General features: G+C 46.2%; 3 protein-coding genes across 12 annotated transcripts in view; 1 reads left to right on the top strand and 2 right to left on the bottom strand.

The window, feature by feature from the left end:
• The window catches only part of LOC134337614 (lipoprotein lipase-like), a 39,686-nt gene extending 20,763 nt beyond the window's left edge, over positions 1-18,923 (top strand). For all 3 annotated transcript variants that reach the window (XM_063032779.1, XM_063032780.1, XM_063032781.1), the window contains 7 exons: positions 5,167-5,346; positions 7,395-7,506; positions 8,007-8,240; positions 10,307-10,549; positions 11,404-11,524; positions 16,259-16,492; positions 18,354-18,923. In XM_063032779.1, the coding sequence (XP_062888849.1) occupies positions 5,167-5,346; positions 7,395-7,506; positions 8,007-8,240; positions 10,307-10,549; positions 11,404-11,524; positions 16,259-16,492; positions 18,354-18,459 (1,230 nt within the window). In that variant the 3' untranslated portion in view covers positions 18,460-18,923. The remainder of the gene's footprint in view (positions 1-5,166; positions 5,347-7,394; positions 7,507-8,006; positions 8,241-10,306; positions 10,550-11,403; positions 11,525-16,258; positions 16,493-18,353) is intronic.
• A 23,277-nt stretch (positions 18,924-42,200) lies between these two features.
• LOC134337569 (lipoprotein lipase-like) lies at positions 42,201-125,765 on the bottom strand. Of its 8 annotated transcripts, none has more exons than XR_010016023.1 (11): positions 125,530-125,765; positions 104,211-104,395; positions 102,505-102,684; positions 102,305-102,416; positions 89,091-89,324; positions 86,897-87,139; positions 82,991-83,111; positions 71,498-71,737; positions 68,509-68,610; positions 62,089-62,221; positions 43,057-43,194 (listed from the first exon to the last, which is right to left on the bottom strand). XR_010016023.1 is itself a non-coding variant. In XM_063032704.1 (10 exons), the coding sequence occupies exons 1-10, from the start codon at positions 125,624-125,626 to the stop codon at positions 62,200-62,202; spliced, it is 1,536 nt and encodes a 511-aa protein (XP_062888774.1). In that variant the 5' UTR covers positions 125,627-125,765; the 3' UTR covers positions 60,349-62,199. The 8 variants fall into 8 exon arrangements, 5 of the variants coding, with proteins under 5 accessions (XP_062888776.1, XP_062888774.1, XP_062888777.1 ...); XR_010016024.1 differs by lacking the exon at positions 43,057-43,194 and adding an exon at positions 68,099-68,260 and having other exon boundaries at positions 60,349-62,221; XR_010016025.1 differs by lacking the exon at positions 43,057-43,194 and adding an exon at positions 68,099-68,260 and having other exon boundaries at positions 62,219-62,252.
• A 17,706-nt stretch (positions 125,766-143,471) lies between these two features.
• On the bottom strand, positions 143,472-280,886 carry si:ch1073-396h14.1 (disintegrin and metalloproteinase domain-containing protein 10). Its single transcript, XM_063031997.1, has 16 exons — positions 280,595-280,886; positions 266,468-266,618; positions 263,888-264,006; positions 251,279-251,437; positions 221,109-221,209; positions 215,170-215,289; positions 207,290-207,382; positions 194,319-194,487; positions 191,177-191,310; positions 189,683-189,863; positions 188,684-188,828; positions 174,198-174,381; positions 168,213-168,312; positions 158,601-158,821; positions 149,147-149,243; positions 143,472-143,769 (listed from the first exon to the last, which is right to left on the bottom strand). The coding sequence occupies exons 1-16, from the start codon at positions 280,884-280,886 to the stop codon at positions 143,729-143,731; spliced, it is 2,307 nt and encodes a 768-aa protein (XP_062888067.1). The 3' UTR covers positions 143,472-143,728.
• Between the last annotated feature and the right edge of the window lie 7,472 nt (positions 280,887-288,358).

Here is a 288,358-nt window from a genome sequence, read left to right as displayed (position 1 = left end):
CTGTATCAATGGAAAGAGCAGACTAAGACACAGCTGAATTGCAGTCAGCAATGAAAGAGAGCGTGAACAAAATTGCAATACCTAAGCAGAAACCAGACAGGCTGAACAAATTGTATAACCATCGTGACGGGGCTCACATACACCAGACCAATGCAGATTTAAAAGTGAAACTTGCATAAATGTGCTGAGAAAACTCAAGCAGTGGTGGATGCCCCAGGGCCAAAGGACATGTCATAGTTGTGGTCCTTTTAGGATTTGTCAATTACTATAACAGGTTCCTGCCAAACCTGGCTACTGTGGTCCACCCGTTGAACACATTTCTACAGATTAGGAAGAAATGGCAATGGACAAAGCAGTGTGAAGTGGCTTTCTAAAAGTGTGACGTCAGACACTGTACTCACACATTATGATCCACATCATCCAGTGAAAGCCTGCCTGTGACGCCTTGGTTTATGGTATAGGTGCAGCCATGACACCTATTTTGAGTGATGGAAGTGAATGCCCCATGGCCTTTACATATCCTTCCCTTACTGCTGTAGAGAAAATTATGCACAGATTGACGGAGAGGCCTTGAGTCTGGTTTGTGTTGTAAAATATTTCAATCAGTACCTGTATAGGAGAGAGTTTACCCTCATGACTGATCATTAACCACTAGAGTCCATTTTCAATCCACACAAGGGAGTTCCACTAACAACAGCAGCACGAATGCAGAGATGGCCTCTGTTTCTTGGAGGACATAATCACAAGATCAAATTCCAGAGGATGACTCATCATGGAAATGCTGACAGATTGTCCCATTTACCCTTGGAAAAGGAAATGCCTGAAAAATCTACAAAGGAGGAAACTCGCCTTGATGTATTCTCCCTAATGCAAATCAAAAGTCTCCCATTAGCAGCAGAGATATTCCAAAGAGAATCCAGAAAAGAGCCCACACTGTCTCAGGTCTACATGGCAACACAAAATGGCTGGAATGTGCAGCAGAAGTCTGCTCCCCCATTTTTACCAGTGCTGGGATAAATTTGCCCTTGACAGGGATTGCCTTATTGGGGACTGAGAGTTGTTGTTCCATCCAAGCTGAGAGTTAAAGTGTTGGGCATGATCAAAATGAAAGCATTGGCTCAAAGTTTCATCTGGTAGCCTGGGATAGCTCAGCAGATTGGTCAGCTTGCAATACACTGTTTAGGATGCCAACATGTTCAGAGGATGCCAAGAACATCGCCTCTCCATCCATTGGAGATTTCCCTGCATTTCCTTGGCAAAGGATTCGTGTTGGTTTTGCCAGACCATTCATGGGCACAAATTTCTTGGTAGTAGTGGATGCAGCTCCAAAGTTCCAATAGCCTCCAACACAGCCTCACACAGTGTTGTGTTGAGAAGCCTCTTCTCAAGGACTGGAGTTCCAAAACCCCTATTTAGTGACAATGGACTAGTTTCAGTCATTCCTGAAAATGAGTGGAATAAGACATATTACATCTGCACTGTATCACCCAGCTACAAAGGGCTTGGCAGAAAGTATTGTCCAGAGTCTAAAGAATGCACTGCTACCAATATCAACAGAATACTGACACTAAATCAGCATCTTGCCAATTTCCTCCCTGTATGCCACCCAGCAGCACACTCGACAGACAACGACTTGCTAACTATGAAGTTTCTGGGTAGCTCCTTGTACTCACACTTGGGTTTTCTCAAACCCAGTCTCTGGAGTATGCAGGACAAATATCCGAGACAAATTGAAGGCTTCTCAAGCAAGAAGGTTCGATGTTTCACTCCTAGACAAGCAGTCCTGGTGAGGAACTACAGAGGTGATCAAAAGTGATGCTCAGAAAGATTAAAGACAGAACTGGATCACTCTCCTACACAGTGAAGATTGTGTCTGATATCATCTGGAGATGACACATCAATCAGTTGAGAAGAACAGAGTCAATTGTTAGAGAAGAAAGATGGCCAGAGCTATCAAAACCACTTCCTGCAGTCCCAGAGTCAACTCCTAAATCCACCACAGAGAAGGCCCCACAACCTAAGATTGTTTCACAACCACAAGTCTGACCTGCCAAGCGGAGTGATTCCTCTTGACGGGAAAGACATTATTCCACAGCAGGAAGGAAGCCTCCACAACGATTAAATCTTCAGGCCTGAATGGAACAATTTAACATTGATTATGCTGTGGATGTCGATATATAATATACTGTATACAGGGTATGTATGTAAGTTGAGATGAATTCTATATTGAATTGGAGTTTATAGCTAAGCCGGGAGGAGTGTTGTGTATTTAATATTTCAGTAATATTTGAGTAATCTTGTAAATATATTGATTGATCAAGCATTTTTTGTTTAAAGAATTAATATGGGTTTTATGTAAAAGTACATCAATGGCACATGTCATCACACCACTATGTTATACATGCGTGCCTCACTTAAAGTAAAAATGAAATTAAGGCAAGTTCTCCTGGCTTCTGTCTTTTTACTTTCAATTAGTTCTAAGTTTTGGAGTTAGAAAGCATAACAGTGCTGACTTTTTGATTTACTCCAATATCAATCTACCCATACAGTCCATCCCACACCAGTTGTTCCTTTTTTTTCTCATCCATGTTCCTATCTATAAGTCTCTTAAGTGTTTCTAATGTTTCAGCCCCTACCACTACCACGGGCAGTGAATTCCATGCACTTAGCACTCTCTGTGTAAAATAACTACCTCTGACTTTCCTCCCCTATATTTTCCTCCAATCACCTTAAAAGTATGTCTCTCATATCAGCCATTGATGCCCCGGGAAAAAGTCTCTGGCTATCCACTCTACCTATGTCATATTATACACCTCTATCAAGTCACTTCTCAGCCTCCTATGTTGCAAAGAGAAAAGTCCCAGCTTGCTCAATCCTTTCTCATAAGACATGCTGTCTAATCCAGGCAGGATGCTGGTAAATCTCCTCCACGCTCTCTCTAAAGCATCCTTCCCATAACGAGGTGACCAGAAATGAACACAATCCTCCAACTGTGGCCTAACCACATTTTTATAGAGCTGCAACATTACTTTGTGACTTTGAATTTAATCCCCCAACTAATGAAGGCCAACACACCAAACGCCTTCTTAACGAATTTACAAACTTGCATGGCATCTTTGCAGGATTAATGGACATGGAGCCCAAGATCTCTCTCTTCCTGCCATTAACCCTGTATAACCTTCCACAGTGAATCCTTTGCATTTTTTCAGATTGAACTCCATCTGCCGCTTCTCAGCCCAGCTCTGCATCAAATCCCTGTGGTAACTTGAGGAGAGTAATTTGGTGGTTTAATTTACTCGAATCCTCTCGCTATAAATGCCAGCATACCATTCGCCTTTTTCACCGCCTGCTGTACCTGCATGCCCACTTTCAATGACTGGTGTATAATGACACCCAGGTCTCATTGCACCTCCCCTTTTCCTAATCGGCCACCATTCAGATAATAATCTGTTTTCCTATTTTTGTCACCAAATAACTTGCTGACAAGATTGGCACCCACTTCCCATTGTCTGCTTCATTTGCTTTAAAATACTGCTCGATTCACTCAGTATATAATATTAAATTATCTGTTGTGGGTTCACACGTTAACCTTTCTGATGAAGCCAGCCATTTCTTTTTTAAAATTTATGATTATTATCACCAGGTAACTTATTGCTATGAACCCTTGAATTTATCTGTTTTCTGCTTTTTTTTAAACTCAACCATGTCTGGTCTGAAGAACACCTGCTGCACTTTTTAAAAACTTGACTGTTTCTCCTCGTGCTTTTTAAAAAATCAAACATCTCACTGTGCTTCAATAGGCAGGTAGTCATTTCGGGATCAGTTAAAACTTCCTTGTCACCACTGTTAAGTTTTGTCACTCCAAAACATAAAACTAATTGAAAGAAAAAGGCAGGAGCCCCAGGAGAACTTGTCTTAGATTCACTTTATTTTAAGTGAGGCATGTACAGTTAACATGGTGGCATGATGTGTGTGTCAGTCACATGCTATTATATAGTCGATTACTTAAACAAACAAAAAGGCTAACTCAACAACATACTTACAATATTACTCAAATGTTACTGAAATATTAAATGCACAACAAGCACAGCATCATGGACCAAAGGGCTGTACTATACTGTACTTCTGTATGTTCTATGTTCCTACAATCCAGATCAATAATCATTTTAATCAGTCTCTAAAATTCAACACTCTCTTCAAACATTAGACTATCAATACATCCCTTCAAACAGCTTCCACAAACCAAAAGCAAAATGCCCTATTAAAATTTCCTATTAATCCAATCTTCATACATTATTCTCATGATTTCAACACCTCAGTGTGTATATCACCTAACTGTGTACATACATCTGTTGATGCTTCTGGACACATTTTCAGTGATGTTCCTGGAATCATCAGGTGTTTCGGGTCTTTCAACATCATACAACCTCCTCCAGGTGACCCAGCCAGGACTGATCAGACCCCAGCTTGTGTCCAGATGTTTTTACAATCCAGATCAATAATCATTTTAATCAGTCTCTAAAATTCAACACTCTCATCAAACGTTAAACTATCAATACATCCTTTCAAACAGCTTCCACAAACCAAAAGCAAAATGCCCTATTAAAATTCCCTATTAATCCAATCTTCATACATTATTCGCATGATTTCAACACCTCAGTGTGTATATCATCTGCAAGTAATCTCAACAATCCGTATTCATAATCCTGTCAAAAATATATATCAAGCATCACTTTAAATGATGCCTTGTCCCACTCTTTTATTCTGGCTTCTGTTCCCTTCCTTTCCTTTTCTGATGAAGGGTTTACCCAAATGTTCATTTCCCTCCATATATGCTGCCTAACCAGCTGAGATCCTCCAGCATTTTGTGTGTTTTAATCCAGATTTTGAGCATCAGCAATTTCGTTTGTGTATGCTAATCCATTGTAAATACTTGCTGCAAAGTGACTTGCCTATCATCAGTTCCACGTCCAATTATTACCCTTCTTGGGTAATCCCAGTGGAAGTGGTCTAGGCGAAATCTGACATACAATCTCTCCTTGCAACACCCACAGCACATCTGTCTCCCTCCTACACATTCCCTTGCCTCATTTAGATTTTTTTGTAAAAATCCTGTAAATTACACCAAAATATAATTATTTTGTTTCAATTATATGTACATTGTAGGTTACTGGCATGTTTGAAAGTTGGATTCCAAAGCTGGTTTTGGCTTTGTATGAGAGGGAGGGAGACTCCAATGTCATTGTGGTCGACTGGCTGACACGGGCTCACCAGCACTACCCAATTGCTGCTGAGAACACTAAGCTGGTTGGCCGTGACATCGCACACTTCATCGAATGGCTGCAGGTGGGTCTTACTTGTGGACTCTTTCATCTTGCTCTCAATGCTTGAATTTTAAAATGCCTTGGTTAAGTCAGAGAATCATAGAAAGATATAGCACTGAAACTGGTCTTTCAGCTCACAGAGTCTGTGCTGACCATCAATCACCCACTTACACTAATACCACCCTTACCCCTTCCATTCTCTCCACATTCCTATCTACTCTCCCTGCCCATGTTCTACCACCCATACTTAGGGGTGAGACTTACTGCTCAAGTAACCTAGCAACCTGTCTGCGTCTGGGATGAGGGAGTAAACTGGAGCGGCAGGGAAACCGAAGCCCACGTGGTCATAGAATGAAAGTAGTTCCCACCAGTTTTAAGATCTGTGTCACAGGGAGTCCTTAAATAGAAACAGGCAGCCTTTTTATAAATCGCTTTAGCAAAGCACATGGGTTGCCCAAACAGGTACACAGCCTGTCCGGATAGGTCTAACTGCAATACCCTGGTGCTGTTTGTTCATCACTATTTCCAGGAGTACAAATCATTCAAATCAGGAGGAAAGTCGAGGTGTGTAGAGGTGATTTGTTAGGATACAACAAAGGGCATTGGACCAGACAGCATCATAGCTGAAGACTTACGCACCAGATATAGCCAGACTTTGCAGTACAAATATAATCTTGGTGTCTGCAAAACAGTTAGGTAGTCTGCAAACTGGTGTTCTGTCCAACAACGGCAGGGTGTGTCTTTTGCTTTCCAGGCTCTTCACCAGTGCTCAGTTTGGGATTTGCTAGGGAAGTTGCATTTGTGCCTCACAGCTGCTGGGCAATGACCGTCTCCATGGAGAAAGGGTCTATCTCTCAAAGAATCCTAGAGTAATACAGCAAGCCCTTTGGCCCAACTCCTTCAAGCTGATAACCGTGCTAGATCTAAGCTAGTTCCATTTTCCCATTGTTTTATAACCCTCTAAACCCCTCTTATTCAAATGTGTTAAATATTGCAGTTGTATCTGCCTCTGCAACTTTCTCTGGCAGTGTGTTCCATATAGTCACCACCTGCTGTGTGAAGAAGTGACTACTCAGGTCCCTTTTAAATCTTTCACCTGTCACCTTAAACCTATGCCCTCTCATTTTCAGTTCCTTTTCCCTGGGAAAAAGACTATATGCATTTATCCTGTCTAATGATTTTAAACACCTCTACAAGGTCACCTCAGTCTCTGTGTGTTCCAAGGAATAAAGTCCTTGCCTATCCAAGCCTATCCAGCCTCTCCCTATACCACTTGAGTTTTGGCAACATCCTTGTAAATCTTCCCTGCATTCTTTCCAGTTTAATGATGTCTTTTCTGAAACAGGGTGACTGCAACTATGAACAATACTCCCTGTCCAACTACTCTTGACATTCAATGATATTACTGTTGTCAAGTCTCCAGCCATTAATCTGGCAGAGGTCATCATTGATCAGAAGCAGTCATATCAATATGTTGGCCACAGCAGCAGCTCGGGTGCTGGGTATCCTGAGGTTAAGAACTCACCTGTGACACTCAGTGCCTTGCCATCAAAGTATAATGGATTCTTCCAACAGTTGAGTTCCCTGTTCCAGTGTAACAGACTCTAAGAGTTGAATGGCCTCCCCTGTTCCCATGTAAACACTCGTCCATGGCCTCTCCTTGCTGTCCAATGAGGATTTGGCAGAATCCTGTTTAGAAGCTATGAAACCTGGAAATATGAGTTTGTATCCTACAGGAATATTTCAGTTCAACTGAATAAATTGCAAATGAATAAAGGATGTAAGAGTGTTTACCTGCTGCCTAACTTCCAAGAAACACACACAAAATGCTGGAGGAACTCAGCAGGCCAGGCTATGGAAAAAATACAGTCAACGTTTCGGGCAGAAACCCTTCAGCAGGACTGTAAAAGGGTCTCGGCCCAAAATGTCGACTGTACTCTTTTCCTTAGATGCTGCCTGTCCTGCTGAGTTCCTCCAGCACTTTGTGTGTGTTGCTCGGATTTCCAGCATCTGCAGATTTTCTCTTGTTTGTGATTTCCAAGAAGTGAGGTTTTTATTTGCTTACTTTAGGAGGAACTAAACTTCCCAACCGAGTCCATCCACATGTTGGGATACAGTCTGGGTGCTCATGTCGCAGGGTTTGCTGGAACTTACGGAACGCACAGGGTGGGCAGGATCACAGGTGAGAATGGGAGGAGGACTTGGGGCTATTCACCCTTCGGGGGTGGGGGAGGGGCACTTGGAGGACAGGGTCAGTGTAAGAGAAAGCTTGGTGAGTTGAATGCAGAGGAGGGAAGGATGTGAGCATGGCTGTGGAGAAAGGCAGCTGGTGAGCTGGGCATGTGAGGGGGCTCAGAGGGTGAGGGGGTGTTGGGCTGAGGTGAGGAGTGGGTGTCAAGTTCTGAGGGAAGTCAGGGTCTGAGGAAGAATTAGGGTGAGTTAGGTTTGGGGGGTGGTCAGGGTTGTGAGAAGATCAGAGTGAGGGGGCGGTCGGTGTGAGGTGCATTGGGTTGGGTCATTGGGGGGAGGATGGGGGTTTGAGGTGTGATCCTCGGCCCTGGGGAGCACCCTCATTGAGCACTGACTTGGGGAGCTCCTTCACTGAGGTCTGGTCCTGGAGGATATCCATCACTGTCCCCACACTGTCGAGCCCTCCTGCTAACGGCCCTGTTTTGTCCCCAGGACTGGACCCCGCGGGGCCGGATTTCGAAGGGGCTGAGGCGCAGTTCCGCCTGTCCCCGGATGACGCTGCCTTTGTAGACGCTCTGCACACCTTCACCCGGGGCTCACTGGGCCGCAGTATTGGCATCCAGCAGCCGGTGGCACACGTGGACATCTATCCCAACGGAGGCAACTCCCAGCCCGGCTGCAGCCTTGGCACAGTCTTTGGCAACATGAGGTCACAGGGAGTGTATGGTGAGTGCCAGGGCCGAGGGACAGAGGGAGGTGGGAGGAGGAGATGAATGGGTCAAGAAGAGGGAGAGTGGTGTGGATCAGATGGGGAGAGGCAGAGGACAAGGGGAGGTGGGGAGAGATATGTGGGACAAGGGGGAGGAGCTTGGGGTGTGGAATGGACAGGGGTCTGGGTGTGGGTGTGGGGAGGGTCCAGGTGTGGGACTGTGGGAGGGATAGAGCTGTGGGCCGGGGTTGGAGTGTGGGAGGTCTGGGGGAGAGGTTTGTGGTGTGGGATGGGGAGAGGCCCAGCATATGGGATGGGGGAAACCCTTTGGGGTGTTGTGTGGTTGGCATGTTGAATGGGTGTGTGGCAGGATGCAAGCTCAAACCTTACAGGCTATGGAGGGCTCCCATCGATCCCTGGCTAATGCTGGACCCCCATCCAGAGAGGAGCTTGGCAAATGCACACAGATGCATGGTGTCTTGCACAAAAGGATCCCATGCACTGGACTTGCCGCGATCGGTGCCATGTCCAAACCTACTTCGGTGAGATCTCCACCCAATGACAAATAGGCCCTGGGGCCAGGGGATTGCCTTTGGTAAGGGTGGGCATGTGAGAGGGATCAGAGTGAGGGGGTGTCGGGTGGGAGATGTGTCTAGCTCGAGGGAAGAGTGCAGCGTTGCATGTATATCCAGCTCTGCAGCAGTGCCTGTGGGGGCAACCTCATGGGGATCTGACTGCTTTCACCCAGAGAAGACAGACTCTCTGTCTTCAGCAGGTCGTTTGCAGCGGCAGTGCCCCTTAACGGAGCTGCCCGTCTCTGACTGCTGCAGAAAGACTTCGGGAGCTGAGGCTAGTCACTGTGGGTTCAGGACCTTGATCAGAAGCGCAGTGATTAGGGTACCAAGGTATTGTAGCAGTTAGTGTGACGCTATTACAGCTCAGGGCAGTGGAGCCGGCGGTTTATCTCCCACGTCATCTGTAAGGAGTCTGTATGTCCTCGCCATGTGTTTTCTCCAAGTCCTCCGGTTTCGTCACACAATGCAAAGTTGTACCGGTTAGTAAGTTAATTGGTCATGTTAATTGGTCATTATAAATTGCCCTGTGTTTAGACAAGGATTAAAACAGGGTGTGCTGGCCAGTCAAAGAGCCAGAAGAGCCATTCTATGTTGTATCTCTAAATAAAAAATAAATAAATAATCATCCTTTAATCCACACGCCCTTCCCCTGTTCCCCTAAATGTATGATACTTAGCTGGATTCGGAGGGTGGGCGGGACATGGGGAGTAGTGAGATCCTGATAAATGGGACATCCCACTGGGAGCAGGGAGATCCCACAGTGAGAAAGGAGACCCCATAGTGAGATCCTTCCTGAGCAGGGACATCACACAGTGAGTAGCGAGATCCCACAGGGATCAGGGAGACCACACAGGGAGATCGCATTGGGATCAGGGAGACCCCACAGGGAGATCCCATAGGGGTCAGGGAGACTACACAGGGAGATCCCATAGGGGTCAGGGAGGCCCCACAGGGAGATCCCAGAGGGGTCAGGGAGACTACACAGGAAGATCCCATAGTGGTCAAGGAGACCACACAGGGAGATCCCGTAGGGATCAGCGAGATCCCACAGGGATCAGGGAGACCACACAGGGAGATCCCATAGGGGTCAGGGAGACCCCACAGGGAGATCCCATAGGGGTCAGGGAGACCCCCACAGGGAGATCCCATAGTGGTCAGGGATACTACATAGGGAGATCCCATAGGGGTCAGGGAGACCCCACAGGGAGATCCCAGAGGGGTCAGGGAGACTACACAGGAAGATCCCATAGTGGTCAAGGAGACCACACAGGGAGATCCCATAGGGGTCAGGGAGACCACACAGGGAGATCCCATCGGCATCAGGGAGACTACACAGGGAGATCCCATCGGCATCAGGGAGACTACACAGGGAGATTCCATCGGCATCAGGGAGACTACACAGGGAGCTGTGGAATGAATGATATCACTCTGGGGACAGGTGGGACGCAGTGGGATCAGTCTGCGTGTGCTCCAGGACCTGGGCTGACTTACTGTTCACCATCCTGCAGCGGTGGCTGACGTCATCAAGTGCCAACACGAGCGGGCCATCCACCTCTTCATCGACTCCCTCCTCAACAAAAACTACCCCAGCCTGGCCTACCGTTGTTCCAACCAGGAGACCTTCGAGCGGGGCATGTGCCTGAGCTGCCGGAAGAACCGCTGCAACACCCTAGGCTACGACGTCCGCAAGGTCCGCAGCAAGAGGAGTGGCCGCATGTACCTGAAGACGGCAGCGGACATGCCCTTCCGAGGTGAGCGCCACGCCTCACGGGCACGGGCGTCTTCTCAGTGCAGAGTGGGTGAGGATAGGGGTGGGAAGAGTGGTCGGTTCTCATAGACAGTTCCATCGGTTTAATCAGTGAAACTGGGTAGATATATGGACAGGAAAGGAATGGAGGGTTATGGGCTGAGTGCAGGTCGGTGGGACTAGGTGAGAGTAAGAGATCGGCAACGAGTAGAAGGGCCGAGATGGCCTGTTTCCGTGCTGTAATTGTTATATGGTTATATGGTTTCTCTCCAAATCCACACTGCTGGAGTAGCTCAGCAGCTCAGGCTGCACACTCGAGGGCGACGGTGGGGGGAGGGGGTGGACAGACAATCGACATTTTGGGCGAGACCCTTCATCTGAACTGAAAGATAGAGGGAAGATTGCCCGTGTAAAGAGGCGACGGGAAAGGGTAGGGCCACAGCTGGGAAGTGAGAGGTGGATCTGAATGGGGATGATGGGCAGGTAGAGGCAGCAGAAGGAGTGAGGGGTGGAGAGAGGTGGGAGGTGATAGGTGGAGGCAGGAACGGGCTGCAGGTGCGGGAATCTGATAAGAAAGGAAGGTGTTGCCTGGAGCTGGAGAAGGCAAGTGTGGTGGACAGACGGGAGCAGGAGGGAGAGAGTTTCCTTTAGTCTCTCTGAGTATCTCTCACAAGGTTTCAGCAACCGTATGTGTAGATATGCACATTCTTTGCTCTTTTCCCTCTGCACTGGACAGTTAGACCGAGCTCGGGCTTGGTGCAGAGCCATCATCAGACAGCACAGGCTGAACAGCTCAGTTCAGCACAGACACCCGGGGAAAACACGCTACTGAGAAAGATATCTACTTCTCTCCCGCAGTTTACCACTATCAGCTGAAGATACATTTTTTCAGGAAAGTGAATCAATCAGAGACAACTGTAAATTTCCGCATCATGCTCTACGGAACACTGAATGAGACTGGAGGACTTGCCATTTCAGTGTGAGTGTATCCGGCTTCGTCGTATGTGGCACAATGTGTTTAAGTAGTGGAAATGACAGCCCGTCACTGTTGTCATGGGGTGGGGTGGGGAGGGGGGAAGGGGAGGCAGGGTTGAACCTGACAGCTTGGTCACTGAATGCCATGGGTTTACACTGGAGCTCCAAATGCATTCTCAGCAGTAGGGGGTCCAGAGATGAAGTGGCTGGAGTCTCCGTCTTATACAGCTGGAAGCAGGCTTGTTCTGTGCACAGTGTAACACCACAACTTCCCTCTTTGCGGAGTCACAACATTATTACACACACAAATGGGTATCTTGGCCCACCATGCACATGCCAACCATCAAGTCCTATCTACACCAGTCAAATTTAGCAGCACCTGGTCCTGGGCATACTCATCATTTCAAGAACGCATTTTAAATGTTGTGGGAATAATTGCTTCTACCACCTTTCAGGCAGTGTGGTCCAGACTGCAACCATCTCCTGGTTGAGAAAAATATTGCTGAGATCCTCTCTGAACTCTCTGGTCTTACCCTAGCAGAAGCAGGGTAGGTATTTGGAATCCCTTTTCCATGCCGAGGTTATCAACAATAGGAGGGTATCAAAAACAGAGATTTAAGATGAGAGGCAAGAGTTTTAAAGGGGGATCTGAGGGGTAAGATTTATGCACAGAGAGTGGATGATAATTGGAACCCACTGTCAAAGAAATCAGATACAATAACAAAGATTAAGAGATAATTAGACAAACTAATAGAAATGGATTTGGATGTGGACAATGCAGTCAAATGGGGCAGAAAGGTTGACATGGACTTGGTAGACCAAAGATCCTATTTTAGTGCTGCAAGACTCCATGACCTCTGCTGTGGGAAGAATTTTTTTTACCATCAACCATATCTATTCCTCCAATAATTTTGCAACCCCCACTCCACTGTTTTTTCTGCTCCCCGGAAAGCAAATGCAGCCTATCTAAGGCCTATCCAAAGCAACAAATAACTTGCTGGAGTAGGTTGTTGCTCCAGATTGCAGCATCTACAGTCTCTCATGTCTCCAGCCCACTCCATCTCTCCTCATCCCTGAAATGTTCCATCCCAGGCAACATGCTGGTGAACTGCCTCTCTGGAGAATTCCTACCCATCTTATAGTGTGGTGACCAGAAATGTACCCAGTACTTCGGCTATGCTCTAACTAATGTTTCATCAAGTTGTAGATGGGCGTCCCTGCACTAATATTCTATGCCCTGGCTAATGAAGCAAAGCATCCCGTATGTCTTCTTCACCACCCAAAGCTGATCAGGTGTCAGATCTCTCGGTAGCTGTGCACTTTGAAGACAGTGATCACAACTCTTTGACCTTTACCTTAGCCACAGAGGAGGGGTAGAAGCATATATTACGGGAAAGTGTTTAATTAAGGCAAGGTCAAGTTGTAATGCTATTAGACAGGAACTTGGAAGCATAAATTGGGAACAGATGTACTCAGGGATGTACACAACAGAAATGTGGAGGTTGTTTAGGAAGCTCTTGGATTGGGTTCTGGATTAGGTTTCTTTTCCTTTGGAAGCAGGGAAAAGATGGTAGAAACCATGCTTGACAAGAGATGAGGAACATCTTGTCAAGAGGAAGGAAGAAGCTTGTTAAGGTTTAGGAAACAAAGATCAGCAGGGCTCTAAGATTTACAAGGTAGACAGAAGGCAGCTTAAGAATGCCCCTAGGAGAGCTAGAAGGGGATATGAGAAGGCTTTGGTGAGTAGGATTAAGGAAAACCCCAAGGTGTTCTACATGGATGTGACAAACAGAAGGATGACGAGAGTAAGGGTAGGACCGAAAACACGTGCCTGGAGTAGGCGGAGGTGGAGGAGGTTAGTAATGAATACTTTGCTTCAGTGAAAGGGACCTTGACGAACGTGAGGACAGCATAAAACAGGCTGATATGCTGGAACAAGAAAAAGGATGTGCTGGAATTTTTGTAAAACAGTAGGATAGATAAGTCCTTGGGACTGGACGGGATATCACCAGTTATGATGGGAAGGGAGGGAAGGAATTACTGCATTTCTGGCAATGATCTTTGTGTCTTCACTAGCCATAAGAAGATCGGAGGGGTGTCAATTATAGTCATTTGTTCAAGAAAGGTAATAGGGATAATCCCGGCAATTATAGGCCAGTGAATCTTATGTCAGTGGTGGGCAAACTATTGGAAAGGATTCTTAGAGACAGGATTTACAAATTTATAGCTTGATAGTTAGCATGGCTTTTTGAGGGACAATTTGTGCCTCATATGACTGATAGAATTATTTGAGGATTTGACAAAAAATTGATGAAGGTAGAACAGTGGATGTGGTGTATATGGATTTTAGTAAGGCATTTAACAAGGTTCCCCATGGTTGGCATGGAATCCAGGGAAACTTCGTTGCATGAATTTAGAATTGGCTTGACCAGAGTGGGAGTAAATGGAGCATATTCTGCCTAGAGGTCAGTGACCAGTGGTGCTCTGCATAAATTTGCTCTGAGACCCCTGTTCTTTGTGATTTTCATAAATGACTTGGAGGAGAAAGTGTAAGGGTAGGTTAGTAAATCTGCAGATAGCACAAAGGTTGGAGGTGTTGAGGATTATGTAGAGTTGTCATAGGTTACAATGGGACATTGACAGAATGCACAGTTGGTCTGACAAGTGGCAAACGGAGTTCAATATGGAAGGGTGATGTGATTCACTTTGGAAGGTTGAACTTAAAGGCAGAAAGCAGGGTTAATGGCAAGATTTTCAGCATTCTGGAGGAAGAGAACAATGTTTCGTCCATGTCCATAGATCCCTTAAAGTTGCTGTGCACATTCATAAGGTGGTTAAGATGATGTGTGGTGTGCTGGCCTTCGTTAGTCGGGACTCTGAGTTCAGGAGCTGGGAGGTTACATTGCAGTTCGATAAAATTCGGTAGGATCACACTTGGAGTATCATGTTCAGTTTTGGTCATCTCATTATAGAAAGGGTGTGGATGCAGAAGAGATTTACCAGGCTGCTGCCTGCATTAGAAAGCATGGCTTATGAGGAAAAGTTAAGTCAGCCAGGGCTTTTCTTTTTGGAGTGAAGGAGGATGAGAGGTGACTTGATAGAGCTGTATAAAATAAGGTATAAATTGAATAGACATGCAAAAGACTTTTCCCAGGGTGGAAATGGCTAATATGAGGGGGAATTATTTTAAGGTGATTGAAATTATGGAGGGAAATGTCAGAGGTAGTATTTTTTAACACAGAGAGTGGTAGCTGCATGGAACATGCTGTCGGGGTGGTGATAGAGACAATACACTAGGGAAATTTAAAAGACATATGGCACATGGATGTAAGAAATATAGAGGGCTATGCAGGAGGTTAGATTGATCTTAGAGCAGGTTAAATGATTAGCACAATATTCTGAGCTGAAGGACCTGTACTGTACTATAATGTTCTTGGTTCTATATGCTGCTACCTGTACAGACCTTTAGATATGTACAACAGGGTTTCCTCTTCTTCAGTACTTTCTAAGGCCCTATTATTTACAGAGTATGTCCTTTTCTTATAAGATCCCCAAAGTAGCTTTCCTTGTGAGAACCATTAAGTTTCTGCAAACTTTGGAGAATTGCATCCACTGCTTCCTCCTCCGAATGCCAAGGAAAGACAAACCTGTCTGTACTGGTAAGGGCTGCTGAAAATCCAGCAAAGGAACGAGACAGGGAGAGAAGAAGAAAGGAAAGAAGGAAATGGCATTTCCAGCACTTGGCACTCCTCAGGAAAGATGCACAACATCCACTAACTGATAATGGCCCAGAAACAACTTGTGAGGCACAGTTTCAATCATCCAGTACAGTGTGTGCACAGCTAATACCAGACCTTTCTCTGGCTCTCTCCTGCCTTCATCCACATCCTCTTGATTTCCAGGCTGTTGGGGCTCTCCTCTGGAGTGACCGTGCCCACGATGTGATTGTGATCTGGTGATACCTGGGAGTTCGGTGCGGTAACTGCCTGCCTTTCCTCCAGGTGCTGCTCAAAGGAGTGGTGAAGCAAGCGAATGTTGGCAGAGTTCCAACAGGAAGAGCCCCAACTCATCTGTGGGCAGGCACTCTGTGACAAAGTTTCAGAAAAAGTCTAGCTGTTTTATGCAGAATGACCCAGGCTGCGGACAGGTGAAGGCAGCCTCAGAGAAGAGTGAGACTGGAACATGTCAGTATGTTCTTTGGCCCAACCAGTCTATGCCCACTATGCACACATGGTGCCCACTCAGCCAGTCCCCATTTCCTGCATTACGCCCATATTCCCCTAAGCCTTTTCCCTCTATGTACCTGTCTGACTCTTTCTTAAATGATACTATACTTGCATTAAATGATAAATGTACCGGCCTCAATCATTTTCTCTGGCAGCTCATTCTTTTGAGCTGCCAGCCTCTCTGTGAAAGGAGATCCCATTCTCTCTCTCCTGGAGCCCCAAAGGAAGAGGAGAAAGGTTGGCCCTGGTGACCTGGTCACCATTTATCCTGATCAGTAATGTGCTATGTGGAGATTATTGTGTTTCTTGCATCGGCTACACTTCAGAATGAGTCAGAGTGGGAAATGTGAGTTCTTTATTTACTAACTTAAACGTTGAGATCCTGGGATTTATCCTGGATTCAAGAAATCGCACTAGATTTTAGTTCTTCTCATACAATAGAACATGCTGTTGCCTGTTTCCTCTCTGTCCATGGATTTGGAGTTACGTTAATGCCCTTGTGCTTCTTACAGACCGGAAATTTCACCCAACAGTACGTCATCATTCCTGGTGCACACAGAGGTGGATATCGGAGAGCTGCTGATGGTGAAGTTGAAGTGGGATACCACCTCGTCCATCTGGTCCACCATTATGGGCAAGGTCAGCAAACCGTGGACCCTCTGGAGACTGTGGAGCAGCAGTGAAGAGACCACCAACGCCCTGGAAATCAGGAGGATGCGAGTGAAGGCAGGAGAGACTCAGAAAAAGTATGTCTGGGGCGCAGTCTGTTAAAGGGGGTTAGGAGGTGTTGGTGACGGATGGAGCTGGAGAATGGCCAGGTGCTTCACCATGAAAATTAGCTTCATCAGAGAGAGAATCAAGGGTATTCACCTCACTTTAAAAATATTAACACTCTAATTATCTGAACACATTAATCAGTTGCACGTTTCACCTTATATTTTCCCATTTACAATTCATTTCACCATGCAGTGTAAACTGAGCTTTAACTACAACTTATGCCAGTCACTGTGTCATTTGCCGTTTGACCCTGGGGAAACTCATTGCATCTGACCTCCGGCAAGGAAGAGATTTCCAACTCGTACAGCCCAATGTAAACCCACGGAACCCAGCTGGTCCAAAATTATCTAAACTCCCCCTTTCCAATATTCAAATATAATCTTAAGATTCTCACGAGGACAAATCTGCTGTAATTTTCCCCACCATCAAGTTCTGGTTGAGAAGTAGGTACTTAGTCTGCTCCAGACATTGCAATACAACAGGCCATGGGGGAGGCAATGTGCTGCTGGAAGGAAGAAGGTGTATGGGGATAGAGTGATGCCGGGGGCACACCTGGGCATCGGTGAATGGGGATAGAGTGATGCCGGGGGCACACCTGGGCATCGGTGAATGGGGATAGGTCGATGCCGGGTGCACACCTGGGCATCGGTGAATAGGGATAGGTCGATGCCAGGGGGAAACCTGGGCATCGGTGAATGGGGATAGATCGATGCCGGGGGGAAACCTGGGCATCAGTGAATGGGGATAGATCGATGCCGGGGGGAAACCTGGGCATCGGTGAATGGGGATAGATCGATGCCAGGGGGAAACCTGGGCATCGGTGAATGGGGATAGGTCGATGCCGGGGGCACACCTGGGCATCGGTAAATGGGGATAGATCGATGCCGGGGGCACACCTGGGCATCGGTGAATGGGGATAGGTCAATACTGGGGGGAAACCTGGGCATTGGTGAATGGGGATAGATCGATGCCGGGGGGAAACCTGGGCATCGGTGAATGGGGATAGGTCGATACTGGGGGGAAACCTGGGCATCAGTGAATGGGGATAGGTCGATACTGGGGGGAAACCTGGGCATCGGTAAATGGGGATAGGTCGATACTGGGGGGAAACCTGGGCATCGGTAAATGGGGATAGATCGATGCCGGGGGCACACCTGGGCATCGGTAAATGGGGATAGATCGATACTGGGGGGAAACCTGGGCATCGGTAAATGGGGATAGGTCGATCCTGGAGGCACACCTGGGCATCGGTAAATGGGGATAGATCGATGCCGGGGGCACATCTGGGCATCGGTAAATGGGGATAGATCGATGCCGGGGGCACATCTGGGCATCGGTAAATGGGGATAGGTCGATCCTGGAGGCACACCTGGTTCTGAGTGCATGCATCCATCTTTTCTGGGAACTTGGAGTTGTAGAGCAAGGGTCACCTCAGCCGCCACTGGGTTCTGGGCCAGCAGGATGCAGGGGGTTTGGTGTCAGGTGGTCAAGCCGCTGTCTCGGCTCCAATCCTGACCTCTGGTGCTGTCTGTGCAGTTTGCACTTTCTCCCTGTGACTTCAAGTGCCGCAGTCTTCTTCCCTATTCTTAGAGATGCAGGTTAGTACTTCAACAGGTAACGCCTGTGGTATATCAGTGAAGGGTAGGATCTGAGGGAATTGATGGGAATGAGTGAAGAATAGACAGTGTAGGATTAGTGTAACTGGGGTTGCTAGTCAGCATGGACTCAATAGGGTGAGTTCCTCTGCTGCCGACGTGTCTGCATACAGCTGATTATATTCAGCAATCCTTGTGTCAAATCACCTCCTAACTGATGTTTCCCCACCTCCAGGATCATGTTCTGTGCAAAAGACTCCGCCTCAGCAAAGCTGCAGCCAGCTCAGGAGGTGACATTCATGAAGTGTCAGAACGAAGAGACAAGGAAGAGGAGTGACTAGCAGTGTGTCACCGGTGGAAGATGGGTAAAGCATGTGAACTTACACGTCGGACTTCCTTGATTCCCACCCAGCCTCCTGGCTGTGGATTTCCGGAACTGTATCATCACTTATAAACATTGCGGATCTCCGCAGGGAACAAGGTTTCCGAGCCTCGTCCTGTGGTGAGGTGTGGTCGCCACTCAGCTGGTCGTCCTCTCATCCCTCTGATCTGTGAGGCTTTGGGTCCAGCACACTCCAGGGCTTGTCCTCGGCCTGCTGTCCAAGCTGCTTCTGTGGGTGCACTGTCCTTCTGGGTGTCCCAGCTTCTGAAAGAGATGTCACACCAAGCTCCCTTCTACTCCGAATCCCATGTTACTAATGGCAAAGAAAGCCAAAGGAATTCTCTTAAATATTTGGTTAATATTTATCTCACAGCTAAAATCACTGAAATAAATATGTTATTTGGTCAAGATCTGTTTATTGAATCTTGCTGTGCAGAGTTACTATTTTCATTATTAGAAAAGGGTGTAGTTTCAAAGGCACAAAAGCACTGAAATACTCTGGAATGTTGAGAGTACAGTGTGGCTCCCTGTGTCTCTGGCAGAGCTGTTGGGGTACTCAGAGGTCGATGGCATAACCTTAGCCCAGAGGGTAGAGTGGAATTCTTTGCTTAACTTCCATTGGATGCAGCTCGTTTGGGCAAATGGTCAAAACCCGTTCTATAATTCTATCTCACATTCTGGATCAAAGGTCAAATGTCCATTTATTATCGAAGTATGTATGCAGGAAACAACTCAGATTTTTCTTCTCCAGATAGCCATGAAACAAAGAAAAACAATGGAAGTCAGTCCAGAGAGAAACAGCAAACCCACCAACATGACCATCAAATCCTCTAAACCCCCTCCCCCAACATGAAACGAAGCAATAACATCGACCCCCCCCAATCCTTCCCACACTGAAAACAATGAGAAAGAATGGCAAAAACATAAAATACTAAAATAATAGATGTCCCTGGTCCAAAAGCATACATAGAAACTTTGGTAATATTCACCAGCGTTAGTGAGGGAGGCTTTGGACACAATGATAGGCCACACATGCAGCAGAGTGATCCCACCTGTGATCAGAAGGCACATCGTGCTTACCCTCCACATTCACTTTGATGCTTCACTCAGCAAATAATGGAAGCTTTAATCAGCAAAATTGAGTCAAACATTGGGTCATAGTTTCTTCGCCCCAAGGTTCAGGCTCACAACTAGAATCTTCTTGGAGACAGCAAGGCGCTGGATCACTCAATCAGGAAATTGCAGGTTCTAGAAGTTCCAGAAACACATTCAAGATGAAAAACAGAAGTAAGAGAAGTGAAATGAATGGTTTTGTGGCTTATCCAGAAGATGTTGACCAAAGGAGTGTTGTACACAGGTGCCACTTTGACCAGATGCTGTTTCAATGTGTTTGATTTCCCATATTTTGGTACACTCTTCTAACTTTGTCTTTTATTGTATACCAAACCTGATAGCTCTCCCTCTGATCTCTATATACAGTATTGCCTTTCCTTCTGCTACACTCTGTCCTCAGACAAGGTCTCAACACAAAGCAATGACCAACCCTCCCCCTCAGCTGCTGCCTGACCAGAAGTTTGTTTGGTGCTCAGGACTCATAATTTCTCAAAGTCTCATCTCTCTGCTGAGCTCCCAGCCCCACTGGCATATTTAATTTGGATGTGGTGAGGGCATTGCCATTGGAAACATACAGACAAATTAATATTATAAGGGGCAGGAAAGAACTAAAGATATTTTTCATATGGTTTCACCTAAAGAAATTCCAATTTATTGACGGTAAATTTCACCTGTGGTTACAGTTGTATCTTTAGTGGTTCAACAACAAGTGATATGACCCATTGTCACCACAGAAAGAATAGTGTCCTCCACTCTCATGGCGAGGGAGGGGTGTGCTTCTGTCTTGGGGATGGAGGGGTGTGATTCTGTCTTGAGGAGGGAGGGACGTGATCCTGTCTTACACCATAAGACCATAAGACATAGGAGCAGAATTAGGTCACTCGGCCCATCGAGTCTGCTCCACCATCTGATCACGGCTGATCCATTTTCCTCTCAACCCCATTGTCCTGCCTTCTCCCCGTAACCTTTCATGCCCTGAATCTATCAACCTCCGCCTTAAATACACCCAGTGACCTGGTCACCATAACTGCCTGTGGCAACAAATTACACAGATTCACTACCCTCTGGCTAAAGAAATTCTTCCTTATCTCAGTTCTAAATGGACATCCCTCTATTCTTAGGTTGTGCCCTCTGGTTTTAGACTCCCCCGCTATAGGAAACATCCTCTTCACATCCAATATATCTAGGGCTTTCAGTTCCCCTCATTGTACCAAATTCCAGTGAGTACAGGCCCAGAGCCACCAAGCACTACTCATTATCATAAGCCTTCCATTCCCGCAATCATTTTTGTGAGCCTCCTTTGAGCACTCTCCAATGTCAGCACATCCTTTCTTAAATAAGGGGCCCAAAACTGCTCACAATACTCCAAGTGAGCCCACAACAGTACCTTAGAAGGACTCATCATTACATCCTTGTATTTATATTCTAGTCCTCTCAAAATGAATGCTAACATTGCATTTGCCTTCCTCACCACCAACTCAACTTGCAAGTTAACCTTTAGGGAATCCTGCACAAGGACTCCCAATTCACTTTGCACCAGTGATTTTTGAATTTTCTTCCCATTTAGAAAGTAGTCTATGCTTTTATTCCTTCTACCAATATGCATGACCATACACTTCCCAGCTCTGTATTCCACCTGCCACTACTTTGATCATTCTCCTAGTCTGTCTAAGTCCTGCAGTCTCCTTATTTTGTCAACACAATCTGCCCCTCCATCTATCTTCGTATTTTATACAAACTTGGCCACAAAGCCATCAATTCTGTCATCCAAATCATTTACATACAACAGAAAAAGAAGTGTCTCAAACACAGACCCTTGCAGAACACCACTAATAACTGGCAGTCAATCAGAAAAGGCTCCATTCATTCCCACTCTTTGCCTCCTGCCATTCAGCCAATGCTCTGTCCATGCTAGAATCTTTCTTGTAATACCAGGAACTCTTATCTTGCCAAGCAGCCTCATGTGCAGACCTTGCCAAGGGCCTTCTGAAAATCCAAGTACACACCATTCTCTGATTCTACTTTGTCTATCCTGCTTGTTATTTCCTCAAAGAATTCTAACAGATTTGTCAGGAAAATTTTTCCTGTAAAGAAACCATGCCAACTTGGGCTTATTTTACCATGTGTCTCCAAGTACCCCAAAACCTCATCCTTAACATTCGACTCCAACGTCTTCCCAACCACTAAAATCATGCCAACTGGCCTATAATTTCCTTTCTTTAGCCTTTCTTTCTTCTTGAAGGGTGAGGTGACATTTGCAATTTTCCAGTCCTCCAGAACCAAGTCAGAATATAGTGATTCTTAAAAGGTCATTACTAATCCCTCCACAATCTCTATAGCTACCTCTTTCAAAACTCTGGGGTGTAGTCCATCTGGTCTAGGTGACTTATCTACCTTCAGACCTTTGAGCTTCTCCTTACTGCTGTCCCTGACACTCTTTAACTTCAGCATACTGCTAGTGTCTTCCTCAGTGAAGACTGATGTGAAACACTTATTCAGTTCATCAGCTGTTTCTTTGTCCCCCATTACTACCTCTCCAGTATAAATTTTCAGTTGTCCAATATCTACTGTCCTCTGTTTTACTCTTTATATATCTGGGGAAAAACTTATGATGTCGTTGTTGATATTATTGGTTAGATTGCCTTCATATTTCACTCCTTGTGGCTTTTTTAGTGGCCTTCTGTTGGTTTTTAAAAGCTATTCAATCCTCTAGCTGCCCACTAATTTTTGCTCTATTATATGCCCTCTCTTTAGCTTTTATGTTAGCTTTGACTTCCCTACTCAGGCACAGTTATGTCATCATGACTTTAAAATACTTATTCATCTTTGGGATGTATCTATCTTGCACCTTCTGAATTGCCCCCAGAAACTCCAGACATTGCTGCTCTGCTGTCATCCCTGCTAGTGTCTCCTTCCAATCAACTTTGGCCAGCTCCTCTCTCATCCCTCTGTAATTCCCTTTACTCCACTGTAATACTGATAGATTTGACTTTATCTTCCCCCTCTAAAATTGCATGCTAAATTCTATCATATTATGATTACTGACTCCTAAGGGCTTCTTTACCTCAAGCTCCCTAATCAATTCCAGTTTGTTACACAATACCAATCCAGAATAATTGATCCACTAGTGGGCTCAACCTCAAGGTGCTTTAAAAAGCCATCTCTCATAGGCATTCTACAAATTCTCTTTCCCGGAATCCGAAGTCAGGACCAACCTGATTTTCCCAATCTGCCTGTGTATTGAAATCCCTGAGATTATTTATTGTAATATTTCTCTTTTGACATGCATTTTCTATCTCCCATTGTAATTGTAGCCCAAATCATGCCTACTGTTCAGAGGGCTGTATATAACTCTCTTCAGCGTCTTTTTACTCCTTGCAATTTCTTAACTCTACCCATGAGGATTCTACATCTTCCAATCCTATGTCACTTCTTTTGATTTGATTTCATTTTTTTACCAACAGAGACAAGCCATTCCCTCTGCCTACCTACCTGTCCTTTCAATACAAAGTGTATCCTTGATGTTAGGCTCCCAACTATGATCTTCATTCAGCCATGATATCTGCCAATTTCTAACTGGCTACAAGATTATCTACCTTACTCTATACACTGTGAATTCAAATCGAACACCTGTATTTCTGTATTCATCACCGTTTTTGATTTTTGTCCCTATTATACTGCAACCCATCCCATTGACTGCAATTTTCCTATCCTTCCGGACAGTCTCACTATACACTACCTCTGCTTGTATATCAACTGCCCCATCCTCAGCCCTATCACTCCAGTTCACATCCCCCGTCAAATTAGTTTGAACTCTCCCCTAAAGCCTCTAGCAAACCTGCCCACAATGATATTGGTACCCCTCGAATTCAAGTCTAACGCGTCCCTTGTGTACAGATCATACCTTCCTCAGAAGAGATCACAATGATCCAGAAATCTGCAACTTTGCCCCCTGCATCAGTTCCTCAGCCACATAGTCATCTGCCAAATCATCCTGTTCTTTTCCTCGCTGGTGCATGGCACAAGGAGCAGACCAGAGATTACTACCTGGGGGCCCTGCTTTTCTGCTTTGTACATAGCTCCATAAATTCTCTCTTCAGGACCTCCTCCCTTTTCCTTCCTGTGCCACTGATGCCAATATGTACCATGACTCCTGGATTTCCCTTTAGAATCCATGGACCTGATCCGAGACACCCCATCCCTGGCACCTGCGAGGTAACATACCACCCAGATGCCTCTTTCGCATCCACAGAATCACGTCTACTCCTCTAACTATGGAATTCCCTATCACCATTACACTCCTCTTATCCCCTTCTCCCCTCTCCTTCAGACTCAATCGCTGCGGAACCCTCCTGGTACGTCATCCCCTGCACCCCCCCACCCAACAGTATCCAAAGAGGTATATTTATTATTGAGAGGTAGTCTGCACTGGCTACCCATTTCCTTTCCCTCTCCTGACCCAGGTACCCACCTCCCGCAACACAGGGATGACTACCTCCCTGTAGCGCCTATCTATCACCTCTCCAGTTTCCCATATGAGCTGAAGATCACTGAGCTGCAGCTCGGTACACCTGGTGCAGATGTGTAAGCCAACATGCCATGGTACAGTGTGGATCTAGATCACTGTGGCCTCATTTGTGCAGTAGAAACTTGACAGGTCTAGATAGAGTGGATGTGGGGAGGATGTTCTATGGTGGGAAAGTCTAGGACCAGAGGGCACAGCCTCAGAATAGAGGGATGTCAATTTAGAACAGAGATGAAGAGGAATTTATTTAGCCAGAGGGTGGTGAATCTGTGGAATTTGTTGCCACAGACAGCTGTGGAGTCCAGGTCATTGAGTGTATTTAAGGTGGAGGCTAATTTTTTTTGTGTGCGCCATACTCTGCCAGAGCCTCGGTGACCACTTTTCAAGTGGGTGTCTGGAGGAAAGATTCTGTGAGTGGTCCCCCATGTCCTTCTCACAGCGCAGTGTTTTTTACGAGGTCGAGCTGCGGGCTCGACACTCAACCTGGCACGGATGGAAAGCGTGCCCGGGAGCGGCCCGACTGGATTCGAATTCGGGAACCTTCGCTCCGGAGTCTGGCGCTGATGTCACTGTGCCACCAGCCGGAGTGGAGGCTAATAGGTTCTTTATTAGTTGTGGCATGTAAAGTTACGGGGAGAAGGCAAGAGAATAGGGTTGTTAGGGAAGTCGATCAGCCATGATGAAATGGTGACACAGACTCAATGGGCCGATTCTGCTCCTATGTTGTATGGTCCTTGTGGTTTGCATGATGTGACTGAGGAATTGGTGCAGGGGAGATGATTTCAGATTTCTGGATCATTGGAACCTCTTCTGACCTAGGTATGACCTGTACATAAATGATGCATTACACCTGAACTGGAGGGGGACAAATATCCTTGCAGGAAGATTTGCTAGAGCTGTTGAGGAGGTTTTAAACTAACTTGGCAAGGATGGAGGATGGGTGATCAGTGTATACAGGTAGGTGCAGCGTGTAGAGAGTCTGTGAGGAAGGATAGGCTGGTAATAGGGAAAATTTGCAGTCAGTGGGATGGATCGAAGTGTTTCTATTTTAATGCAAGAGGTATTAGGAACAAGTGTGATGAACTTGCTGCATGAATCAGTACATGGAACTATAATGTTGTCTAACTTACAGAGACACAAGGGCAGGAATGGCTGTGGGATACTCCAGTGTTTAGATGTTTCAGAAGGACAGGGAGGGAGGTAAAAGAGCTGGGGGAAGTGGCAGTGATGCAGAAAGGGAGAACGGTGTGGAAGGATTGTCTACTGAGTCAGTATGGGTGGAGATCAGAAACAGGAAGGGAGCATTCGCTCTATCAGAAGTATCCTATAGACCCCCCCTCCCCCTCCAATGGTAATGTGACCAAAATTGGGAGTCAGATTTTGAAAAGGTGCAAAAATAACAGGGTTGTTGTCAAGGAGGACTTCAACTTTCCTAATATTGACATATTGATGGACACCTCCTTAGTGAAAAAGATTTGAATGGGGTTGAATTTGTTAGGTGTGTTCAAGAAGGATTCTTGACTCAATATGTGGACAGGATGAATAGATGAGAGGCCATGTTGAATCTGGTGCTAGGTCATGTGCCAGATCTCTCAGTGGGAGAGCATTGTGGAGACAACTCCCTGAGCTTTCTGAACTTGGTCCATTTCCGGCACCTCACTCCTCTTTCCTGATCTCTCTCTCTTCATATCTGGGGACAAACTGTCTGGAGTTATCTATTATATGATGATGATGACATCGACTCAGACCTGAGAGGCCAGCGTCGGGCATTTTCATGGCTTACAAGGCGCAGTTCGAAAGGCTGTGTGGGCACTGCTCCTCGCACAGACATTTCAAAGTATTATTTTACGAGGCTGAGTTGCAAGCTCGACATCAACCCAGCGCGGATGGAGAGCGCGCACGGGGGCAGTCTGTCACTGGATCGAACCCGGGAACCTCCATTCTTGAGCCCGGCGCTGATCTCACTGCTCCACCAGCCGACACTGATCTATTAAAAACCTAATGAAACTCATAGCTATCTTAACCAAACCTGTTGCCAACCTGTCACCTGTAAGAATGCTATTCCCATTTCTCAGTACCTTCGTCTCTACTGCATCTGTTCCCAGAATGAGGCTTTCCTTTCCAGAGCATCAGAGATATCTCCTTCAAAGTTCAAAGTAAATCTTATTATCCAAGTACATATATGCCACCATGTACGACCCTGAGATTCATTTTCCTGTGGGCATACTCAGCAAACCTATGGAATAGTAACTATAATAGGATCAATGAAAGATCAACCAGAATGCAGAAGACAATGAATGGTGCAATGCAAATGTAAATAAGTAGCAATAAGTAATGAGAACATGAAATTACAAGATAAAGAATCCCTTAAAGTGGAGTAATTGGTTGGAGGAACATCTTAATGTATGGACAAGTGAGTGTAATTGTCCCTTTTGTTCAAAAATAAGTGTTTCCCTTTCTCCAGTATTGATGCTGTCCTCACCCACATCTCCTCTATTTCCCAGTTATCTATCCTTACTCAATCTTCCCGCTTCCTTATCAGGGACCTCATTCCTCTTGTCTTTACCTTCCATCCCACCCTCTGCTTTCCACAGTGATCACTCCTGCCATTATACCTTTATCCATTTGTCCTCCCCCACTAATCTCCCTCCTGGCACTTACCTCTGCAAGTGGCAAAAGTGCTACACCTATCCATTCACCTCTTCACTTACCTCCATTCAGGGCTCCAGGTGAGGCAACACGTCACCTGAAAATCTGTTGGAGTCAGCTACTGTATCCGGTGTTCCTGATGTGGCCTTCTCTACCTTGGTGAGACCCAACATAAATTGGGGGAGCTGCTTTGTTGAGCACATTCGCTCCAACTACAAAAAGCAGGATTTCCTGAAGGCCAACTATTTTAATTCCAATCCCCATTCCATACCGACATATCAGTCCATGGCCTCCTCTACTCTCAGACTGAGAAGTAACACCTCATGTTCTGTCTGGATAGCCTCTAAACTGATAGCATCTATTTCTCTAACTTCCGGTAATTGTTCCTCTTCCGCCGTTCTGTTCTTCCACTCCCCACACTCTTCTCTTCTCCTTACCTGCCTGTCCCCTCACCATGTTGCCCCTCTTCCTTTCCTTTCTCCCATGGTCCACTCTACTCTCCTATCAGATTCACTCTTCTTCAGCCCTTTACTTTTTCCACCTATCACCTCCCAGCTTCTCACCTCATCCCCTCTCCCCCACCCACCTGACTACTTACCTTCACTTATCACCTTCCCTTCTTCCATGTTCTTATTCTAGCTTCGTTTCTCTTCCTTTCCAGTTCTGTTGAAGAGTTTTGGCCTGAAACATCGACTGTTTATTCCTTTCCACGGATGCTGCCTGACCTGCCGAGTTCCTCCAGCATTTCTTACATGTTTCCCTGACCTTTACTGTTCTCTCAAGATAATATTGCAATTCTATAAAAGCCTGGTTAGACCATACTTGGAATATTGTGTTCAGATCTGGTCACCTTGTCAGTTTCCAGAAATAAAATGAAGTGAGGTATTTTATGTTTAATGAAACTCACAACTTATTTCATTGAATTCCAAGACTTAAACACAAAAACATGCAAAAAATCTCTTTGCAACCATGTTATCATATCTGACCAGCCTCTTAAAGCGAAACCACAGCTCAGTGTTGGTGGTTGTGAATTATGTATATTTCTCCCGATTACAGTGCCAAAAGTATTCACCAATTTCCCTTGGCAGTTTTCATGCTTTATTGTTTTACAACATTGAATCACAGTGGATTTAATTTGACTTTTTTGACATTGATCAACAGAAAAAGACTCTTTCGTGTCAAAGTGAAAACAGATCTACAAAGAAGTCTAAATTAATTACAAATATAAAACAAAAAATATTTGATTGCATAAATACTGACCCCCTTCAAGTCAGTATTTAGCAAATGCACCTTTGGCAGCAATTGCAGCCTTGAGTCTGTGTGGATAGGTTTTGCTTAGTTTTGCACATCTGGACACTGCAATTTTCTCCCATTCTTCTTTACAAAACTGCTCAAGCTCTGTCAGATTGCATGGGGATCATGAGTGAACAGCCCTTTTTGGAAATCTAGTCACAAGTTCTCAATAGGATTGAAGTCTGGACTCTGACTTGGCCACTCCAAGACATTACCTTTTGTTGTTTTTAAGCCATTCCTGTGTAGCTTTGTCTTTATGCTTGAGGTCGTGGTCTTACTGGAAAACAAATCTCCCAAGCCACAGTCTCTTGCAGACTGCATCAGGTTTTCCTCTAGGATGTCCCTGTAATTTTCTGCATTCATTTTACCTTCACAAGCATTCCAGGGCCTGCTACAGTGAAGCATCCCCACAGCACGATGCAGCCACCACCATGCTTCATGGTAGGGATGGTGTATTTTTGATGATGTGTGGTGTTTGGCTTACGCCAGTACTGTATAGCATTCAGCCCGATGGCTAAAAAGCTCAATTTCTGTTGCATCAGACCATAGAACTTCCTTTCAGCTGACTTCAGAGTCTCTCACGTGCCTTCTGGCAAACTCTAGCTGAGATTTCATGTGAATTTTTTTCAACACCAGTTTTCTCTTTGACACTCCCCCATAAAGCTTCGATTGGTCAAGCACACAGACAACAGTTGTATGTGCAGACTCTCCCATCTGAGCCACTGAAGCTTGTAACTCATCCAGAGTTGTCATAGGTCACTTGGTGACCTCCCTCACTAGTCCACTTCTTGCACAGTCACTCAGTTTTTGAGGGTGGCCAGCTCTAGGCAGATTTACAGCTCTGCCATATTCTTTCCATTTCTTCACCATTGACTTAACTGTACTTCAAGAGATTTTCAACGACTTAGAAATTTTCTTGTATCCATCTCCTGACTTGTGCTTCTCAATAACCTTTTTGCCGAGTTGCTTGGGGTGTTCTTTTGTCTTCATGGTGTAGTTTTTCCCAAGATACTGACTCACCCTTGTAGATTCTGGTGTATTTTTACTACTATCAATTGAAACATCTTGACTGCTCACAGGTCTCCAAAAACAGATCTCCATTTAACTCATTATGTGACTTTTAAAAACAATTGATTGCACCAGCGTTGATTTGGTGTGCCATATTAAAGGGGGGGGGGGTGAATACTTAAGCAATCAATTACTTTTTCCTTTATATGTGTAATTACTTTAGATCACTTTGTAGAGATATGTTCTCACTTTGACACGAAAGAGTCTTTTTCTGTTGATCAGTGTCAGAAAAGCCATACTAAATCCATTGTGATTCAATGTTGTAAAACAATAAAACATGAAAATGCCAAGGTGTGGGGGGGAATACTTTTTATGGCCACTGTACATTACTCTACACAGGGACCGCCCCCCCACCACCATCCCCCAGAATTTACTTGACTGGCATTGTAAGCCTTTCTGGAGCTTGGATGAGCTGCCTGGCTCATGAGTGGAGGAACCGCAGGTGCCTCTGGTTCTTCCAGAGGTGCGTTGACACGCTGCAGGGATGTGATGCTGAGGCTTTATAAGGCACTGGTGAGGCCTCACCTTGAGTATTGTGAACAGTTTTTGGGCCCCTCATCTTAGAAAAGATGTGCTGGCATTGGAGAGGGTTCAGAGGAGGTTCACAAGGATGATTCCAGGAATGAAAGGGTTATCATACCAGGAACATTTGATACCTTTGGGTCTGTAATTTAGAAGGATAGGGGGGGAGGGATCTCATTGAAACCTTTCAAATGTTCTTTTTTTTTTCAATATTTTTTATTAATTTTCTACATAGGAGAATGCAGAGTTCAAGAAAAAAGAAATATATCAAATACATTAAACTGAATCACACATACAAACTCCTTACTCTATATTCATACAAATTAATTAATTCATAATATTGCAATATAGTAAATTTATTATATAGCAAAAAAATCTAATCCACTACCATGACCGAAGCTGATTAGTAAAGAAGAAAAAGGGAAAAAAAAGTATATTGTTAGCCACCACCTGTGCTTTAATGGCAAATCAAAGATTTTGAAAATAGTTCAAAAAAGGTCCCCACAATGTTTGAAAGTCTTGATTAGATTCAGAAATTGAACACCGAATCTTCTCTAAATTTAAACATGACATCACATCCCGCAGCCATTTAACGTAAGTGGGCGGGACCGCATCTTTCCATTTAAGCAAGAGCGCCCTCCTAGCCATAAGAGAAATAAAAGCCAAAATGTGCAAATCTGATTTTTCCAAAATAATATCCTTTCCTTCAACAATACCAAATAAAGCAGTCAAAGGATTAGGCTTAAAATTTACTTTAAAAAGTACCGAGAAGGTTTGAAATACTTCTTTCCAATATTTTCCAAGACTCGGGCATGTCCAAAACATGAATAAGTGAAGCTTCTCCATTAGGAGGAGGAGGAGAAGATGGCGGCGTGACGCAGCGCACGCGGCCTCTCCGGTGAATGATATCTGTAATCTGTCAAGTAGGGGACCATGCACAATACTGATTTGATGGAGACAGATGTGAGAATATGGAGGAACATCTGGAGAAACTTCTGAAATTTCCGCTTCGCTGCTGCTGCTACTGTGTGGTAACCGGAATCTCTGGAGCAGAAGGACCCGAATCCTTAGCTTTGCTTGTTTCGGCGGCCGGGGGCTAGGTTGAAGGCACTCGGCAGAGGATGGTGCTCGGGAGACTGTATCGGAGGGGCTGGTCAGAGGCTGAAGTTTTTGGACGGACAGACTCAGTGTCGGCTGTGGTCAGCTGCTTCCAAGGCATCGGCAGTTGTCAGTGCCTTGGAGGTTTATGGCAGGGAGTTTCTCCTTTTTGCCGCCTGCTATCGAGGACTCGGGAGTCGATCGGGACTTGAGACCTTTTTTTACTGTGCCTATGGTCTTTTCTTTATCAAATTATGGTATTGTTTTGCACTGCTGTAACTATATGTTATAATTATGTGGTTCTGCCAGTGTTAGTCTTTGGTTTGTCCTGTTTTCTGTGATATCACTCTGGAGGAACATTGTATCATTCCTAATGCATGTATGCATTTCTAAATGACAATAAAAGAGGACTGAGTGTTCTCATAACCTAATCTATTACATTTATCACAATAAGGAGATATATCCAAGTAAAAGAGAGACAACTTATCCTTGGTCATGTGGGCCCTATGGACCACTTTAAATTGTAGGAGAGAGTGGTGAGCGCATAACGATGAAGTGTTAACCAATTTAAAAATTTCATTCCAAGTTTCCTCAGAAATTGAAGTCTGTAAATCTTGTTCCCAAAGATTTTTAATTTTATCTGAAGGAACACTTCTCATTCCCTGCAGCATATTATAAATATTAGATATAGACCCATTATAAAAAGGTTTCAAATTAAAAATTACATCTAGCAGGTTCTTATCAGGACTTTTAGGAAATGTACATATTTGAGACCATAAAAAGTCTCTAATTTGTAGGTATCGAAAAAAGTGAGTTTTGGGTAAGCTATATTTAGCTGACAATTGCTCAAATAAAAGGAGACTTCCCTCCACAAACAAATCCTGGAAGCACTTAATACCTAATCTATCCCATTCTTTAAAAGCCACATCTATCATAGAAGATTTTTAAAAAATAGATAGAAAAAATGGGACTTGAAAGAGAAAATCTCAATAAGCCAAAGTATTTTTGAAATTGTACCCAAATTCTCATAGTGTGTTTAACTACCAAATTGTCAGTTAACTTAGTCAGGGATAAAGGAAGTAAGGATCCAAGAAGAGAAATAATAGAAAATTTATTAGCAGAGTTAGCTTCTAAAGAAACCCACATTGGACAATCCTCATGATTAATGTAATATAAACAAAATGTAAGATTCCGTGTATTAAGTGCCCAATAATAAAACCTAAAGTTTGGTATAGTTAGCCCTCCATTTTTTTCAGCTTTCTGAAGATGAAGATGAATTTTGTTTAGTCTAGAATGCTTATTTTTCCATATTATATAATATGATATCATAGAATCAAGAGAATCAAAAAATATTTAGGAATAAAAACAGGTAATGCCTGAAAAAGATATATAAAATTAGGTAAAATATTCATTTTAATAGAGTTAATTCCACCAATCAATGATAATGAAAGATGCGACTAATTTGATAGCGTCCTTTTTAAATAATTCAATAGGGTAAAAAAATTCACTTTAAATAAGCACTTATTATTTTTAGTAATTGTTATACCTAAGTAAGTAAATTGGTTTCTTACAATTTTAAAAGGTTAGAATTAGTTGATATCCAATTATTCAAAGGAAAAAGTTCACTCTTATGTAAATTCAGTTTATAACCTGAGAACTGGCTGAAACAGGAGAGTAAAGAAAGCACATGGGATAACAAAGTCTCAATATTAGAAATACAGAGCAATAAAGCAAAACTTTGTAGATAGTGCCTCTCCTTAAAATACCAGTGATATCATTAGATTCTCGAAAGGCTATGGCTAAGGGTTCTAAGGCCAGATCAAAAAGCAAAGGACTCAACGGACTGCCTTGTTTGGTGCCATGTTGCAGCTTAAATGGTTTGGAGTTCTGAGAATTAGTGATAACCCTTGTGGAGGGAGCTAAGTAAAGTAATTTAATCCATTGAATGAAATCAGGTCTAAAATTGAATTTTTCTACAATTTCAAATAAATAATTCCATTCACCTCTGTCAAAAAGGACGGGTTTTTTTGACCTGTGCTAAAAGGACGGGTTGCACTTGAACCCTAGGGGGACCAGTGGTGGGGAGATTTGCGAGGGCTACTGAGGTGACTTTAAACTAGAATGGTTGGGGAGTGGGAATCAAATTGAAGGGAGTAGGAGAAAGGAGGTTAGTTCACAAATGGAGAAAGCAGGTAGACAGTGAGTGAGGGAGGATAGGCAGGGGACAGAGATCAGGAGTACTCAGACCAAAGATGTAGGGGACAAGGAAGAAAAAGATTACAAAGCTCCATTAAGGATAAACAGAGAGTAAGAGGTGGAGAGTTTCTTAAATGCATCTATTTTAACACTAAGAGCATTTTAGGAAAGGTGGGTGAGCTTAGAGTATGGATTGATACCTGGAAATATGATGTTGTAGCTATTAGTGAAACATGGTTGCAGGAGGGGTGTGATTGGCAACTAAATATTCCAGGATTTCGTTGCTTCAGGTGTGATAGAATAGGAGGGGCAAGGGGGGAGGTGTTGCATTGCTTGTCAGAGAAGATATAACAGCTGTGCTCTGGCAGGATAGATTAGTGGACTCGTCTAGGGAGGCTATTTGGGTGGAATTGAGGAATGGGAAAGGTGTTGTGACGCTTATAGGGGTGTATAATAGACCACCTAATGGGGACCGAGAATTGGAGGAGCAAATTTGTAAGGAGATAGCAGATATTTGTAGTAAGCACAAGGTTGTGATTGTGGGAGATTTTAATTTTCCACACATAGACTGGGAGCCCCATTCTGTAAAAGGGTTGGATGGTTTGGAGTTTGTCAAATGTGTGCAAGATAGTTTTTTGCAGCAATACATAGAGGTACCAACTAGAGAAGGGGCAGTGTTGGATCTCCTGTTAGGGAATGAGATAGGGCAGGTGACGGCGGTATGTGTTGGGGAGCACTTCGGGTCCAATGATCACAATGCTATTAGTTTCAATATAATTATGGAGAAGGATAGGTCTGGACCCAGGGTTGAGATTTTTGATTGGAGAAAGGCTAACTTTGAGGAGATGCAAAAGGATTTAGAAGGAGTGAATTGGAACAATTTGTTTTATGGGAAGGATGTAATAGAGAAATGGGGGTCATTTAAAGATGAAATTTTGAGGGTACAGGATCTTTATGTTCCTGTTAGGTTGAAAGGAAAGGTTAAAAGTTTGAGAGAGCCATGGTTTTCAAGGGATATTGGAAACTTGTTTCGGGAAAAGAGAGGGATCTACAACAAATATAAGCAGCTTGGAGTTAATGAGGTGCTTGAGAAATATAAAGAATGTAAAAAGAATCTTAAGAAAGAAATTAGAAAAGCTAAAAGAAGATACGAGGCTGCTTTGGTAAGTAAGGTGAAAATAAATCCAAAGGGTTTTTACAGTTATATTAATAGCAAAAGGATAGTGAGGGATAAAATTGGTCCCTTAGAGAATCAGAGTGGACGGCTATGTGCGGAGCCAAAAGAGATAGGGGAGATTTTGAACAATTTCTTTTCTTCAGTATTCACTAAGGAGAAGGATATTGAATTGTGTAAGGTAAAGGAAACAAGAAGGGTAGTTATGGAAAGTATGACAATTAAAGAAGAGGAAGTACTGGCGCTTCTAAGGAATATAAAAGTGGGTAAGTCTCCGGGTCTGGACAAGATATTCCCTAGGACCTTGAGGGTAATTAGTGTGGAAATAGCAGGAGCTCTGACAGAAATATTTTAAATGTCATTAGAAACAGGGATGGTGCCGGAGGATTGGTGTATTGTTCATGTGGTTCCATTGTTTAAAAAGGGTTCTAAGAGTAAACCTGGCGATTATCAGCCTGTGAGTTCGATGTCAGTGGTGGGTAAATTGATGGAAAGTATTCTTAGAGATGGTATATATAATTATCTGGATAGACAGGGTCTGATTAGGAACAGTCAACATGGATTTGTGCGTGGAAGGTCATGTTTGACAAATCTTATTGAATTTTTTAATGAGGTTACTAGGAAAGTTGATGAGGGTAAAGCAGTGGATGTTGTCTATATGGACTTCAGTAAGGCCTTTGACAAGGTTCCACATGGAAGGTTAGTTAGGAAGGTTCGATCGTTAGGCATTAATATCAAAGTAGTAAAATGGATTCAGCAGTGGTTGGATGGGAGACGCCAGAGAGTAGTGGTGGATAACTGTGTGTCAGATTGGAGGACGGTGTGTAGCGGTGTGCCTCAGGGATCTGTACTGGGTCCAATGTTGTTTGTCATATATATTAATGATCTGGGTGATGGGGTGGTAAATTGGATTAGTAAGTATGCAGATGATACTAAGATAGGTGGCAGTGTGGATAATGAGGTAGGTTTTTAAAGCTTGCAGAGAGATTTAGGCCAATTAGAAGAGTGGGCTGAAAGGTGGCAGATGGAGTTTAATGCTGAAAAATGTGAGGTGCTACATTTTGGTAGCACTAATCAAAATAGGACATATATGGTAAATGGTAGGGCATTGAAGAATGCAGTAGACCAGAGGGATCTAGGAATAATGGTGCATATTTCCCTGAAGGTGGCATCTCATGTGGATAGGGTGGTGAAGAAAGCTTTTGGTATGCTGGCCTTTATAAATCAGAGCATTGAGTATAGGAGTTGGGATGTAATGTTGAAATTGTATAAGGCATTGGTGAGGCCAAATTTGAAGTGTTGTGTACAGTTCTGGTCACCAAATTATAGGAAAGATGTCAATAAAATTGAGAGAGTACAGAGGAGATTTACTAGACTGTTGCCTGGCTTTCATCTCCTAAGTTACAGAGAAAGGTTGAACAAGTTAGGTCTCTATTCTTTGGAGCGTAGAAGGTAGAGGGGGGAACTTGATAGAGGTATTTAAAATTATGAGGGGGGGATAGATAGAGTTGATATGGATAGGCTTTTTCCATTGAGAGTGGGGGACATTCAAACAAGAGGACATGAGTTGAGAGTTAAAGGGCAAAAGTTTAGGGGTAACATAAGGGGGAACTTCTTTACTCAGAGAGTGGTAGCTGTGTGGAATGAGCTCCCAGCAGAAGTGGTTGAGGCAGGTTCGATGTTGTTGTTTAAAGTTGAATTGGATAGATATATGGACAGGAAAGGAATGGAGAGTTATGGACTGAGTGCAGGTTGGTGGGACTAGGTGAGAGTAAGAGTTCGGCACGGACTAGAAGGGCCGAGACGGCCTGTTTCCGTGCTGTAAATGTTATATGGTTATATGGTTAAAAGCCTTCTCAGCGTCTGGGGACACCACACATTCTGATATCTCCTTAGAAGGAGAATAGATAATACTGAATAAACAATGAATATTAAAATGAGAAAATCGATTTTTGATAAATCCAGTCTGATTATCAGAAAGGACAGATGGTAAAATATTTTCAATCCTACAGGCCAAAACTTTAGATAGGATCTTAGCATCAACATTAAGTAAAGAAATGTGGCAAATGTTCAGGGGATATTTGCATGGGGTTCTGCATAGGTATGTTCCAATGAGACAGGGAAAGGATGGTAGGGTACAGGAACCGTGGTGTACAAAGGCTGTTGTAAATCTAGTCAAGAAGAAAAGAAGAGCTTACGAAAGGTTCAAAAAATGAGGTAATGATGGTGATCTAGAAGATTATAAGGCTAGCAGAAAGGAGCTTAAGAATGAAATTAGGAGAGCTTGAAGGGGCCATGAGAAGGCCTTGGCGGATAGGATTAAGGAAAACCCCAAGGCATTCTACAGGTATGTGAAGAGCAAGAGGATAAGATGTGAGGGAAAAGGACCAATCAAGTGTGACAGTGGAAAAGTGTGTATGGAACAGGAGGAGACAGCAGAGGTACTTAATGAGTACTTTGCTTCAGTATTCACTACAGAAAAGGATCTTGGCGATTGTAGGGATGACTTGCAGTGGACTGAAAAGCTTGAGCATGTAGATATTAAGGAAGAGGATATTTTGGAGCTTTCGGAAAGCATCAAGTTGGATAAGTCACCGGGACTGGATGTGATGTACCCCAGGCTACTGTGGGAAGCAAGGGAAGAGATTGCTGAGCCTCTGGCAATGATCTTTGCATCATCAATGAGGACAGGAGAGGTTCCAGAGGATTGGAGGGTTGCCAATGTTATTCCCTTATTCTAGAAAGGGAGTAGAGATAGCCCAGGAAATTATAGACCAGTGAGTCTTACTTCAGTGGTTGGTAAGTTGATGGAGAAGATCCTGAAAGGCAGGATTTCTGTACATTTGGAGAGACATAATATGATTAGGAATAGTCAGCATGACTTTGTCAAAGGCAGGCCGTGCCTTACGAGTCTGATTGAATTTTTTGAGGATGTGACTAAACACATTGATGAAGGTAGAGCTGTAGATGTAGTGTATATGGATTTCAGCAAGGCATTTGAGAAGGTTTATTGAGATAATAAAAAGGCATGGGATCCAAGGGGACATTGCTTTGTGGATCCAGAACTGGCTTGCCCACAGAAGGCAAAGAGTGGTTGTAGATGGGTCATATTCTGCATGGAGGTTGGTGACCAGTGGTGTGCCTCAGGGATCTGTTCTGGGACCCCTACTCTTTGTGATTTTTATAAATGACCTGGATGAGGAAGTGGAGGGATGGGTTAGTAAATTTGCTGATGACACAAAGGTTGGGTGTGTTGTGGATAGTGTGGAGGGCTGTCAGAGGTTACAACAGGACATTGCTATGATGCAAAACTGGGCTGAGAAGTGGCAGATGGAGTTCAACCCAGATAAGTGAGAGGTGGTTCATTTTGGTAGGTCAAATATAATGGCAGAATATGGCATTAATATGACTTTTGGCAGTGTGGAGGATCAGGGGATCTTGGGGTCCGAGTCCATAGGACACTCAAAGCAGCTATGCAGGTTGACTGGTTAAGAAGGCATACGGTGCATTGGCCTTCATCAATCGTGGGATTGAGTTTAAGAGCCGAGAGGCAATGTTGCAGCTATATAGGACCCTGGTCAGACCCCACTTGGAGTACTGTGCTCAGTTCTGGTCGCCTCACTACAGGAAGGATTTGGAAACTCTAGAAAGGGTGCAGAGGAGATTTACAAGGATGTTGCCTGGATTGGGGACCATGCCTTATGAGAATAGGTTGAGTGAACTCAAACATGAGGAAATCTGCAGATGCTGGAATTTCAAGCAACACACATAAAAGTTGCTTGAGTGAACTCAACCGTTTTTCCTTGGAGCGACAGAACATGAGAGGTGACCTGATAGAGGTGTACAAGATAATGAGAGGCATTGATCATGTGGATAGTCAAAGGCTTTTTCCCAGGGCTGAAATGACTAGCACGGAAGGGCATTGTTTTAAGGTGCTTGGAAGTAGGTACAGAGAAGATGTCAGGGGTAAGTTTTTTGCGCAGAGAGTGGTGAGTGCGTGGAATGGGCTGCCGGTGGTGGAGGCAGATATGATAGGGTCTTTTAAGAGACTCCTGGACAGGTACATGGAGCTTAGAAAAATAGAGGGCTATGGGTAAGCCTAGGTAGTTCTAAGGTAAGGACATGTTTGGCACAGCTTTGTGGGCCGAAGGGACTGTACTGTGCTGTAGGTTTTCTATGTTTCTAAAAACTCCAAAAGATTGGTTAGACATGACCTACCATGCACTGAGCCATACTGACTATCCTTAATTAGTCCAGGTCTATCCAAATACTTATATATCTTGTCCCTCAGAATATCTTCCAATAACTTTGCCACTACTGATTGTCAGACTCCCTGGCCTATAATTTTTTGGTTTCTGTTTAGAGCCTTTTTGAAACAGCGGAACAATCCTCTAGTGCCTCTCCTGTCACTGAGGATGTTTTAAATATCTCTGCTAGGGCCCCAATAATTTCTATACTAACATACATGAGGTTTAGGAAGCAAGGATCAGATGGGTGTATTGAGGAATATAAGGAAGCAAGAAAGGAGCTTAAGAAAGGGCTGAGAAGAGCAAGAAGGGGGCATGAGAAGGCCTTGGCGAGTAGGGTAAAGGAAAACCCCAAGGCATTCTTCAATTATGTGAAGAACAAAAGGATGACAGGAGTGAAGGTAGGACCAATTAGAGATAAAGCTGGGAAGATGTGTCTGGAGGCCGTGGAAGTGAGTGAGGTCCTCAATGAATACTTCTCTTTGGTATTCACCAATGAGAGGGAACTTGATGATGGTGAGGACAATATGAGTCAGAATGATGTTCTGGAGCATGTTGATATTAAGGCAGAGGAGGTGTTGGAGTTGTTAAAATACATTAGGACGGATAAGTCCCCGGGGCCTGACGGAATATTCCCCAGGCTGCTCCACGAGGCGAGAGAAGAGATTGCTGAGCCTCTGGTTAGGATCTTTATGTCCTCGTTGTCAACGGGAATGGTACCGGAGGATTGGAGGGAGGCGAATGTTGTCCCCTTGTTCAAAAAAGGTAGTAGGGATAGTCCGGGTAATTATAGACCAGTGAGCCTTACGTCTGTGGTGGGAAAGCTGTTGGAAAAGATTCTTAGAGATAGGATCTATGGGTATTTAGAGAATCATGGTCTGATCAGGGACAGTCAGCATGGCTTTGTGAAGGGCAGATCGTGTCTAACATGCCTGATAGAGTTCTTTGAGGAGGTGACCAGGCATATAGATGAGGGTAGTGCAGTGGATGTAATCTACATGGATTTTAGTAAGGCATTTGACAAGGTCCCACACGGTAGGTTTATTCAGAAAGTCAGAAGGCATGAGATCCAGGGAAGTTTGCCCAGGTAGATTCAGAATTTGCTTGCCTGCAGAAGGCAGAGGGTCGTGGTGGAGGGAGTACATTCGGATTGGAGTGTTGTGACTAGTGGTGTCCCACAAGGATCTGTTCTGGGACCTCTACTTGTCGTGATTTTTATTAACGACCTGGATGTAGGGGTAGAAGGGTGGGTTGGCAAGTTTGCAGATGACACAAAGGTTGGTGGTGGTGTTGTAGATAGTGTAGAGGATTGTCGAAGATTGCAGAGAGACATTGATAGGATGCAGAAGTGGGCTGAGAAGTTGCAGACGGAGTTCAACCCAGAGAAGTGTGAGGTGGTACACTTTGGAAGGACAAACTCCAAGGCAGAGTGCAAAGTAAATGGCAGGATACTTGGTAGTGTGGAGGAGCAGAGGTATCTGGGGGTACGTGTCCAGAGATCCCTGAAAGTTGCCTCACAGGTAGATAGGGTAGTTAAGAAAGCTTATGGGGTGTTGGATTTCATGAGTCGAGGGATAGAGTTTAAGAGTCATGATGTAATAATGCAGCTCTATAAAACTATGGTTAGGCCACACTTGGAGTACTGTGTCCAGTTCTGGTCGCCTCACCGTAGGAAGGATGTGGAAACATTGGAAAGGGTACAGAGGAGATTTACCAGAATGCTGCCTGGTTTAGAGTGTATGCATTATGATCAGCGATTAAGGGAGCTAGGGTTTACTCCTTGGAAAGAAGCAGGATGAGAGGAGACATGATAGAGGTGTACAAGATATTAAGAGGAATAGATAGAGTGGATAGCCAACGCCTTTTCCGCAGGGCACCATAGCTCAATACAAGAGGACAATGCTTTAAGGTAAGGGGTGGGAAGTTCAAGGGGGATAATAGAGGAAGGTTTTTTACTCAGAGAGTGGCTGGTGAGTGGAATGCACTGCCTGAGTCAGTGGTGGAGGCAGATACACTAGTGAAGTTTAAGAGACTACTAGACAGGTATATGGAGGAATTTAAGGTGGGGGGGGTTATATGGGAGGCAGGGTTTGAGGGTCAGCACAACATTGTGGGCCGAAGGGCCTGTAACGTGCTGTACTATTCTATATTCTATGTTCTACTTGCCTCCCATAGAATCTAACGGAACACCTTGTCAGTCTCCAGAGATTTATCCACCCTGATTTGCCTCAGGGTAGCAAACACCTCCTCCTCTGTAATCTGTACAGGGTCCATGAAGTCGATACTGCTTTCCCTCACTTCTATAGACTCAATCCGTCTCCTGAGTAAATACAGATGCAAAGAATGCATTTTCGATCTTAACCCCCAAAACTCTTTTGGTTCCACACATGGATTACCATTCTGGTCTTCCAGAGGACCAGTTTTGTCCCTTTCAATCCTTTTGCTCTTCACATACCTGTAGGATCTCTTAGGAGTCTCCTTCACCTTGTCTGCTAGAGCAACTTCATGCCTTCTTTTAGCCTTCCTGATTTCTTTCTTAAGTGTTCTCTTGCAATTCTTGTACTCCATAAGCACCTCATTTGCTCCTACCTGCCCATACCTGCTAAGCACCTCCTTTTTTCTCTTAACTAGGGCCTCAATATCTCTTGAAAAACCAAGGTTCTCTCCACTTGTTATCTTTATCTTTTATTCTGACAGGCACGTACAAACCTTGTATGCTCAAAATTTTATTTTTGAAGATCTCCCACTTTCCAAGTACACCTTTGCCAGAAAACAACCTGTTCCAATCCACACTTGCCAGATCATTTCTGATATCATCAGAATTGACCTCCAAAATATCATGAAAGCTTCAATAAGACAACTTATTCACCTTCTGAATTCCAACAGATACAATCCTTATGCCTGTAATTATTCGTTCTCTCTTAAGTTTTGAAATCAATGAATCAGCATACTGATCCAAGAGAGGGGCACGGTACTTCAGCAAAGATTTAACCTTGGATGCAAAGTCCCACGTTTTAGTAGATTTTTATTATTTCCTTTACTTACTGTGTTATTCTATTAATCTACAAACTTCCCCAAATCCCCAGCTCTCTCGACCTCCCTGCATTTAGAACACCAGCAGATTGATACCTTTCTGAAAGCTGCTTATCACAGTTGCCTCCATCAACACCCCCAAACAGCCCTCTCCAGCCACCCACCACTCTTTGTGTAAAAAATTGTCCCACACATCTCTTTTAAATTCACTCTCCCCCATCTTAACTGCATGTTGTCTGGTATTTGACATTTTGACCCTAATGACCTACTCCATGCCTCGCAGAATTTTATAAACCTCTACTGTGTCTCCCCCAACCTCCAACTACCCAGAAAACAATCCAAGTTATTCCAACCTCTCCTTATAACCCATCCCCTCTAACCCAGGCAGCATCCTGATTTAACTCTTCTGTATTCTCTCCAAAGCCTTCATGCTTTTCCTGTATGCAATGGGGTGACCAGAATTGCACATAATACTCTTGTGCAGCCTAATCAAAGTCTTACACAGCTGCAACGTTACTTCTCAACTCTTAAGCTAAGTGCCCCATTAGCTTATTACCTTTTCAGATGCAATATGTACCACAGTTTCCATATTCAATGTGGATACTTTGAACTTGCACACTTCAAATCCCTTTGTCATAGTTTTGTCTATTTGTTCAATCTATCCATGTTGCTGAAGTGTCCTGCTTCTGTCTGCACTGCTAACTGTGCCAACTATTATCTGTGTCGTTGGTAAGTCAAATTGCAGCAGGAGATGTGTAGTAAATGACAGGGCACTAAGGAATGTTGGCGAACAGAGCCCTTACGGTAAGCTCCATTTTCCCCTGAAAGTGGCAACACAGGTCAATGGGATGGTGAAGAAGGCGTATCGAATGTTTGCTTTCGTAAGTCACGGTGTAGGATTTTGTGAATAAGACATACAAGAGTCGTTTTACGTGCTTAACAAAAATCGCAGTCCTTTACTTCCTTTAAGAACAAAGCAAAAACAGTCACTTTACACTGAAGTCATTACATCAGACACCAGCTCTTAAAGTGAACACAACATCTCAATGACCGTGTTTGTGAATTATGCAGTGCTGTTTCTATTATGAACAATATATGTCATCTGTCACCCATCTGGGATCTGTGGACAATGCCATGCACTTCCACGTTAGCAAACTCAGCTTTCATACTGGCTGGCTTTTCTGAGTCCAGTCTATGTGCGTGGCCGTGGACTGACAAGGCAGTTGTGGAAACGTGGTGCTCAACCACCAAGCTTTGTGACTGCATTGAATTGAATTGACTTTATTGCTTACATCCTTCACATACATGAGGAGTAAAAATCTCTACATTATGTCTCTGTCTAAATATGCAATGTGCAATCATAGTAATTTATATGTAAGGGGTTTCTTTTTTTTATGTCACTGCGTAGTCTAATTAAAATGGCTTCTTTGTTATGTTAACTGCTGAGAAAGTCCTCCCACTAGCAGTTTGTTTGGATCACGTTACTGGTAAGAAGATGTTACAAACCAATTGGGACAGTCGTTATGCTTTTGGTGTGTCTGTAAGATATTGTATGCACGGGGTTTGGGGGCAGAAGGCGGGAGAGAGAGACAGAGGATGGACCAGGTGCTGTGAGTCCGCTAATGGGGTCGGACCCCGAGCGGGGTGTTCGGCGAGGAGAGGAGACGGAGACGGACTTGTGTGGAGAGTCTAGTCGACCACCGTTGTTGGTCCCAGGCGGCCAGTCGGGGTGGTCTGAGGGGTCGCAGGGTGAAGAAGAAGGGTCCTGAGCTCCAACTGTTTGTACACGAAGAGATTGAACTTTGATAAGTGTGGCACCTTTTATTTTCCTTTTATATTTTATTCTCTATTAATTATATATTTCCAGTAATATCTATAAACTGTAAATCATTTAATCATATCTGGTGTATTGTCCATTATTTGAGTGGGGTGGGGTACATCACACAGCATCCACACAAGCTAATTACCCAGTTTGGCGGGGCCGAGGGCTGTTTCCCTAGACGACAGCAAGCCGAGCGACCCTGAGGCTGGCCAGGGAGGCTACATATAATAATATATAATCAATAGAACAGTCAATGTAACATAGAAATACACTCAAATCAGAGTGAGTTAATCAGCCCAGCTCCTGGCTCCATCCCTCCCCCGCCTGTCTTCCCCTATCATTTTGGATCTCCCCCTCCCCCTCCCACTTTCAAATCTCTTTCTAGCTCTTCTTTCAGTTAGTCCTGATGAAGGGTCTCGGCCCGAAACGTCGACTGTACCTCTTACTAGCAACTTTGTGTGTTGCTTGAATTTCCAGCATCTGCAGAATTCCTCGTGTTTGCGAGTTAATCAGTCTGATGGCCTGGTGGAAGAAGTTGTCCCGGAGCCTGTTGGTCCTGGCTTTTATGCTGTGGTACCATTTCCCAGATGATAACAGCTGGAATAAATTGTGGTTGGGGTGACTCGGGTCTCCAATGATCCTAAGGGTTCCCTTTTCACACCTGTCCTTGTAAACGTCCTGAATCATGGGAAGTCCACACCATTCTCTGCAGAGTCCTGCAATTGAGGGAAGTACAGTTCCCATACCAGGCAGTGATGCAGCCAGTCAGGATGCTCTCAACTGTTCCCCTGTAGATAGTTGTTTGGATTTGGGGGCCTGTACCAAATTTCCTCAACCATCTGAGGTGAAAGAGGTGCTGTTGTGCTATTTTCACCACCCGGCTGGTGTGCACAGACCACGTGAGGTCCTCAGTGATGCGGGTGCTGAGGAACTTAAAGGTGTTTACCCTCTCAACCCCAGATCCATTGATGTCAATAGGGGTTACCTGTCTCCATTCCTCCTGTAGTCCATAACCAACTCCTTTGTTTTTGTGACATTGAGGGAGAGGTTGTTTTCTTGACACATAAGACCAAGATATAGGAGCAGAAGTAGGCCATTCAGCCCATCAAGTCTGCCCTGCCATTCAATTATGGGCTGAACCAATTCTTCCAGACATCCCCACTCCCCTGCCTTCTCCCCATATCCTTTGATGCCCTGACTAATCAAGAACCTATCTATCTCTGCCTTAAATGCACCCAATGACTTTGCTTCCACAGCCGCTTGTGGCAACAAATTCCACAGATTTGCCACCCTCTGACTAAAGTAATTTCTCCGCATCTCTGTTCTAAATGGACGTCCTTCAATCCTGAAGTCATGCCCTCTTGTCCTAGACTCCCCTACCATGGGAAATAACTGCCATATCTAATCTGTTCAGGCCTTTTAACATTCAGAATGTTTCTATGAGATCCCCCCTCATTCTCCTGAACTCCAGGGACTAGAGCCCAAGAGCTGCCAGATGTTCTTCATACAGTAACCCTTTCATTCCTGGAACCATTCTCGTGAAACTTCTCTGAACCCTCTCCAATGTCAGTACATCCTTTCTAAAATAAGGAGCCCAAAACTGCACACAATACTCCAAGTGTGGTCTCAAGAGTGCCTGATGGAGCCTCAACATCACATCCTTGCTCTTATATTTTATATCTCTAGAAATGAATGCCAACATTGCATTTGCCTTCTTCACCACTGACTCAACCCGGAGGTTAACCTTTTGGGTATCCTGCACAAGAACTCCCTAGTCTCTTTGTATCTCTGCATTTGAATTCGTTTCCCATCTAAATAATAGTCTGCCCACTTATTTCTTCCACCAAAGTGCATGACCACACACTTTCCAACATTGCATTTCATTTGCCACTTCTTTGCCCATTCCTCTAAGCTATCTAAGTCTCACCGCAGGCTCGCTGTTTCCTCAACACTACCCACTCCTCTACCTATCTTTGTATCAGCAAATTTAGCCACAAATCCATTAATCCCATACTCCACATCACTGACACATAGCGTAAAAAGCAGCGATTCCAACACCGACCCCTGTGGAACTCCACTGGTAACTGCCAGCCAGCCAGAATAGGTTCCCTTTATTCCTACTTTCTGTTTTCTGCTGATCAGCCAATGCTCCACCCATGCTGGTAACTTCACTGTAATTCCAAGGGATCTTATCTTGCTACGCAGCCTCATGTGTGGCACCTTGTCAAATGCCTTCTGAAAATCCAAGTACACCACATCTACTGCATCTCCTTTGTCTACCATGCTTGTAATTTCCTCAGAAAATTGCAGTAGGTTAGTCAGACAGGATTTGCCTTTCAGGAAACCATGCTAGTTTTAGCCTATTTTGTCATGTGCCTCCAGGTACTCCGTAATCTCATCCCTAACAATTACAACAACTTCCCAAACACTGATGTCAGGCCAGCAGGTCTATAGTTTCCTTTCTGCTGCCTCCCACCCTTCTTAAATAGCAGAGTAACATTTGCAATTTTCCAGTCATCCAGTACAATGTCAGAATCTATCGATTCTTGAAAGATCACCACTATGTCAGAGAGATGAATTCTTCCCTGTAAACCACCTCATTATTGCTTGAGATTAGATCAATCAACATAGTGTCGTTGGCAAATTTAATCAGCGGATTAGAGCTGTGGGTGTGATATAGTCATGGGTATACAAGGAGTAAAGGAGGGGACTCAGTGCACTGCCCTGAGGGGCTCCTGTATTGAGAGTTACCACCTGCTTCCTGTCGAGTCTGGATGTCACTATGGTGTTGAATGCTGAATTGTAGTCCAAGGACAACATTCTCACATAAACAACCTTCTTCTCCAGATGTGTAAGGACAGTATGTAGAGCTTTGGCTATTGCATCATCTGTCGATCAGTTGTGTTGGTCGGTGAATTGTAGGGGGTCCAGTGTGGATGGCAGCATGTTGCAGATGTAATCCTTGACCAGCCTCTCAAAGCATTTGCTTATTATTGAGGTGAGTGCAACAGGACGCCAGTCATTCAGAGATGTTACTTTGGATTTGTACAGGGACAATGGTGGATGTTTTGAAGCAGGGGGGCACTCTACACTGGGAGAGGGAGAGATTAAAATTGTCAGTAAACACACCTGCCAGTTGTGCTGTGTACATCCTGAGCACTTGCCCTGGGATGCCCTCTGGTCCCCCAGCCTTGTGACTGTCCACTCGGTGGAAACATCTGCGTATCTCAGTCTCAGAGATGAGCAGGTTGCAGGTTTTCCTCGGAGGCTCAGAGTTAGCGACATTGAACTGAGCATAAAAATGATTGAGCTCATTCGGGGAAAAGGCCATAATGTTGGCGGTGCTGCAACGTTTGGCTTTGAAGTCAGCGATGGTATGCAGCCCTCGCCACGTCACGTGTGCTATTCCTAGTGAATCTTTCAAATGCGCCTTTGTTGACTGTCAGCAAGGAGATGTCATCTTTGATCCACACTGACTGTGGTCTTTGGTGAGGAAGCCAGGGATTTAGTTACAGAGAGAGGTACAAAGGCCTAGATTTTGGAGGATATCAGTCTGAAACATCAAATGTTTATTCCTTTCCATAGATGCTGCCTGATCTGCTGAATTTCTCCAGCATTTTGTGTGCGTTAAACTATAGGGAGATTGTGATTGCTCTGGAGAATGCAAAGGTGATTCACCACAACGTTATTTGGATTGGAGGACTTTAGTTGTGGTAATATATTGAATAGGTTGGGTTTGTCTCCCTGGAGTGAAGGTACCGAGGGATGAGATATATAAGATAATGAGAACCACAGATGGGGTAGACAAAGTATTTTTCCTATGCCATGGAAAAGGCTTAAGGAAAGAGGAAGGAATTTTAAAAAGGATCTCAGAGGTAGGCTTTTAGTCATTGCATGCAAACTGGCCTTTTGGCCTAACTGATCCATGCCAATCATCAGCCATCCAATTACACTAATCCTACATTATTCCCATTTGTATTCTCGCTATAGACTCACCAACACCATCTACGTGCCCACCCCCCCATCTTGCACACACATATTCTGCCCCTCACCTACACAAAAGGGGCAGTTTACAGAAGCCAATAACCTACCAGTCTGAATATGCAGAGAATGGAGTGATATGAACCAGGTGCCTCTGCAGAAATGATTGGGTGACGGTAGCCTCATTAGTTCAGTGCAATATCTGCTCTGAGTTCTATAAAACAGAGGACTCAGCACCAATCCCTGCAGAACGTCACAGGCCTCCAATCTGCGAAACCACCCCCCACTACTACCCTCTGCTCCAAACACCAAGCCAATTTTGCTTAAGTCAACTCAAGTCGGGTTTGTTGTCATGCGTACGAGTGTGAAGAGGTATAGCTACAACTCACCCTGGATCCTATCTGTTCTAACCTTCAGGACCTGCCTACCACATGGGACTTGTCGAAGTCCTGTCAGCTGATCGAGCAGGGATAGCCAGTGTAAGAGGTGAAGGGAAGAAGTGGAGCAAGAGCTGGCAACTGATCCAAGAGAAGAATGGGCAGGGGTGGCTGTTGATAGTCAAATGAGGGAGAGGAGGGTTGGTTCCATTCAGATAAAGGGTCCTGGCTGCTCATTTCCCTCCACAGATGCTGCCTGACCTGCTGAGTTCCTCAGACTTTCTATGTATTGCTCCATATTCCTGCAGTGGCTGTCTATTGTCTCGCCATAATATTATAGAGGCCCTGTAACCCGGCTACACAACAATAGAAGGTCCCTGTAGCTTGGACACATAATGCAGTGTATGAGACAGTTTGACCTTGGTAATGAGACAGTTCCCAAGCTGGACTCCCAGTCACAGTGTTTGCCAATCTGTTGATTGTGAGATTTGCACAATCTGTAGCTCTTGCTGTGGTTGCCCTGGAAACAGCAGCAGTGGAGGAAGCTGGTTCTCAGACAGACTTGGCAGTATGTCACAGAATGTGTAAACAATGTCCCCTCCATCATCACTTCAGCAACAGCAAGAAATCGTCCATCCACTGCAGAGGGAAGTGAAGGCAAAGCTCCAGATGGTGGGCTTCCAGTTACAAATCCCACACAGACCGATGCACTGGGCAAAGATGGGGCAAGTGCGGTTGTGAAGTTGTTGATTGTGGGCTAGCTGACATATAGAATTATACAGGCATCTAGACCTTAGCAAGAGCATTTGGTTTGTGTTAAGGACTTGCTAGTCCTCTTTAACTAAAATATAGTTCAATCAAACCTGAACTGTTGAAAGCAGCAGATTGGTTGTGCCCAGCAAGACACAAAGAGGCCTTGAGTCCTCGCCTATCATCAGCCACCCATCTACATCAATCCTGCACTATTACCATTTTATTCTCTCCTCATTCCCACCATCTCCCCCCAGTTCGAATACTTCACACCGGTTGTAAATTATTACAATTTTTTTTACAATCAAACAGGATTGTTAAGGCCACACATGGGATATTGTGCACAATTTTACCCAAGAAAGGATAACCCATTGAAGGCAGTCCTAAAGAAATTCACCAGGATCACTCACACACCTTTGATCTTTTCAATGATTTCAAGTTCCCTGGCCCCAAGCATCTTATTTTCACCATGGATGTCCAGTCCCTGTACACCTCCATCCCCCACCAGGAAGGCCTCAAAACATTCCTTTTCCTTCTGGACACCAGACCCAACCCTGTTCCCCTCCACCCCGACTCTGTCTGTCTAGGGGAACTCATCCTCACTCTCAATAATTTCTCCCTTGACTCCTGCCAACTCCTTCAAACAAAAGGTGTAGCCATAGGCACTCTCTTGAGTCCCAGGTATGCCTGTCTGTTTGTCAGCTACGTGAAGCAGTCTATGTTCTAAGCCGACACTGGAATCACTTCCTGACTCCCTAATCACTCCTACGCTACATCGCATGACGTATTGGTGCTGCTTTCTGCACCCATGCTGAACTCGTCAACTTCATCAACTTGTCTCCAATTTCCACCAATACCCTGCCTTCAAATTTACCTGGTCTATTTCTGACACCTCCTTCCCCTTTCTCAATCTCTCTGTCTCTATCTCTGGAGACAGCTTATCTACTGATGTCTACTATAAACTCACCGACTCTCACAGCTACCTGGACCATACCTCTTCCCACACTTTCTTGCAAAAATGCCATCCTCTTCTCCCAATTCCTCCGTCTCTGCCGCGTCACCTCTCAGGATGAGGTTTTTCATTCCAGAACGGAGATGTCCTCCTTCTTCAAAGAAGGGGCTTCCCTTCCCTCCCTCAACCGTACCTCTTCCATTTTGCACATAACTGCCCTCACTCCATCCTCCTGCTACCCCGCAAGGATAGGATTCCCCTTGTCATCACTAGCCCCCCAGCAGCCTCTGCATCCAGCACTTAATCCTCCGTAACTTCCACCATCTCCAACAGGATCCCACCACCAAGCACATCTTTCCCTCCCCCCACCCCCCCACCACTTCTGCTTTCGGCAAGGGTTGCTCCCTATGTGTCTCCCTTGTCCAATCATCCCTCCCCACTGATCTCCCTCCTGGCACTTCTCCTTGCAAGTGGAACACCTGCCCCTACACCTCCTCCCTCACTACCATTCACTATTCCAAACTGTCCTTCCAGGTGAGGCGACACTTCACCTGTGAGACTGTTGGAGTCATGTACTGTATCATGAGCTCCTGGTGTGTCTTCTTATATATCGGTGAGACTTGACGCAGATTGGGTGATCACTTTGCCAGAAATTCCACTTCCCGTTCCCATATGTCCATCTATGGCCTCCTCTACTGACATAATGAGGCCACACTCAGTTTGAAGCAACACCTTATATTCCTTCTGAGTAGCTTCCAACCTGATGGCATAAACATCAATTTCTCTAACTTCCAGTAATACCCTGTCCCCTACTTTCTCTTTTCCCTCCCTCACCTTATCTCCTTGCCTGCCCATCACCTCCCTCTGGTGCTCCTTTCCCTTTTTATTTCTTCCATGGCCTTCTGTCTTCTCCTGTTAGATTCCCCCTTCACCTATTGATGGGAAGGCAAATACGATGAAACCTGCCTGGAGGCCACCAACAGCAGCAGGATCCAGATTTACGGGAGACGGGTGATGTTCTGCTTCAGTGGGACTTCATCCTGGCTGAAGAGGCCAGACCTCTGCTCGATGCACATTTCTTGTGTGCCCAGACCATTAGTTGATCTTGAGAACTGCCGGCTTGTGGATATCGAGGACTTTGTGTCATTACCTTGCTCCCTCAGTAAGTTCGCCATAACAGCTCTCATGTGTATGCACCTCTACACGTGAGTTTACTCAACTTCTGGGTGAATTCCCAAACCTCACCAAACCCACATTCTCCACTACATTACAAAACATGGGATCAAGCACCACATTTCTACCACTGGCTCACCAGTCCATGCCCACACACATAGACTGGACCCAGAAAAGCTGGCGACCAAGAAGGCTGAGTTTGCCAACGTGGAGAGACTTGGATTTACCACTTTCAGTGCCTCTCCTCCTTGGGGGTCAGTATTTATTATCCATCTCAACTGCCCATGAGAAGATAACGATGAGTTACATTCTTGAACTACTGCTGTGTTTCTCGTGAAGCAGTTCCCACTGCCAGGTGCAAAGATTTGTGAGCTAAACCAACTATGAGGGAGGACTAGTGATTTACGTCCAGGTCTGGTTAGCATGAGGTATGGAGGCATGGTGTTCCCATGTTTCTGTTGCCCTTGACATTGTTTGTAGTACAGATCACTAACTTAGGAGTTACCACAGAGTGGTCAGGGTAAGTAACTTCAGTTAATTCTTTAGGTGGTGGTCACTGGCAGTCACAGTCGGACAGTGGTGGAACGGTAAAGGTGTTTCATGTGGTGCCCATCAAACGGGACATCTTGTCATGGGTGGTCAGGGTGCTGAACTTCTGGAGAGCTACAGGAGCTGCACTCACCAAGGCAAGAGTAGAGCTTCAGAATCTTCATGGAGGAGGGGAATCAGAGGGAGATGATGGGTATGTGAGGAGAAGAGAAAGGTAAAAGTTCAAAAAGATCAAAGTAAATTTATTATCAAACTATGAGTATGATAATGAGGACTGGTTCATGGACTTCTGTTTTCTCCTTCCTGAAGTTGACAATCTGCTCTTTGGTTTTGCTAATGTTGACCGATGATGTTGAGGTACATTTCAGCCAGATTTTCAATCTCCCTCCAATACGTTGATTCCTCACCACCTTTGATTCGGCCAACAACCGTGGTTTCATCAGCCACGGAGCTGCACTTAGCCACATAAACATAAAGTGAGAGAGCGCAACTAGAACAGGCAATAGGAAAAAGGAGGTGAGGGTAAGAGAGGGTAATTACTGGAAGCTAGAGAAATTATTGCCTATGCCATCAGGTTGGAAGCTAATCATATGGATACGATGTGTTGCTCTTCCAATCTGATTTGGCCTCATCACGGCAGCAAAGGAGGCTGTGGACCAACATGTGGGAATGGGAATGGGAAGTCAAACTGAAGTGGGTAGACATCAGGAGATCCTACCTTTGTGGTGGAAAGAGCAAAGGTAATTGATGAAGCTATTGCCCAGTTGGCGTGGGTTCTCACAGATGTAGAGGAGGCTGTACCAATAGCACTGGATACATTAGAGGACATCGACAGACTCACAGGTGAAGTGTTGCCTCACTTAGAAGGACTGTTTGGGCTTCTGAGTGGTGTTAAGGGAGGAGATGAAGGGACTGGTGTAGTAGCACTTGTCACATTTGCCGGGAGAAGTGCCAGAAGGATGATCAGAGGTTTGGGATGAGCGGACAAGGGAGTCATGTTTGGAACTATGGAAAGCAGAGGTAGTGGGCTGGAAGGAAAGGTATGCTTGGTGGTCGCATCACGGTGGAAATGGTGAAAGTTACAGAGAACAATGTGCCAAACACATAAGGCTTGTAAGTCGGTAGGTAAGGACGAGGGGAACCCAATCCCTGGTATGATAGCGGGAGGATGGCGTGAGGGCAGATATGCAGGAAATGGAGGAGGTGTGGCTGAGTCCAGCATCGATTGTGGTGGAAGGGAAACCACATTCTTTAAAAACAAAGGACATCGCAGATGTGTAGAATGGCAAGTCTCATCCTGAGAACAGATGTGGCAGAGATGGAGTAACTGAGAGAATAGCTAACCTTTTTGTAAGTGACAGGGTTGAAAGAGGTACAGTCAAGACAATGGTGAGAGTCAGTAGGTTTGTAAAAGATGGCAGTAGGTTGTCTGAATCAGAGCTTGAGATAGAGACATCGAGAAAGGGGAGAGAGGCATCAGAGATGGACAAGTAAATCTGAGGGCAGGGTGGAATCTGGAGGCAAAGTTGATGAAATTTGTGAGTTTAGCAGGTGTGGATGAAACATCACTAATGCAGCATAGAAAGAGTAGGGGAGCATCAGCAGTGAAGGCTTGGAAAATGGACTGTTCCACGTAGCCAACAGAAGGGCAGACATAGCTGGGGTCCATGTGGATGCTCAAGGCTGTACCTTGGACTAGAAAAATTGAGAGCAGCCAAAAGAAAAGTTGGGGAGGGTGAGAGCAGGTTCCACCAGACAGAGTGGAACTGCTTTGGTCTATTGTCAATAAAGAAGCTGAGAGATTTAACGTGTCCCTGATGACCGGAGGTCTGTACTGAAAGTAAGGCCATCAGGGAGCTGAACGTGATTGAAATGAAGTGTCAGAGTTGACAGTGGGAAGAGACTGAATTAAAGGGGACAAAATGGAGCAAAGGTGTGTATACGTGAATTCAGTGGGGCAGGAGCAGTGGACAGCGAGGTTTGTAGGAGGTAAAAGTAGGCAGCGTGGGTATAGGAACTATGAAGCTGGAGGATGAGGCTGGTGGTGGTACTGAAGACTTTGGTCTGCTGGTTCTCTCTTTACCCCTGGATATGCAGTAAGGCCACTAGTATATCCACGGCCCTAAAGCCCTGATACCAGAGCGAGAGTTTGCTCCCTGTCATCATTGTTGTTACTATTTTAATTGTTTCCAACTTGCCTGCCTTCCCAGGAATCCTCAATTACACATTTTCCAGCTGGTTTAGTTCCAAAAAATCCATTTATTGGAAAACTGCAGAATATTCCTCACTTCCTGCCCTTTATGTTGGTTACAGGCACTCCCTTATTTACTTGCAAGCTGTGTCATTGATGAGGGAGTTCCTGGTAAACAGGAAAATGATTTCAAAGCATAAACAATCTCTGGGACATCAAACCCTGGCCCATCTCCAAGTGACTGCGAGTAATCCCAGTGACTCCAGCATGAGGTGGAAAGCACCACAGCAACCATAAATATCCCCCAGTACAGCCCGTGGATCTGATATCCCCAGTACAGCCCGTGGACCTGATACCCCCCAGTACACCCCCTGGATCTGATATCGCCAGTACAGCCCGTGGATATGATAACCCCAGTATACCCCGTGGATCTGATATCCCCCAGTACAGCCCGCTGATCCGATATCACCAGTACAGCCGGCGGATATGATATCACCAGTACAGCCCATGGATCTGATACCCCCGGTACACCCCGTGGATGTGATATCCCCGGTACGCCGCGTGGATCTCATATCCCCAGTACACCCCGTGGATCTGATATCCCCAGTACACCCCGTGGATCTCATAACCCCAGTACAGCCCGTGGATCTGATATCCCCCAGTACAGCCCGTGGATCTGATATCACCAGTACACCCCGTGGTACTGATACCCCCAGTACAGCCCGTGGATCTGATATCCCCCAGTACAGCACGTGGATCTGATATCCCCAGTACAGCCCGTGGATCTGATATCACCAGTACAGCCCGTGGATCTGATATCCCCCAGTACACCCTGTGGATCTGATACCCTCCGTACACGCCGTGGATCTGATATCACCAGTACAGCCTGTGGATCTGATACCCCCAGTACAGCCCGTGGATCTGATTTTCCCAGTACAGTCGGTGGATCTGATATCCCCCAGTACAGCCGGTGGATCCGATACCCCCAGTAGAGCCCGTGGATCTGATATCACCAGTACAGCCTGTGTATCTGATATCCCCAGTACAGCCCGTGGATCTGATACCCCCAGTACAGCCCGTGGATCTGAAATTCCCCAGTACACCCCGTGGATCTGATACCCCCAGTACAGCCCGTGGACCTGATACACCCCAGTATACCCCGTGGATCTGATATCATCAGTAAGCCCCATGGTTCTGATATCACCAGTACAGCCCGTGGATCTGATATCCCCCAGTACAGCCCGTAGATCTGATATCACCAGTAAAGCCCATGGATCTGATATCACCAGTACAGCCTGTGGATCTGATACCCCCAATACACCCCGTGGATCTGATATCCCCTGTACACCACGTGGATCTGATACCCCCAGTACAGCCCGTGGATCTGATACCCCCAGTACAGCCCGTGGATCTGAAATTCCCCAGTACACCCCGTGGATCTGATACCCCCAGTACAGCCCGTGGACCTGATACACCCCGTGGATCTGATATCATCAGTAAACCCCGTGGTTCTGATATCACCAGTACAACCCGTGGATCTGATATCACCAGTACAGCCTGTGGATCTGATACCCCCAATACACCCCGTGGATCTGATATCCCCTGTACACCACGTGGATCTGATACCCCCAGTACAGCCCGTGGATCTGATATCCCCCCGTACAGCCCGTGGATCTGAGATCGCCCAGTACACCCCGTGGATCTGATATCACCAGTACGGCCAGTGGATCTGATTCCCCAAGTACAGCCCGTGGATCTGATACTCCCAGTACAGTCGGAGGATCTGATATCTCCTAGTACAGCCGGTGGATCCGATACCCCCAGTACAGCCCGTGGATCTGCTACTCCCCAGTACACCCCGTGGATCTGATATCCCCAGTACATCCCGTGGATCTGATACCCCCAGTACAGCCCTTGGATCTGGTACCCCCAGTACACCCCGTCGATCTGATATCCCCCAGTACAGTCGGTGGATCTGATATCTCCAGTACAGCCCGTGGATATGATATCCCCCAGTACAGCTCGTGGATCTAATATCCCCAAAACAGCCCGTGGATCTGATACCCCCAGTACACCCCGTGGATCTGATACCCCCAGTACACCCCGTGGATCTGATATCCCCCAGTACATCTCGTGGATCTGATATCACCAGTACAACCCGTGGATCTGATACCCCCAGTACAGCCCGTGGATCTGATATCACCAGTACAGCCCATGGATCTGATATCACCAGTACAGCCCGTGGATCTGATACCCCCAGTACAGCCCGTGGATCTGATATCACCAGTACAGCCCATGGATCTGATATCACCAGTACAGCCCGTGGATCTGATATCCCCCCGTACAGCCCGTGGATCTGATATCACCAGTACAGCCCATGGATCTGATATCACCAGTACAGCCTGTGGATCTGATACCCCCAATACAACCCATGGATCTGATATCCCCTGTACACCACATGGATCTGATACCCCCAGTACAGCCCGTGGATCTGATACCCCCAGTACGGCCCGTGGATCTGAAATTCCCCAGTACACCCCGTGAATCTGATACCCCCAGTACAGCCCGTGGATCTGAAATTCCCCAGTACACCCCGTGGATCTGATACCCCCAGTACAGCCCGTGGACCTGATACACCCCGTGGATCTGATATCATCAGTAAACCCCGTGGTTCTGATATCACCAGTACAGCCCGTGGATCTGATATCCCCCCGTACAGCCCATGGATCTGATATCACCAGTAAAGCCCATGGATCTGATATCACCAGTACAGCCTGTGGATCTGATACCCCCAATACACCCCGTGGATCTGATATCCCCTGTACACCACGTGGATCTGATACCCCCAGTACAGCCCGTGGATCTGATACCCCCAGTACAGCCCGTGGATCTGAAATTCCCCAGTACACCCCGTGGATCTGATACCCCCAGTACAGCCCGTGGACCTGATACACCCCGTGGATCTGATATCATCAGTAAACCCCGTGGTTCTGATATCACCAGTACAGCCCGTGGATCTGATATCCCCCAGTACAGCCCGTGGATCTGATATCACCAGTACAGCCTGTGGATCTGATACCCCCAATACACCTCGTGGATCTGATATCCCCTGTACACCACGTGGATCTGATACCCCCAGTACAGCCCGTGGATCTGATATCCCCCCGTACAGCCCGTGGATCTGATATCGCTCAGTACACCCCGTGGATCTGATATCACCAGTACGGCCAGTGGATCTGATTCCCCAAGTACAGCCCGTGGATCTAATACTCCCAGTACAGTCGGAGGATCTGATATCTCCTAGTACAGCCGGTGGATCCGATACCCCCAGTACAGCCTGTGGATCTGATACCCCCAATACACCCCGTGGATCTGATATCACCAGTACAGCCCATGGATCTGATATCACCAGTACAGCCCGTGGATCTGATATCCCCCCGTACAGCCTGGGGATCTGATATCACCAGTAAAGCCCATGGATCTGATATCACCAGTACAGCCTGTGGATCTGATACCCCCAATACAACCCATGGATCTGATATCCCCTGTACACCACGTGGATCTGATACCCCCAGTACAGCCCGTGGATCTGATACCCCCAGTACGGCCCGTGGATCTGATATCGCCCAGTACACCCCGTGGATCTGATATCACCAGTACGGCCAGTGGATCTGATTCCCCAAGTACAGCCCGTGGATCTGATACTCCCAGTACAGTCGGAGGATCTGATATCTCCTAGTACAGCCGGTGGATCCGATACCCCCAGTACAGCCCGTGGATCTGCTACTCCCCAGTACACCCCGTGGATCTGATATCCCCAGTACATCTCGTGGATCTGATACCCCCAGTACAGCCCTTGGATCTGGTACCCCCAGTACACCCCGTCGATCTGATATCCCCCAGTACAGTCGGTGGATCTGATATCTCCAGTACAGCCCGTGGATATGATATCCCCCAGTACAGCTCGTGGATCTAATATCCCCAAAACAGCCCGTGGATCTGATACCCCCAGTACACCCCGTGGATCTGATACCCCCAGTACACCCCGTGGATCTGATATCAACAGTACAGCCCGTGGATCTGATATCCCCCAGTACACCCCATGGATCTGATACCACCAGTACAGCCCGTGGATCTGATACCCCCTAGTACAGCCCGTGGATCTGATATCCCCCAGTACATCTCGTGGATCTGATATCACCAGTACAACCCGTGGATCTGATACCCCCAGTACAGCCCGTGGATTTGATATCACCAGTACAGCCCATGGATCTGATATCACCAGTACAGCCCGTGGATCTGATATCCCCCAGTACAGCCCGTGGATCTGATATCACCAGTAAAGCCCATGGATCTGATATCACCAGTACAGCCTGTGGATCTGATACCACCAATACAACCCATGGATCTGATATCCCCTGTACACCACATGGATCTGATACCCCCAGTACAGCCCGTGGATCTGATACCCCCAGTACGGCCCGTGGATCTGAAATTCCCCAGTACACCCCGTGAATCTGATACCCCCAGTACAGCCCGTGGACCTGATACACCCCAGTACACCCCGTGGATATGATATCATCAGTAAACCCCGTGGTTCTGATATCACCAGTACAGCCCATGGATCTGATATCACCAGTACAGCCCGTGGATCTGATATCCCCCAGTACAGCCCGTGGATCTGATATCACCAGTAAAGCCCATGGATCTGATATCACCAGTACAGCCTGTGGATCTGATACCCCCAATACACCCCGTGGATCTGATATCCCCTGTACACCACGTGGATCTGATACCCCCAGTACAGCCCGTGGATCTGATACCCCCAGTACAGCCCGTGGATCTGAAATTCCCCAGTACACCCCGTGGATCTGATAGTACCAGTACAGCCTATGGATCTGATACCCCCAGTACAGCCCGTGGATCTGAGTTTCCCAGTACAGTCGGTGGATCTGATATCTCCTAGTACAGCTGGTAGATCTGATACCCCCAGTACAGCCCGTGGATCCGATACCCCCCAGTACAGCCCGTGGATCTGATACCCCCAGTACAGCCCGTGGATCTGATACCCCCAGTACAGCCCGTGGATCTGATATCACCAGTAAAGCCCATGGATCTGATATCACCAGTACAGCCTGTGGATCTGAGACCCCCAATACACCCCGTGGATCTGATATCCCCTGTACACCACGTGGATTTGATATCACCAGTACAGCCCGTGGATCTGATATCCCCCAGTACAGCCCCTGGATCTGATATCCCCCAGTACAACACGTGGATCTGATATCACCAGTACAGCCCGTGGATTTGATACCCCAGTACAGCCCGTGGATCTGGTATCACCAGTACAGCCCGTGGATCTGATATCAACAGTACAGCCTGTGGATCTGATACCCCCAGTACAGCCCGTGGATCTGATATCGCCGGTACACCCCGTGGATCTGATACCCCCAGTACAGCCCGTGGATCTGATATCCCCCAGTACAGCCCGTGGATCGGATATTCCCAAGTACACCCCGTGGATCTGATATCACCAGTACAGCCTGTGGATCTGAAATTCCCCAGTACACCCCGTGGATCTGATACCCCCAGTACAGCCCGTGGACCTGATACACCCCAGTACACCCCGTGGATCTGATATCATCAGTAAACCCCGTGGTTCTGATATCACCAGTACAGCCCGTGGATCTGATATCCCCCAGTACAGCCCGTGGATCTGATATCACCAGTAAAGCCCATGGATCTGATATCACCAGTACAGCCCGTGGATCTGATACCCCCAGTACGGCCCGTGGATCTGAAATTCCCCAGTACACCCCGTGAATCTGATACCCCCAGTACAGCCCGTGGACCTGATACACCCCAGTACACCCCGTGGATATGATATCATCAGTAAACCCCGTGGTTCTGATATCACCAGTACAGCCCATGGATCTGATATCACCAGTACAGCCCGTAGATCTGATATCCCCCAGTACAGCCCGTGGATCTGATATCACCAGTAAAGCCCATGGATCTGATATCACCAGTACAGCCTGTGGATCTGATACCCCCAATACACCCCGTGGATCTGATATCCCCTGTACACCACGTGGATCTGATACCCCCAGTACAGCCCGTGGATCTGATACCCCCAGTACAGCCCGTGGATCTGAAATTCCCCAGTACACCCCGTGGATCTGATAGTACCAGTACAGCCTATGGATCTGATACCCCCAGTACAGCCCGTGGATCTGAGTTTCCCAGTACAGTCGGTGGATCTGATATCTCCTAGTACAGCTGGTAGATCTGATACCCCCAGTACAGCCCGTGGATCCGATACCCCCCAGTACAGCCCGTGGATCTGATACCCCCAGTACAGCCCGTGGATCTGATACCCCCAGTACAGCCCGTGGATCTGATATCACCAGTAAAGCCCATGGATCTGATATCACCAGTACAGCCTGTGGATCTGAGACCCCCAATACACCCCGTGGATCTGATATCCCCTGTACACCACGTGGATTTGATATCACCAGTACAGCCCGTGGATCTGATATCCCCCAGTACAGCCCCTGGATCTGATATCCCCCAGTACAACCCGTGGATCTGATATCACCAGTACAGCCCGTGGATTTGATACCCCAGTACAGCCCGTGGATCTGGTATCACCAGTACAGCCCGTGGATCTGATATCAACAGTACAGCCTGTGGATCTGATACCCCCAGTACAGCCCGTGGATCTGATATCGCCAGTACACCCCGTGGATCTGATACCCCCAGTACAGCCCGTGGATCTGATATCCCCCAGTACAGCCCGTGGATCGGATATTCCCAAGTACACCCCGTGGATCTGATATCACCAGTACAGCCTGTGGATCTGAAATTCCCCAGTACACCCCGTGGATCTGATACCCCCAGTACAGCCCGTGGACCTGATACACCCCAGTACACCCCGTGGATCTGATATCATCAGTAAACCCCGTGGTTCTGATATCACCAGTACAGCCCGTGGATCTGATATCCCCCAGTACAGCCCGTGGATCTGATATCACCAGTAAAGCCCATGGATCTGATATCACCAGTACAGCCTGTGGATCTGATATCCCCTGTACACCACGTGCATCTGATTACCCAGTACAGCCCGTGGATCTGAAATTCCCCAGTACACCCCGTGGATCTGATACCCCCAGTACAGTCCATGGACCTGATACACCCCAGTACACCCCGTGGATCTGATATCCCCCAGTACCGACGTTGGATCTGATATCCCCCAGTACAGCCCGTGGATCTGATATCCCCCAGTACAGCCCCTGGATCTGATATCCCCCAGTACAACCCGTGGATCTGATATCACCAGTACAGCCCGTGGATTTGATACCCCAGTACAGCCCGTGGATCTGGTATCACCAGTACAGCCCGTGGATCTGATATCAACAGTACAGCCTGTGGATCTGATACCCCCAGTACAGCCCGTGGATCTGATATCGCCAGTACACCCCGTGGATCTGATACCCCCAGTACAGCCCGTGGATCTGATATCCCCCAGTACAGCCCGTGGATCGGATATTCCCAAGTACACCCCGTGGATCTGATATCACCAGTACAGCCTGTGGATCTGAAATTCCCCAGTACACCCCGTGGATCTGATACCCCCAGTACAGCCCGTGGACCTGATACACCCTAGTACACCCCGTGGATCTGATATCATCAGTAAACCCCGTGGTTCTGATATCACCAGTACAGCCCGTGGATCTGATATCCCCCAGTACAGCCCGTGGATCTGATATCACCAGTAAAGCCCATGGATCTGATATCACCAGTACAGCCTGTGGATCTGATATCCCCTGTACACCACGTGCATCTGATTACCCAGTACAGCCCGTGGATCTGAAATTCCCCAGTACACCCCGTGGATCTGATACCCCCAGTACAGTCCATGGACCTGATACACCCCAGTACACCCCGTGGATCTGATATCCCCCAGTACCGACGTTGGATCTGATATCCCCCAGTACAGCCCGTGGATCTGATATCACCAGTAAAGCCCGTAGATCTGATATCACCAGTACAGCCTGTGGATCTGATACCCCCAGTAGAGCCAGTGGATCTGATATCCCCCAGTACAGCCCGTGGATCTGAAATTCCCCAGTACACCCCGTGGATCTGATATCACCAGTACAGCCTATGGATCTTTGACTTTCCGCTCTCCACCGCTCTCCACTCAGAGGTGTCGTGCTTGATCCATCAGATGTCACTCTTGCCATCCCAGTGCTGCCAGTAGAAAGCCGGCCTGCTGCACAGGGTCCACCATTCCTTGCAGTATTCTCAACACAGTAGGGTCTTCAGTAGGGACAATCCATACGTCAGTGATCTTCATCGTCTGTGGAGAAGTTTGTAGTCCTGTTCCAGCCCTGGAACACCATACACGTTGGACACCTCCAGAAACTGTGTGGTCAGCATTAGCAGGTGCTGTGGACTGTAGTGTTAGGTGGGAGGGTAGAGGAGAGGCATGGAGTGGGGTGGAACAGAGACAGGCTGAAGGTTGGGAGGATCGGACTCGAGTGAGTGGGAGTCTGAGAGGGAATGAGAGTTGGTCATGCTGGCAGGCTTTTGGAGATTGCACAAGGGTTGTGTGGAGCGGGGATCAGGCCAGAGAAGGACAGAGTTGGAGAGGAATTGGAAGCCAATATTAAGCAAATATAATCCAGGAAGGAAGCATAAATCCTGGAGTACAGGGCAAGTCACTGAGTTATCAAGGTCTTCAGCTACCATAACACATTAACAAAAAGGCCATTATTCTGGCAATATACAATGCAAGCAATGTCCAATAGATAGGCTCATTGGGTCTATGTAGCTATTGTACAAGGTATTTACAATATATACAAATAAATACCATCACAAAAAGTAAACAGCAAGGCTGGGTTATTGTGTGAACAGCTGCCGCTTGTTGGAGCCGATTCCAGTGGTGCAGGTTTAGTCTGGTTGATGCCCCCAGCCACGTCTCTCAGTGCTTCTGACCATGGGCACTATGACAGATGGAGAGGAATTGATGAAACTCTGTGTGTGGAGTGGGGATACTGACATTAGCCAACCTCCACAGAACTGCCCTGCAACTACAGTCAGACACCGTCACCAGCCCTGTGAGCACACTGTTCTCTGCCTGTGCCAGTAACAGGACCAGAGAGCAGGAGTAGGCCAACCTGGCTGGTTCCATCTACTGACCACCCTGAGTCTCTCCCTTCTCATCCCAACCTGTGCCCTCTTGTTCTTGGTTCCCCAACCCTAGGAAAAGACTGTGCGCATCATGATGTTATATTCCTCTATTCTCCTACACTCCAACAAAAGAATACACAACCTTCTCAACTTCTCTCCATAGCTCTGTCCTTCAAGTCCTGGCAATCTTTCCAGCATAATGGCATCTTTCCTACATCAGGGTGACCAAAATTGAACATAATATCCTGAATATGGTCTCATAGCATCCCAACCTCTGTACTCAGTGCCCTGATCGATGAAGACCAGCATGCCAAAAGCCTTTTTCACCATTCTGTCTTACCTGCGATGCCACTTTCAGGGAACTTTGGTTCCTCTGATCTACAATGCTCCCCAGAGTCTTACTGTAAAAGTCATACCCTCATTCATCCTCCCAAAATGCAACATCTCATGTTTAAAGTTCAAAGTAAATTTATAATTGAAATATGTATATGTCACCAAATGCTACATTTTCATTTTCTTACGGACATTTACGGTAGAACGAAGAAGTACAATAGAGTCAATAAAAACTGCACACAAAGACTGACAAGCAATGCTGAAAGGAAGACAATCTGTGAACATATAGTGATAATAAAAAAGGGTAAATAAATAAATAGGTAGATCAATAAACAAATAATACTGAGAACACGTAGAGTCTTTAAAAGTGAGTCCATCTGAATCCGAATTAAGTTGCATTTGCCATTTCTCAACAGTTACTTGGTTGGTTAGCTGTCCCTGGAGATCCTGATAACCATCTTAACTGTCTGCAACACCTCTTATATTAGTGTAATCTGCAGACTAATCTGCAGACTTTCTAACCATGTGTGACGTGTGAAGTGGTTCATTTTGGTAGGTCAGATTTGAAGACAGAATATAATATTAATGGTGAGACTCTTGGCAGTGTGGAAGATCTGAGAGATATTGGGGTCCGTGTCCATAGGACACTCAAAGCTGCTGCACAGATTGATAGTATGGTTAAGAAGGCATATGGTGTGTTGGTCTTCATCAACTGTGGGATTGAGTTCAAGAGCCACAAGGTAATGTTACAGCTATAGAAGATCTTCGTTAACTCCCACTTGAAGTACCATGTTCAGTTCTGGTCACCTCATTACAGGAAGGATGTGGATACTATAGAGAGAGTGTAGAGGAGATTTACAAGGATGTTGCCTGGATTGGAGGGCATGCCTTATGAGAATAGATTGAATGAACTTGGCCTTTTCTCCCTGGAGTGACAGAGGCTGAGGGGTGACCTGATAGGGGTGTATAAGAAGATGAGAGGCATTGATCATGTGGATAGCCAGTGGCATTTTCCCAGGGCTGAAATAGTTAACACAAGGGAATGTAGTTTAAGTTTTTCACACTTGTGGTGGGTGTGTGGAATGCACTGCTAGTGAAGATGGTAGAGGTGGATACAACAGGGTCTTTTAAGAGACTCTTAGATAGGTACATGGAGCTTAGAAAAATGGAGGGCTATTGGTAGGGAAATTCGAGGCAGTTTCTAGAGTAGGTTACATGGTTGGCACAACCTTGTGTGCCGAAGGGCCTGTAATATGCTGTAGATTTCTATGTTTCATACCTTGTACATTCTTATCCAAATTGTTGATATAGTTGATGAACAACAATGGGTCCAGCACCAATCCCTGGCAAACTCCACTAATCATGGGCCTCCAGTCAGAAATACAGTCTTCCACCAACACTTTCTGCTTTCCAACACCAAGCTAATTGTGCTTCTAATTAGCTAGCTCTCACTGGATCCATGTGATCTAACTTTCCATAGTAGCCTACCATGGGGAAACTTATCAATGGCTTTACTGCTCCATATCTACATCTACCCTGTCATCACTGACCTTCTTGGTTACTTCCTCAAAAAACTCAATCAAATTCATTAGCCATGATCTCCCACACTCAAATCAGCACTGTCTTTAATTAATCCCCATCATTCCAGATGTGGGCACATCTTATCCCTCAGAATACTCTCCAGTAATACCTACCAAAGATGCCATTCTTAACTAAATGCACAAGATTCACTACCCTAGCACATTACCACATTAACATTGATGCAATTATCTCACCCAGGGCTTCTGCAATATCTTCTCTAGCTTCCCACAGTATTTTTGGATGAACCTGATCAGACACTGGGGATTTGTTTTAAAATGTGTACCACTTCCTCTGCTGTAATGCGGATCATCCCTATGACATCCCCATCAAATATCTAAAGTCTGAACTCCTCCACAGTAAAAACAGGAGAAATTATCAGATGGAGGTTCCACAGGCACACCCTCCACTGGCCTCACAGCCACTGTCACTTCTGACAGAAAACTCCAGAACGGATGGAGTAGGTACAGTTAGAACCCATCTAAAAACCAAATAGCTGATTATTAACTACAGGAGGAAGAAATCAGTGATCCATAACATAGAACTTAGAACATAGAATAGTACAGCACAGTACAGGCCCTTCGGCCCACAATGTTGTGCCGACCCTCAAACCCTGCCTCCCATATAAGCCCCCACCTTAAATTCCTCCATATACCTGTCTAATAGTCTCTTAAACTTCACTAGTGTATCTGCCTCCACCACTGACTCAGGCAGTGCACTCCATGCACCAACTACTCTCTGAGTAAAAAACCTTCCTCTAATATCCCCCTTGAACTTTCCACCCTTTACCTTAAAGCATTGTCCTCTTGTATTGAGCAGTGGTGCCCTGGGGAAGAGGCGCTAGCTATCCACTCTATCTATTCCTCTTATTATCTTGTACACCTCTATCATGTCTCCTCTCATCCTCCTTCTCTCCAAAGAGTAAAGCCCTAGCACCCTTAATCTCTGATCATAATGCATACTTTCTAAACCAGGCAGCATCCTGGTAAATCTCCTCTGTACCCTTTCCAATGCTTCCACATCCTTCCTATAGTGAGGTGACCAGAACTGGACACAGTACTCCAAGTGTGGCCTAACCAGAGTTTTATAGAGCTGCATCATTACATCGCAACTCTTAAACTCTATCCCTCGACTTATGAAAGCTAACACCCCATAAGCTTTCTTAACTACCCTATCCACCTGTGAGGCAACTTTCAGGGATTTGTGCACATGTACCATGAGATCCCTCTGCTCCTCCACACTACCAAGTATCCTGCCATTTACTTTGTACTCTGCCTTGGAGTTTGTCCTTCCAAAGTGTACCACCTCACACTTCTCTGGGTTGAACTCCATCTGTCACTTCTCAGCCCACTTCTGCATCCTATCAATGTCTCTCTGCAATCTTTAACAATTCTATACACTATCTACAACACCACCAACCTTTGTGTCATCTGCAAACTTGCCAACCCACCCTTCTACCCCCACATCCAGGTCGTTAATAAAAATCACAAAAAGTCGAGGTCCCAGAACTGATCCTTGTGGGACACCACTAGTCACAATCCTCCAACCTGAATGTACTCCCTCCACCACCACCCTCTGCCTTCTGCAGGCAAGCCAATTCTGAATCCACCTGGCCAAACTTCCCTGGATCCCATGCCTTCTAACTTTCTGAATAAGCCTACTGTGTGGTAGCCCAAGCTCATTAGGCAATCAAAGATGGAGACAGTCAATAACTTTAAATTCCTTGGCATTATCATACCAGAAGTTTTCATAGATTTGGCATATTATCTAAAACTGAGGGTGTTTTGTCTGGCACCCGACCATGGTTTTTTGCGCGGGCGCCGGGCGCTCAGTGAGATTTAGCAGGGGGCGGGCGCCCGGCGCTTGGCCAGGGGCCGTGGTTGAGTGGTCGGTGACCTGGGCCGGCTCCTCCACCGGACTTAGTCTGGTGAAGAGGGTGTGAGGACACCCAGCAGGACTAAAAAAAAAACAAGACCTGACAAAGGGCGGATGAGCTCCTTGTGAGCCAACAGCCATCTTCCGTGGAAGATTAAAGCCTCACCACGTATCTACGAATCGTATACGATGCACCTAGTTAGAAGAGACATAATGAACTTGGGTGCTGCACCGTGTGCCTGGACCTGCCCAAGGCCTCCGCCTAAGGGAGGGCTGAGCTCGAAGAAGCGGCCATGGCTGGAGGCCGACACGGTCTCAGGCTCGAGTTCGGTGGGGGCGGCGGCAGCCGGTGCCAAGGCGGCCAGCGAGAACAAACTGGAGGAGAGGCTGTACTCGGTGCTGTCGCAAGATCGAAAAAGATGGAGGTGCATAGCCACCAACCCCAGATTCGGGACGGCACCCACTGACTGACTGACTGACTAAAACTTTGACAAACTTCTATAGATGCACATAGTGGAGATTATCCTGACTGGAGATTATCACCGCCTGCTATGACAAAACCAATGCCCAAGAGTGGAAAAACCTACAAAAAGAGATGGATACAGCACTGTTCATCACAGGAAAAGCCCTCCCCATCACTGAGTGCATTTACAAAGAATAAGAAAGCAGCGTCTATCATCAAGACACACCAATGAGGCCATTGTTCTCTTCTCACTGCTGCTATCAAGAAGGAGGTACAGGAGCCCCAGGTCCCACGCCATCGGGTTCAGGAAAAGTTATTACCCGTCAACCATCAGGCTCCTGAACCACAATGGATAAGTTCACACACCACAGCACTGAGCCGATCACTGAGCACCACCTATGAACTCACTTACAAGGACTCTACAACTCATCTTCTCAGCATTAATTATTTACCCATTGTTATTATTTGTTTCTTTTTGTATTTGCACAGTTTGTCTTCTTTCGTACATTGGTTACTTGGGTGTAGTTTTTCATTGATTCTATGGTATATTGTTGCTCTACTGTGAACGCTTGCAAGAAAATAAATCTCAGGATAGAATAGGATGACATATAAGTACTTTGATGATAAAGTTACTTTGAACTTTCCTCATCCACTGCACACTAAGGAAACGGTTGCTAAGAACATGTGAAATATTAATTCCTTCACCCTGACTGAATCAATGGAGAGATGCCATGTCCAAAGAACGGTCTTTTCCACCTCCTTCTCCAGCTGCAAAATGAGTTTTCCCTACAGGCATGTGACTGAGAAATAGGCCTAAACAGGCCCATGATCTCTGGACAGAACATTCACCAGACCTGATTTTCACTTTTGCTTTTACTCTTGGAATCTCATATTCCTGTGACACAGAAGCTGGTCATTCAGCTCTCAGAGACCATGCTGCTCCCAGAGAAATCCCATGAATCCCATTCTACTACTATTACGTCAACTCAGGCCTAGGGGGCTGGTGTCGGCCAAAATCCCATTCCATCTATTATTGTTCTCAACAAGGGCAATTTACAACAACCTATTAACCTAACAATCACACAGACAGCACCATCACTAGGGTCAAGGACAGTTGCTAACCCACTGTAATCAGACTCTTGAACAGATCCCTTGTATGATAATTGGACTCTTAGACTCACAATCTACCTTGTTACAATCTTGGCCTTTATAATTTGACTGCACTGCACTTTTTTAGTAGCTTTTACATTGCTTTGTTTTGTTTTATCTTATTCCAGCTGAATGCACTGCGTAATGATTTGATCTGTATAAACCGTATGCAAGACACAGTAGCAATATAAACAGTATGGGGGTGGGGACAGGGGCGGGGGTGGGGGCGGCGTAGTAGCGTAGCGGTTAGAGTAACACTTTACAGCGCCAGTGACCCGGGTTCAATTCTCACCATTGTCCTATGGAGTTTGTACGTTTTCCCTATGACCGCATGGGTTTCCTTTGGGTGCTCCAGGTTCCTCCCACATTCCAAAGACGTACATTGGTCATTTGGGTGTAACTGGGCAGCAGGGGCTCATTGGGCTGGAAGGGCCAATGTTATCCTGTTGTGTCTCTGAGTAAATAAATAAACAAGCCATTCACTGTATCTTAGTCAATGTGACGATAATAAGCCAAGCTGAGGTGAAGATTAAACAAGGTTGTCGGAGTAGTGAAGCTGCAGTGTTTAACGTGCCACGCTCCTGAATGCCTGAAGAGTGGGAGGCACTCAGTGATCACGGAGAGGACAGGAGCCTGCAGTGCCACTGCACACTCTGTTGGGCTGGTGTAGGCGAGGAGGGGGGTTGAGGTACTCGTGCTTACCTCGTTGGTGGTGCTGACTCCGGAACGACTGGGCAGCTCACAAAAATGGCTTCCTGAGATGGGACAATCCTGGCAGAGGAATCCTTCAAACAGAAGACCTTCCTAAAGGGATTCAGGGAGAGAGGCCATTGATGATGAGCAGAACCCCGCAGTCCCCCATTCCCACTCCCTATCACTTTCCACTGGGAGGTGGTGCAAGGTCAAAGCCTGGTCACAGGGATATTCCCCAAATGTGACTCATAGCGTTACCAATCTTCCAACATTTAAGGCGGAATTTGACCACTTCCTGATCGGTCAGGGCATCAAACAATATGGCGAGAAGGCAGGTGTATGGGGTTCTGTGGGATCCAGGTTCAGCCATGATGGGCTGAATGGCCTAATTCTGCTCCTATGTCTTATGGTCTTATGCATTTCCAAATAACAGACTGCCCATCTGTGCCTCCGATGTCCCAGGCACATCTCAATAAAGCCTTCCTGTTAAGAGCTTCTGTTGTGTTTGCTGAATCACTTCCCTTAGCAAAGAGTGACAGATTGGTCAAGATGGACTTGTGGCAAGAAAATCAGAATCGATAAAGCTACTGGCATAGGACACAACCAGCAGAGCAGGTGAGTTGGGTATATTTGGACTTTCCGAGAGTTGCTGATAAAATCCCATGGGAGAGACTCGTGAGTAACATTGAAGTTCTTGGAAGTGAGGCGAGGTGCTGTCATGGGAGAGAACTCGGTGACTGACAGAAAACAGAGGAGAAACACACAGACTTCTCTCAGCGTGCGCGGCAGTGCTGATGGGTCTGATAGGAATTAGTGCTGGGACACCAGATATTTACAATATATTCACCACCAGGACATCGGAAACGAATGTCATATCTCCCAAGTATATGGATGACATAAAGTTGGAGGTGGATGCAAAAGGTTCCAGAGTGATTTAGACAGGTTGAGGGAGTGGGCAGATACCTGGCAGATGAAGGGTTATGTTTCATGGCAAAGACAGAAAGGCAGATTATTATCTGAACAGTGACAGATTGGGAACGGGAGAGGTGTAACAGGACCTGGTTGTCATGTACCAGATGATGAAGGTAAGCATACAGAAAGATAAATGCTGTAAAGTTACATGAGTCTTCAATCTGAAAGGATATCTTGACTCCTGTGTGTTCTTTGGTCTCCTTATCCAAGGAAGGACGTTCTTGCTCTGGATGGAGTTCAGCAAAGGTTCACCAGATTGTTTCTGGAATGGCAGATCTGACGTTTGGAGAGAGATGAGGTCAGCTATGTTTGTATTCACTGGTTTAGGAAAATGAGAGGGACTTCACTGAAGCCTACAAAATTCTGACAAAATTGGATAGGTTAGATGCAGAAAAGATGTTTGGGATCTGAGGATAAGGAGTGGGTGTTTTTTTGGACTGAGACCGAGAATTTTCTTCTTCCAGAGAGTAGTGAAACCTGTGGAATTATCTCCCACAGAAAACAACTAAATTCAGAGCATTGGATATATTCAAGGAGTTGGATATGATCTTTAGGGCTAGAGGGATCAAGGGATATGGTGACAGCTGCAAGAGAGGACTGAATTTGGGTGATCAGCATGGAAAGCTGATCTGAAAGTTTGAGACAGGTTAAGATGGCTGACTGGATCAAAATTTAGCTCAGTGACAGGAAGCAGAGGATAATAGTCAATGCTACTTTTCTGATTGGAAGTCTTTGACCAGTGGTGTGGCATTGGGATCAGTGTTGGCAACTTTATACTCTGTGACCACTTTATTAGGTACATCTATACACCTAAGTGTTAACGCAAATATATAATCAGCCAATCATGTGGCAACAACTCAATGCATAAAAGCATTCAGCCATTGTCAAGAGGTTGTTCAAACCAAACATCAGAATGGGGAAGAAATGAAATCTAAGTGAGTTTGACTGGAATGGTTGTTGGTGCCAGATGGGGTGGTTTGTGGTCTTCTACTGCTGTAACCCGTTTACTTCAAGGTTTGACATGTTCTCCATTCAGAGAAGGCAGGTGTATGGGGTTGAGTGGGCTCCAGGTTCAGCCATGATGCTCTTCTGGACACCACTGTTGTAATGCGTGATTATTTTAATTACTGTTGTCTTCCTGTCAGCTTGAACCACTCTGGCCATTCTCTACTGACCTCTCCCAAAGGCATTTTTGTCTACAGCACTGCCACTCACTGGATTTTCCCCCACACTGTTCTCTATAAACTCTAGAGTTTGTTATGTGTGAAAACCCAGGAAAATCGGCAGTTTCTGAGATGCTCAAACTACCCGTCTGGCACCAACAATCATTCCATGGTCAAAGTCACTTATATCACCTTTCTTCCCCATTCTGAAGTTTGGTCTGAACAACACTGGACCTTTTGACCATGTCTGCATACTTTTATGTATTGAGTTGCTATCACATGATTGGCTGATTAGGTACTTGCATTCATGAGTGGGTTTACAGGTGTGCCTATTAAACTGGTACAGAGTGAATGAAAGAGCAAGGCATAGAAGGATATGATCCTAATGTAGGCAAATGGGATCAGTGCAGATGGGTAAGTCTGACAGTCTGTACAGTCTGACTTCATGAAAGGTGACCTCAGCTCCAGCTGAATGGTCTACCTGATCCCATTTATTAAAAGTCTACTGACCGCAGATTGTTCCAGAGGGCTGCCTTATTTAAAAAACTGTAACATTCCTCTGAATGTTTATTCAAATCCAGAAGTTTCCAGTCTTAACTTTAGAAAGGGAGAGACGAAAGAGAAAGGGGTGATGGGATCAGACTAATTATGTGGAGCATGAAGCCAAGGTCTGTGCACTACGGCCCTAATGTTCCAGTTACAACCCACCAGCAATGACAGGATTCCTGAGGACAGAGAGAGACTATCCATGAAATTACATGTTTCTTGAGAGAGTAAGGTACGTAAATACCTCTGTCCCTTGATCAAAAGCCTCCAAATCAGCAGATGAGAATGTTTTTGCTCCAACTACCCCCTTCCCTTACTTTTTCTGTGTTTCTCCAGACTTCACACGGATCCTGTGGATCTGAAAGTTGGAATCGGAATGGATCGAGGTGCTCCAGAGTGGCAGCTTGTACCAGTAAATGGAATTCTTCATCCTTTTCCACAGGGAATTCCAGGTTAGGGATGATTCCCACCTGAACTTTATCAACAGCAGGTCTCCAATGTCGACCTCGGTAATCACCAGGAACGAATGGGTCTTGTTGGGTGAAAACCTCTCCACTCTGAGAACAGGAACAGACAGCTTGGTGAGAGTCAGTTGATTCACAAAGGAAATCAAACGATATGCGTAGGAGTTCTCTGGTGCCAGTTCTGCCCAGGTTGTTGGAAGGAGATAGATGTAAACATCATGCTCACCGAGCAGGATGAGCCACACAGGACATTGTGAGAGTGGGTCTCACACAGATCTCCTTATAGGAAAGGAAGACCTGCCCAAGAGTGGGGAAAGCTAGTTCTCAGAAGGGTTACCCATCATGGACCAGATTCTGTCAGGCTCTCAGACACACGAACAGACATGCCATGGAAGGATATGGTCCTAATGTGGACAACGGGATGAGAGCTGATGGGAAAAGAGGTCAGCGTAGACATGGTGGACCAAAGGCTGGTTTCTGTGCAGCTTGGCTGTGTGAGCTATTGGCTAGCCTGAGATTAACAGAGAACGTCCCCTACAGTGGGAGAACACATGCATGACCCAAAGCTGTACCGCAGGCTGATATCAACAGAAACAAAACATCATCTGAAAAACAGGAGGAAGAAAACTAGACGTGGCAAAAAAATGTCGCTGAATAAAAAAACACTTAAGTACAAAGACTGAGCAGGTTTCCTGTATGGTATTGAATCTAAAAGCAATGATAAACAGTGATGAACTGTGCCCTGAATTCTATCGCCTCTGAGATAAGCTGATAACAGAGGCCTCACTCATGTTATAAATAAGACAGAGAGTATCCTGATAAACCACTGGGAAGAAGAGCATGGGGACTCTGACCACTGTCCCTGCCCTGCACTAACACCGCTCTGACCTGATGGACACCCTGGAGCTCTTAGATCTGACTGATTAAAATCACTGGGGCTTGAGAATTAGAAGCAGCCACTGGGTCACCACTAGGAGAAAGGCCTATTGCCGAGAACAACAGATCCTACCCAACACCCAGTACCTGCTCCGAGCTAGTCCAGTCAGCTAAATGCTGTACCTCCTCTTGGGACTGGCCTTTCTTACTCAAACTTGACAATGGTGACCATATTGACACTCTAAAATACTCCTGTGGGAGGAGTGTGCCTTGTTATTCTCTAATCCTTACTGATCAGATTCATTGGTGGAACTTCATTGGCCTGTAGGCACTGGGACTCTCAGGATTTCCTACACCCTCTCTCAGGAAGCTAGATAGGCAAGTTGTCAGTTGGAGCAGCAGGAAGCACATCTGCCAAGCGGGTGCAGGACTGGGTGATGCTGGGATTGTCAGCAGTGGGTACCATTTACAAAATACACCGCAGTTACCTACCCAGGACACTCCAACAGCACCTCCTAAATCTGCAACAAGGACAACAACTGTGGGGGAATACTGCCACGACCAGGTTGCACTCCAAAGTTCAAAGTAAATTCTTTATCAAAGTATGTGTATGTTATCATATACTACCTTGAGGTCCATTTTCTTGTAGGCATTTACAATGTTGAGTTTTGTGGGGATGATAGTGTTAAATGCCAAGTTCCAAGCCAAACACCACCCTGGTTTGAAAATATATCACTGCTCCTCCACATCGTTGGATCTGAACAGTGGAACAGTGTCTCCCACGCACTGTGGAAGTGCCTTTACAAGAGGGACTACAACAATTCAAGGAGGCAGCAGTCCCTCCTTCTCAATGGCAGATAGGAGAGGGTGACAAATGCTGCTATTTCTGTGGAGCTCACTTCCCAGAAATAAACCTGAATGGAAACTCTTGGAGTTCCTGGGAATCAGGGATCAATTCCAAGCAATTTATTTTTACAAGCAGCATGCCAGTCTCCTGTCACCAAGTAACCCAAGAAGCAGAAGGCAACCTTCCAACTTTTAAAAGGACGGGAGTCACAGTTTGCTCCGGAGTCTGCACTGCCATACAATGATCTCAGCTCTTAACACCAGTCTCCCCTCTTCCCCCCGAGCACTGACTCAAGTGTGGTTTAAATAATTATCACTCTCCACCCAATGTCAAATGATGCCACCTCCACTGCCCTCTGGGAGGCATGGATCAATATGTGGAACTATGACGTTGTGGCCATCACAGAGATTTGGATGTCTCAGGGGCAGCAGTGGCTGTTGAGAGGGCCAGGCTTTAGATGTTCTTGGAGGCAGATGTTGGTAAGACCTCAGACAAAGTTAGGAATCGAAATGTTGAGCATGGTGTGACTGCTGTCCTGAGCTGCATATATTTCAATGCAAGAAGTATCATAGAAAAGGGGGGTGCTTTTGCTGAAGATGAGGCAGCTGGTTTACAAAGAGGCAATGTGAAGGGAATAGAGGCTGTTGATAGAGTGAAATTGCAGTCAACAGGATGAGTTGCAATGTAAAAGGTGGAAAAGATCAAAAAGGGTGAATACAGTACTGAAGGTGTTCTAATGAATGTGCACAGTGTATGGAGTAAGGCAGATGAACTTGTAGAACAGCTGCAGATATATGATGTTGTAGGTATCACTGAATCATGGCTAAAAGAAGATTATAGTTCAGAGCTTAATGTCCAAGGATACACATTGTATCGACGGGACAGGTAGGAAGGCAAAGTGGGAGGCTTTGCTCTGTTGGTAAAAAATGAAATCAAATCATTAGAAACAGATGACATAGGGTCAGAAGGTGTTGAATCTTTGTGGATAGAGCTAAGTAAATGCAAGGATAAAAATACCCTGATGGGAGTTGTATACAGACCCCCAAATGGTAGTAAGGATGTGGTCTACAAATTACAATGGGAGATAGAAAACACATGCCAAAAGGGCAATGTTACAATAGTCATGGGGGATTTCAATATGCTGGTCGATTGGGAAAATCAGTTTCGTGCTGGATTCCAGGAGGGGGAATTTCTAGACTGCCTACGAGATGGCTTTTTAGAGCAGCTCGTGGTTGAGCCCACTCAGGGCTCTGCTATTCTGGATTGGGTGTTGTGCAATGATTAGAGAGCTTAAGGTAAAAGAACCCTTTGGAGAAAGTGATCACAATATGATTGAATTCACCCTGAAATTTGAGGAAAAGCTAAAGTAAGATGTATCAGTATTACAGTGGATTAGAGGGAATTACAGAAGCATGAGGAGAGTTGGCCAGAATTGATTGGAAAAGAACACTGGCAGGGATGATGGCAGAGCAGCTACACCTGGAGCTTCTGGAAGCAATTCAGAAGGCACAGGATATATACATCCCAAAGAGGAAAGATTTCACAACCGTAGCTAACAAGAGAAGTCAGAGCCAGCATAAAAGCCAAAGAGAGGGCATATAATAGAGCAAAATTTAGTGGGAGGTTAGAGGATTGGGAGACTTTTTAAAACCAACAGAAAGCAAATAAAAGGTAAAGATGGAATACAAAAGTAAGCTAGCCAATAATATTAAAGGGGATACCAATGTGTATCAGATACATAAAGTGTAAAAGAGAGGCAAAAGTGGACATTGGACCAGTAGAAAACAATGGTGGCGAGGTAGTAATGGGGGAAAACAAAATGGCAGATGAACTGAATAAGTACTTTGCATCAGCCTTCACTGTGGAAGACACTAACAGTATGGTGGAAGCTCCAGGTATCGGGGAACTTGAAGTGTGTGAAGTTACCATTTCTAGAGAGAAGGTTCTTGGGGTTTATACCCCAGAGTTCTGAAAGAGGTAGCTGAAGAGATTGTGAAAGCATTAGTCATGACCTTTCAAAAATCACTAAATTCCGGAATGGTTTCGGAATACTGGAGAATTGCAAAAGTCGCTTCACTCTTCAAGAAGGGAGAGAGGCAGAAGTAAGAAAATTATAGGCTCATTATCTGTGGTCTATATTTATATTTTATGGTCTTATGGCCCTATGGATTAAGGAATAGCTTCTTTCCCTCTGCCATAAAATTTCTGAATGGACATTGAACCAATTAACACTACCTCACTACTTTTTTTTACACTAATTATTTAATTTAACTATATATTTATATACACATACATATGTATACACTTACAGTAATATACAGTTTTTATTATCTATTGCAATCTGCTCCTGACGCACAGGAACAAATTTCACGACATATGCCAGTGATATTAAACCTGACTTTGATTCTCTGTTGAAATTCTGGAAATTCATGAGCTTTTAGACAGAAGAAATGCCTCCATATCTCAGTATGAAATGGGTTTTGCCAACTCAGTGCCCACTTGCTTAATCCATCTGTGTGCCAACGCAGGCTCTGCGTCCACTTCATAACTTGCTAACTCATGGAATTATTGTATCACTAATCAACCCAGTTCCTTCTTACTTCATCCCATCTACCTCACCCACATGCTTTCCCCTCACCTGGCCTCACAATTTGTGTTCCTTCCCCTCTCCCCACCTCGTTATTCTGGCTTCTGCCCCCTTCTTTTCCAGTTTTCAAGGGTTTGAGCCAAAAACATTGGCACCATAAATGTTGCCTGACCTGTTAAGTTCCTCAGTATTTTGTGCCAAGTTGCTCAAGATTTCCATCTCTTGTGTTAATGACCTAGTTCCTTCCTGTTATCAATAATTGAGGCCCCAACACAGGTCCCTTTGCCAGTCCCACTAGTTGCTATGCCAATCTGCAAATAACTCATTTACTCTGACTATTAGTTATCCCCTCCCTTGTATCTGCCAATAACTTGCAGTAACCCCATGAGCTCTTCCCTTCCATTGGAAGCTTTTATTTGTACCGATTGATTCTGCTCCATTATTTGCTGAATATTCTGCTGTGAATTCCAGAACATTTATAAATATTAAGATAACTACCATTCAGTGTCCTACATTCACTTGCCCTTCTTCAATAGCAATATTAAATTTATGGTTTTCCACCCTCTGGGACCTCTCCAGGGCCCTGAGGATTTAGTTGATCCCAGCAAATGCTCCCCTGTGGCATCCCGAGACAGGAGGTGCTGGTGGGGGGGGTGGGGGGGGAGGGGGGAGCCAGATGTCCTGAGACGGCAAGATTTCCTGAAACGGGATCTCTTGGTGGGGGTCAGATGTCCAGAGACAGGATGTAATCATGGGGTCAGGTGACGCCGCTGTCAAGGCAGGACGTCACAATAAGGGAGAAGTCCTAGGAGAGGACAAAACTATAGGGGTGTTGTCCTGGGACAGGACGTCATGATGCCGGAGATGTTCCAGGGCAGGAGATGTCCTGGGACAGGAGGTCCTGTGGGCAGGAAATTCCCTGGAACATGAGATCCCAATTGGAGAAATGTCCCGATACACGGTCCCAGTGGGTAGTGGAGGAAAGACTTCTCAAGAAGGGATATCCTATAAGGGAGACATTCCAAGACATGAGGTCCCAGTGTGGGGTGGTTGTAGATATCTGTGGAAGAAGGTCCAGATACGATGATGTCCCAAAGCACAAGGCACCAATGTGGTGAGGTGAGATATACCTCATGAGACAGGAGGACACAGTGAGTGGGGAGACCTCTCAAAACAGGACAGGTGAGGGGGGATGTCTTGGGACAGGAGATCCCGTAGGAGGATGTCCCTTTGGGAGCGACAGCCTGAGACAGAAGGTTCCAGGAGGGGCACGTCCCAACACAGGAAGAGGGGACTTCTCAAGAAAGGACAACCAGGTAGGGGAAACATCCCGAGAGAAGAGGTCCTGGTGGGGAAGGGGTGATGTCCCGAGACAGAAATGACTATTGTGTGTTGGGGGGGGGGCGATGAGGTGGATAAGCATCCTTAGAAGGAGAGTCGCAGTAGCAGGGATATTCCAAAGCAGAATGTCTCAATGAGAAAGACATCCCGAGACCGGGGTTCCCAGTGTGGGGTGGGGAGGGGGGTGGATTCATCGTGAAACAGGATCCCCCTGGAGAGGTCTGGAGACACGAGGTCCAGGTGGAAGTGGAGACATTCAGAGACAGGAGATCCTGGTAGGGAGGAGATGTCCCAAGACAGGAGGTCTCAGTGGAAGAGATATCCTGAGACTGGAGGTCCCGGGACGAGACTGGAGGTCCCGGTGGAGGAGATGTCTCGAGACTAGAGGTCCCAGTGGAGGAAATGTCCCAAGACAGGAGGTCCCGGTAGAAGAGATGTCCCGAGACTGGAGGTCTCAGTGGAAGAGATATCCTGAGACAGAAGGTCCCAGGACGAGACAGAAGGTCCAGGTGGAAGAGATGTCCCGAGACTGGAGGTCCCGGTGGAGAAGGTGTCTCGAGACTGGAGGTCCCGGTGGAGGAGATGTCCCAAGACAGGAGGTCTCAGTGGAAGAGATATCCCGAGACAGGAGGTCCCGGTGGAGGAGACGTCCCAAGACAGGAGGTCTCAGTGGAAGAGATATCCTGAGACAGAAGGTCCCTCTTGAAGTAGCCATCCTCGGACATGAGGTGCCAGTGGGGGGACGTCACGAGAAAGGAGGTCTCAATGGAGGAGCTATCCCGAGACTGGAGGTCCCAGTGGAGGAGATGTCCTGAGACTGGAGGTTCCAGTGGAGGAGACGTCCAGGTCAGGAGGTCTCAGTGGAGGAGATATCCCGAGACTGGAGGTCCCAGTGGAGGAGATGTCCCAAGACTGGAGGTCCCGGTGGAGGAGACGTCTCGAGACTGGAGGTCTCAGTGGAAGAGATATCCTGAGACAGAAGGTCTCAGTGGAGGAGACGTCCCAAGACAGGAGGTCTCAGTGGAAGAGATGTCCTGAGACAGAAGGTCCCAGTGGAGGAGATGTCCCGAGACTGGAGGTCCCGGTTGTGGAGATGTCCCGAGACTGGAGGTCCCGGTGGAGGAGACGTCCCGAGACTGGAGGTCTCAGTGGAAGAGATATCCTGAGACAGAAGGTCTCAGTGGAGGAGATGTCCTGAGACTGGAGGTCCCGGTGGAGGAGACGTCCCAAGACTGGAGGTCCCAGTGGAGGAGATATTCTGAGACAGAAGGTCCCTCTTGAAGTAGCCATCCTCGGACATGAGGTGCCAGTGGGGGGACGTCATGAGAAAGGAGGTCTCAATGGAGGAGCTGTCCCAAGACTGGAGGTTCCGGTGGAGGAGACATCCTGAGACAGGAGGTCCCGGGACAAGACAGGAGGTCCTGGTGGAGGAGATGTCCCGAGACAGGAGATCCCGGTGGAGGAGACGTCACGAGACAGGAGGTCCTGGTGCAGGAGCAGTCATGAGACAGGAGGTCCCAGTGGGTGGGGAGACCTACTCAGACGAGAGGTCACGAGAGGGGGTCATTACAGGACAGGAGATCCTGTGGGAGGAGATGAACTGAGACAGGAGCTCCCTTCATGAAAGAATACCAGAGACAGAAGGTTCTGGTAGGGGACATGTCCTGAGACAATAAGAGGAGGAGACTTCTCAAGACAGGATGACCTGTCCAGAGAGAAGAGGTTCCATGGTAGAGGGGAGAGGTGCAAAAATCTGTGAACGAACGTCCCGGTAGGAAAGATATCCCGATGGCAGAATCATCCTGAGACAGCATGTCACGATGGGGGTGGGGAGACTTCCTGAGACAGATGGTTCTGTTGTGAGGTGGGGGGTGTTGAGGTAGGTAGACACTTCCAGAAAAGATGTACCTGTCAGAAAGTCCCAAAACAGAAAGTCTCGATGGGGAAGTTGTCCCAAGAAAGGAGATCCTGGTGGAAGGGGGAGCCGAAGACATCTCAAGACAAGAATACCCAGTGTGGGGTGAGGGAGGGGGAAGATGTCTCGAAAAAGGATGTCCCAGTGGAGGTGGAGATGTCTGGAGATTGGAGATCCTGGTAGGGCGGAGATGTCCCGACATAGGAGATCCCTTTGGGAAGAGTGACATACTGAGAAAAGAAGTCCAGATTGTGGTGGGGGGGGGAAGATTACTTTGGACATGAGGATGTCTTGGTAGGGGAGGCACTCAAAGACAGAAGTTCCCGGTGGTGGAGACGTCTGGGAGCAGAAGGTCCCAGTGGAGGAGCTGTCCGGAGACCAAAGGTCCCAGTGGAGGAAGTGTCCCAAAACAGGTGTCCCCTTGGGAAAGTAGACATGCTGAGACAGGAGGTACCTTTGGGAAGGGAGACATCGTGAGACAAGAGATCCAGGTTGTTGGGGAGCGGGAGATGACTTTAGCAGGAGGTCCCAGTGTAAAGGGGAAATGTTGTGGTAGGAGAGTCAAACTGTGACAGGAGGTTACAATGGTGGAGACAACATGAGACAGGAGGTCACAGTGGAAGAGCCATCGTCAGGCAGGAGGTGCCGGTGGCTGAGACATTACCAGACAGGAGGACCTGGTGCGGGGCTGATACTCCAAGACAAGTTGAAACAGTGGGGGAGTTGTCCTGGGATGGGACATCGTGGTAGGGGAGACATCGTGGGACAGGAGGACTAGTTGGGAAAATGACCTGAAACAAGGTCCCAGTGGGGGAGGTGGGGTGCTGATCTCACAAAAGGGACATCCCCGTAGGAGAAACATCCCAAGACAAGAGAACCCAGTGTGGAACGGGTGGAGACATCTGTGAAAGCAGGTCCAGGTAGGGACAACTTCCCAAAACAGAAAGTTTGATGTCCTGATGGGGCAGAGGTAGACCTCAGGACACAGGAGGTCACATGAGGGGAAACATCCCGGGACAGGAGATCCTGTGGGAAGAGATGTCTCAAGACAGGAGTTCCGTTAGTGAGAGGGACAGCCTGAGACAGTTGGTTCCTGTAGGGGACATGCGTCAAGTCAAGAGGCTCTTAAATGGATGAGACATCTCAAAACAGAAAATCAGATGTCCCGCTGGGGATGGGGAGAATTCCTGAGAAAAAGATCCTGTTGGAAGGTGGAGGTGAAGGCATCCTGAGATAGGAGCTTCCGGTGTGGGGTGAAGATATCTCAAAACAGGATGTCCTGGCAGGGGCGGAGACATCCCAAGACAGGAGGTCCCCTTTGGAAGGAAGATCTACTGAAACCTACTGTGGGAGGGGGCGTGAGATTACTTTGGACATGAATATGTCATGGTACGGGAGACATCCTGAGACATTAGCTCCCAGTGGGGGAGATGTCCTGAGACAAGAGGTCAGGAGGTCCCTGTGGAATAGACATCCCAAGATAGGAGGTTCCATTGGGAAAGAGAAATCCAGGTTGAGGGGGGTGGGGGGAATGATTAGTTTAGATAGGAAGTCCCTGTGTAAGGTGAGTGGGGGTAGGGTAAGATGTTTCGATACAGGATGTCATAGTAGGGGAAAAGTCCCAAGTCAGGAGATCCTGGAGGAGAAGATTTCCTGAGACAGGGTGCCAGTAGGGAGGCATCACATTTCAGGAAGAGCCAGTGGGTGAGATGTCCTTTCTTGCTACATCTCCTCTCAACCAGGACCCTGTGTACGGATATTTCCCTAACTGAGACAACCTGTTTTGGGATGTCTATCACACCAGGACATCTCCCAAAGCATGATTTCCTGTCTCACCCCACCTAATGGAACCTCCTGCCTCATGTTTTTTCCTGAACCCCACCAGAAACTCCTGTTTTGGGATACCTCTCCCATCCAGACCTCCTGACTCTGGACATCTAACCCTCACTGGTACTTCCTCCTTGGGACATCTTCCTGCAGCTGGTACTTCCTGTCTCAGGATGACTCCCTATTCCCTCTCCATCAGGACGTCCTGTCTCAGGATGACTCCCTATTCTCTCTCCATCAGGACATCCTGTCTCAGGATGACTCTGTATTCCCTCTCCATCAGGACGTCCTGTCTCAGGATGACTCCGTATTCCCTCTCCATCAGGACGTCCTGTCTCAGGATGACTTCCTATTCTCTCTCCATCAGGACGTCCTGTCTCAAGACATTCTGTCTCAGGATGACTCCCTATTCTCTCTCCATCAGGACGTCCTGTCTCAGGACATTCTCTATCAGGAAGTCTCCCCAGTCTACAGACCCCACCAGCATCTCCTGTCTCAGGAGATCTCCCAGGGCTTCCTGTCTTGGGACGTCTCCTCACCTGATCAGGACCTCTTTGTTTGGATGTCGTCCCCTACCCCTCCACCATGACCTCCTTTCTCAGGATGATTACCCCATCAGGACCTTCTGTTTTGGGACCTCCCCTACTGGTACCTTCTTTTTCAACCTGCCCTCACACCAGGACTTCTTATCTTGGGATGTTGCCCCCACTGGGACTTCCTTTCTTGAGACATCTTCCCCACATCCCCACCAAGGCCCTGTCTCAGGACATTTCCTGAGTTGGGACCTCAGTCGTAGCAAGGACTAGGCCTCAAGCCGCAGTGTCACCTGTTTGCACTAAAGTTAGTGTCATCAGCCAACCTACTATGCTACACTCGGTCGCCTCTTCCAATTATTTGATTTATATCATGAACAGTTGTGGGACCAGCAATGATCCCTGCTGTACCCTGGTCACCATTGTCTACCAACCAGAGAAACACCTATTTATCACAACTCTCTGGGACAAGTCTTTCATGTGGCACCTTATCAAATGCCTTCTGAAAGTCTAAATATACAACATCCACCTGTTACCCTCTATCCACTCTCCTCATTACATTCAGACACTGAGTCATGTAAAACTCCATTGACAGCTCTGATGTATCTTGAAGTGAGGTCCTGAGACAGATAGCTGTCACTCCCATCAGGAGGAACACGCAGCCTGCACAAGTAATAGGACAGGGTGCCTTATCAAAGCACACTCACAAACAGTGGCAGGGAATGGACACTATTATTGAGAATAAAACTGCCTCTCTCAGAAGCGCTTTGCATATGGGAGTATGGTCACTCCAGACAGAGTGATTTAAAAATGACTCAGTAATTGTTCTTGTGACATTGGCTAAAGGATAAACTTTGACACAAGGATCATGGGTAATTCTGTCTGCTCTGTAAGACCCTGCTGTGGAATCTTGGCTTTGAAGGAGGGAACACGATGATTTGGGATCCCTGTGCAGTGGGACGGCACAGTTAGATCAGGCAGGAAGAACGGTGGGTGGTGCTGGGCAGGTGGGGGAGTATTACAATCTTCAATAGCTTCTGGGCAAGATTCTGAAGCTGCAGGAGGGTCGGGGTGCTGGTGGGTACGCAATGGTGAATGTTGGCTCGAAATGGGAGTAGAGAAGGGATGGGGAGGGGTTGCTGTGGGTGTGGGGAAAGAATCGGGTTGGGGTGGAGGGTGGGGGGAGGATGAGGAGGCTGGAATTACTCAGTAGCTATCGGAAGGTTGCGCTGAAGTAAAGGTATGATCGGAGGCTTCAGCCCCCACCGCAGGCACCCACTGAGAACAGCATCTTCTCACATCCAATTCTGCAGCCAGTCAGCGAGTCCAGGAAGAAACGGTGTTATCTCACGCAAATCGGCACTGGGCTTCTGAGCTTCTACTCAGAGGCTGAGCCCATGGTGTCAGAAATCTGACTCACGTTTCAATGTGAAGGTTCTCAGCATCACCCTTGGTCCCATGAAGAGATACAGACAGCGTGGGATCGATGTCGAAGTGGGTAATCCCGCTGGAGAAGTGAATCTTCAGTTGATAGTGATAAACTGGGAAGAAGAGAAAGTACAGTTGGTTACTATCCGTTTGCAGCCTCTGGCGGCTGCACTGTTCCAGATGTCCTCAGCCTGAGTTGTGGTCAGACCTTCCTACGGAGACAGCAGGGCTTTCCTGGAGAATTACACTGGGCCTAAAAGACAGGATGCTCCTTATCTCAGGGACAAAGCCCAGCTCCACAGCCAGTGGGGGCCCCACTGCTGATGCCAGTGGAAAAGCCCAGTCTCCAGAGGGCAGCACTCATGCCAGGGCACAAGGGTGGTGGAACAGTGTTGTTGTAGAACACCCTGAGACACAGTGTCTGTGTAATGGCCAGTCACTGCTATTTGATTTATAACTCACTGGATTATGATGGTGCTTTATGATTGATGCACCCACCCACCCCAGATCCTCAGCAGCTCATTTTCCACCCAGGGCACCTACCCCTGAAGCCCCCTGCTCAAACTTCTTTGAAAGACTGGCTATTGGTGTCAGGGGCTTAAAGCAGCAAATGGGCCTGAGGCAGGTCGGTGAACACAGCCCCACCACTGCTGCAGCACTGAAGTGTCCCTCCAGCCACAATCCCAGGGGATGTGAGTCCGTCTACACTCTCAACAGGAAGCAAGGAACAGAAAGAACTCAGTACATAGCTCCTGAATCAGTGACGATCCCCACTAATCTGAGCTGATTCTATCAACTACAGACTCGCTTTCAAGAACGCTTCACAATTCATGTTCTCAGCATTATATTTTTATTTTATTTGCACAGTTTGTCTCCTTTTGTACGTTGCTGATTTGCTAGGCTTCATGTATACAGTTTTTCTTTGTAAATTATATTTGCAAATGGCACAAAAAATAATCTCAGGGTAGTATACGGTAACATATACTGTATGTACTTTAATAATAAACATACTTCGAACTTTGTAGCTGACTGCTTTGGTGTTTCTGCATTACTGATTCAAACTTTCTAACCAGGTACATTAACCCATTCCCAATAAAGACCCCTCCCAGGAGTGCACCAGCTGCTGCCTGGGTGAGTGAACTTTAGTCATGGAGAGAGAGTCGACAGGCTGGGCTTGACTTGCTGGAGTAAAGGAGCCTGAGTGGTGACTCAGTATTCATATACATATGAATTCATAAGGAGCATAGATAGGACAGATATTCAGAATCCTTTCTGAGATATCAAACACGTGAAGAGATATGTTAAGATGAGAGGAGGGTGTTTGAAAGGTAACCTGAGGGGTAAGTTTTTGTTCTCACACAGAGATTGATAACTGGAACATGCTGTCTGAGGTGGTAGAATCAGATGCAATTTATCAGAGGGATTTGGATGAATAATTAAATGGGCAAAGCCTCGAAGGACGTGGTCCTTTTGCAGGTAAATATGATCAGTATCGACGGGAAAGGTAGAGAGCCCAAGGGCCTGTCTCTGTGCCCTGCAATTCAGACTCTACAACACAGCGGCAGGCAATTCGTTCCATCGAGTCTGTGCTGCCTCCGTACACCCACGGCCAGGCAAGGTGATCTATGACATAAGAGATTTTGCATGTGCTGGAAATCTTGAGCAATACACACAAAATGCTGGTGGAACTCAGCAGTCAAGCAGGAGAGGAATAAGCCTGGACTTTTCATCAGGTGCTCTTTGCTGACTATTGATCCAACGTTGTCTCTCTTTCCCTGCTCTCTCACTGTACGTTGGTCAATCCTCACCATCTCCTGACCGGTCAGTTGGTTTGTCAGTTAGTATAAACTGTGTCTGTTAGTGAAGGATCCATTTGTCACCAGAAACGCTAACTCCCTGTGTCTCTGTCAGAAATAATCTGGTCCTAGGGCACTTGGCCCAATGACTGGATTGTAAAATATTAAGCCATTTCACAGGAACATTCTGAACCAAACTACGTGTGGGAAAAGATTAGCGGAGGCTTGGTCGGACAGCTGGATTTTAAGGAGTGTTGGAAAGAATTCCAGAACCAGGGACAGGAGAATGGAATCACAAATGAAGGGTCTCAGCTTGAAATGTCAACTGTTTACTCTTTGCCATAGATGCTGTCTGGCCTGCTGAGTGCCTTCAGCACTTTGTGTGTGTTGCTTTGTTTATTGTTGTCATGTGTACTGAGGTACTGTAAAAATCTTTGACATGCATGCCATCTGTGCTGATCACTTCACCACATCAATGCATCAAGGTAATACAAGACAATACAATAAGCGAATGTGGAATTAGTGTTACAGTTACAGAAAAATGCAGTGCAGACAGACAATAAGGTGAAATAGAATTGAGATTTAAATGAGTAGACCAATTATAATAGAAGTAAAGAGTAGATCTGCAGAGAGCAGCAAGTCCATAATGGGGCTGTTTGATCCATCATACCCTCTGCTATCCAAGACTGGTCTATAAACACATGAAGACCAGATAGCCCAAAGGAGGGAGCAGTAGCCCAGGACTGGAGGTGTGTGGGTTCCACAGCCGGGCCAACAATGGTGTCTGTCTTGTAGGTCATGTCAGGGGTTGGCTGTGAGTCAATCCTGATGTGGAGCTGGGGCCACCTACTCCTCTGAGGGACATGTGAACCAGGTGGGTTTATGCTGAACAAACCCCTCCTCCTCCATTGTTAAAGTTCCAGCAGACCTGGCCAAGGTGGGATTTTTCTGTAGGCCAGCTTGCTGACCCACCTGTCCCAGAACCCTGTGTGCCAAGAGGCGCAGAGCTGGCCGGGGGAGGTGTTGAAACAGAATGCAGATAAGGTTATGGAGGTGGGAACGAGGGAAGCTGGCCAGGGGAGGTGTTGAAACAGAATGCAGATAAGGTTATGGAGGTGGGAACGAGGGAAGCCCATGGTCTGAAGGTCACACTGGGGCCTAAGATGAGATGAGATGTGCATGTGGCACAGCGGAAGTCGGGAGGGGTGGGTGTTAGGGAGGAGAAGGGATCCTTGTTATGGAACAGAGAGTGAGATGTGTGTGGTGTCAGAACTGGAGGGTAGCTAAACCCCTGCTTGTCTCAGACACCAGGCAGGGGAGGGGCAGTTAAAATGCCTGGGCTCCCAGACCATGCTGGTCTGTGATGGTGCCAGTGGCTGGTGGTCTCAGGTTGTGCAGGTGTGAGGTGTGGGCCTGCCCTGGTTCAGGTCTGATCTGAGGCTGGTGGGGGAGTGATGTTTCATTGGGCCAGGATAGTGCCCTGGGTCAGCACAGAATCCTCAGACTCTATCTCAGCCCCATCACCTTCCCACCACCCAGTCAAAATCATAGCAGCCCACACAATTTCCCCACAGCCCCGAGAAGGCTCCGACAGATACTCCAGTAAGTTCCAGGTCATCACCTTTGAACAAAATGATAAAACAACTTTCCTCCAACCATGCCCATAGTACGATCTCCAGAATAACTGCCCCCCCCTACCCCTGACTGCATAGAACGGCCTCCCAGTCGGAACAGACGGACCTCTTCCAGCTCTCTTCCAAACTCCTCAAACTGCACCTCACTGTGAGATCCTCCCCATTATGGACAGGAGTTGGTAAATCCTTCCTGGTAAACTCCATTCACCCACTCACCAGCAGAGACCAGTCAGGGGAGATTAAATTCCCTGGTTTGGATCTTACACCTGAAAAGACAAGAATGAATGGCCTTTGGGGCCCCTCCCCCAGAGAAAATCACCCATCCCAGCCCCTCCCTCAGAGAGATCCCACTGTCCTGGCCTCTTCCTCAAAGAGAAACCCCCTGCCCTAGCCCCTCCCTCAAAGAGACACCCTACTCAGAGAGTATCCCCTGCCCGGACCCCCTCGCTGCTCTCACACCGCCCCTACCTCGGAAAGGCATCTCAGCTCTGGTCCTCAGGTACATCTTGCTGGCCCTCTTGTTGCAGATCCGTGTCACACCGTAGCCCAGCGTATTGCATCGATTCTTGCGGCAGCTCAGACATATGCCTTTCTCGAAGGAGTGGTGGTTGCTGCAGCGAAACGCCATGCATGGCTGATCACTGTGCAGCAAGGAGTCGATGAAAAGGTGGATGGATCTCTCGTGCTCACACTTCACAGCTTCCGAGAATGCTGTGGGGAGACAGAGACGTGGTGGTCAGCATCTGTGTACACCACACCGCACACGGGGTGACCCTCCACCCATAACCCGGCTCAACTCTCAGAGTGAACCACGGGCCTTGATATACCAGATCGCTGCTCCATTACCCACAACCCTCCCATCCCTCCCTCCACCACGGGTAACAACAGGTCAATCCCCACCACCAACAGTGCGATGACAATGGACCAATTTCCTTCCCCCAACAGAGAGAGCAGTAGACCAATTGCTCCCTGTCTCTCCCTACATATCACCATGTGGGTGACAATTGATCAATCCTCTCCTGTTCCCTCTCCTGCTGGAATGACTAAAGATCAATTGCACCCCCCGCTTCGGCTTTGAACTGTTACCCACATTACTGAGGTGACACCCAACCTAAGGTCCCTGACTCAAGCTGCCTGATCTAAGGTCTAAAGATTGAGGGAGCTTGAAGGGTTTGGTAGGTCAGCACCTGAGAGGGTCTTTCTTCAGCTTCTGGAGGGGGACACCTGAGGGATCAACATTTATTATCCAGCTCCAGATGCTGGAGTTCTCCCTTGGTGCCATTGTGACGGGAGTCCCACAGCATCATTAATCTTGAGAAGATACACACAAGATTCTCCAGATGCTGGAGTCTGGAGAAACACACAGAAAATGCTGGAGAAACTCAGCAGGTCAGGCAGCATCTATAGACAGAAATGAACAGTTTACTTTCAGCGCTTATGAAAAATCTCAGCCCGAAATAGTGACAGTTGACTTCCCCCTATAGATGCTGCCTGACCTGCCGAGTTCCTTCAGTATTTTGTGTGTGCTACTCAATAATCTCTAGGTTAGCATGGTGCGTAGGTGGAGGGGAACCTGTACATGGCAATGTTCCCACTTCCTTTGTCCTTTTCAGTCCCACAGGTCAGCACTTTGAGAGGTGTTGCTGTGGCTGCCTGGTTGAGTAACTGCAGTACATTTTACAGATGCTGCACACTACAGTCTACTGGTGGGACACCTCACTGAACACTGAGGACAGTGGATTGATCACAGGGAGATCAGACTGGTGCAAGTTGGACTGCTCTGTGTCCTGCGCCCATTGGGTGAGACAATAACTGGGGGCAAAGCCCACAGCCTGCAAAGGAGAGGGTGGTGTCTGAGTTCTGCATGCCCCCTCCTAGAGGACCTGGAGTTGGATCTACGCCCAGGCTGACATGGTTACTCTCACCACCTCACTGTAGTGCCTGCACCACCCCTTTGACAACATCCCAGGTTGCTTCTCTGATTCACTAGGATTGTGGACACCTGGATGTTCAAAGGACAGTTTGGAAACATTTGTTACAGAAAGTGGGACAGGAAATTATCATAGATGGCCATTGGCAGGGGAACTGAAGCTGTTTTCCATACTGGGAGATCTTTGTTGATTGGACATCACCAGGAGCATCACTGGACTTTTAACTTCTAACTCATGACTTTGGTGGTAGATACCAGTGTGTCCAAGTTTGCTTTGGAAAAGTGAGCCGTTAGGAGACAGATAGGAAATGTTGTGGGAACAGGAGGGGCGTCACACACCCTGGTTTTGAAGTAGATGGAATTCCCATAAAACGGGGAGAAACTAGTCTGTCTGCAATGTTTGGTGTGACGTTCTTGAAATGCGTGAAGTGAACCTGGAGAGATGGTGACAGCTGGTGCTTTGGCTTCTAATGTGAGGGCTGGAGGATGAATGGGGCCATCTGCTAGGTTTCGAGCTCTGTTGGTCTCACTTGGTGCAGCTTTGGCCTCTGTTGGATCGAACTGGAGTCAATGTCACGTGATCACTGGGACTGGAGGCTTGTCCCAAGGAGACACCGAACAAGATCAACAGATACCAGTTTGCCCACCAGCACCCAGTCTCCCAGGCAGGATGTAGGCCAGCATCCTGGAGCAGGTACCTCAGTAACCACACCATCTCACCCTCACTCTTACCATAAATACCATACATGGCAATGTTGTTCACGGCCCTCTGTAGGTCACAGCCTGGTTGAGAGTGGCCTCCATTTGGGTAGATGTCAACGTGTCCCACGGGCTGTCGGATCCCAATACTCAGCCCCAGAGACTGCCTCGTGAAGGTGTGGATGACATCAACAAAAATGGCATCATCCGGGGACAGGCGCTCCTCAGCGTGGACCCCCTCGAACACCGGCCCTGCCGGATCCAGCCCTGGAAGGAAGGACCAACACACACTCATGGCACCACTACTTTCACTGTGTACGGCCTCTCCCTCTGATCTGGTACAGTTCTGCTCAGAATGTGTCTTGAATCAGCACAGCTGGTATTGAGCGTTGGGGTGAGGAGGGACAGGTCCCAGTGCAGGGACGATCATGGACTGTCACAGGATACCCTAAGCTGAAGCAAGGAGGAGGAATTGAGGGTACTAACACAGGCATATTGCAGCATCATCGTTTAGTGAGGGAAATGACAGCAGTGTATGGTTCCTGAAGTCTTCAGGCAAGCATTACAACAGACAAAAGGTTGTAAATCAGTTAAAGAAACAATGAGAGGTGTTGGAACACCCGCAAATAGAGCCACATGTTGAATTCAGACACTGAGGCCAACCACTGACATACAAGACACCCCAGACACACTGAAAGATGAGGAAGCACATTTCCGAAAAATGCAAGAACAAGGAAGTATTTAAAAGGGAACTGAGGAGCAACTTTTCACACAGAGGGTAGTAAGTATATGGTTCAGGCAGGTACTATAGTATCATTTAAGAAGCACTCTAATAGGCCCATTGAGGGGCAGTGCTCAAAGTGATATGGGCCATACACAGGACATTGGGACTGGCTGGGTGGTCACTGCGGTTGCTATGGTCACTGGACTCGTTGAGCTGAAGGGTCTGTACCTATGCTGTATTGCTCGTTGACTCTGTCTACCAAATAGTGCCAACTCAAGATGGTACAACTGTCAGTTCTGAGCATTGCCAAGATGGAGGAAGCAGACATGTCTGAAACTCCAGAATAAACTTGCAATGTAGCTCATTTGTGGATTCAGTGGCCAAGGGATGAGGTACTGGCTCTGAGGCACACACACTGAGTAAGCCAGCTACAGACTCCATCCATTGCATAGTTTACCAGTGTTAGAGGATGAAACAGGGACTGGGACACATGGATCTGACTATGAAATGGCAAAGGGGAAGGACAAACGTTTTCTCCATCAAGGGACAAACGGAAGTTATCCAATTGGTCTTCAGAGTTTCCAAATATCAGAGCTACCAATGAGATGCTGGAAAAGGCGCTGAGCCTTGGAGAACTACCGTGGCCTCCACAGAATCCAATAGCGGGAGGGGCTCAAGATCTTCAGCTAATGTCCAGCGAATAGGGAGATGTTCAAAACATGGAGACACATGAGACTGCAGATGCTAGAATCTGGAAAAGCAAACAAACTGCTGGAAACTCCGCACATCAAGCGACGTCAATGGTGAGAGGGGGGAATTATCTACATTTCAGGGTGAAATCCTGCATCAGGGTGGGGAACTGAGATAACACGGCCAATATAAAGAGGACAGAGGGAGTGGTGAGACAGGAGTCCACCATTCCACTCCAGTCCACTTATAACCTGAGACTCCTTTTTGCCCATTCCCCTTCTCCTTATGCTGGCCATCTCCCCTCTGCACTCTCAGTTTTGACCAGAAATGTCAACAATTCATTTCCCTCCCATAGATGCTGCTTGACCTGCTGAATTCATCCAGTAGATTATTTAACATTTAATGCTTGGTTGGTAAAGTTGTATGTAAAAGGGCCCAAGATATTCATTGGCCCAATTGTGTGGAGATACAAGAGGCAGGATGAAGGAGGAGCTTGTGGAGACAATCGAGCTGAGAAGGTGTGGGTCTCAAGAATGGTCGAGAGCCTGAACTGGTGAGTTGGATAGCTGACGAGATCCCAGCAGAGGCAAAAGAGTGGGCCAGTGAATACAAAACGAGTGGAGACTGCAGGCTACAAAAGGAGCAATGTCACCCAAAGAACACACAGCTAGAAAATCTGAATCACTTCCCATCCCAGTGCAGCTACTGGTCACTTGGCAAAGGTATCAGATACCACCTCCCCATGGAACAGCTACATCATGTACCACACACCACAGGACAGGCGTACAACATACCACACACCACAGGACAGGCGTACAACATACCACAACACCACAGGACAGGCGTACAACATACCACACACCACAGGACAGGCGTACAACGTACCACACACCACAGGACAGGCGTACAACGTACCACACACCACAGGACAGGCGTACAACATACCACAACACCACAGGACAGGCGTACAACGTACCACACACCACAGGACAGGCGTACAACATACCACACACCACAGGACAGGCGTACAACGTACCACACACCACAGGACAGGCGTACAACGTACCACACACCACAGGACAGGCGTACAACGTACCACACACCACAGGACAGGCGTACAACATACCACACACCACTAGAAAGGCGTACAACGTACCACACACCACTAGAAAGGCGTACAACGTACCACACACCACAGGACAGGCGTACAACATACCACACACCACAGGACAGGTGTACAACGTACCACACACCACAGGACAGGCGTACAACATACCACACACCACAGGACAGGTGTACAATGTACCACACACCACAGGACAGGCGTACAACATACCACACACCACTAGAAAGGCGTACAACGTACCACACACCACAGGACAGGCGTACAACATACCACACACCACAGGACAGGCGTACAACGTACCACACACCACAGGACAGGCGTACAACATACCACAACACCACAGGAGAGGTGTACAACATACCACACACCACAGGACAGGCGTACAACGTACCACAACACCATTGGACAGGTGTACAACGTACCACACACCACAGGACGGGCGTACAACATACCACACACCACAGGACAGGCGTACAACATACCACACACCACAGGACAGGCGTACAACGTACCACAACACCATTGGACAGGTGTACAACGTACCACACACCACAGGACGGGCGTACAACATACCACACACCACAGGACAGGCGTACAACATACCACAACACCACTGTTCAGGTGTACAACATACCACAACACCACTAGAAAGGCGTACAATGTACCACGCACCACAGGACAGGTAAACAGTGGGTCACTGCATTCCGGGGCGGGTACCCAATGGGTCACGGCATTCTGGGGCGGGTACCCAGTGGGTCACGGCATTCAGGGGTGGGTATCCAGTGGGTCACGGCATTCTGGGGTGGGTACCCAGTGGGTCACGGCATTCTGGGGCGGGTACCCAGTGGGTCACTGCATTCCGGGGCAGGTAAACAGTGGGTCACGGCATTCCGGGGCGGGTAAACAGTGGGTCACTGCATTTCGGGGGCGGGTACCCAGTGGGTCACGGCATTCCGGGGCGGGTACCCAGTGGGTCACTGCATTCCGGGGCAGGTAAACAGTGGGTCACGGCATTCCGGGGCGGGTACCCAGTGGGTCACGGCATTCCGGGGCGGGTACCCAGTGGGTCACTGCATTCCGGGGCGGGTAAACAGTGGGTCATGGCATTCCAGGGCAGGTAAACAGTGGGTCACTGCATTCCAGGACAGAGCATTGCACAACATTTTATCACAGCACAAGACAGGCATGGGTGCTGCAGTTAGTGCGATGCTATTACAACCTAGAATATTGTAGTTCAATTCTGATATCATCTGGAAAAAGTTTTATGTCTTCCCTGTGGAATCTGTGGGTTTCCTCTGGGTCATCTGGTTTACTCCCACAGTCTGAAGACATACTGGTCAGTAAAGAGATAGATAGACAGACTGCTTGTCCAGGAGTGAAACAGCAAACCTACTTGTTTGAGGAGCCCTCAATTTAACTCAGCCTTCTGAGATTGGGTTTGAGGAGATCCAAGCATGAACAGAAGGGACAACCCAGGATTAGCATAGCTGGAGAGTTGTTGGTTATGGAGTGTACTGCATTGTGATATGCAAAGAAGAAATTGGCAAGTTTCTGATTCAGTGTTAATGTTGTGTGTTCTGCTGACATTGCTCACAGTGCATTCTTTAGACTCTGAACAAACCTTTCCACCAAGCCATTTGTTCCTGGGTTCTATGGTGCAGATGTAATACGTCTTACTCCATTCATTTTCAGGAATGACTGAAACTTCCACCACAAACTTCCTTGCAGGGAGGCTTTTCAGCACATCAACAGTGTGTGAGGCTGTACTGGAGGCTACTGGGAAAACTTCTCACCGCTTTGTAGCTGCATCCACTACTATCAAAAAAAGCATGTCCATGAATTGTCCAGCAAAATCTATATGCATCCTCTGCCAATGTAATGCAGGCCATGTCCAGGGATGGAGAGATGCTGCATTTGGCATCTTTGGCATCCTACACAATGCATGGTGAGCTGCTCGATCTGCTGATCCATATCAGGCCACCAGACAAAGCTTTGAGCTAATGCTTTCATCTTAACCATGCCTAGATGACCAGGACATAGCTCCTCCAGCACCTCAGTGCTCAGCAACTCTCAATAAGGCAACCTTCATCAAGGACAAGTTCATCTCAGTGCTGGTAAAAATGAGGGAGCTGGAGCTTCTGCACTTCTACCATAAGAAGAGATGTCACAGGCAAGCTTCATAATGTTCAGTACAGTGTCTGATGTCATCATTTCCTTTACCTTTTAGAAAGCCTTCTCACACTGCTTTGTCCATTGCCATTTCTTCCTGATCTGCCCCAATGAGTTCAATGTGTGGAGAACAGTAGTCAGGTTTGGCAAGAACCTATTATAGTAATTGACAAATCCTAAAAAGGTCTGCAACTGTGATGTCCTTTGGCCTTGGAACATCCACCACTGCTTGAATTTTCTCAGCACACTTGTGTGATCTTTGCGTGTCCATTGTGTGACCACAACAAGTGATGCTTGGTTTAAAGAATTCACACTTGTTGCATTGTACTCTTAGCCCATAACCTTCTAATCTTGTTAACACTATATTGAGATTTCGGAGATGTTCCTTGTCATCCTTACCAGGTAACCTGAGTGCCTAGACAACCTTGCAGCACCTGGTCCATAGCTTTCTGCCACAGTGTAAGTGCGGATGCCATTCCAAAATAAACCTATTTTAGTGATAAAGCCCTGTGTGAGTGTTTATGGTGAGAAACACTTTGGACCCTTCTTCCATCTCCTCAGCTAAGTCCACTTTGCTGAAGTGTTTTCCTCCAGAATGGTCTGCAAGGATATCCTCTATCCTAGGCAGAGGTTGCTGATCTACTTTCAGTACTGGGTTGATGGTAACCTAAAAATAACCACAGATCCTGACAAGCCCACACTTCTTGGCTATTGGGACCACTGGCATTACCCATAGGCTTCACTGAACCTTGGAAAGAAATCTGTCAGTCTCCATGCAATCTAGCTCACTGGCTACTTTTTCACAAATGGTATAAGGAACCAGATGGGCTTTGTAAAATTTGGGTGCAGCATTTTCATTTAATACAATTTTACCCTTGGTATGTCAGAGTTTTCCAATGTCATCTCTGAACACCTCTGTGGCATCATCCAGTACCCTTTTTAATTCACTTTCAGTTGACTCTTTTGCATGGAATGTTGCACGCAAATAGTGGATGGACCTCCAGTCAAATTGTAGTTGTCACAACCCTACCATGCTGGTCCTTCTGTTTTTACTAGCTCATTGTGGCTTGTTGGTTGTTGTATTTCACTGTTACAAACGTCATTCCCACATGAGTTATCTTTTCTCCAATTTTAAGTTCTTGTATGGATATCTACAGGCTTCAGTACAGTATCTTTGAAATGCCATTCGAAGACATTTTACGGAAAGACTGAAACAGCCAAGCCAGTGTCCAATTCCATTTTAATTAATTTGCTAGTAAATATGAATGCTGTAAATTATGCTGTAAAGGCTACCCTGTGTCACTCTCATCATTATGAGAGTTTTCATCAACAGCATGAAAATCAGAGCTCTTTTTGAAACTGCAATTTAATGTTTTTTTCTCTTCTCTACTTACTTTTGTCTGCCCGACATGCTATTTGTATGTGTCCTACTTCGTTGTATTTTCTGCAAGTTTTGTCTTTGATCCATATGTATTAATTTTGGTAAATATTTAGATAATCTATTCGATAAAATTTTTGCTATTATTTTATAATCTGTATTCAATAAAGAAATAGGCCTGTATGATGTTGGCTTCATAGGATCTCTGTCCTTTTTTGGCAATACTATTACAATCGCTGTTGAAAAAGATTCTGGAAGTTTATGTATTTTTTCTGCTTGACGTATTAGTTCCATAAAAAGAGGAAATAATAAATCTTTAATTTTTTTATAAAATTCAGGTGGAAAACCATCTTCTCCTGGAGATTTATTACTTTGAAGTAATCCTAAAGCTTCTTCAACTTCTTTTAATGTAAAAGGCATATCTAATCCCCTCTGTTCTTCCAAATTCAATTTTGGAAGAGAAACTTGTGATAAAAACCTTTCTATCTCATTAACATCGTTTTGGGATTCTGATTGATATAATTCAGAATAAAAATTTTTAAAGGTTTCATTTATTTCAAGAGGTTTATAAGATATTTTATTTGCCCTTGTTCTAATTGCATTTATTGTTTTGGAAGCTTGTTCTGTTTTCAACTGCCAGGCAAGAATTTTATGTGCTCTCTCACCTAACTCATAATACCTTTGTTTAGATCTTATAATTGCTTTTTCCATTCTATATGTCTGAAGCGTATTATATTGTAACTTCTTATTGACAAGTTGTCTTCGTTTTTCTTCTGACATATATCTTTGTGATTCTTTTTCTATTCTTGTAATCTCTTTTTCCAATTGATCTAGTTCTGCCATATATTCTTTCTTAATTTTAGACGTATAACTTATTATCTGTCCCCTAAGATATGCTTTCATCGCATCCCATAATATAAATTTATCCTCCACTGAATGAAAATTTGTATCCAAAAAAAATTGAATCTGCTTTTTCATAAAATCACAAAAATCTTGACGTTTTAATAATGTTGAATTAAATCTCCATCTATAAGCCACTTCTTCCTTATCAGCCATTATTATTGTCATTAATAAAGGAGAATGATCTGATAATATTCTTGCTTTATATTCCATATTTTTCACTCTGTGTTGAATATGCATTGATAATAGAAAAAAATCTATCCTTGAATAAGTTTTATGTCTATGGGAATAGAACGAATAGTCTCTTTCTTTTGGATTGATTCTTCTCCATATATCAATCAAATTTAAATCTTTCATCAATGATAAAGTTAGATTTACTACCTTCGATTTTATAACAGCCTTGGTTGATCTATCTAAGACTGGGTCTAAGCAAAAATTAAAGTCTCCTCCAATTAATATTTTTTCATGTGCATCCGCCAAATTCAAAAAAGTTTCTTGTATGAATTTTGCATCATTTTCATTTGGTGCATAAATATTCATAAAAGTCCATAGTTCGGAAAAAAGTTGACAATGTATAATCACATATCTCCCCGCAGAATCAGTTATTACATTTTGTATTCTAATTGGTAACGTTTTATTGATCAAAATTGCTACTCCCCTCGCTTTTGAATTAAATGAGGCCACAACAACATTACCCACCCAATCTCTCTTTAGTTTCTGATGTTCTGTTTCTGTTAGGTGTGTTTCCTGTAAAAAAGCTAAATCTATCTTCATTTTTTTAATATATGTTAAGATTCTTTTTCTTTTCACTGGTCCATTAAGCCCATTAACATTAAAACTCATAAAATTCAATAAATTAGTCATTATTCTTAACAAAGTTACCCCAATCTAAAACATTACTTATCTTCTCAACTCTCATAGTTCCTTGGGGAATCTCTTTAAACTTCACCATGATGCTATGTGTTCCCCCCCAACCTTCCAGGCAAAAAGAGAAAAAAAAGATAGAAAAAAAAAGAAAAAACAAAATACCCCCCCACTAATGTTGTGAATGAAAAGATACACAACACTACCCCCCTCCATTTTACGGGTCGCGGCAAAAGCCACGCTTGCACACATGATTAACGTAGCAATCGATCAGTGCTTCTTCCAGCTCCCCCGCAACAAAAAAAGTTATATATATATAGACAAAATTAGTATTATTATTCCCAGCTAATTTCCTCCAGTGTTAACCTTTCTTACCCCCCTCATATAATTAATACTATATTTATACATTCATCCAGCTTCAAAAATCCAACAAATCCATTCTTAAGCCCAATCTTCATCTTCAATCTTTCTCGCTCTCCTGAGTTTGTTCTTGTATCTGGTGAATATTCAGAGAATCTTGCACAAACTGCTCTGCTTTCTGGTAGTCATCAAAAAATCTTTTTTCTCCACCAGACAAAAACATCTTCAAAGTTGCAGGATAACGCAGTATAAATTGATAACCATGCTCCCATAGGGTTTTTTTCAGTGGATTAAACATCTTACTTTTCTTCAAAAGTTCGTAACTTATATCAGGGTAGAAAAAAACTCTTTTCCCTTTAATTATCAATGGCCCTTTTCTATCTTTGGCAGCTCGAACAGCTGCCTGAAGAATCTTTTCCTTGTCTTGAAATCTTAAGAATTTTATTAAAATCGATCGTGGATATTGGTCATCTTTTGGTTTTGGTCTTAAAGCTCTATGTGCCCGCTCAATTTCAATTGGTCGAACCTCCTCTCCCATTTGCAAAACCTCCGGGATCCATCTTTGAAAAAATTCTATTGGGTTTTCTCCTTCCATACCTTCTGTAAGACCAACAATTTTAATATTATTACGTCTACTGAAATTTTCCAACATGTCCACTTTCTCCAAGAGTCGGTTTCTTTCCGAGTTCCAGACAAGCAAATCATTTTCTGTTTTTTCCACTCTATCATTCATAAGCCCCATTTCTCTTTCCATCTTCTGAAGCTTCTTTTCCATTTTGTCCTGTCTTTCCATAACTTTATTATAGCATCTCTTCGTATCTCTAAGCTCCTCTCTTACTTTCCTTAATTCAGCCGTTGATTGCAATACAGCCTCTCTTTTGTCTCTATCATCTCCTTTACTTCCACTCGCTTCCAATTCTTCCTCCTCTTCTTCATCTGTGTTCTCTGCAGAATCCAGTTCTGACTCTGAGTCACTTTCAATTGCAGAGGGTGTCGGTTCTTGTAGTTTGCGTTGTGTCGATTTGCGCATGCGCTCTTCTTTGCGCATGCGCAATTCCGCTGTCTTCTTCGGAGCAACCGTTGCCACCGCCATTGCTCCCTGTTCTACCGAAAGAGATCCAACCTGAGTCCGAGGCTCCATCGTTGCAGTAGGCCCTTTTTTCTTCCCGTCTCGCGGCTGCTTCGCAACAGCAGACTTCTTTTGTAGCGGTTTAGGAGGCATATCGTAAAGTAGTCTTACAAAGTTTATAAATAGTTTTCAAAAAATATTTACCAACTTTGTTTTATTTAAACGGTACTTTACTGATTTGTTGCGGGAGAGCTGAATTTACACGTCTCAATCCCACGTCATCACGTGACGCCCCTGCAAGTTTTGTCTTTAAGCCTGCATTGGTCTGGTGTATGTGAGCCCCTGCCACAATGGTAATACAATTTGGACTGGTTGGGCACAGGAGTACATTCAGCCAGAGACTCATTCCACCGAGATGCAACACAGAGCATCATAGGAAGTCATTCCTGCCTGTGGCCATCAAACTTTACAACTCCTCCCTTGGAGGGTCAGACACCCTGAGCCAATAGGCTGGTCCTGGACTTACTTCCTGGCATAATTTACATATTACTATTTAATTATTTATGGTTTTATTACTATTTAATTATTTATGGTGCAACTGTAATGAAAACCAATTTCCCTCGGGATCAATAAAGTATGACTATGTTCAGCTAGGCTAATTTTTGTTTACACATAGCAATTTTGTTCATACTCACTTTCATTCCTGACTGCAACTCAATTGCATCTCAGTCTGCTGCTTCCATTGATACAGCAATTTCAACTGCTCTTTTAAATGCAAGTTCTTCAGTTAGGAGACATTTTTGAATATTTTCTTGTAAGATTCCACAAGCTAAATGATCTCTTAATGTTTCTTTAAACCCATTACTGAACTGACAATGCTCAGACAAATTCTTCAGTTCAGCCACATAAGCTGAAATTTACTCACCCCCCTTTTAATTCTACTTATGAAACCTAAAAGTGTTCAGCAATCAACAGTGGTTTCAGTTCTAGATGTTCCTGCATTACTTTAGCAATACCAGCAAAGCTCATTTCAGCTGATTTGGTTGGAGCAGTTAAATTTTAAAGAAAACTGTATGCCTTTAAACCCAATGCACTCAGCAAAACTGGCATTCGCTTTTCGTTAACAAGAGAAAATCTGCAGATGCTGGAAATCCAAGCAACACTCACAAAATGCTGGATAAACTCAGTAGGCCAGGAAGCATCTATGGAAAAAAGTACGGTCAATGTTTTGGGCTGAAACCCTTTGGCAGGACTCATTGACTATTTCATTTGCTTCAAAACACTGTTGAATTAGTTCAATATGCATGGCCTACCTGTCCGTTAATCTAATGCATCTATCTTTTTGATGTAGTCAGCCATTTCTGCTATTATTTATGATTGCTGTCACCCGGTTCTCACTGTTTATGAGCCTATGAATTCTTCCATTTTCTGCCTTTTTTACTCAAATGTTTCTGCATGTCCTCTGCTTTTTTTTTTATTCAACCATTCCTCGCTGTGCTTCAATAGGCTGGTAGCTGCCTTGGATTCATTGTTAAATTACCTTGTCACCATTGATATGTTTTGTAACTTCATAATATTAAACTAATTAAAAGGAAATGATGGAGAGTTCGAAACGTAAGTCATAGTCTATGTTTACTTTAAGCGAGGCACACACGCATCATGTGGTAGCGTGATGATGTATGCAATTCATATATTTTTACATATAAACCATAATGAATTAGTTAAGTGAACAAGAATCCTTAATCAAACTATATGCAAGATTACCCAAATATTACTGAACAGTTGCCATGACAAAGCATTATTATATTGGCTGTAAGCAGCTCAGAAATAATCTTAAATTCAGCTCACCGCAGAAAATGTGACAAAGAGAACCACAGTCAAAACAATCCAACAGTCCTGGCAACACTACATGAGAAACACTACCATCTCATCTATCCCAGACATACTCATCACATTGAAGTAGTTAAGGCCAGAGTTCCCATTGAAATTTCCTAACTGTGTGATTTAGCCTGAAGATATTAAATGAAGTGATGGATTGCAGATTAAAGTGTGATCCAGTCTCTGCAAAAGTATATTTGTGCTGTGAAAAGGTGAGATCCCCAAATCCACAGCCCCCAATGTCCATATTGTACACAGGGGATAAGGGCAAAACAGTGTCAGAATCACAACCTCCAGCTCAAAGAACACCCTGAGACAGGAATAAATTAAACCTGATCTTTGAAAGTAGACGAGTCCACACAAAATGAACTCTGTGCTGATAATATAACTGTGGGCAGAGGTCTAGGAAATTAATATCCTAGGTCAATCTTCACAAAAAAAATGGGAGACTATACACAAACTGACTTTCACTTTCCAATTCTGGCTGAGATGGGGTGTCAGAGAGGCAGAGGAAACCAGGTGTGATCCTATTGTTTACATAGAGGAACAGAGAGATCTTGGGGTTCATATCCATAGATCCCTCAAAGTTGCAGTGCAAGTTGATAGGATAGTTAAGGTGTTATGTAGTGTGTCCACCTTCATTAGTCTGGGATTGAGTTGAAGAGCTCCAAGGTAATGTTGTAACTCTATAAAACCCTGGTTAGACCACACTTGAAATATTGTGTCATTCTGGTCACCTCATCATAGGACGGATGTGGAAGCTTTGCAGAGGAAATTTACCAGAATGCTGCCTGGATTAGAGGCCACGTCTTACGAGAAAAGGTTGAGTGAGTTACAGCTCAAGGCCAAGAGAAGGAGATGAGGGAGGTCAGATAACACAATGCTCAAGATCAGATACCATGGAGCTCAAGGTTAGGATTGAGATCACAGGGAAGGATGCATATCACAGGGATCAAGGTCAGGGAGATGTCAGATACCATGTGAATCAGGGTTAGGGGCAAGGTATAGTTCATCAGAAAGATATCTGGATTAGAGAGCATTAACTACAAAGAGAATTCTGACAAACTTGGATTGCTTTCTCTGGAGTGACAGAGACTGAGGGGTGACCTATTAGAGGCATATGAAATTGTGAGAGACACAGATAGGGTATATAGTCCAAAACTTTTCCCAAGGTCAAGAGGGAGCCAAGGGGCCGGGGGCACTTTGAGCCCAGCTCTCAGTGTACACCAGGAGTGCTGTTATCTCATCCATTTGGATGGAATTGGAAAGATACTTGCAAGCTAGAGGTCAGTTTTTCTCTAGTTTATTTAGTACCAAATTCTTGATTAATTTCTATTTCTTAAGTGTTTTAGAAATACTATTTTTTTAATTATTGAACGATATTTAGATTAAATTATTGTCTTTAAATATGCTGTAATGTAGCTGTATAAAATTTGGTTCTGGCATACTTGGAGCAGTTTGTGCAGTTCTGATTGCCCATTGTGAGTGCAGACTCTGGAGAGGGTGCAGAGGAAGTTCATCAGGATGCTGTCTGGATCGGGAGAGGTTAGACAAACTTAGGCTGTTTTTCTAAAGCATCAAGGGCTGAGAGGAGACTTGATAGAAATTTATAAAATTATGAAAGATAGCTAGAGTAGACACAGATGTTCTCCAGAGTAGAACTGTCCAATGCCAGAGGACAAAGCTTTGGGGTGAGAATTTAAAGGAGGTGAGTGGGGTAAGATTTTCATAATTTTTATGGAGCAGAGGACTGTTCAATGTTCTGTGTTCCATCTGACCTAGCTGTTCAATGGTCTTTGACAGCAACTGAGGCGGGAAAACATTTCTCACCAGGCCATGGATCTGCAGGACATGAGTAATCGACAGGCTAGATACCGAGGAGGATTTGGAGGGAAGGAGGAGCAGGAGAGATGCAGAGATCTCAGAGGTTGAATGCCTGGGGCAGGTGTAGAAAGTGCACCATATATTTCTTATTGTAACTTTTAGCAATAATTTTATGTACTGCTACCACAAAACAAATGTCATGACATACGTCAGTAATACTTAACCTGATTCTGATTCGGACAGGTCCCAGTTTCTGAGGAATTACCTGTAATCCTGCCAATTTTGTGGCCTATGTGACTTCCTGCAAAACCCGCCACATGCGCACCCAGGCTGTAGCCGACTAGGTGCATCTTGCTAGTTGGAACTCTCACTTGTTTCTATAAGAAGCACAAAGGAATATCACTCATTTATAAAGAATTCCCAAGGAAAGTTTCCTTGACAACAGCCAGGGTTTTAACTCCTCACCTCCAACCAGTTGATGAGCTTGGCAATGTCTTGTCCAACCAGCTGAGTATTCTGGGCTGCAATTGGGTAGTGCTGGTGAGCACGATTGAGCCAATCCACGACAAGGACATTAGAGTCAGGCTCCCTTTGGTACAGAGCCACCACCAGCTTTTCAATCCATGTCTCAAACATCCCGGTCACCTGGAAAAGTACAATTCAGCAGTCATTCTCCACTTGAGAAAGTCTTCGGGGTGGAGGTGAGAGACAGAGTCCCAGCCTGGGGGATCTTCAACCTCCTCACTGGGCCGAGTGCCTTCACCTCCCTGAGAATGGCTCATCTCCTCACTTAATGACCATCCTTCTTCCTCAACGATCTTCCTCCCACCCACTCAGTGACCCTCCCTTCCCCCTCCTCTATCCTTTCCCCCAGACTTCCTCCAGTGTGATCCCTCCCTTTGCACCTTGTATCTCCTTGTGATCTTACAGTCAGAGCCTACCCAGTTCAAGTAATATTACAGACAAAATCCAGCAGGTTTGTTGTCTCCCGTGGATTTTCTGGAACGTTTGGGATATCTTGGACAAGGAATGTTTGGAATCACACCGAGGAAATCCATGCCCGTCCTCAGCTCAGAGTCTACGTGCCATGGAGCAGAGAGATTCGCAATGTGGGACCGAGGGGAACAACAGTGTCAGGAGCAGCAGCAAAGCTCAGCCATTACACAGAGGACTCTGCAGTCTGGGGAGGGTTGTACCCCTTCCCCCCTCCTCTGTCTTGACCAGTGCCTCAACCACCACAAGGAGTGACTAGCAACACACATCAAAGTTGCTGGTGAACGCAGCAGGCCAGGCAGCATCTCTAGGAAGAGGTACAGTCAACGTTTCGGGCCGAGACCCTTCGTCAGGGCTGACTGCTGGTATCTGCAGGAACCTTGTCGATTACCCATTTCCTGCATATCTATAGCCTGGTGTGAAATGTTGTCTGACAATGCTCAGACATGCTGCTGTGTGATGGTGTGAGATGATGCTGACTATTGTTCTGCCACTGCAAGATGTTACTTCTGTCCATCTTACCTGAGCAAGGGAAGTTGCAGCTCTATAAAACTCTGATTATACTACTCTTGCATTGTGTTCAGTTCTGGTCACATCATTAAAACATGGATGTGAGGGTGCAGAGATTTACCTTGATGCTGCCTGAATTAGAGAACATGTCTTATGAGAAAGGTGGGCAAGCCAGGTTTTCTTCTTTGGAATGAGAGGTGACTTGTACAAGATTATAAGAGACATACTGTAGATAGTGCGGAATGCCAGCACCCTTTTCTCTGGCCAGCAATGGCTAATAACAGAGGTGAATGGAGAGAAATTTAGGGGAAATGTCAGAGGTAGGTTATTTACAGGGAGTGGCAAAGTGGACACAACACATTGCCAGGGGTGGTGGTAGAGGCTGATGCATTAAGGACATTTAAGGGGAATATGGATGAAAGAAAAATGGAAAAGTTATGGTCAATTTAGAAGGAAACGGTTAGATTCATCGAGGAGTTAGCACAACATTGTGGGCTAAAGGGCCTGTACTGTTCTAAGCTCTGTGGTCTACCCCCATCAGTGAGGTTCCCCCCTGACCTACCCTGGCATGGATGCCAGGCTGTCTGAGTGACAGGACCTGTGGGGTGTTTAGTGCTGTGCTGGCTTCTGTAACAGGGGCTGGTCCACACTCAGATTCAAGCACTCACACTCCATCCGTGGATAATGAAGAAAGTCTTGCTACTGGCGTTGAAATTGCAACTGGCCAGAGAGTCGGTGTGGCCTGCAATGATACAACAGTCATCCTCAGAGGGTGCTGAAGGTCTTCGCAGCAAAAAACGGGTTTTAATGTGGTTCAGATCTTCAATGTCATTGGTCTGCAGCTCAAGGGCACCTGCCGGGGGTAAGGGTGGAGGAATAAGATTAGCTAAGAAGCTTGCACCAAACACTTAGCCAACCCTGACTGACACCCCATAAAAAGGTGAGTGTGAGGACACCGATGGAAACTGAGGGAAGGGTTAAATTAACTGAGACATTACATCCAACAGAATTTTTCAAATGTACCTGAACCCCAGCAGACCCTGCCATAAGATAAAATCTCCTCCATCCCGTTACCCTGACAAGCAATACCATCCAACAGCAGCAACTGAGTACAATCAACTGTCTGCAAGCAGGAACTGCATTGCATGTGCATGCTCTGGAACACACTAGTCAGCAGTCCAGTCCAACAGCAGCGTCAAAACGGGCAGAGCAAAAGCCTTCAAACTCAGCACCCCGATACACACTGAGCAGCTGCTTGTGAGGACTGCACCAGTACAACAGGCCACTGAACAGCTCCAGACATGAGCTGGTGAGTGGCACTGAGAAGAAGTTGCTCAGGTAGAGTGCTGGCCTGGAGACACCCCATAAAACAGTTTATCACACCAGTAGGGCCCACTGGTAACTTGGGCCATGCATGCTGTAAAGCACGACAGTATCCTCATGGGTACAGTAGCCTCAGCACCCCCACCCTCACAGCTCACTGAGTTGTCACCAACATAATCTGTAATGTGACACACTCAACTGATTCCAAAATGTTCACGGCTGACACTTTTACACACTGCTTCCTCACACACTCACATACTATATGAACTAGGATCAGGAGCGGGCCATTTGGCCCCTTAATCCCATTCTGCCATCACAGCAGATCTGGTTATAACCCCACCTTCATGTTTCCATCTCCCCCAGAAATCTTCACATTGCTGCTAGGGAAGGATCCATTCTTCTCTGCCTCAAGAACTCTGACCCTGGTGATCCTGTCCCTGGCCCTGGCTGTGGATCAGACCCATGGTCACCACGCATGATCTGCACTCCAGTGGACCCCAGCTCACACTCCAAACTAATGGGCGAGCAGAATAGTGAACCACACCAGTAATCAGCTACCAAGGTTATTGAATGTTTGCTGTGGGTGTGGACGAAATAGTGTCACCCACTGTGATGGAGAAAACAAACACAAAATGCTTCTAAATGATGAAGGATCAAAGATAGTGGTGTTCAGATGAGCCCAAGGCTAAAGTACTTAGAAATTATTTTCAGAAGTATTTAGGTGATGCAGATAATTGGGAAGGAAAATGGAACATTGATTTGCATTGTAATAAATTCAATACAAATCAAATTGTACTGTATTACAATTGCCTCAATCAAATTGTATGCAGTTCCTTTTGGACTACATCTAGGACTGCATGTACAGGTCGCTTGTGTACAAGAGAGGATATACTAGTGAAAGAGAGGACAGCAAGGTTACCAGATTGATTGATGGGATGAAGGGAATGGTTCTACAAGGAGAGATCTCGTGCAGACACTCACAGCACGCTGGAGGAACTCAGCAGGTCGGGCAGCATCATTGAAAACGATGAGTCGACGTTTCGGGCCGGAATCCTTCATCAGGACTGAAGAAAGAAGGAGGGGGAAGGATTTGAAGAATGCTTGTAGGTTCGGTTGAAAGACCAGTAATTTGAAAGACAAAGGGGTGGGGGAGGGGAAGCAGGGATGTCACAGGCAGGAAAACAATGGGTGGTAGAAGAAGGAGATGGAACCATGAGGGAGGGGATGGGCAGCTGGGGAAGGGGGCAGAGTGAAACAGGGGTGGAGGAAGGGAGGGGAGGGAATTACCAAAAGTTGGAGAATTCTATGTTCATACCAAGGGGCTGGAGACTACCTAGACGGTATATGAGGTGTTGCTCCTCCAACCTGAGCTTAGCCTCATCATGGCAGTAGAGGAGGCCATGTATGGACATATCTGAACGGGAGTGGGAAGCAGAGTTGAAGTGGGTGGCTACCGGGAGATTCTGTCTGTTGTGGCAGACAAAGTGAAAGTGCTCAACGAAGCGGTCCCCCAATCTGCGTCGGGTTTCACCAATGTAGAGAAGGCCGCACCGGGAGCACCGGATGCAATAGATGACCCCAACAGACTCACAACTGAAGTGTTGCCTCACCTGGAAGCACTGTTTGGGGCCCTGAATGGTGGCAAGAGAGGAGGTGTAGGGACAGGTGTAGCACTTAGACTGACAGGGATAAGTGCCAAGTGGGAGATCCGTGGGGATGGACGTGTGGACCAGGGAGTCGTAGAAGGACCGATCCCTGCGGAAAGCGGAAAGGGGTAGAGAGAGAAAGATCTGCTTAGTGGTGGGGTCCTGTTGAAGGTGGCGGAAGTTGCGGAGGATAATGTGCTGGATCCGGAGGCTGGTGGGGTGGTAAGGACAAGGGGAACTCTGTCCCTGTTGTGGTTGTGGGAGGATGGGGTGAGGGCCATTTGAGATGTCCTGGAACGGAAAGCCTCATCCTCGGAGCAGATGCAGTGGAGACGGAGGAACTGGGAATAGGGAATGGCATTTTTGCATGTGGCGGGGTGGGAAGAGATATAGTCGAGGTAGTTATGAGAGTCAGTGGGCTTGTAGAAGATGTCAGTGGACAGTCTGTCTCCAGAGATGGAGATCGAGACATCGAGAAAAGGGAGAGAAGTGTCTGAGATAGACCAAGTGAATTTGAGGGCTGGGTGGAAATTTGAAGTAAAGTCGATGAAATTGATGAGCTCAGCATGGGCACAGGAAGCAGCACCAATGTAGTCGTCGATGTACCGAAGGAAAAGTTGGGGAGCAGTACCAGAATAGGTTTGGAGCACAGAATGTTCCACATAACCAATGAAGAGGCAGGCGTAGCTGGGTCCCATGCGAGTTCCCATAGCTACACCCTTGGTCTGAAGAAAGTGGGAAGAGCCAAAAGAGAAGTTATTAAGTGTGAGAACTAGAGATCTCATGTTGTGTTTTACAGTCCTTGATAGGCACTCATGAAGCTGATAGATTCCTTAATGTTGTTGTCAGAAAACAGAGGATTGACTCAATAAAATGAATAGATATTCAAGGTTCAAAGAACATTTGTCACACAAATATTTGATAGTCACTCCTCAGAGGGCCATTGAAGACATCTTCAAAGGCAGTACCTTAAGAAGGTGGCATCCATTATTAAACAGCTTCAGCATCCAGGACACACCCTCTTTTCATTACTACCATCAGGGAGGAGGACAGGATCCTGAAGATGCACACTCAACAACTTAGGGAGAATTTTTTTCCCTCCACCATTAGGTTTCTGAATGTTCCATGAACACTATCTCACCTTTGCATTATTTATCTATTTATTTATTCATTTATTTTGCTGTAACTTATGGCATATTTTGGCGCAAGCAAATTTCACGATACTGTCCATGATAATAAACCTAATTCTGATTCTTATTTTTCACTGATCACCGAATTTGCTCGATTATTACTCATTCACTGAATCTTCCTCGATCCCTTGGTCTTCTTTGCAAATTACTTCCCTACCCAAAACTCCTGAATTCCTTCATCCAAATCATTCATTGTAAAATGCTGGTGCTCCATCCTGTCACCATTCATCGCTGAAAAAGACCCTCATCTGCCTCTGCTTCCTGTTAGCCAGCCTATTCACACCCAGAGCTGATCTCTTTATGGACTCAGTCCTCACAAAGCACTGGTCAATACCTGCAAACACGTAACACACCGGCCAATACCTCCAGATAATGCTTGTTATTGGCTGGTCCTTTTTAGCTGAGGGTGGCTTGTTGAGGTGGTAGCTCGGACTCAATGGGGATCTACAGAGGGGACACAGGGTGCCTGACGGAGCAGGTGATGAATAACACTCCTTCTGCTATTGTCATAAGGTGGTGGCTGGGAACGGACCCAAGTGCAAGACACAGACACTGAAGAACTAGGGATAGGACTAGGATACAGGGTGAGGGCGAGGACATGGACATGAAAACTGGGAATCCAGAACAGGACTGGACAAGAGAGCTAGGAGCTAGGGCTTGGACTCCGAGCCAGAGACTGGACAAGGACCCAGAACCTGGGTCTTGCTTCTGGCTCGGACCCCAGAACTAGTCAAGGACGTGTCTTGGCTGCCAGGCAGGACGAGGCTGGAGTCTTCAGGCTTGAGACTTGAGGCGAGGTTGGAGACCGGAGACTTGAGGCGAGGCTGGAGCCCAGAGACTTGAGGCGAGGCTGGAGACCAGAGACTTGAGGCGAGGCTGGAGCCCAGAGACTTGAGGCGAGGCTGGAGACCAGACTTGAGGCGAGGCTGGATCCCAGAGACTTGAGGCGAGGCTGGATCCCAGAGACTTGAGACTAGAGACTTGAGGTGAGGCTGAAGACCAGAGACTTGAGGTGAGGCTGGAGACCAGAGACTTGAGGTGAGGCTGGAGAGCAGAGACTTGAGGCAGGGCTGGAGAGCAGAGACTTGAGGTGAGGCTTGAGACTAGAGGCTGGATGCTTAGGGTCTTGAAGTTCGGCTTGGGGCGAGGTTCAGCTAGAGGCTTGAGGCGAGGCGAGGCTAGAGGCTTGGGATCTTGAAGTTCCGCCTGGGTAGGGTGCGGTACTTCTGGGCAGGACACGGTACTCCTGGGCAGGGCGCGGATCTCCACTCGACGGAGGCAAGGGACAAAACCAACCGCAGGGTAACGGCAATCTGGTCTGACTTACCCGACGGCGGCAAGGGACAGGAAGGGACAGGACCCACTGCAGAGTAACGGCAATCTGGCCTGGCTTACCCGATGGAGGCAAGGGACAGGAAGGGAGCAAGGTTCAGGGTGGTTCCAAGACAAGACTTCAGGCAAGATGAGGCAAGAGTTACCAGCAAGACAAGGCAAGGCTTCAGGCGATGCAAGGCGAGACAAGAACTTCAGGCGAGGCGAGAGTTACCGGCAAGACAAGGCAAGGCTTCAGGCGAGGAAACAGAAGGCAGGGGAAGGGATACAAGGAGTAAGGACGAGAACAATCCAGCAGCCATGCCCTGGTTCCTGGAGGTTTTATGCAGCCAGCCCCAACGAGCATCAGCTGCCTCAACAGGGTAGACAGGAAAACCCGGAGCAAGGGTCGATGGACCGGAATGCGGAGTTCACGGACTGGACCGTGACAGCTATGTATGTAAGGATTCAGTTTCTCACTCAATGTTCTCACTTCTCCACTGTGAACAGTCATGGGCCACAGGTTGCAAGGAGGCAGGGGCAGTGTTGTATGTTTTATGGAGGCTTTCAGCACATCATGGAAGCTCTTCCTCCGTAACACACACAAAATGCTGGAGGAACTCAGCAGATCAGGCTGCATCAATAGAAAGATGGAACAACCGAGGGGTCTGGCCGAGGCTCTTCATCAGGACTGAAAAGGAAAGGGGAAGTGGCCAGAATAAGAAAGTGGTGTGTGTGGGGGGGGGGATGGAGCAAAGGTGCTCGACAAAGTGAACTCCAAATCTAAGTCTGATCTCACCGATGTAGAGATGGGCATATAGGGATTACTGGATACAGCAACAATCCCAATAGACTCGAAAGTTAAGTGTTTCCTCACCGACAGAGCCCCGAATGGACTTCAAGCTCTTCCTCTGTCCACCTTATAACACATAATTATCTCCATACACTGCATCCCATGACCTACCAGTCAGCACTCTCATCTACGATATACACAGACCTGCATGCACTGCACAGTCATTAAACACAGCCACTCTCTCCATATGCAGAATACTAAATGCACACCAAGTCAATACCTCCAGAGAAACCACTATCACAATAGTCTAGTGGAGAACTGTTATAATAAATTGCCAATATCTCTAAATAAGCACTCCCTTAACACATTGGTGATACCTCCGCAAACAGCATCATTACAGCACACCGACTCCCCATATACTACCACTAATGACACAAACGATCCCTCTTGCAGAACAATGAAACATGTCAGATCACATATCCATATACTGCACAGTCATAATGCACTTTGTACATACATAATCTGCAATGTAACATAGTGGTCACGGTGACATCATGCCATACCTGTGCAACCTCGTGTATACAGTGATACAACACATGTGGAGACTACACCATTATTGTGCTGAGGTGATACAGTACCACTGCTTCCCGACGTAGTGACTTAACCAGAAAGTGTCAATTCCTCCCCCTCAGCCACACATCCCAGTAGATGCTGCTTAACCCACTGAGGTTCTCCAGATTCCAGCATCAGCAGCCTATAGTGCTAACATAAAGCTGGAGCTTCAAGAAGTACCCATTAAACTACATTTGGAGTACAGTGTGCAGATTCAACACTATCGAGGAATAGAGTTGCACTGGAGGGAGTGCAAAGGAAATTCACTGTGATGTTGCCAGTTTTGCAAAAGAATAAATCAAGGAAGGTAGTGCACCCGTGGCTGACAAGAGAGATTAGGGATAGTATCAATTCCAAAGAAGAAGCATACAAATTAGCCAGAGAAAGTGGCTCACCTGAGGACTGGGAGAAATTCAGAGTTCAGCAGAGGAGGACAAAGGGCTTAATTAGGAAGGGGAAAAAAGATTATGAGAGAAAACTGGCAGGGAACATAAAAACGGACTGTAAAAGCTTTTATAGATATGTAAAAAGGAAAAGACTGGTAAAGACAAATGTAGGTCCCCTGCAGACAGAAACAGGTGAATTGATTATAGGGAGCAAGGACATGGCAGACCAATTGAATAATTACTTTGGTTCTGTCTTCACTAAGGAGGATATAAATAATCTTCCAGAAATAGTAGGGGACAGAGGGTCCAGTGAGATGGAGGAACTGAGCGAAATACATGTTAGTAGGGAAGTGGTGTTAGGTAAATTGAAGGGATTGAAGGCAGATAAATCCCCAGGGCCAGATGGTCTGCATCCTAGAGTGCTTAAGGAAGTAGCCCAAGAAATAGTGGATGCACTAGTGATAATTTTTCAAAACTCGTTAGATTTTGGACTAGTTCCTGAGGATTGGAGGGTGGCTAATGTAACTCCACTTTTTAAAAAAGGAGGGAGAGAAAAAACGGGGAATTATAGACCGGTTAGCCTAACGTCGATGGTGGGAAAACTGCTGGAGTCAGTTATCAAGGATGTGATAACACCACATTTGGAAAGCGGTGAAATGATCGGACAAAGTCAGCACGGATTTGTGAAAGGAAAATCATGTCTGACGAATCTCATAGAATTTTTTGAGGATGTAACTAGTAGAGTGGATAGGGGAGAACCAGTGGATGTGGTATATTTGATTTTCAAAAGGCTTTTGACAAGGTCCCACACAGGAGATTAGTGTGCAAACCTAAAGCACACGGTATTGGGGGTAAGGTATTGGTGTGGGTGGAGAATTGGTTAGCAGACAGGAAGCAAAGAGTGGGAATAAACGGGACCTTCTCAGAATGGCAGGCGGTGACTAGTGGAGTACCGCAAGGCTCAGTGCTGGGACCCCAGTTGTTTACAATATATATTAATGACTTGGATGAGGGAATTAAATGCAGCATCTCCAAGTTTGCGGATGACACGAAGCTGGGCAGCAGTGTTAGCTGTGAGGAGGATGCTAAGAGGATGCAGGGTGACTTGGATAGGTTGGGTGAGTGGGCAAATTCATGGCAGATGCAATTTAATGTGGATAAATGTGAAGTTATCCACTTTGGTGGCAAAAATAGGAAAACAGATTATTATCTGCATGGTGGCCGATTAGGAAAAGGGGAGGTGCAACGAGACCTGGGTGTCATTATACACCAGTCATTGAAAGTGGGCATGCAGGTACAGCAGGCGGTGAAAAAGGCGAATGGTATGCTGGCATTTATAGCGAGAGGATTCGAGTACAGGAGCAGGGAGGTACTACTGCAGTTGTACAAGGCCTTGGTGAGACCACACCTGGAGTATTGTGTGCAGTTTTGGTCCCCTAATCTGAGGAAAGACATCCTTGCCATAGAGGGAGTACAAAGAAGGTTCACCAGATTGATTCCTGGGATGGCAGGACTTTCATATGAAGAAAGACTGGATGAACTAGGCTTGTACTCGTTGGAATTTAGAAGATTGAGGGGGGATCTGATTGAAACGTATAAAATCCTAAAGGGATTGGACAGGCTAGATGCAGGAAGATTGTTCCCGATGTTGGGGAAGTCCAGAACGAGGGCTCACAGTTTGAGGATAAGGCCTTTTAGGACTGAGATTAGGAAAAACTTCTTCACACAGAGAGTGGTGAATCTGTGGAATTCTCTGCCACGGGAAACAGTTGAGGCCAGTTCATTGGCTATATTTAAGAGGGAGTTAGATATGGCCCTTGTGGCTACGGGGGTCAGGGGGTATGGAGGGAAGGCTGGGGCGGGTTTCTGAGTTGGATGATCAGCCATGATCATAATAAATGGCGGTGCAGGCTCGAAGGGCCGAATGGCCTACTCCTGAACCTATTTTCTATGTTTCTATGTTTCTATGTTGCCTGGATTGGAAGACTTCAGTTATGGAGAGATTGGAAAGGTTAGTCTTGTTTTCCTTGAGCAAAGGCAGCTGAGAGCCTGAGCTAGTAGAGAGTATTCACCACCTTTAATATGACACACCAAAATCGTCACTGGTGCAGCCAGTTAGTTTTAGAAGTCAAATAGAGATCACCCTACAATTCACCTACCGACACAACAAATCAATAGATGATGCAGTTGCAACAGCTCTACACATCATCCTTACACATCTGGAGAAGAAGGATGCTTATGTGAGAGTGCTGTTCTTGGACTACAATTCAGCATTCAACACCATAATTCCATCCAGACTCAACAAGAAGCTCAGAGACCTCAGCCTTCACCCTGTCTTGTGTAGCTGGATCCTGGACTTCCTGTCAGATTGCCGGCAGGTGGTGAGATTGGGTTCCCTCACCTCTGCCCCTCTGACCCTCAACACATGTGCCCATCAGGGCTGTGTCCTAAGCATTGATTGGCCTTATCTCAAACAATAGTCTACAGGGAAGACGTCATCTCTCTGACACAGTGGTGTCAAGAACACAGCTCTCCCTCAATGTCGCAAAAACAAAGGAGCTGGTTGTGGACTACAGGAGGAATGGAGACAGGCTAAACCCTATTGACATCAATGGATCTGGGGTTGAGAGGGTAACAGCTTTAAGTCCCTCAGCATATACATCACCGAGGATCTCACTTAGTCTACAACAGTGCCTCTTTCACATCAGATGGTTGAAGAAGTTTGGTATAGGTCCCCAAACCCTAAGGACTTTCTACAGGGTTACAATTGAGAGCATCCTGACTGGCTGCATCACTGCCTGGTAAGGGAACTGTACTTCCCTCAATCGCAGGGCTCTGCAGAGAGTGGTGCGGACAGCCCAGCAAATCTATGGATGTGAACTCCCCACTATTCAGGACATTTACAGAGACAGGAGTGTAAAAAGGGCTGGACTTGAAAAGAGCTGTTCACTCATGATCCCCATGCAATTCGACAGAGTTTGAGGAGTCTTGTCCCAATAGAATGGGAAATAACTGCAGTGTTCAGATGTGCAAAGCTGATAGAGATCTATCCATACAGGCTGTAATTGCTGTCAAAAGTACATTTACCAAGTACTGACTTGAAGGGGGTGAGTAACTATGCAATCAATTCTTTTGTGTTTAATAATGTTCTATAGATGTACTGTGGAGAGCATTCTGACAGGCTGCATCACTGTCTGGTATGGAGGGGCTACTGCACAGGACCGAAAGAAGCTACAGAATGTTGTAAATCTAGACAGCTCCATCTTGGGCACTGGCCTACAAAGTACCCAGGACATCTTTAGGGAGCGGTGTCTCAGAAAGGCAGCATCCATTATTAAAGACCTCCAGCATCCAGGGCATGCCCTTTTCTCATTGTTACAATCAGGTAGGAGATACAGAAACCTGAAGGCACACACTCAGCGATTCAGGAACAGCTCCTTCCCCTCTGCCACCTGATTCCTAAATGGACTTTGAAGCTTTGGACACTACCTCAATTTTTTTAATATACAGTATTTCTGTTTTTGCATATTTTTAATAATCTATTCAATATACGTAATTGATTTACTTGTTTATTTATTATTATGCTTTATTTTTTTTTTCTCTCTGCTAGATTATGTATTGCATTGAACTACTGCTGCTAAGTTAACAAATTTCACATCACATGCCGGTGATAATAAACCTGATTCTGATTCTGAAATGGAATAAATTTAAACCAATTTGTAGAAATTTGTTTTCACATTGACACAAAAGAGTCTTTTCAGTTGTTCAGTGTCAAAAAAACCAAATTAAATCCACTGTTATTCAATGTTGTAAAACTATAAAACATGAAAACTTCTCGGTGGGGGGGGAAGGAGAATACTTTTTATAGGCACTATAAAATTAAAAGAGGCATGAAGAGGGTAGATAGTCAGAATCTCTTCCCCATCGTAGGAATGAAAAATAAGAGGGCATTATGTATAGGGCTGGACAAAAGAGTTTTTAAGGGGATATGAGGGGCAAGTGTTTTTTTAAAGCATGATATCTGGAATGCGCATTCACAGAATCAGATAAACTCACTGTGTTCAAGAATAGATAGACTGTCAGGTGAATAGGCAAGGCAAAGAAAGATACAGTCCTAATGTGGGCAAATAGCATTGGTTTAGATAACAAAACTGTTGCAAGCAACATACATCAAAGTTGCTGGTGAACGCAGCAGGCCAAGCAGCATCTGTAGCGTCCTGACGAAGGGTCTCGGCCTGAAACGTCGACTGCACCTCTTCCTACAGATGCTGCTTGGCCTGCTGCGTTCACCAGCAACTTTGATGTATGTTGCTTGAATTTCCAGCATCTGCAGAATTCCTGTTGTTTGCGTTTAAAAACTGTTGCAAGGACCAGTTAGGCTGAACAGCCTGTTTCTGTGCTGTATGCACAGAATCACCCAACACACGATAGGTGGCATCATAACACAGAGCAGATGCCTCTCAATGCAACAACAAGTGGTTTTGTATCTCTAAATAAAAAGTAAAGAAAAATAAACACTTTCATAACAGACTAATCAATGCCCTCCCAGATTGACAACAGAATTTGAGTAAATGCCATCCCACACTCATCTTTCAGTGAGGTTTGAAGATTTTACAGAGATGGTGTAGGTGGGGTCTTTCCAGCGCTTGAGATATCTGCTGGAGGCAGTCCAGCTCTCAGAAGAACAAAATGGCAGTGATGGCTACTACCCAGTGATCCTGGATCTTTCAACATCCTTTTTGTTGATCAAAGGTAGTGGAAGAAACCTAACAAAGGACTTGACAACCACATCTCCATCATTGATACCATCACTCTAGTTGGTTCAGTCTGATGATAAAGAGTGGAAAAGGCCATGTCCCAACTCAAATACAGGACTGTACCCATACTGAAATGCTAATTCTTGGGGAGAAGACTTCAGTCACAAACCACAGCCTCATCATTCCTATCTGTGAAATGGAGATATACCTGGGACTTTAAGAAGTGAGATGTCAGACTACGAGGTATTGTTAATGGTGTATGTATGGTTCATCAAAAATGGAAAAGCTTTTGAAGAGGTTCTCTTACGTAAAAAGTTAAAAAACAAATTTTATTAACTGAGAATTAATCTATACAAGCTCAGTATGTATATTGAAGATAAAAGTATTTTGATTAAGAACATGATTTCCTGTGCAACAGGTGGAGCATCATATATGACAGGTCACCATACTGGCTTAGTGGCATTTATAAAAAAATAAATTCCAAGTCTGTTTGCAATCCATTGTGCAATTCATCACCAACATCTCGCATGCCAAAAATCTCAGCCAGCGACTTTTTTCAAGCATGACTCTTGTAATATCTACTATCAACAAAATTAAAGCTCATCCATTAAACAGCAAAATATTTCACCAGTTATGCCAAGGTAACGATGAAGAGTTCGAATGCTTGCTTCTTCACACTGAAGTGTGTTGGTTGTCAAAAGGCTACTGCTTAAAATATTTCTTTGATCTTTGACAAGAGCTTGGGAGACAAGATTGAACTCCTAGGTGGAGATGTGGCATAGCTAACTGATCTGTATGATTAAATATGAAACTGTAGGGTAAGAATATCAATTTAATCTGGGCAAAAAGTGTAGTGTACACTTTTATCAGAAAATTGTAAATGCATAAGCAAAAGATTGGGAGAAGCATGTTCTCACAGTTTCCCTGCATGGAAAGTATAGCACTCTCTTTTACAGACAGTGATTTGCAGGAGTACTGCTTACACCTGCAATCATTGAAGAAAGATTTTCAGAACTGATTCAAGGACTTGAACGATCTGGAAATTCCAGACTGGGTAATTAACCCATTTCTTTGCAAGGGGAAGAACAGGAAGAGAATGATGAAGAAACAAAAATGCTTTTCAAAAATGTCGACTTTTGTAGTATGTGGCTACACCGTCATATGAAGTTTCCTAGTCATTGTAGAAGAGCCAATCTGCTCTTCATTGCATTTCCATTCTCCCACCTTGTTGAAAGAGTCTTCAATGCAGTGAACCACATACTCACAAAAAGCAGAAACAGCATGGACGTCGTTATGCGTGGAGAGTTAAAACTTCTGCTGTCACAACCTGAACCAGATATTTCAACTCTTGCTAAAAACCATCAAGTTCAAGATCACATTGATATCGAAGCACACAGGTATGGTGTAAGCTAGCTTTAAAGGAAAATAAAAATTAAAGCAGAATAATTTTTCTCATGTTAGCATATGGCAGATATGTTTTTACACTATGGGAGTGCTGGAAAGTATATCGTGCCTAAGACGGGTGTTGACAAGTATGGAGGTGCTCTAGGGGGAACATTGGGCAAAAAGGGTTGGGGAACACTGATGTAGCCTTTTCTGTTCCTGGTGTTTCAATATCAGACTGTGATGAACCAGTTAGGATACTCTCCGCTGTGTATCTTCAGAGTTTGTTAATGTTTTTGATGACATGATGAACCCATACAAACTCCTGGAAAAGTACAGGTGCTGTCCTGCCTTCTGCATGCCACAGATCACTGGAAGCCAGTGGCTCACAGCTCACTGCTCATGAGGTTTACTCACCTCTGCACTGAACTGAGACTGTGGCCTGCAGTTACCAGGCTCCTGGATCAGCTGGGACTGGCTTCGTAGCTGTAGACTCACTGTCATGAACTTCAGTTCTGAAAGTTATTTGCTTACTGTTATTGTTTGCACAGTTTGCTTTTTTCCCCTACACACTGGGTGTTTAACGGTCTTCTTATTTTAATGGGTTTTATTGGATTTCTTCGTTCTGTGGCTGCCTGGAAGGAGACATATCTCAAGGATGCATTGTATACATACTTTGATAATAAATGTACTTTGAACTTTTGGTGTGTGTAGCAGGAGATTGCAAAGAAATGACTGGGAGCAATCAAGATATTCTCTGTGCCACAGATCTCGGGGTAATTAGATAAGGGCCAATAAAAAGAAGCTAGGTTGAAATGGAATAGCCATTATGTGAGTGAGCCAGTGTTATTGTGGGGAGTTGATGGAGGCTTTGGCAAAGAGAGGCAAAGGCTGTAGTAGATTCCAAGTAACTAACTTTCTTTCTTTCCTCTGCTGGTGATGACCCAGCAGAGGAAAGCTACAGTGGTCAGGCCTCTGGCTCTGGTTCTCAGAAGGACTGCAAGGCTTGTGATCTCAGGATTGCTACCCATGCCATATGTGAGTGAGGCCAGAAAATGAGAAGATAATACAACTCAACATGTGGCTAAGGAGATGGTGCAAGAGAATTAGCTTTAGATGTTTGGATCATTGGGCTCTCTTCCAGGGTAGGTGGGACTTTACCGGCAGGATGGTTCGTACCTGAACTGAATGGGGACTAACATCCTAGTGGGAATATTCACCAGTGCTGAACAGGGAGGTTTAAAATAGAGTTGCAGGGAAATACGAACCAAAGCATCAGAGAAGAAAGTGGACTGGTTGTGGAAAAAGATGTTGTTAAGCCTACATACAAAGACAAGAAAAGGTTGAACATGGTGAGAACAATGTTCTGAGTTGCATCTATTTCAATGCAAGGAAAGTTGGGAAGGTGGATGAGCTTAGAACATGCATCAACACATGAAATTATGATTAATGAGACTTGGTTACAGGAAAGGTAAGACTGGCAGCTCAACATTTCAGAGCTCCGTTGTTTTAGATATGATAGAGAGGGAGGGAATAAAGGGGGAAGGGTGGCATTGTTAGTCAAGAAAAATGTCATGGTAGTGCAGAGACAGGAGAGCTCATCTACTGACACAATATAGATGGAACTGAGGAATAAGAAAGGGATTGTATTATAGATCACCCAATAGTCAGCAGGATTTAGGGGAGCAAATTTGTAGAAACATCACAGACAGTTGCAAAAGCAAGGTGATATTGACAGGGACCACCATATTGTGAAAGAGCTGGATGGGATAGTTTGGCAAATATGTCTGGGGGGAGGGGGAGGGGAGGAAAGAGAGGCAGAAGGGTAGAGAGGAGGAGAAGAAAAAGAAGAAGTATAGGCAGCAAGAACAAACGAGGTACTTGAGGTGTGTAAGAAATGTAAGAGGAAACTTCCGAAGAAAATCAGGAGAGCAAAAAGAAGGCATGAGGTTGTTCTGCCAGACAAGGTGAAGGAGAATCCCAAGGCTTCTACAGATATGCTAAGAGCAAAAGGACAGCAAGGGATAAAATCAGTCTTCTTCAGAGTGATCACCTATGCATGGAGACCAAACAGATGGGGGAGATCTTAAATTATTTTTTGCATCTATATTTACTCAGGAGTCAGACACGGAGACTATAGAAGGGAGGCAAAATGGTAGGGAGGACCTCGACCACATACAGATTACAGAGGGGGAGACGTTTGCTGTCTTGAGGCAAATCTGGGTGGATAAATCCCTAGAGCCTAACAAGGCATTCCCTTGGACCTTGTGGGAGGCCAGTGCAGAAATTGCAGGAGCCTTAGCAGAGGAATTTAAAATGTTCTTAGCCACAGGTGAGGTGCTGGAGGATGGCTGGTGTTATTCTGTGGTTTAAGAAGGGTTCGAAGAATAAACCATGCAGTTATAGGCCTGTGAGCCGGACATCGGTAGTGTGAAAGTTATTGGAAGTAAGATATATGAGTATTTGGATAGACTGGGATTGATTTGGGATAGTCAACATGACCTTGTGCATAGTCTAACTAATCTTACAGAGTTTTTCGAGTAGGTTATCAGGAATGTTATTGAAGGAAAGCCAGTGGATGTTGTCAACATAGACGTTAGCAAGGCTTTTCAAGGCTCCACATGGGAGATTGATCAAGAAGGTTCAATCGCTTGACTTTCAGGATGAGGTAGTAAATTAAATTAGATGTTTACTTTGTGGAAGCCAGAGAGATGGCTGCCTCTCTTTCTAGAGGCCTGTGTCTAATCGTATGCCGCAGTGATCATACTGGGCCCATTGTGGTTTGTCATCTATATCAACAACTGAATGATAATGTGGTAAACTGGATCAGCATATTTGCAGATGACATGAAGGTTAGGGGTGTAGTGGACTGCAAAGCTTGTAGAAGGATCTGGACCAACTGGAAATATGGACTTAAAAATGGCAGATGGAACTTAATGTAGACAAATGTGAGGTGTTGCACTTTGGGAGGACCAACCAGCTTGATAAGTGATAGGGTACTGAAGAGTGTGTAGGACAGAGGAATGTGGGATTACAGATCCATAATTCCTTGAAAGTGGCTTCACAGGTAGAGTTGAAAAGAAAAAGAGTTTTTGGGACATTGACCTTCATAAATTAAAGTATTGAGTACAGGAGTTGGGATGTTATGTTGAAGTTGTATAATATAAGATGTTGGTGATGTCTAATTTGGAGTATTGTGTTGTTCTGGTTATCTACCTTGTCATGGTCCGGATTGGGGTCCCTTTAAATTTACCTTGTTTATGTTACGATCCGGACCGTTGATTCCCTGTTTTCCTGTGTCCCTCGACTTTGGTGATTAGAGGCAATTAACGCTCAGCTGAACCAGTAGCTTATAGTCTCCGGCTTTCAGCCGTTCGACGTGGGAGCGTCTGCAAAGTCATCAAAGGTACGGTGTGCCGATGTCATCTGGCCGGAGCAAGCCTAGTCTCTGCTGAAGCGAATGCCGGTAATTCGCCCTTCCTCACCGGAGCAACCCTGTCAAGTTACTTCACCAAAGCGAGCCTGCTAAGTTTCCTCATCAAGGTGGGTCTGTCAGTTAACCCGCCGGAGAGAATCAGGAGCCGCTGTCTACTGTTCCTGGGCCGAGTCTAGAGCTCGCCACTACCCGGAGGTTCCTGGCGCCGGCGGCATCCAAGTACCACGTCCAAGTCCAAGTCCTGGCCCGGGTGGCATCCAAGTACCTAGTCAAGTCCTGGCCCTAGCAGTCTGTGATTCCTGTCCTACCCCACTGTCTGGATCCCTTCTCTGCCCCTCTCGCCTCTAGCCCTCATCTGTAGCCCTTGCCTGCACCTCGGTCTAGTTCTATCGCTGGAGCTAGATAGGAACTGTGTTGTTCTTTGGTGTTTGTCTTGTCTTGTCCTCGCCTCCGTGGGTAAGTCAGGCCGTCTTGCTGTTGCTCAGCGGAGGGTCATGTCTTGTCATGTCTTGTCTTGTCTTGTCTTGTCCTCGCCTCCGTGGGGTAAGTCAGGCCGTCTTGCCGTTGCCCCGCGGAGGGGGGTGCGGTCATGAGTCCCGGCCCTATATCCTTTTCCCAAGGAGGGGTCCTGGCTCTCTGTTCTGTGTATGTGTCCATGGTTCCATGTACCTGCTCTCCCGAGACAGAGGCTCTGTTTTTCCATGTTCCTCCTCTCCCTAGCCCATGTCATGTCCATGACTGGTTCTGGGGTCTGAGCCTGAGGCAAGACCCAGGTACTGGGTCCTTGCCCAGTCTCTGGCTCGGAGTCCATACCCTAGCCTCTTCACGTCTCCTCTAGTTCTGGGAACCGATTCCAAGTCCTAGCCCAGACCCTTGGTCCCAGCCTAGTTGTAGTCCTCAATCCTTGTCCAGTTCACTATTCCTACTCCTGCCTTGCTCACCTGGTTTCGAACAATAAACTAAATCTAAGTAACCTCACAAGATGTGTCTTGCATTTGGGTCCACCCTTGCTCCCAATGCCCCCCTGCCCCCCCGTGTGACATACCTACAGGAAAGATATCCATAAGATTGAAAGAGTAAAGAGAAAATTTACAAGGATGTTATCAGGACTTGAGGACCTGAGTTATAGGGAAAGGTTGAATAGGCTACAGCTTTATTCCCTAGAGCATAGGAGAAAGAGAAGAGATTTGATAGAGGTATACAAAATTATGAGGAGTATACATACAGTAAATAAAAGCAGACTTTTTCTACTGAGTTTGGGTGAAACAAGAACTAGAGGTCATGAGCTAAGGGTGAAAGGTAAAATGTTTGAGGGGAATATGAGGAGGAGCTTCTTCACTAAGAGGGTGGTGATAGTGTGGACCGAGCTGCCAGGCAAAGTAGTGGATGCAGGTTTGATTTCAACATTTAAAATAAACATGATGTGTTGGGTTATGATCCAGGTTCAGGTCTGGGTGTGGATAGGAGAGGTGTGTTGGGCCATGATCCAGGTGCAGCTCTAGGTGTGGATAGGAGAGGTGTGATGGGCTATGATCCAGGTTCAGGTCTGGGTACGTGGACAGGAGAGGTGTGTTGGGCCATGATCCAGGTTCAGGTCTAGGTGTGGATAGGAGAGGTGTGTTGGGCTATGATCCAGGTTCAGGTCTGGGTACGTGGACAGGAGAGGTGTGTTGGACTATGATCCAGGTTCAGGTCTGGGTACGTGGACAGGAGAGGTGTGTTGGGTTATGATCCAGGTTCAGGTCTGGGTGTGGATAGGAGAGGTGTGTTGGGCTATGATCCAGGTTCAGGTCTGGGTACGTGGACAGGAGAGGTGTGTCGGGCTATGATCCAGGTTCAGGTCTGGGTGTGGACAGGAGAGGTGTGTTGGGCTATGATCCAGGTTCAGGTCTGGGTACATGGATAGGAGAGGTGTGTTGGGCTATGATCCAGGTTCAGGTCTGGGTACATGGACAGGAGAGGTGTGTCGGGCTATGATCCAGGTTCAGGTCTGGGTGTGGACAGGAGAGGTGTGTTGGGCTATGATCCAGGTTCAGGTCTGGGTACATGGATAGGAGAGGTGTGTCGGGCTATGATCCAGGTTCAGGTCTGGGTGTGGACAGGAGAAGTGTGTTGGGCTATGATCCAGGTTCAGGTCTGGGTGTGGACAGGAGAGGTGTGTCGGGCTATGATCCAGGTGCAGGTCTGGGTACGTGGACAGGAGAGATGTGTCAGGCTATGATCCAGGTGCAGGTCTGGGTGTGGATAGGAGAGGTGTGTTGGGTTATGATCCAGGTTCAGGTCTGGGTACGTGGACAGGAGAGGTGTGTTGGGCTATGATCCAGGTTCAGGTCTGGGTACATGGACAGGAGAGGTGTGATGGGCTATGATCCAGGTTCAGGTCTAGGTGTGGATAGGAGAGGTGTGTTGGGCTATGATCCAGGTGCAGGTCTGGGTGTGGACAGGAGAGGTGTGTTGGGCTATGATCCAGGTTCAGGTCTGGGTACGTGGACAGGAGAGGTGTGTCGGGCTATGATCCAGGTTCAGGTCTGGGTACATGGACAGGAGAGGTGTGTCGGGCTATGATCCAGGTTCAGGTCTAGGTGTGGATAGGAGAGGTGTGTTGGGCTATGATCCAGGTGCAGGTCTGGGTGTGGACAGGAGAGGTGTGTTGGGCTATGATCCAGGTTCAGGTCTGGGTACGTAGACAGGAGAGGTGTGTTGGGCTATGATCCAGGTTCAGGTCTGGGTACATGGACAGGAGAGGTGTGTCGGGCTATGATCCAGGTTCAGGTCTGGGTGTGGACAGGAGAGGTGTGTTGGGCTATGATCCAGGTTCAGGTCTGGGTACATGGACAGGAGAGGTGTGATGGGTTATGATCCAGGTTCAGGTCTGGGTGTGGATAGGAGAGGTGTGTCAGGCTATGATCCAGGTTCAGGTCTGGGTGTGGACAGGAGAGGTGTGTCGGGCTATGATCCAGGTTCAGGTCTAGGTGTGGATAGGAGAGGTGTGTTGGGCTATGATCCAGGTTCAGGTCTGGGTACATGGACAGGAGAGGTGTGTCGGGCTATGATCCAGGTTCAGGTCTAGGTGTGGATAGGAGAGGTGTGTTGGGCTATGATCCAGGTTCAGGTCTGGGTGTGGACAGGAGAGGTGTGTTGGGCTATGATCCAGGTTCAGGTCTGGGTACGTAGACAGGAGAGGTGTGTTGGGCTATGATCCAGGTTCAGGTCTGGGTACATGGACAGGAGAGGTGTGATGGGTTATGATCCAGGTTCAGGTCTGGGTGTGGACAGGAGAGGTGTGTTGGGCTATGATCCAGGTTCAGGTTAGGGTACGTGGACAGGAGAGGTGTGTTGGGCTATGATCCAGGTTCAGGTCTGGGTGTGGATAGGAGAGGTGTGTCGGGCTATGATCCAGGTTCAGGTCTGGGTACATGGACAGGAGAGGTGTGTTGGGCTATGATCCAGGTTCAGGTCTGGGTGTGGACAGGAGAGGTGTGATGGGCTATGATCCAGGTTCAGGTCTGGGTGTGGATAGGAGAGGTGTGTCGGGCTATGATCCAGGTGCAGGTCAATGGGTCTCGGCAAAATAACAGTTTGGCAAGAAGTGGAAGGGCTGTGAGGCCTGTTTCTGTGCTGTAGCGCTTTATGACTTTTATGTCTTTGTGATGACACTCACTAGGACAGATCCTCTGATATGTTAATACCCAGGAATTTAAACCTGTCCACCTCTGTTCCCTTAATGAGGACTCCTGGACTTCCGTCTAACTCCTGTATCCATAGTCAGCTCTTTGGTTTTGTTGTCATTGAGTGAGAGGTGGTTGTTGTGACACCATTCAACCAGACTTTCTATCCCCCTCCTTTTTGCCGATTCGTCAACACTTTTGATTTGGCCAACAGTGGCATCATCAGCAAATTTAAATTGCTATTGGAGCTGTACTTAGCCACGCAATCATAGGTGTAAACTTACACCGCAAATTGAGTAGAGCATGGGGCTAAGCACACTGCCCTGTGGTGCACCTGTACTGAGGGTGCGTAGAGATGTTGTTGCCAATCCGTGCTAACTGGGGTCTTAAACAGACACAGACAGACACACACAAACACACACACACACAGATACACAAACACACACACACACACACAAACACACCACACATACACACACACACAGACATACACACCATACACACACACACACACACACACACACACACACACACACACACAGACATACACACCATACACACACACATACACACACACACACACACACACACACACACACACACACAAAGGGCCACCGACATGTCCTTCTGTAGTCGCTCGCAAAACAAACTCTGCACCCTTCATTTTCAGCAATGACTGGGGAGTCTGGTCCCGGGAAGGCACGCACCGAGGGCGATGAATGTCGGGGTACACTGGTCCACACACCCTCCCCATCATACCGAGTCAATGAGAATGTCAGGGTCCAGACTCCGCTGGCATCAGGTTTCAGGGAGTTAAATTCCCCCCAAAAAAGGAACGAACGGGTGGCGGGAGGAGACCCGGAACCGACATCTGGAAACCGCCGCTTTGTTCAGTGGGCGCTACAGGAAAGCCGGGACCCCAAGGACTAAACCAAACTACCAACTCCACTCCCACTCCCCCAAACTCCACTGGGCCCCGCTCGCTGCTCCCTACGGGTCTCACGTCCGTGACCCTCTCTCCCACAGTTGTAATGTGGTATATCATTCTTTCTACGTTCCCAAACCAACGGGCTCGGGACCAGACCATATCGATCCCAGCCCCCAGACCGGGGCCCGTGAGCTCCTCCCCCCGCCGCCCACACACCATCCCGGGACCAGACAGCCAGGGACCTGTCAACCCTGGTCCACAAAGGATCCCGATCGAAATGGCCCCCCGCCCCCGTGTCGCAGCCTCTGCCCTTGTGAACGGAGCCTTCACGCCGAGTTCCCATCACCCTTCCCAGCAACTGCACCCTAACCCGCGCCACCTGCACTCACAGCCCGTCCCTCCAGCTCCCCACTCTCACTCATCACCTCCATTCCTCGCCTCTCGTCTTTCCTCCTCTCCTCCTTCACCTCTCCTCCCTCCTCCCTTCCCTTCCCTCCCATTCCCCTCTTTCTGCGATTCATTCCTCCCCCTTCACCCACACTCCGAACACCCACCTGTTGCGTCTCCTGTCTTCACGTTCTCCGCAAAGCCTGGCAGGAGTGTAGAACCAAGGAGCAATATCAGGGGCAGTGGGAGAGGCGGGCAGCGCATGGCGAGTCCCGGGCTGGGGACAGGGTCTGCCAGCCGGATGAGTGAGAGTGAAGGCGGAGTCACCGCCAGTGTCTGACACCGAATACACTCTGCTCAGCCTTTAGTCAACCGGAGAGCAGCCTGATTGGTGAGACCGGGGCTCGTCTCTCGGCAACCACACGCTTCCAACCGATTCCCAGCCAGGACTGCGCTGGTCGGGTCCCGGGTCAATTGTAAATCTGTACACGTGCTCCCCACACAGGCCACGTTAAACCACTCCAACTTAGACTTAACCCAAGGAGCTCAAAACTCCTTTGTCACCCGCAAACAATTCTTACCCACTCAATACCGTCACCATTTCTCACGCTAACAACCCCTCCCGCTCTCCAAACAGATCCCATCCTATCTCACCATTCATACCGACTGAGACAGGCTAAAACTTACCCACTCCATGCCACCGTACCCAATCTAACCCCTGTCAAACTGCACTTGCACTCGGCGAGGAATCGTCCCCCACACACCCACAGCAAGTCAATCAAACCAAACTACACTGACTCAAAAGAAGTGCTCCCCACTACAAGTTACCTGTACAAAAGGGATGGGTTGCACCTGAGCCCGAGGGGACCAATGTCCTTGCGGGCAGGTTTGCTAGAGCTGTTAGGGAAGGTTTAAACTAGGTAGGGGGATGGGAATTGGAGTGATAGAGTTGAGGCTGTTGTAAACAAGCAAAGTCAGTGCGTATTGAGACTGTCAGGAAGGACATGCAGATGATCGGACAAAATTGTTGTCAATGGGATGAGTTGCAGTGTAAAAGAGTGACAAATACAGGACAGGAGGCATTATATTTGAATGCATGCAGTATATGGAATAAGGTAACACTCACAACACGCTGGAGGAACTCAGCAGGTCGGGCAGCATCCGTGGAAATGATGAGTCGACGTTTCGGGCCGGAACCCTTCGTCAGGACTGAAGAGGGAAGGGGCAGAGGCCCTATAAAGAAGGTGGGGGAGGGTGGGAAGGAGAAGGCTGGTAGGTTCCAGGTGAAAAACCAGTAAGGGAAAAGATGAAGGGGTGGGGGAGGGGAAGCAGGGAGGGGATAGGCACGAAAGGTGAAGAAGGAATAGGGGAAAACACAATGGGTAATAGAAGGAGGCGGAACCATGAGGGAGGTGATAGGCAGCTGGGGGAGGGGGCAGAGTGAAATAGGGATAGGGGAAGGGAGGGGGAGGGAATTACCAGAAGTTGGAGAATTCTATGTTCATACCAAGAGACTGGAGACTACCTAGACGGTATATGAGGTGTTGCTCCTCCAACCTGAGCTTAGCCTCATCGTGGCACTAGAGGAGGCCATGTATGGACATATCCGAATGGGAATGGGAATGGGAAGCAGAGTTGAAGTGGGTGGCAACCAGGAGATCCTGTCTGTTGTGGCAGACGGAGCGGAGGTGCCCAATGAAGCGGTCCCCCAATCTGCGTCAGGTTTCACCGATGTAGAGGAGGCCGCACCGGGAGCACCAGAATAAGGTAGCTGACCTTGTCGTGCAATTAGAGACAGGCAGATATGACGTTGTGGGCAGTCCAAGTTGTGGCTGGGAGAAGATCACAGATGGGAGCTTAACATCCAAGGATACACATTGTATCAAGAAGACCAACAGGTAGGCCAAGATGGTGGCATAGCTCGGTTGATAAAAAATAAAATCTAATCCTTAGAAAGAGGTGACACAGGATCAGAAGATGAAGAATGCTTGTGTGTAGTTAGGAAATTGTAGGAGTTAGCCCTGATGAGTTATATACTGGCCTCTGAACAGTATCCAGAATGTGGACTACAAATTACAATGGGAGAAAGAAAAGGCATGTCCAAAGGGCAATTTCCATATGCAGGTAGATTGGGAAAATCAGCTCGGTGCTGGATTCCAAGAGAGAGAAATTGTAGAATGCCTACAAGATGGCTTTTTAGAGCAGCTTGTGGTTGAGCCCACTAGGGGAGCAGTTAATCTGGATTGGGTGTTGTTTAATGAACCATATTTGATAAAGGTAAAGGAACTCTTAAGAGACAGTGATCAGAATATGATAGAATTCACCCTTCAATTTGAGAGAGAGAAGCTAAAGTCAGATATATACAGTGGTATGCAAAAGTCTGGGCACCCCGGTCAAAATTTCTGTTACTGTGAATAGCTAAGCGAGTAAAAGATGACCTGATTTCCAAAAGGCATAAAGTTAAAGATGTACATTTCTTTAATATTTTAAGCAAGATTACTTTTTTATTTCCACCTTTTACAGTTTCAAAATAGCAAAGAAGGAAAAGGGCCCAAAGCAAAAGTTTGGGCAGCCTGCATGGCAGTACTTAGTAACACCCCCTTTGGCAAGTATCACAGCTTGTAAGCACTTTCTGTAGCCAGTTAAGAGTCTTTCAATTCTTGTTTGGGGGATTTTCGCCCATTCTTCCTTGCAAAAGTCTTCTAGTTCTGTGAGATTCTTGGGCTATCTTGCATGCACTGCTCTTTTGAGGTCAATCCACAGATTTTCGATGATGTTTAGGTTGGGGGATTGTGAAGCCATGGCAAAACCTTCTTGAGGTAGTCCATTGTGGATTTTGAGATGTGTTTAGGATCATTATCCTGTTGTAGAAGCCATCCTCTTTTCATCTTCAGCTTTTTTTACAGACGGTGTGATGTTTGCTTCCAGAAATTGCTGGTATTTAATTTAAGTGAAATGTTCCCCATGCCACTGGCTGCAACACAAGCCCAAAGCATGATCGATTCACCCCCGTGCCTAACAGTTGGAGAGGTGTTCTTTTCATGAAATTCTGCACCCTTTTTTCTCCAAATATACCTTTGCTCATTGTGGCCAAAAAGTTCTATTTTATCTTCATCAGTCCGCAGGACTTGTTTCCAAAATGCATCAGGCTTGTTTCTACGTTCCCTTGCAAACTTCTGACACTGAATTTTGTGGTGAGGACGCAGGAAAGGTTTTCTTCTGATGACTCTTCCATGAAGGTCATATTTGTGCAGGTGTCCCTGCACAGTAGAACAGTGCACCACCACTCCAGGGTCTGCTAAATCTTCCTGAAGGTCTTTTGCAGTCAAACAGGGGTTTTGATTTGCCTTTCTAGCAATCCTACGAGCAGTTCTCTGGGGAAGTTTTCTTGGTCTTCCCAACCTCAACTTGACCTTCACTGTTCCTGTTAACTGCCATTTCTTAATTTCATTACGAACTGGGGAAACGGCTACCTGAAAACACTTTGCTATTTCTTATAGCCTTCTCCTGCTTTGTGGGCATCATTTATTTTAATTTTCAGAGTGCTAGGCAGCTACTTAGAGGAGCCCATGGCTGCTGATTGTTAGGTTAAGGTTTGAGGAGTCAGGGTATTTATAAAGCTTTGAAATTTGCATCACCAGGCCTTTCCTAACGATGACTGTGAACAAGCCATAGCCCTAACAAGCTAATTAAGGTCTGAGACCTTGGTGAAGGTTATCTGACAGTTCAAATCTCTTGGGGTGCCCAAACTTCTGGATGGTGCTCCTTTCCTTTTTTTCACTCTAAAATTGTACAAAACAAAAATAATACACTAAGCTTGCTTAAAATGTTGAAAAGAATGTGTCATCTTTAACTTTATAACTTTTGGAGATCAATTCATGGAAATTTTGACCAGGGGTGCCCAAACCTCTGCATACCAATGTATTAGATTACAGTGGAGTGAAGGAAATTGCAGAGACATGAGAGAGGAGCAGGCGGAAGCTGATTGGAAGGGAACACTAGCAGGGATGATGGCACAGCAGCAATGGCTGGAGTTTCTGGGAGCAATTCAGAAGACGCAGGTTAGATACATCCCTAAGATGTAGAAGTATTCTAAAGGCAGGATGTTGTAACCATGGCTGACAGGGAAAGTCGAAGGCAACACAGAAGCAAAAGGGAGGACATATAACAGAACAAAAATTATTGGAAAGCTAGAGGATTGGGAAACTTTAAAAACCAACAGAAGGCAAGAAAAAAAATTCATGGGGGGAGATGAAAAATAAAGGTGAACTAGCCAACAATATCAAAGAGGATACCAAACATTTTTTCCCCAGATATAGAAAGAGTAAAAGAGAGGCAAGAGTAGATATCGGACTACCGGAAAATGACACTGGAGAGGTAGTAATTGGGGACCAGGAAATGGTGGCCGAAATGAAGAAGTGTTTTGCATCAGTCTTCACTGTGGAAGACACTAGCAGTTAGCAGGAAGTTTGAGACTGTGAGGGTCAGAAGTGAGTGCAGTTGCTATTACTAGGGAACAGTGTTTGGGAAGCTGAAAGGCCTGAAGTCACCTAGACCAGATAGACTACACCCAAGGTTTCTGAAAGTGGCAGCTGAAGAGTTTGTGCAGGCATGAATAATGCTCTTTCAGGAATCACTAGAGTCTGGCTCCGTTCCAGAGGGCTGGAAAATTGCAAATGTTACTTCATTCTTCAAGAAGGGAGGGAGGCAGAAGAAAGGAAATTATGGACCAGTTAGCCTAACCTCAGTGGTTAGGAAAATGTTAGAGATGATTGTTAAGGATGTGGTTTCAGGGCACTTTAAGGCAGACGATAAAATAGGCCAAAGTTGACATGGTTTCCTTAAGGGAAATTTCTACCTGACAGATCGGTTGGAATTCTTTGAAGAAATAGCAGGCAGGAAAAACAAAGGAGAATTGGTGGATGTTGTGTACTTGGATTTTCATAAGGCCTTTGACAAGGTGCTGCTTAAGAAGATAAGAGTCCATGAATGGTACTAGCACGGATAAAGCATTGGCTGATTAGCAGGCAGCAAAGGGTGGGAATAAAGGAAGCGTTTTCTGGTTGGTTTCAGTGACTAGTGGTGCTCCAGAGGGGTTGGTGTTGGGACTGCTTCTTTTTACATGTATGACAATGTATGACAGAATTGATGATTTTGTGACCAAGTTTGCAGACACTATAAAGATAGGTGGGGTGGGGAGGCAGCGTTGAGGGTTAAGGAAAAAAGGATGCAATGCTGAAGCTTTATAAGACTCTGGTGAGGCCTCACAGAGTATTGTCAGCAGGTTTGAGCCCCTTATTTAAGAAATGATGTGTTGACATTGGAGAGGGTATGGAGAAGGTTCATGATAATGATTCCAGCAATGAAAGGCTTACCATATAAGGAGTGATTGATGCCTCTGGATCTTTACCTGCTGGAATTTAGAAGAATGAAGAGGTGATCTCATTAAAACCTAACGAATGTTGAAAGGCCTAGATAATGTGAATGTGGAGAGGATGTTTCCTATGGTGGGGTTGTCTAGGCCCAGACAGCACAGCCTCAGAATAGAGGAACACCCATTTAGAACAGAAATGAGGAGAAATTTCTTTAGCCAGAGGGTGGTGAATCTGTGGAATTTGTTGCCACAAGCAGTTGTGGAGGCCAGGTCATTAGGTGTATTTAAGGTAAAGGTTTATAGGTTCTTGATTAGTCAAGGTGTGAAAGGTTATGAGGTTGAGAGGGAAATGAATCAGCCATGATGAAATAGTGGAACAGACCCAATGAGCCGAATGGTCTAATTCTACCCTATGGTCATTGTGGTCACAACAGACCTGGCTGCATCAGATCTGAAATACTCCATCCAGGCAAAGTCCTGGTAAGACCTGATGATGTTTTTTTCTGTCTTGGTGTCTAAAACAAGGAGTCATTGTCTTAAACAATGCAGCCAGGAGAGAGGAAATTTCTTCAGCCAAAGAGCGGTGAATTTGTGGCAGTCTCCACACGAGGAGTGTAGAAGTTCATTGACAGAGTTTGTTCAAAGTTTGTATATGTTAAGGGAATAAAGGGATTATGGGGTAGTGCAGGGAATTTAGAGGAAATAAAAGGTTAGTTGTGACCGGGAGCAGGCACAAGGGATTGAATAGTCTCTTTGGTTCCTGTTTCTGATTATTATTTTCACTCTACCACTGGTGTTGCTGGGATATGAGGACCATAGAAAGGCCAAGCACTACCAAGGTCTCAACAATATCTGGGCAAGACACAACACAGCCCAATAAATAGCCAAGTCATCCTGGCAGGGGCATAGCTAACATGGTAGGACAGCGGTGCATGGTGCAAATAGCTAATGGCAGGCAGAGCCCAGGGAAGGTCTCATTGATGGTAAAACCAGGGCAGGGTTGAAGGGCTCCTAATCATCTCAGCAGACAGTCCCAGCTGCATGTGGTACAGTGGCTCAGCTGGTGATAGCTGAGAGTGTACACAGGAGGCGGGTTTCCTGACTCAAGCCAGACTCCTTCAGCAGAGCTACAGAACTAATGTTTATCTAACAATGTGGATCATTAACTGAGGTGTGTACTGGCCTGACCACATGATCAGTGTCCACTACCTCACCTTTCATCCAAGTGATGTCAATGTTGCCTTCAAATGGAACTCACCAGTAACCCGTGCACTGGAGCCCCTCAACCTCAGTCCTCATCACAGCCTTGATCCTCGCATTGACCAAAGAGCTGAACTCCAGAGACAAAGTCCGAGCAACTTTAACAACCAGGCAGCACTTGAATGGTGTGGCATCGAGCTCTGGGTAGCTAATGTCAATTAGGGATGATTACAATCATGCCAGTATTCGAGAAAGTTGGTTGTGGTTGTTGGAGGTCAATCATCCCAGCCTCAACACAGCTTTTTTGTTGTTGTAGCGGTTGGTGTAACACTATGACAGTGCCAGTAACCAGGGTTCAATTCCCACCACTATCTGCAAAGAGTTTATACGTTCACCCCGTGACTGCGTGGGTTTCCTCTGGGTGCTCCAGTTTCCTCCTACATTCCAGACATAGAGATTAGTAGGTTGATTGGTCGCATGGGCGCAAATGGGTAGCACTGACTTGTTGGGTCAGAAAGGCCTGTTAGCAAATTGTATCTCTAAAATTAAAAAAAAATAGACCACTTATAGAACTACCACAGCTTCAAGAGGCAGTTGGGGGCTTGGTATCAGCAGGCAGTGATGAACTTCCAAACAGCCCAGGACTGTGATGGAAAACTCTCAACTTGCTCGCCACTAGCCATGACAAGTCAGCTTTGAATGTCATTCTGTCAACTACCTGCACATTCTCTCCCTCCACCACAGACTCTTTGCAGTCCCTTGCACTACAGTTCTTATGTGCTTCCTTCCCCTCTGTTGTGCAGTTGTAAATTTTGATGGGATGCACGTGCCTGGTGTTAACCTTAGTGCCTGAGCAAGCTGTGTGAAGCATGCTATCACTGACAAACTCTGCCCCAGCGATAACTGTTTTCACTTCAGCCCTTTGATGGCTCCACAATGCTGTATTCCTGTAAACCTTTATTATCTTTACTTTGGCTTCTGATCTTTGTGCGAGAATTTAACCAAACATTTATTTTTGATTGCTATTGGTTGACCTTTTATTTCAAGTCTCAGATTCTGCATACAAAATTGCTTAGTGTCTTCCTCATCTTCTTCAACAGTCCCCTAGGACTGTGGATGACTTGTTTTCATGCTGCTTCTGTAGGGTGACCCTGTGGAGAAACATCCTACACAAGCAAGAGTGGCAGGAGGTTCAAAGCTCCAATGACTCATTACAGGCACAAGAGAGTCTGCAGATGCTGGAAATCCACACAAAATCCACACCATTCCACACATTCTGCTCCTATGTCTTATGGTTTTAAAATGCTCGAGGAACTCAGCAGGTCAAGCAACATCTATGGAGGGGGATGAACAGTTGATGTTTCATGCTGAAACCCTTCATCAGGACCACAGTGTAGGGTCTCAGAGTTAATACTTCCTTGGAACTAGAGCAAGGTCTGTCATAACCAGAGATATTGGCCACCTGTTGCTACTCTGGGCCTCTGTCCAGTGCTAGGGACTGTCCTCCTGAAGCTTAGATCTGCTCTCTGCTGGTATTTGAACCTGAGTAACCAGTAGTCAGGAACCACCATTGCACCAAAGTCCTGATACTGTATCAGGTATGCTACTCCAGCAGTGAGGGCTACAGACCAGCGTGTCAATGTTCATGTGAAGGGGTCATGATGCCAAGTAGGATATTGTGCTTGTTCAGTTGGGACTGAGGCGCAGCCTTTGTTAACACAGCCAAACATTCTGCAGTACTATCAGGTAGAAACTGGGACCTGGCCAAAGAAGGCGATATTATGGTTGATGGTCAGTGTTAGAGTGAGTTTTTCTTGGGTAGATGATTCGTTTACACTTAAATGACTTTGGCCACCAGACTTCTATTTGACAAAGTACTGTGGATTGAGTCCACAACAATGCGCTTCCTAAAAAGGTGTGAATACCAGATGCATCTGGCGCAGTAGTTTGAACAGATGCTGTAGTTTCGAAGACAGTATTATCCATACTTTATGAATGTTAATTGTCTTCTATGTTAGCATGTAAAATGCCAAATAAATGTATTGTGGATTTAACTTGCATTCCTAAAGGCTGTGGGTACCAACCCAGACATGTTGGCGTCGGAAGGAAAGGATGAAGTCAGAAGGTGTGAAGTTTGTATGTAGCTTCAAAAGGAAGCATTGTCTATGCATTGTCTATAACTTTTTAAATAGCGATTGCCTTTGTGTTCAGCATATAAATATCGAGCCCACATTGGGCTAGCAGACCTTTCTACCGAAAGCGTCTCCGTCCGTATGATACCTGCTGTAACCTGTTGTGTCGAATAAGGAAGCTGCTTTGTATCTACCAGTGACTCTGTCTCTCCAGTGACTTCATCCACGTTACAACATTTGGTGTCAGGAGTGGGATACTTCATGACCCGTCGTGTCGCCAGCGTTCCTAGCAGTCTAAGGTGGTGAATATTTTTCTAAAATAATACTCACACTTGAATCTGTTCAGTCAGTGGTGCACAGAACATGAGGTATCACGAACACAGAGAGTTGAACTGGTAGATATAAAAGTAGTGTGTGCGGGTGCATGTGTGTTTATGTAAGTGAGGAATCTTTGCATGTTAACTTACATACTCTGCGGTTTTATATTTTGCATAGTGTGGGAATTAGCACGGAGATATCTCAGGAACAGGTTTTACCCAGATAGATTTACCAGAATGGCACCTGTTGAGGTCAGGCAACGTCAGGTTGAGAACCCTGATGATCTGAGCCAGCCCTTGACTTTGATTACGACTATTCATAAGCCCTTCACCCCCGGGGAGAAACAGAGCATTTTGTCAGGGTTGCCCTCACTTAAAGTCACCTGTGGGAATTCAGAATTCTGGCGCAAGCTCGAGGAAATGGTTGAAATCCACCAGATGAGGCAGCGACTGGGGGGAGGTGAGAGTAGCTGGGGAACGATAATGGCAGTTCAAAAAACTGACGAGACAGCCATGGATTATGCACAGTTTAAATATGGAGTATATGAGGAGTATTCAGGGTTGGATAATCCAGGGAGGGATGACCCAGTCTTCCTAAAAATGCTGAAGGAAGGCCTGAGCTCAGCCCACCAGGAAGTGTTAGATTTAGGCATAACAGTGGGGTCCAACTACTCTGCGATAGTTTCGTGGGCCAGTGAAAGGAAAAGGCAAGAGGAATCGTAAAATGGGTATAGTGGATGCAGCTGCTGTGATGTCCCGGAGAGATTGTTTTACTTGCTGGCAGCCAGGGCACCTAGCCAAGGACTGCTGGACCAGGTATAAGACAGTGAAGGATTTAATATGCTACAGCTGAGGCCTATCGGGCTATAGCTGGAGACAGTGTCCAAAAGGCAGTGGGAAAACCCAGGTGAAAGTCATGGCAGGCACCCAGTCACTCACCCCATCAGCAACCTGTCTGACTGTTGATCAGATAAAAGAGTTAGTAACGGTGTCTCTTAGGGCAGAAAGAGATGTGGCAGTGGGCTCCACTGCCAGTGCTGGTGACCCGCGGATGTACACAATGGCATCGTTAGGGGGACAACAATGCAATATGTTAGTGGACACAGGGGCATTGGTATGGATAACAGACTTACCCATTTCAACAACCGGACAGGCCAGTTATATCAGGGGTGCAGGAGGGAAGCCAGTAAAAGCAGAAAGAAGCGAGTCACAAATACTAAGAAATCGGACGAGTGCAGCCTCCTGTGTATTTCTGGGTATTTCCAAATAATGAGGGCACGATCCTTGGAATAGACATCCTACGGGAAGCAGGAGCTATTATAGATTCGGGAAAGGGAGAAATAATAGGGACGAGTCAGGGGCAGCGAACGCATACAACCAACAGAATACACAACCTGCCTAGCAGAGTTTCAGCTGCCCCGATCATCAGAGACTACAGCCCGGATGGGGTCTAAGGGTTACCTTGTCAGCAGTTCCCAGCAGTGTGGGCTAGAGACAAGAAAAGAGAGGAGGATCTGTATACCCTAAGTAGTACCCTATACAAACTGACACACTGACCACTATTCGTGGTATAGCGAAGGAACAAAAACACCAGGGGATACTCTGAGAAACTGTGGCCACTCCAGAACATAAAGTTTTCCCAGTTCCTCCGAGGGCAGACATTACTGTGAATAAGACAACGAGGAACAAGAGGCAATTGAAATTGCAAGTGTGCAGGAGGAAACGACAGAAGCCGGCTTAGTAAAGTTATATGAAGAGGTAGAGACAGAAGAGAAGGAAAAATGGAGGAGAAAAGGAGCAAAGGAGGGATCAGACGGGTGCTGGACACATGGGGAGGAAAGAGTCGCGGTGGCCCCACCCTGTATTAGACCGATACTACTGAAGTTATATGATGGGGTGATGCATCAGGGAAGGCAGAGCATGATCACAACCCTCTGGCAGGACTGGTGGTGGCCAGGAATGGGCAGGGATGCTGAGAAATTCTGCCACCATTGTATCACTTGTGCCCAGCAAACCCTGGTAAGGGCAGAAAGCTACAGTTGGCAAATCAGCCTCGGCCGAGGGGACCCTGGGAAAACATCCAGATAGACTTCACAGGGCCCCTGCCAAAAAGCTACTGTCTAGTAATTATGGATCACTTCACCCAGTAGGTAGAGGCTTTCCCAATAAGGGACTGCACCGCCCGTGCCGCTGCATGGATCCTAGTTCAGGAAATCCTCCCAAGGTGGGGAACCCCAGTCCAGGTGGATTCAGATCAGGGAGTACATTTCACGGGGAAAGTGATGAAGGAAATGTGCCGACTGCCAGGGATTCAACAGCGGTTCCATGTACCCTACCACCCCAGAGTTCAGGGATGGTAGAAAGGATGAACCAAACAATCAAGAATGCGTCAGCCAAAGCTATAGCTGAGACAGGAAAGACATGGGTGAATGTATCACCAGGAATCTTGATGAAACTGCGCACAACCCCGAACCGCAATTTGGGTCTCAGCCCCTATGAATTATTGATGGGGCGAGCAATGCGACTCCCTTATGGGGTAATTACCGGTTGTGGTGAGCCCAGGGCCTACAGGGATAGAATGACCCAATATGTGAAAGACCTTTGTAACCAGCTTAAAGTATTAAAGGACTGAGCAAAACAACAACAGCGAATCGCTGATCAGAGAGAGCCAGAGAGAAAGGGGATAGTCCTTCCACAGCCCGGAGACCAAGTTATGGTGAGGGTGCTGCCAGAAAGGCCAGGGTTTGCCCCCAAGTGGACAGGACCACAGACGGTACTCTTAACCAATGATATGTGTGTCTGTGTACAGACTCGGCGAGGCAGCCAGTGGAAACACTGGACTCAGATTAAAGCATATGACTCACCCTCTTGTTGCTCCCACAGACGGAGCGGGGAACCAAGTGTACCCAGTAACCATGTAATTACAGAGAACCTAAGAGAGGAACACCAGCCGACCATGCCAGACCTGACCACAGCTGATGAAAACATACCCAGAGAAAACACAAAGGCAGAAAACGCCGAGAGCCTGGCAGAAGACACTGAGAGCGTGATGGAAAACCATGAATAGCCTGAAAAAGTGTGATGGTGATGGTACTCTGTTAAGAAGGCTGGTTACTGAAGGTAGATGATTAATTTTATAGCATAGTATAGAAATTTATTGGGAAATAGATGGGGAGGGATTTTTAAGTTAAAGCAGAGACAGCAAGTTCCACAACTTCAATGGCATTTCAAACTGCACACAGCATCTGAAAGCAGTCACCCCAGTCTGAGGAGCTGGGCCCTTTCAGCAGTTGGGCCAGTGATCGACCGGACAGTTCAGAAGGAGGTGCCACCGGGGAGAGGTCCTTGTAGACGCTTACATAGAGGCCATCCCAACCCCTTCCTGTACATCGATGAGAGAGCCTGTGGGTGCTCCTGAAAGGAGAGTTTCAGTGACCAGAGGATAAAGGGCTGAAGACAAAGGAATGTGATTCAGCTGCCGTCAGCCTGCAGGGAAAGAGCCGAAAGACACACGAAAGGAGCCGCATTCCTAAAGACTTGGAACAGCCTCTCTGCTTAACATTGTTAGGTAGCGATTAGGTAATGCTAGGATAGATATCGAGGTACATAAAACTGGGGGGGGAATTTTGAGACAGGGCATTTCTGCTGCCCTATTGAGCAGATCCTCCTAGGTTAACCATATAACCATATAACAATTACAGCACAATTGGATGGGGCCTAAGGGTTACCTTGTCAGCAGTTCCCAGCAGTGTGGGCTAGAGACAAGAAAAGAGAGGAGGATCTGTATACCCTAAGCAGTACCCTATACAAACTGACACACTGACCACTATTCGTGGTGTAGCGAAGGAACAAAAACACCAGGGGATACTCTGAGAAACTGTGGCCACTCCAGAACATAAAGTTTTCCCAGTTCCTCCGAGGGCAGACATTACTGTGAATAAGACAACGAGGAACAAGAGGCAATTGAAATTGCAAGTGTGCAGGAGGAAACGACAGAAGCCAGCTTAGTAAAGTTATATGAAGAGGTAGAGACAGAAGAGAAGGAAAAATGGAGGAGAAAAGGAGCAAAGGAGGGATCAGATGGGTGCTGGACACATGGGGAGGAAAGAGTCGCGGTGGCCCCACCCTGTATTAGACCGATACTACTGAAGTTATATGATGGGGTGATGCATCAGGGAAGGCAGAGCATGATCACAACCCTCTGGCAGGACTGGTGGTGGCCAGGAATGGGCAGGGATTTATAAAGGCCAGCATACCAAAAGCTTTCTTCACCACCCTATCCACATGAGATTCCACCTTCAGGGAAATATGCACCATTATTCCTAGATCCCTCTGTTCTACTGCATTCTTCAATGCCCTACCATTTACCATGTACGTCCTATTTTGATTAGTCCTACCAAAATGTGGCACCTCACATTTATCAGCATTAAACTCCATCTGCCATCTTTCAGCCCACTCTTCTAACTGGCCTAAACCTCTCTGCAAGCTTTGAAAACCTACTTCATTATCCACAACGCCACCTATCTTAGTATCATCTGCATACTTACTCATCCAATTTACCACCCCATCATCCAAATCATTAATATATATGACAAACAGCATTGGACCCAGTACATATCCCTGAGGCACACCGCTACACACCGTCCTCCAATCTGACACACAGTTATCCACCACTACTCTCTGGCGTCTCCCATCCAGCCACTGCTGAATCCATTTTACTACTTCAATGTTAATAGCTAACAATTGAACCTTTCTAACCAACCTTCCATGTGGAACCTTGTCAAAGGCCTTACTGAAGTCCATATAGACAACATCCACCGCTTTACCCTCGTCAACTTTCCTAGTAACCTCTTCAAAAAATTCAATAAGATTTGTCAAACATGACCTTCCACGCACAAATCCATGTTGACTGTTCCTAATTAGACCCTGTCTATCCAGATAATTACTCTAAGAATACTTTCCATCAATTTACCTACCACTGACGTCAAACTCACAGGCCGATAATTGCTAGGTTTATTCTTAGAACCCTTTTTGTACAATGGAACAACATGAGCAATATGCCAATCTTCCCGCACCATCCCCGTTTCGAATGACATTTGAAATATTTCCGTCAGAGCTCCTGCTGATTCCACACTAACTTCCCTCAAGGTCCTAGGGAATATCCTGTCAGGAACCGGAGGCTTATCCACTTTTATATTCCTTAAAAGCTCCAGTACTTCCTCTTCTTTAATCATCATAGTTTCCATAACTTCCCTACCTGTTTCCTTTATCTTACACAATTCAATATCCTTCTCCTTAGTGAATACCGAAGAAAAGAAATTGTTCAGAATCTCCCCCATCTCTTTTGGCTCCACACGTAGCTGTCCACTCTGATTCTCTAAGGGACCAATTTTATCCCTCACTATCCTTTTGCTATTAATATAACGGTAGAAACCTTTGGTATTTATTTTCACCTTACTTGCCAAAGCAACCTCATATTTTCTTTTTAGCTTTTCTAGTTTCTTTCTTAAGGTTCTTTTTACATTCTTTATACTCCTCAAGCACCTCATTTACTCCATGCTGCCTATATTTATTGTAGATTTGTCTCTTTTTTCGAACCAAGTTTCCAATATCCCTTGAAAACTATGGCTCTCTCAAACTTTTAACCTTTCCTTTCAACCTAACAGGAACATAAAGATTCTGTACCCTCAAAATTTCACCTTTTTTTTTAACCTCCATTTCTCAATTACATTCTTCCCATAAAACAAATTGTTCCAATTCTCTCCTTCTAAATCCTTTTGCATCTCCTCAAAGTTAGCCTTTCTCCAATCAAAAATCTCAACCCTGGGTCCAGACCTATCCTTCTCCATAATTATATTGAAACTAATAGCATTGTGATCATTGGACCCGAAGTGCTCCCCAACACATACCTCCATCACCTGACCTATCTCATTCCCTAACAGGAGATCTAACACTGCCCCTTCTCTAGTTGGTACCTCTATGTATTGCTGCAAAAAACTATCCTGCACACATTTTACAAACTCCAAACCATCCAGCCCTTTTACAGTATGGGCTTCCCAGTCTATGTGTGGAAAATTAAAATCTCCCGCAATCACAACCTTGTGCTTACTGCAAATATCTGCTATCTCCTTACAAATTTGCTCCTCCAATTCTCGCTCCTCATTTGGTGGTCTTATAATACACTCCCATAAGTGTTACTACACCTTTCCCATTCCTCAATTCCACCCAAATAGCCTCCCTAGACGAGCCCTCTAATCTATCCTGCCAGAGCACCACAGTTATATTTTCTCTGACAAGCAGTGCAACACCTCCCCGCTTGTCCTTCCAATTCTATCACACCTGAAGCAATTAAATCCAAGAATATTTGGTTTCCAATCACACCCTCCTGTAACCATGTTTCACTAATAGCTACCACATCATACTTCCAGGTATCAATCCATGCTTTAAGCTCATCCACCTTTCTTACAATGCTCCTAGCATTAAAATAAATGCATTTAAGAAATTTTCCACCTGTTACTCTGTTTATCACTAACGGTGCAAACAACTTTATTATTTTCCTTTTGGTTGGCCTTTCATTTTTGTCCAGGAGGGCCAAGAGGGGGAACTATTAGAGTGAGTTTTTTTGGGTAGATGATTCGTTTACACTTAAATGACTTTGGCCGCCAGACTTCTATTTGACAAAGTACTGTGGATTGAGTCCACAACAATGCGCTTCCTAAAAAGGTGTGATTACCAGATGCCTCTGGTGCCGTAGTTTGACCAGATGCTGTAGTTTCGAAGACAGTATTATCTATACTTTATAAATGTTAATTGCCTTCTATGTTAGCATGTAAAATGCCAAATAAATGTATTGTGGATTTAACTTGCATTCCTAAAGACTGTGGGTACCAACCCAGACACGTTGCGTTGGAAGGAAAGGATGAAGTCAGAAGGTGTGATGTTTGTCTTCAATAGGAAGCATTGTCTATAACTTTTTAAGTAGCGATTGCCTTTGTGTTTAGCATATAAATAGCGAGCCCACATTGGGCTAGCAGACCTTTCTACCGAAAGCATCTCCATCGGTGTGATGCCTGCTGTACCTTGTTGTGTCAAATAAAGAAGCTGCTTTGTATCTACCAGTGACTCTGTCTCTCCAGTGATTTCATCCACGCTACAACAGTCAGAAAGCAAAATATTCCAAGGATAAAGTGGTGAAGGATGGAGAGGTTTAGTAAGGAAAATCCATTGCATAAAACCCAGGCAGCCAGAGACATGTCCACCAAAGTGAAACAATGGAAACCATGAACTTTGGGAGATGAGGTAGTGTAGAGACGGAAGCAAAGCTGGTGGCATCTCTCTCCCAGGTGTGAGCAGAGCAACAGGTGAGCTTCAGCCAGAGAGCCAGCCAGCCCATCTCTGGGTCTGATTTTTGTGCATTTATTCCTGTTTCAGACAGTGACACAAGATGTAGACTGGCAGTGCTGTGTAGGAGAGAGGGTGTCAGAGCTGCTACTTGTGTTGTTAAACCAAGGCATGTACTGCCCTCTCCTGAGCACTGCTCCAGCTCTGGCCTTCCTGCCAGATTCTGGTGATCAGTTTACACAACATTACCGGAATAGGCCAGCAGCCATTGTCATCTGTGCCTTCTGATTCCATCTGTGAAAAGCCCAGTGCTAGTTTAAGCAATGCTCCTTGATCTCCATCAGAGGCAAGTTGAAAGGTCATTGGTCATGGGACAAGGTTTCATTTTCACTGGAGTTCTAGAGGGTAGGAAACTGAGCATGTGTCACAAACATGTCACCACTTTTTGTCTGCTTAATAATAAATGAGAATGTACAGTACAAGGCGTGGTCGGTAAGTCTGCAAATGGTATTAAAATAGCTGATACCATAGAGAGTGAAGATGGTTATCGGGGATCTTGATCAGCTGGGTAAGTAGGTTGAGAAATGGCAAATGGAGTTTCATTTGGATAAGTGCGATGTGGTGAATTTTAGGAAGGCAAATCAGAGTCGGACTTTCACAGTGAACGGTGGGGTTCCTGGGGAGTATGAGTACAAGTGCAGGTAAATGATACCCTGAAAGTGACATCACAGGTGAGATGGTGCCAAAGGCCTTTGGTATACTGCCCCTCATAAGTCCAGGCATTGAGCATAATAATTGGGATGTTATGCTGCAGTTGAATAAGATGTCAGTAAGGCCAGGGTTAGTGTGTTTTGGTCACCCTTCTGCAGGAAAGATGCAGTTAAGCTGAAAAGAAGGTGTATGAGGATGTTACCAGCACTCAGTGGGAGAGGCAGATCAGGCTAAGTCTTCTTTCACTGGAGTTTAGAGAATTGGAGTGATGCAATAGAGCTGGATGACATGATGAAGACCATAAACGGAGTGAATGCATGCAGTCTTTTTTCCAGGGTTGGCGAATCAGGCACAGGGTGAGGGGGTAGAGATTTAATAGGAAGCTGAGAGGCAACTTGACCCAGAGGTTGGTCTGTAAATTGAATGAGCTGCCAGAGAAAGTGATAACATTTAAAAAGCACTTGGGCAGGTACATGAATGGGAACAGTTGAGAAGAATACGAGCCAAATGGAAGTATACGGACATCTTGTTCAGCTTGGATGGACATCCTGAACAGTTGGTTCAAAAGGCAAATTTCCATCCCGTATGAATCCGTAACTCTAAAAGAAGAAATTGTCTAAGTTTAAATGAAGCCTTGGGGAACTGTGCACAACTACCTGTAGGAAATAAGATATAGCTAGAAGTGGAACAGTGTGAACTTCCTGGAGGGAATGGTATGGAGCGTCCTGTAGGGAACAGTGTGGATCATCCTATGGGAATGCTGTGGATCATCTTGTGGGAATGATGTGGATCATCCTGTGTGGAATGCTGTGGATCATCCTGTGGGAATGGCATGGATTATCCAGTGGGAATGGTGTGGATCATCCTGTGGGAATGGTGTGAATCTACTTGTGTGAATTTTCCTGTGGGAATGGTGTGGATTATCCTGTGAGAATGGTGTGAATCTACTTGTGTGAATTTTCCTGTGGGCATGGTGTGGATTATCCAGTGAGGAACTATTTCCAACAAAGTGTGTTTCTGAATAACTTTGTATTAGATTACAAAAATGCAGAATTGCTACAATGTAAATTGAAGCCATTGGGTCTGTCAAGTCCACACCAACTCTTTGAAGAAAATCCCCTCAATCCTATTTCTCCATTCCTTCTTTGTTGCCCCAAATGTTCTTCCTCCAAATATCCAGCAATGCTACTTGGAACGTCAGCTTGAAAGTTGTTGGACCTTTGAAGAGCTGTGGGTGGTCTTGTTACTGGTGGAGAGACTTCACTTTGCATCGATGATCAATGACATTATATCAGTGACTGTAGCTAGCTTGTAATTCAGTCATTGGCTCTTCTGTAAGGCAAGAACAGAGAAAGAGCATCGGTGGGTGGAGGACTGACACTGATGGTGGACTCTGGGTCAGTGGTTTTTCTCAACCTCCACTTCCATCATCTCCTGACTAAACTCCTCCACTAAACCATCCTGCTTCCATCTCCACCTAGCCACGTACTACTCACTTGTGTTCCAAGGATTTATTCCTTGCATATGATGCTGATCGAGGCCCAGAGCTCACATTGCAGAGCACTAGCAGAGAGACCAGGTGCTGGCTCCTTCTGTATGAAAACCAGCCTTGACAGACCACTGGTGGACCAGCCTTAGCTGAACACTGGTGGAATGGCTCTTGTTGACTACTAGTGGAATGACCTTGGCTGGCCACTGGTGGATTGTCTGTTGCTGACCACTGGTGGAACAGCCTTTGCTGACCACTGGTGGAACAGCCTTGGCTGACCACTAGTGGAATGGCTCTTGCTGACGACTAGTGGAATGGCCTTGGCTAGCCACTTGTGGACCTGCCTTAGCTGACCACTGGTGGGCCAAGCTTGGCTGACCACTGATGGAATGGTTTTGGCTGACCACTGGCAGATGGCTTTGACTAACCACTGATGGACCAGCCTTTACTGACCACTGGTGAAACAGTCTTGGCTGACTACTGGTGGACCAGCCTTCACTGACCACTGGTGGAATGACTCTTGCTGACTACTAGTGGAATGACCTTGGCTGGCCACTGGTGGATTGTCTGTTGCTGACCACTGGTGGAACAGCCTTTGCTGACCACTGGCAGAACAGCCTTTGGTTGTCCACTGGTATACTGACCTTGGCTGACCACTGGTGGAATGGCCTTGCATGACCACTAGTGGATTGGATCTTGTTGGCCACTGGTGGAACAGACTTGGCTAACCACTGGTGGACCAATCTTGGCTGACCACCAGAGGAATGGCCTTGACTGACCACCGGTGGCATAGCCTTGCTTACCACTGGTGGTCTGGCTTTGGCTGACCACTGGTGGATTGGCTCTAGCTGACCATTCGCAGAACAACCTTGGCTGTCTACTGGTGGACTGGCTTTGGTTGACCACTGGTGGAATGGCTTTGGTTGACCACTGGTGGAACAGCCTTTGCTGACCATAAGACCATAAGATCATAAGACAAAGGAGCAGAAGTAGGCCATTCGGCCCATCGAGTCTGCTCCGCCATTTTATCATGAGCTGATCCATTTTCGCCTATTTAGTCCCACTCCCCTGCCTTCTCACCATAACCTTTGATGCCCTGGCTACTCAGATACCTATCAATCTCTGCCTTAAATACACCCAATGACTTGGCCTCCACTGTTGCCTGTGGCAACAAATTCCATAGATTCACCACCCTCTGACTAAAAAAATTTCTTCGCATTTCTGTTCTAAAAGGGCGCCCTTCAATCCTTAAGTCATGCCATCTCGTACTAGACTCCCCCATCATGGGAAACAACTTTGCCACATCCACTCTGTCCATGCCTTTCAACATTCGGAATGTTTCTATGAGGTCTCCCCTCATTCTTCTAAACTCCAAGGAATACAGTCCAAGAGCGGACAAACGTTCCTCATATGTTAACCCTCTCATTCCCGGAATCGTTCTAGTGAATCTTCTCTGTACCCTCTCCAACGTCAGCACATCCTTTCTTAAATAAGGAGACCAAAACTGCCCACAGTACTCCAAGTGAGGTCTCACCAGCGCCTTATAGAGCCTCAACATCACATCCCTGCTCCTATACTCTATTCCTCTAGAAATGAATGCCAACATTGCATTCACCTTCTTCACTACTGACTCAACCTGGAGGTTAACTTTAAGGGTATCCTGTACGAGGACTCCCAAGTCCCGTTGCATCTCAGAACTTTGAATTCTTTCCCCATTTAAATAATAGTCTGCCCGTTTATTTTTTCTGCCAAAGTGCATAACCATACACTTTCCAACATTGTACTTCATTTGCCACTTCTCTGCCCATTCTTCCAATCTATCCAAGTCTCTCTACAGACTCTCCGTTTCCTCAGCACTACCAGCCCCTCCACCTATCTTCGTATCGTCAGCAAACTTAGCCACAAAGCCATCTATTCCATAATCTAAATCGTTGATGTACAATGTAAAAAGAAGCGGCCCCAACACTGATCCCTGTGGAACAACTGGTAACCGGCAGTCAACCAGAATAGGATCCCTTTATTCCCACTCTCTGTTTCCTGCCAATCAACCAACGCTCTATCCACGTATGTAACTTTCCCGTAATTCCATGGGCTCTTATCTTGTTAAGTAGCCTCACGTGTGGCACCTTGTCAAAGGCCTTCTGAAAATCCAAATATACAACATCCACTGCATCTCCCTTGTCTAGATGACTGGTAATTTCCTCAAAAAATTGTAATAGGTTTGTCAGGCAGGATTTTCCTTTAAGGAAACCATGCTGAGTTCTGCCTATCTTGTCATATGCCTCCAGGTACTCTCTAACCTCATCCTTGACAATCGACTCCAACAACTTCCCAACCACCGATGTCAAGCTAACAGGTCTATAATTTCCTTTTTGCTTCCTTGCCCCCTTCTTAAATAGCGGAGTGACATTTGCAATCTTCCAGTCCTCCGGAACCATGCCAGAATCTATCGACTTTTGAAAGATCATCGCTAATGCCTCCGCAATCTCCACAGCTACTTCCTTCAGACCACGAGGGTGCATTCCATCTGGTCCAGGAGATTTATCTACCTTTAGCCTATTCAGCTTCCTGAGTACTTTCTCTGTCGTAATTGTGACTGCGCACACTTCTCTTCCCTGCCATTTTTGAGTGTCCTGTATACTGCTGTCTTCCTCAGTGAAGACTGATGCAAAATACTTGTTCAGTTCCTCTGCCATCTCCTCATCTCCCATTACAATTTCTCCAGCATCATTTTCTATCGGTCCTATATCTACTCTCACCTGTCTTTTACTCTTTATATACTTGAAAAAGCTTTTAGTATTCTCTTCGATATTATTTGCTAGCTTCCTTTCATAGTTAATCTTTTCTCTCTTAATGACCTTCTTGGTTTCCTTTTGTAAGGTTTTAAAAACTTCCCAATCCTCTCTCTTCCCACTAATTTTTGCTTCCTTGTATGCCCTCTCTTTTACTTTAACTTTGGCTTTGACTTCTCTTGTCAACCACGGTTGCATCCTTGCAATCCACTGCTGGATTGGCTCTTGCTGACCATTGGCAGAACAACCTTGGCTGTCTACTGGTGGACTGGCTTTGGTTGACCACTGGTGGAATGGCTTTGGTTGACCACTGGTGGATTTTCTCTTGTTGACCACTGGTGGAACAGCCTTTGCTGACCACTGCTGGATTGGCTCTTGCTGACTACTAGTGGAATATCCTTGGCTGGCTACTGGTGGACCAGCCTTGGCTGACCACTGGTGAAACACCATTGGATGACCACTGGTGGACTGGCCTTAGCTGACGACTGGAGAAACAAGCTTGGCTGACTACTGGTGGTTTGGGTCTTGCTGACCACTGGTGGATTGACTCTGGCTGACCACTGGTGGATTGGCTCTGGCTGACCATTGATGGAACAGCCTTGGCTGTCCACTAGTGGACTAGCCTTGACTGACCCCCAGTGGACCAAGCTTGGCTTCCACTGGTGGATTGGCCTTGGCTGACCACTGATGGACCAAGCTTGGCTGACCACTGGTGGATTGGCCTTGGCTGACCACTGGTGGATTGTCTCTTGCTGACCACTGTTGGACCAGCGTTGGCTGACCACTGGACTGGTCTGAGTTATTGGGAAACAAAAGGAATCGTCGCTTTGTCTCCCTTCAGCGCTAAGGCATGTTGAATTGATGGGCTGTCCTGTGACCCTGTGCTTCTGGGGATTTGTGTTAATGACCCAGGCTCATTACCCAACAGCAGGCATAGAACTTCCTGTTCCCTTACTAGTTTTTCCACAGACCAGTCTCGAAATCCATCCTTTACGCACCAGCACTCCAACCTCCCCAATATTACTAACTGGCCCAGACTAGATGTGTGCAGGTTGTGTAGAGGAAGCTATAATAATGAATAAACTGTCTGCCTCTGCCTGTGCCATGTCGCTGCAACCCTTCCCCTCACCAGAGACCCAGACCAGGACATGATGTGGTCTCTATGTTCATCTAAAGCCCCTGATCACTAAAGCACCCAGGTTCCTCGAGTCTATGCTTTCCACTATCCAGGGGTTGAGAGACAATTGCCACACTTGAGCAATGGCTCTGGTTGTAAATCACTGCCCTCACAATCATTTTGCAATCCTTCCTCAAAACCCACAAGCCTGTTTAGCAACTATAGACTCTGATCACAGTTATAATCTGATTACCCCTCAGGGAACTGTCAACATGACACTAAACAAAATAATCACAGGACAAGGTGACAATGGGTTCAAGGGACAGGGAGAATGGGCTCACTCAGTAGAACAGCAGGGTTAAGAGAGATGGGACAGCTGGGAGTGGAGTAAGAGAGAGAGCCCTTTTGAGAATAAATGGTGTATGAGTGAGTTGGGGGAATGGGGTATGTGGAAGGGAGTAACAAAGCTTTGGGAATGAGGTAATAGACATTGGGGATAACTATCCACACCATTTCCCTGTACAGCTGTCATTCCCACTGCCACGATGTTGCCCTGGAAATTCTATCCTGCCTAATAGTTATCCAACTCCCTCTGGAAGTTCCAACTAACTCCCTTTCCACGACTTTCTGTTCCAGGTCATGATCCACCTGTTCACAGTTATTCCTTTCATTCTTGCAGCCAGAACGTATCACCTCACTCACCTCTGCATCAAACTGCATCTGCCCACCGAATGCCCAACCTGACTGCCCATCCACTCACCTTTGCATTAAACGTCATCTGCCCACTGCCTGCCCAACCTGACTGCCTATCCACATCTTCTGACCAAACACTACCCTTCTCATTTTTGACTGGATTCACTCCAAACACCTATATTCAAGGTATTTAATACATACCAGAAAATCAATGCCCTGGGTTCTAGCTCTCACCATTGACTCTTGGGTACAGTATTACTGCCATGTTTTATCATCCCCACATTCCCATCAACTCCCCATAGATTCCAACCTTCACCCACCCACTGGGGATAATTTATATTGATTAAACCACCAACTAGCACATCATTGGGATATGGAGGAAACCGGGACATCCAGAGAAAACCACACTGTGAGCATCGGAGGTCAGAATTGAACCCGGATCTCTGGAGTTGGGTGGTAGTAGCTCTACCCACTGCTCCACTGCTCCTGCCTGTCACTTAGCCCTCTTCCTGGACAAGGCATCCCAGTCATCATTCCCGTAAATCTGGTGATTCAGACTGAAGGCTGCTCCTGTGGATGGGTCTGGATGCAATAATGATCAGGATGTGATATTGTTACCTCTATTACTGTCCAAGGTCTTCTCAAAGATAAACACTGTACTGGCCATCAGTCCTCCGAGGGTTAGGATGCCAACCAAGACAGCCCACCAGTGTTCCTGCAGACAGGGGAGGAGAAAGATTCCACATGAGGCACCATCACACACTGGCAACCATTTCCCTGATGGTGAAAACTCCTTCCCAACCTGAACCAAAGCTAAGAGAATGAGTGAGGCAGCAGTACTGAGGGCCTGGTTCAGTCTGAAATGCTTCTGGTCAGATTGGCCACAGATAGAAAATGGCAGCTCATCCTTTTGCCAATCCTTCCCTCCCCACTGTTCCATGTTACCATACTGTTCACACTGGACTGATGGTCACTCAGCACCAGACACAAAGCTCTCTTTAATGTGTGACTCTGAAGTATACACATGCAAGATTTAAGGAATCAGAGGCAGGGAATAAATTGCTAAATTAATTTATTTTTGTAACATGCACCAAGCTACAGTGAAAAAATTTGTTTCAGATGACATCTGTCCAGATCATTACATTACAACAGTGCATTGAGGTAGAACAGGGCAACCTGATAACGGTGTGCAGAATAAAGTGTTACAGTTACAGAGAAAGTGCAGTGCAGACAGAAAATAAGGTTGCAAGACCATGGCGAGGTAGATTATGACCTCCACAGCCCCTTTTAATGTACAAGGGGACCATTCAATATTCTTATAACAGTGGGACAGAAGCTGTCCTTGTGCTTGGTGGTACATGGTTTTGTATCTTCTACTGATGGGAGAGGGGAGAAGATAGAATATTCAGGGTGGGTGACGTCATGATTATGCTTTACTGAGGCAGTGAGAAATGTAGACAGGATCCATGGAGGGGGGCTGCTTTCTGTGATGTGTTGTTGTCCACACTCTTTGCGGTTTCTTGCACTTGCCACACCAAGCTGTGATGCATCCAGATAGAATCCTTTCTACGGAGCATCACCAAAAGTTGGTCAGAGGGGACAAGCCAAATTTTTGAGGAAGCAGAGGTGCTGCCGAGCTTTCTTGGCTGTGACATCTACGTGGTTGGACCAGGAGAGACATTAGTGATGTTCACTCTTCGGAATCTGAAACTCTCAATCTTCTCAACCTCAGCACCATTGATGTAAGGAAGAAAGTGAATCACACCACCCCCCCCCCCACTGCCCAAATGAAGCTCTTCTCTTTTGCTGACATTGGGGGAAATGTTATTGTCAAATCACCATGCCACTAGACACTCTATCTATCTGCTTCTTGTACTCTGTCTCATCGTTATTTGAGATACAACCCACTAAGGTGGTGTCATCTGCAAACCTGCTGTTGGGGTTTCAGCAAAATCTAGCCAGACCTTTGTGAGTGTACAGGGAGTGGAGTGGAAGGGCTGAGGAGCCGGTCTTGTGGGGCATTAGTGTTGAGTATGATCGTGTCAGAGCTATTGCTATCTATCCTTTGTCATTGCAGTCTGTTAATCAGGATGTCGAGTCAAGGCTCCAGCAATCTCTTCTCGTCTCTCTCAATAACCTAGGTTCCCAGTCTCTCAGTGAATCTTTACCTCTGGAGATGCGGCAGGGCGGGTCGGCGGAGATGTTCAGACATACTGAACTGTCAATAGCTTGGGCTCACCCTCCCAGTGTTAAGCAAATACAAACGTGGTCCTCACGTTGCAGTTCACTGCTGAGTTAAAGTGACTTTGGTTCTTGAGTGTAGTTGTCGTGGAGTTGAATGTTTTCACAAAGATTCTGGAAACTAGTGTTGAGCGCAGGGGAAATTTGTTAGTGCTGTTGGCCAGGGAGTCCTGCAGTTTACAAATCAGTGAATTTGAATGAATCAAAGACAGTGGAATCAGACAAACTAATTATCTTTGTTCTTGCCATGAAGGAGGAATGGAGGCTGCCATTTTATGAAGAGACTGCATTCTCCATTTTATTATTTGCTTGGTTCAATCAGTGTTTTAAAGTTGACACAATGATGCCTCAGGTTATCTGCTGAACTAGGGATTATTTCCAAATAAGAAGTTATTTGTGAGGTGTAATTTGGTTAGCTGTAACATGCAGGTTTTTGACTGATTGCTTCTGAATCTGTTCTGCATGATTCAAGCTGGTTGCTGATTGAGAACAAAAAGCCAAAAATTACCCATTGTCACTTGCTGGGAAGAGGGCAATAAACAGATGCTGGCCTGGAGCAGAGCCAATACAAAGGTGTTAAAGGTCAAACACATGATCTACAGCCAATGACACTGGAATATAACATTTGAATTGGTAAGAAATGGATATAGAAGCAGACACTTCAAGTGTGCTGGCTGCGGTAACTCTGTAGGAAACCAACAATCACGGATGTGAGGTGCCCCATAGACATGTGGAGATTCAAAAGGGGACGACGGGAAACACGTGGCCTGCAGCAGAAACTCCTTTTTACTGGTATTATCTTTTCTGTTCTTTGACTGTCCATGGAAGGTCAGAAAAACTTAGTAAGTGTTCACATAGTTATTCAGTTGTGTAAGTTCACATGTTCTTCCATTGAGACAATAAAGGTACTTGTCAGTAATTACACATTGTCTCTGTGCCTCCCTGATCATTATTACAAGGCATGATTCTTGTAACAGGGATGACAAACAGCAAAGTGTTGGGGGCCTTGTTTAACACCAGTCTTCACTGAGATTGACTCTGCTATGGATCAGTTGTTGAATCACTGCCTATATGTCATTATAAAGCAAATGTAAGGTGGAAACAAATGTCCACCCACCCATCTGGTGGAGTCAAGGACCACAGCGTGGTTGAGAATTGCCATGTGTAGCGGTGGCGGTGTCCACGTAGGATGGACAGAATCTGAGGAACAAGCCTTTTGCCAATGGGAGGAGGCGGGTGGGAGGACACCGGTGATGACTTTCTCGATAACACCACAGTGTTGGGGATAAACTGGATCTGGAGATCAGGCAAGACATGGACAAAGAGCTTACAAGTACGGTGGTGCAGTGCTGTATAACTGGCAAAGACCAATCCATAATGACATGCTCATTCAGGGAGGCAAAGCCCTGTGTACTGACAGGGACCAGCTGCTTCAGAGCAGCCCTGCGGGAAATTAATGCTGTTGATGGCTACCTGCTCCTTGATAGATCAATGCTGGTAAATCCGGCATGTTGTTCCCCTGAATCTCCTCTGTGGTGGTGGTGTGGAAATGTGCAATGCAGTAGAGTGAGCCAGACTTCAGAATGGCTAATTTGCTGGGGTGGGCCAGTTGTGTGACTGTTTAGTTTCACAGGGGAACGGTCACAGGTTGGGGGGTAAGCGAAGAAACCTCAGCCAGTTGCTGCCTTGCATTGTGAGGAGGGGCCATCTGCAGCTTCCAGCCCTCAGTGAACCACCGTGGGCAAAAACTGGAAATCTCTGCAAAAACTCGCGGATCTGACAGCAACTGTGGAGAGAGTAAAAGACAGCATAGTGCAGATAGACATTTCAAGATGCAGAGAAAGGGGAAAAGCATGAAAGGACGGGCTGGAGGGAGATTAAAACACAGAATGACTGTACAGTACTTTCACCCAGGACACTCACTCTTCTCATCACTACCATCAGGGAGTGAGTACAGGAGCCTGAAGACACAGAGTCACATTTTAGGAGCAGCTTTTCCCCACGGTCATCAGATTTCTGAATGGTTCATGAACCCCACTATTCCTATTTTGCAGTATTTTTTCAATGCAGCCACAAAACAAATTTAATGACATATGTCGTTGATAATAACTCTGATGTTGAATCTGATTAAGTGGGACAACAGAGGCAGTGGAGAACAAGAGATTGGGCTGTGGAAGCTGTAAATGGGAATCAGCCATATAACTATTTAAACTCAATGTCGAATCTGGAAGGACACTGAACACCTGGTAGAATTGGAATTATTGGTACATGTCTTGCAGACTGTTCATACAGATCACTTCATTACACGGTGCACTGAGGGAGAAGAAGGTAAAAGAATAACAAATTACAGAATAAAGTGTATCAGCTACAGAGAAAGAGCAGGCAAACAATAAGGCGTAAGATCACAACGAAGAGATTGTGGGGTCAAGAATCCACCTTATCATACAGAAGTGGGGAGGGCATGTCAAACCAGTCAGAATTGGTAAGTGTGGAATATGGTTTCATCAGAGGGGAGGGCGAGGGAGAACAGATCCTTCCAGGGAGTAGTTTGTCATGGTACCTGTGGGAGTGGAAGAGCGTTCAGTTGGAAAGTACCACTAGCCGTAAACGGATGTCATACATTCCATCACTTGGTGCTGTGTGTGTGAACAATGATGTGAATGCAATGACTGCCATATCAAACCTAGCCACTCATTCATCCTGCTGCTGTCTCCTCATCTGTTGAGTATTTCCACTGTCTTAGTTCAGATTTCCTGCATCTGCAGCGTTTTGCTTTGAGCAAGAAGTGGACAAGTGACAGAGCCAAAGCCTGATGGAGCTGGAAACGGTCAGCTCAATATGTTTGGCATCTTCGAAAGGCATTCAACAATCAAAATAACAAAGCTTAATGGTATACTTCTGGCACCCGCCTATGCATCCGTCTTGGTCAGATTAGGAACTACGCAGGACTCTGTGCTGAGTTGATGATGGAGGAGTGGTACACTGTGCTGTCATCATCCCCAGCATGTTCTGTCATTTTGAGAAGAGTTCACTGCTCTGTACTTCATCCACAGCACATTCTGTCTTTCCAGGGGAGAGTCTGACACACTGTACATAATCCCCAGCACGTTCTGTCTTTCCAGGGGAGAGTCTGACACACTGTACGTCATCCTCAGCACATTCTGTCTTTCCAGGGGAGAGTCTGACACACTGTACGTCATCCCCAGCACATTCTGTCTTTCCAGGGGAGAGTCTGACACACTGTACGTCATCCCCAGCACATTCTGTCTTTCCAGGGGAGAGTCTGACACACTGTACGTCATCCCCAGCACATTCTGTCTTTCCAGGGGAGAGTCTGACACACTGTACGTCATCCCCAGCACATTCTGTCTTTCCAGGGGAGAGTCTGACACACTGTACGTCATCCCCAGCACATTCTGTCTTTCCAGGGGAGAGTCTGACACACTGTACGTCATCCCCAGCACATTCTGTCTTTCCAGGGGAGAGTCTGACACACTGTACGTCATCCCCAGCACATTCTGTCTTTCCAGGGGAGAGTCTGACACACTGTACGTCATCCCCAGCACATTCTGTCTTTCCAGGGGAGAGTCTGACACACTGTACGTCATCCCCAGCACATTCTGTCTTTCCAGGGGAGAGTCTGACACACTGTACGTCATCCCCAGCACATTCTGTCTTTCCAGGGGAGAGTCTGACACACTGTACGTCATCCCCAGCACATTCTGTCTTTCCAGGGGAGAGTCTGACACACTGTACGTCATCCCCAGCACATTCTGTCTTTCCAGGGGAGAGTCTGACACACTGTACGTCATCCCCAGCACATTCTGTCTTTCCAGGGGAGAGTCTGACACACTGTACGTCATCCCCAGCACATTCTGTCTTTCCAGGGGAGAGTCTGACACACTGTACGTCATCCCCAGCACATTCTGTCTTTCCAGGGGAGAGTCTGACACACTGTACGTCATCCCCAGCACATTCTGTCTTTCCAGGGGAGAGTCTGACACACTGTACGTCATCCCCAGCACATTCTGTCTTTCCAGGGGAGAGTCTGACACACTGTACGTCATCCCCAGCACATTCTGTCTTTCCAGCTGTCACAGTGTTCATTGACAGATGACTGAACCCAGGTGCAGAGGAACGACAAACTCCCATGTTGAGACAGAAAGAAGTTTATTCATCAGAACTCCAACTGAGCTTCAGTGGCTTGACCGAGTGACACTACGAGATGAATCAATCTCGAAACACCCGCACTAGGACCCCATGATAAGTGCTAATTAGGAGCCCCTTTAAACAATCACAGTCAGCTGAAAACCTGTGCCAGTCAAAATAAACTAGACAAGATTAAAAAGAAAGCACAAGACTTAATGATTCCAGATAAGACAACAATTAACAAATAGATGTGCACAGGCCCGCAGGACTCATGACAGTCCCTTCCTCCCAAAGGCCGGCACCTGACCACCCAGGGATTCCTGGGAAACTCAAGCCCAGCTGGTAAAGTTGAAATGGACCTGATGCTCTTGAGACAGGGCTGGAAAACTTGGAAACATTCCATATAACTCAGAAACATGGAATCAAGCTTGGGAACATGGAATAGTCCTCGGAAGCCTGGATTAGTCCACGGAAACCTGGAATAGTCCTTGGAAACTTGGAATCAGTGGCGTATCTAAGGTATGGCAGGTATGGCACGTGCCCTGGGTGCCACTTGAAGGGGGGGGGCGCCACTGAGCAGTTTCTATTAAAGTCAGACAAGGGCCATCCTCGGATAGTGAAAAAAGAATTTTCTTCAGATGTGTGATCTATCTTTGATTATCATGGGTGAGAAGCACTAGGATGGCCTTATTTCAGAGCATTTTGTAAGAAGACCATGAAACGTTTCTTCACGAAGAAGAAGGAAAGTGGAGCTGAAGGACAGAAGAGACCAAAGTTGGAGGCGGAGGAAGCCAAGAAGTCGAGCAAATTCTTCATGCCCTTCTTTGAAAAGCCCGGACAAGTAGTTTGACACGTTCCATGGAGTTGCCTGCACCTGCTACAAGTTTGTTAGAATCCGAAGGTGGATCAAGTACAAATGCGTCACAAGCCGAGGAGGAAGTCAAGTCAGATAAATCAGAATACGATGAGATTAAGAGTGAGGCTGCCACAGAGAACATGGACATGACAGGAGGGGAAGACGATGGTGGTGATGTTGAGTTTATTGACGAGATTGAACTTGACGAGATTGAACCTGACGACACTGAACCTAGTGAACTGGATGGTGTCAAAGAGCCTCGAACTGTCATACCAGAAGTGATTGAACAGCGTGACACTGGACTTCTGGAGTTCGACAAGGATACTGGAAAAGCAATTCTTCCTGACGCGTTGAGAACAGAAATAATAAAGCTGGGTTCGAAGTATTTCCAGAACAGTGAGGAGCCTTTCCTACCAACAAATAACCGCTCAACGAACAAAACTTGGTTCAAGAGGAAATTGGGCAATGGTCCACACTTATGCCAATTTTGGGTTCCTTCTCGATGTCGAGGGACTGTGTTACAGTGCCAACAGAAGCAACATAAGGAAGAAGTGCGAAAATTTGGGCGAATTGTACAGCTCTGATGTTGATGGACAGCAGCTATACGAAGAAATTTTGGATTGCAGAATGTTGCTATCAAGGCGGGTCAACATGAAAAAATCAAGACCTGAAGAGCATCTTGAATTCATTGTTCAGTATGGAGATGAGAGTGTCTTCCCCAATGTTCGCATTGTTATTCAGATAATGCTAATCATCGCAGTTTCCATCGCCAGCTGTGAGAGATCATTCAGCAAGTTAAAACTAATACTTTCATATTTGAGAGCCTCCATGGGTCAAGGCAGACTCTGTGATCTTGCTCTGCTGAGTGTAGAAAGAGAAGAAACTGAAAAAACTGACTTTGATCACATCATAGACCAATTTGCATCAGTGAGAGCAAGGAAGGTACATTTATAATTTTCATGTAGTGCCATAATTTGTTAATTAAAAGATTAACGAGCTTGACTTGTATTTTTGAGCTGATATTATGGTAAAGTTATCTAAAAGATGGGTGTCAGATGTTTGGACAGGGGCGCAATTTCAGTGCTTGCCATAGGCGCTATTTTCCATAGATATGTCCCTGCCTGGAATAGTCCACAGAAATCTGGAATAGTCCACAGAAACCTGGAATAGTCCTTCTACACCTAGAATAGTCCACAGAAACCTGGAATAGTCCACAGAAACCTGGAATAGTCCTTGTAAATATGGAATAGTCCATGGAAACCTGGAATAGTCCATGGAAACCTGGAGAGTCCTGGGAATCTTAGAAAACCTTGATGACCTTGAACACAGTCTAGAGAAGATCGCAATGTAGCCTTGGGACAAGCACTGAGAATAGAAAGCACTGTTGCCTCCAGTCAACCGATGTCCAAACCGCTGCTGAATCTCCGTTGGGTCCATTTATGGCGTGGAGTCTTCCTATCACAGTGTGTGCTGACACACTGAAACCAGGTGCAGAAGCATGACAAACTCTCACTCTGAGACAGAGACAAGAGTTTATTTATCGAAACTCCAACTGAACTTCGATTTTCGATCAAGCAATACCATGAGAAGAATCATTCTTGAAACATCACACAAAAACCACACGATAAGCTGTGATTGGGAGTCCACTTTAAGTTCCAAATTCAAAGTACATTTATTATCAAAGTGTGTATAAATTATTCAGCCTTGAGATTCGTCTGCTTACAGGCAGCCACAGAGCAAGAAGCTCGAACGAACCCAATTTAAAAACAGACCAACACGCAATGCTCAGAGAAAGAGGGGAAAAAGCACAAATCGTGCAAACAATAGAAACAAGCAAACTGAGTCCATAGACTCGAATCCCAGGGCAGCCAGAGTAGGGCCAAAACCTCGGTCTCAGTTCATATATAGCAGGGCAAATCTTCACAAAGCTCTCAGACACAAAGTGTGAAGTAGCCAGAACAGTCTCACAGCCTCAGCCTCAGCACCGAGGAGAGTGGAGTAAAGTGTCGCAGAGCCCAACTGGCTTGACCCTTGCCTCCGGTCCCGACGCCCTGCCTTTCCGGTCCATCAGGCCCGGTGTTTAAGTTGTCCAAGCACTGTATCATCCCCTGCACTCAGACTTGGGCCCCACAGAAGCGGTATGCTCTGGGCCACTTCCAACCCATACTCGACTTTTCCAAATTGGCGCGGTGCTTCGATGGATCAAACCTCACTTCTAGTTTAGGTGGACGGGCTCTGAAATAACTTTGCTCCAACTTCTCTCCACTCCACTCTCTTACATCGTCTCCGGAGTTCCCACTTCACCTGGAACATGCCTCGACCTCACTCCGACTCCGTCTCGCATCCACACGCCTTGACCCTCGGATCAGCCTTGCCTTTGCTCACCTCTCCATTGTTTGCGGTGATCGTTTAATAAAAAGTGTTATTAATTAAAGTATTTAGTCGAATACCTTACCTTGAAAACTACCAGTAAGCTGTCACCCACATTCAGTAGCACCATCTTAAAATAATTAGAGTAGGCTGAAAACCCGTGCCAATTAAAATAAATAACAAGGATAAACAGAAAACACATGGGCTTAATGACTCCAGATAAGACAACAATTACCAAGTATAGATGCAAGGCCAGCAGGGTTCATGATACTGAGGGGAGAATCTACCACACTGTACATCATCCCCAGAACACGCTGTATCTAGTTCTGAGGAAGAGTCTATTACGCGATACGACACAAGCTGTTGTTTTGATGCAGATCTGTTGTTGCTGGCACTGTAACACAACCAACCTCACACACAGCATTGTACTTGGACCTGACCCTCACAAACACTCACCCTCATCCACTCCCAGATGCTGGCAAACTCCGTGGGATCAAAGATGGCATTTTTCAGTCTGGCGATGGGCCCGTCGTCATCGACCAAGCGGCACTTGCTAAAGGTATCGCAGTAGCCCTGTTTCTTGCGGCAGGGTGAACCGGGGGGCTTTGTGAACAGCGTCCCGTTGAAGTACTGCTGCAGGAGGGCTGAGGAGGAGCTGGCACAAGAGCGGTCATTCCCTGCAATCAGATAGGCTGGCATGGTCAGTAGCCCTTCCAGCCCTTCAACCCTGCCATACTTTCAGTGCGCTGGACTTCCACCAGGCTATCTCAGTTAATCCACACTCCCATAGTCATAGTCATACTTTATTGATCCCGGGGGAAATTGGTGAAAAATAACTAATTCCAGCGCTAAAAAAACAAATAAAACTCTCTCCACCAGCATGTTAGAGAGGGTGCAGCTTCAACATGTTACCGTGAGAAAAAAAATACAACAAATAACTAAGTTAAAAAGTTTAAAAGTAAGAAATTACGGAGCAACTGCAACCAGCTGCATGCACGACCGGCGCATGCGCACATTAGCTATTAACTTCCAACCTCCCACTCGACTGAGGTATTACTGCAGGAAGTATGAGATTACCTACAGCCTTCTGAGGGGAGTCCAACTTTCTATTACAGACATTTGTAGCACAAAGTTTGTACGGCGACCTGATGGACCCAGTTTGGTACAGACCATCAATTCTCATTTATTCTCTCAGATTCTACCACCACCTACACACTAGGATCAATTTACCGTGGCCTATGAACCCATCTTTCGGATGTCAGGGGAAATACACGCAGCCACAGAGAGAACGTGCACACTCCACACAGTCAGGATTGAACCCAGACCGCTGGAGATGGGAGGCAGTGGCTCTACTTGCTAAGGCACAGTGCCTGCCAGTCCAGTTAGTGAACTAAATGTGGCCTCAGTGACTACCTACAACCCAAAGCCAACAGGTTCAGATCCTGCTCGGGCGATGGCTGAACAAGATGTGGCAGGAGGCCATGTCCCATCAAGGAGGGGGAGAGGTTGCTGGAAAAGGGTTTACTTACAGGGTACCCATCTGAAGCCAGTTCCCATATCGAATTGCACAGTGGGTGTGATGGGCAGGTTTCACTGTAGCTAGCCTCCGGTTCTCCTCCTTGGTTAGGATGTCAAATACCCTCACTGTGAGTCACAGAAATAGGTCTTCTGCCCAATTCACCCATGCTGGCCAAGGTGTCTTCCTGAACTAATCCCATCTGGCTCATATCCCCCCGAACCTTTCCCATCCATATACCTGTCCAAATGTCTTTTTAACAGTGTAATAATTACCCATCTCTTCCACATCCATAAGCTACCACCCTCTGTGTGGAAAACTTGCCCCTCCATTCCCCCTTTAAAATTTTCCCTAACGTCTTAACTCTATGCCCACTGCTTTTAGACTCTGCTAACTTGTGACCATCCACCTTGTCTATGCTCTTCCTGATTCTATAAAGTTCCATAACCATAAGAGCACCTTTAGCCTCCTTCAGTCCAGTGATAAACAGCCCCAGCCTCTCCAATCTTTCCTTGTAACTCAAGCCTCCAGTCCTGTTAACATAATTGTGAATCATTTCTGTAACGCCTCTGGCTTAAGCACATCCTTCCTACAGTGCAGTGCTCGGAACTGCTCACAGTACTCCAGATGGAGTTAGAGCACTTAAACTACACATGCTGTCAGACTCAATGCATTCCTTCCATTTCTTTTGTGGTCCACTGTCCTATTAGGTTCCTCCTTTTGCCTGACTTGCTGAATTCTTACTGTATTTTGTATGTGATACCTCTGTAATTCAAGGTCAGGACAAGTAATAACAGTATGTCTGACACCTCCCTTCCTCACTTTAAAGTGTGGCTTGGCAGCTCATCCCCTGCGGGGGAGCTGGCCCTTTGCTCACTGCTGCAGTATGCCATTATCGAGCTGAGATGGGAAAGGATCATTGTTTTTTGCTGCCTGGCCTGCTGCGTTCACCAGCAACTTTGATGATATTGTTTTTTGCTGTTTTATTGTAGATCACATTGAGCAGAAGGGAGCTGGAAGCACATTTAATAACATTGTTCCATTGTTGAGAGTGGGCCATTGGGAGTATTATCTCAAAATAGGCTGACTAGCTCCTTTCTTGATTGGACAGCATTGGAAAATGTACGCTGCAATTTTGATGCAAACCACAAATGATTCTGTGAGTCAGGAGAGGCCAAGAGGAGGTAGGGTGGAATGGCTCTTAATTCGTTTCATGAGATGCCTGGTATCCTGCCTGCTGTGTAGCGTAGCTACTGATTCTTCATATTCCCCATAACCTTGTTATTGACTATCCAAACTGTACTTGCGTCATCGGCAGCTACAAAAGAGTATCCCAAAACATCTGCCACTTGGTCTTTCTTACATCATTTCTGGCTTATCTCCCACATCCCAGGTATACAACCAGTGGAAATTGTCCCTTTCTGCTCCACTTAATCTCTTAAAAATTCAATCAAATTACAGTTTAATCTTCTGAGTTCCAGTGGGCTAGGTGTGCATTGTTATCTAATTTGACCAGGCTATTCTGGGTTTGTTTTCTCCAAGACTGAATGTTCTTCTCAGTCCAATATTCAGAACTCTTCGTAGTAATGCAGGAGCGTCTAACCACGGTTTTTACAGCTGTATCGTCAAACCTACCCCTTCTGCTGGCCTTTTTGATTTCTGTAACTGGCTGTAATATACAAACGTTTGTATATCGGCCTCCAGTACATTTCCAATCCTAGACCATCTTGTGCTCTCCTGCTGTAACCTGTCCAAACTGTCCTCCTTCTCTTGCTGCTGCTTCTTTTTCCCAATTCTCCTGACACCTTCTTTTTCTCTCTTTCAGCACCACTGCTGCCACATTAGCTTCAGTCTACTCCAATAGCACCAGCAAAACTCTCTGCAGGGACTTTGCCATCAGCCCTATTCACAAGCAATCTGCCGTCTGATCAGTTCCCTGCAACTCCACCCCAAGCTCCCAGGGATCATCTTACCCCTGCATCAACTCGATTGCCAGCAAAAATGTTGCTGGGACTTGAGAGACTTTCTTCATTGGTGTGTATGACCACATGACTCACAGGTCACACATTTCTCTATGTTTTACCCTAGCTTTCACACTCAATGCTGTGTGGCATAGTCTGAGAGCTGAAAATTACCACCTCACATTCCTGGTTTCACATATATCATTGCTCCCTGCACTCTCTCTGTTCCCACCAGAACCATGCAGGACTCTAAGTAGGTCTGACCAAGGTTCCATACAGATTTAACATAAATTTTCCACCACGAAATACTATTATTTTCTTTATAGCCTTGCTAACCTGTGCCATCACCTTTAACCAGAGAGTCATAGAGCACAGCACAGAAACAGCAAACAGTATACTTCACTCTGAGATCCCTTTCCTCGTCCAGCACACTTATTACACTTCCGAGCAATGTCTCTCTATACCACCTACTAGTCTGTACTATCCTTGTACATTGGTGTTAAATGTCATTTGCTATTTATTTTGTCCACTCTGCAAATCAATGAATGTCCACCCATTACTTGTAGGAACTCACTGAGTATGCCCTACAATCTTTCAAACACAGAAAGTGTGGACGACATTTCCTCACCCAGTGCCCCAGATGGGTGATGTACAACAGTTGACACCAGGAGCTAGTACTCCCAACACAGCAGGTACTAGGGTTCTGGGCACTCCAGGAGCCAGCGTTCTATACTGTCACTCCTTCAAATGTTTGAAACATGTAGTAACAACCAAAATTGCCGATCAAATTGCAAACCTTGCAATTCTGCAGCATTTGGAGAATTGCGACTGAGGTTAGAAATTCAGTCCTGTGGCATTGAAAACGCAGCACCAGGTAAGCCCATTTCTGAGTGAGGATGTCCAAAATATGGCGGAAAGGACATGGCGGGAAAGCAAGGTCTCTGATGGGAGGACTGAATATTGCACCAGCTTCACACTGACCTAATGTCAAAGCAAGACCTTCCATTCTCCCAAAACCTGCTCTGTCAGAGCCAGCGTCCTTAAACAAGTCTCCATCTCACAGGTCCACACACAAAGTCCCCCTGGCCACATCCCAACACCAGCAGGACAGGTTCCTGTTATAGTCACTAACTATCTCCTTGATTTCGCAGACATCATTGTCTGGTGAACTGCTTTGTGCTGACCCTCCACACTGAACCTAAGCTGCACAGCTGTATCCAAAGCCAGACCTCTCCCCCGAGCTGTATGCTCTCTATCACCATCCACAGAGCAGTGAGTCAGACAGGGAGGGGTGGGTAAGGTGGTGGGTTGGTGAGTGGGGCAGTGAGGTGGTGGGTAAGGTGGTGGGGAGGTGAATCGAGCAGTGTGGGGGTAGGTAAGGTGGTGGGGTGGTGAGTTGCACATTCAGGGGGTGGGTAAGGTGGTGGGGTGGTGAGTGGGGCAGTGAGGGGGCGGGTAATGTGGTGGGGTGGTGAATCGGACAGTGAGGGGGTGGGTAAGGTGGTGGGGGGTTGAGTGGGGCAGTGAGGAAGTGGGCAAGGTGGTGGGGTGGTGAGTGGGGCAGGGACGAGGTGTGTAAGGTGGTGGTGGGGTGGTGAATCGGGCAGTGAGGGGGTGGGTAAGCTGGTGGGGTGGTGAATCGGGCAGTGATGGGGGTAAGGTGGCGGGGTGATACATCGGGCAGTGAGGGGGTGGGTAAGGTGGTGGGGTGATGAATCAGACAGTGAGGGGTGGGTAAGGTGGTGGGGTGGTGAGTGGGTCAGTGAGGGGGCGGGTAAGGTGGTGGGGTGGTGAATCGGACAGTCAGGGGGTGGGTAAGGTGGTGGGGTAGTGAATCGGGCAGTGAGGTGGTGGGTAAGGTGGTGGGGTGGTGAATCAGACAGTGAGGGGGTGGGTAAGCTGGTGAGTGGTGAGTGGGGCAGTGAGGGGGTGGGTAAGGTGGTGGGGTGGTGGATTGGGCAGTGAGGGAGTGGGTAAGGTGGTGGGTTGGTGAATCAGACAGTGAGGGGGTGGGTACGGTGGTGGGGTGTTGAATCGGAGTGTGAGGGGGTGGGTAAGGTGGTGGGGTGGTGAGTCAGACAGTGAGGGGCTGGGTAAGGTGGTGAGTGGTGACTGGGACAGTGAGGGGGTGGGTAAGGTGGTGGGGTTGTGAATCGGGCAGTGAGGGGTGGGTAAGGTGGTGGAGTGGTTAATCGGGCAGTGAGGGGGTGGGTAACGTGGTGGGGTGGTGAATCAGACAGTGAGGGGGTGGGTAAGGTGGTGAGTGGTGACTGGGACAGTGAGGGGGTGGGTAAGGTGGTGGGGTGGTGAGTGGGGCAGTGAGGGGGTGGGTAAGTTGGTGAGTGGTGACTGGGACAGTGAGGGGGTGGGTATGGTGGTGGAGTGGTGAATCGGCCAGTCAGGGGATGGGTAAGGTGGTGGGAGTGGTGAATCGGACAGTGAGGGGGTGGGTAAGGTGGTGGGGTGGTGAATCGGGCAGTGAGGGGTGGGTAAGGTGGTGGGGTGGTGAATCAGACAGTGAGGGGTGGGTAAGGTGGTGGGGTGGTTAATCGGGCAGTGAGGGGGTAGGTAACGTGGTGGGGTGGTGAATCAGACAGTGAGGGGGTGCGTAAGGTGGTGGGGTGGTGAATCGGATAGTGAGGGGGTGGGTAAGGTGGTGAGTGGTGAGTGGGGCAGTGAGGGGGTGGGTAAAGTGGTGGGGTGGTGAGTGGGGCAGTGAGGGGGTGGGTAAGGTGGTGAGTGGTGACTGGGACAGTGAGGGGGTGGGTAAGGTGGTGGGGTGGTGAATCGGACAGTGAGGGGGTGCGTAAGGTGGTGGGGTGGTGAATCGGATAGTGAGGGGGTGGGTAAGGTGGTGAGTGGTGAGTGGGGCAGTGAGGGGGTGGGTAAAGTGGTGGGGTGGTGAGTGGGGCAGTGAGGGGGTGGGTAAGGTGGTGAGTGGTGACTGGGACAGTGAGGGGGTGGGTAAGGTGGTGGGGTGGTGAATCGGACAGTGAGGGGGAGGGTAAGTTGGTGAGGTGTTGAATCGGACAGTGAGGGGGTGGGTATGGTGGTGGAGTGGTGAATCGGCCAGTCAGGGGATGGGTAAGGTGGTGGGAGTGGTGAATCGGACAGTGAGGGGGTGGGTAAGGTGGTGGGGTTCTGAGTGGGACAGTGTGGGGGTGGGTAAAGTCGTGGGGTGGTGAATCGGGCAGTGAGGAGGTGGATAAGGTGGTGGGGTGGTGAATCGGACAGTGGGGGATGAGTAAGGTGGTGGGGCAGTGAATTGGACAGTCAGGGGGTGGGTAAGGTGGTGGTGTAGTGAGTGGAGCAGTGAGGGGGTGTGTAAGGTGGTGGGGTGTTGAATCGGAGTGTGAGGGGGTGGGTAAGGTGGTGGGGTGGTGAATTGGACAGTGAGTGGGTGGGTAAGGTGGTGAGTGGTGAGTGGGGCAGTCAGGGGGTGGTAAGTCGGACAGTGAGGGGGTGGGTAAGGTGGTGGGGTGTTGAATCGGAGTGTGAGGGGGTGGGTAAGGTGGTGGGGTGGTGAATTGGACAGTGAGGGTGTGGGTAAGGTGGTGGTGTGGTGAATCGGACAGTGAGGGGGTGGGTAAGGAGGTGAGGTTGTGAATCGGACAGTGAGGGGGTGGGTAAGGTGGTGGGGTGGTGAATTGGACAGTGAGGGGGTGGGTAAGGTGGTGGGGTGGTGAGTGGGGCAGTGAGGGGGTGGGTAAGGTGGTGAGGTTGTGAATCGGACAGTGAGGGGGTGGGTAAGGTGGTGAGGTTGTGAATCGGACAGTGAGGGGGTGGGTAAGGTGGTGGGGTGGTGAATTGGACAGTGAGGGGGTGGGTAAGGTGGTGGGGTGGTGAATTGGACAGTGAGGGGGTGGGTAAGGTGGTGGGGTGCTGAGTGGAACAGTGAGTGGGTGGGTAAGGTGGTGAGTGGTGAATCGGACATTGAGGGGGTGGGTATCGTGGTGGGGTAGTGAGTGGGTCAGTGAGGGGGTGGGTAAGGTGGTGTGGTGGTGAGGTGGGCAGTGAGGGGGTGTGTACGGTGGTGGAGTGGTGAATCGGGCACTCAGGGGGTGTCTAAGGTGTTGGAGTGGTGATTGGGGCAGTGAGGGGGTGGGTAAGGTGGTGCGGTGGTGAATCCGGCAGTGAGGGGCTGGGAAATGTGGTGGGTTGTGAATTGGGCAGTGAGTGGGTGGGTAATGTTGTGGGGTGGTGAGTGGGGCAGTCAGGGGGTGGGTAAAGTGGTGGGGTGGTGAATCGGACAGTGAGGGGGTGGGTAAGGAGGTGGAGTGGTGAGTGGGATAGTGAGGGGGTGGGTAAGGTGGTGGGGTGGTGAATCGGACAGTGAGGGGGTGGGTAAGGTGGTGGTGTGGTGAATCGGACAGTGAGGGGGTGGGTAAGGAGGTGAGGTTGTGAATCGGACAGTGAGGGGGTGGGTAAGGTGGTGGGGTGGTGAATTGGACAGTGAGGGGGTGGGTAAGGTGGTGGGGTGGTGAGTGGGGCAGTGAGGGGGTGGGTAAGGTGGTGAGGTTGTGAATCGGACAGTGAGGGGGTGGGTAAGGTGGTGAGGTTGTGAATCGGACAGTGAGGGGGTGGGTAAGGTGGTGGGGTGGTGAATTGGACAGTGAGGGGGTGGGTAAGGTGGTGGGGTGGTGAATTGGACAGTGAGGGAGTAGGTAAGGTGGTGGAGTGCTGAATCGGACAGTGAGGGTGTGGGTAAGGTGGTGAGGTTGTGAATCGGACAGTGAGGGGGTGGGTAAGGTGGTGGGGTGGTGAATTGGACAGTGAGGGGGTGGGTAAGGTGGTGGGGTGGTGAATTGGACAGTGAGGGGGTGGGTAAGGTGGTGGGGTGCTGAGTGGAACAGTGAGTGGGTGGGTAAGGTGGTGAGTGGTGAATCGGACATTGAGGGGGTGGGTATCGTGGTGGGGTAGTGAGTGGGTCAGTGAGGGGGTGGGTAAGGTGGTGTGGTGGTGAGGTGGGCAGTGAGGGGGTGTGTACGGTGGTGGAGTGGTGAATCGGGCACTCAGGGGGTGTCTAAGGTGTTGGAGTGGTGATTGGGGCAGTGAGGGGGTGGGTAAGGTGGTGCGGTGGTGAATCCAGCAGTGAGGGGCTGGGAAATGTGGTGGGTTGTGAATCGGGCAGTGAGTGGGTGGGTAATGTTGTGGGGTGGTGAGTGGGGCAGTCAGGGGGTGGGTAAAGTGGTGGGGTGGTGAATCGGGCAGTGAGGGGGTGGGTAAGGTGGTGGAGTGGTGAGTGGGATAGTGAGGGGGTGGGTAAGGTGGTGGGGTGGTGAATCGGACAGTGAGGGGGTGGGTAAGGTGGTGGAGTGGTGAGTGGGATAGTGAGGGGGTGGGTAAGGTGGTGGGGTGGTGAATCGGACAGTGAGGGGGTGGGTAAGGTGGTGGAGTGGTGAGTGGGATAGTGAGGGGGTGGGTAAGGTGGTGGACTGGTGAATCAGACAGTTAGAGGGTGGGTAAGGTGGTGGGGTGGTGAGTGGGGCAGAGAGGGGGTGGGTAAGGTGGTGGGGTGGTGAATCAGGCAGTGAGGGGGTGAGTAAGATTGTGGAGTGGTGAATCGGGCAGTGAGGGGATGGGTAAGGTGGTGGGGTGGTGAATCGGACAGTGAGGGGGTCGGTAAGGTGGTGGGGTGGTGAATCGGACAGTGAGGGGGTGGGTAAGTTGGTGGGGTGGTGAGTGGGGCAGTGAGGGGGTGGGTAATGTGGTGGGGTGGTGAATTGGACAGTGAGTGGGTGGGTAATGTGGTGGGGTGGTGAATTGGACAGTGAGGGGGTGGGGAAGTTGGTGGGGTGGTTAATCGGACAGTGAGGGGTGGGTAATGTGGTGGGGTGGTGAATCGGGCAGTGAGGGGGTGAGTAATGTGGTGGGGTTGTGAGTGGGACAGTGAGAGGGTGGGTAATGTGGTGGGGTGGTGAATCGGGCAGTGAGGGGGTGGGGAAGTTGGTGGGGTGGTTAATCGGACAGTGAGGGGGTGGGTAATGTGGTGGGGTGGTTAATCGGACAGTGAGGGGGTGGGGAAGGTGGTCGGGTGGTGAATCGGGCAGTGAGGGGATGGGTAAGGTGGTCGGGTGGTGAATTGGCTGTGAAGAGGTGGTTAAGATGGTGAAGTGGGTGGAGCCATGACGGGGCCATGAAGAGGTTAACAGTAAATGTTTTAATGGGGCAATAAAGAGGATGGTGGTGCATTTAAGAGGAGCATGGATGTGTGCAGGTCTGAGTGGTTGATGGGGTCGCTGGATTGTGAAGATGTCTGGTGGGTTAGTGAAGGGATGGGTGGCTAGGTGGTGCAGCACCAGTCTCTGTTTGACTTTGACCCTTAGCTTGTTGACCCCTGCCAAACTTCACCGCAGATGGGCTGAGGGCCATCCTTGGCCGAGTGAAGCCCATTCATTCCTTGGTTCCAGGTCCCTTGTCCCTGGCCCAGGACCCAGGCCCTGATGCCCCACACTGACCTTTACTCTCTGGTGCTCAGCCCCTGGGTCCTCGGCAGACAGAGACCACCACCCCTGTCCAATGCACCATCCTCTCAACCACCCCCACAGTGCCCAGCTGTGCCCGCACCCTTCCTCCATGATCCTGCCATACCTGACAGCTGGCAGCAGAGGTGACACTCCTCCTCCGCAGATTGGGCACCACAGCTGCACTGTTCCAAGCCATGCCGCTCACACAGGGACCCCGAGCATTGCTGTGGGATCACAAGGAAGCAGTTAGTGACGCTCACTGCTATATCATTGCAGGCTGCTTACTGCAGAACCAACACACCTCATTAAAAGCATCCCCTCTCCCTCCCACTCGCAACCAGTGTGTGCAGCTTTTAATGTAATGGGGACAGCTACCGAGGGCCGTATCGTGGGAAGGGCACAGTCCTGATTCTGCTGCTGTAGAGCACCTCATGGATGCTGAGTTCTGATGTGGAACAATTCTGGTCTGGATCATTTCTCGTGTCAGAGTCAGAGAGAAGTACAGCACAGAAGCAGCCCTTTGGTCTATCTGGAGCATGCTGAAAACCATTTAAACTGCCTACTCCCAAAGATCTGCACCAGAACAGGTCCTTCGTATCCCTACTATCCCGACATGTACCTATCCAAACTGCTCTTAAACATTGTGGATTTGTTCTGGTGAGACCCTGTTCTGGTGAGGACCTGTTTTGGTGAGGACCTGTTCTGTTGAGGACCTGTTCTGGTGAGACCCTGTTCTGGTGAGACTCTGTTCTGGTGAGACCCTGTTCTGGTGAGACCCTGTTCTGGTGTGGACCTGTTCTGGTGAGACCCTGTTCTGGTGAGACTCTGTTCTGGTGAGACCCTGTTCTGGTGTGGACCTGTTCTGGTGAGACCCTGTTCTGGTGAGACTCTGTTCTGGTGAGACCCTGTTCTGGTGTGGATCTGTTCTGGTGAGACTCAGTTCTGGTGTGGATCTGTTCTGGGGTGGATCTGTTCTGGTGAGACTCTGTTCTGGTGTGGATATGTTCTGGTTTGATTCTATTCCGGTGTAATTCTTTGAGGTGTTATTCTATTCCGGTGTGATTCTGTTCCGGTGTGATTCTGTTCCGGTGTGATTCTATTCCGGTGTGTATCTATTCCGGTGTGATTCTATTCTCGTGTGATTCTATTCCGGTGTGATTCTGTTCCGGTGTGATTGATTCTATCCTGGTGTGGATCTACTCTGGGCCTGGGTCAGAAGTAGAGCCAGATCAATCCTGGGGAATTTTGGGAAGCTCAGACTGGGATGGATACCGGTCAGTGTGGAAGGAAGGGCAATTTCTCCTGGTTATTCCTCACTGTCTGCTACCACTGACCTATCAGGATTCAACCAGCTCTCTCTTTGTGGTGGTGCTGGTGATGGTCATTGAAGTCCCCTCCCAAAGAACTCTATGTTCTTGCCATCCTCACTGCTTCTTCCCAATGCTGTTCGGCATGGAGGATCACGGATTTGTCACTTGAGGGAGGTCGAGTTTGGAATCATCGCATGTTTGACCTGATGAGCATATGTAAGGTGTCAAAGGACACTCTCTCTTTCCTTTAAAATAAAGGACCACCACATCTGTTCAGTTTGCCTTTGGGACAGCTTACCATATTCAGGTAAATATCCTTTGATACTTGTGAGGAGATCTCTGCTAGGAATTCTGAGCAGACGTATCTCTGTTGTGTATATATCCAGTGCCTAGTTCAGTGCCAGAGAACCTGACTCCTGTCAGACTTCAACAGAACTGAGTAATTTGTGTGTCCACCTCAGGGGACAACCATATTTTCTGGACTCACGCACAGTCAGTGAACAGTTCCCCTGCCTAATGATATGAGTGAATCAGTGGCTGTTTTAATACAAACCTTTGGCTTTGAGGAGAGGGTTCTGGAGATTAGACCAGGAAAACTGAAAAATTGACAAGAGATGTTTAAGATTCCTACAAAGTAAGAGGATATAGCAAGAGCCTGTTCCAATGTCAGAAGGACTTGTGTCCAAGGACCCCAGACCAGTGGCTGAGTATCTAAGGAATGAACGGATTTTCCTGTTTGTAATGTGATACCTACACCTGAGCTGACTGCTCAGAAAGGAGATGAATCACATCCACAGTAACTTTCAGAGCAGATATCTTTCACCTGGGCAAAAGAGCTGCTGGACTGATGGGATTCTTCTACTGCAGAGATGGGATAGGGATAGGAGCAGAACTAGACCAATCGGCTGAGCAAGTCTGCTCCCTATTCCATCATGGCCAGTTTATTATCCTTCTCAACCCCATTCTTAGGCCTTCTCCCTGTGACATTTCATGCTCTGACTAACCAAGAACCTATATTTAAACCTTTGCTTTAAATATGTTCGGTGATGTGGCAATGAATTCCATACATTTACTACCCACTGGCTAAAGAAATTTGTTCTCATCTCTCTTCTAAATAGACATCCCTCTATTATGAGTCTGGGTCTCTGGCCCTAGACTCACCCACTATAGGAAACATCACCATTTCTGGACATTTCAATATTCAATAGGTTATGATGAGATATCCCTGCATTCTTCTAAAGTCCAACGAGTCTAGGCCCAGAGCCATCAAATACTCCTCACATGTTTCATTCCCAGAATCAGTCTCGTGAACCTCTGGACCCTCGCCAATACCAGCACATCTCTTCTTAGATAAAGAGCCAAAACCTGCTCACAATACTCTAAATGCAGTCTGACCGTTACCTTATAAAGCCTCAGAATTACATCCTTGCTCTTATATTGTAGACCCCTTGAAATGAATGCTAACTTTGCATTTGCCTTCCTTACCATCAATTCAACCCGCAGTTTAACCTTTAGGGAATCCTGCACAAAGTCCCCTTGCACCTCTGATTTTGGAATTTTCTCCCCGTTTAGAAAATAGTTTATGCCTTTACTCCTTCTACTTAAGTGCATGACCATACACTTCCCTACACCACATTCCTTCTGCCACTCTCCCAATCTGTCCAAGTCCTTCCAGAGACTCCCTGCTTCCTCAGAGCTAATTATCTCACCACCTATCTTTGTATTGTCTGCAAACTTGGCCACGAAGCCATCAATTCCATCATTCACATCGTTAACATATAACAGGAAATAAAGCATCCTAATACCCACCACTGTAAACAGCACTATCTACCAACAGAAAACCAGAAAAGGCCCCCTTTATTCCCATTCTTTGTGTCCTGCCAATCGGCCAATCTTCTCTCCATGCTAGTATCCTTCCTGAAATACCATGGGCTCTCATCTTGTTAAACAGCCTCATTTACAGCAGCTTGTCAAAGGCTTCTGAAAATCCAAGTAAACAATACCCACTGACTCTCCTTTGTCTATCCTGCTTGTTACTTCCTCAAAGAGTTCCAACAGATCTGTCAGGTAAGATTTCCCCTGAAGGAAACCATGCTGCCTTTGGCCTACTTAATCATGTGACTCAAAGTACCCCAGAACCTCATCCTTAAGACCTTCCAACATCTTCCTAACCACTGAAGTGAAGCTAACCTAGTTATAATTTCCTTCCTTCTTAAAGAGAAGAGTGACATTTGCAATTTTCCAGTCCTCCAGAATCATTCCAGAATCTAGTGATTCTTGAAATATCATTACTAATGCCTCCACAACCTCTTTCAGATCCTTGGGATGTAGTCTATCTGATTCAGGTAATTAATCTATCTTCAGACCCTCAGCTTCCCAAACATCTTCTCCTTAGCAAAAGAATCTACTCTCACTTCTGCCCACTGACGCTCTCAAATTTCTGGCATACTGCTAGTATCTTCCACAGCGAAGTCTGATACCAAGTACTTATTAAGTTCGTCCACCATTTCTACGTCTACTACCTTTCCAACAGTTTATTATCCATTCTTGCCTCTCTTTTGCTCTTTATATATCGGAACAAACTTTTGGTATCCTCTTAGATATTATTGGCTAGCTTACCTTCATATTTCATCTTTTCTCTCCTTATGGTTTTTAGAAGCTTTCTGTTGGTTTTTAAAAGCTTCCCAATCCTTTAAATTCCCAGTAATTTTTGCTTTATTATATGCCCTCTCTTTCACTTTAAACTGTTTTGACTTAATGTGTCAGCCATGGATGCCTCATCCTCCCTTTAGAATACATTTTCATCTTTGAAGTGTATCTATCCTGTGCCTTCTGAATTGCCCCCAGGAACTCCAGTCAATGCTGTTCTGTCATCATCCTTGCTAGTGACCCCTTGTAATCAACTTTAGCCAGCTCTTTTCTCATTCCTCTGTCATTCCCATCATAATACTGATATATCTGACTTCATCTTCTCCCTCTCAAACTGCAGGATGAATTCCATTATATTATGATCACTGCCTCCTAAGGATCCCTTTACCTTAAACGCCCTAATCAAATCTGGTTTATTACACAACACCCAATCCAGAAATGCCTTTTACCCAGTGGCTCAACCATTGCCGGCATTCTACAAATTCCCCCTTATCTACCTGCATATTGAAATCGCCCACGACGATCATAAAATTGCCCTTACTACATGCCTTATCTATTTCCTGTTGTAATTTATATCCCACATCCTGGCTACTGTTTGGGTGCCTGTATGTAACTCCCATTAGGGCTTTTTCACTCCTACAGTTTCTTAACTCTGCCCACAAAGATTCTACACCTTCTGATCCTATGTCACCTCTTTCTGAGGATTTGATTTCATTTTTTACCAAGGAGCCATGCCAGGTCCTCTGCCCACCTGCCTGTCCTTTTGATACAATATGTATCTTTGGATGTTAAACTCTCAACCATAATTTCCTTTCAGGCTCAGTGATGCCCACAATGTCATACCTGCTACAAGATCATCTCCCTTATTCTGTGTACTGTGGGCATTCAGATATAACACCCTCAGTCCTGTGTTTGTCACCCTCTTTGAACTTGTTTCCCTTTAACACTGCAACTATTCCACTACTGCAAGTTTGTCCTACCCTTCCCACAGTCTCAATGCACACTGCATTCACTTGTATACCAATCACCCCATCCTTAGCCCTATCACTTCGGTTCCCATCCCCTGCCAGATGAGTTTAAACCCTTCCCAATAGCTCTAACAAACCTCCCCACAGGATATTGGTACCTTTCGGGTTCAGGTGTACCCTTTTTGTACAGGTCATAACTTCCCTAGATGGTCCAGAAATCTGAAACCCTGCCCTCAGCCACTCATTCATCGCTACTACCATCAAATTCCTGCCCTGACGACAGGTGGTTGTGGGAATAATCCAGAGATCACTGCCTTGGACGTCCTGCTCTTCAGCTTCTTCCCTGACTCCCTATGCTCACTGTGTAGGACCTCTTCCCTCTTCCTATCTGACATTGGTGTCAATGTGCACCACGCCCTCTAGATGCTCACCCTCCCTCTTGAGAATATTCCACATCCTGACCCTAGCACCTGGGAGGCAACACACCATCTTGGCATCTCTTTCACGGCTCTTTCAACCTACTGTCTGCGCCCCCCCCCCAAACTACTGAGACTATATCACTATCACTCTGCCTGCTGAACCTCAGAGCTGGCCACAGTGCCACTGGCCTAGGTTAACGATGGATGGTGGTATCTAGAGTGAGCTGCTAGATAAAGTGGTCAAGGTGGATATAGTTACAGCATTTAAAAGATATTTAACAATACAATACAATACAATACAATACAGGCCCTTCAGCCCACAGAGTTGTGCCTGCCTTTTTACCTATTCCAAGATCAATCTAACCACATAGTTCTCCAATTTTCTTTCATCCATGTGCCTAAGAGTCTCTTAAATGTCCCTAGAGTACCTGCCTCTACCACACTCCTGGCAGAGCATTGGGCAGGTACATGGGTTGGAAAGTTTAGAGGGAAATGGGACAAATGCAAATGGGATTAGGTCAGGCATGGCCCAAACCAGGCTGAAAGGCCTGTTTCCCTGCTGTATAGACTCCATGCTGTTTGCTTTGAGGAACACATCAGCAAACATCAGGGCAAACTTCCCCGGCTCTGCTGAGGCTCCTTACATTGTTGTAAGCTGAATAAAGACCCTGGGGCTTGTTAAAAGCACGGAGCTGATAGAACCCATGTTGCAGCAGATCAGGGTGTTGGGAACAGACAGTGCGAGCTCTGATTATGTACTCACCCCATTCACACACAGCAGCAGTCCATGGTTGCAGAGGGTGTGGTCCTCCTTGGGAGAAGAGTCTGGGCAGGTGGGGCTCACTCCATCACAGTGACTCTTGAGGGCACACTCTGTCTCTCCCCTGCACTGTTGGTAACGAGGTGCCAGCACACACTGGGGCCCACAGCAGGGCCCCTGAGTCAGACTGTAGAAGCATACAACACAGTGAGAATTAGTATGGGTATGCAAGCATAATGTATCACATGCATCCACTCACATTTCAGTGTCTGTCGTGAGTCAATGGTTGTAAGGGAAGAAGGTGCATTAGATCTAGACCTTAGCAGTTTGATTGTTGCTGATCTACATTGAGCTATGCTTTCCTAACACACCAGTCCACCAGAGCCCTCAATTCCTCAATCTTTCCAACGTTCATCTACATCCACTGAATGGTTTTGCTTACCACACCCCCACCACCCAGGACAAGGAACTGTAGAGATTCACCTCTCTCTACCTCCTCTTAGTACGCTGTCTTGTCATTGCTAATGAAGCCAACCACTGTCATCTGTGAACTTTCTGAGCCTACTTCTTTGGTAAGGGCTCTCCACCCCACATCAATGACCCCTTCTCCTGTCTTCACCCTCCTCCTCTTCCTGGACACCCCATGCTGGTCTTCTGCTTGCTCTGGACCTTTTCATTGCCAACTGCAGACAGGACATTAATCATCTAGATTTTAACACTCCTCTCTCCTATTCCAACCTCACTCCTTCCGAATGCTCAGTTTTCCACTCCCTCCGCACTAATTCTAACCTCACCATCAAATCCACAGATAAGGGAGGTGTTGTAGTTGTATGGCAGATTGACCTCTACCTTGCTGAGACCCGGCACCAACTCTCACACACCTCCTCCTATTTACCCCTCAAACAGGACCCCACTAAGGAACACCAGGCCATTGTCTCCCACACTATCACCAACCTTATTGCCTCTGAGGATCCCCCAGTCACCGCCACCAACCTCGTAGTTCCCACACCCCGCACCCCGCACCTCCCGTTTCTACCTCCTAACCAAGATCCACAAACCCACTTGTCCAGGTAGACCCATTGTTTCAGCTCGTTCCTGCCCCACTGAGCTAATATCTACATACTTTGACTCTGACTTATTCCCCCCAGTTCAGTCCCTTCTCACCTACATCCATGACACTTCACGCGCTCTGGATCTTTTCAATGATTTCAAGTTCACTGGCCCCATCATCTTATTTTCACTATGATATCCAGTCCCCATATACCTCCATCCCCCACCAGGAAGGACTCAAAGGTCTCCATTTTCTCTGGACATCAGACCTAACCAGTTCCCCTCCACCATCACTCTCCTCCACTTAGCAGAACTTGTCCTCACTCTAAATAATTTCTCCCTTAGCTCCTCCCACTTCCTTCAAACAAAAAGTGTAGCCATGGACACTCGCATGGGTCCCAGCTATGCCTGCCTGTTTATTGGCTAGGTTGAACAGTTCAAGCCTACAATGGTGACCATCCTGTACTTTTCCTACGTTATATCAACGACTGCATTGGTGCTGCTTCCTGCACCCATACTGACATTGTCGACTTCATCCATTTTGTCTCCAACTTCCACCATGTCCTTAAATTTACCTGGTCCATTTCCGACACCTCCGTCCACTTCCGCAATCTTACTGTCTCTATCTCTGGAGACAGCTTATCCACTGACATCTATTATAAACCTACGGAGTCTCACAGCTACCTGGACTATACCTCATCCTACCCTGCTACTCAGTTCATCTCAATTCCTCCGTCTCTGTCACATTTGCTCTCAGGAGGAGGCTTTTCATTTCAGAACGAAAGAGATGTCCTCCTTTTTCAAAGAAAGGGGCTTCCCTTCTTCCACCATCAACACAGCCCTCAACCGCATCTCCTCCATTTCACACACATTTGCTCTTACCCCATCCTCCCACCACTCTACCAGGGATAGAGTTCCCCTTGACCTCACCTACCATCAGCTTTCATGTCCAGCATGTAAATCTCTGAAACTTCTGCCACCTCCAAAAGGATCCCACCACCACACACATCTTCCCTCCCGTCTCCCCCACTTTCTGCTTTTCGCAGGGATCACTCCCTACGCGACTTGTCCCTTGTCCATTCGTCCCTCCCCACTGATCTCCCTCCTGGCACTTATCCTTGCTAACGAAATGAGTGCCGCACCTGCCCCTACACCTCCTTCCTCACTACCATTCAGGGCCTCAAATAGTCCTTCCAGGTGAGGCAACACTTCACCTGTGAGTCTGTTGGGGTCATTTACTGTGTATGGTTCTCCTGCTGTGGCCTCCCATATATCAGTGAGACCTGAGGTAGATTGGGAGACTGTTTCACCGAGCATCTACACTCCATCCACAGAACAAGCGGGATCTCCTAGTGGCCACTCATTTTAATTCCAATTCCCATTCCCATTCTGAAATGTCCATCCATGGCCTCCTCCACCGCTGGGATAAGGCCACACTTAGATCGAAGGAACGACACCTTATATTCTGTCTGGGTAGCCTCCAACCTGATGGCACAAACATTTATTTCTTGAACTTCCGGTAATGCCCCCCAACCCCACCATCTCTGTCACCATTCCCCATCCCCTTTTCCATCTCACCTTATCTCCTTTTCTGCCTATTGACTCCCTCTGGTGTTCCTTTCCCCCCCCCCCCGCCACCTTTTCTTCTTTTGCCTTCTGTCTCTTTTACTGATTTACTCCCAGCTGTTTACTTCATCCTCCACCCTCCAGGTTTCACCTATCACCCGGTGTTTCTCTCTCCTTTTAAATCTACTCCTTAGTTTTTGTTTCTCCAGTCCTGCCAAAGAGTTTTGACCCAAAACATTGACTGTGCTCTTTTCCTAGATGCTGCGTGGCCAGCATTTTGTGTGTATTGCTCAAATTTCCAGCATCTGCAGATTTTCTCTTGTGTGCGAACTTAACGCTTCGGTTTGAACTGGATCTAGCAGTGCAGTCGTGCAGCAGCACGGACAGCCGTGGCCCGGGGGGGGGGTGATGCTCAGCGTGATTGAGTGTTTCTGCCACACAGACTGACTGTGGCCTTTCTGTCAAGAAGTCCAGGATTCAGTTATAGAGAGAGGCGTTGAGACCCAACAAGGACAGCTTACCCACCAGCTTCTGAGGGATAGTCATATTAGACGCTGAGCTGAAATCGAGAAACAGCATCCTGGCATATGAGGCGCCATTTTCCAGGTGGGACAGGATGGAGTAGAGACTATGGCATCATCAGTGGACAACTTGAACGATGAGCGAACTGTAAAGGATCCAATGTAGCAGGAAGATGGGATTTAATGCAATCCTTAACCAACTGCTCAAAACACTTCATTGTTGTTGAGGTCAGCGCCTCTGGACAGTAGTTGTTGAGGTAGCCTCTTCCCTGAACATGTTCCAGTCCGTATTTTTAAAACAGCTGAGGTTGTTACTTCTGGCCAGGGCTTTATGTCCCTCTTGGGCACAAGGAAGATGGTGGCCCCCTGCAATCCTGAGGGGATAGTGGACTGTTCCAGATAGAGGGTGAAATGTCTGTTAACTGGGCTGTGGAGTCCCTCAGCACCCAACCAGGTTTGTTATCAAGCCCCACGGCTTTGTGTGAGCTGACCCCCACTCGGGTCTTCCTTACATCAGCTGCTGCCAGACAGAGTGCCTTTCTCACCAACACATCGTTCCGCCGATCGAACCCAGCATAAAAGATATTCAGCCTATCAGGAATAGAAGTGTCACTGTTGTCACTTATAGTCTGTAATGCCCTGCTATATGCACCTTGTGTCTCTGGTGTCACAGAAATGGCTGTATATTCTCTCTGAATAATCCTATTTTGCATTCCTGATGGTGTGGGAAAGCTGAGCTTTTGCTAACCTGAGAGCTGTTTTATCCCTCCAATCTGAAGGCAGCACCCTGTCCATCACTGCTGTCAGCCACGGCTTCTGAATTGTCCTCATATAACCAAAGATCCCAACATACGAGACCACTGATACACCAAGACAAGGAATGCCTACCATGCCATGCCCAGACCACACTTAGTGAAATCCCATCACTTGGCTGATCTTCCATTTGCACGTAGGCAGAGGCTAGGCTCCAGAGATTAGGACAATAAAGAGGTGGTCACGAAGGCTATGGAATTGTTTTAAGTTGGTGGACTGGGCCATGTCCAAGAACTCAGCTGTGGATCTGAATGAATACACCACAGTTATCACAGACTTCATAAAAACAGTTATAGAGAAGTGCATCCCCACAAGATCACTTAGAGTCTTCCTCGACCAGTAGCCCAGGATGAACCATGATGTCCACAAACTGCTGAGGGACAGATCAGAGGCATCCAAGTCTGGTGACCAAGCAAGTTACAAGAGGTCGAGGTACAATCTCCAGAAAGCCATCTCATGGGTGAAGAGACAAGTCCAAGCTAAACTTGAATAAATGAAGGACACTCAACAGCTGTAGCAGGACTTGAATGCTGTCGTCTCTTACAAAGTGAAATCAATTGACATAGGTGACAACAGAGCTTCACTTCCAGGTGAGCTCAATGCCTTCCATGTCAAAGTTGCTGGTGAACGCAACAGGCCAGGCAGCATCTCTAGGAAGAGGTACAGTCGACGTTTCAGGCCAAGACCTTTCGTCAGGACTAGGGTCTCGAAGGGTCTCGGCCTGAAACGTCGGCTGTACCTCTTCCTAGAGATGCTGCCTGGCCTGTTGCGTTCACCAGCAACTTTGATGTGTGTTGCTTGAATTTCCAGCATCTGCAGAATTCCTCGTCAATGCCTTCCATGCTCGCTTTTACCGTCAAAACATGGAGGAGCCATCACGAACTCCGTCCGATGTGAGAGCATCCTCCAGGAAGATGAACCCATGGAAAGCTTCCAGTCCGGAGGGGTATCTGGACGTGAACTAAAGACCTGTGCTGATCAACTGGCTGGAGTGTTCACTGAGATCTTTAACCTCTCACTTTGGCAGTCTGAGATACCCACCAGCTTCAAGCAGACTTCAATTATACTGTTGCCTAAGAAGAACTGGGTATCCTGCCTCAATGCTCGTCGTCCAGTAGCACTTACAACCATGATGGTGAAGTGTTTTGAGAAGTTGGTTATGAAATATATCAACTCCTGCCTGAGAAGCAGCTTGGATCCGCTCCAGTTTTACTACCGACACAACAGGTCCACAGCAGATGCCATTTCAATGGGTCGTCACTCAACCCTGGAACATCTGGACAGCAAAGACCCATACATCAGGATATTCTTTACTGACGACAGCTCGGCATTCAATATCATCATCCTTTCAAAACTAATCAATAAGCTTCAAGACATTGGACTCAATACCTCCATGTGTGCTTAGCCCACTGCTCTACTTACTTATGCTCCAATGCTTGATAACAACACTACTGTCATGGACGAAATCAAAGGAGGCAACTTTAAATTCCTCGATGTTACCATTCAAGAGGACCTGTACTGGGCCCAGCACATAAGTACAATTACGAAGAAAGCACGGCAGTCCTCTACTTCTTTAGGAGTTCGTGAAGATTCGGCATGACATCTAAAACTTTGACAAACTTCTATAGATGGATGGTGGAGAGTATATCGACTGGCTGCATCGCAGCCTGGTATGGAAACGCCAATGCTCTGAACAGTCAGCGGATAAGGGCCACAGCTAAAGCCCTCCCCACCACTAAGCATATCTACACAGTGCATTGTCACAGGAAAGCCATGCTGAGGTTGCTCCTTCTGGCCAGGTCTTTTTCTCCTTTTGAACTGGTTTGACTGGTTTAATCAGTGGTCAGAGAAATCCACAGGATTCAATATTATGCTAATTCCTGAATACCAGCGTGGGGAGCAGCTCTATATTGCCTCGGGATGTTGGTATAAAGCAGGACTAATGTGTCTCACCTCTGGTGGCCAAGGCAACATGCTGATAGGATTTAGGCAGGACTGTTTAAGTCAGCGTGATTGATGGTGCCATTAACAATAAAGAAAACACCAGGGAGTGTGTCTGCAGGAAATTGACAGTGCCATAGAGTTCAAACAACGTGTTCCCAACATCAGCATGTAGGGCTGAGGTGGGGAGGGGTGTGTACAGCCACAATCTCCATAGCAGTGAACACCCTTGGTAAAGAGAATGGCCTGCACTTCATCATTAAGAACTCTACCAGAGATGATTCTCACTAATGGCGGATCCCCGAACAGTAGCTTTGAACTCCTGTCTCACCAATTCACAAATTTAGGGGGTGACTGAAAGTCAATCCTTTTGTCCGCATGGAACTCCAACCTCAGAACCCCGCCGACAACTTACTGAGCTGGGGGTGGGGGACGGGGAATACTCTGCAGATCTGACATCCAACCACAGATGTCAGACCAGGTCCACGCTGTTGTTCTTCAAACACAATTTATATTTGCCAATCCATGGAAATTCTGGCTGCTTGTTACAATATAAGACCATGAGACATAGGACATAGACGATTCAGATCAATGAGTTTACTTTACACTGTCAGGATAGATCTATAGAGTCTCTGAAAGCAGAGGTGGAGAAGTGTGCCTCATTATCAACTCTTCTTGGTGCACAAATATATCAGTGCTGTCCCAATTCTGCTCACCAGACCTAGAATATCCAGCAGTAAAGTGCCATCCTTTTTACCTACCACGGGAGTTCTCTGGGGTCATTTTGGTAGCAGTTTACATTCCACCTCAGGCCAATGTCAAGCAGGCTTTAGATGATCCGGGTAATGGGATCAACATGCACGAAACAGCACATCCTAATGCCTTCACCATCGTTTTGGGAGATTCTAACCAGGTCAGTCTGAAAAAATCACTAAGCAACTCCCATCGACAGATCACTTGCAATACCAGAGGAAACAACACACTGGACCATTGCTACACCACCATCAAGAATGCTTACTGTGCTATTCCATGCCCTCACTTCGGGAAGTCTGATCACCTGGCTGTACTTCTACTCCCTGAGTACAGGAAGAGACTGAAGACTACAACACCAGCAGTGAGGACCAAGAGTTATGGACAAAGGAAGCACAGGAGCGCCTACAGGACTGCTTTGAATCAGTGGACTAGACTGTATTCAGGGATTCATCTTTGAATCTGGATGAATATGCTGCAGTTGTTAACTGACTTCATTAAAAGAGTATACTGACTTTATTAAAACCTGTGTGGATGAGTGTGTGCCTACAAAGACTCACTGTACATTCCCAAACCAAAAGCCGTGGATGAACCAGGAGATACGTTGTCTGCTGAAGGCTAGATCTGTGGCATTCAAGACTGGTAACGAGGCCTGTACCAGAACACCAGGTATGATTTGCAGAGGGCTATTTCAAAGGCAAAGAGACAATTTTGAACGAGATTGGAAGCGACATCAGTTGCACGGTAACTCTGACAGGGTCTGCAAGACATTACTTCCTACAAAGCGAAACCCAATAGTATGAACACAACTACAGCTGTGAAGATCCCTGCTGCACCTGATGACCCTGTGATCTCTGTCTCAGAGGCTGATGTTAGGCTGTCTTTAAAGACAGTGAACCCTCGCAAGGCAGAAGGTCCCAATGGAGTACCTGGTAAGGCTCTGAAAACCTGTGCCAACCAACTAGCACGAGTATTCAAGGATATTTTCAACCTCTCACTGCTATGGGCGGAAGTTCCCACTTGCTTCAAAAAGGCAACAATTATACCAGTGCCTAAGAAGAATAATGTGGGCTGCCTTAATAATGACTATCACCCAGTAGCACTCACATCTACAGTGATGAAATGCTTTGAGAGGTTGGTCATAACTAGACTGAACTCCTGCCTCAGCAAGGACCTGGACCCACTGCAATTTGCCTATTGCCACAATAGGTCAACGGCAGATGCAATCTCAATGGCTCTCCACGTGGCTTTAGACCACCTGGACAACACAAACACCTATATCAGGATGCTGTTCATCGTCTATAGCTCAGCATTTAATACCATCCTTCCCACAATCCTGATTGAGAAGTTGCAGAACCTGGGCCTCTGTACCTCCCTCGGCAATTCGATCCTCGACTTCCTAACTGGAAGACCACAGTCTGTGCGGATCAGTGATAACATGTCCTCCTCACTGACGATCAACACTGGCGCACCTCACTGGTGTGTTCTTAGCAAAGTGCTGTACTCTCTGTACACATCTGTGCGCATGTGCCGGTCGTGCATGCAGCCTGGTACGGCCGTTCCGATCTATTCTTACTTTTTAATTTACGTTTTTTTTTGTTTTTTTTTCTCACGGTAACATGTCGAAGCTGCACCCTCTCTAACATGCTGGTAGAGAGAGTTTCATTTGGGTTTTCTTTAGCGCTGGTAATGGTTACATCCCGACCCGCGGGACAGAAGCAAGGTCGCACTGTGTATTCCACAGACCAGCAAAGACCGGCCGGCTTAGCGAACAGAGCGGTGGACACCCCTGCTGAAATCCGGAGGAAAACACACAGAGGGGAATCACAAAGCGGAGGAAAGAGGACCGGGTTGAGACAACAGAGACTTTTGGAGAAGAGGAGTTCGGTGGGTAATACCATTCCGCCTGACCGGAAGTGCACTGAGAGCGGTAAGTGTAAAGGAGTTGGGTGCTTACTGATCTGGCTAACAACGGATGATGCAATCCGGGGTATATTACGATCGAGGAACGTGTTTGCAGACTGGATATTGAACTTTTTACTGTTGGATTTCTGCCACATTCCACCGTGACACAACACTTGGCGGCACGGGAGGTCGTTCCTGCCTGTAGCCATCGAACGTGCAGCTCCTCCCGTGGAGGGTCAGACTTATTTTCCATCTGGCATAGTTTGCATTTTGGTGTTTGATTGTTGGAGTTTTTTGTATTGCTATATTTACGCTCTATTCTTGGTTGGTGCGGCTGTAACGAAACCAAATTTCCCTCGGGATTAATAAAGTATATCTATCTACCTACCTATCTATCTATACATATGATTGTGTGGCTAGGCGTAGCTCAATTACCATCTATAAATTTTCTGATGATACAACCATTGTTGGTAGAATCTCAGGTGGTGATGAGAGGGTGTACAGGAGTGAGATATGCCAACTAGTGGAATGGTGCCACAGCAGCAACCTGGCATTCAACGTCAGTAAGACAAAGGAGCTGATTGTGGACTTCAGGAAGGGTAAGGCGAAGGAATACATACCAATCCTCATAGAGGGATCAGAAGTGGAGAGTGAGCAGCTTCAAGTTCCTGGCTGTCAAGATCTCTGAGGATCTAACCTGGTCCCAACATATCGATGTAGTTATAAAGAAGGCAAGACAGCGGCTATACTTCATTAGGAGTTTGAAGAGATCTGGCATCTCAACAAATACACTCAAAAACTTCTATAGTCGTACCATGGAGAGCATTCTGACAGGCTGCATCACTGTCTGGTATGGAGGGGCTGCCGCACAGGACCAAAATAAGTTGCAGAAGGTTGTGAATTTAGTCAGCCCCATTTTGGGTGAACATAGACATAGAAACATAGAAAAGCTACAGCACTAGCCTACAAAGTTCCCAGGACGTCTTTAGGGAGCAGTGTCTCAGAAAGGCAGCGCCCATTATTAAGGACCTCCAGCACCCAGGCCATGCCCTTTTCTCACTGTTACCATCAGGTAGGAGATACAGAAACCTGAAGGCACACACTCAGCGATTCAGGAACAGCTTCTTCCCCTCTGTCATCCGATTCCTATTTGGACATTGAACCCTTGGACACTATCTCACTTTTTTAAAATATACTGTACAGTATTTCTGTTCTTGCACTCTTTTCAAATCTATTAAATATATGTAATTGATTTACTTGTTTATTTATTATTATTATGTTTTATTTTATTTATTATTTTTTTTCTCTCTGCTAGATTATGTATTGCATTGAACTGCTGCTGCTAAGTTAACAAATTTCACATCACATGCCGGTGATAATAAACCTGATTCTGATTCCATTTGGCTCATCAAGCCTAATCTGCTATTCCATCATAGTTTATCTACTATCCCTCTCAACCTCATTCGTCTGCGTCCTCTCTGTAACCTTTGACACCTTTATTCATCAAGAGCCTATCTGTTTCAAATATATGCAATAACTTGGCCCCCACAGCCAGCTGTGGCAATGGGTTCCACAGATCTCTGTTCTAAAAGAACATCCTTCTATTTTGAGGCTGTGCCCACTTCACTTAGTATAGGACGTACCCTCTTCATGTCCACATTATCTAGGCCTTTCAATATTCAGTAGTTTTCAACGAGATATCCCTCTTCATTCTTCTAAATTCCAGTGAGTACAGAGACCAGAGCTATCAAATGCTCTTCGTAGATTAACTCTATAATTCCCAATTCATTCTTGTAAATTTCCTCTGGACTCTCTCCAATACCAGCACATCCTTTCTTCGACAACATGCCCAAAACTGCTCACATTGCTGCATGTACAGTCTGACCAATGCCTTATAAAGACTCATCTTAGGATAAATTTTCTCCCTCATGGCCTTTTGCTGCCAGATGGTCTGAGGTAAACGATCAGTGAGATCCCCAGTCTCCCTCCCCACCCCAGTGTTATTCACAAGTAGTGTGTGAAAATGGTGCTGCAGTACTACACTCACCAGAAATAGTTGCTTGTCAACATTCTTGGTGAGGTCCTACCAGGGCTCTACCTAACTGGGACAAGGTGAATCGTGTGTTCAAGATTAGCATGCCCTGTGCTGACCTAACTGTTGCTGACGCTGCATGAATCAGTGATTCAGGACTGATACCCTTGTCCCTCTGAACACTAACTCCTTTCTATCCCACCCTTCGCCCCCTGAAGGATGAACTAACTCTGCTCCATTCGGAGGAAGCCAGCAGAACAGTTGACAGGGTGCAAGTCTGACAAGGAAACCACAAGTGACAAGTTTGCTGGAGCTAGTAGAATGGACCGGATGATGCGGTGTATTCGGGCTTTCAGACGGCCTCTGAGAAGATACCACAAGAGAGAGTAAATGAAAATGGGGATGATAAACTGGCTTGATCAGGGACTGGGTAATAGAGCAGGAACAATCAGCTCGGGAGGGAACGGAGTGTGACCAGTTGGGTGATGCAGGGAAGGGGGCTGAGATCCAGCTGTTCACACTCATTAGAAGGTCATTCCCAAACATCATGGCAAGAACTGAGTTATACAGACAGGGGAATGAGACATTCTACACTGACCCAGATACATGGTAGAGGGAGTTGGCCAAGTATGATGATATTTCCACATGTGACAAGACATAAGGCACAAGAGCAGACCAAACACAGTGTCAGATCAGCCAGTTGTAATCCAGGGGTATTCAATATTCTGAAGATCAAGAGCCAAGAAATTGTCTAGGTGATTTGTAAAGTGGTAGTCTCCTCCCATCACACCAACACCCACCCCCCCAAACCATCTACAAGTTCCACATTGACTTGAGCAGTGACCTCAGAACCAACACACCAGAGGACCCAAGGGATGGATCACACGTTTGGACTGGAACTGTCAGGAGAGCAGAAATCCAGATATGGAGAATCCATACTTCACAAACCTTACGTGAACAGAGGGAGAGAGAAGGAGGGAGGGGAGTGGAGAGAGAAAGAGAGAGGGGAGTGGAGAGAGGGGAGTGGAGAGAGAAAGAGAGAGGGGAGTGGAGAGAGAAGGAGAGGGGAGTGGAGAGAGAAAGAGAGAGGGGAGTGGAGAGAGAAGGAGAGAGGAGAGTGGAGAGAGAAGGAGAGAGGGGAGTGGAGAGAGAAGGAGAGAGGGGAGTGGAGAGAGAAGGAGAGAGGGGAGTGGAGAGAGAAGGAGAATACTGAGAGAGGGAGAGATTGGGAGACAGAGAGAGGACAGAGAAAAGGAATGATAAAGATAGAGGGAAAGAGTGGGAGAAACAGAGGGAGATGGAGAGAGAGAGTGTTAGAGAGAAGGGAAGGGAAGGGAGAGAGAGGGAGGGAGAAAAGGAGGTGAGGGGGGAGAGAGAATGAATAGGAGTGAATGGAAAGGAGAGTGAACAAGAGTGAGCAACACACACAAAATGCGGGAGGAACTCAGCAAGCCAGGCAGCTTCTAAGAAAAGAAAACAGTCGATGTTTTGGGCTGAAACCCTTTGGCTGTTGCTCAGATTTCCAGCATCTGCAGATTTTCTCTTGTTTGAGATTGGATTACTACCCTGCAAAGTTTCTTACAGGGATGCCTACCCTGAAGAAGTTTAAATCCTCCCTTTGATGGGAATTCAGTGAAACGCTCTCTGACTCTTTGACCACGTGCCTACCCAGACCTGCTACTACAGCCATGAATCTTTTCGGGGAACATGCCTTACTTCCATGGCCTTCTGTCTCTTTCACCAATCAACTTCCCAGCACTTTACGTCATCCTTCCCCCTCCCGGTTTCACCTATCACCTTGTGTTTCTTTCTCCCCTTCCCTCATCTTTTAAATCTACTCCTCAGCTTTTTACTCCAGTCCTGATCAAGTCAAGTCAAGTCACTTTTTATTGTCATTTCGACCATTACTGCTGGTACAGTACACAGTAAAATCGAGACAACGTTTTTCAGGACGATGGTGCTACATGAAACAATATAAAAACTACACCGAACTACGTAAAACAACACTAAAACTACACTAGACTACAGACCTACCCAGGACTGCATAAAGTGCACAAACAGTGCAGGCATTACAATAAATAATAAACAAGACAATAGGCACAGTAGAGGGCAGTAGGTTGGTGTCAGTCCAGGCTCTGGGTATTGAGGAGTCTGATGACTTGGGGGAAGAAACTGTTACACAGTCTGGTCTTGAGAGTCCGAATACTTCGGTGCCTTTTGCCAGATGGCAGGAGGGAGAAGAGTTTCTATGAGGGGTGTGTGGGGTCCTTCATAATGCTGTTTGCTTTACGGATACAGCGTGTGGTGTAAATGTCTCTAATGGTGGGAAGAGAGACCCCAATGATCTTCTCAGCTGACCTCACTATCCACTGTGATCCGAGATGGTGCAATTTCCCAACCAGGCAGTGATGCAGCTGCTCAGGATGCTCTCAATACATCCTCTGTAGAATATGGTGAGGATGGGGGGTGGGAAAGGGACTTTTCTTAGCCTTTGCAGAAAGTAGAGACGCTGCTGGGCTTTCTTTGCTATGGAGCTGGTGTTGAGGGACCAGGTGAGATTCTCCACCTGGTGAACACCAAGAAATTTGGTGCTCTTAACGATGTTTACGGAGGAGTCGTCGATATTCAGCAGAGAGTGGTCATTCCGTGTCCTCCTGAAGTCAACAACCATCTCTTTTGTTTTGTTCACATTCAGAGGCAGGTTGTTGGCTCTGCACCAGCCCATTAGCCGCTGCACCTCCTCTCTCTATGCTGACTCATCGTTCTTGCTGATGAGACCCACCACGGTCATGTCATCGGCGAACTTGATGATGTGGTTCGAGCTGTGTGTTGCAGCACAGTCGTGGGTCAGCAGAGTGAACAGCAGTGGACTGAGCACACAGCCCTGGGGGCCCCTGTGCTCAGTGTGATGGTGTTGGAGATGCTGCTTCCAATCCGGACTGACTGAGGTCTCCCAGTCAGGAAGTCTAGGATCCAGTTGCAGAGGGAGGTGTTCAGGCCCAGTAGGCTCAGCTTTCCAATCAGTTTCTGAGAAAGATTGTGTTGAATGCTGAACTGAAGTCTATGAACAGCATTCAAACGTACGCGTCTTTTTTGTCCAGGGGGGTTAGGGTCAGATGGAGGGTGATGGCAATGGCGTCATCTGTTGAACGGTTGGGACGGTACGCGAACTGCAGGGGGTCCAGTGAGGGGGGCAGCAGGGCCTTGATGTGCCTCATGACGAGCCTCTCGAAACGCTTCATGATGATGGATGTGAGTGCGATGGGACAGTAGTCATTGAAACAGGACACTGAAGACTTCTTCGGCACGGGGACAATGGTGGCGGCCTTGAAGCACGTAGGAACGACGGCGCTGCTCAGGGAGACGTTGAAGATGTCAGTGAGAATCTCAGCTAGCTGGTCTGTACATTCTCTAAGCACTATGCCAGGAATATTGTCTGGTCCAGCAGCCTTCCATGGGTTAACCCTGCACAGGGTTCTCCTCACATCAGCCACCGTAAGACACAGCACCTGGTCGTTTGGAGAGTTGATGAAGGGTCTCGGCCCGAAATGTCAACTGTACTCTTTTCCTAGATGTTGCCTGTCCTGCTGAGTTCTTCCAGCATTTTGTGTGTGTTGCTCAGATTTGCAGCATCTGCAGATTTTCTCTTGCCTGTGCGCAAGAGTGATACAGGAAATATCCCAAGCAGGAAGGGCAACACCACAGGTATTGTCACTGGAAGTGGAAGGGATTGGGGAAGAGTGAATGAACACCCAATAGGTCACAGCACCTGTGGCAGGAGGTGGAAACGGTCATCATGGTTTTGGTAGCCACCATTGGATTATGGAAGCCCTGGTCAGAGAGATATGTCAGCCCTCAATTAATGTGACCCCTCAGCAATAGCTGTTCGTGTGGAAGGTTGGATGGCCTACCTACATTGCTTGTCCGGCTTTAGCTTACAGGATTTATCTTTGGAATCATTGGCACCGTAGCAACAGGGATCATTGGTGCTGTCTCCAACATCACACTCCTCTCCCTCCTCCACCAGCTGATTCCCACAGATTGGCCGTCCACTCTCTGTAAGACAGAGCAGACACATCATGTCACTTCCTCCTGAAGTGAAACCTCCTCCTTTAGCACAGAAGGTGGAGCAACAGCACTGAGACCACACCGGGAACACACCAGGAATACACTGGGAACATACTAGGAATGCACATACACCGAGATCACACCGGGAACACACAGGGAATACATAGGAAACATACTAGGAACACACTGGGAACACACCAGGAATACACTGGGAACACACTAAGAATGCACACGCACTGAGGCCACACTGGGAACACACCAGGAATACACTGGGAACATACCAGGAATACACTGGGACTGCTCCAGGAACACTCTGGAAACATACGAAGAAGACAGCAGAAACACACTGGGACCCCATGGGACCACACTGGGGATACACTGGGACCAGGACCAGGACCACACCAATCAAGGCTGCCTAGGGTCAGCAACAGAATACACCTCACCACTCATCACTTCTCACTCCCCTCACTCATCAAGCTCACCACACCTGCAGTGCATCCAGACAAAGGTATACAGAGAGCACAGACAGGGTAGGTAACAAGACATTTCTCCTGATAGATTAGGTCTAAAACCAGAGCGTGTGAGCTTATGATGGGAATACAGGTTTAAATGCGATCAGGGGAAGAATTCAACCAGCTCATTAAGAAACCCCAGGAATTCCATGGTGCACAGATCACTCCCTGATGATAGTGAGGGGTGAGGGAATCCCAAGAACGTTGGCCCCTTCTCTGTCCTTGAACCCTGAGAACATTACAGTCATGTGGAGAGCTGTCTGTCCACACAGGCATGCAGACTCCCCAACCTCGCTGTCCAGTGAGTACAATGTCGCAGCTCCCTCTTACCCTCGAAGCACTGGTCCTTCTTCTCCAGCAGCACCTTGCTGATGTGTCGGATCGTACACGGAGATAGCTTGTCGTTGTTGTATTCAAGTCCATTGGAAGCAAAGGGAAACATCAGGTAATTTCCGCCACTACTCTGGGAATCCTCGGATTCTGGTGGAATGCATTCCTCGCCCTCATCGTGCTGGGAAGAAAGAAATCAGAAGCTGGATGAACCTTCCGTAAGACTGTTTTTCCATCCAACGCCCTTTAATCTGTCAAATCTCCAGGGAAAGATAATTTGTCAGAGTAAAGTCAGGGCCAGTTTAAACAGAATAATAAATGAGAAAGTATTGCCAGTGGGTAAAGACCCACGGAGCCCAGAGCACAGACTTAGAAAGATATCTTCCCACAGTTTACCCTGAAAATTACCCTGTGGGTTCAGATTCATGGGCACAACCGTCAAAGGAGTGCTGCTTGAAGGGACATTGTGACTGACCCGACTGGCTTTAAGGTAATTTTGAGCTGGTACATTATCCAGTTACTTGGCCCTCCTGCTTGGACTGTAATCAAAAGCTTGTGAATGAAACTTCTTCCTACAGCAACTTGATGAGGAAAGTCTGCTCTGCAGTGACTGTCGGTCATAGAGTACCAGCACCTTTTGACCTCATTTCATCAGTGACAGACCTACACACATTCGGCGAATGTTCTGTTTAATCATAGCACAAACACTTTCACCACCTACACTGTCTCAACTTGTGGGAGTCTCAACTCCATTTATTCTCTTCAGCTCCAGCTCTCTGGGAAATCCATTCATCTCATAGGAAAATTGGAATGTCTCTTATTCTGGCCACACTGTCTCCTTGACACTGAGGACACTGTCTCCTTGACCCAGGGCCTACTGTCTCCCTTACTCCCTTACTGTGGGTGCACTGTCTCCCTGACCCTCAATATGTCATTCAGGTTGGAATCTCACTGAACAGTGTGCAAAGCTCTATCCACTTCCGACAGGGATGTCTCCTTACATAGCTGGTATGTGTTACATTCACTTCATGATATCCCTGGTGTGTTTGGATTAATTGAACAGTAGTGTGATAATACTTACATCCTCACAGAAATCCTGCAGCACCCGCTCCCACCTGAACACACAATTCATATGTACAGGACACTCGTCACATGCTGGACATTCACAATTCTTGTATACTCAACCACTCCAGAGGTGGGTAGCCCAGTGTCTGCAAGTCTGGGGCCCTGCTCTGGAGACTGGAAGCCCGTCTGTGTGTGTAGTGGCTGTGAGGTGTGGAAAATGGTTTTTGTTGTTGCTGTTTGCTGTATGGTGGCTGCATGTTATTCTGAGCATTGTGGGCATGCTATTTTGATGCCGGAATGTGTGGTGACACTTGTGGCCTGTCCCTAGCACATCCTCAGTTAATGCAAATGACGCTTTTCACTGTATGTCCCGATGTACATGTGATTAATAAATAAATCTAGCCGCATCTAATTGAATCTCATACTCACAGGTGATCCCAGGCTATGGCCAAGCTCATGCGCAAGAGTGATGTGGATCAGTTTCAAAGGGATGTGTACACCATACTTCTGTAGTGTGATGAGACCAGTGTTGTGAGTCGGGGAGCAGATCCCAGCAGAGGTTCCTGAAAAGAAGAGACTGTGTTTAGTCATAGAGGTTGACAGAGGACACACTGGTCTCGAGCACCCGATCCTGGGTGTCCATGAAAGAATCCACAGGAGGATATATTTCAAGAAATTCAAAGAAAATAGAAAGAGATCAGAACTCAACTTCTAGTAACATGGGGAGGAAACTGAAAAGGGTGATGAATACAAGGCAGAGTTGGTATATTTGAATTCATGCAGTATACGGAACAAGGCAGATGATCTTGTAGCGCAGTTAGAGATTGGCAGGACTGAATCATGGCTGAAAGAAGATAACAGCTGGGAGCTTAACATCCAAGGATACACATTCTATTGAAAGAACAGGCAGGTAGACAGAGGATTTTGGATGATTCTGTTAGTTAAAAATAAAATCAAATCCTTAGAAAGAGGGGGCATAGAATCAGAAGATGTCGAATCCTTGTGGGTAGAGTTAAGAAACTGCAAGAGTAAAAAGAGCCTGATGGGAGTTATACAGTATTCAGGCCTCCAAACAGTGTGATTTATCCACACAATTCCCTCAGATAAATTCACACACAACATAAGACCATAGGACATAAGAGCAGAATTAGGCCATTCAGCCCATCGAGTCAGGTCCACCATTCTATCATGGCAGATCACGGATCCCACTCAACCCCATACACCTGCCTTCTCGCCATGTCCTTTGATGTCTTGACCTATCAGCATACGATCAACTTCCACCATAAATATACGCATGGACTTGTCCTCCACCCCAGTCTGTAGCAGAGCATTCCACAGACACCCACCCCTCTGTTTGGCGCTCCAGAACATCCACACAGGTCACTCAAAGTGAGTTATGTACACCTCCCTGTTATCTCCCCCATTCTGTTTACACCCCTCCCACATCCTATCCAAGCCCCTCCCTCAAAAGCATCTTCACCCAACGTGTCCACATCCCTCAATGCTTATCAGCCCAGTATATCCGTACCCTCAATGTAACTGAGTCAAAGATCAGGCAGTTCAAGCCACTAGGCCCATGCTGACCATCAGGAATTTGTTGTACTAACCCCATCTGCTTGCATTTCATAGGAAACGTTTCCTACCATATACCCCAAAATTCCCCCTCTTAATTTTGTATACCTGTTATCTCTGCCTCTCCAAGGAAAAGAAACCCCAGCCTACCCCATCCCTCATCACAGCAGAACCACTCCATTGCGGGCAACATCCTGGAGAATCTCCTCTGCATCCTCTCCAGTCTAGTCCTGCCCTATGGTGTGGAAAACAGAACTGCTCGCAGTACTCCACCTGTGGCCTAATCAATGTTTTATAATGCTCCAGGTGTGGCCTGCTTTCTATCGGTGAGACCCGAAGTAGATTGGGAGACCGCTTCACTGAGCACCTACGCTCCATCTCCCAGAAAAAGTGGGATCTCCCAGTAGCCACTCATTTCAATTCTACTTCCCATTCCAATTCCTACATGTCAGTCCATGGCCTCCTGTACTGCCGCAAGGAGGCCACAGTCAGGTTGGTGGAGCAACACCTTATATTCCGTCTGGGTAGCCTCCAACCTGATGGCAATGACATCGATTTCTCGAACTTCCAGTAATTGCCCCCTACCCTTCACCATTTCCCTCTCTCACTTTTTTCCTTACTTGCCCATCACATCCCTCTGGTGCTCCTCCCCCTTCCCTTTCTTCCATGGTCTTCTACCCTCTCCTATCAGATTCCCCCTTCTCCAGCCCTGTATTTCTTTCACCTATCAACTTCCCAGCTCTTTACTTCACTCCCAGTTTCACCTATCACCTACCACTGTGTACTTCTTTCTTCCCTCCCCCACCTTCTTACTCTGATTTCTCGGCTTTTTTTTCCAGTCCTGATGAAGGGTCTTGGCCTGAAACATCACTATTTATTCATTTTCACAGATGCTGCCTGGCCTGTTCAGTTCCTCCAAAATTTTGTATGTGTTGTCTTGGATTTCCAGCGTCTGCAGATTTTGTTGTTTGTAATGTTTTATAAGGTTTAACACACTGCTTTTGTATTCAATGTCCTGGCTCCTAAAGGCTAGCATCCTTCTTCACCACCCTACCAAGCAATGCTGCTGCCTTCAGGGATTGTCAGAGTTGAACAGCAGGGTCCTCTAGTACTCCCAGGGACTCTGCTGTTCATTGTGCATGACCTTTCCTTACCAGCCTTCCCAATGGGGATCAGCTCACATTTGTTGGGATTAACTTCCATCCACCATTGCTCATCTACTGATCAATATTGCATGTTGCTCCCTAAAGGACCCACACTTTGGAATTTTCCTTCCTCTACCAGTGATACTTCATGCACCTTTTTTGCCCTTGTAATTTTTAAGACCCCCCCCCCCACATTTCTGAAGGTCTACCATATTTTCAATTCAAACATTTTAAACACAGGCGTGCGCGCGCGTGCAAACACACACACATACACTAATGTGCAGACACACAAACACGTATATTTGTACACACATGACCATATGCACACACATACACACACCCAAACTCACATAGACACGCATGCACAATCGTACACACACCCACACACACACACAACTGGCTACAAACAGCAGTAAGTTGAAGCATGTATTCTCATTGGGCAAGGGCACAGTCTCACCAATGGACACCCACACCCATTGAAACACAGATACATCTTCACTCTCTGACTTCCACACACATCCACAGACAGAGCCACGCACAAACACACACATACAAAAACAGAAAAAATTGGGAAGACTCGGCAAATCAGGCAGCAGCTGTGGAGAGAGGAACAGTTAAACCATCCGAGCTGAGAAAGAGAGAGTAAGTTAGTCTGGGTGTCAGTGAAGTATGAGTATGAGGGGATTTCTGATGGGGACGAGACCACAGCAGAAGACAGCACTGCTTAGTGCTATCAGGCTGAATAGCCTGCCCTGTTCCTGGCCCAGGGAGAGTACCTGCTGCTGATCTTGCCTTGTGCATTCCTGCACTGTACCCTTACCAACAACAGTGCTACCAGCTCCAGTTTAACTTACCTGGTTTGGCCTGCCAGGCAATCCCCAGGACGCCGTTGTAATCGCGGTCTGTCAGAAGGTAGGAGAGACAGTATTCGCTCCAGTCATTCAGAGAGAACAGGTCCAGGAGTTTCTCTGCACTGAGGAAGCGGCTGTGAAGGGGGTTGGTTTCATTGTATTCAGTGTCAATCTAAAGTTCAAAAGTTCAAAGTTCAGGTTAAAAAGGAAGATCCATTTCCAGTGAGGCTTTCCCCAACCAGTGCCTTGTGTTAGTGATACCTGTCCCTGGATGGGAGTTAGAATGATGGTATCAGGTTTCACTGGGTACAAGTGCCTTAAGGAAAGTGGCTGGAACAGAGGTATAGGAGCTATGTATCTGTTCTCTGTCGGCATTGTATTCTGTGCTGTGTATTTATTATGTATTTATTGTGTAGAAATAAAAAGAATTGCCATTGCCAAAACCAACTTCCAAAAAATGAAACCCATTTTTACCAACAGACACATTTCTATGACAACAAGGCTTAGACTACTAAAATATTACATCTGGTCAATCTTGCTGTATGCTTCTGAAACATGGACTATAACACCAGAACTCCAAAGAAATTTAGAAGCAACAGAAATGTGGCTTCTTAGAAGAATGCTGAAAATATCATATAGGGATAGGGTAACTAATGAGACAGTACTCCAATGTGCCCATACAAAATGATCTTGAATGAGAACATTAAATGAGAGGAAACTTAAATTCCTGGGCCATGTCATCAGAAAGGAAGAAATAGAATGCCTTACATTACAAGACCATATGCCTGGGAAACGTAGCAGAGGAAGGCAAAGGAGACAATGTATGGACACTGAGAAAGAACAAACAGATTTAAGTGTGCGAGATATCATTGACGCTGCGAGGGATTGTTCGATGTGGAGAGCCATGATCGCCCAAGTGTGTAACGTGCAAGGCACATGAAAAAGAAGTATTTATTATGTTTATTATGCTAACTAGTCACATAGGTGTGGCTGTGGCAAAAGCACAGGGTTTAGTTATGTATTTGTGCTTTGTTCTCATCAGTTTGTAGCTAGGGGTCTGACAGACGTCGTATCTTTTGCTGACCACTTAATTACACTTAACTTACACTTGGGAGTACACTGTTTCATCACTTCAAGATTGTAAGTTTACTCATTTCTAATAAAGGATCAAACACATACCTTTGACTTCTAGAACAGTCACTAACAGAGCTAAGGCCATGTCACGTGGGGGTCCCAGCAGCAGCAAATTGGTTCAAATTGGCCGCTACATTCTGTCAGCAAAAATATTCGACAGTTTTGCCAAATGAACATCAGCATTCAGACGTGACTACAAAACCTGAAGCACCGCAGCCAGGAGTGGCTTGTGGCAAGTAATAACCTTTTCATGCTGAGCATTGAGTTCGGAACACAGTTTAGAATGGTCAGCGCATTGCGTGTCCAATTAGGGACCGTTGTGTGTGCTTGCCTAAGGGTTTGGAGCTAGTTTCTGTTGAAATGTTAACCACTTTGATTGCTGACATCTGAATTGAATTGCCATTGTTTTGTCTTGGTAAACAACATGAGTCAGGCTGGAAGCAGTGATCTTGAAGTCAAGACTAAGAAATTGAACTTGCTGGTAAAGCTTTAGTAGCCAGAATTGACAACTTTCGAAGGGACTACAATAGAATTGTTTAAAGGATTAAAATTTAATATTGATAATTAGAAACCTTTTATATATAGACCAAGATGTTTCACAAGTGCTATCTCATTTGGATGATTTATAAATACTTTCTGAAAATATTGCTAAGCAACATAACCTGATGTTGTCTTTAATCTCTGACCACGAGAAGCAGACTGAAGACTTTGTGAACATCAATACGCTTACTAAAACAGTCACATCAGAAGCTGCACAATGGATGAAACAAACATATGTGGCTGAAGATCAAGATGCTGGAGAAAATGAAAATATTTATAAAGCCACAGAACATACTGTGACTACATATAAAGCTGATGACATACAACCTGAAGCGAGTGCGTCTAACATGCGTGCAGCGGGTTCTATTGCTAGCAGTTTCTCCTGTGTGTTTGATACCTCACCTTAGAATGGAGGCCGATATAGCTGAGCTATGTGCAACGCAACAAATTTTGGGAACTGCTTGTCAAGATGGAGCAGCTTAAGTTGCAGGAAGAAAATACAACCAAGATAGCCAGAATTAAAGTGCGAAGGGCTTCAAGTGCTATGGGTGCTAAATGTGCTCCAGCAGGACAGTTCTGTGGTGACAGTTCTTATGCTGATGTGGCAACAAGAAAGACCAACATATTCAAAGTCAATGTGGACACATTTGTTCCTCAAATGTCTATGAGCCATGAGTTTGAACCCTGAGGGGTAGTTCAGGGTGTTCGCTCTCAGCCTGCACTTTGAACTGATGCCATATCCAATCACACATGATTCAGAGGACATTAACTTACAGTGTGGTAACACTTGTGTTTCAGGTGATAAAGGTCTCAATGCCCTGCTGGAGGCCATAAAGACACAAAAGGAAATAACAAGTTTTGAGATGCAACAACATTGCATTGCATCTCTTCCTAAAAAAGAGACTCAAATCTTTGATGCTGATTCATTGCAGTATTGTTCACTTATGAGGGCTTTCAGGAATAGCATTGAAGGCAAGGCTGATGATTATGGTGACCATCTCTATTTCCTCGAACAGCCAGCTGGAGGTTACCCCGGAGAACTTGTCAGAAGTTGCCAGCAAGAGGAAGAATATCTAACGGGCTCAAGCTTTACTACAGGAATATTTCAGTCTTTAAGACTACAGTTTTTTTTAAAGGTTGTTTAAAATGCTACGGAAGACATGTGTGAGTCAAAGATGCCTACTAATATGACAACTGTCATATATAAGTTACCCCCTAAACTTTCAGAAGATTGGAGTTCAGTGATCTGTAAACTGCAAGAGAGGCGCAATGTAAAGCTACCTTCACTGACATTGTTGTTTTTATTGAAAGACAAGTAAAGATTACTACACACACAGTGTCCGGGAAAAAAATTCAAGGCTACATCACTGGCAGTAAGTAAAGGTGTGGACAAAACTGGATCACAAATTCATTCTAAGACTAGAGGAAGCAGCATGGCCACTACTGTGGCTACTGTGAAAATTAAAGCTAAAACTGAGCCCAGAACTAATAAAGTTTGTCTGTTCTGCTAGGATGAACATACTTTGGATTTGTGCTCTAGGCTGGTGAAAAAGTTTCATAAGGAGAAGATTGCCTTCCTAAAAGAAAATGATGTCTGCTTTGGCTGTTTATGTACGAGACACTTCAGCAAGGATTGCAAAGGTGTCTTTCATCCAAGGTATGCACTGGCAAGCATCCCAGCATACTTCATATTTATTCTGATGGAAAGAGTACAGATTCAAAACAAGCCACGAAAAAGTCAAACACAGATTTGTATAACACCCTGGTATCTAATTGCCTTACCGGGCTAGCGATTATGATTGTAAACTTCCTGTAATTCTGGTTCAAGTGAAGTCTAAGAAGGGTAAAAAGACAGTATTTACTTCAAGCAACACACATCAAAGTTGCTGGTGAACGCAGCAGGCCAGGCAGCATCTCTAGGAAGAGGTACAGTCGACTTTTCGGGCCGAGACCCTTCGTCAGTATTTACTTACAGTATGCTTTCCTAGGTCAAGGAAGTACAGTAGTGTTCTGCACAGAGAGCCTCGTGAACAAGCTCAACCTGACAGGGAGAAGAACATGCGTTCTTTTATGCACAATGGTTCAAGAGAAGGTTGCGAGTAGCTAAAGTACATCATTTCAGGATTGGAAATGGCTGGCTTAGATAGTGAGAACTATTGTGAAGTGCCTAATATATACAGAAAAGTATGCCTGTCCACTTCCACAGGAAGAAAGAGTGAGGAGGTCCTGGAGAGTGAGTATACAGAGCTTGGTAGGAAGTTGAAAAGCAGGACCTCGAGGGTGGTAATCTCGGGATTGCTACCTGTGCTACGTGCCAGTGAGGGTAAGAATAGGATGCTCTGGAGGATGAACACGTGGCTGAGGAACTGGTGTAGGGGGCAGGGTTTCAGATTTCAGGATCATTGGGACCTCTTCTGGGGCAGGTGGGACCTGTACAAGAAAGACAGGTTACACCTGAACTACAAGGGGACCAATATCCTTGCAGGGAGGTTTGTTAGTGCTATTGGGGAGGGTTTAAATGAGGTTTGTGGGGGATGGGAACCAGAGTGCCAGAGCAGGTAGTGGAGCGGGTGTGAAAATAAATGATGTTAAAAGTTCCTGCAAAGTCACAAATAGAAAGGATTGTGTGTGGTGGTAATAATCTTCTGAGGTGTGTCTATTTCAATGCAAGGAGTATTGTGGGGAAGGCTGACAAGCTGAGGGTGTGGATGGACACATGGAATTACGACATTATAGCCATTAGTGAAACTTGGCTGCAGGAGAGGCAGGCCTGGCAGCTTAATGTTCCTGGGTTCCCATGTTTCAGACATGATAGAGGCAGAGGAATGAAGGGTACGGTGTGGGGGTGGTAGTGCTAGTCAGGGAAAATGTTACAGCAGTGCTCAGGCAGGACAGATTAGAGGGCTTGTCTACCGAGGCCATATGGGTGGAGCTGAGAAACAGGAAGGGTATGACCACATTAATGGGGTCGTATTATAGACCACCCAATAGTCAGTGAAAATTGGAGGAGCAAATCTGCAGAAGATAGCAGACAACTGCAGGAAACATAAAGTTGTGATAGTAGGGGATTTTAATTTTCCACGTGGATTGGGATTCCCACACTGCTAAAGGTCTAGACTGGTTAGAGTTTGTAAAATGTGTTCAGGAAAGTTTTCTAAATCAATATATAGAGGTACCAACTAGAAAGGATGCAATATTGGATCTCCTATTAGGAAACGAGTTAGGACAGGTGATGGAAGTGTGTGTAGGGGAACACTTTCATTCCAGTGATCATAACACCATTAGATTCAACTTGATCATGGATAAAGATAGATCTGGTCCTCAGGTTGAGGTTCTAAACTGGAAAAAGGCCAAATTTGAAGAAATGAGAAAGGATCTAAAAAGCGTGGATTGGGGCAGGTTGTTCTCTGACAAGGATGTGATTGGTAAGTGGGAGGACTTCAAAGGAGAAGTTCTGAGAGTGCAGTTTGTATGTTACTGTCAGGGTTAAAGGCAAAGTGAATAAGAATAAGGAACCTTGGTTCTCAAGGGATATTGGAACTTTGATAAAAAAGAAGAGAGAGATGTTTGACATGTGTTGGAAACAGGGAGCAAATAAGGTGCTTGAGGAGTATAAAAAGTGCAAAAAAATACTTAAGAAAGAAATCAGGAGGGCTAAAAGAAGACATGAGGTTACTTTGGCAGTCAAGGTGAAGGATAATCCAAAGAGCTTCTATGGGTATATTAAGAGCAAAAGGATAGTAAGGGATAAAATTGAAGATCAGAGTGATTGGTTATGTATGGAACCAAAAGAAATGGGGGAGATCTTAAATGGGTTTTTTGCGTCTGTATTTACTAAGGAAACTGGTATGGAGTCTATGGAAATAAGGCAAACAAGTAGTGAGGTCATGGAACCTATACAGATTGAGGAGTAGGAGGTGCTTGCTACCTTGAGGCAAATCAGAGTAGATTAATCCCCAGGACCTGACAGGGTATTCGCTCAGACCTTGAAGGAGACTAGTGTTGAAATTGCAGGGGCCCTGGCAGATATATTTAAAATGTCGGTATCTACAGGAGAGATGCCAGAGGATTGGAGAGTGGCTCATGTTGTTCCGTTGTTTAAAAAAGGATCAAAAAGTAATCCGGGAAATTATAGGCCAGTAAATTTGATGTCGGTAGTAGGTAAATTATTGGAAGGAGTACTAAGAGATAGGATCTACAAGTATTTGGATAGACAGGGACTTATTAGGGAGAGTCAACATGGCTTTGTGCGTGGTAGGTCATGTTCAACAAATCTATTAGAGTTTTTTGAGGAGGTTACCAGGAAAGTGGATGAAGGGAAGGCAGTGGATGTTGTCTACATGGACTTCAGTAAGGCCTTTGACAAGGTCCCGCATGGGAGGTTAGTTAGGAAGATTCAGTCGCTAGGTATACATGGAGAGGTGGTAAATTGGATTAGACATTGGCTCAATGGAAGAAGCCAAAGAGTGGTAGTAGAGAATTGCTTCTCCGAGTGGAGGCCTGTGACTAGTGGTGTGCCACAGGGATCAGTGCTGGGTCCATTGTTATTTGTCATCTATATCAATGATCTGGATGATAATGTGGTAAATTGGATCAGCGAATTTGCTGATGATACAAAGATTGGAGGTGTAGTGGACAGTGAGGAAGGTTTTCAGAGCCTGCAGAGGGACTTGGACCAACTGGAAAAATGGGCTGAAAAATGGCAGATGGAGTTTAATACAGACAAGTGTGAGGTATTGCACTTTGGAAGGACAAACCAAGGTAGAACATACAAGGTAAATGGTAGGGCACTGAGGAGTGCGGTAGAACAGAGGGATCTGGGAATACAGATACAAAATTCCCTAAAAGTGGCATCACAGGTAGATAGGATCATAGAGGGAGCTTTTGGTACATTGGCCTTTATAAATCAAAGTATTGAGTATAAGAGTTGGAATGTTGTGATGAGGTTGTATAAGGCATTGGTGAGGCCGAATCTGGAGTATTGTGTTCAGTTTTAGTCACCAAATTACAGGAAGGATATTAATAAGGTTGAAAGAGTGCAGAGAAGGTTTACAAGGATGTTGCCGGGACTTGAGAAACTGAGTTACAGAGAAAGATTGAATAGGTTAGGACTTTATTCCCTGGAGCATAGAAGAATGAAGGGAGATTTGATAGAGGTATATAAAATTATGATGAGTATTGATAGAGTGAATGCAAGCAGGCTTTTCCCACTGAGGCTAGGGGAGAAAAAAAACCGAGGACATGGGTTAAGGGTGAAGGGGGAAAAGTTTAAAGGGAACATTAGCGGGGGCTTCTTCACACAGAGAGTGGTGGGAATGTGGAGTGAGCTGTCAGATGAAGTGGTAAATGCGGGCTCACTTTTAACATTTAAGAAAATCTTGGACAGGTACATGGATGACAGGTGTATGGAGGGATATGGTCCAGGTGCAGGACAGTGGAACTAGGCAGAAAAATGGTTCGGCACAGCCAAGAAGGGCCAAACGGCCTGTTTCTGTGCTGTAATGTTCTATGGTTCTATGGAACATTCCGCAACACAGGGATCTCCAGGAGTGGTCTCACCTGAGGCATGCACATTTGCTGGAAATTGAGTCAGACATTAACTGCTGATAGGGGCAAATGCACCTAAGACACTGGAGCCATTGCAGGTGATTTGCAGTGTTAATGATGAACCCTATGCAATCAGAACAATGCTGGGTTAGACTGTTAATGGATTATTCAAAGGAGACCGTGGTGGTAGAAGAGACCACACTCGGCCAGAGATAACAGTTAATGGGATTTCAGCTTTGTGCTTGGATGAACTTTGGCAGCAGCAATTCAAGTCCATGAAAGCAGGCAGGAGGAACAACCTGACTGGTCAAGAGAAGATCACAAGTTCAGGGAGCTGGTGGAAGATTCGGCAAAACTGGTGGATGGTCTGTACTAGATTGGTTTGTCTCTGAGAAAGAAAGATGTTATACCTAAAAGCAGGAGGATTGCTGAGCAACATGCTGTCACTGCTCTGAGTAGTATGCTCATCTAAGGAAAAGGTTCAAAAGAGATTAGTAATTTCACGCTGCCAACATAGCTTTCATGAAGGATGTCATCTCCAAAGGTTATGCCAAAAGAATGCCAGCAGAGGATCTGGAATGCAATGATAGGAATGTCTGGTATATTCCACATCACGTATGTCTATCACCCCAAGAAAGGTGTTGTGTTTGACTGAGGAGCGACCTTTCAGGGAACATCACTTAATGCTCAGTTGTTACAAGGACCCGATCTGACTAGCTCACTGACTGGAGATCAGAAAAGAAACAGTAGTGATCAAGGTGGACATTGAATCAATGTTTCATCAGGTTAAGGTGCCAGCAGAAGATGCAGACCTACACTGGTTTCTCTGGTGGCCTGATGACGACCTCAGTGAAGATATGGTGGATTTTAGAAAGGCGTTACATCTCTTTGGAGCAACTTCAGCACTGAGTTGTGCCAATTTTGCTCTTGGGAGTACGCAGAAGACAATGAAGAGCAATTCAGCTGCAAGATGCTGAATAAGATTCTGCATTGCTTCTATGTTGATGACTGCCTGGTGTCAAAGTCCTCTGAAGAAAGGGCAGTGTCTCCCTATCATGATCTTGTATCCATTTGTGCTAAAGGTGTTTTTTGACTCATGAAATGGATAACCAGCAGACATAGTGTGCTATCTGTTATACCAGAAGAACGAAGAGCGAAAATATGAAGGTTTGGATTTGGATGAAATATTCCTTCGGTGGAGAGTATTCCTTTGGTGGAGGTATGCAATGGTGTCTTCAGTCTGATACTTTCAAGCTTAGGATCCAGGGTAGACCGTTTACCAGAAGCGAGATCCTCTCCACAGTTAGTTCTATCTGTGACCCTTTAGGAATCTTGAGTCAGTAGTGTTATTAGCCGGGAGGATCCTACAAGACCTATGCAAGAGAGAACTTGGGATGACGCTAAACCAACATCAGTTGCTCATGAGTGGACAAGCTGGCTGGAAGAGTTTTGCCAATTGGAAGACTTCAAGAATACTAGATATTTGAAACCTTTGAATTTTGGTGAAGTTACTGGTGCCGACAGAGAAGAAGTCATCACCCTGACACAGTGGAGTCAAGTCCCTCAATGTCGCAAAAACAAAAGAGCTGGTTGTTAACTGCAGGAGGAATGGAGACAGGCTAACCCCATTGACATCAATGGATCTGGGTTTGAGAGGGTGAACAGCTTTAAGTTTCTCAGTATACACATCACCAAGGATCTCACCTGATCTCTACATACCAGCTGTGTGGAGGAAAAAGCACAACGCCTCTTTCACCTCAGATGGTTGAGGAAGTTTGTCTTGAGCCCCCAAATCCTAAGAACTTTCTACAGGGGCACAATTGAGAGCATCCTGACCGGCTGCATCACTGCCTGGTATGGGAACTGTACCTCCCTCAATCACAGGACTCTGTAGAGAGTGGTGCGGACAGCCCAGCGCATCTATAGTTGTGAACCTTTCATTATTCAGGACATTTACAGAGACAGGTGCGTAAAAAGGGCCCAAAGGATCATTGGGGACCTGAGTCACCCCAATCACAAACTGATCCAGCTGCTACCATCTGGGGAAAGGTATCGCAGCATAAAATCCAGAACCAACAGGCTCTGGGATAGCTTCTTCCACCAGGCCATCAGACTGATTAGTTCACGCTGATACGTACATAGAATTGTATTTCTATGCTATATTGATTGTCCTGTTGTACATACTATTTATTATAAATTACTATAAATTGAACATTGCATATTCAGACGGAGACATAACGTAAAGATTTTTACTCCTCATGTATGTGAAGGATGCAAGAAATAAAGTCAATTCAATTCAATTCAGTTACACCAATTTACAGATGCGCGTGAAGATGGCTACATGGTGACTTACTTATTTTTGCATGACACATGTTCACAGGTGCACAGTGCTTTTATTATGGGAAAATCCACGGTAGCTCCAGTGAAGTTGGTTTCTGTCCCTTGCATGGAGCTCACTGCTGCCACGATGGCAAGCCATGTGGGCACATTGTGGAAAACGGAGTTGCACAAGCAACTTCAGGACTCAGTCTTTTGGACTGATAGTACTTCAGTGCAGAAGTATATTAGAAATTAAACTTCCAGATTCCGAATCTTTGAAACAGATTTTCAGAAATTCTTAAGGTCCTACATATATCGCAATGGAGATATATGAATATTTTGATCAACCCTGCAGATGGTGGCTCTAGAGGATTGAAGATAAAGGCTTTTCTGATGAGTAAGACTTGGGTGTTAAACCTAAATACCTTCACTAGCCTGAAAGTGAATGGTCTGTGAAGCCCGATGGTTTTGAAGGATTTCTGCTAGATGATCCAGAAGTCAAAAAGATTGTTACAATGAAAGTCATGCAGATTGAAGAACAGCTGGATGCAGTAACACGTATTATCCATCACTTCTCATCTTGGACCATTTGAAAAAGATAGTAGCTTGGATTCCTAGGTTTAAGAACGTGCTCTTATTTCTTAGCTTGAAAATGAAACAATTGAATATCGTTGACTTGCAGTCTGACTTGGGTGAAGAACAACAAAGGTATTCTTTGGAGAGAGAGATGGAAAAAAACAAATGTTAGACTGGCCAAGATTGTCTCTCAGTGGAGGAACTCAGACTTGGAGATCATTGGTTTTTGTAAAGGAAGAGATTTCCAGATGAATTCTTGAGTTTGCGGAGGGAAGAAAGTGTGAAAAGATGCAGCCATATTTTGAAGCTTAACCCAGTACTTGGAGATGATGTCTTGATAGCAGGTGGATGGCTTAGTTGGGCAGCCATGATTGAAGAGTCTCAATATCTTGTTATACTGGTGAAGGATCTTCATTTCTCAAATCTCATTCTGAGGCATGTACATCGAGAGTTTGGACATGGTGGCCGTAACCACATGTTACCCAGGTTGTGGCAAAAATACTGGATTCCCTCTACTAGTATAGCTATTAGAAGAATCCTGACTAAGTGTGTTGTTTGTCGACAGTTGCACACAGCTCCAAGATGCCAGCACATGGCAGATCTCCTGCTGGACAGGATCTCTCCAGATTAACCTCCATTTACACATGTTGGAGTGGACAACTATGGACCTTTTGAGGTGAAGAGCGAAGGAATACAGTGAAGAGGTTTGGGGTCATATTTATCTGTCTAGCTATTTAGGCTGTTCACACTGAAATGGCATATTCTTTGGACACAGATTCCTTAGTTAATGCACTTTGATGCTTTGTGGCATGATGAGAACAAATTCGTGAACTGTGCCCTGATAATGTGACAAAGTTGGTTGGAGCTGAATGTGAAGAGAGAAGCCGTTAGGAAGTGGAATCATTCAAGGTTTTCCATACAGAAGAGGATTTGTAGACAGACACATGTTAAGACCAAAATCAGCTGTTTGGATCAACTTATAACAGTAGTTTGTAACTGGGGACCGATGGGTGTCATATCTTTTGCTGGCCACTTAATTACAACCTAAATTACACTTGGGTACGCTTAAGTTTCATCGCTTCAAGATTGTATGTTTGCTAATTACTAATAAATGATCGAACACATACCTTCAACTTTTGGAACAATCATTAGCAGAGCTAAGGACAGGTCATGCAAATATAACAAATCTGTGGGAGTCACCGGCAGCAGCAGTGGTTTGGTTAGAAAGAGATGGTTACAGAAAGTACTGAACCAGGCATTCTCTGGGCAGACTGTTTCATATTGAGCAAGATCAGTAGAAGCTAGTGGGAAGTAAAATTGTCAAGTGGTCCTTCAGGGGAACCCTTGGTTCATCTCCCATGGTTGAAAAATGATCATAATCCTTACTGATTTTTGGAATATGGAAAGGATGAAAAGGGAAATCAGGACTGTTATAGTGGTACTATCAGAGAGCAATGACTGATGACTGGAGCAGTTGTCAGCTCCATCGTCCTTTCCAGTAGATCTTTCAAATTGAATTCAAATTCTGAGCCTGCCTCCATAAGATCTGAATTAATATTCTCTGGATTACAACTCTAAACTCTGAATGTCCAAGGCAGTGGGCATTCAGGAGTACTGCCCAAGCTGATTGCATGTTCATCTTCCTTGGTTACATCTGTGTCTCCGTGTCCCTGGAGAAGGAACACAGTGTCCACAGGTACAGTGGGGGTTTTCCAGGACCAATGGGCACCACAGAGGCTTGAATAGGTTCTAGATAGCAATGACCATGTTATAATTTGAAACTATAAATAGTCTGTATCATGAAGTACTGTAATATTGCACTAATGTGATCACTAAATAAACCTTTGGAAATGAGAAAGGAAACTCTGGATGTTACTATGATTATTTGCACAGTCACTATCCACTCTCTCAGCCTGCACAGACTAAAGCAAAGCTAGAACAGGCAGAAATTGCTGGAAACAATGCTGAAGATTATTTAAAAGTCAACATGAAACCTTAACTCTGTTTCCCTCTCCACAGATTCCGCCTGACCTGAATATTTCCAGCATTTTTCTGTTTTGATTTTAAATTTCCACAGATGTACCATGAATTTCTACAGCTGTACCATGGAGACCATTCTAACTGGTTACGTCACAAACTGGTACAGAGGAGCCACTGCCCAGGAGTGGAGTAAATTGCAGAAAGTTAAAAACTCAGTCAGGTCCATGGTGGGCACTAGCCTCCCCAGCATGAAGGGCATCCTCAAAGGCTGCATCCATTTTCTCATTGTTACCATCAAGGAGGAGGTACAGGAGCCTGAAGGCGCACACCCAATGTTTCAGGAACAGCTTCTTCCCCTCCACCATCAGATTTCTGAAAGGACAATGAACCCATGAACACTACTCCACTATTTTTTTTCTTTTAGTTGCTCTTTTTTCCCACTATTAATTTAATTTATTTTTAAAACATGTTTCTTATTGTAACTTATAGCTTTTTTATTATTGTGTATTGCAAAACAATAAATTTTATGACATACAGTATGCCTGTGATATCAAATCTGATTCTGATTCTGATCTGCCATTAATATTTTGGCGTTAAAGATCTTCAGTATATACTGTATCCTAATAAGGAAACAGAGCTAGTGTTTTGAAAAAGGAAGTGTAACAACATACGTACCATAATTATAAAATATTACCTTCCCAGTGGCTTTATCACTAACTTCCTGTGATCTCGACATTAGTAGCTGTGGGTTACTCCTTGAGGGAAATTACACCAGGCACATCTTGTCACAGGGAGAATAATTCATCCGTGCAAGACCCGAGGGTTGGGAACCTTCCCATTCCAGATGCCTCAATAGTGACCTGAACAATAGTACTTACCACTAGTTTCTTCACCTTGAAATTTATTTGACGTATCTCTGCAAAATTCACATTTTCATATATTTCATTCACTGCCTGTATATAGCTTGAAATCTGAAGGAAAGCAAAAAAGTTAAGGCTGGGTTGAACACTTTTCATCAGCAATGTCTCTCTTCAGAGATATTTCATATTGTGGTTACCAGTGACTAGGGTGATTAACTAGTGCCAATGTTAATTCCACTGGGGCCAGTTGATCATGTGACCAGCATGAACCCATGCTGCTTGAATAGTGTATTCCAGCTGATGTTCAGCGATGAACAAAATCTCTGCACACATTAGTTCAGGTATGACTTACTAAAGTGAAAATGTCATAATGCAAGTTTTGATTCGGTCACTGACCAAGGAAGTGGAATGGAATGGAAAAGGAATAGAATGGAATGGAATGGAAAGGGAATAGAATGGAATGATTGGAAAGGGAATAGAATGGAATGATTGGAAAGGGAATAGAATGGAATGGAAAGGGAATAGAATGGAATGGATTGGAAAGGGAATAGAATGGAATGGAATGGAATGGATTGGAAAGGGAATAGAATGGAATGGAATGGAATTGAATAGGATGGAAGGGAGGGCAAATGGAATGTAATCATGGAGTGGAATTTAATTGAATGAATGGAATGGAAAGGAACCTCCAACATCTCTAGACACTATCCTAATCTCCCCCTCAATGTCTGCTGCTCTCGTACTGTCCTGATTCCTGCAGCTTAAACACCATCACTTTTGTTGACAAAAACAGCTACAAGACTTCAAATAGAGAAGTTCTTTAGATGGGATAGATCCCACCCTAAGCCACAGACAATGGTGAGCTGTTTTATTGAGCCAAATGCAACTAGGCCTATCTCTGGAGCTACATTATGCATCGTCTACCTTATCCGGAGCCTTGAGCATCACAGGTAGTGCCAGATCTACAGGTTGGATTTCCTGGGCAGGAAGATGCTGAGATGGATAAATGCCTTTGGGCCAGGAATGAACAATTTGGCTGAACACTGAAGGAATGTCTACTGGAGATCAGCAGAGCTTCTAACATTTGGATTTAATGAGACTGCACGTAACCCACGTCCAACACTGGTATCATCAGTTGATTTGTCAAAAATAAACAGTGCCGTGATAGGCAACTATCACCTGATGTTGGGGGACAGCTGTTCAGTCCCTGACTCTCTGCTATTCCTTCTTTCATGTCAGAATGCAGTTTGTTCCTTCTCAGCTTGTGCTGAGAAGTGCGTCAGCCTGTGTTATGCATTTTGTCAGGGACTGACGCACTCAGTTCCCTCACCCAACTTACTTCAATTGAGCTGTAAGGTAGCATTCACTTCCACTGAACAAAACCACTCTAAACCCATCTCCTATCTAAACTAGAGACACAGGAGACTGCAGTTGATGGAACCTGGAGCCACACACAATCTGCTGGAGGAACACAATGGGCCGAGCAGCATTTCAGGTGCCAGTACCTGAAACATCAATGTTGTTTCAGGTACTGGCACACAGTTTCAACACAAAGTATTGACAATTCCTTTCTTCCCACAGATGTTATTTGACCCTCCCACCACCACCCCTCAAGTTCCTACAGCAGATTGTCTGTTGCACCAATCCAATCTTCATACTGGAACAATCATCTTTCTAAACTAATATTTACTCTAAAATAATGCAACAAAAATAATTCTCATTGTATAGTATCTTTTGCTGTAGACCTGGATCTTATGTCTGTGGGGGAGTTATCGAACCTATAATTAATGGAGCCTACGGACTCTTACAGCTACCTGGACTATTCCTCTTCCCACCTTGTCTCTTGCAAAAATGCTATCCCCTTTTCGCAATTCCTCCGTCTCTGCCGCATCTGCTCTCAGGATGAGGCTTTTCATTCCAGGACAAAGGAGATATCTTCCTTTTTTAAAGAAAGGGGCTTCCCTTCCTCCACCATCAACTCTGCTCTCAAACGCATCTCTCCCATTTCACACACATCTGCTCTCACTCCATCCTCCCGCCACCCCACTAGGGATAGGATTCTTCTTGTCCTCACCTACCACCCCACCAGCCTCTGGATCCAACATATAATTCTCCGTAACTTCAGCCACTTCCAACGGGATCCCACCACCAAGCACATCTTTCACTCCTCCCCCACTTTCTGCTTTCCACAGGGACTCCCTTGTCCATTCGTCCCCCACATCCCTTCCCACCGATCTCCCTCCTGGCACTTATCCTTGTAAGCGGAACAAGTGCTACACCTGCCCTTACACTTCCTCCCTCACCACCATTCAGGGCCCCAGACAATCCTTTCAGGTGAGGCGACACTTCACCTGTGAGTCAGCTGGGGTGATATACTGCATCCGGTGCTCCCGATGCGGCCTTCTATATACTGGTGAGACCTGATGCAGACTGGGAGACCATTTCACTAAACACCTATGCTCTGTCCGCCAGAGGAAGCAGGATCTCCCAGTGGCCACACATTTTAACTCCACGTCCCACTCCCATTCTGATATGTCTATCCACGGCCTCCTCTACTGTAAAGATGAAGCCACACTCAGGTTGGAGGAACAACACCTTATATTCCGTCTGGGTAGCCTCCAATCTGATGGCATGAACATCGACTTCTCTAACTTCCGTTATTGCCCCTCCTCCTGTTCTTACCCCTTATTTATTTATTTACTTATCTCTCTATCTATCTATCTATCTATTTATTTATTTATTTATTTCCCCCCCCCCCCCCCTTTTTTCTCTCTGTCCCTCTCACAATAACTCCTTGCCTGCTCTCTATCTTCCTCTGGCGCTCCCCCCCCCCCCGCTTTCTTTCTCCCTAGGCCTCCCGTCCCATGATCCTCTCCTTTCTCCAGCCTTGTATCCCTTTTGCTAATCAACTGTCCAGCTCTTGGCTCCATCCCTCCCACTCCTGTCTTCTCCTATCATTTCGGATCTCCCCCTCCCCCTCCGACTTTCAAATCTCTTACTATCTCTTCTTTCAGTTAGTCCTGACGAAGGGTCTCGGCCCGAAGCATCAACTGTGCTTCTTCCTATGGATGCTGTCTGGCCTGCTGCGTTCCACCAGAATTCTGTGTGTGTTGCTTGAATTTCCAGCATCTGCAGATTTCTTCGTGTTTGCAAATTAATGGAGCAGTTGGAAATCTGAGATAATGAGGAGTGACTGGGACCAAAAGACTTTCCAACGCTGGTACCCAGCTAACCCCCAGTCACACAGACTTCCACTCCGGACTGAAATGTAGCACAGAAGACAGGCCATAACCTGGTTACCCTGGAACAGGGACCTTTCCTCTACCAGCACCAGAGTGCTGGAGGCAGCGAAGGGGAAGAGGGAGCTCACAGTTTGCCACTGGGATGTTTGGCAAGCACCAGGGGTGGCACTGAGTTTGGGGTGGAGGTAAATCAGCTGAGTCTCGGGACATCAGGGCTGAGGATTAGGGCATTTATAGTCAATTGCAATTGGCTGGTGGGGGGGGAATCATGGCTAAGGGTGGGGAAGGATAGCATGGTGGGGAGGGTGGGGTCACAGGGGATGGAAAAGGATGGAGACATGTGGCGTGGGGAGGGATGGGATAGCGATGAAGATAGTGGACTGTGTGGAGTCATAACTGGGGAAGGGGAAGGATGGGGACAGAAGGAGTGGGGAGGGTGGGGATATAGCTGGGGCAGAAAGCCCATGATAAAAAGTCCATCTGCTCTGTGTAGTACATCATGTGTAGATGAGAACACGGAGTAGCCAACTGGCTCCTTGAATTGTTCTGTCCTGACATTCACTCCATCTCCCTTTACTTCAGTCCCAACATCCAGAGTACATTCAATATCTGGAGGACATTCAATGACTCCACAGTCAACGGAGGAAGGGGTGATGGGGGTAGGAGAGAGAATTCCAAAGTGTCACTATTCTCCTGAGGAAAAAATAATCCTCTTCCTCTATTAAAAAGGTTATACCCAGTTCTGGATCTACCCCTGGTTCTGGATACAACCCCCACTCCCAGCAACCCAGGGGAAACCTCCTGTCAGTATCCACCCTTCAATCACCCTTGGGAACTTGTCTTCCAATAAAATGACTTCCTGGTCTTCTAAACTTCAATCAGTGGAGATCATGGCTTCATGCATCTCAGGAACCAACCAGTGAACCTTTCCTGCACTACCACTCCAATTCATGGACACCCTGCCTCAGCTAGACAAGGTGGGAGGCTGATAATCAGATGAAGGAAGTACTTCCCACTACTGTTGTCCTGGTCCGGTCCGTGAAGTCCGCATTGCGGTTCACAGTCCGGTCCGTGAACTCAGATCTCCAGGCCTTCCAGCTGTCCCTTGTTTCATTTGGGTTAACCATAGGCACCTGATTCCTATCTTGGAGCTTGGAATATAAGTAGCCTTGGGGTCGAGTGTGGGCTGCTGGTTTGTCTTGTCAAGATCCCCTGGGAGCAACCTGCCAGTGGAAGGCTAGAGTGGCCACTTGCCACCTTTAGGCCATGTTGGAGAACCATTGCTTCATGGAGCTTTGCTGTCAGTCATCGGAGCTGTCTTTGCGGTATGGATTTGGGCCAGCTGAGTGGATGTCAGCCACTCCGAGCTAGGTAAGGATCTGGCTGTTTCCATAGCCAGCCGAGGTTGCTGACCGTAACTGTGACTCGGAGCAACCCCGATGCAGAGATGGAACTGCCTGTTGTTCTTCAGTGTTTATCTCTTCTTGTCCTTGCCTCCGTGGGGTAGTCAGGCTGTTCTGTCATTGCCCTGTGGGGGGATCTGTCTTGTCTCGTCTTTGCCTCTGTTGGGTAAGTCCGGCCATTCTGCCGTTACCTGATGGATGGACATGTCCCACCTTGGTGTGGAGATAAAGTTGAGTCCCGGCTTGTCTAAGGATAAGTCCTGGCTCTATGTCTTGTACTGTCCAGTCTCCTGTTAGTGTCGTGTTAAAGATGAGTCCCAGCTTTTTGAAGGATAAGTCCTGGCTCTATATTGATGTACAGTTCCCAGTCTATCTCTGAGCTCCAGCCTCCAGCCTCAAGCCTCAAGACCCGAGGCCCCGGGCTCGAGCCTCAAGACTCGAGGCCCTGGGCTCGAGTCCCTAGCCCCTAGACCCTAGACCCTAGACCCCAGCAACCTCCTGTCCTTGCCCAGTTCTGGGGTCCGAACCCAAGGCAAGACACAGGTTCTGGGTCCTTGTCCAGTCTCTGGCTCAGAGTCCCAAGCCCAGGCTCCTAGTTCATGATTCCTAGTCCTGGTCCTGCTTTCCCAAGCCCAGGCTCCTAGTTCATAGTTCCTTGTCTGGGTTCCCTGTTTCTTGTCCATGTCCTAGCCTAAGTCTGCGTTCTTGTCCCTGCTCCTTGTCTGTATCCTGTCACGTCCCTACTCTAGTCAAGTCCTGTTCCTTGTACTCCAGTGTCTGTGTCTTGCATTTGGGTCCGTTCCCAGCACCCCATTGTGACAGCTGTAGCCTGAGCTCCAGTTTCTAAGGCCGGAGTCGGTGTGGCACATCTCAATACTGAGGACTTGCTTGACACCAGGTCAGCAGGTGGTCACATTGCAGCTGAAGTATGCAAACTGAGGAAATGGGGTCAGCCAGATGGACTGAGGAAGGGGATGGGACTTGAAGCCAGAACAATCATAATCATAATTTCCCTTTAGAATGTTTGGGGGGGTGGTGCAGAAGAGGAGGGATGGGATTGATCAAGCATATCCTGAAGGGAGAGGTGAAGAACAGGGTGTGGTCACATTGGGTCCAAAGACATGGGTATAAATAGGGCTTTGGTGTTCTCCAGATGCTGATAAGGAACCGACTGTTGACTTCAGGGAGGGGAAGTCAGGAGAACACACAACAGTTGTCCTTGAGGGATCAGCAGTAGAAAGGGTGAGCAGCTTCAAGTTTCTAGACATCAACATCTCAGAGGATCTGTCCTGGGCCCAACATATTGACTCAATGACAAAGAAGTCATACCAGTGGCTCTACTTCATTAGGAGTTTGAGAATATTTAGTACATCATCAAGGTCACTTGCGAATTTCTGCAGATGCACAGTGAGAGCTTTCTAAATGGTTCCTTCACCGCCTGATATGGAATCTCCTGGAGTCAGCATCTCAGGAGGCTGAGAGGGTTGTAGTCTCAGCCAACCCTTATGACATGTACCCAAATGTGCCAGCTTCCGGGGCTTAGACACTAACTCTCCGCAATATGGATCTTTAAAGGTTCAGGCTGCCCCACTAATTGGCGGCCATGTTTTGGGGACATGAGGTTTGGTGCTCAATCATCAGCTCAGTTTTGGATTCCCATCTAGCACTTAATCTAGAACATTGCCTTTGTTTCAGTCTTGTGTCGTGCCTCGCTTCTAGTCTCGGATACTCCGGTCCTTGGGTCATAACCATCCTCGCCGAGGTCTCTCATCACACAACTCTATCATGGGCACAACTCTCCCCACCATCAAAGACATCTTCAGAAGGTAGTTCTTCAAGAAGGTGGTATCCATCAGCAAACCTCTCCCGTCCATGATATGCCCACTTTGCATTACTACCATGGGGAAGGAGGTACAGTCACCTGAGGACCCACACTCAGTAATTCAGAAACAGCCTCCTCCCCTCTGCCATCTGATTCCTGAACAGTTCTTGAACCCATGACACTCACATTATTCCCCTTTAGCCCTATTTATTCAGTTTTGGAGTTTATAGATATTTATCTGTTTGCATTATATTGTTGCTATAAAACAATAAATTTCATAAATGTCAGTGATAATAAACCTGATTCTGGTTCCGAATTGCTCATCCTCCCAGTGACCTGAAGGATTTTGGGGAGTCGATGTCAGTGCAATCTCTCCAGTGAGATGAGGTGCCTGTTGTGGGTAGTCCTACAACAATGAGCAGGATGTGCAGTCGGTGAGATTGGTGCCAGGTTTGGGCACTTTTTCTCAGCATCCATATGGAACCAGTAGCTAGAGAACTGAGGGCATTACTGGGGACAGCCTGAGAGAGAAAAGGAAGATAGGATCCTGTACATAGAGTTTTGAGAGCAAGGAGGGAGGTTCAAGGCTGTAATCTCAGGTACCAACCAGTACAGTGGAAGGAGAGAAGTGATTGGAGCTGAAGAGTTTAGGCGGGAGGGAAGGCTTTAGAACCCTGGGACTTTGGGATTAATTCTGGCACAGTGGGCCTGTGTGAGTTGAGTGGGAGAGGAAAGCAACAGGGAGGGAAAACAAAGCTGAAAGAGGAGAGCAGTGACGTAAGGAAACATGGTTGAGAAAAACATTCCACAGAAACAAAGTAAAATGGGCACAGAGTCCAGAAAACATTATGAGGCTAAATTTAAAGGTGTCTGATTCACAACAAGCTGCACGAATCAAGAAAACAAATAATCGCCAGTTCACAGTTCAGATGAATGGTTACAGGGCAAGCAAGTCAGAAGAGTTAAAATTCCAGGGTATTAGACATTCCAGAAGGATAGAAAGAGAAGGAAAGGAGGTGGGATAACCCAGTTAGTACAGATGTTAGGAAGGATCAACAGGTCATGGTGTAGCATTCGATGGAGTTAAACAGCAGTAGAGAGTAGAGGACAGGTGGGAGTTTTCTATAGCCCTTGATAAATAGGGAAATTTGAAGCGCATCTAACAAGGGTAACCATGGGAGTCTTCATTTACCCAACCAGGCAAATCAAACTAGTCCTAACAACACTCGCCATGAATTTGAGGAATGGATACAAGAAGGATTTCTAGATCGTTTGCTACCCTATATCCAGCACTGTGAATTGAAAGAGGACTAATTAACAATCTTGTTGTAGGAAAGCAAATATCAAGCGTACCACCTAAGTAACAGGCTGCAACAGTGTGTTGAGGTGCCTGTGCTTGACGTAGGACAGGTGTGGTGTGGATTTGAGCTGTACCTGAGCTGTGATGCTTTCATTGCTGCCCAGGTGCTGGAAGTAAAGGTAGTCAGCATACAGATGCAGCAGGCAGGTCGTGCGAGAATAGTCCACACTTTCCTTCACTCTGGAACGCAGGAACTGCAGTGAAACAAAGGATCAATCAAGAGAGGGTAGAGCACTTTGTTTGAATAAATCTGTGGACACAATCTCAAAAACAGGGCAGGGAAAAAGGACACACGATTCTGCCAATGAGAATACCTTATGAGAGTAGGTTGAGTGAACTCGGCCTTTTCTCCTTGGAGCGATGGAAGATGAAACGTGACCTGATAGAGGTGTATAAGATGATGAGGGGCATTGATTGTGTGGTTGGTCAGAGGCTTTTTCCCAGGGCTGAAATGGCTAACTTGAGGGGACATAGTTTTAAAGTGCTTGGAAATAGGTACTGAGGGGATGTCAGGGGTAAGTTTTTCACACAGGGAGTGGTGAGTAGGTGGAATGGGCTGCCGGCGACGGTGGTGGAGGCAGATACAACAGGGTCTTTTAAGAGCCTCTTAGATAGGTAGATGGAGCTTAGAAAAATAGAGGGCTATGTGCTAGGGAAGTTCTAGGCAGTTTCTAGAGTAGGTTACATGGTCGGCACTGCATTGTGGGCCGAAGAGCCTGAAATGTGCTGTAGATTTCTATGTTCTATGTATGTTTCTTTTGAATGTGGAAATCTGGAACACAAAATGCTGCAGGATCTCAGCAGGCCTGCAGGGGAATAAACAGTTGATGCTTCGGGCTGAGATCCTTCATCAGGACTGGAAAGGAAGGGACAAGAAGCCAAAATAAGAAGGTGAGGGAGGAGGGGAAGGAGTACAAGCTGACAGGTGGTAGGTGAGAACAGGTGAGGAGGAAGGTGGGTGGATGGGGGAAGTGGGATAATGTGAGAAGCAGTGGAGGGATAAGTGGTTGAAGGAAACTAATAAGAGAGAACAGAGGACCATCGGACATAAATATTGAACATTGGACACAAAGGATGGATGGGGAAGGAGGGTAATGGCCTCTCTAAGGATATGTGCAAGGTGGCATCAACTCCTTGGTTTACAGGGATAACAGCTCATTCAGGCCCTGTCTGAGTCCAATGAGGTTTCCTGCCTCCAAACACCCTACCCCAACCCCTGGCAAACGGAAAGCTTTTCATCAACTGCGTTTTAAGATGGCACTATCGAATGCGTGCGACAGCTCACTGGTAGTTCAAAAGGCAAGAAATTTGACTAAACATTACAGATAACACCTTTTCACTGATCACCACAACAATGAAGAAGTGAATGAAGGTGAAGCGAATTTGAGGAATGAACAGCTGCAGAATCGTCACAGATGGAGTGAGCCATTCGGAGAGCAGAAGTCAAGGTAGAGGAGTTCCGACGTCCGTACAATTAGCCTAGGTGCGAGGATGGATCATTCCGGGCGCCGAGCTGATTTGGAACTATCAGGAGTGGCTTCAGGCTGGGCGGCGTAATCTGGGCCCGGAGTGAGTCACTGGGTGGCGTGTCCTAGTCCCAGAGACTTCTGCTGCAGCAATCCCCAGGTCCTACTGTAAGGTACAATACGGTATCTGGACAATTTTTACGCAGGTCCAAATACACAGGAAAGACAGGGTGTTGGGATCAGAGGGGAAAGCCAATTTCGCTCACGCTGCCACGATGGGGACTCCTTGTTCCGTGGCGCTGAGGCTATGAAGACTGCTCCTGGCTCCTGTGCTCTGTGCTCAGTAATGTGATGAACTGATACTGAGCTCTGGGCTGCTCTGGGGTTTGGATCTAAGGACTCATTTTGGTTCAGAATGGTGTTGCTCGCCTCTGATGTTCGCATGATTTGTTTCTTTTCCCCCTTTCTCTGTGAATTGGGTGTTGGTCTTTCCTTTACTTTACTGTATTTTTTTAAATTGGGTTCTGTTGGGTTTCTTGCTTTATGGTACCTGTAAGCAAACAAATCTCAAGGTTGTATAATTTTTACATTCTTTGATAATAAATGTACTTTGAAACTTCGAAACTCCCTTTAAAATCTCCCATTGTTTCATTTAATCTGTGTCCTAAATCTCAGCAAAGGTGAAGATTTTGTTTACCATGCATGAATCTGTCCTTGGGACTACAATTTACAGCACTGATAACATCTGATAATCCCTGGTAACATCTAGAAACATCTATATACTGTAAACCTACATCCTGTCTAGTGTTATCATATCCCACGTGAGGAAACAATAGGTGGTGTGCCAGCTCAGTAAGGAGTGTTTCACCAACAATGTCTTTGTTTATTTGTTAAGATAATAAACACCGCTGGCAATACTGCTGTTTATCCCTCGAGAAGATAGTACGGCCCTTTTTGAACCACTGTTTCCTTTTGGTGAAGGTGCTCCCAGAGATCTGTTGGGGAAGGGTTTCAGGCTCAACTCCAGCAACAGATTCCAATTCAGATTTATTTATCACGTGTACATCAAAACATACCATGAAATGTGACATTTGTGTTAACAAGCCAAAAACACATAAGGGTGTGCTGGGGGCAGACAGCAAGTCTCACCACACATTCCAGAGCCAACATCACAGCAAGCCCACAATGACTGGCAGAACAACATAGAACATGACAGCAACGACGACAAAACAATCCCCTTTCCTCCCTCCCACACACCCATCTACAGTCCTCCAACCCGCAGGACAGGACTCCAGTCTCTGACCATCAAGCTTCAACTTCTAGACTTCCAATTCACCTCTGGGTGTCAGTCTTTAGAATCAAACCCCCAGATCCTGAACTCCAGGCTCAAACTCTGGGCTCACTGACTCATCAGCCCTCATGTCTCCTTGTGTTTCCTGCTCACATAGATATCTGATTCCAGGAGCCACCGACTTGGCATTCATCGTCTATCCACATCACTGGCCTTCAAGTGCAAAGTGATGGTAAGACCTCTAATTCCTCCACATCCTTGGCCCTAAACCCAAATTTGTCCCCTAACTCCTGCGCATCACTGTCCCTAAACCCTAACCTGCCCTTAATTCCTTTCTCTGTCTCAAAAACCATTCCTACAAACATAAAGGAGACTGTAGCTCAGTACCATCTTAACCAGAAGGAAGGCTCACTAATTGAGAAGGTGTGTGATTTGGGTTGGGTTGAGCCTGTGGATGTTGGTCATGGAATTTATAGTACTACATCACATTGCTGACCATAATCTGACCATAATCAGTACCTATGATAGAATTTGGAACAGCTCATCACATTGCTGACCATCAGCACCCATGATGGAATTCGGAGCACGACATCACAGTGATGACCATCAGCGCCCATGATGGAATTCGGAGTAGCACATCACAGTGATGACCATCAGCACCCATGATGGAATTCGGAGTAGGACATCACAGTGATGACCATCAGCGCCCATGATGGAATTCGGAGCAGTACATCACATTGCTGACCATCAGCACCCAAGCACACTGGTCTCATTTTCCAGCACCTGGCCCCTCACCTCCCACCAATCTCAGACTGAAGTACTGAGGGAAGTGCTGTTTCACCAGCCATGCCAGGCAGTGGGGTCCAGATTTCAGGAGGTGGAAGCCAGGAGAGGGTCGCAGTGGAGTCTGCAATTGATATTGAGGGCTCCTAGCTGTCCACATTTGCGAATGTTACCTACCAGTAGGGCAGGGTATAGCCAGGGACTGCGGCGGAGGAGTCTACCACTTGCTTTGTCAAGCTTGATTCAGTGAACACGTCTGGGTTGGGTGGTTATTGGACCCATTTTAGGTGCCAGTGTCCTGGTGCTCTCAAAAGGACTTTGGATTATCCAAGTTGTGAGCTGGTGTTGACTGCTCCAGTGCCTTTATCTTTGTCTTAGTTTATAGTTTTTACCTGCTATAGGTTAAAACTATAAAATAGTTATAGTTACATTATAGAATGAAGGAGATGTCCTTATTCAAAGAAAGGGAATTCCCTTCCCCACCATCAGTGCCTCCCCTCAACCACATCTCTTCCACTTCACACACGTCTGCTTTTACTCCATCCTCGCACTATGCTACCAGGGATAGGGTTCCACTTGTCCTTACCTACCACCCCACCAGCTTCCACATCCTGAACGTTATTCTCCAAAACTTAAGTCACCTCCAACTGGATCCCCCCACCAAACACATCTTTCCCTTCTCCCCACTTTCTGCTTTCCACAAGAATCGCTCCCTATGCAATTTCCTTGTCCAATCGTCCCTTTCTATTTATCACCCTCCTGTCACTTTATACTTGCAAGCAGAACAAGTGCTTCACCTGCCCCGACACCTCCTCCCTCACTACTATTCAGGGCCCCAAACAGTCCTTCCAGGTAAGGCGATACTTCACCTGTGTGTTGGGGTCATATACTGTACTGTGCTCTGTGCTCCTGGTGTGGCCTCTTGTATACCGGTGAGACCCGATGTAGTTTGGAGCGCGCTTCACCGAGCACCTACGCTCTGTCCCCAGAACAAGCGAGATCGCCCAGTGGCCACCCATTTTAATTCCATTTCCCCTTCCCATTCCGTTATGTACATCCATGGCCTCCTTCATTGTTGGAATAAGACTATAAGATACAGGAGCCGAAGGCCATTCGGCCCATCATCTGCTCTGCGATTCAATCATGGGCTGATCCAATTCTTCCAGTCATCCCCACTCCCCTGTCTTCTCCCCATACCCTTTGATGGTCTGGCTAATCAGGAATCTATCTATCTCTGCTTTAAATGCACCCAATGACTTGCCTTCCACAGACACTCGTAAAGTAATTTCTCCGCATCTCCTTTCTAAATGGACAAACTTCAATGCCCTCTTGTCCTGGACTCCCCTACCACACTTAGGTTGGAGGAACAACACCTTATACTCCGTTTGGGTACCCTCCAACCTGATGGCATGAACATCAATTTCTCAGACTTCCAGTAATGCTCCACCCCATCCCCCTTCACCATTTCCCATCTCTTTGTCTCTCTCTCATCTTCTCTCTTTGCCTGCCCATCGCCTCCCCCTGTTGCTCCTCCCCACCCCCCACTTCTTTCTTCCATGGCCTTCCATCTTTTTCACCAATCAACTTCCTAGCTCTTTGCTTCATCCCTCCCTGTCCAGGTTTCACCTATCGACTAGTGTTTCTCTCTCCCCTCCAATCTTCTCCTCAGCTTTTTTACTCCAGTCCTGCCGAAAGGTTTCGGCCTGAAACATTGACTGTACTTTTTTCCATAGATGCTGCCTAGCGTGCTGAGTTCCTCCAGCATTTTGTGTTGCTCAGATTGCCAGCATCTGCGATTTTCTCTTGCTGGTGAAAAGGTTATAGTTTCTACCTGCCGTAGCAGAGGACAAGTGAAAGCTGAGAGCACAAAATATTGAAAGGCATAGTCAGTATGAATATTTACAATAGTGGGAAAGTCTATAACCAAAAGGCACAGCTCAGAATAGAAGGTCTTCCCTTTAGAACAGAAATGAGGGGGATGTTTTTTTTTAGCCAGAGGGTGATGAATTTATGGAATTCATTGCCACAGATGGTGTGGAGGCCAAGTCACTGGGTATATTTAAAGTGGAAGTTGATAGGTTCTTGATTAGTAAGGCTGTCAAAGATTATGGGGAGAAGACAGGAAAACTAAGTTAAGAGAGAAAATAAATCAGCCATGATCAATGGGATGAATGGCTTAATTCTGCTGTTACGCTTATGGTCTTATGGAATGCATTGGGGCAGCAGCTAAGTGAATGAGATGGCTTTCTTGCAATCCAGTAATTCATGGTCAGCATTTTTTCACAGTTATTTCATTAATGAATCTGGTAACTAGCACCATCCCCCAGTGAGGTACTTTTGCTGAAAGGCAGTTTGACTGAATAAGCATACACTCCACTCCCAGCATTAACGTGCCTCCTGCACAGGCCACTGGCCAGTTCTCCAGCAACCCAAACAGCACATTCCAGGGGAGCCAACTCTCAGAATTACTTACCTGCGTCACTGGTTTCTGGAAACCTTGTAGGCCAAGTGGTGACAGCCCAAGCACGGGCTGACTCAGACAGCCTGGCTCACGGGTTTGCAGGTGGGAGGGGTCTGAAACGAGAAGAGATCAGATTAAATAATACAGCTGTAGCAATGGGACATACTCTGTGACTCTCTGGGTACACAACTGAACCTGTACAGAAACTGAAAGACACACATTGCTGACACACACTTTTGGGTTTTTCCACAGCTGCCTTTTAGGTTTAGACTGGACATGGACGAAATCAGTCACTGATTTTCAGCTGCCCTCCTCTGCAGGTCTGTTATAGTCCAGCTCTCTCTCTGTGCTCCACACACAGCTATAGGTCTCACTCGCTCTAGTGCTTCACACAGATTATACATAAGTGTTTGCACATTCTCCCTGTAACCGCATTCCTCCCAAAGAATGGTGTAGGATCAATATTAATGAGCATGGGCTGAATGGCCTGTGTGATTCTACAATTCACTGAATTGTGCAAACTGAGCAATGCAGAAGCAGAGTCGGATTTGTTCTCACTGACATATATGACGATTTTTTTTTGTTTTGGGGCAGCAGTACAGTGCAAAGATACAAAAGCCTCTATGTTACAAAATGTAAAAAATAGTGCCAGGAATAACAAGTTAATGTCCAGGGGTTCGTGGACTGTGCAGAAATCCGATGGCAGGGTGGAAGAAGCTGAGTGTGGGTCTCAGCAATGAAGCCTCTGCTCTGCTAATTTGCCTCGCAATGTTTCCATCTGCCTGAAAGCCACAGGATCACTTCTGAGAAGTGACCTGCCCTGACCTGCCAGCCTGTACTCTTACCCCTCCCAGCACCATCTTATTCTGTTTTCTGTCCCCTTTCCAGTCCTGAAGAAGAGTCTTGGCCTGAAATGTCAACTGTTTATTCTCCTCCATAGATGCCGGCTAACCTGATGAGTTCCTCCAGCATTATAGACTCAGGCCTCTGAAGCAGAGCATGAACTTGTGACTTCCTAAACTTTCAGCCATCACGGCACCAGACTTCAGTCACGGCCAGCTGGACAGGCTGGGGAGGGCTACACCGTGAAGCACAGACTCTCCCAGGCTGGGGAGGGCTACACCCAGTGGGGCAGTGTGAGGGCACCACTGGAAGCCAACCCCTTAGAGCTATAGAGCACTGTGGCACAGAGAAGGCTGTTTGGCTCATCTAGTCCATGCATTGCCCTTCAAATCCCTCTCATCCATGTCTATCGTAACTTAAATGTTGCAGTTAAGCCTGCATCCATCACTTCTGCTGGCACCTCGTTCCACACTCGCATCATCCTCTGAGTGAAGAAACTCCCCCTCAGATATTTCACCTTTCATCCTAAACTATAATCTCTAGTTCTCGTCTCACCCAACCTGAGAGGAGAAAGCCTTGTTCCCACTGAAGTGATCACTCAGCCACACACAAAGCAGGGTTCCCGGTTCACTGAACGGTTCAACCGTACAGAGTGTTTGGTTGATAATTACTATGATAGGATTTGGTGGCAGACCCTTTCCTCTCTACCTCACACCCACGGCCCCTGATCTCCACTCCCAAAGTGTGAGAGCATAGGGACACTGCAGCAACCAAAGGGTTAAAGGCCCTGTGGTCCTGTGTGGGTTGCTAGGTGATGGAATTCAGTGCCATTCCATGGAGAATTAATGTGATGGCAGCTCACTACTCGCAAATACTTGCACTGTGTACTGACTTGTTCATTCAGAATTAAAAATGCAACTTGTCGGCCCTGCCAACCAGCTCACTCCTCTCGTCCAATGGCAGAGAGGCACCTGACTACCACGCGGATCGGACCGGCCAATCGCGAGGATCCGCGCCTCCCTGTGAAGGTTTTCACAGTTCATTGACCCCTTGTCCAATACTCCCTCACCTCACCCTGCAGCATCAGCTGCCTTTCTGCAGAAGGCACTCTGCCAGACTGCTTGGGCTCTTTTGCATTCCACCCTTGCTGAGTTTCTTTTACAGGTCTTCCAACTAGTTTCATTCCCCGCTCACGCCCAATTACACTGTGCATTTTCCTCTTCAAGTGTTTTAATAAAGCTGCCATTGAATCTATTTCCTTGCAGCGCTGGGGGTACAGTGCAGATCATAGCTTGCTACATCAAACAACCTGACTTTCTGACTGCCAGTGACTCTCCAGGCGTGTCTATCTTTCAGATATAACCTGTCCTGATAATATAAATATATCTTGGATATAGTTCTCCGAATAAGCAAAGTTACATGTTAAGAACTGACTGCAGAAATAAGCAGTTTATAGGTGAGAGAGGAAGGAGCTGGAGAAAGGTGAACTATGTGAGTGCTGGTGTTGGGAGCTGAGCCGTAGGCTGTGTCTGACTGTGAGACCGGGGTTACTGGCGATCAAATCCAGCCAGTACGCACCCTGATCACGGCTCACTCGGTACACAGACACTCCTGGTTGTGAATAGCAGGGTTACTGGCGGTCAAATCTAGCCAGTACACACCCTGATCACGGCTCAGTCGGTACACAGACTTCTCTGACAAATACCACCATTGTTAGGCTGGGCATTTTTCTGTGTGAGTGTCGAGCTCAGTGGAAGGGGTCATATCCCAGCAGTGTTCTCTCCTCTCAGCTAGATCAGAGCTTTGACTTCCAGCCCAAGATGCAGTGTTCCTTCAGAGTCTCCATCCTCCAACAATATGCAAAACAGAGGCAGGGTTCAAAGCCTAAACAACCTTCTCCTTGTGCACTCAAAACTGAGTGGTCAGATTCTGCTTGAGTTTGCAGATCGTACCACGGTAATAGACCATATCTCAGACAGCGATGAGTCAGAATACAGGAAGGAGATAAAGAGTTTAGTAACATGATGTCATGACAATAACCTTTCCCTCAATGTCAGCAAAACAAAGGAGCTGCTCGTTAACTTCAGAAAGGGGAGTGGGGTGCACACACTCCCATCTATATTAACAGTTGAGAGTATTTGAGAGCTTCAAGTTCAGCCTGTCCTGGTCCGGCCACAAAGACATCACAGCCAAGAAAGCTCACCAGTGCCCATAGTTCCCCAGCAGGCGAAAGCATGTCCACAGTGAACCCTACTAATTTTTATCAGTGCACCATAGAAAGCATCCTATCTGTATGAATAATGGCCTTGTGTGGCAACTGTTCTGCACATGACTTCAGGAAACTATACAGAGTTGTGGACACAGCTGAACATATCACAGAAACTAGATTCCCCTCCATGGACTCCATCCATCCTTCTTGCTGCTTTAGTAGAGTAGCTAGTATAATTGAAGGTAAAATCCTGGAGAAACTCAGCAGGCCAGGCGACACCTATGGAAAAGAGTAAACAGTGGACATTTCGGTTGGAGATGAGGAGCCAGAGCAATAAGGTGGGGGGAGGGGGAAGAAGTACAAAGTGTGTGTGTGTGTGTGTGTGTGTGTGTGTGTTGTTTAGATTTCGAGCATCTAAAGACTTTCTGGTGTTTATAATTAAAGCTGCCTCACACATGGCCATTCTCTCTTCTCCCCTCTTCCATCAGGAAGAAGATACAAAAGCCTGAAAGAACAAATCACCTGGTTCAAATACAGCTTCTACCCTGCTGTTATATGATTATTAAATAGTATAATAAATTGTACTCTTCACCTCACAGTCTACCTTGTTGCGATCTTGCTCCTGATCTACCCGCACTGCATCTTCACTGTAAGTGTTGCACTTTATTCTGCATTGTTATTGCTTTACCATGTTCTACCTCAATGTGCTGTATAAGCATGAACATAAATAACAGACAATAGGTGCAGGAGTAGGCCATTCGGCCCTTCGAGCCAGCACCACCATTCACTGTGATCATTGTTGATTATCCACAATCAGTATCCAGTTCCTGCCTTATCCCCATAACATTTGATTCCGCTATCTTTAAGAGCTCTATCCATTTCTTTCTTGAAAGCATCCAGAGACTTGGCCTCCACTGCCTTCTGAAGCAGAGCATTTCACATATCCACCACTCTCTGGGTGAAAAAGTTTTTCCTCAACTCCGTTCTAAATGGCCCACCCCTAATTCTTAAACTGTGGCCTCTGGTTCTGGACTCACCCATCAGTGGGAACATGCTTCCTGCCTCCAGCATGTCTAATCCCTTAATAATCTTACATGTGTCAATCAGATCCCCTCTCATCCATCTAGATTCCAGTGTATACAAGCCCAGTCGCTCCAATCTTTCAACTTATGACAGTCCCGCCATCCGGGGAATTAACCTTGTGAACCTACGCTGCACTCCCTCAATAGCAAGAATGTCCTTCCTCAAATTTGGAGACCAAAACTGCACACAGTGCTCCAGGTGTGGTCTCACCAGGGCCCTGTACAGCTGCAGAAGGACCTCTTTGCTCCTATACTCAATTCCCCTTGTTATGAAGGCCAACATGCCATTAGCTTTCTTCACTGCCTGCTGTACTTGCATGCTTGCTTTCAGTGACTGATGTACAAGAACACCTAGATCTCGTTGTGTTTCCCCTTTTCCTAACTTGACTCCATTTAGATAATAATCTGCCTTCCCGTTCTTACCACCAAAGTGGATAACCTCACATTTATCCACATTAAACTGCATCTGTCATGCATCTGCCCACTCACCCAGCCTGTCCAAGTCACACTGCATTCTCATAACATCCTCCTCACATTTCACACCGCCTCCCAGCTTTGTGTCATAGGCAAATTTGCTAATGTTACTTTTAATTCCCTCATCTAAATCATTAATGTATATTGTAAACAGCTGCGGTCCCAGCACTGAACCCTGCGGTATCCCACTGGTCACCGCCTGCCATTCCGAAAGGGACCCGTTAATCGCTACTCTTTGTTTCCTGTCAGCCAGCCGATTTTCAATCCATGTCAGTACTCTGCCCCCAATACCATGTGCCCTAATTTTGTCTACTAATCTCCTATGTGGGACTTCATCAAAGGCTTTCTGGAAGTCCAGGTACACTACATCCACTGGCTCTCCCTTGTCCATTTCCATAGTTACATCCTTAAAAAATTCCAGAAGATTAGTCAAGCACGATTTCCCCTTCATAAACCCATGCTGACTCGGACCTATCCTGTTACTGCTATCCAAATGTGTCGTAATTTCATCTTTTATAATTGACTCCAGCATCTTTCCCACCACTGACGTCAGTCTATAATCCCCTGTTTTCTCTCTCCCTCCTTTCTTGAAAAATAGGATAACATTAACCACCCTCCAATTCACAGGAACTGATCCTGAATCTATAGAACATTGGAAAATGATTACCAATGCGTCCATGATTTCTAAAGCCACCTCCTTAAGTACCCTGGGATGCAAACCATCAGGTCCCAGGGACTTATCAGCCTTCAGACCCAACAGTCTATCCAACACCATTTCCTGCCAAATATAGATTTCCTTCAGTTCATAGAAGTGTACTGTACAGGAATGGGTCATTCGGCCCACAATGTTGTGTCAAACCAGCTAAAAAGCAAATCAAAAACACTCAAACATTAATCCAATATCTACACTATGTCCATATCCCTTCATCTTCCCCTCATCCATGTGCCTAGAGCCTCTCATGCATTTGCCTCTCCTACCATGCCAGGCAGCACACTCCAGGCATCCACCACTCTCTGAATAAAACACTTACCTCTCACATACCCCTTAAACCTACCTCCTCCCAACTTCAATGCATGCCTTCTGGTATTCCATATTGCAACACTGGGAAATAGATACTCTCTGACCACTCTATGCCTTTCATAATCATTTAAACCCCTATCAGATCTCCCCTCAGCCTCTGAAGTTACAGAGAAAACAACCCAAGTTTATCCAGCCTCTCGTGATATCACATGCACTCTGAACCTGGCAGCATCCTGGTAAACATCTTCTGCACGCTCTCTAAAGTCTCTTCCTATAGTAGGGCAACCAGAACTGTATGTAATACTCCAGATGTGGCCCAACCAGAGTCTTATAAAGCTGCAAAATAACCTCCTGACTTTTGAACTCAGTGCCTCGACTAATAAAAACAAGCATTCCATAAGCCGCCTTAACCACCTTATTGACCTGTGTAGCCACTTCAAGGTGCTATGAACTTGGATCCCAAGCTTTCTCTGCTCAGCAGCACTGTCAAGGACCTTGCCACTAACAGTGTATTGTCTCCTTGCACTACCATGACCGAAGCTGATTAGTAAAGAAGAAAAATGAGGAAAAAAAGTATGTTGTTAGCCACCACCTGAGCTTTAAAGCCAGATCAAAGGTTTTGAAAACAAACAGTTCAAAAAAGGTCCCCACAGTATTTGAAACTCTTGATTAGAATCAGAAATTGAACAACGGATCTTCTCTAAATTTAAGCATGACATAACATCACGTAACCATTGAGCGTGAGTAGGCGGAGCAACATCCTTCTGTTTAAGCAACACTGTCCTCCTAGCTATGAGAGAAATAAAGGCCAATACATGCAAATCAGATGCCTCCAAAGTTATGCCTCTTTCTCCAACAATACCAAACATGGCAGTCAAAGGATTAGGCTTTAAATTTACTTTTAAAAGTACAGAAAAAGTTTGGAATACTTCCTTCCAGTATTTTTCAAGACTCGGACATGTCCAAAACATATGAATTAATGAAGCCTCTCCATTGTTACATCTGTCACAACAGGGAGATAATATCCGCATAAAAACGAGAGAGCTTGTCTTTGGACATGTGGGCTCTATGGACTACTTTAAACTGTAGGAGAGAATGACGAGCACATAGTGATGAGGTATTAACCAATTTAAAAATTACATTCCAAATCTCTTCAGAAATTGAAATCTGTAAGTCCTGTTCCCAGGCTTTTTAAATTTTGTCTAAAGGAGCCTCTTTCATTCCCAACAGCATGCCATAAATATTAGACATTGAGCCATTATGAAAAGGTTTCAAATTAAAAATTACATCTATTAAGTTCTTATCAGGACTCATAGGAAATGTATGTAATGAGATCGCAGAAAGTCTGTAATCTGCAGGTATCAAAAAAAGTGGGTATTTGGTAAGTTATATTTAACTGACAATTGCTCAAAAGAAGAGAGACTCCCTCCAACAAATAAATCTTGGCAGCATTTAATACCCAATCTATCCCATTCTTTAAAAAATACATCAGTCATAGAAGGTTTAAAAAAACAATTAGAAAAAATGGGACTAGAGAGAGAAAATCTCAATAAACAAAAATATTTTCTAAATTGTAGCCAGATCCTCAAAGTATGCTTAACTACCAAGTTGTCAGTTAATTTATTTAAAGATAAAGGAAGTGATGATCCAAGAAGAGAAATAATAGAAAATTTCATAAAGAATTAGCTTCCAAAGAGACCCATACTGGATAGTCTTCACGGTTAATGTAATATGACCAGAACGTAAGATTTTGTATATTGACTGCCCAGTAATAGAACCTAAAATTTGGTAAAACTAACTTTTTAGCTTTTTGAAACTAAAATTTGGTAAAGCTAACTTTTTAGCTTTTTGAAAGTGGACTTTGTTTAATCGAGATTGTTTATTCCTCCATATATAAGAAGATAGAATTGAATCAAGAGAATCAAAAAAAGACTAGTGATTCTTGAAAGATCATGACCAATGCATCTGTTACCTCTTCAGCAACCTCTCTCAGGACTCTGGGATGTAGTCCATCTGGTCCAGGTGACTTATCCACCTTAAGACCTTTCAGTTTGCCTAGCAATTTTTCCTTTGTAATGGCAATGGTACTCACTCCTGCTCTCTGACACTCACGGACCTCTGGCACACTGCCAGTGTCTTCCACAGTGAAGACTGCTGCAAAGTACCCATTAAGTTCATCTGTCATTTCTTTGTCCCCCCATTATTACCTCATCAGCATCATTTTCCAGTGGTCCAATATCAACTCTCAGCTCCCTTTTATTCTTCTATATTCTTTATATATAACTGAGAAAACATTTGGTATCCTGCTTTATATTATTGGCTAGTTTGCCTTCATATTTCATCTTTTCCCTTCTTATAGTTTTTTAGTTCCGTTTGTTGGATTTTAAAAGCTTCTCAATTATCCGACTTCCCACTCATTTTTGCTACCTTATATACCCTTTCTCTGGCTTTTATGAAGTCCTTAACTTCCTTTGTCAGCCACAGTGGCCTACCCCTGTCATTTGAGAACATTTCCTTCTGTGGGACATATCTATCCTGCGCCTTGTGAACTATTTCCAGAAACTTCAGCCATCTCTGTTCTGCCGTCATCCTCACCAGTATCTTCCTCCAATCCACCTGACCAAGCTCCTCTCTCATGCCTCTGCAATTCCTTTTATTACATTGTGATACTGATTCTTGTGACTTATGCTTCTCCCTCTCAAATTGCAGTATGAATTCAATCATATTATGATCACCAACTCCTAAGGGTCCTTTACGTTAAGCTCCCTAATAAGATCTGGGTTAATACACGACACCCAATCTAAGATAGACTTTCCCCCAGTAGGCTCAAGCACAAGCTGCTCTAAAAAGCCATTTTGAAGGCATTCAACAAATTCCCTCTCTTGCGATTCAACACAAACCAGATTTTCCCAATCCTCTTGCATATTGAAGTCCCCCATTACAATTGTGTTATTACGTGCCTTATTACAGGCGTCGGCGTTGGGACCACATCTTTTCACATTATATGTCAATGATTTGGATGACGGGATTAATGGATTTGTGGCCAAGTTTGCAAATGGTACAAAGGTTAGGTGGAGGGGCTAGTAGTGTTGAGGAAGCAGGGAGTCTGCAGAAGGACTTGGACAGATTGGGAAAATGAGCAAGGAAGTGGCAGATAGAAAATAGCGTAGGGAAGTGTATGGGCATGCACTTTGGTAGAAGAAATAATGGCACAGATTAGTTTCTGAATGGGGAGAAAATTCAAAAATCTGTGCAAAAGGACTTGGAAGACCTTGTGCAGGATTCCCTAAAGGCCAACTTACAGGTTGAGTAGGTGGTTAAGAAGGCAAATGCAATGTTAGTATTCATTTCAAGAGGACTCGAATATAAGAGTAAGGATGTAATGCTGAGGCGTTTTAAAACATTTGTCAGACCACACTTGGTGTGTAGTTTTGGGCTCCTAATCTAAGAAAAAATGTGCTGGCATTGGAGAGGGTCCAGAGGAGTTTCATGAGAATGATTCCAGCAATGAAAGGGTTAACATATGAGGTGTGAGACTGAGTTATAGAGAGAGGTTGGCGAGGTTAGGCCTTTATTCTTTGGAATGCAGGAGAATACTTCCTTATGGAAGTATCTAAAGTTAGAAGGTGGATGATACCGGTTATCCCCAGGGTAGGGGAGCCCAAAACTAGGGAACATAAGTTTAGGGTGAGAGGGGAAAGCTTTAAAATTGATCTGGGGGAAGCCTTTTCATGTGGAGGGTGGTGAGTAGATGAAAAAGCTGCCAGATGGTACAATAGTTCCCTTCGAGAAGCACTTGGATAGGTTCATGCAGGAGTGGAGCTTAGAGGGATAGGGATTGAACACAGGAAACTGGGGATCAACTGGGTGAGGACCATATGGGTTGGCATTGACTGTTTGAGCCAAGGGGCCTGCACCTATGCTTTATTGTTGCTCTATGACTCTAAGAGTCCATTATCACCATTACATGCTTTCATTTAAAACAAATAATCTCCTACACGGGACTTTCCTAAATGCCTTCTGAAAGTCCCAATATGCACAAATTCTCCCCACTCTATTGCACCAGTCATATCCTTATGATCCTCAACATAATTTGCTTTTCATTAACCCATGTCGACTCCATTCTCTGAAATTTTTCCAAGTGCATTGTAAGTAAGATTTTTATACCGAACTCCAGCATTTTCCCTACCACGGGCATCAGGATTAACTGTCTGTGACTTCCCTGCCTTACTTTTTAATTAATGGGATAGCACAAAGTCCAACCCTTCACTCCACTGCCTCTATGCTGACCTTTTGCCCATTTACACTGATCCCGTTTGCCCACATTAAGACCATATCCTTCTATGCTTTTCCTGTCTGAATGTCTCTTAAACATAAAAAGAATGTGAATAAGAACATAATAATTGTGTCTGATTTCATCAAATTTTAGCTATCAACCACTCTGTGTAAAAATCACTTCCATTAACTCCCTTTAAAAAAATCCTTCCTCCCATCTTAAAACTACGGTATGTCCTTTTACTTTTGATACCCTTATCAATGGAAAAGATTCTGACCATCTACTCATATATACCTCTCATAATTTAATGTACCTCTATTGGGTCCCCGCTCATCTTTCTTCAGTCCAGAGGAATAAGCCCAACTGCTCAATCTCTCACCGTAACTGAATCCTTCAGTCCACGCAACATCCCAATAAATCTCCTCTGCACTCTCTGCAGCAAAACCACGTCCTTTCTCTAGTAGAGCAAGCAGAGTTGCACATAACACTCCAGGTGGTCTAACCAGTGTTTCATAAAGTTGCAATGCAGCGTCCCAACTCTTCCCTATCTATTTTGCCAGAGTATTAAATAGAAGCAGGGCAAATTACAAGAGCATTAGGGGAGCTAATTGGGAGTAGCTGTTCTTGAGCAAGTTCACATTTGACATGCAGAGGGTGCTTAAAGGACAACTGAACAGAGTACAGGGCAGGTATGCTACAGTCAGAAGGAAGGACAAGGATGGCAAGGTAAGAGGACCTTCACTGTTGAGAAAAGTAAGACATTTAGTCAAGAAATAAAGGAAAAGTATGTAAAGCTTAGGAAGCTAGAATTAAACAGAGCCTTGGAGGATTATAAAGAAGGAAGTTTTAGAACTCAAGAAGGGAATTAGGAAAGTCAAGAGGGATCATGAAAAGTCCTTGGGAAATAGGACTAAGGTGAATCCCAAGGCATTCTAAACATACATCAGGAACAAGAGGATAACTAGGGAGAGAGTAGCACCACTCAAAGGTAAAGGGGTTGGGGGGAGTGCATTTGCTTAGATGCAGAGGAATGTGGGTGAGTTCCTTCATGAGTACTTCACATCAGTATTTACCAAGGAGAAGGTCATGGAGGATAGGGAGATTGGTGCCGAGCGTGTTGATATGCTGGGACATTTTGAGGTAAAGGAGGAGGTCGTGATGGGTCTCTCAAAGAGCATTAAGGTGGATAAGTCCCTAGGTCTGATGCGTATACCCAGGTTACTGAGAGAGGCAAGAGAAGAGATTGCTGGGGCTAACCAATGTCTTTGTGCCCTCTCTAGCCAAAGGTGAAGTCCCTCTGGCGAGTGGTTAACGTAGCCCATTATTCAAGAAGGGAACTAGGAATAATGCTGGAAACTGGACCGATGAGTGTCACATCAGTGGTAGTTGCTGGAGAGAATTCTTATGGATAGGGTTTATGAGCATTTGGAAAACTACGGCCTAATTAGAGAGAGCCAGCATGACTTAGTGCAAGCACATCATGTCTGACTAACTTGGTTGAGATTTTGAAAGATGAAAAGGGTGATTGATTAAGGTAGAGCTGTGGATGGTGTTTACTTGGAATTTAACAAGGCACTTGATAAGGTCCTTCATGGGAGGCTCAGCCAGAAGATAACAGGGGTTTAAAAAGCGTTCTCAGAGTAAACCTAGCAATTATTGGCCTGTGAGTTTGACATCGGTGGTGGGTAAATTGATGGAAAGTATTCTTAGAGATGGTATATATAATTATCTGGATAGACAGGGTCTGATTAGGAACAGTCAACATGGATTTGTGCGTGGAAGGTCATGTTTGACAAATCTTATTGAATTTTTTGATGAGGTTACTAAGAAAGTTGACGAGGGTAAAGCAGTGGATGTTGTCTATATGGACTTCAGTAAGGCCTTTAACAAGGTTCCACGTGGAAGGTTAGTTAGGAAGGTTCAATCGTTAGGCATTAATGTCGAAGTAGTAAAATGGATTCAGCAGTGGCTGGATGGGAGACGCAGAGAGTAGTGGTGGATAACTGTGTGTCAGATTGGAGGAGGGTGTGTAGCGGTGTGCCTCAGGGATCTGTACTGGGTCCAATGTTGTTTGTCGTATATATTAATGATCTGGATGATGGGGTGGTAAATTGGATTAATAAGTATGCAGATGATACTAAGATAGGTGGAGTTGTGGATAATGAAGTAGGTTTTCAAAGCTTGCAGAGAGATTTAGGCCATTTAGAAGAGTGGGCTGAAAGATGGCAGATGGAGTTTAATGCTGAAAAATGTGAGGTGCTATATTTTGGTAGGACTAATCAAAATCGGACATACATGGTAAATGGTAGGGCATTGAAGAATGCTGTAGAACAGAGGGATCTAGGAATAATGGTGCATAGTTCCCTGAAGGTGGAATCTCATGTGGATAGGGTGGTGAAGAAAGCTTTTGGTATGCTGGCCTTTATTAATCAGAGCATTGAGTATAGGAGTTGGGATGTAATGTTAAAATTGTAGAAGGCATTGGTAAGGCCAAATTTGGAGTATTGTGTACAGTTTGTCACTGAATTATAGGAAAGATGTCAATAAAATTGAGAGAGTACAGAGGAGGTTTACTAAAATGTTGCCTGGGTTTCATCTCCTAAGTTACAGAGAAAGGTTGAACAAGTTAGGTCTTTATTCTTTGGAGCGTAGAAGGTTGAGGGGGGACTTGATAGAGGTGTTTAAAATTATGAGGGGCATTGATAGAGTTGACGTGGATCGGCTTTTTCCATTAAGAATGGGGGAGATTCAAACAAGAGGACATGAGTTGAGAGTTAAAGGGCAAAAGTTTAGGGGTAACATGAGGGGGAACTTCTTTACTCAGAGAGTGGTAGCTGTGTGGAAGGAGCTTCCAGCAGAAATAGTTGAGGCAGATTCGATGTTGTCGTTTAAAGTTAAATTGGATAGATATATGGACAGGAAAGGAATAGAGGTTTATGGGCTGAGTGCAGGTTGGTGGGACTAGGTGAGAGTAAGAGTTCGGCACGGACTAGAAGGGCCGAGATGGCCTGTTTCCGTGCTGTAGGTGTTATAAGAAGATGCATAAGACCATGGTGAATTGGCCATTTGGATTCAGAACTGGCTTTTGCACAGAGCGAGGTAGTGGAAGGGACTTCCTGCAGCCAGAGGTCTGTGCTTAGTGGTGTTCTGCAGGGATCTGTGCTGGGACCTCTGCTGAATCTGGGATCTCTCTGATGTATATAAATGACCTGGATGAAAATGCAGATAGATAGGTTAGTAAGTTTGCCGGTACCATGACGGTTAGTGGTGTTGCGGATAGATATAAGACTGATGAAGGATATGGATCAGAATCAGGTTTATTATCACCAGCGTGTGTCGTGAAATTTGTTAACAGTTCAATACAATACATAATATAGAAAGAAAAGAATAAATCAATTGCAGTAAGTATATATGTATATAAAATAGATTAAACAGAAATAATATTTTTAAAAAGTGAGGTAGTGTTCAAGGGTTCAATGTCCATTTAGGAATCGAATGGCAGAGGGGAAGGAGCTGTTCCTGAATTACTGAGTGTGTGCCTTCAGGCTTCTGTACCTCCTACCTGATGGTAACAATGAGAAGAGGGTGATGGAGTCCTCAGTAATGGACATCACCTTTCTGAAGCAGCGCTCCGTGAAGATGTCATGGACTCGTGTGACGTCGGCAGTGAAGCGCGGAAGATTTAAAAGGACAGAAATCCTGCTTCGGGTTTAATTCGGAGAAGGAAGTCTGAGAATCGGAGCGGGAGTGCGGAGGAAGCCATTTTTGAATTTTCCGTTTTTTTCCCATCGGCGTTCAGAGAGGCGGGACTGCGCAGGCGTGTGACGTCGGGCAGTGAAGCACAGAAGATTTAAAAGGAACAGAGCCTCATACAGCGGGCAGCGGAGTGAGCCGGGAGCAGAGTGAAGGCTTAAGGGCTTTGGCTCAATGGGCTTAGGTGGAAACGGGCGAGGCGAGGAAGGTTTGGTATTCATTTTTTGTTGTTATTTGAGGAGAGGGGGCAGTATGAGTGTGAGGGCAGCTTGTTGTTCTCGGTGCCAGATGTGGGAGGCCCTGGAGTCTCCAAGCCTCCCAGACGTCCACATCTGCACCAGGTGCGCCAAGATGCAGCTCCTAACGGACCGCATTAGGGAACTGGAGCTGCAGCTCGATGACCTTCGTCTGGTCAGGGAGAGTGAGGAGTTGATAGAGAGGAGTTACAGGCAGGTGGTCACACCGGGGCCACGGGAGGCAGACAAGTGGGTCACGGTTAGGAGGGGGAAGGGGAAGAGTCAGGTAATAGAGAATACCCCGGTGGCTGTGCCCCTTGACTATAGGTACTCCTGTTTGAGTACTGTTGGGGGGGACTGCTTACCCGGGGGAAGCGACAGTGGCCGTGCCTCTGGCACAGAGTCCGGCCCTGTAGCTCAGAAGGGTAGGGAAAGGAAGAGGAGGGCAGTTGTGATAGGGGACTCGATAGTAAGGGGGTCAGATAGGCGATTCTGTGGACGCAGTCCAGAGACCCGGATGGTAGTTTTCCTCCCTGGTGCCAGGGTCCAGGATATTTCTGATCGTGTTCAAGATATCCTGAAGTGGGAGGGTGAGGAGCCAGAGGTCGTGGTACGTATAGGTACCAATGACAAAGGTAGAAAAAGGGAAGGGGTCCTGAAAGGAGAATATAGGGAGTTAGGAAGTAAATTGAGAAAAAGGACCGCAAAGGTAGTAATCTCGGGATTACTGCCTGTGTCACGCGACAGTGAGAATAGGAATGCGATGAGGTGGAGGATAAATGCGTGGCTAAGGGATTGGAGCAGGGGGCAGGGATTCAAGTTTTTGGATCATTGGGACCTCTTTGAGCGCAGGTGTGACCTGTACAAAAAGGACAGGTTACACTTGAATCCAAGGGGGACCAATATCCTGGCAGGGAGATTTGCGAGGGCTACTGAGGTGACTTTAAACTAGAATGGTTGGGGGTTGGGAATCAAGTTAAAGAGACTAGGAGAGAGGAGGTTAGGTCACAACAGGGGGATGGGAACAAGTGCAGAGAGACAGAGGGGTGTAAAATGAGGGTAGAAGCAAAAAGTAGTAAGGTGAAAAGTAAAAGTGGCAGGCCGGCAAATCCAGGGCAAAAATCAAAAAGGGCCACTTTTCAACATAATTGTATAAGGGCTAAGAGTGTTGTAAAAGCGAGCCTGAAGGCTTTGTGTGTCAATGCAAGGAGCATTCGTAATAAGGTGGATGAATTAAAAGTGCAGGTTGTTATTAATGAATATAATATAGTTGGGATCACAGAGACATGGCTCCAGCGTGACCAAGGATGGGAGCTCAACATCCAGGGATATTCAATATTCAGGAGGGATAGACATGAAAGAAAAGGAGGTGAGGTAGCATTGCTGGTTAGAGAGGAGATTAACGCAATAGGAAGGAAGGACATGAGCCAGGAGGATGTGGAATCGATATGGGTAGAGCTGCATAACACTAAGGGGCAAAAAATGCTGGTGGGAGTTGTGTACAGGCCACCTAACAGTAGTAGTGAGGTTGGGGATGGTATTAAACAGGAAATTAGAAATGTGTGCAATAAAGGAACAGCAGTTATAATGGGTGACTTCAATCTACATGTAGATTGGGTGAACCAAATTGGTAAGGGTGTAAAGGAAGAGGATTTCTTGGAATGTATGCGGATGGATTTTTGAACCAACATGTCGAGGAACCAACTGGAGAGCAGGCTATTTTAGACTGGGTATTGAGCAATGAGGAAGGGTTAATTAGCAATCTTGTCGTGAGAGGCCCCTTGGGTAAGAGCGACCATAATATGGTGGAATTCTTCATTAAGATGGAGAGTGACATAGTTAATTCAGAAACAAAGGTTCTGAACTTAAAGAAGGGTAACTTTGAAGGTATGAGACGTGAATTAGTTAAGATAGACTGGCAAATGACACTTAAAGGGTTGATGGTGGATATGCAATGGCAAGCATTTAAAGATCGCATGGATGAACTACAACAATTGTTCATCCCAGTTTGGCAAAAGAATAAATCAGGGAAGGTAGTGCACCCGTGACTGACAAGGGAAATTAGGGATAGTATCAATTCTAAAGAATAAGCATACAAATTAGCCAGAAAAAGTGGCTCACCTGAGGACTGGGAGAAATTCAGAGTTCAGCAGAGGAGAACAAAGGGCTTAATTAGGAAAGGGAAAAAAGATTATGAGAGAAAACTGGCAGGGAACATAAAAACTGACTAAAAGCTTTTATAGATATGTGAAAAGAAAAAGATTGGTTAAGACAAACGTATACAGACAGAAACAGGTGAATTGATTATGGGGAGCAAGGACATGGCAGACCAATTGAGTAACTACTTTGGTTCTGTCTTCACTAAGGAGGACATAAATAATCTTCCGGAAAGAGTAGGGGACAGAGGGTCCAGTGAGATGGAGGAACTGAGGGAAATACATGTTAGTAGGGAAGTGGTGTTAGGTAAATTGAAGGGATTAAAGGCAGATAAATCCCCAGGGCCAAGTAACCAAAGAAATAGTGGATGCATTAGTGATAATTTTTCAAAACTCTTTAGATTCTGGACTAGTTCCTGAGGATTGGAGGGTGGCTAATGTAACCCCACTTTTTAAAAAAGGAGGGAGAGAGAAACCGAGGAATTATAGACCGGTTAGCCTAACATCGGTGGTGGGGAAAATGCTAGAGTTAGTTATCAAAGATGTGATAACAGCACATTTGGAAAGCGGTGAAATCATCGGAGAAAGTCAGCATGGATTTGTGAAAGGAAAATCATGTCTGACGAATCTCATAGAATTTTTTGAGGATGTAACTAGTAGAGTGGATAGGGGAGAACCAGTGGATGTGGTATATTTGGATTTTCAAGAGGCTTTTGACAAGGTCCCACACAGGAGATTAGTGTGCAAACTTAAAGCACATGGTATTGGGGGCATGGTATTGATGTGGATAGAGAATTGGTTGGCAGACAGGAAGCAAAGAGTGGGAATAAACGGGACCTTTTCAGAATGGCAGGCAGTGACTAGTGGGGTACCGCAAGGCTCAGTGCTGGGACCCCAGTTCTTTACAATATATATTAATGACTTACATGAGGGAATTAAATGCAGCATCTCCAAGTGTGCGAATGACAGGAAAGTGGGCGGCAATGTCAGCTGTGAGGAGGATGCTAAGAGGATGCAGGGTGACTTGGATAGGTTAGGTGAGTGGGCAAATTCATGGCAGATGCAATTTAATGTGGATAAATGTGAGGTTATCCACTTTGGTGGCAAAAACAGGAGAACAGATTATTATCTGAATGGTGGCCGATTAGGAAAAGGGGAGGTGCAACGAGACCTGGGTGTCATTATACACCAGTCATTGAAAGTAGGCATGCAGGTACAGCAGGTGGTGAAGAAGGCGAATGGTATGCTGGCATTTATAGCGAGAGGATTCGAGAACAGGAGCAGGGAGGTACTACTGCAGTTGTACAAGGCCTTGGTGAGACCACACCTGGAGTACTGTGTGCAGTTTTGATTCCCTAATCTGAGGAAAGACATCCTTGCCATAGAGGGAGTACAAAAAAGTTTCACCAGATTGATTCCTGGGATGGCAGGGCTTTCATATGAAGAAAGATTGGATTGACTAGGCTTATACTCGTTGGAATTTAGAAGATTAAGGGGGGATCTTACTGAAACGTATAAAATCCTAAAGGGATTGGACAGGCTAGATGCAGGAAGATTGTTCCCGATGTTGGGGAAGTCCAGAATGAGGGGTCACAGTTTGAGGATAAAGGGGAAGCCTTTTAGGACTGAGATTAGGAAAAACTTCTTCACACAGAGAGTGGTGAATCTGTGGAATTCTCTGCCACAGGAAACAGTTGAGGCCGGTTCATTGGCTATATTTAAGAGGGAGTTAGATATGGCCCTTGTGGCTAAAGGGATCAGGGGGTACGGAGGGAAGGTAGGTAGAGGGTTCTGAGTTGGATGATCAGCCATGATCGTATTGAATGGCGGTGCAGGCTCGAAGGGCCAAATGGCCTACTCCTGCACCTATTTTCTATGTTTCTATGTTTCTATTCTATGGAGGCTAGTACCCAAGATGGAGCTGACTAATTTTTCAACTTTCTGTAGCTTCTTTCGGTCCTGTGCAGTAGCAACCCCCTCCCCACCTACCCCCATACCAGGCAGTGATGCAGCCTGTCAGAATGCTCTGCACAGGACATCGATAGAAGATTTCAACTGTTTTAGATGACAAACCAAATCTCTTCAAAGTCCTAATAAAATATCCACTGTCTTGTTACCTTTATAACTACATCGATGTACTGGGACCAGGTTAGATCCTCAGGGATCTTTGACACCCAGGAACCTTAAATTGTGATATGGGCAAGAAATGCTCATATGCTCGTCACTGATTTCCCTATCCTCCCTGTCTGGTCAAGATGGTGCCTGTGTACAACACTCCCATGTCAACATCTTCTGGATAAACTACGTAACTATTTATTACACTTTTTTTGATGTCTTTTACGCCTGTTTTGCATCTTGAATGTGATTCTGGAATGGTTGGAGCCTGTGATTTGCGGTTTAGAAATTAATTCAGTGATCCAGTGCTTCGCTGTCTCCAAGAGGATTCTGGGAGGCAGTGGGTGGGAGCCTCATCCAAGGAGGCTGTTGGGGGGGGCGGGGTGTGAGCCAATGTTTGACTCCATTTTGCTGATTAAAGCTTCCATTGTTCACTGAATAAAGCAATGGGGGAGATTGAAACATTGAGGCAAATGCAGAAGGTGAGCCTTTCGATCGCTGATGCCGGAGAGGGGAGCCTGTGTGGCCTGCCGCTGTGCCTGCAGGATATTATCAAGGTTTTCTGTGTTTTGAATATGGTTATGGATATGGACTATGGTCTATAGACTTTTTTTTCAGTCTTATAGTTTTTTATTCTCTGTGTTTTCCGCCGGATCTTTCTCTTTTTTTTGTGCGGGAGAGGGGGAACTGGAGGTTAATAGTCCTGTTTTATTTTTGTTCCATTTTTTGTGCAGGGGAGGGAGGAATTGGGGGTTGGTGATCGTGCTCCCGTTCTTCTTTCTTGGTTTTCTGGCTACCTGGAGAAGAAGAATTTCAGAGTTGTGTGCTTTGATAATAAGTGTACCTCTGAACCTTTGAAGTGGCAGATGGAACTTAACCTGGCCAAATGTGAAGTGTTGCACTTCAGTAGGTCAAATGTGAGACCCTTAACAGTGTTGATGAGCAGAGGGGCCTTGGGGTCCAAGTTCATAGCACCCTGAAAGTGGTGACACGGATTGATAGTGTATTTAAGAGGGCGTATGTCATGGTTGTCTATAGTAGTTGAGGATCTGAGTTGAAAAGTCAGGAAGTTATGTTGCAACTTTATAAACTCTAGTTAGATTGCATCTTAAGAGTTGTGTACTGCTCTGATCGCCCCATTACAGGAAGGGTGTCGAGGATTTGGAGAGGGTATGGAAGAAGTTTACCAGAACCTTGCCTGGATTAGAGAGTATGCACAATTAATGAGAAGTTAGACAAACTTGGGTCGTTTTCTCTGGAGTGGCAGAGGCTGAGGGGAGATCTGATACAGGTTTATATAATTATAGGAGCCATAGGTAACATAGACAGACAGTAATTTTTTCCCAGGGTTGAAATATCTAATAATAGAGGGCACGCATTTTAGGTGAAAGGGGGTAATTTCTAAGGACAGGTGAAGAGGAATTTCTCTTACCCAGAAAATGTTTTACACATTTCATCTTCTCGATATTTATTGCTTATTTATTTATTATTATTTCTTCTATCTTTCTGTATTTGCACCATTTGATATCTTTCGCACACTGGTTGAGTGCCCAGTTGGTGCTGTCTTTCATTCATTCTATTATGCTTATTAATATATTATGGACTTACTGAGTTTGCCCACAAGAAAGTGAATCTCAGCGTTGTATATGTACTTTCATAATAAACTGACTTTGAACTTTGAGTGGTGGCTGCATGGCTTTGCCTCTTGGATGCTGGTAGAGGCAAATACATTAGAGACTTTCTATTATTACAGGACAATTTTTAATGACCAATTAACCTACTAGTTCCAGATCCTACTATGAAGATACATCTTTGTCTGTGGGAGGAAACCTGAGCACCCAGAGGAAACCCACACAGTCACCCAGAGGAAACCCGAGGACCCAGAGGAAACCCAAGCACCCAGAGGAAACCCGAACACCCAGGGGAAACCCACACCGTCAGCCAGAGGAAACCCACACAGTCGCCCAGAGGAAACCCACACCGTCACCCAGAGGAAACCCACGCAGTCACCCAGAGGAAACCCACACAGTTGCCCAGAGGAAACCTGCACAGTCGCCCAGAGGAAACCCGAGGACCCAGAGGAAACCCACACAGTCGCCCAGAGGAAACCCACACCGTCACCCAGAGGAAACCCACGCAGTCACCCAGAGGAAACCCACACAGTCGCCCAGAGGAAACCCGCACAGTCACCCAGAGGAAACCCGAGGACCCAGAGGAAACCCACAGTCACCCAGAGGAAACCCACACAGTCACCCAGAGGAAACCCGCACAGTCACCCAGAGGAAACCCGAGGACCCAGAGGAAACCCACAGTCACCCAGAGGAAACCCACACAGTCAGCCAGAGGAAACCCGCACAGTCACCCAGAGGAAACCCACAGTCACCCAGAGGAAACCCGCACTGTCACCCAGAGGAAACCCACAGTCACCCAGAGGAAACCCACACAGTCACCCAGAGGAAACCCGCACTGTCACCCAGAGGAAACCCACAGTCACCCAGAGGAAACCCAGACAGTCACCCAGAGGAAACCCACACCGTCAGCCAGAGGAAACCCACGCGCACACAGGAAGAATGTAGAAATCTTCTTACAGAGGACACCAGAATTAAACGCGGAACTCCAGTGGCCTAAGCTGTAGAAGGACTGTGCTAATCACTGTGCTACCGTGGCTCCCCACAGTACTGTCTCTTAAATGTCTTTAGGCACGTGAATGTAAGGAAAATGGAAGGATATGGACATTGTGTAGGCAGAAGGGAGTAATTTAGTTTGTCATTTGATAACTAGTTTAATTGTTTCAGCACAATATTGTGGGTGAAGGGCCTGTTTCTGTGCTATATTGTTCTATGTTCTATTTATGAACCACCCTACTGACATTTAGAGATCCCTAGGTCCGTCAACATCCCCTCGTGTCTTACCACTCACCGTGTAAGCTCTATCCCAATTTGACTTCCCAACTTGTCGGCATCTGTTTTCTGATACCAGGCTATCTTTCCATACAAATCTATATCCTGCTGTAACCTTCCTCACTACCTACAACACAACCAGTTTTCAAGTCATCCAATCCACAGGAGCAAAATTCTGAAGAATTTTGGAAGATGATAACCAAATCACGTATTTTTTTATAGGGTCACTTTCTCTGGTACCCTGGGGTACAGATTACCCTCCCCTGATCTAGTCCTATTATTTCACTAATACTGAGTTCCTTCGTATTCTTCCTCTCTCTAAAAATTTACATCAACATATGTGGGGAAGGTTCTTCATAGCCTCATTTGTGATGACAGTACCAAATTCTGTCACAAAAACAGGCCCTTCGCCTACCCTGTGCATGCCGACTAGCAAGTCCCATACACACTAACTTCATTACCAAGCACTTGGTCCATAGCCACCCGTATCTTGGTGATTCAAGTGCTCCTCCAGATACGACTTCAAATGTTGTGAGGGTATCCACCCCCACCACCCCCTCAGGCAAAGTGTTCCAAACACCATCCATCATCTGGATCAAAAGATCCCCTCTAAACCTGTGATCTCTCATCTTACACACCTTTGTCATGGAGGAACAGGTTCTTGCTATCTACCTAGGCTTCTCTGAACTTTGTACACCCCTGTCAAGCCCCTCTCTGCTCCAGGGAAGGACCGGAGCTGAGCAGACGGAACTGCATCCTCAGATGCCCCACATCCTTGTGATGCAGGCTCTAATTGAGCTCAGCCTGACCTTGCCGGGTTTACAGTGGGACTGCTTGTTTCCAACAGGGCAAGGTTTTCCAGTGATGTTCAGCTCTCCAAAGCAGTTCCCACAGCAGCAGTCTGCGATTTTATGTTGGGGCCACCTGGGGTCAGTCTGAGATCGATGCAGAGGCAAAATCAAAAGCTAGTTTGTTTACAGGAGCCACTGAGAAAGCTCAGAGCTGAGCCCTTACTGATCCCTTGCACATAATACGGCAGACTTCTGGCGTGGTGAAGGTCGGCTCTTCAGTATAAAGAGAACAAACTGTCTCAGTCCACAATCTGCTTTGGAGACCCTGGCACTACAGGTCACTCAGAGAAGCTCCTCCAGTGCCTGAGGACTGGCACAGGGACAAGCTGAGCTCACGGCTGCTGGTGTCATCTCTCCTGGATACATGGCAGGCGGGGAGAAGCCCCCTGCATCCTGCTTCAGTTTAACTCGGGGGTACTGCACACACACACCAATGACCTGCTTCAATGGCAGCAGAACCCACTCCCCCCACAACAAAGGCTGTGTCACCCCGAGACCCCACTCAAAGCTCTGGCACAGTGGTTGGGATATGGGAAACTGGAAGCGGTGCGGGGGGGGTGAGGGAAGATCAAGGGTGGCACGGGGGCTCAGGGGAGGAGCCATGGCTGAATGAACAACATTGTAAAATGGCCAGCCAATTGCCAGAGTGAAGAGACCGATGAAAGCACCATTAGCAGATGGCTCAGTAAGTGAGTTAAAGGCTGAATGGTATTCGGACATCAGCAATAATCTTCCTTCATCGTATGGCCTGACAAGGGTACACTGGGACCCTTCGGTCTGAACTCCTCGGCCAGAGAAATGTCCTCCCTGCACTCAGTCGGACAAGCCCTGTGAAGACTTTATGTTTCAATGGGATGTGCTCTCCTTGCACCTGTGATACTGCTAAGAGTTTTTCATTGCATCTGTGCACACGTGTACTTAGAAACATAGAAACATAGAAAACCTACAGCACAATACAGGCCCTTCGGCCCACAATGCTGTGCCAAACATGTACTTACTTTAGAAATTACCTAGGATTACCATAGCCCTCTATTTTTCTGAGCTCCATGTACCTATCCAGGAGTCTCTTAAAATACCCTATCATATCCGCCTCCATCACCGTCGCCGGCAGCCCATTCCACGCACTCACCACTCTCTACGCAAAAAACTTAACCCTGACATCTCCTCTATACCTGCTTCCAAGCATCTTAAAACTGTGCCCTCTTGTGCTAGCCATTTCAGCCCTGGGAAAAAGCCTCTGACTATCCACACGACCAATGACTCTCATTATCTTGTGCACCTCTATCAGGTCACCTCTCATCCTCCGTCGCTCCAGGGAGAAAAGGCCGAGTTCACTCAACCTATTCTCATAAGGCATGATCCCCAATCCAGGAAACATCCTTGTAAATCTCCTCGGCACCTTTTCTATGGTTTCCACATCCTTCCTGTAGTGAGACGACCAGAACTGAACACAGTACTCCAAGTGGGGTCTGACCAGCGTCCTATATAGCTGCAACATTACTTGTGCATTTGACCATAAACTTGACTTTGACTTTAGAGAATACAGCCCCAGTCCACTCTGACTCTGCTCATACACTAAGTCCCCATCCCTGGAACCATCTCTCTATGGAGAGGAGAAGATGGCGGCGCGACGCAGCTCGCAGCGGCCACTCCGGTGATGAATATCTGTTATCTGTCAAGTAGGGTGCCATGCACAATCCTGATTTGTTGGAGACAGACATGAGAGCACGGAGGAACATCTGTGAAACTTCTGAAATGTCTGTTTCGCAGCCGCTGTTACTGTGTGATCCAGAATCTCCGGAGGAGAAGGCCCCGAGTCCTCGGCTTTGCTTGTTGCTCGGCGGCTGGGGCAGGGTCGAAGCGCTTGGCAGAGATGGTGCTCGGTGCTCGGTGTCGTAGGGCTGGTTGGAGGCTCGAAGTTTTCAGACAGACTCAGAGTCGGCTGCGGTCAGGTGCTTCCAGGATGCTGCATCGGCAAGTTGGCAGTGCTGGAGTCTCATGGCAGGGAGAGTTTCTCTCTTCCACCGTCTGCGTGAAATGTTGGGGCTATCGGGACTTTGAGACTTTTTTTACCGTGCCCATGGTCTGCTCTTTATCAAATTATGGTATTACTTGGCACTGTTGTAACTATATGTTATAATTATGTGGTTTTTGTCAGTTTTAGTCTTGGTCGGTCCTGTGTTTCTGTGATATCATACTGGAGGAACATTGTATCATTTCTTAATGCATGCATTACTAAATGACAATAAATGAGGACTGCATGTCCTCATAATCTAATCTAATCTATCGTTTTTCAGTTAAGGAGAACAGACTGTACACAATACTCCAAGTGCACACTCCCCAAGGCCCTGTATCATTGTGCCTTTCCTCCTGTACTTAAATCCTCTCCCAGGGAAGGCACACATATCTCATTCCTTGCTACATCAGACTGTAGATCTTCAGTGACCTGTGGACAATAAAACAGCTTCCTACTTCTGTCAGCACCACCCAGTCTCTCCTCATAGTTCTCTCTACAAAGATGCAATCTTAACCTCCTGAGCATCACACACAAAATGATGGCCCAGGACATTGACTGTTTATTCCTCTCCACAGATGTTGCCTGACTTACTGAGTTCCTCCAGCACTTAGTGTGTGTTGCTCAAGATCTCCAGCATCTGCAGAATCTTTGTGTCTCCAACACTTACTGTTTTTGTTTCTGTCACCCTGTCTGGTAAAACGTGTGTGCTGTGTGTGTTGTGTGTGTGCAGATTGCAGGTGCATCTCTCTGCCCAGTGCAGGGGTGGGGAGAGACCCCAGAAGAAGCACCAAGACAGCGCTGAGAGGGATCAGAGAAAGAGGGCAGATGCTCATCATAGGGAGAGACCAGGCACTAGGCATCTGTAGTCTGCTTCTGGACTCTACCCCTTGCGGGCAGATGAACACCCTGGTGAACAGAGGGAATAAAGCTGGCAATTCTGTGAGGGTGAGCAGACTTTTTGCTGTAGCAGCAGAGAACTGGACCCAGGTACTCACAGCCCCTCATCAGAAGAGGGGAGGAGAAGTAAGGAGGAAGACCCACCCCCAGCCGACACAGGCTCTGTCAGCCTGGCCAGCTTCTGTCATGGTCCGGTCCATGAAGTCCGCGTTCCGGTTCACGGTCCGGTCCGTGGACTCCTGACTCCGGGTCCCTTGTTTCTGTTGGGCTTTATCATAGGCACCTGATGCTCGTCTTGGGGCTGGGAATATAAGTGGCCTTGCGTTCGAGTGTGGGTGCTGGACTTGAAAAAGAAATTGAGGAGGTGAGAGCTGACAAAGAGGAACTGCTGGGTGGGATTGAGGTTCAGTTGAATTGAGTTGATTTGAGTTGAGGCTGAATTGGGGAGAGGCGAATTGAACGAATAGAGCTGAATTGTGGAGTATCGAGCCTGCACATTGAACTGCACAGTGAGGAACGGAGGGTGACGATGTCGCTTGTTTTCATCACCGACTCGAGCCAGACCGGAGTGCCGATTGTGGGCAGAACTGCTGAAGAGGAGATGAGTACGGAGGCCACATCTGCTGAGTTGATAAAGAGAATAGCCCGCAGGATGAACTGCTGGTTCACGGATAGTGGAAGTGGGTTAGAGATGGATGTTGGCAAGAAGGAGGAATGGAGGGGAAAGAGTAAGAAAAGAAAACAGAGGTATGAGATGTCAAACTCTGAGGAGTCAGAAGACAAACAAAATAGGATAGCAAAACAATGGAAAGAAGATGAGATTAAAGCAATTATAAAACTGAGCAAAGGTGGAGCGTCTTTTGGTGAATGAAACCCGATTCATTTGACGAAGGTAACCAACAAACTTATAGGTGAAGTCATAAAAGTAAAGATTTTACTAAATGGATCGCTATTAGTGATTTGTCGGGATAGTGCTCAACAAGGCAAAGTGATAAGATTAAATAAAATAAACAGCAAAAAAGTACAACGCTCAATACCCAACAATAGAAAGTGGACTAGAGGAGTTATTTCGGGGATACCAACAGAAGTTACTATGGATGAGATTAAACAGAACATGAAAGGAGCAAAAATTATTGAGACCAAAGGTTTGAAAGCTACAAGAAACAGGAAAAGGTGTGATAGTTTATCGGTTATGATTAACTTTGATGAAGAGAGATTGCCGACTAAAGTTTATTTAGGGTATATGTGTTATGAGGTCAGAATATATATACCAGCGCCTTTAAGATGCTTTAAATGTCAGAAAATCGAGCATATTGTGGCGGTCTGCAGAGAGAAACAAAGATGTGGACGATGCGCTGGAGAACATGAATACAGGAAATGTGAGGCGGGAGCTAGGATGAAATGTTGTAATTGTGGTGAGGATCACAGTGCAGCTTATCAAAGGTGCATTATTAGCAAGAAAGAAGCTGAGATAAAATATGTAAAAGTAACTCAAAGGATTAGTTACGCAGAGGCAGTGAAAGCATTTGCTGGAAAGGAGCAGGCTATCAAGCAAACAAATACAGGGAATAATAGCAACATACATCAAAGTTGCTGGTGAACGCAGCAGGCCAAGCAGCATCTGTAGCGTCCTGACGAAGGGTCTCGGACTGAAACGTCGACTGCGCCTCTTCCTACAGATGCTGCTTGGCCTGCTGCGTTCACCAGCAACTTTGATGTATGTTGCTTGAATTTCCAGCATCTGCAGAATTCCTGTTGTTTACAGGGAATAATAAACCAGTGAACTGTGAGGGCTGTAATATGATAAATAAGGATATACTAATTATGAGTAAGAAGGATTTCATACTGTTTATGGTAGATGCAATTAACTGGTCAGCGCAAACAGACAAAAGAACTGAAAAAATTAAAATTATAGTCAAGGCTGCAGAAAAATATCTTGGTATTACAGGGCTTAGGTGGGAAGCAGTCAAAGATATGCTGAATGGAGGATCAAACAGTTCACAGGCAGGAGAGGCAGGAAATTAATGGCTGTGTGTGTATATATATATATATCACAAAGGAATGCAAGGAGTCTTATCACAAATGATCAAGAATTTAATAAGTATGTATCAGAATTTAAGGGAGAAACCTCAGATTTTATGTTTACAGAAACATAGTTGAAACCCAGGGTAAATGTGCAGAATTCCATCAACAAATAGAAGTACTCAATAAGAACAACTGTGAGTTGGAAAGAGATTGGATGAAATGGTACTGCATTTAAAGGAGACGGTTTCTGAAAAAGATGCTTGTCAAAATTCAGTGACATGGAAAACAGATTAAAAGTGGAGGAACTTATTCCAAAGTTACAGAAGGAAAAAGGAATTTGTTGCAAAGTGAATTATCTACATTCGGATTATAAAATGGAAACAACTGAGGAAGAACTTCAAGATCTCAATAAACATCTGCAGGCTTTGATTCAAGAAAAGGAAAACTTGGAAATAGCAGATAGACTTGGAAAACAGCAATTTTAAATGTTAAGCATGCGATAATGAATATTCTCAAACAAGAAGCTTTTAGTTTGACAAATGATTCAAATGATATTAATGTAATTTCAGGCAATGCAATTATTTGGAAACCATGTGACTGTTTATACATGAGACTAGGTTATATTCGAGAACTTGAGTTCCTTGAAATTCTATAATTAATTATACATCCTATGGAGGGCAGTAATACGCCTAGATGTGTCTAAACTGCCGGAAATAGAAGAAGAAGTGTGGGTGCTGGTTTGTCCTGTCAGTATCCTGTCCTCGCCTCTGTGGGGTAAGTCAGGCCGTCTTTGCCATTACCCTGCGGTTGGATCTGTCCCTTCCAGTCCTTGCCTCTGATGGGTGAGCCAGGCTATTTTTGCCATTACCCTGAGGTTGGACTGTTCCCCTCCCTTCCCCTTCCTTCTGAAGCCTTGCCTGCAACTTTGTCAAGTTCAACCACCGGAGCGAGACCAGAGCCTTGCTGTGTCAAAATAAGGAACCGTCTATCATTGAGTTGGAACTGTCTCTGTATCCACGCCTTCGCTAGGTAGGTCCGGCCGTTTGCCACTACCTAGTGTTGGGAACCGTCTCTGTGTCCATGTCTTCGCTAGGTAGGTCTGGCTGTTTGCCACTACCTTGTGTTGGGAACTGTCTCTGTGTCCACGCCTTTGCGAGGTGGGTCCAGCCGTTTGCTGCTACCTAGTATTGGGAACCGTTTCACCGTGTTCAGCATTCTGTGTATGAATCCCAGCCCTACGTCCTGTTCCCAAGGAGGGGTCCCGGCTCTGTGTTCCATGTTCCTATCTCTCAAGTCCAAGGCTCCGTGTTCCCATGGTCTAGACCAAGGCCCTGTGTTCCTGTCCTCCCCAAGACCAAATCAAGGCTTCTGCCTTTGTGTTCCGAGGTTCCTGTCTCCCAAGACCACATCATGTCTTCGCCTAGTTCCAGAGTCTGAGCCCAAGTCAAGGCCTAGGTTCTGGGTCTTGTCCAGTCTCTGACTCAGAGTCCGAACCCAAGCCTCATCATGTCCTCGCCTCGAGGAACCCAAGCCTCGTCATGTCCTCGCCTCAAGGAACCCAAGCCATATCCAGTCCTGTAGCCACATGATGTCCTCGCCTAGTTCCAGGGTCCAAGCCCGAGTCAACACCCAGGTTCTGGGTCCTTGTCCAGTCTTCAGCTCGGAGTCCAAGCCCAGGCTCCTAGTTCCCAGTTCCTTGTCCTGGTCCCGCTTGCCTAGCCAATGTCCTAGCCCAAGTCTGTGTTCTTGTCCCAGCTCCTAGTCTGCATCCAGTCACGTCACTAACTCTAGTCTCTAGTCCTGTCCTGTTCCTGGTACTTCAGTGTCTGTGTCTTGCATTTGGGTCCGCTACCAGCATCCCCCCCCACCCCCGGCGACAGCTTCGGGTTAGGAGCGTACAGCAATGGGGAGAGTTTAGGTCCCCAGTGTCCATCCAATTCCCCTTGGTGTCCCCCTCACTCCCCTCACCCCACCACACACCCAGCTAAGCCAAGCTGCCCCGTTGACTCCAGGCAGCTGTGTGAACCCAGCACATCTGAGGCAAGAGATGGCCTTGGGTCACCTGGGAGAAAGGGGAGGGCAACAGCCTTCTGGCAGCCCCTGAGGAGAACTGTGAGGCAGCAAGGGGCACAGAAACCACTCACCCAATGGTCAAAACAGAACAGCACAGGGGTTAAATCATAATAAAAATCTGGGAAGATACCCTAAGGATCCTTTGGAAGAGAATGTTTGCACTCCAGCAACCACCTATATTTCTGACTCCAACCACTGCCAAGTCTGCCCTCAATGCTCTTTACTTCAGCATAGGCTCACTGATGCCACAGTTACTCTCCGCCCAGCTCCTGATTCTTAAAATAATTCTTAAAGGAGATACAGCCGGATGAAGATCAATGTCTTCAATGTCCAGTCATGAACCAAAAGGACTGATCCCTTGACCAAAGCTGAAGCTTCCTAGTTATAGTTTACTATGGTGCAGGTGCCCATAAGTGGACCCGTTTACTTCACTCCAGTAACATCTACTCCAAGCTCTCTGCAGATGTGAACCATGTGAATTGTGTCCGGATGGGAACCATCTGCCATGTGCAGATATTCAGCGTGAGCACAGAGGACCAAGAACTCATGTTGGAAATGAGTTGATTCATTACAAGGGATCTTGTTTAGTTCAGTGATTCGGGTTTCTATTGAACTACTTGGGGATTCACACAGAAACACGACACACAAAAGAATTTCTGGCATCTAATTTTTTTGGAAGTTTAATCTTTCCCAAATACTGACTCATATCCTGTTGACATGATCAACATCCTAGGACTTGTTAACCTCACTAAAACTTCCAACAAAGCTGGAACAAAGCCAGTTCTATCTGAGCTCACTGACCCAAATGACTCCCACTGCACTCATCATTTCACACGCAATCTGTTCGTGGAAATGTCCCTTCTCCCTCATCCTGATCTCTCTGTACTACAGCACCCCACAAGAGACATCGATCTGTAGTTCACAGCACCGGATCAGCAGCTCCTCTGAAAGGAGGCTGAATTGGACCAGGATGTGCTCCTTCCCACACCCTGACAGACTGTTCAAAGTCAGTCAAATTTGGCACAAACCCTGAGATTAAATTGCAATGTATAATTCATTCTCTGTTTCTGATGGAATTGTCCTGCTTCTATTGGGAAATGTTGCTCTCCCTTTCTTCTCAAGTTCTATGTGCTCCACTCTTTCAACAACAGTGCTCCAGGTCAACAAACCTCATGAGTTGTGCAGTGTATTGTTCCCAGTAAACAAACTGCTGCCCTACCTTCAAGTCACATTTCTCATCTGATCGGTACTCACCAACATCATCCTGGTGATAGATGATAGAATGGATGGCAGAATTCTCTCTCTGAACATACCGCTCCATCGGTTCGACATAATATCTGCCCTCCTGTGTTTGAATAAACCCTTCAAATCGACCATCGATGATGGAGCCATGGCAGTAGGAACTGTTCTCGCCTGTTTGTAGAGAGGAAGGCACCTTAGTCAAGTAACCTTGGCCACATCTTGTGGCGTTTCATCAGTGAGGTTGAATGGCACTGGATTCAGTGCTCTAGGAATTGTCACACTCATCCATCACTGACTCCACACGTATCCTTGGCTCACACAGGCTGGACAATCAGTGTCCATCCCAGAGACAGGGACCCCATTCCATACACCAGCCTCCTTGCACTCATCTCCAGTAAATCAGAGCCTCATTTCTTCTCCCGCTCTACATGCTCCTGCCTTCAGATAACTCACTTTGTGTGATTTACGATGACAATCGCACCATCAAACAACCAAGTCAGTGATCCAATGTGAGAAAGCTGGACAAAGCTAACGTGCCTGATCCAGAACATGCATTCATAGGCAGGGCAATGTACCATACAGAAATACAAAGGAAGCTCGGGTAATGTGGAGACACCGAGTGCTGGAATGTAAAGCAGCGCCCCCCTTGAGGAACTCAGCGAGTCGAGTCGCATCTGCGAAGGACAGTGGAGCTGGTGGAGGAAAGGAATCATCAATATTTCGGGTTCTGATGCAGGGTCTGTTGAAATGTCGACAATTTCCCCGCCCACTACAGAATTGGCTCGACCTGCTGAGTTCCTCCCGCAGATCCTGTGCTGCTTTAGTATTGTGTACAGGGTGAGTTCACTTCAGTTCTTTATACGTTATCATTTTGAAACCAAAATGAGAAGTCACCATTAGAGAAAGGCCTACAGACTGCAAAGTAACTTCCTGCACTCGGCACTGGATCGCATCCCCCGAGCCCACCTCCCAGGCAGTCAGCACTGCACCTGAGTCAGACTCATCCATCCGCGCTTCAATCATAAAACCATAGGATATTGCAACAGAATTAGGCCATTTGGCCCTTTCAGACTGTTCTTCCATTTGATTATGGCTGATTTATTTTCCCTCTCATCCAGTACAAGTCCAGGCTTTATTTGCTTTTCATATGATTGAGTTACTTGGCCAATATTTTTGTCTCCTAGAAATCCTGTTCATTCACACTGATCCCTTGCTGCCATGAGCAGTTCATCCCTTTCCCTGTCTCCTGCCTGCCTCTCCCCAGCATGTCCTTTGTTACACATCAAAGTTGCTGGTGAACGCAGCAGGCCAGGCAGCATATATAGGAAGAGGTACAGTCGACATTTCGGGCGGAGACCCTTCGTCAGGACTAACTGAAGGAAGAGTTAGTAAGAGATTTGAAAGTGGGAGGGGGAGGGGGAGATCCAAAATGATAGGAGAAGACAGGAGGGGGAGGGATGGAGCCAAGAGCTGGACAGGTGATTGGCAAAAGGGATACGAGAGGATCATGGGACAGGAGGCCCAGGGAGAAGGAAAAGCGGGGGGGGGGGATCCCAGAGGGTGGGCAAGGGGTATAGTCAGAGGGACAGAGGGAGAAAAAGGGGAGAGAGAAAGAATGTGTGTATATAAATAAATAACGGATGGGGTACGAGGGGGAGGTGGGGCATTAGCAGAAGTTAGAGAAGTCAATGTTCATGCCATCAGGTTGGAGGCTACCCAGACGGAATATAAGGTGTTGTTCCTCCAACCTGAGTGTGGCTTCATCTTGACAGTAGAGGAGGCTGTGGACAGACACATCAGAATGGGAATGGGACGTGGAGTTAAAATTACTAGCTCTTCCTTCAGTTAGTCTTGATGAAGGGTCTCGGCCCGAAACGTCGACTGTACCTCTTCCTAGCGATGCTGCCTGGCCTGCTGCATTCACCAGCAACTTTGATGTGTGTTGGTTGAATTTCCAGCATCTGCAGAATTCCTCGTGTTTATGTCTCTGTTGGGTATGGCAAGGGTTGGGTTAATATTAGGCTTAAATCTTTTTCTATGATCAGTTTGTGTTCAAGTGAAGATTTCCTGATTGTTATACGTTACTCTATTCCTCAGCTGGCCAAAGACCATGCTGACAATTGTCGGTGGTGGTGAGTTTCTGAAGGGCAGTCAGAGACAGAGACCTCAGGCCTGGCACAAAGTACCTGATGCAGCAGGTAGCAGCAGTTCTGGCCATCAGGCACACTGAGATCTAGGGTAACTACAGCTGGAAAAATACCCCCACCACAGCCTGCTCCAGATCCTCCAGGGGCTAAACCAACATCACATTCTCTACCAGTCCAGCTATATTTAAACCCTAACATTTAGTTGGCTCTGCTGGGGAGGCCAAATCATTCACATCCCCTGATTTCTAGGTGAAGGGACTCAGCCCAAAACATCAACTGTCTGTTCCACCTCCACGCTTGCTGTCTGAGCCACCAAGCGTCCCCAGTGTTTTGTGTGCTTTGCACATTCACACACCTGACCCCTGACTCCAGACACAGTCAGACCCTCACGAGCTCTGCCACAGGTGGAGACTGCAGGCAGACAGCGGAGAGATGTAGAAAGATACAGCCCGTCTAATCCATGCTAACCATCAAATGCCCACTGGACACTCACATAGTTGCGAACCTCTGGCCCATGATTGCCCAGAGCTGAGCGGCAATGGTTGAAGTGGCTTTGAGGACCTCTGATCCATGATTGGAAACACACGAGGTCCAGATAAACGATGGAAGGAAAGCATCTCCTTGCAAGTTCCCCTCCTTCCTCTCTGCCTCTCTGCCTTTCTGTTGCAATGTGGCCCCAGCTCCATTCGATTTTATTTATTTTTCCTCTCAACCCCATCCTCCTGTCTTCTCCCTATAATCTTTGACACACTTACTAATTAATAACCAATCAAACCTGCTTTAAATATAGCCAATGACTTGGCCTCCATAGCTGTCTTTGGTAGTGAATTCCCCAGACTCACCACCTCTGGCTGATTAAATTTCTCCTCAGCCCTTTGTCCCTTTATTCTAAGCACATGCCCTCTGGCCCTAGCCTACTGGAAAAATCCTCTATCCAACCACAGCTTTCAATATTCAGTATGTTTCAATGAGAGTCCTCCTCGCTCTTATAAACTCCAGCAAGTACAGGCCTAGAGCAATCAAATACTCCTCGTGTATTAACTCTTTCATTCCTGGGATGATTTTTGTCAACCTCCTGTGGACTCTCTCCAACACCTGCCCATCCTTTCTTTGATATGGGGCCCAGATCTGCTCACAATACTCCAAATGTGGTCTGACCAAAACCTTATAAAGCCTCATTATTATATGCTTGTTTTTATATTCTTGTCTTCTAGAATGCTAACCTTGCATTTGTCTTCCTACCACTGACTAAACATACAAGTTGACCTTCAGGATCGAGGCACGACTGAGCAGACAAGTGGATGTCAGCGAGTTAGACCGGCAGGAAGAATTTAAAAGGAGAGCATTTTTTCTTCAGTGGTTTGATCAAGGCATGACTGCACAGGCGCGTAGATGTCAGTGAGTTAGACTGGCGGGAAGAATTTAAAAAGAAGGCAGCTTTATATAGCGGATGCAAGTGGAGCGGCTGTTGGAGTAGAGGGAGTCAGAGTAGGAGGGCTTTGGCTCAACGGGGCTTCAGCGATAACGGGTCAAGGTGAAGTAAGTTACTTGTGAAGAATAGGAATAGGAAGTATGTGTGTGAGGCCGGTGTTCTGTACTGGGCGTCGGATGTGGGATGTCCGGGGGATTCCCAGCCACCTGGACGGCCACATCTGCACCAGATGCGTGGAGCTGCAGCTCCTTAGGGACCGTGTTAGGGAACTGGGAACTGGGGATGCAGCTCGATGACCTTCGTCTGGTCAGGGAGAGTGAGGAGGTGATCGAGAGGAGCTATAGGCAGGTAGTCACACCAGTGCCTGGGGAGACAGATAAATGGGTAACAGTCAGGACAGGGAAGAGCAGGAGTCAGAGACTAGAGAGCACCCCTGTGGCTGTACCCCCTGACAATAAGTACTCCTGCTTTACTGTTGGGGGAAGCAGCAGTGGCACAGAGTCTGGCCCTGTGGTTCAGAAGGGTCGGGAAAGGAAGGGGATGGCAGCAGTGATACGGGACTCTATAGTTAGGGGGTCAGACAGGCAATTCTGTGGACTCAGGAAAGAAACACAGATGGTAGTTTGCCTCCCAGGTGCCAGGGTCTGGGATGTTTCTGATTGCGTCCACGATATCCCGAAGTTGGAAGGTGAACAGCCAGAGGTCTTGGTACATATTGGTACCAACAACATAGGTAGAAAAAGGGATGAGGTCCTGAAAACAGACTACAGGGAGTTAGGAAAGAAGCTGAGAAGCAGGACCACAAGGGTAGTAATCTCGGGATTACTGCCTGTGCCACGTGACAGTGAGTATAGGAATAGAGTGAAGTGGAGGATAAATGTGTGGCTGAGGGATTGGAGCAGGGGTCATGGATTCAGATTTCTGCATCATTGGCAACTCTTTTGAGGTAGGCGTGTCCTGTACAATAAGGATGCACTTGAATCCGAGGGGGACCAATATCCTGGCAGGGAAGTTTGCTAAGGCTATTGGGGAGAGTTTAAACTAGACTTGATCGGGAGTGGGAACCGAACTGAAGAGACGGAGGAAGGGGCAGTTGGCTCACAAATAGAGAAAGCTTGGAGACAGTGTGAGATGGAAGATGGGCAGGTGATAGAGAAGGGATGCGCTCAGACTGATGTTTGAGATGTGTCTATATTAATGCAAGGTGTATCATGAACAAAGCAGATGAGCTTAGAGCGTGGATCATACTTGGAACTATGACATTGTGGCCATTACAGAGACTTGGATGACACAGGGGCAGGAATGGCTACTTAGAGTGCCAGGTTTTAGATGTTTCAGAAAGGAAAGGGACGGAGGCCAAAGATGTGGGGGTGCGGCGCTGTTGATCAGAGATAATGTAGGAAAGGAGGAAGTCATGGAGAGGTTGTCTACAGAGTCTCTATGGGTAGAAGTTAGGAACAAGATGGGGTGAATAACTCTATGGGTGTTTTTTTTAGACCACCCAATAGTAACAGGGACATCGAGGAGCAGATAGGGAGACAGATTCTGGAACAGTGCAATAATAACAGGGTTGTCATGATGGGAGATTTTAATTTCCCCAATATTGATTGGCATGTCCCTAGTTCAAGGTGGAATTTGTTAGGTGTGTTCAGGAAGGTTTCTTGACACAGTATATTGATAAGCCTACAAGAGGAGAGGCTGTGCTTGATCTGGTATTGGGAAATGAACCTGGTCAGGTGACAGGTCTCTCAGTGGGAGAACATTTTGGAGATAGTGATCACAATTCTATCTCCTTTACCATAGCATCGGAGAGAGATAGGAACAGACAAGTTAGGAAAGTGTGTAATTGGGGTAAGGGGAAATATGAAGCTATCAGGCAGGAATTCAGAAGCATAAATTGGGAGTTCTCAGGGAAATGTATGGCAAAAATGTGGCAAATGTTCAGGGGATATTTGCGTGGAGTTCTGCATAGATACGTTCCAATGACACGGAAAGGATGGTAGGGTACAGGAACCATGGTGTACAAAGGCTGTTTTAAATCTAGTCAAGAAGAAAAGAAGAGCTTACGAAAGGTTCAAAAAACTAGGTAATGATAGAGACCTATAAGATTATAAGGCTAGCAGGAAGGATCTTAAGAAAGAAATTAAGAGAGTCAGGAGGGGCCATGAGAAGGCCTTGGTGAGCAGGATAAAGGAAAACCCCAAGGCATTCTACAAGTATGCGAAGAGCAAGAGGATAAGACATGAGAGAATAGGACCAATCAAGTGTGACAGTGGAAAGTGTGTATGGAACCGAAGGAGGTGGCGGAGATACTTAATGAGTATTTTACTTCAGTATTCACTATGGAAAAGGACCTTGGCGATTGTAGGGATGACTTACAGTGGACTGACAAGCTTCAGCATATAGATATTGAGAAAGAGGATGTGCTGGAGCTTCTGGAAAGCATCAAGTTGGATAATTCACCAGGACCATACCAGATGTACCCCAGGCTACTGTGGGAGGTGAGGGAGGAGATTGCTGAGCCTCTAGTGATGATCTCTGCATCATCAATGAGGACAGGAGAGGTTCCAAAGGATGGTAGGGTTGCAGATGTTGTTCCTTTATTCAAGAAGGGGAGTAGCAATAGACCAGGAAATTATAGACCAGTGAGTCTTACCTCAGTGGTTAGTAAGTTGATGGAGAAGATCCTGAGAGGCAGGATTTATGAACATTTGGAGAGGCATAATATGATTAGGAGTAGTCAGCATGGCTTTGTCAAAGGCAGGTCGTGCCTTACGAGCCTGATTGAATTTTTTGAGGATGTGACGAAACACTTTTTGATTAAGGTAGAGCAGTAGATATAGTGTGTATCGATTTCAGCAAGGCATTTGATAAGGTACCCCATGCAAGCTCATTGAGAAAGTAAGAAGGCATGGGATCCAAGGGGACATTGCTTTGTGGATCCAGAACGGGCTTGCTCACAGAAGGTAAAGAGTGGTTGTAGATGGGTCATATTCTGCATGGAGGTCGGTGACCAGTGGTGTGCCTCAGGGATCTGTTCTGGGACCCCTACTCTTCATGATTTTTATAAATGACCTGGATGAGGAAGTGGAGGGATGGGTTAGTAAGTTTGCTGATGACACAAAGGTTGGAGGTGTTGTGGACAGTGTGGAGGGTTGTCAGAGGTTACAGCGGGACATTGATAGGATGCAAAACTAGGCTGAGAAGTGGCAGATGGAGTTCTACCCAGATAGGTGTGAGGTGGTTCATTTCAAATATGATGGCAGAATATTGTATTAATAGTAGGACTCTTGGCAGTGTGGAGAATCAGAGGGATTTTGGGGTCTGAGTCCATAGGAGTGAGCTTGGCCTTCTCTCCTTGGAGCGATGGAGGATGAGAGATAATTTGATAGAGGTGTATAAGATGATGGGAGGCATTGATCTTGTGGATAGTCAGAGGCTTTTTCCCAGGGCTGAAATGGCTAACATGAGAGGGCACAGTTTTAAGGTGCTTGGAAGACATCTGGGGTGAGTTTTTTACACAGAAAGTGTGAGTGCGTGGAATGGGCTGCCAGCGATGCTGGTGGAGGTGGTTACAATAGGGTCTTTTAAGCGATTCTCATTTAGGTACATGGAGTTTTGAAGAATAGAGGGTTATGGGTAACCCTAGGTAATTTCTAAAGTAAGTACATGTTGGGTACAGCATTGTGGGCTGAAGGGCCTGTATTGTGCTGTAGGTTTTCTCTGTTTCTATGCTCTATGTTTCTAAATCCTACACTAAGACTCCCAGCTCCCCTTGCACCTTCAATTTCTAAAAATGGAGAATAGTCCATGCCTTTAATCCTTCCACATGATCATAAATTTCCTTATGCTGTATTCCATCTGCCAGATGTATGTCCACAACATCAGCTTGTCCAATATCAACCTTCTGCAGACTCCCTGCTTACCCGACCCTACCTGTCCCTCCACCTACCTTTGTATGATCCATAAGTCTAGCCACAAAACCATCAATTCCATCAAACAGATCAAAAACATACAACATAAAATGTAGCAGACCCAAAAGTGGTCTCTGTGGAACATTGCTAGTCATCGGCAGCCAACCAGAAAAGGCCCCCTTTATTCCTACTCTTTGCCTCCTGACAGTCAGCCAATCTTCTATCCATGCTAGTATCCTTCCTGTAATACCGTGGACTCTTATTTCACATACAGCACCTTGTCAGAGGCCTTCTGAAAATCCAAGTCAACAACATCCACTGACTCTCTCTGTCTATCTTGCCTGTTACTTCCTCTAAGAATTCCAACAAATTTGTCAGGCAATATTTCCCCTTAAGGAAACAAAGCTGACCAAACTATTTTATTGCGTGCTTCCAAGTACCCTGGAACTTCATACTTAATAATAGGCTCTAAAATGTTACCAAGTAATTGTCCTATCATTTCCGATCATTTGTAAATCTCCTTTCTTAAAGACATTTGCAAATTTCCAGTCCTTTATCCAATCCATTATCCTACTAGAAAAAAGCACGAGGGTTTCCATTCAGATTCAGAACCAGGCTGAATATCAACTGAATATGTTGTGAAATCTGTTGTCTTTGCAGCAGCAGTACAATGCAATACACAATAATAAAGGAAAAAACTGTGAATTACAATAAATATATAATGAAATAGTTAAATTAAACAAGCAGTGCAAAAATTTAAAAAAATAAAAATGTAGTGAGGTCGTATTCATGGGTTCAATGTCCATTCAGAAATCGGATGGCAGAGGGAAGGAGCTGTTTCTGAATCGCTGAGCGTGTGCCTTCAGGCTTCTGTACTCCCTGATGGTAACAAAGAGAACAGGCAGTGTACTGAGTGATGGGGACCCTTAATGATGGATGTCGCCTTTTTGAGGCATCGCTCCTTGAAGTCGGTTTGGATACGTTGGAGGCTGGTGCTTGTGATGGAGCTGACTAAGTTTACAACTCTCTGCAGCTTATTTTGATCCTGTGCAGTAGCCTCCCACCACCTCCCCCACCCCCATATCAGGCAGTGATATAGCCAGTTAGAATCAAAGTTGCTGGTGAACGCAGCAGGCCAAGCAGCATCTATAGGAAGAGGCGCAGTCGACGTTTCAGGCCGAGACCCTTCGTCAGGACAGGGTCTCGGCCTGAAACGTCGACTGCGCCTCTTCCTATAGATGCTGCTTGGCCTGCTGCGTTCACCAGCAACTTTGATGTGTGTTGCTTGAATTTCCAGCATCTGCAGAATTCCTGTTGTTAGCCAGTTAGAATGCTCTCCATGGTACACCTGGAGAAATCTGAAGTGTCTTTGGTGAGATACCAAATTTCCTGAGAAAGATAATGACATATAGCTGCTGTCGTGCCTCCTTTATTGCTTCAACAATATGTTGGGCCCAGGATAGATCTACAGAGATGTTGACACCCATGAATTGAAATTGCTCACTCATGATCCCTCTTTGAGGATTGGTGTGTGTTCCCTCATCTTACCCTTTCTGAAGTCCACACTCAGTTCTGTGGTATTACTGACTTTGAGTGCAAGGTTGTTGTTGTGACACCACTCCACTAACGGATATAACCATATGACTATATAACAATTACAGCACGGAAACAGACCATCTTGGCCCTTCTAGTCCGTGCCGAACTCTTACTCTCACCTAGTCCCACCTACCTGCACTCGGCCCATAACCCTCCTTTCCTTTCCTGTCCATATAACTATCCAATTTAACTTTAAACAACAACATCAAACCTACCTCAACCACTTCTGCTGGAAGCTCGTTCCACACAGCTACCACTCACTGAGTAAAGAAGTTCCCCCTCATGTTACCCCTAAACTTTTGTCCTTTAACTCTCAACTCATGTCCTCTTGTTTGAATCTCCCCCATTCTCAATGGAAAAAGCCTATCCACGTCAACTCTATCAATCCCCATCATAATTTTAAATACCTCTATCAAGTCCCCCCTCAGCCTCCTACGCTCCAACGAATAAAGCCCTAACTTGTTCAACCTTTCTCTGTAACTTAGGAGATGAAACCCAGGTAACATTTTAGTAAATCTCCTCTGTACTCTCAATTTTATTGACATCTTTCCTATAATTCGGTGACCAGAACTGTACACAATACTCCAAATTTGGCCTTACCAATGCCTTATACAATTTCAACATTACATCCCAACTCCCATACTCAATGCTCTGATTAATAAAGGACAGCATACCAAAAGCTTTCTTCACCACCCTATCCACATGAGATTCTACCATTATTTTGAGATTCCTCTGTTCTACAGCATTCTTCAATGCCCTACCATTTACCATGTATATCTTATTTTGATTAGTCCTACCAAGATGTAGCACCTCACATTTTTCAGCATTAAACTCCATCTGCCATCTTTCAGCCCACTCTTCTAACTGGCCTAAATCTCTCTGCAAGCTTTGAAAACCTACTTCATTATCCACAACGCCACCTATCTTAGTATCATCTGCATACTTACTCATCCAATTTACCACCCCATCATCCAGATTATTAATATATATGACAAACAACATTGGACCCAGTACACTCTCATCCGGCCACTGCTGAATCCATTTTACTACTTCGATATTAATGCCTAACGATTGAACCTTCTTAACTAACCTTCCATGTGGAACCTTGTCAAAGGCCTTACTGAAGTCCATATAGACAACATCCACCACTTTACCCTCATCAACTTTCCTAGAAACCTCATCAAAAAATTCAATAAGATTTGTCAAACATGACCTTCCACGCACAAATCCATGTTGACTGTTCCTAATCAGACCCTGTCTATCCAGATAATTATATATACCATCTCTAAGAATACTTTCCATCAATTTGCCCACCACTGACATCAAACTCACAGGCCGATAATTGCTGGGTTTACTCTTAGAACCCTTTTTAAACAATAGAACAACATGAGCAATACACCAATCCTCCGGGACCATTCCCGTTTCTAATGACACTTGAAACATTTCTGTCTGAGCCCCTGCTATTTCACACTAACTTCCCTCAAGGTCCTAGGGAATATCTTGTACGGACCTGGAGACTTAACCACTTTTATATTCCTTAAAAGCGCCAGTACTTCCTCTTCTTTAATCGTCATACTTTCCATAACTACCCTTCTTGTTTCCTTTTCCTTACACAATTCAATATCCTTCTCCTCAGTGAATACCAAAGAAAAGAAATTGTTCAAAATCTCCCCCATCTCTTTTGGCTCCACACATAGCCGTCCACTCTGATTCTCTAAGGGACCAACTTTATCCCTCATTATCCTTTTGCTATTAACATAACTGTAGGAACCCTTTGGATTTATTTTCACCTTACTTGCTAAAGCAGCCTCGTATCTTCTTTTAGCTTTTCTAATTTCTTTCTTAAGATTCTTTTTACATTCTTTATTTTCCTCAAGCACCTCATTAACTCCAAGCTGCCTATATTTATTGTAGATTCCTCTCTTTTTCCGAACCAAGTTTCCTATATCCCTTGAAAACCATGGCTTTCCCAAACTTTTAACCTTTCCTTTCAACCTATATATCTTCTTCCTGTACGCCTTCTCGTACCATTTGAAATTCTGCCAGCAATAGTGGTGTCATCAGAAAATTTATGGATGGCATTTGAGCTGTGCCTAACCACACAGTCGTGGGTGAAGAGTGAGTAGATCAGCGGGCTAAGCACACACCCCTGAGGTGCGCCAGTGTTGATTGTCAGTGAGGTGGTGATGTTATTTTCAATCCACACAGATTGTGATCTTCCATTTAGAAAGTCAAGGATCCAGTTGCAGAGAGAGGTACAGAGGCCCAGGTTCTGCACCTTCTCAATCAGGACTGTAGGAATGATGGTGTTAAATGCTGAACTACAGTCAATAAACAGCACCCTGACATAGGTACTGGTATTGTCCCAGTGATCCAAGACCACGTCAAGAGCCAGTGAGATCCCCTCTGCCATTGACCTATTGTTGTGACAGGCAAATTGCAGTGGGTCCAGGCCCTTGCTGAGACGGGAGTTAATTCTAGCCATAATCAACCTCCCAAAGCACTTCATCACCCTAGATGTGAATGCCACTGAACGATAGTTGCCTAGGCAGCTTTCCCTGCTTGTCTTGGGCACTGATATAACTCTTGCCCTTTTAAAGCAGATGGAAACTTCAGAATGTAGCAATGAGAGATTGAAAATGTCTTTGAGCTCACTTGGCAGTGAGGTGGCGCAGGTTTTCAGAGCCCTACCAGGTACACCTGTTACCTTGCCAAGGTTCACCCTCTTGATAGATAGGGGATAAACGATCTGACATCAGCTTCTGAGACAGAGTTCACAGGGTCACCGGATGCTGCAGGTGTTTTATTCTCCCTTTCAAAGAGTGGCTAAAAGGCGTCGAGCTCATCTGTGAGTGAAGCATCTTTGCTATTCATGATGGTAGGTTTGGCTTTGTGGGAGATAATGGCCTGCAAAACAAGCCAGAGTTGATGTGTATTAAATTCCGCCTCCAAACATATTCAGAGTTGTTCCTTTGATCTTGAGACAGCCCTCCATAAGTCGTACCTGGTTTTTTTGTATAGTCCTGGGTTGCCAGATCTATCCCTGAGCAGACTATGAACCCTCTGGTTCATCCACTGCTTTTGATCTGGGTATGTACGGCATGTTCTTGTATACTGTAAAACCACACAGGTTTTAATGAAGTCAGTAACAATTAATTCAGACTGCATTTCTATGTTTATCAGCCATCCAAGGGACCTCATAGCTTTGGATCAGGAGCACAGTCTGAGGAGATATGTCTGACATCACAATTCTGTTCTCACACATTATATTCAGAAATAAGTTCTGCCCTGTTAAACTAAAAAGTCCGCAACTACCTCTGTGGTAAAAAGGAGGCAAAAGGAATATCAAATGAAAGTGTTAAATGTCCTTCTATTAATATACTGTAATGTCCAGGCAAAGAACTGTGCACTGCATTGGCATGTCAAACGTCAGTCCCAGCTTTACTGCAGTAACAGAGGCTCTGAGAGTTATGATAATCGAAGGAAAGGACCTCAGGGGGTATACGTGAACCAGCGGCAGAACAGGACCTACCTTGCAACTCCCCAGAATAGATGTGTGAGAGGTCTCCATAGTTCTGGCCACTTTTGGTTTCAATTCTAAAGTCTTCTGTGAACATACTTGGGTCTCTTTTCAATTGGAGATGAAATTGCCTGCAACAAAGATGTAAGTTATTTGTTCCATTTCATGTTCACGATTAGTCCTGGGTGTGTATAACAATAGAGACCAGTGAAGTGGCCTTCAGTGTACAGGGGAAGCCCTGAATTCCTGCACCCTGCTGATGGGAAGTCGCACTCCCTGTCACAGAGTGTACAGGAGAGATCACAGAATGTCACAGAGTGTCACCAAGTGTACAGGAGAGATCACAGAGTGTCACAGAGTGTCAGTCCCTGTCTCCGAGTGTACAGGAGAGATCACAGAGTGTACAGGAGAGATCACAGAATGTCACAGAGTGTACAGCAGAGATCACAGAGTGTGCAGGAGAGATCACAGAGTGTCACAGACTGTCACCAAGTGTACAGCAGAGATCACAGAGTGTCACAGAGTGTACAGCAGAGATCACAGAGTGTCGCAGAGTGTCACTCCCTGTCTCCGAGTGTACAGGAGAGATCACAGAGTGTGCAGGAGAGATCACAGAGTGTCACAGACTGTCACCAAGTGTACAGGAGAGATCACAGAGTGTGCAGGAGAGATCACAGAGTGTCACAGACTGTCACCAAGTGTACAGGAGAGATCACAGACTGTCACAGAGTGTACAGAAGAGATCTGCCCTTCTCTGGCACAGGAAGATCCACTTAACACAAGTGACACCCATGCATCCAACCACTGCCTCCTCGTGTCCCTATCATTTCACCCACCTCCCTCACCTCAGTCTGAAAAAGTTTCTGGTGGCTGCGTTAGCCGCTCACTCCAGTCATGATCCCCAGAGCTTGGTCCTTGAACTGAGAATGGTTCACATTCTCAGTTGGAGCTGATCCCATTGAGAGGACTGGGGTTGAGGTGGGATACTAGTAACATTTAAAAGCCATCTAGTTAAGGACATGGACCGGAGAGGTTTAGAGGGCGATGAGCCAAACACGGGCAGATGGGACTAACCCACTGGCCACCAGTCAACACGGATGATTTGGGCTGAAGGGCCTCTTGCCCTGCTGTATGTCTCTATCATTCTGGGACTTCATATACCCACTGCAAACCTACCTCTCATCCCCCCCTTTAAATCTTTCCTCTCACCTATGCTCTCGCGCGTTAGACTCCCTTCCAATAGGAAAACTCTGTGACCATTCACCATATCTATCCCCATGATTTTAAAAACCTTCATAAGGTTACCCCCCGGTCTCCTAATCTCCATTAGGAGATTTTCCTATCTCCAGGAAAAACAGTCCCAGCCCATCAACCCCAGCCCTCCAGTCCCAGCAAAATCCCTGTGAATCATTTCTGCACCCACTCAAATGGGCATCCTTTGCTGAAGAAAAAATCCAGCACCCGCCTTGTGTGTGAATAGAGAGTATTTCAGTGGGTTGCATAGTCAGCTGTGGGGAGGAGCTGGACTAACCCCAGCCCCTAGAATAATCAAATAATCAGCGATGATGACACACTCCCCCTGGACAGCACGGTTCCCACAGCTCTGTCTGCAGGACATCTCCAAGTCCACTGCTACCTGATGCCCTCCCCAGAGAGGAGGGGCTCAGAGGGGAGGAGGTGGGAGCTGGGGGGCTGTCGGGCTGTCGGGCTGAAACCTCAGCCACCTTAGGTTCTTGGCCAAGTCCAGGCGGCGTCGAGAGTCCCATGTCTCTGGGTTCCAGCCAAGGACTAAGATGCTGGAGAGAAGTGGATCTCACCATGGTGTCTTCATGCTCAGTGAGAGCAGTTCCCAGGGTAGTCGGTCAGCATTCACAGGGGATTAGTCGGCACACAGGAGCAGGAACCAGACCTGTGAATAGGCCTGAATGGGACTGAGGGTTCAATGGCAGTGGGGTCAAGGTGGAAGAAGAAGGGTTAAGGGTTGGGTTAGGGTCAGGGTGGGACTGGGGATGTGGTGGAGATGGTCTGTATGCTGGGCTTGGGGTGGGTGTAAGAGGGGTAGGATAGAGGTGGGGTCAGGCTGGGCTTGGAGGAGAAGGGGTAAGGGTGGGCGTAGGAGTGGGTACAGAGTTGGGGTGCTGGGCTTAGGATGGGGCGGAGGTGGGGGTGTGGTGATGGGGGAGGAGAGAGGGAGCAGGCAATGACGTCTGGTGTCTGTGGGGATGCACAGTGTATATTTTCATGTTCCTATGGTATCAAGAGGAGGCACATGGAAGGGGGAGTGGGGAAGTGGGTAGGAGTGTGTGGTGGGGAGCTTGTAGCTGGGAAGGGTTGGTGAAGGGTAGTGAGGAGGGTAGGAGATGGGAAAGGAGTGAGGCAATGGGGATAAGGAGGATGTGGTTGGCGTAAGGGGGTAGGAACAGTGTGGGGGTGGGGAGATTTGGTTAGGGGCTGTGGGAGGGGTGGGGAAGGTCAGTCTGGGGGCAACGATTGCAATGTACTGCATGCATCACCCTGCAAGTAATCCAGTCTGACTGAGCGGCTGCCCTTGGCACGGCACACCCCATCCGTCCAGCCCGTGAGGAAGACTACCTTTGATGGACCATGAAGTGTAGCCGGACCCTGGGCTCAGCCTCCAGCGCTGACCGCCTCACCCGCTCCTGCTGCTTCCGCAGTGACTCTCGGTCGTACCACAAGGCCTCATATCTCCTGAGGAACGGAATGGCCCTGGCTCCGGTCATCCCTAGGAATGGACAGGAAAGTCCTTCAGCCTTCGCTGGATTTGTCATCAAATTAAACTTTGTTGCCACGCCCGCAACCGACTCCCACTGTGTGACGTGCCCCTGCTGTTGTACCTGGTCTTGTCACAGCTGTGTCTGCAGCAGTGTGGTCCTGCAAATGGGCTGAATATTACACCTGCCTTTCACATCCTCCCTCACCAATGTTCAGGGCCATGAACAGTCCTTCCAGGTGAGGCAGTACTTCCCACCTGAATCCATCAGTTCATTTATTGCCAGTGGAGTCTCTGCATCAGTGAGATCCAGGCCGACTTCATCCAGCACCTTCATTCCATCCGTACGGCCAGGATCTCCCAGTGGCATAATTCTAATTTTAATTCTACTTCCCACTCCCATACCCACGTGTTTCCACGGCCTCCTCCACTGCCCTTGAGGGCAGAGGCAGGTTGGAGGAGCAACACCTCATATACTGTCTGGGTAGCATTAAATCTGAAGGCATGAACATCAATTCCTCTGAAATCTGGTAACCACTCCCCTCCGTCCCTTGTCCCCATCCCTCTCCCCCATTTGATTTCCCTTATTCCTCTGAGTCTATTACTCCTCCACCCCCTCCCCCTCCTTAGGACCTGCCCATCAAGTAGAGGGGGAGTGGGAGGCGAAGGGGGAAGTGTGGGGAAGTGGAAGGAGGGGCGAGGAAGGAGGAGTTGGACAGGGAGGTGGAGGGGGAGGTGAATGAAGGAAGTGTGGGGGAGGAAGGAAATGGAGGGAGGAGGAGATGGATAAGGTGAAGGGGAGAGGTGGAGGAAGGAGGTGGGGAGGGATGAGTGGATGGGGAGGTGGAGTAAGGGGAGAGGGAAATAGAGGGCAAATGGAGGGAGCAGAGATGGAGAGGGGAAGTGGAGGAAGGCGGAGTGATAGGTGTAGCTGGGAGGGGAGGTAAGAGGAAGTTACTCAGCCCTTCTTTCCCACTTCCCAGTTCAATGAGATAGATTGATACTGCACAGTAACAGGGCTCACTGTCCCATGCTGACCACCTACACTAGTCCTAGTTACATCATTTGTTGGCGAGTTCTATCTGCGACCTTCTACCTTTGTTTGATTTTCCTGCACTATCCCCATGTGTCTCAATACCTTCCACAGCTGAATCTACTCTGTGACTGAGCATCTGGATCCCTCCAGCACAGGGAGTTTCCAAAATTCACCACCTTCCACCCTGCTGTCTCGTTTGCCCTAGAAACTGACCCCCTTTCTTGAGCCTGTTATGGAAATCCAGCAGGGAACATCCTCCCTGGCAACTCATAAGAATCTGTGGATCACTCCTCATCTATTAACTATAGGGTACAGGCCCTGTTTAATATTTCCAGTCACAAACCCACCGTGCCAGGATTCAGCGGGAGAGACACTGCCCTGATTCTGCAGTTCTCTGTGGCTGTGGAGAGCAGACTGGTACACCACATTCCTGCAGCTGTCTCACCTCTCCCTGCACAATTTCTCAATAACACCTCTCTTGTTCTAAATGTCATCAAAGCAGGAGTTCATGATTATTGGCCTCCACATCTGGAGCTAAACTTCAGGGCCCTGATTTTCCATCATCGCCTCCTGTACCTGACTTGATCCTTTAATACTCCAGTTGCCATTTTGTAAGTATATTGAAGAGAAGAAGTCAGATTCCTATTTCTAATAAAAGCCTAGTTCTATCAATAGACCAACCACGTAGATGTCACAGCCAAGAAATGCTTCTACTTCCTCAGGAGGCTAAAACATTGGGCACATCCCCTTTGACCCATGCCAATTTTTATTGATGCACCATAAAAAGTATCCTATCTGGATGTATAAGGGCTTGGTAATGGCAACTGTTCACCCAGGATTACAGAGCTGTGGACACGGCCCTGCACATCACAGAAACCATCCTCTCTTCCCTGGATTCTGTTTACACTTCCTGCTACCTCAGTAAAGCAGCCAATATAATCAAACACCCCACTCACCCCAGACATTCTCTCTTCTTCCCCATCCATACAAAAGTCTAAAAGCACATAACACCGGGCTCAAGGACAGCCACTGTTATAAGACTATGATAAAACAGACTCATTGCATTTTCTCTGTAGGTTTTACACTTTATATGGTGAAAAGTTTGTCTTGTACATTTTTATACAGATCAAATCATTACTCTGTGCATTGAGCTAGAATAAGGTAAAACAATAGCAGTGTAAAGGTAAAAGGTAAAGTGCCAAAAAAATAAACAGTAAAGTGGAAGATAGGCCATGAGGCCATCCTATTGTACAAGTAGTCCATTCAAGAGGCTGATATCAGTGAGATTAAAGCTGTCCTTAAGCCTGGTTGTATGTCCTTTCAGATATTTGTGCTGTCTGCCCAATGGGAGAGAGGAGAAGAGAAAATATCCAGGGTGGGTGCTGTCTTGAAATGTTGTAAAGTAATGGTCTGTATGGAGAGCATACCAGAGTTTTCATGGTACATGTGATAATAATAAACCAATTTATCAATTTTTAACGTGACCAATTCCCTGAGTGAAGTCCTATAGACAGGCTGTCTCCAGAGTGGTGAAGTGGATCAGAATCATAATCAGAGCCAGGTTTATTATCATTGACATATGCTGTTGTTCAGCAGCAGTACAGTATATATACATACAGTATATATACATACAGTACATATGATTTCACCTTGAACTTTACCATTTACCTGCACTGTGACCGTTCTGTAGCTTTTACCCTTTCTACATTGTTGTTTTACCTTACTCGAGCTCAATGCACTGAGTAATGATTTAATTTGTATAATCAGTATCCAAGACCAGCTTTTCACTATACTCGAGGTTCCGTTCTTCATCATAATGGGGAAAAATGATCAAATTGACTTTGATTGTGCAATGATAGTGCTAGATGAGGTAGTTTGAGTATCATAGAAACTGTCGATCTCCTGGGATTTTCATGCACAACCCTCTCTGGAATTTACAAAGAATGGTGTGAAAATGAAAAGAATCATCCAGTGAGCAGCATTTCTGAGGATGAAAACGCTTTGTTAATGAGAGAGGTCAGAGGAGAATGATCAGACTGGTTCAAGCTGACAGGTTAAAGCATGGTACAGGAGTGGTATGTAGAAGAGCACCTCTGAATGCACAACACGTCGAACCTTGAAATGGATAGGCTACAGCAGATGAAGATCCCGAATATACACCCAGTGACCACTTTATTGGGTACACATCCCCCTCCACAACAGGTACACCACAGGCACACTGTGGTGATAGGGGATTTGTTGGTTAGGGAAATGGACAGAAGGTTCATGAACGAGCACAAGATTCCTGGACGGTATGTTGCCATCCAGCAGAGGGTGAACAGCCAGAGATCACGGTCTATGTAGGTACCAATGAAATGGGTGAGACAAGTGACGATGATCTCCATAGAGAGTTCAGGAAGTTAGGTGCTAAGATAAAGGGCAGGACCTCCAGAGTTGTGATTTCAGGATTGCTACCCGTGCAACGTGCTAGTGAGACCAGAACTAGGAAAATTATATAGTTCAAGGGGTTGGTGTAGAAAGGAGGGTATAAAATCTTTAGATCATTGGGCTCTCTTCCAGGGAAGGTGGGACCTGTACAGAAGGGACGGTTTGCACCTGGAGTGGAGGGGGACTAATATCCTAACAGGCAAGTTTGAGTAGGGTGGGGTTTAAACTAGAGTTACATCGAGATGGGAACCAGAGTGCCAGGATATGGAGGCAAATGTTGACTATGTCATGAATCAAAAGGTTGAGCATGATGTGACTAGTGTCCTGAGCTGTGTAATGCAAGTATGAAATCGTATGAAAGGTGGATGAGCTCAGGGCATGGATCAACACCTGGAGTTATGACGTTGTAGCCATTACTGAGACAGTTGCAGGCGGGGCAGGGCTGACAGCTCAGTATTCCGGGGTTCTGTTGTTCTAGACGTGACAGAGCAGGAGGGATTAAAGGAGGATGAGTGGTGTTACTCGTCAGGGAAAATGGCACAGCAGTACTCTATCAGGAGCACCAGAAATGGAGAACTTGCCTGGTGAGGTGTTTTGAGTGGAACTGAGAAATAAGAAAGATATGACCACATTAGACAACATTGCCTGCGAAGATCCATATAGTCAAGTCTATGGTATGTCCAGTTGTGATGTATGGCTGTGAGAGCTGGACTATTAGTGTGGCTGAGTACAAAAGAATCGATGCCTTTGAACTTGGATGCTGGAGAAAAGTGTTGAGAGTTTGTTGTGCAGCAAGAAGATCCAACAAGTCAATATTTGAAGAAATACAGCCAGACTGCTCACTCGGAAGCTTGATTATGAGATAAAAGCTCAAATATTTTGGCCACATCATGAGAAGACAGGATTCCTTGGAGAAGACCCTCATGTTAGGTAATAGAAGGAGAGGACGACAGAGGCTATCATGGATATTACTCAGATAATGTGTCTGACCTTGGGGGATTTTAGAGAAGCAGTTTCCAACAAGAAGGCTTGTTGCACAGGAGTCCGTGAGGTCACGAAGAGTCGGTCTCGACTTAACGACTGAACAACAAATGACCACATTAATGGGGTTATATTACAGACCACCCAACAGTCCTAGGGATTTAGAGGAACAAATTTGTAAAGAGAGATATAAGGTTGTTATGGTAGGTGATTTTAATTTCCACATATTGACAAGGCATCCCATACTGTAAAAGGACTAGATGGGATAGAGTTTGTCAAATGTGTTCATGAAAGTTTCCTTCATCAGTACATGGAACTCCAATGAGAGAGTGTACGATACCGGATCTGCTGTTATGGAATGAGACAGGGCAGGTGACAGAAGTTTATGTAGGGGAACATTTTGCATCCAGTAATCACAATGCCATTAGTTTCAAAGTAAATATGCAAAAAGGTAGTTCTGGTCTGTGGGATGATATTCTAGATTGAAGAACGGCCAACTTTGATGGTATCAGAAATGATCTGGCAAGTGTGAATTGGGACAGGCCGTTTTCTGGCAAAGGTGTACTTGGTAAGTGGGAGGCCTTCAAAAATGAAATTTTGAGAGAGCAAAGCTTGTATGAGCCTGTCAGAATTAAAGGTAAAGATAACAAATGTAATGACCCTTGGTTTTCAAGAGATATTGAGACCCTGGCTAAGAGAAAAAATGGAGGTGCTTAGCAGGTATAGGCAAGTAGGAACAAATGAGGTGCTTATGGAGTACAAGACTTGCAAGCACACACTTAAGACTGAAATCAGGAAGGCTAAAAGAAGGCATGAAGTTGCTCTAGCAGACAAGGTAAAGGAGAATCTTAAGGGATTCTCCAGATGTGTTAAGAGCAGAACGATTGCAAGCGACAAAATTGGTCCTCTGGAAGACCAGAATGATAATCCATGTGTGGAGCCAAAACAGATGGGAGAGATCTTAAATGAATTCATTGCATCTATTTTTACCCAGGAGATGGATACAGGGTCTATAGAAATGAGACAAAGTGGCATCAACTTCATGGACCCTGTACAGATTACGGAGGAGGAGGTATTTGCTATCCTGAGGCAAATCAAGGTAGATGAATCCCCAGGGCTTGACAGGGTGTTCCCTTGGATCCTATGGGAGGCAAGTGCAGAAATTGCCAGGGTCCTAGCTGAGATATTTAAATCATCCTTAGTGAAAGGAGAGGTACCAGAGGATTAGAGGATAGCCAATGTTGTTCCACTGTTTATAAAACTTACTGAACATAAACCAGGAAATTATAGATCATTAAGTCTGACACCAGTTGTGGGTAAGCTATTGGATGGTATTCTAAGGGACCAGCTATGAGTATTTGAATAGACATGGACTGGTTAAGGAAAGTCAGCATGGCTTCATGGGTGGTAGGTCATGTCCAATCAATCTTATAGTTTTTCAAGGAAATTACCGGGAAAATGGATGTTTTCTACATGGACCTTAGTAAGGTATTTGACAAGGTCCCACATGGGAGGCTGATCAAAGAGGTTCTGTCGCTGTGCATTCAGGATGAAGTAGAGGCATTATGGGAGCAGCCAGAGAGTGGTAGTGATAGAGAACTTGGAGACACAGGCCAAGACAGGAAAAAGTCAACATGGTTTCCTTAAGGGAAAATCTTGCCTGATGATCCTGTTGGAATTCTTTGAGGAGATTACATATAGGATAGATAAAGGGGATGAAGTAGATGTTGTAATATTTGGACTTTCAGAAGGTATTTGACAAGGTGCCACATATGAGGCTGCTTACCATGGCGTTACAGGAAAGTTACTGGCATGGATTGGCTGATTGGTAGGAGGCAGTGACTGGCAATAAAAGGATCCCTTTCTGGTTGGCTGCAGGGGTCGGTGTTGGGACCGCTGCTTTTTATGCTGTATATAAATGATTTACATGATGCAATAGATGGCCTTGTTGCCAAATTTGCGGATGATATAAAGATTGGTGAAGCAGCAGGTAGTGTTAAGAACACAGGTCAGCTATAGAAGAACTTAGACAGATTAGGAGAATGGGCAAGAGAGTGGCAAATGAAATATAATATTGGAAAATGCATGGTTATGCAGTTCGATAGTCTAAATAAATGTGCAGACTATTTTCTTAATGGGGAAAATAATCCAAAAATCTGAGATTCAAAGGGACTTGGGAGTCCTTGTGCAGAACAATCTAAAGGTTAACTTGCAGGTAGAATTGGTGGTGAGGAAGGCAAATGCAATGTTAGCATTCATTTCAAGAGGTCTAGGATACAAGAGCAGGGATGTGATGCTGAGGCTTTATAAGGCCTTACCTTGAGTATTGTGAACAGTTTTGGGCTCCTCATCTAAGAAAAGATGTACTGGCATTGGGGAGGGTTCAGAGGAGGTTCACAAGGATGATTCCAGGAATGAAAGGGTTATCATACAAGGAATGTTTCATAGCTCTGGGTTTGTACTTGCTGGAATTTAGAAAGATGAGGGGGGATCTCATTGAAACCTTTCGAGTGTTGAAAGGCTAGACAGAGTAGATGTGGAAAGGATGTTTCCCATGATGGGGGAGTCTAGGACAAGAGGGCATAGCCTCAGGATAGAGATGTGGAAAAATTTCTTTAGCCAGAGGGTGGTGAATTTGTGGAATTTATTACCACAGGCAGCTGTGGAGGCCAGGTCATTGGGTATATTTGAAAGGTTCTTGATTAGACATGACATTAAAGGTTATGGGGAGTAGGGCTGAGGAGGGGGAAAAATGATCAGCCATGATCGAAAGGCGGAGCAGACTCGATGGGCCAAATGGCCTAATTCTGCTCCTATGTCTTATGGCCTTATGGTCCTATGGTAGTAGAGGGTTGCCTCTCCAACTGGATGCCTGTGACTACTGGTGTGCACAGGGATCAGTGCTGGGTCCTTTGTTGTTTGTCATCTATATCAATGGTCTGAATGATAATGTGTTTAACTGGATCAGCAAACTTGCAGATGACATCAAGATTGCGGGTGTAGTGAACAGCGAGAAAGGCTATCAGGACTTAGAGAGATCTGCATCAACTGGAAAAATAGGCTGAAAAATGACTGAAGGAATTTAATGCAGACAAGTGCAGTTTTGCAGTTTTGTAGAACCAGCTGGGATAGGTCTTACACAGAGAACAGTAGGGCACTGAGGAGTGTGGGTCCAAAGAGATCTGGATCCATAATTCATTGAAAGTGGCATCAGAGGAAGATAAGGTCATAAAGAAAGCTTTTTGGCCTTAATAAATCAATGTATTGAGTACAGGAGATGGGGTGTAATGTTGAAGTTGAAAAAGATGTTGGAGAGGCCTAAATAGGTGCAGTTTTGGTCACCTACCTGCAGGAAATATGTAAACAAGGTTGAAAGAGTAGAGAGAAAATTTACAAGGTTGCTGGGTTTAGAAGACCTGAGTTATAAGGAAAGATTGAATAGGTTAGGACTGTATTCTTCAGAATATAAGACATTGAGAGGAGATTTGATAGAGGAATACAAAATTATGATGAGTATAGAAAGGGTAAATGCAAGTAGCTTATTTTCCACTGAGGTTGGGTGGGACTGTAACCAGAGATCATGGGTTAAGGGTGAAAAGTTTAAGGGGATCATAAGGAAAACTTCTTCAGTCAGTAGATCGTAAGAGCGCGGAATGAGCTGCCAGCACAAACGATGCATACAAGCTTGATTTCAGCGTGTAAGAGAAGTTTGGATAGGTAACAAAGAAACATAGAAACATGGAAATCTACAGTACATTACAGGTCCTCCAGCCCACAATAATGTGCCAACCATGTAACTTAATCTAGAAACTGCCTATAATTTCCCTACCGCATAGCCCTCTATTTTTCTAAGCTCCATGTACTTATCTAAGAGGCTTTTAAAAGACCCTATTGTATCCGCCTTCACCACAGTCGCTGACAGTGCATTCCACGCACCCGCCACTCTCTGTGTGAAAAACTTATCTCTGACATCCCCCTTGTACCTACTTCCAAGCACCATAAAACTATGCCCCCTTGTGTAGGGCATTTCAGCCCTGGGAAAAAGCCTGTGGATATCCACATGATCAATGCCTCTCATCATCTTATACACCTCCATCAGGTCACATCTCATCCTCCATCACTCGAAGGAGTAAAGGCCAAGTTCACTCAACTGTTCTCATAAGGCATGCTCTCCAATCCAGGCAGCCTCCATGTAAATCTCCTCTGTACTTTCTATATAGTATCCACATCCTTCCTGTAGTGAAGTGACTAGAACTGAACACCATACTCCAAGTGGGGTCTGACCAACGTCTTGTATAGCTGCAACATTACCTCACAGCTTTTGAACTCAATCCCATGATTGATGAAGTCGATACACTGTACGCCTTCTTAACAACACTGTCAACCTGCACAGCAGCTTTGAGTGTCCCATAGGGACATAGACCCCAAGATCTCACTGATCCTGCACATTGCCAAGAGACTTACCATTAATTTCATATTCTGTCCTTAAATCTGGTCTACCAAAATTAACCACCTCACACTTATCTGGGTTGAACTCCATCTGCCACTTCTCAGCCCAGTTCTGCATCCTATCAATGTCCACTGTAACCTCTGACAACCCTCCACACTATCCACAACAACCCCAACCTTTGTATCATCAGCAAACTTACTAACCCACCCTTCTACTTCCTCATCAAAGTCATTTATAAAAATCACAAAGAGGAGGCGTCTCAGAACAGATCCCTGCGGAGCACCACTGGTCACCATCCTCCATGCAGAAAACAAACCATCTACAACCACACTTTACCTTCTGTGATCAAGTCAATTCTGGATCCACAAAGCAAGGTCTCCTTGGATCCCATGCCTCATTACTTTCCAAATGAGCCTTGCATGGGGAACCTTATCAAATGCCTTACTGAAATCCATATACACTACATCGACTGCTCTACCTTCCTCAATGTGTTTTGTTACATCCTCAAAGAATTCGATCAAGTTCGTAAGGCATGACTTACGAAAGGGATATTGATATGACATTGAAAGGAGTAGATAAGATAGAAGTAGGAAAGTTGTTTCCATTGGTAAGTGAGACCAGAACTAGGGGATATTGCCTCAAGATTCAGGGGAGAAGATTTAGGATGGAGATGAGGAGAAACTATTTTTCCCAGAGAGTGGTGAATCTGTGGAATTCTTTGCCCAGGTTTCTTCACCAAATATATTTAAGAAACAGTTAGATAGGTTTTTACATAGTAAGGAAATTAAGGGTTATGGAGAAAAGGCAGGTAGATGGAGCTGAGTTTACGGACAGATCAGCCAAGATCTTATTGAATGGCTGGGCAGGCTCGATGGACCGGATGACTTGCCCTTGACAAAGCCATGCTGACTATCCCTAATCAGATTATGTCTCTCCAAATGCTCATAAATCATGCCTCTCAGGATCTTCTCCAACTACTTGCCCACCACTGAAGTAAGACCCTACTATTAGTAACCCTATCATTATTGCACCATTCCAGAATCTGCCTCCCTATCTGCTCCTCAATTTCTCTGTTACTGTTGGGGGGGGGGTCTATAAAAAACACCCAGTAGAGTTATTGCTTCCTTCCTGTTTCTGACTTCCATCCACAATGACTCAGTAGACAAACCCTCCGTGACTTCCTCCTTTTCTGCAGCCGTGATATATCCCTGATTAGCAACACCACTCCCCCATGTCTTCTGCCTCCCTCCCTGTCCCTTTTGAAACATCTAAAGCCCGGCACACTCAGCAGCCATTCCTGCCCCTAAGTCATCAAAATCTCTGTAATGGCCATAAAATCATAGATACACGTATTGATCCACACTCTAAATTCATCTGCCTTGCTTATGATACGTTTTGCATTAAAATAGTCACATCTCAAACCATCTGGCTGAGTGCATCTTTGCTCTATCATCTGCCTATCCTTCCTCACAAACTCCCTACAAGCAGTCTCTACTTGTGTGGCAACCACCCCATCCTCTGCCTCTTCATTTTGGTTCCCACCCTCCTGCAAATCTGGTTTAAACCCTCCCCAATAGCATTAACAAACCTCCCTCCCAGGATATTGGTTTCCCTCCAGTTCGGGTGCAACCCGTCCCACTTGCTCAGGTCACCCCTTCCCCAGAAAAGGTTCCAATGATCCAAGAGCTTGAAACCCTGCCCCCTGCATCATCTCCTCAGCTACTCATGTTATGGTCCGGTCCGTGAAGTCTACATTCTGGTTCATGGTCCGGTCCATCGTTCCTTATTCCAGGTTTTCCAGTTTTCCCTTCCCTTCACCTTCCACCTGAAGACTTGCCTGAAACCTTGCCTGTATCGCTGTCAAGTTCTGCTGCTGGAGCAAGACCGGAGCCTTGCTGTGTCTAGGTAAGGAACTGTCTTCCGTTGTTTGGAACTGTCTCTGTGTCCACGCCTTCGCTAGGTAGGTCCGGCCATTTGCCACTACCTTGTGTTGGGAATCGTCTCTGTGTCCATGCCTTTACTAGGTAGGTCCAGCCGTTTGCTGCTATCTTAAGTGGAGATCTGTATCTTAGTGTTCTGTGTATGAGTCTCAGCCCTACATTCTGCTCCCAAGGAGGGGTCCCAGCTCTGTGTTCTATGTTCCTGTTCTCCTTTGACCAAGGCTCTGCATTCCTGTTCTCCCTTGATGAAGGCAAGGCTTCGTGTTCTTGTCCTGTCCATGTGCCTCGCCCAGTCCAATGCTGGGGTTCCCTCGTCCTGTCCAGGAGTCTCATGTCCAGTCCTGTTGTCACTCCTAGTCCTGTAGCCACGTCTTGTCCTCGCCTAGATCCAGGATCCGAGCCCGAGTCAAGACCCAGATTCCGGGTCCCTGTCCAGTCTCTGGCTCGGAGTCCTTGTCCAGGTTCCTAGTTCCTAGTTCCTCGTCCAGGTCCCGTTTTCCTAGTCTAGCCTAGCCCAGGCCCTGTATCCTAGCCTCATCCAGGGCCGGTGTCTTGTCCAGTGTGGTTTCTTCCCCATTTCCCTTGCTTGCTTGACATTCCTAGTCCTGTTCCTCGTACTTCAGTGTCTGTGTCTTGCATTTGGGTCCGCCACCAACACCCCCCTTATGACAACTCATTCATCTGTGCTATCTTTCTGTTCTGACCTTCCCTAGCTCGTGGCACTAGCAGTAATCTGGAGATTACCACCTTGGAGGTCCTGCTCTTCAGCTTCCTTCCTAACTCCCTAAACTTACTATGCAGGACCTCTACCCTCTCCTGCCCATGTCATTGGTACCAATTTGTACCATGACCTCTGCTGCTCACTCTCCCCTTCAAGAATATTCTGCAAATGCTCAGAGACATCCTCAGCCCTAGCACGCAGGAGGCAACAAACTATCCTGGTGTCTTTTTTTGCTGCTGTAGAATCTCCTATCTGTCCCCCTAACTGTCGAGTCCCCTATGACTATTGCTCCACCTGACTCCACCCTTCCCTTCTGAGGCTCAGAGCCAACCACAGTGCTATTGGTCTGGCTGCTGCTGCCTTGCCCAGTTAGGTCATCCCCTCAGCAGTATCCAAAGGGGTATACCTGTTGCTGAAGGAAATGGCCACGGGGGACCCTTCTTTCTCCCTTTACCTCTCTCGGTGTTCACCCATCTACCCCCTGAATTCTGCACTCTGGGTGTAACCACCTGCTCAGAAATCATTTCTATCAATTGCTCTGTCTCCCAGATGATCCTAAGTTCATCCAGCTCCAACTCTTTATGAGTTGGAGTTGGCTGAACTTCCCATGGGAGTAGTCATCTGGGAGACTATCAGATTCCATGAATTCCCACATCCTACAGGAGGAGCATTCCACTGCCATATCTGCCATCCTGCCCGCACGGTACAATGGGCAACCAAGACCAAATCTTCTAACCTGCGTCTTTGGCCTCAGCCTCTTCTTGTAGAAGCCTGCTCTCACCGCTGGCCTACTTCCAACAATGGTTGCCCTGCTTGCCCCTTCTGAACTTTTATTTAATTCACAGTGCTCTACTCCTGATACTGATTGGACCTCTGGAAAACTTGTACATGAATAGGAGGGGTATGGAGGGCTATGGTCCCAGTGCAGGTCGATGGGAGTAGGCAGTTTAAATGGTTTCAGCATAGTCTAGATGGGCTGAAGGGCCTGTTTCTGTGCTGTACTTCTCTCTGACTCTATACAATATATATTATTTTCTGTGGGTACTGCAAAAAGAGAGCAAAAATAGTGATGTAGTGCTCATGGCTTCGTGAACTGTCAGAAATCTGACGGTAGAGGGGAAGAAATTGTTACTAAAAGCATTGAGTGTGGATCTTCAGGTGTCTGCACCTACTCCCTGACGGTAGTAACGAGAAGCAGGCCTGTCCCGTGTGGTGAAGGTCCTCAGTGACGGATACCACCTTCTTGAGGCATCGCCGTTTGAATGTTTCCTCGAAGCTGTGGAGGCCAGTGCCCATGATGAAACTGGTCGAGTCTGCAGCTTTTTCTGGTCTTGTTTACTGGCCCTTCTCTACCAAACGGTGATGCAACCAGTTAAAATGTTCTCTTTGGCCCATCTGTAAAACTTTGCTGATATATGATGAAAGACTGGATGAACTAGGCTTATACTCGTTGGAATTTAGAAGATTGAGGGGGGATCTGATTGAAACGTATAAAATCCTAAAGGGATTGGTCAGGCTAGATGCAGGAAGATTGTTCCCGATGTTGGGGAAGTCACAGTTTGAGGATAAAGGGGAAGCCTTTTAGGACCGAGATCAGGAAAAACTTCTTCACACAGAGAGTGGTGAATCTGTGGAATTCTCCGCCACAGGAAACAGTTGAGGCCAGTTCATTGGCTATATTTAAGAGGGAGTTAGATATGGCCCTTGTGGCTACGGGGATCAGGGGGTATGGAGGGAAGGCTGGGGCAGGGTTCTGAGTTGGATGATCAGCCATGATCATACTGAATGGCGGTGCAGGCTCGAAGGGCCGAATGGCCTACTCCTGCACCTATTTTCTATGTTTCTATGTTTCTATATCAAATCTCTTCAAACTGCTAATGAAATACAGCTGTCGTTGTGCCTTCTTTGTAATAGCATCAAGTTGTTGGGCCCTGAATAGATCTTCAGACATGTTGACACCTAGGAACTTGAAGCGATGAGGACGGGGCGTATGTTTCCCTTCCTGAAAGTCCACAATCAATTCCCGGGTCTTGAAGACGTTGAGGGCAATGTCAAGTATCTGTCATGACATCGGGAAGTCCCCACTCCTGCACACAAAGCGGGCCCCAGACGAAAGATGTGTCTGACTATTTAAAATTCCGCAATTTCGGATGCATTTCCTTCTTTTCCTAAACTTTTACAAAGAGTTACAAGGCGCAGGCACAGAACATCTTACAACAAAATACCGTCCCAGGATGAGACCAGAGTTTGCCCGTTACAAATGAAGAAAGAATTTAGCTGCGCATTTCTAGCTTGAAGAAACTTGTTCACTCCCTCTGTGAGTCTGTCCGTCCTTTCCCTGTGTCTCTCAGTAAAGCTATACTTGAAGCTTTGCAAATACATGTCTCATAGAACCATGCAAAACAGCGCTGAACACCATAAAATGTCTCTTACCCGGCAGTCCTTCATGAATCCCGCCAGTAGCCGAGACGATTAAAGGAAGGAAAGAGAATATTCTCATGACCTTTAATGATAATTCTGCCATTGGAATGTAAGCGCCTTCCAACTGAGATCTCGGCGTCGAGGCAGAGGGCTGAGATGTTCTCGGCTCGCCCACAGGTGGACAGCGTGTAGTCCGACAGCTACCGTCAAGACTGTAGAGTTTCCAGAAGTGTCTTACTAACACAGCCCTTGTGCAAGCAGGAACTTGCTGAAGCACACACCTTCGGAGGGCCCACCTCTGCATCGTCACATTACTCAGCCTGGAAGATGATATAAGCATTGATGTAGTGCCCCCCACCCCCAGCACAGACTGCCGATGGGGTGCAGCAGAAAGATGCCGCAGGTCTGGCAACAGAAGCTGGTCAGCGGAGTGTAATTGCGGCGGCGGCACAGGAGAAGACAACTTCCATCCTACCCTCAAATTCACTTGGTCCATTTCCGACACCCCTCTCGCCTTCCTCAATCCGTCTACATCTCTGGAGACAAACTGTCTACCGACATCTTTAATAAACCTATCGATTCCCACGGTTATTTTGACTATACCTCTTCCCACCCTGCCTCCTGTAAAATGCTATTCCCTTTTCTCAGTTCCTTCGCCTCCGCCACATCTGTTCCCAGGATGAGGCTATCCTTTCCAGGACGTCTGAGGTGTCCTCTTCTTCAAAAAGCAGTGTGTTCCTTTTCTCCAACATTGATGCTGCCCTCAACCGCAACTCCTCCATTTTCCCGACTTTACGCTCATCCATCTTCCTGCTGTCCTAACAGGGGAAAAACACAACTCTACGCAAGCCTCCGCATCCAACACATCACTTATTCCAACCCAGTTTCTGTCCTTCAACCAATCTCTAACCTATGCCACAATTTCCCTTGATTCAGCATCTTCTCATCTATACCTATTGAAGACTTTTGGAAGTCGAAGTACACCACATCCATTCGAGGTGCAAGTCTCGAAGTCCAACATGCTGATACGGGATTTTGATTTGAAATGTTGACAATTCCTCTCCTCTCCCCCCCCCCACCCCCACCCCCACCCACAGATGCTGCTTGAGCTATTCAGGTCCTGCAGCGGATTGTTCATTGCTCAACATGATCTGGTTAGCCTTATCTGCTCTTTTAGGTACAATCTCAAACAATTCTCACAGATTTGTCAACTTTGAATTCCCTTTTATGTAACTCTGCTCATCCTGTGTCCCACTACCAGTAATATACCTAGTCATCACTCAGCCCAGCAACCTCTGCATGCAGCACATCATTCTCCATCACTTCCTCGCAGCACAACCCCACATATTGCCCCCTTCTCCCCTTGCTCTCTGTTTTCCACAGGTTCCTCTCCCCTGTAGGAGATGTAACCCCTGACCCCATTCCTCCTCCCTCTCCAGCATTCAGAAATGTAAACAGGTGAGATAGAGATTCATCTATTGCACTCAATGCTCCCAATGTGGATTCCGCTACATGGCAAGATCAAATTCAGGCTAGGCAATCACTTTCCAGAGCACCTGTGCTCTGTCCACACCAGCCATCCTGAGCTTTTGGCAGCATAACAAAGTAGTGAAATTGGCCCAATCCATCAGGGGTAAAGCCCTCCCTGCTAGTGAGAACAACTACACTGAGCATTGTTACAGGAAAGCAGCATCCACCATCAGGGGCTCCCACCACCCAAGTCATTTTCACTGCTGCCATCAGGCGGAAGGTACAGGAGCCTCAGGACTCACACCATCAGGTTCAGGAACAGTTATTACCCCTCAACCACTGGATTCTTGAACCAGAGGGGTCCACTTAATCTCACTTGCCTTATCAATGTTCCCAAAACCAATGGGCTTACTTTCAAAGTCTCTTCATCTCATGTTTTCAATATTTATTGGTTATTTATTTATTATTACCATTATTTTTTTCTTTCTGTATATGCACAGTTTGTAGTCGTGCACACTGGCTGTCTGCCCTGTTAGCATGGTCTTTCATTGATTATGGTTATTGGATTTACTGAGTATAGAACATAGAATAGTACAGCACAGTACAGGCCCTTCGGCCCACAATGTTGTGCCGACCCTCAAACCCTGCCTCCCATATAAGCCCGCACCTTAAATTCCTCCATATACCTGTCTAGTAGTCTCTTAAACTTCATTAGTGTATCTGCCTCCACCACTGACTCAGGCAGTGCATTCCACGCACCAGCCACTCTCTGAGTAAAAAACCTTCCTCTAACATCCCCCTTGAACTTGCCACCCCTTACCTTAAAGCCATGTTCTCTTGTATTGAGCAGTGGTGCCCTAGGGAAGAGGCGCTGGCTATCCACTCTATCTATTCCTCTTATTATCTTGTACACCTCTATCATGTCTCCTCTCATCCTCCTTCTCTCCAGAGAGTAAAGCCCTAGCTCCCTTAATCTCTGATCATAATGCATACTTTCTAAACCAGGCAGCATCCTGGTAAATCTCCTCTGTACCCTTTCCAATGCTTCCACATCCACAGAAAAATGAATCTCAGAGTTGTATATGGTGACATATATCTACTTTGATTATAAATTTACTTTGAATTCACCTCCCTATTCCCACACTGAACTGTCTGTCCTCAAACCTCTCCTCTGCCAAGATGAGGCCAAACGCAAACTTGAAGATCAATACCTCATATTCCACCTCCAATAATCGAATGGTAGGATCATTGAATTTTCCAGTTTCAGGAAACCTACACCCCCTGTGTTTCTTTCCCATTCTCACTGGCCCACCATGGGTCTCTCTTCCTTGTTCACCTTTACCATTCCCCCTTGCCCCCACATTACATAGATTTGCTATCCTTCCCCTTCCTGATTCTATCTATCCATCATCACCCACCTTATTTAGTTCCACATAAAGTCCCAGTCCAGCCTTACCCTTCCCTCTCATCTCTTTACACTTTTTCATCTCAGTCCTGATGCAGGATCACAACCTGAAATGCTGAACGTCCTCTTCCCTCTACAGCTGCTGCTCAATCCATTGAGTTTCCCTGTAGTTTGTGGGGTTTTTTTTGCTTGCAGTACGCTTAGTTACCTCTTCAAAGAGCTCAAAAATTGGACACGATCTTTTACCAACCAGTTCATGTTGACTATCCTGATTAATCCCTGTCTACTTCTGTGTAGAAAGATAGGCTGCTGATTTCTTCTGGCACTTACTGTTTTGGTTATTAACATCATTAACATCTCCAATGTTTTTTATTAAGTTCTCAGTAAACAGTGAGAGATAGTGAGGTGAGGTAGCAACAGGAGGTACATACAGTGATGGAGTTGGACTTTGATCCTGTCTCAAACAAGGCCTCCAGCTTCATGAACAGTTCAGTCCAATCACACTAGGCAGTGATACTTGTAGATTCACCACATCCACTGGCAGTTCTTTGATCTTTCAAATATTTATCCATCTCCATCTTAAGCATATCTAATGATTTGACTCCAGTACCCTTGGGGACAGAGAATCCCAGAGAGTTTCCACCCGTTCTAGATTTTCCCAATACAGATCAGATGGAAGGTAGGACTATTTGAATTCATTCATGTTTTGAATAGACGATGAAGGTAATGGAGCAAGCAATCGTTCTATGATTGGAATCGTAGAATCAGGTGGTGGTTGAAGCAGTTGATGTTGATTCCTTTCAGAAAATGATATTTTTGGACACAGAATATGCAATATGCATGCTAGAGCCACAACTTGAGAGAAACTACTTTGAACCTAAAATCCCACTGCCCTGGGATTTTCTTTCTTCTGGTCTAAAAATAGAATTTAGATTTTCTAATTTATTTCTTTAGACAAGAAAAAAGAAGGAAGTCCCCAAAGAGAGAAAGAGTTTCTTTCTTCTGGTCTATGTCTGTTTTAGACTGAGTGATAGATATGAATTGTTACGGTTCGCTAACAACTCTATTTAAATAAGAAATGACAACAGGGAAGGTGGATAGAAAGTTAGATGAATGACTGTCCAGAGGATCAATCTCTCTCACACACACACAGAATACTCCAGAATGGCAGACTAACCCACTGTACCCAATAGCTGACTGTGCACCACACGCAAAATGCTGAAGGAACTCAGCAGACCAGACAGCACCCATGGAAAAAAGTACAGTTGACATTTTGGGCTGAAACCCTTCAGCAGGACTGAAGAAAAAATGCTGAGGAGTAGATTTAAAAGCTGAGGGGGGGGGTGAGAGGAGAGAGAAACACAAGGTGATAGGTGAAACTTGGAGGGGGAGAGATGAAGAGCTGGGAAGTTTATTGGTGAAAGAGACAGATGGCCATGGAAGAAAGAAAAAAGGGGGAGGAGCACCAGAGGGAAGTGATGGGCAGGCAAGGAGATAAGGTGAGAGAAGGAAAAGGGGAATGGGAAATAGAGAAGGTGAGGGTTGGGGGGCATTACCAGAAGTTTGACAAATCGATGTTCATGCCATCAGGTTGGAGGCTACTCAAATGGAATATAAGGTGTTGTTCCTCAACCTAAGTCTGGCCTCATCGCGACAGCGGAGATGGACATTTTGGAATGGGAATGGGAAGTGGAATTAAAATGGATGGCCATTGGGAGTTCCGGCTTGTTCTGCGGACAGAGCATAGTTGCTCAGCAAAACGATCTTCCAAACTACGTCAGGTCTCACCAATATAAGACAGACCACACCGGGAGTACTGTACATAGTAAATGACTCAACAGACTCACAGGTGAAGTGTGGCCTCAATTGGAAGGACTGTTTAGGGCCCTGGATGGTCGTGAGGGAGGAGGTGTAGGGGTAGATGTAGCACTTGTTCTGCTTGCAAGGGTAAGTGCCAGGAGGAAGATCAGAGGAGAGGGACAAATGGATAAGGGAGTTGTGTAGGGAGCGACCCCTGAAGAAAGCAGAGAGGAGGGGGGAGGGAAAGATGTGTGTGGTGGTGGGATCCCGTTGGAGGTGGCAGAAGTTTCAGAGAATTATGTGCTGGATGCGAAGGATGGTGGGGTGGTAGGTGAGGACAAGGGGAACCGTATCCCTGGTAGGGTGCCAGCAGGTTGGGGTAAGAGCAAACCTGTGTGAAATGGAAGAGATGCAGTTGAGGGCAGTGTTGATGGTGGAGGAAGGGAAGCCCCTTTCTTTGAAAAAGGAGGACATCTCCTTCATTCTAGAATGAAAGGCCTCAGCCTGAGAACAGATGAGGCAGAAACGGAGGATTTGAGAAAAGGGGATGGCGTTTTTACAAATAGTAGGGTGGGATGAGGTGTAGTCTAGGCAGCTGTGGGAGTCCGTGGGTTTGTAATAGACATCGATGGATAAGCTGTCTCCGGAGGTAGAGGCAGTGAGATCAAGAAAGGAAATGGAGGTGTTGGAAATGGACCTGGTGAATTTGAGGACAGGGTGGAAGTTGGAGGCAGTGGATGAAGTCGACAATTTCAGTATGGCTACAGGAAGCAGCACCAATGCAGGCGTTGATGTAGCATAGGAAAAGTGTGGGACGGTCACCAGTGTAAGCCATCCTACCAGGGATAGGGTTCCTCTTGTCCTCACCTACCACCCCACCACCCTCCATGTCCAGCACATAATTCTCCAAAACTTCTGCCACCTCCAAGCACATGTTTCCCTCCCTCTCCACCACTTCCTGCTTTCTGCAAGGATCACGACTCCCTTGTTAATTCCACTTCCCAATCCCATTCCGATATGTCAATCCATGGCCTCCTCCACTGCATCGTGATGAGGCCACACTTAGGTTTGAGAAATAACTCCTTATATTCCGTTTGGGTAGCCTCCAACTTGCAGGCATGAAAACCAATTTCTCAAACTTCTGGTAATGTCCCCCAACCCCCCTTTCTCCATTTTCCATCTACTTTTCCCTCTCTCTCCTCACCTCCTTGTCCGCCCATCGCCTCTGTCTGGTGCTCCTTCTCCTTTTCCTTTCTTCCATGGCCTTCTGTCTCTTTCACCGATCAACTTCCCAGCCCTTTACTTCATCCTTCTCCCTCCTGGTTTCACCTATCACCTGGTGATTCTCTCTCCCCTCCCCAACCTTTTAAATCTACTCCTCAGCGTTTTTTCTGCAGTTCTGCCAAAGGGTTTTGGACTGAAATGTCGACTGAACTTTTTTCCATAGATGCTGCCTGGCCTGCTGAGTTTCTCCAGCATTTTGTGTGTGTTGCTCGGATTTCCAACACCTGCAGATTTTCTCTTGTTTGTGAGCTGATTGCACACAGTGAGGTTCCTCCTCTCACGGACCACCCTGCTGTTTGCAGTTCAGGCATCTGCTGTTGGATGGGTTTTTCAATTAACCAAACTAGGTGATGGTCCAGGGCTTCCTGACTACTGCTGAGGCTGCACTCATCCAGGTTATTGGAGAGTAGTCCATTATACTTCTGTCTGTTGCTGCAATACAGAGGAAAGCCTTCTGGCAGCCATGCCACAATCACTACAGTCAGATCCAGATGAATAACTGGCCAACCACAGCCACCATGAAAGCAGTACTGTTGGAACAGACTGGATGATGTCTTGATTGGAGCCCCTGTCCTGCTGAGCCATCACTTATACAATGGGCTGGTGATTTGTTGCCCTTACATTTACCATGAGCTTTTACATTGGAAATTTAGATTAATTAAATATCCATCTGTGGTTGTCTGGGGGAACCTGTTTCTTTGCTTAGTGTAGGTCAAAGATTCAAGGTGTTCAGGGTAAAATCCAGACAGCAAGCCTTTCAATGGGAGAATGCCAGATTTACCAAAATACCAGGGCCAGTGAATTAAACTGGGATTAACTGGTAGAGATGGTGAGAAAGTGTGGGGATTAGCTGACATTCCAATTTTCATGTGAAATGAACGGATTCCCAGAGAGGTAGAGCTGAGGACAGTGGCTGTGTTGTCAGGGTAAAATTCAACCCACAACAGTCTGCAAAAAGGAGTTAGAAGAGTTGGTGACATACTGTATGCAATCGGTCACAACCACGGATTCGGCAGCGCAGTAGATACGGCAACTGCGCTTGTGAATTTGCACGTGTCAGCTGATTATTACTTCATCGTGATAGTTTTTAACTCCATAATTGTTGTCATAGTGCTTCTCAAGACTTGGACAGAGCACAGCAATGCTTTGTTTTTGCTTGCATCGGCCTTGCCTGAGAAATTGGACTGCCGAGTCAACTGACTCTGAAGACTCGCGGTATTCATTTAATAATTAGATGCTCTTTTCAGCTGCACTGTAGGCTTTGTTTCCTGTCTGAGAGTTTTAGTTAACAGCCCTGCTTGGCCTAGTATTTATTGTGTTATTTTCCCTTGAACACTGTTCACATTAAAGTTTTGTGAACTATCGACCTGCTTCAGTGTCTCTCACTCTGCACTTGGGCCATATCCAAATCTGGTGACAGTAATCAGGTTAAATTGTGATCCTCACTGGGACTAGAGCAAAGGAAACAATGAGAAATAGTTATGAGAATGCCATAAATAACAAGAACTTTCAAGCTTGCTGAGACTCCTTTAGTACCACAAATTCTGGAGGACAAACTGTGAATTTTGGTGTGTGGTGGGAGAAAGAGCTGTGGGGGTGTATTTCAAGAGTTGTAGTACTTCAACTCCTACCACTAGTTTGACTAATATCTTTCTCCCATCCCACAGTCCGTCTCCACTCCATATCTCCCTCCATTCCCTGATACTATGTGCATCTCTCTCTCTCTCTCTCTCTCTAATCTGCTGATTCTCCATTCAGCTGTTTACTCCTCTGAGTCACCTCTCGAATATCCAATAAATTCAGGAGAGGTATTTAGA

This window comes from Mobula hypostoma, chromosome 24 (genome assembly GCF_963921235.1).
Source record: "Mobula hypostoma chromosome 24, sMobHyp1.1, whole genome shotgun sequence".
Classification (NCBI taxonomy): Eukaryota; Metazoa; Chordata; class Chondrichthyes; order Myliobatiformes; family Myliobatidae; genus Mobula; species Mobula hypostoma.
The sequence above is the reverse complement of the archived record's forward strand: the minus strand, read 5'-3'. Positions and strand labels throughout refer to the sequence as shown.

Coding starts and splice junctions, on each gene's coding strand:
- LOC134337569 (XM_063032704.1), bottom strand. CDS start 125,626: ATGCGCTGCCCGCCTCTCCCACTGCCCCTGATATTGCTCCTTGGTTCT. Junction 104,396..125,529: donor GAAGACAGGAGACGCAACAG/GTGGGTGTTCGG, acceptor TACCCCCGGCAG/GTGCCCTTGAGCTGCAGACC. Junction 89,325..102,304: donor CAAAATTGGCAGGATTACAG/GTAATTCCTCAG, acceptor CCTTCCTTCCAG/GGCTGGATCCGGCAGGGCCG.
- si:ch1073-396h14.1 (XM_063031997.1), bottom strand. CDS start 280,886: ATGCAGAGGTGGGCCCTCCGAAGGTGTGTGCTTCAGCAAGTTCCTGCT. Junction 264,007..266,467: donor CACTTCATGGTCCATCAAAG/GTAGTCTTCCTC, acceptor TCTTTGTTGCAG/GCAATTTCATCTCCAATTGA. Junction 188,829..189,682: donor GAAGGACCAGTGCTTCGAGG/GTAAGAGGGAGC, acceptor TCTGTCTTACAG/AGAGTGGACGGCCAATCTGT.